The sequence below is a fragment of the Camellia sinensis genome, chromosome 5 (genome assembly GCF_055761805.1).
Source record: "Camellia sinensis isolate YWXY chromosome 5, ASM5576180v1, whole genome shotgun sequence".
NCBI classification, from domain to species: domain Eukaryota; kingdom Viridiplantae; phylum Streptophyta; class Magnoliopsida; order Ericales; family Theaceae; genus Camellia; species Camellia sinensis.
The window spans coordinates 80,477,298-80,765,655 of record NC_138965.1 but is presented as its reverse complement, the minus strand read 5'-3'; the positions used below and the strand labels follow the sequence as shown (position 1 = coordinate 80,765,655).

Below are 288,358 nucleotides of genomic sequence, written 5' to 3'. Positions count from 1 at the left end.
TACCGATATTGGGACCACATTGTTTGAGTTGGGAACTTTTTTCAAACAGTTGTGCTCAAAGACATTGAGGGTGACTGATTTGGAGAAATTGCAAGAACAAATCGTACTTATACTGTGTAAGCTTGAAAAGATTTTCCCTCCTGCTTTTTTTGATGTGATGGTCCACTTGACAATTCATTTGCCTTACGAGGCTAGGCTTGGAGGGCCTGTGCAATATCGATGCATGTATCCTAGTGAGAGGTAAAACTACGAGTTTCTGAACTTTTTTCATGTAATTATAGTTCAATATGACCATACTAACGATCAGGTCGATGTTTACATGTAGGATGCTCGGACTTCTTAAAGGATTTGTGGGCAATAAAGCTCGGCCAGAAGGTTCCATTGCAGAGGGCTACATATCGAAAGAGTGTACGACGTTTTGTTCATTGTATTTGCATGGAGTTGAGACGGTGTTTAACCAGGAAGAAAGGAACTACGATGGAGGTGACAATGGCCCGGGGTTGGCGATTTTCACTCAAAATGTCCGTCTTTTTGGTCACCTCCCAAGGGCAATTGATGTGTCCGTAGTTGACCGCGAATTGGCTCATTGGTTTGTCCTACACAATAGTTTGGAAGTGGACAAATATCTAGAGTATGATTCCTCATCATATATGCAACATACATTTTCTACATGGTTTGTATTTTTTAAAGTCTTAATTATTCCAATTACTTATGACTTACATTGTATTAACTAGGGAACACAAGCTCGTGTTGCAACAAAAATATGGAAGTTCATGCAACATTGCAACGTGACAATGCAAAGAATTTCCTAAATGGTTCAAACATCGCGTAAGCTAAAACTAATTAGTGTGTAGTTTGCAGATAACGTTTAATTATTCTAAGTTTGAATTGACATGGCGTACTTTCTTGTGTAGATGAACCAATTGCGAAATCAAAAGTCAGCTGAAGCAATCGATGAGATGTGGTCATTAGCGAATGGACCTAATGCCTTAGTGAACACATATTCGGGATGCATTTGTAAATGGTGTTCGATTCCATACTATTGACCGTGATAACCGTCGTAAGTGTCTAAATAGTGGGTTGGTAGTGGAAGGTGACCACCAAGGCCAATTGATAAAGTTCTACAGGTACCTTTGTAAAGTGTGGGAACTGACATATTTGTTTGGACATCGGGTTGTTTTGTTCCAATGAGAATGGTATAACACCCGTAGTAGTCGAACTTTGCAAGTCGAACCACATATGACAACTGTTGACGTAAGAAGTCGATGGTATAAAGATGACTCGTTTGTATTCCCAAGCCAAGTTCAACAAGCTTTCTATGTTCATGATACGAAGTTAGGGTTGAATTGGCGAGTCATGGAAAAGTTTCAACATCGACGAATTTGGGATGTGCCAGAGCTGGATGTGCCAGAATTTGATGAAGTGTTACAAGATGATGAAGCCAGTACTGTTGTACCAATGAGCCTATTGATGATGATGTTGTTTTGCGTCGGGATGACATTGAACCTGAAATTATTTCAATGGAAGTTTCTGTAACGCCCTCAAAATAAACCCATAATAACCATAACATTAACATGCATTTATAAAAGAAAACGAATCATTTGAGTTATTCATCAGAGTATTCTTATTGAAAGACATCACATGCAACATCCTGCAACATCAAAATAAATGCCCTAGGGGCTTACATCTTTCCAAGCTAGCACTTGGACACAAAAAGGATGAGTACTAACTCATTTACAAGTTAAGCCCTAGGCTTGAATGTTTACATGAAATCTCAAAAATAACAAAATAAAACATATAACTAAAGACAAGTCTTCAAAATCCCAAACATCAAATCCTTCTAGGCTAAGTCCGTGGAGGTAGCTTATCACCTGAACCTGAAAATGATGTTCCCATAAAGGGTGAGCCACAGCCCAGTAGAAAAATACTAAACCAAATATAAGCATTGAATAAAGCTATAGCATTCAATAGATGGTTAACCAAGATAATCAATTTTATCATTAAACAGTCTCATGACACTAATGTCTAAGACACATTTCACTTTCCATTATTATCAACATGGCTCAGAACCTGGCCAAACTTACAACAGTGAATTATATATCATATTCACATTACTTCCAATATCAACAAAACAAATGAGACTCATGCTCATATCAAAACACTTCATACTTCCCATTTGATACACATTTTAGTGTTGTATCAATAATCATGTAAAAACACTTCAATATAATAAGCACACATAAAAATGGTGCTAATGGAGTCCATCCCCTATCTCCTCCCAAACAAAATTCCGGTTTAGAGGTCCATCCCCTATCTTCCCCTAAACCGTGGAGTACATCCCCTATCTCCTCCCAAACAATATGCATATGCAATGCTCAATCAATACATGTAATTTCTGTATTAATTCAATAGTCTAAATTTATGACTTAAACAAATTGATTAGTTTCAATTTTCCCTAATCCGCATGCAATGTCTACAACAAGCACGACTATCCTCCACCGATAGCCCAAAACAGTTATTTCTAGACTCGAAAAATAAATATACCAACAATTCAATAGGCGAGTGATTTATATTATCCAACTACACCATTTAATCAGTAAATTTCCCAATTTCATGGATTTAACCAAATTCCCCAATTCCCTTAAATTAATTACTCAAATCAATTTAGCAATTCAACTAGGGTTTTTTTCCCAAAATTTTCAAAGTGTCCTCAACCTATCAAAATACCAAACTTAGAACAAAGCATATAAAATGGAGTAGGAAAATCCGTACCTCGAAGGAAATAACCCGTATGGAGAAGATGGAGATGAAGACCAAAGACCAACGTGCTCCAAATCCCAAGTTTCTCAGATTAAAACGAAGCCCTCAACTCACTCTAACTTTTTAATAAAGGATCTAAGGTAGAAACTCACTCTAAGTAGATCAATCGTAAGAGAGAAGGTGTGTAGAGGGAGAGAGAGAGATAAAAACACTCCAGGGGCGGTTTTTAAAAAGTTATGAAGGAAAAGTAGGTCAAAAAGTGATCCAAAAAGTGAAATCACGGACTGATATAATCGACTCTACGCTCGAGCGTAGAAAGCCCCGCTCGAGCGTAAGACACCGAATCATGCTCGAGCGTGAAGAAAGCCGCTCGAGCATCGATTGCACCCTTCCAGAAGTTTTGCAGGCGCTGGCACCCGCTCGAGCGTCAAACTCCCCGCTCGAGCGGAGGAGCAAAAACAAGGGATCACGCTCGAGCGTAAAAAAACTACCGCTCGAGCGGAAGAACTGCAGAGCAAAAAAAAACTGGGAGATGGAAAATCACGCTCGAGCGTCAAAATTCCCGCTCGAGCGGAGAAGCAACAACGAAGGGACCGCTCGAGCGTTAAAACTTCCGCTCGAGCGTGAAGGCTAAAATCTGGGCATCACCTATTGGCATCTAAAATCAACCAACCTGTAACAGACTCGCCCAACACAACCTATACTTCAAATACAAAGAGATTAAAGGACAACAACAACCAATAAGTAATGACAGGATCCACGGAACCTAAGTCCGGATACAATAATTTAAAGAGAAAAGACCGGGGTCGTTATAGTTTCTCAGTCCAATAAGCGTGTACAACCTGAGGGTGTTATGGATGATGCTTTCATCTGTGATGACGATGATGAACTAACAATCGCGGGTGATAACGAAGAAGAAAATGATATAGAAAGTGATTTTGATACAGATACGGACCTAGAGTTTTAACTCAGTTTGTTTCGTTGTCCGGCTTGTTTTGTTGATGTAATGGGGGGCAATTAAGAATATGATGAGTAGACTAGTTATGTCTTGATTCTTCTTCTTCTTCTTCTTGTTCGGACCCCAATTTCCCAAGTACATTCATATTCTATGAAGTTAATACCCTTGTAATTAATTTCCTCTACGATTTCTATGAACTTTGTTAGAAAAATGAAAATTGAAAATGGTAGGATGATTGGTTGGCTGAGTTGGGATGTTATGTTGATTGCTTAAATATATTCATGCTGCTCTGCTGATGCCTTGTTTTGTTGTCTTGTGTACTGCTGTTTGAGGAACTAGTAGTGTTTGTGTTTTACTTACCTATATGTGGTTTTGTTTATGTTGTTTATGTTGTTTATGTTTTTAGAAGAGCTTGTGTTTTGTGGGTTTGTTTAGGTAAGTGTGTGTGAAGAAGATGTCTGATTTTGTTGTGATTTTCATGGAAAACATTTTCTTACTAACTTCTTTCCTTAGTTACCTCTTTAGGCATTGGCATTATAGGTTATTGGCATTGGCATTTGCTTACCTCTTTAGGCATTGGCATTATTGTTGTGATTTACTTACCTCTTTAGGCATTGGTATTATTGTTGTGATTTTGTGTTGCTCCACGAAAATATGTTTTGGTGGAGATTCCTCGGCTATTCAAGAACATTTGTCTTCCAAATTTGATGGCATGAGTTTTGCTGATGAATGAAATGCAGCTGCATTATTAGGCAAGGCAATAGTTGCTAAATTAAGATCTAAAGCCTCACCAAAAAATAGAGGACATATACTAGAAGTTTTATCCATTTTATTAGTATTAGCATATAGGTGATCATTCCCTCTCTTGATCTTTCTATCCACTCATCACCCAAAAAAAAAAAAAAAGAAAGATCTTTCAATCTACTCACATTAATATTTTTAGGAGGGAAAATGATAATTCTCACCTGCTGAATTTCACATTTAAAAAAAAAAAAAAAAAAAAAGGAGTACTCTATAGGCATTAAATTTCATACTGAACACACACATGATAGTCTCACATGAACACTCACATTTGCTGTTGGTTTTCTTTATGCTGAGAACACGCACATTTTGAGAAGTCATTTTTTTGACACTTTGGTTGATATTGCTTCCCAGAAGTCCAACATCCCTACTGTTTGGATAGGGGATTTTAATGTTGTTAGGTTCTATCATGAAAAAGTTGGGGGGTCTAATACTTGGTCTAGTGCTCAAGAGTTGTTCTATACCACCCTCCTTCAAGCTTCTCTGGATGACATTTCTTATACTGGTTGTCAATTCACTTGGGCTAACAAGCAAACTGATGGTCTGTATATTGCTCCCAAAATTGATAGAGTTATTGTCAATGATAAATGGCTGCAATGTTTTCTTTCTTCTCATGCCAATTTCTATCCTACAGGGCCATCTCATCATTCTCCTGCTGTTTTGACCAACATTCAAAAACGGCCTAGGTCTAAGAAACCTTTTAAATTTTTTAATTTCTGGGCTGATCACCAAGAATTTCTGCCTACTGTCCATGGGATCTGGTGCAAATCAGTGCAGGGCTCTCCTATGTTTAGGATTTGCTGAAAACTTATGTCTCTTAAACCTGTGTTAAAAATTCTTAATAAAAATGATTTCAGTGATGTGTCTGCCAGGGTCATTAGTTCTAGAGCTGAGTTAGATAATATTCAAATCAAGGTCGATAAAGACCCTTTCAACCTTAATCACCTTATCTAGTTTTGTTTGAAGCAAATAATAAGTCTGCTTTGGTTTCTACTTATTGCTTGCCATTATGAATAATGAATGGTTTTGTTGTAAAAGGGGGGGAGAACTCTGTGAGGAATCAAATAATTTGTCACTTGAAATCCACCTAATATATGACATGAACAATAAAATAGAAAGCCAGCAAGTACATTAATAAAATTTTCAATGTAAATGATAAATCAAATCGTCTGATAACAATTTTGAAAACTTTAATTACTTTGGACAACACAACTCAAATAAGTAATTCGTGTCTAAGCATACAGGTTGATGTCCCTCGAAAATAAAATTTTGCAATAGTGAGATATTATCACTTTGATTCCTCACTTGCAAGCCTCTCACTTAGTATCCTAACTCCTATGTACCTGCACCATTTACAAACATAGTTCCTAGAATCAGTGATAATTAAGCACATTAATTCTAAAGATGATTAAAACACAGACAGTTTCATGGAACAGAGACAAGAGGGGGTCTCTCATCTGAGAACCTTTATGTATTTTATTTATGTGCAAGTAGACTTTTTGTAATGCAAAAGATCTATGAGGAACAATTATTCATGTATGTTTGTTACGTAATGTAGGTACCATGGTTCCTGGAATCAAGACGAGTGGCAGAAGAGAGCGACAAGTGGCAACGTATTATCAGCCTCTGAAGCATGTCCACAGGAGATTGGCACCCCACTGACGTTCTTTGATGAGACGCAACCACCAGATGATACACAAACAGTGGTGGACGAGATGCAGCCAGGTGGAGTGGGTAAGAGCATTGAACTTAGTTGTAAGCTAAAAATTTTGTTTTTTTTTTTTATTTGGGTGCATAAGTCATCAAGTAAGGCAATGAAAACCCCATAAAGACAAAGAGAAACAAAGAAAAAAAAAAGAAAAGAAAAACAAAAGGTTACTTTGCACATAACAAGGACACTTCCACAACAAATAAAATATTAGCTAAACAACCTTGAAATCAGCTACAACAACAGCAACAGCCAATTGAATGTTGCCCCAGCTGCATCGATAGCTACGAAATCCAAGTTGTAGCATAAATTATGTTTGACTTTATGCAACCAAACAGTAGCTGGCAGCAACAGTAGGCAGCGAAAAAACTAACAGGACCCACAACCAGCACTTATTTTTTGAAGTTCATTAGCAATGTTTGTAATTTGTGACTTCCTTCCCCTTTTGTACCAGGGCAAATGATGTCAACTCGTGTACGAGGACCAACATTAGGCAAAGGAGTGCAGAAAAAAATTACTAGGAGAAAGGGGGAGAAATTACATGTCTATGTCAATCGGGTGTTGAACGCAATCACAGGAGGGAATGCCACCCCAGCGACGAATGAGTTGGGCCTTCAAATTAGACGGTTGTGCCCTCTTCAGAGCATGAAGTTGTGGAGAAAAATTGATCAAACTACCAAAGATGCGGTCATCCAAGCGGTGCTAGTATGAGAATCATCTTGCCATAATGTCTTCATTATGTTATTTGTAATTGCATAAATTAATTGTTGTACTAATTCTCTTATTATGTTTGTAGGACAAGTTTGTTATCGGTGATGATTTTGATAATGATGAACAAGCTCAACAGATCCTCGATAGAAATGCATATTTGCTATACAAGGATTGGAGGTACAATCTAAAGCAAGAGTTCCTCGAACTTGAGGAAAAGGGTGTTGATGACCCCTATAGTCATCCGCCTAGTGGAGTGAGCTTGGAGGACTAGAAATATATGATTGATGTTGCTTGGAAAGACGAATCTCACTTGGTAACAAATTAATTAGAAACCCCATTATTGAAATTAATTTATGTTTTAATATGTAAAAATTGTTCACTAATTTTTTTTTTTTTTTTTGTTTTTTTTTTTTTTTTTTTTTGTTCCTAGTTTTTTTAGAAATGCTCAAAAGCTGGTAAAGCAAATAGGGGTATGCTCCCCTATAATCATACAAGTGGATCGCGATCATTTCCTATAGCAATGTCACTTATGGTGAGAAGTTAATTTACTAATGTAATAGACGATTGATTCTTCTTGATTTTGAATATTACCATGTACTAATTCGTCAATGGAATTTTTCCAAACCTAACAGGCAAATGAGGATGGAGATATAGATTTTCCTGAATTTTATAAGAAAGCACACAAGTTCAAGAAAACAGGAGATTGGATTGACCCCAAATGTGGTGAGCTACATGTGAGTATTGAATGTTGAAACCAAGTGTGTTGCATATCTATTAGTAAAGTTGTTTTACATTCCTTCTCCCATCTTGACTTTATTGTTTTTTTGCCATGACAGGATGATTTGGTGAATCTACAAGTGGTAGCCACCGATGCGGGGATGCGATTGACCCACGAAGAAATATCAAGGAAAGTGCTCAGGGAAAAAAAAATTACTTGCGTGGAAGTGGGATAGGTCCACAACCCTCTTCCACAGCTTCTAGTGCGGCACGAGCACGTGATAAACATATGGAGTCAATGAGAGCGGAATTGAAGATTCTTCATGACGACCGTCGAAGAGATCACGAGGAGTTGCTGAAGGAGAAAGAGGAGTGCCAAAGAGATCACAAGGAGCTATTGAAGGAGAAAGAGGAGCGCCGAAGAGATCATGAGGAGCTATTAAAGGAGAAAGAGGAGCGCCAAAGAGATCGAGAGGAAATTATGAGGGAAAGAGAACAGCTCATCAAACAGGTCGATGAAGAAAAAAAAGCACAGGAGGCACAACAAGTGCAACTTAATCATTTGAACGACGTGGTGTCACGGCTCATAACCCTCTTGGAGGGTTCAAATAGTCATCCTACTATTCGGTAAATAGAATTTTGTTTGACAAGCTAGTTCAACTTCTACAAAAAAATGTGGATCATATTAACATAGAATTGTTTTCTAAAGTTACTATGCAAATTTTGTTTTTGTTATGTGCTTCGCATAGGTTTTGAGCCATAAAGTGAGTAGACTTTGCAGTAGCCGATGTGGTGTTTTGCTACATTACATAAGGTAATCACATGATTTCACTGAAATATTAAGTTCCCCAAAAGCAAATACGATGAGCCTATGAATATGAGGCCAGTTACTATATTAGCAGTGATATCCAATTGAATGTCATTTCAAATTTAAGACTAATTGAATAAACCAAGTTAAATTGGAATGAATTTTGATTTAGTACAATATAACTAGTACAACTAGACTGGTCTATTAGTTCATAGTGATGAGTTTGAGAGAGAGAAGAGCTGTGAAGATACAATGCAAAATGAGAGCACTAAAAGGTACAGAAAACCGATTTTTTAGAAAACTAAAATGTTATTTGAATTTTTTAAGTTAGAAACAGTCGGTAGGTTTTCGTCGAGTCAATCGGTATATATTTTTGTAACGCTTCTATGTACAATAAGTCTATCATTGTTTCTAGAGTTCTGGGGTCTGTTAGTGGTCAACAATTTTGGGTTGTAATCAAAAGGATGCTAATACAATTGTAATTTTTGTTGCGTAAAAAGGACGGTAATACGTGAAAAAAATTAATGAAACCCTCATTGTGCATTAGGAGTTGTCAACATTGAATCATGACTTTATTTGGGTTGTAATCAACATAATTCCGGGTCTATTTCCCCCTATTGACCATGTTCAATACGTTGGACAATTATGAGCTTCATTATTGTCATATTGGAAAAATATATTAGTTCAGTTAGTCTCCTCTGTAAAATGTCGTCTTACCAAAACGCCATAAACTTAGCCGAAAAAGGCCTTGGAGGGCCGAAATTTGAAAGCAGGCCCCAAACAACTATGGGGATGGCATGGGTACCTTCCTTGTGTCAAATAGGACCTATAGGGACAGACGGGACGTAATTAGCACGTGTACGTTGGGAGTTGGCGTGAAAAACGCCATAAACTAAGCCGAAAAAGGCGTTCGAGGGCCGAAAATTGAAATCCGCCCCCGAACCACTGTAGGGATGGCACGGGTAGCTTGCTGGTGTAAAATAGGACCTGTGGGGACAAACGGAACGTAATTAGCACGTGCACGTTGGGAGTTGGCGTGAAAAACGCCATAAACTTAACCGAAAAAGGTGTTTGAGGGCCGAAAATTGAAAGCAGGCCCCGAACCACTATAGGGATGGCATGGGTAGCTTCCTTGTGTCAAAAAGGACCTGTGGGGATAGACGGGACGTAATTAGCACGTGTACGTTGGGAGTTGTCGTGGAAAAGGCCATAAACTTAGCCGAAAAAGGCCTTCGAGGGCCGAAAATTGAAAGCAGCCCCGAACCACTGTAGGGATGGCACGGGTAGCTTGCTAGTTTAAAATAGGACCTGTGGGGACAGACGGGACGTAATTAGCATGTGTACTTTGGGAGTTGGAGTGAAAAACGCCATAAACTTAGCTGAAAAAGGCGTTCGAGGGCCAAAAATTGAAAGCAGCCCCCCAACCACTGTAAGGATGGCACGAGTAGCTTCCTTGTGTCAAATAGGACCTGTGCGGACAGACGGGACGTAATTAGCACGTGTACGTTGGGACTTGTCGTGAAAAAGGCCATAAACTTAACCGAAAAAGGCCTTGGAGGGTCGAAGATTGAAATTAGCCCCCGAACCTGTCACGCCCCCAAACCGCCCCTAGTAGTTTGGTGCCGTGATGGCCAGTAATCCGAGATTACCGAAGGCCAACTTACAAGAATTACACACAATCAGAGTATTTAAATAGGGGGCTTACAAGTGCGGAAGCAATAATTCAAGATACAAGTGGTCCATAAGAGCAGTGCATAAGTCAAATGAAATGACATACATCTTTATAGAGTCTTACAACTTAATTACAATAAGGAAATGAGGTACAAAACACATCTTGACCAAAAGGCTTCTCAAGCCGACATATGGCAAAACAAACAAAAGAAAACATAAGCCGAGAAGCATAATCTTCAAGACGATGCAAAACACAAATCCAAAACATGTCGGCTATGCGCCCAAAACACATCGGCAATCACGTCTAGGCCTCAATGCCTTCTTGTTCATCACCTACATATATATATAGAGAGGGTGAGCTTGGATACTCAGTGAATGATATTAGAAATAAAGGTTTGCATGATTGATATCCAAGATTTCTTTCAAAACAATACATAGCATACTTTACAATCAAGAGGGAAAATCAAGTTCATTGCCGGCCTTCAAGTTCCTTGGATGTTAATAACATCTACTTATTTCAAGGGGTGATGACATATCAAGACAAGAGTGCAGTTGCATTATAGTCCCCTGCAACTAAGGACTTTCAAGACAAGCTGTGCTGCGAAAGTTTATAGTCCTCTAGCACTAAGGACTGTCAAGACAAGCTGTGCTGCGAAAGTTTAGAGTCCTCTAGCACTAAGGACTGTCAAGACAAGCTGTGCTGCGAAAGTTTATAGTCCTCTAGCACTAAGGACTGTCAAGACAAGCTGTGCTGCGAAAGTTTAGAGTCCTCTAGCACTAAGGACTGTCAAGACAAGCTGTGCTGCGAAAGTTTAGAGTCCTCTAGCACTAAGGACTGTCAAGACAAGCTGTGCTGCGAAAGTTTAGAGTCCTCTAGCACTAAGGACTGTCAAGACAAGAGTGCAGTTGCATTATAGTCCCCTGCAACTAAGGACTTTCAAGACGAGTCATCAAAACAAGATAGCATTTGATATACAAAATAGGGATAGTCATTCATGCTAGATCAAGTACTTTTCAAAACAAGGCAAGACGAGATTTATGAAAGCAAGTGTAACATAGCTTTATTAAAAATACCACTCACATAGTTTCTTCACACGTCGGGGTCGAGACAAGCCCAAGTCCTACAAATACAGGGCAAAGCCTTTGAATGCACCTTCAACAAGTTTCGTATGTACACAAATGGTTTCGGAAAACATGCTGGGCACCAACCAGGTCTAGGCCGAGGTTCCACACCTCTTCGCCGAGGTGTGTTCCCGAGGGCCACATGCAAGGAAAAGAGGTCGGGAAACTCTGGGTTTCCCTCTGCTGATGAACATGAAGAACATGAGTGTGAAAACATGAAAAACTTGAATGTTCAATCATAATCTGCCATCACAAATCTGGGGTTTTCGTGCTATGAGTTTTAAAACATGGACCTGGGTACCCGAACTTGGAATTCTTGCGGAAATAAACACTTAAACATGATTCTTTATGCAAGCTTCCGGATCAAAACAAGACTTTCTTGAAGAACATATGAATGTCATTTTCTCTTTCTAAAATCGAACTTCAAAACGATGCATGGCTTACAAATCGTTTTCAATCATGCAATGCAATAACATAAACATAAAGAACATCACGAGTAGATCAAGAATCTAACCTTAGAACGCGGATCTAACGGTTGGATCTCTAGAAATCAAGCTTGAAGATCTACTTCCTCACTCTGAAACTCTTTCTTCCTCCTAGAGCTTCTCTCTCTACAAGACAAGGTTATGACACCAAATGATAGTTTTCTATACCCGGTTCTGGGGTTAACCCTCTGCTGAGACACGTGGCGGCGACTGGTTGGGTTCATCCTGAAAAGGTGGCTGACAGACCAGACAAAGCATGGTGGAAGGGTGTTCAACAAGCAAAGCGGTATGGGCTCTCTGACTGGGCAATGACATCGGCTAACAACGAGGCGTATCTAACACGCTACACGGAATGGCACTCCGGCAAGGGATGTCGTCGGCTAACAAAAGGACTTCGGCAACTAAGGCGACAATGACCTCGGCTAGGAAGGACAACACTTGACTAAGCTGTGCCACATCTTGGCCTAGATGCGCCACACCTCGGCCTAGGTCGTACCACTCCAGGGCGAGATCGCTTGGGTGCAAGGTAACATCTCGGCTAATGTGGTCAAGGCAAGGACTGAGGTCGACAAGGGGTTCCAAGATACTATCACTAGACTAAGGATGACCTCGGCTAGGAATAACATCGGCTAGTATAACTCCGGCAAGGCGTGACCTAAGTTTCACATCAAAGAAGGAACAAGACAAGCATACTACACTTAGACAAATCACAAGGCTTCAAGACAAGGCATGGATCACATTAACTCAAGCGAAACAACTACAACATACGCATGCAAACTAAACAAGTCATAATCACACAGATGCTCATCAACATAATGAGAACATGAAATGTGGGTCACTACAATTTGCCAAGGAACAAATTACCATGGTAATATGTGCCACGACAAAAGGTAATCTATATATATACTACCAGAGCAATTAATACAAGCTCCAAAAAGACTATGTACCCGCCATAAATTATATGCACGATGCATCCAAATTCCACGGTCCATTGATTCTATATGACCAGAGCAATTAATAGAAGCTCCAAAAATACTATGTACCCCATCAAAAATTATATGTACGATGGATCCACAGTCCATACAAAAAGTATAGGATGACAAAAAACTTCCCAAATGTGCAAAACTGTGAATTATCTTCCGGACAAAAAAATAGAAGATTCACATGTCAATGCCAAAAGCCATCTACATAACAAAAATTACACCCATTAGTTCCATTGTAAACAAAAATTGTAAACAGAAAGTTATAGCCATCTACAAAACACAAATTGCAAGGATGTCAATTGTAATTGAAATTGTATTTAACTATAGTTTGAATTTAGGAATTTCAATATACTTTCTTTACACTTTAAATTGTATTGAAAGTGTACATTTAAAGTGCAAAGAAATTTCCCAAGTCAAGCATGAGCCCCAAGTCAAGTTTAGTCTAATGTGTAAACATATATGTATTTTATTCATAAATGTACATATATAGAGATGCTTATAGAACATATATTTTTGTAAGCTTTAATACATGCCATCACAACTTCATCAAAAAGTCCTTTTTTCACTCGTTTGCCAACCTCTTCAACCATTTTTGTCTTACCTACCCCTACTAGTCCATGCACCCCAATCTGTTTTGTGGTTCACAAATTTAAAGCATTTCATGCTTTCAGGATTTGTTTTGTGGTTCACAAATTCTTCAACTTCTTTTATCATTTTGTCCGCCTCTGTTAGCCAGTTTGAAACATTAGCCTTTATGTCTTCACCAAGGGTCTTGTATATATCAACTTCGTCATTGACTTTTTGCCACTGATCTTCCAGGTTCTTCTTTTCAGCATCCAACTTCTCTAGGTTTCCTTTGTAGCAAGTAACAAAACGGATATGACACACCACTGATTGGATCACTGAATCAATAATTTTTTCTACAATCTTATCTAGTATGATTTGGGAACTACACATTTTCAATTCACTCTTTTTCTTATCTCTTCGTGAGTTTTTTTTTTTTTTTTTGAAGGATATGGTAGAAAAGAGAGGTTCAAAGCAAATGCTAACAATAGAAACAATGTAAATATTGCAACAGAAACTAGTCAAGACTTGTGGTAAATGTCAAGTATCTTATCTTTCAACTTCGGAAGTCAATATAAGCTCTAATATATTTTTGGTCTAGCTTTATAGCGTCTCTCACGCCAACTCCCAATGTACGCGTGCTAATTACATCCCGTCTGACCCCACAAGTCCTATTTCACATGAGGAAGTTACCCGTGCCATCCCTACAGTGGTTGGGGGGCTGCTTTCAATTTTCGGTCCTCGAACGCCTTTTTCGGCTAAGTTTTTGGCGTTTTTCATGCCAACTCCCAATGTACACGTGCTAATTACGTCCCGTCTGTCCCCATAGGTCCTATTTTACACCAGCAAGCTAGCCGTGCCATCCCTACAGTGGTTCAGGGGCTGCTTTCAATTTTCGACCGTCGAACGCCTTTTTCGACTAAGTTTATGGCATTTTTCACGACAAATCCTAACGTACACGTGCTAATTACGTCTTGTCTGTCCCTACAGGTCCTATTTGACACAAGGAAGCTACCCGTGCCATCCCTACAGTGGTTCTGTAGTGACCCACATTTCATGTTCTCATTATGTTGATGAGCATCTGTGTGATTATGACTTGTTTAGTTTGCATGCGTATGTTGTAGTTGTTTCGCTTGAGTTAATGTGATCCATGCCTTGTCTTGAAGCCTTGTGATTTGTCTAAGTGTAGTATGCTTGTCTTGTTCCTTCTTTGATGTGAAACTTAGGTCACGCCTTGCCGGAGTTATACTAGCCGATGTTATTCCTAGCCGAGGTCATCCTTAGTCTAGTGATAGTATCTTGGAACCCCTTGTCGACCTCAGTCCTTGCCTTGACCACATTAGCCGAGATGTTACCTTGCACCCAAGCGATCTCGCCCTGGAGTGGTACGACCTAGGCCGAGGTGTGGCGCATCTAGGCCAAGATGTGGCACAGCTTAGTCAAGTGTTGTCCTTCCTAGCCGAGGTCATTGTCACCTTAGTTGCCGAAGTCCTTTTGTTAGCCGACGACATCCCTTGCCGGAGTGCCATTCCGTGTAGCGTGTTAGATACGCCTCGTTGTTAGCCGATGTCATTGCCCAGTCAGAGAGCCCATACCGCTTTGCTTGTTGAACACCCTTCCACCATGCTTTGTCTGGTCTGTCAGCCACCTTTTCAGGATGAACCCAACCAGTCGCCGCCACGTGTCTCAGCAGAGGGTTAACCCCAGAACCGGGTATAGAAAACTATCATTTGGTGTCATAACCTTGTCTTGTAGAGAGAGAAGCTCTAGGAGGAAGAAAGAGTTTCAGAGTGAGGAAGTAGATCTTCAAGCTTGATTTCTAGAGATCCAACCGTTAGATCCGCGTTCTAAGGTTAGATTCTTGATCTACTCGTGATGTTCTTTATGTTTATGTTATTGCATTGCATGATTGAAAACGATTTGTAAGCCATGCATCGTTTTGAAGTTCGATTTTAGAAAGAGAAAATGACATTCATATGTTCTTCAAGAAAGTCTTGTTTTGATCCGGAAGCTTGCATAAAGAATCATGTTTAAGTGTTTATTTCCGCAAGAATTCCAAGTTCGGGTACCCAGGTCCATGTTTTCAAACTCATAGCACGAAAACCCCAGATTTGTGATGGCAGATTATGATTGAACATTCAAGTTTTTCATGTTTTCACACTCATGTTCTTCATGTTCATCAGCAGAGGGAAACCCAGAGTTTCCCGACCTCTTTTCCTTGCATGTGGCCCTCGGGAACACACCTCGGCGAAGAGGTGTGGAACCTCGGCCTAGACCTGGTTGGTGCCCAGCATGTTTTCCGAAACCATTTGTGTACATACGAAACTTGTTGAAGGTGCATTCAAAGGCTTTGCCCTGTATTTGTAGGACTTGGGCTTGTCTCGACCCCGACGTGTGAAGAAACTATGTGAGTGGTATTTTTAATAAAGCTATGTTACACTTGCTTTCATAAATCTCGTCTTGCCTTGTTTTGAAAAGTACTTGATCTAGCATGAATGACTATCCCTATTTTGTATATCAAATGCTATCTTGTTTTGATGACTCGTCTTGAAAGTCCTTAATTGCAGGGGACTATAATGCAACTGCACTCTTGTCTTGACAGTCCTTAGTGCTAGAGGACTCTAAACTTTCGCAGCACAGCTTGTCTTGACAGTCCTTAGTGCTAGAGGACTCTAAACTTTCGCAGCACAGCTTGTCTTGACAGTCCTTAGTGCTAGAGGACTCTAAACTTTCGCAGCACAGCTTGTCTTGACAGTCCTTAGTGCTAGAGGACTATAAACTTTCGCAGCACAGCTTGTCTTGACAGTCCTTAGTGCTAGAGGACTCTAAACTTTCGCAGCACAGCTTGTCTTGACAGTCCTTAGTGCTAGAGGACTATAAACTTTCGCAGCACAGCTTGTCTTGAAAGTCCTTAGTTGCAGGGGACTATAATGCAACTGCACTCTTGTCTTGATATGTCATCACCCCTTGAAATAAGTAGATGTTATTAACATCCAAGGAACTTGAAGGCCGGCAATGAACTTGATTTTCCCTCTTGATTGTAAAGTATGCTATGTATTGTTTTGAAAGAAATCTTGGATATCAATCATGCAAACCTTTATTTCTAATATCATTCACTGAGTATCCAAGCTCACCCTCTCTATATATATATGTAGGTGATGAACAAGAAGGCATTGAGGCCTAGACGTGATTGCCGATGTGTTTTGGGCGCATAGCCGACATGTTTTGGATTTGTGTTTTGCATCGTCTTGAAGATTATGCTTCTCGGCTTATGTTTTCTTTTGTTTGTTTTGCCATATGTCGGCTTGAGAAGCCTTTTGGTCAAGATGTGTTTTGTACCTCATTTCCTTATTGTAATTAAGTTGTAAGACTCTATAAAGATGTATGTCATTTCATTTGACTTATGCACTGCTCTTATGGACCACTTGTATCTTGAATTATTGCTTCCGCACTTGTAAGCCCCCTATTTAAATACTCTGATTGTGTGTAATTCTTGTAAGTTGGCCTTCGGTAATCTCGGATTACTGGCCGTCACGGCACCAAACTACTAGGGGCGGTTTGGGGGCGTGACACAAATGGTCATTACAATGCGTAGTATAGTAAAAATGTTGTGTAAGGATGACATTGTTTTGGTAACATATTTGGAATGTATGACGTTATTATTTGTAATTGGAATATATATATAGTTGGTTTGTATATAAGTTTACATTAGCATGTGTTCTTTTTTGTTTGATGATTGTAAGTGAAACATGCATTACGAAATAGGTGATAATATATATAGGTTGTATACCTATTACAGGTTGCGGTGGATACATACAGGTTCTAACAAAATTTATTAAAATGAAAAAAACAAAATAAAAATATAAAATGACGTTTTTGGTGACAAAACAATTAGTAGCCAAAAAAGAAATAAATCTTTTGGCGACTAAATATTTAGTAGCTAAAACAAATCGAAACACTTTTGGCGACTAACTGTTTAGTAGCTAAAACTCAAAACACTTTTGGCGAAAACATTTTTAGTCGCCAAAACATAATAAAAAAGCATAGCCAACTAACCTGCTTAGTAGCCAATCAAGAATGAACCTTTCCGCGACTAAAGATTTAGCAGCTGAAATAACACTATTGGCAACAAAAGATTTCGTCGCCGTAGATATTTTCAGTTTTCGCGACAAAAGATTTAGTAGCTAAAGAAGTGAGTTAAACAAATTAATGCACCCTTTGGGTGACTAATATGTTAGTCGCTAATGTGAGTCATCGGCGACTAAGGCTCTTTTCGTCGCTAATAGCTATTACTTTTGCCTACTAACGTGTTAGTCGGTAATTTTGTAGTACTTTTGGCGACTAAATGTTCTTTAGTCGCTAATACCTTCGGTGACAATGTATCCTCGACAAAGCGAGCGACCAAAATTTATGGTCGGCAAAGTCTTTTGGCGACTAAAATCAATACTTTTGGCGACTAATATTTTAGTCACCAAAAGTGTATTTTCTTGTAGTATTACTTGGGTCAATTTTTGTAAACGTACCTTAGTAGCTTATAATCCAATTCTTAGTGAATTGTCTTAATTTTTGCCCAACTCATAAGTCACATGACTCGTTTATTTTTTATATTTTTTCAATTGATAAATAAATTGCGAATATTTTTTAGGAGGATTTTTTTTAGGATCCCTGGTATTAAGTATAAAGGACATTCAATATTTTCATTATGTCGAAGGTCCTTCACACATTGATCTAGAGAAATTTCAATACAGAGAAAATTGAAATTTCTCTGGTTTGCACAAATTTCTTTGGTTTACAAACTTTTCTGGTTCACACAAATTTCTTTGATTTTTGTACAAATTTCTCTGATTTGCAAATCTCTTCAAGCTTTTGTTTCAGACACTAAAATTGAAATGTTTTCATTGGAGTTCGATAAAATAGAGCTAATTGTGTGGTTGTGTTTCACGATGGTGGTGGCTATTGGGTTTTCTGGCGGTGGTGGAGATTGTGGTGGTGGTGGTGGTGGTTATGTTGAGGGCGTGGACTTGGGTTGTTTTGCATTGTTCGACAAGCAAAAGACGACCACAGACGGTGGTTCTCATGGAGAGAGTGTATTGGCAGAGGAGAGTTGAGAATTTTGATCTGGAAAAAGAGGGTTGTGGTGAGAGGTCTGATTGATCGGCATTTTGGGTTGAAATTGACATCAATGAAACTACTGGGTTGTGAATGCAATGAAAGGGATGATTGATTAGCTCTCTACTCTAAAAAATACAATTACAGGAAGAAGAGAAAGAACATGGGTGATGCAAGAGATGGGCTCTCTCTCGACAATGGTGCATGAGGAAACTCCACAATTTCCTTTCTGCTCCGATGGACGAAGGCGGCGGCAGAGAAGAATCAGAAGGCGGCGGAGGATTAGACGACGGCAGAGGTGGTGGAGCACGTTCTCAACTTCGATGATGGCCAAGTGCAGAACGGAGTTTGATTTGAAAAAATCAAATTTCTCTGTGATATATGGGTGTCGGGGGTTGAGAGATCTTAGACATTACAAAATAATATTGTGAATCTCTTCTATTATTAAAAATGGGAGAGGGACCTTAAATTAATTTTTCCTATTTTTTATGACCAAAATTAAAAATACATATTTATATTAAAATTATTACATAATTAATCAAGTATATTTACATATAAAGAAAAAACTATCTAATACTGATGTCAACCTAAAATATATGTCTTATTTTAACCATACTTTTGATCTAATCTAAAAAATTGATAAGTCAATTAATAAAAATAGTTAACATATCATAATTTCTAAAATTTTAATTAGTAGGGTAAAAAGTCCTTAAATTGATAAGACATAGGGTTATTAACGAATGAGACTAATATCACCAAAACTTCAGATCATACACACTTGATTTTTTTCCATACCCATCTCATGCATTATAAATTTTATAATTTAGGCATAAATATTAATACGTCCAAGTGTACAAAGAAATTAAATAAGTGTAATTACAGTTTTTTTTAATACCCCCATTATTAATGGGGAAGTTTATGTAGCTTTGAAAATATTAAATGAAGACCAAACATTTTGAAAGCTCAAAAAAAAAAAACCTAAAATATTAATATGATTTTGTAATATAATTGAAAATATTTAGGAGTTAATTTAGGAATATAAATTTAAGGGGCACTGACCCAAAGGTCCTGTTTGAACAGTTCAAAATCTATCTAGTTGTAAAACAAAACACTTTCACTAATTAGTCCCACATATTTTTAGTTGTTACCAAAAAAATCTTATTTTTTAAAAAGTTTAAAGATGTTGCCACATTCCAACATCGCCGGACTTCAGTCTGACAGTCACCAAAGACTTGCCGAAATGTTCAATATTGTCGGAAAGTCATCAAAAATTCACTAGAGTATTCTAAACATCACTAAAAATCATTGGAATGTCCAGAACATCTATGGACGTCAAGAATATCACCGAAGACTCACTAAAATGTCCAAAACATCATGAGGAAAAAAAAAAAGAAGAAGAATAAAAAGAAAGGGAGAAACTAGAGCGAAAACATAGCAAAATTTAACTATATCCTCTCCAACTCACAAAACATGAGAAAAAAAAAAAAAAAAACTCTTTATCATACAAAGCACATAATTTTCAATTCACAAAATTGTAAAAATTTCGAATTTGAATTAATACTCATAAAACTACAAAAAAATTCAACTTTAAAATTGAAAAAATTATCAATTTGTAGTTTCAAAACTGCAAATATTATCAGTTTGCTCATTTGTAATTTATCAAAACACAATTTCACGTCGCAACAATTGTGGAGATCTCAGATCAGTAGCTTCTAAGGGTTTGTAACATTTTGGCTTATCAATATTTTTATTTTTTTTAAAAAAAGGGAAAAAATAAAGAAGAAAAAAAAGACTAGAGTCATAGAGAAAAACATAAACGTATCTTCAAAACTACAAAATTTTACAATTTTCACCACCTATAATTAAAACCCAAAAAATATTTATTCAAAACTTGAAAATTTTCTCTATTACAACAAAAAAAAAGAAGTGTGCAACAGGAAAAAAAAGATGAAGAAGAAGAACAGAGAGGTCGAAGGAGACAGACAAACATATAGAGCGAATTGTACTCCAACAATAATTTTTTGTTTAGATCTGATGTAGATCTACTAAGATCTACTTTAAATTTTAACATTCCGATGAGTTTTTTTGTGATCTTTGCCAAATCTGAATAGATCTATGTCAAAAACAAAGCCGGAAACTCAAATCGTTGGTTGGTGGTTGCCGATGAAACCCCAATCGACGGTATCGCCGGTAAGTAAAGCAGAAAGAGAAAGATAAGAAGGAATGCGCTGAGTGTATGTCCAAAAGAGGAAGAGAAGAATGCGCTAAGTGTATATCAAAAAGAAGAAGAGAAGAATTTGCCAGACTTTTTGGGTCTACACAAAATATTGTGAGACTAAATAAACCTACCGTGTTTGAAATAGGATTTATGGGTAATTTACCCTAAATTTAAAAGGTGTATCTATATATGGTATCAATAATATACTCCCATCTATCCCATTTTGTTACTGCACTTTTCTATTTTAGGATGTCCCAAAATGATAACCCCATTTGAAAAGTCAAAGTAAAAAAAAACATCAATGTGTGGTTTCAATTTTTTAGAAATTGAGTTTTTGGTTTTTAGTAAATATTTTTAAAATTTTAAACCATTTTTTTTTATTTTTTTAGATACACCTTACTTAAATGTATCTAAAAAGTAAAATATTTGTAAAAATCAATAAATACACAAGATACGAAAAATGTACTGAATTTTCATTTTTATTTTTAATTTTTTGTTTTTTTGTTTTTTTGGTATTTTAGTGAATTTTTTAAAGATTTTTTGTACAAATATTATATTTTTTAAGTGTATTTATATTAGGTACATTTAAATTTTTTTATAACAAAAATTACTTAAAATATTTAAAAAATTCACTAAAAATAAAAATAAAAAAACCTGAAAAACAAAATTTTCAATTTTCTAAAAAGTGAATCATGAGTTGGAAAACGAAACAAGCTATTCCAAAACTATCCATTTAGAGTAATTATAAATATATTAAAATTTTGAAAAGATAGGAACATTAGTGGAAAAATATTTTAAATTTAAAAATAATAATTACATGCCCCTTAAAAAGTTAAAATCTCTTGAACAAACCAACAACAAATTGGGATGGGGGAAGTAGTCATACAATAAAATTGATTATTTGAACATTCGAAAGAGTTGATTTAAAAACAAAAATTGGTAATATTAATGATATTAAAAAATGCTTAATCACCCAATCATTTTAAGACGTTTCTTTTTTAAGTTTTACAATAATTCAAAAATTCTAAAAAATCATGTTGAAAACTAGAAACTTCCACACAAGACTTGTTGACAACAGGCACTATTTAAAAAAATAATGACAACAGAAGGGGCAAAACTCCAGTTGCATAATGAAGTTAGAAAAATATTCTCCTCTCTTTCATAACTTTTTATCAAAGTTTAGTTAGCTCAAAATAATGTTGTATCCACACGTTGAATTAGCAGCCAAAGTTGAACAAAAAGACAGTTTTTCATCTTTCCAGTGGTTCTCCATAAGCAATAAAGCCGCTCAAGCGGTGCCACTAAAATTCTTCATCCCAAAATTCTTATCAAAACAACCTATTTTGTCATTGAATACCACATTGACAATTATCAATCTCTGTATTCTTCTTCCACTCAAAATGCTGTAGTCGTATGTTTGTTCAGTTTCCATTCAAATACATGTCTGTATTTTCCTTCCCAGTGATCTCTGGTTTTGACTTGCGCTTGTACTGTAGACCGTAAAACCTTCTCTCACAACCAAGCCTAACTTGACAATCCTGCAGAACAAAAGCCCCAAAGTAAAAATTAGTTTAATTAAATCATGTCAATCATTCATTAATAATGGGTCTGGATCTGGGTCTGGGTCTGGGTCTGGGTCGTGTCTATGACAGACTCGGGGAAACCTCAACCATTATGATTTCATGTTTCGTCCCCAAGTATTAAACTGAGAAATCATACATAAGTTGAGTGGTTTTGGTTCTGCTAAAGAAGTTTGGGGAAAAAGTATTCTATAAACCCTAGAATAATGTGGTCAACTGTAGTTGCTTTTCCTAGTTTAATCATGTGGCACAATAATCAACTATCTGGGACCACCCAATTTATGAATGATTATAAACTTGATAGAACATGGAGTCATTGCATAAAAGAAAGTGAAATTCAGCTAGAGTGACATTAAACCTAACCCATTTGGCACCTGAAGTTGGGATTTACATTTATAATGAAATAAATTCAACCAAAAAACACACACCGTAGAAACTTCGGGATTATTCTTCATTGGCTCTTCCAATTCTCTTGCAAGATCTATGCCAAAGTAGAATTAAAAAAATAAAATAAAATAGAACATTAACATTATAGGGAGTCAATTGACAGACAAATATATTCAAATATTATTGCCTGATACTTTAAAGAAGATCTGCAGAATGTACCTCTTGTATCCTTTGTCGTAACTGATTTGGAAAGGACTTTATGGAATAGTGTTGTTCCTTGGAAGACCAAAAATGGATAACCTAAGAGTTCAAGCCTCTCGGGGAGTGACATCTCTGAAAATCCAAAGGATTTCCATATTTCCTTTAACTCAGAAATAGCAGGCACTACTAGTCTCTGAATTCCCATCTGAGTGAGCATCTGCAAAGAAATAAAATATATATTACCCATAATTACACATTTAATGAGTATAATATCTCAAGCTATGGACATAATATCACAATTATGGTCCATTTGATAATGAAGTTATAAATGAAGTCATTCAGTATTTTTTGCTTAGGTGAAGAAACTAAAAGACAGCTACACACCAACCAAGTTAGAGTGGCTATTGTAAGATTCTAAAAACAATTTCCCAACTTTTGGCAATCAACCAAAGCATAAGGACAGATGACAGTTCTCAGTAGACTGACCTTCTCAAGTTCATGCAAAAGAAGTCGACACATGCCTAGTCGACGATATTTAGAATGTGTACCAACAAGAGGCATTTCAGCAACCTGCTGTCCATGGATCCTGGTTATTGAAGCATAGAAGTTTAAAGACTAAAGAAATCATGAAAACTATGAACTTAAGTGGGGAAAAGAAAGAGAGGACAAAAGAAGCGTGAGAATCATTACCTCACCGTGGCTACAGATACAAGTTTATCACCATTCTGCAAAACCAGAACATAGAATCCACGAAAATCCAACCTTTTGAATTTGGACCTGCAAAGAAGATAGAGTATTCAACAATTAATGCAAAAAGGTAAAAGTTTTCAGCTCAAAGGAACAATATGCAAAATGTTCAGCAACCACGTATCCATTTGCAGTTTATCAGTACTTAATCTACAATCAAATTAAGAACTTGTCAAGTTCTATGTTTCTACCATTGCAAGTCCATGCACTCACAACATGAGTAGATTGCCAGCTTCAATACCTGACAGTGTTCTAGAAGACAATCCAAAATGGACCGAGTTAATAAAAAGACCATCCAATACCATCTTAACATAGATCAAAAAGAAGATGAGAGAAAGCCAAGCAGAGGAAAGAATCATAAGACAGCAACTTCAACTTCAACTTAAACCTCACCTTGTCATCAAATTTAAGGGCTGTCAAAATTCCTTAATCCTCTTTGCAATCAACGTAAGATTTAGACTCTGCTTTATGGAAGTCATCTTTATTTGACAAAAGCAAGGAACAAAATATCAAGCATTCTTAAATTTCAGGCTTACTTTGTTTTTACAAATCCTTAATTCACAAATTAAGTAATTGATTATCCAAATGCGTTAGATGTATGTTTGATTAAAGTTAAGTGTTTTTACACCTAACTCAATTTGTAATGAAAACCTACATTAATTATATTGTTCTTGATGGTTCAATTAGCATGGGTATAAGTTCATTTATTAAATTAACCCTAGCCTCAGCACAAGAGTTCACAATTAATTCATTAAAACTACTTTGAGCTATTCCACAAATTTAATTACAATTGTTAAAGAGTGTGTATGAATTAGGGGTTCAATTCAAGTTTGCATACATAAATCTCCACATACAATTATTCACTCAACACTAGGAACAAAGAAACCAAGTGCAAGAATGTAAATAGATTAACACAACCAATTTGTAGTGGTTCGGCACAAGTCTTGTGCCTACATCTCTTTTGGTACCTTGAAGGAATTTCTCCACCAACACAAACAAGTTTTTCAAGGTTAACCCCTAAACTTCTACACTTGAGTGCGCAACACTAATCCACAATATCTAACACTAGAACTTCTTAATGTCGGTGTTCCTATAAAAGACCAAACTGCAGGTGGGCGATGACGTGTCTTGTAAAACACTAAATGAAGGTAAAAACCTTTTTACTTTGTGTCCCAAGTGAAGGTAGATATGAACACAGTGGCTCAAAGCTCCTTTCTTGATGAGCTTGTGAAGTCTTCAAAATTTTTAACTATATAAGCATAGTAATAATTTGAACAATCCACACAAGAAGCTAGAAGTAGTCTGTGTGTTGACTCATCTCTTGGATCAATTAGTGTATTTTGCCAGGGTCACTCATAGACAAATAAGCATGTCAATACTTAGTCATGTGAATTATAGAGAACAACATATTACACGTCAATTTAAATTTCATACTCTATCTCTCATGGAGGTTCATGCATTATTAAGACTCTTTTGGATTTGATTACCTGAAGCTTGTAGAGCCTTCAAGTCCAGTGAAATGACAGTCTTTTGATCTATTTGCTGTGCCATCTTTGGTACCCAAACTTGTCTCACCTTCTTAGGAGGACTTTGTGGCCTAGCATTTGGGTTTGACTTTTAATTGCTCCTAGGCTTGGACTTGAATTTTAGTTTTTCATTTATATTTTTTTCATTTACTCACTCTGATTCTGGAGGGGAAACGTCACCCCTATTAGGAGATTCTTTGATTCCACAAGCTCTGTTAGTTGAGGTTTCTCAACGTACTTACCCATGGTACTCAACCAACCTAGAGCGTACAAATAATAAATACTCAAAAATTTTATTTGACCCATACTATCCTATCACTCTCAAACAACCAAACCAATCAAGGTTGTCCACTCATGTTCAACTCCCCAATAAAAAAAGTTCTTACTGATCAATCAAAGAACTTCAAAGATATCCTTAACTACAGTTTCTGAACCTATCGCAACAACTTTTTAGTTGATGCAATTGATCAATAGCATGCCCGCATTGTCTAAGACCTTGCCAAGAGGAGGACGTCTAAAAGAACCTTATAAACTCTTCTAACAATGTAGAGCCCGCTGATTGTTGTTACATAAATTGATTCAACTAATTTATCAAAAATAAATAAATAAATAAATTGGTTCAAATAAGTAATAGATCAACAAATAAGATGCAACTAACTTTTTTCCATCAACAAGGACTATATGACAAACTTTGAAGATATTTGATAATGCTAACAATAAATACTTTAATCCTGAGTGGCCCATGTAAAGAGATTTAGACATATAATGTGAAAGATAAAAATTAAGGCCCTTACACTGAATTGAACATAACATCAACCACCAGATCCCTTTTACAATGAGGTTCAATGACAGGTTGAAAGCACGCTTGCAGAAGATCGCAGGCACGAAACAAGAGACTGCTGGCATCTGTCCATTTTTTATCGCGAAAGCTACAATAGTTTTTTCGCGACCTTATCATCTTCCAAGACAATCCATTTATGCTGGTTGAATTTGAAATTCCTAGTTGTTGATGAAGATGGGCACATAACTATATGCAAAAAATGAGTTGTAAGAACCAACATTAAGATTTCTTTTTGGTTTTGGAAAGCACCTTATAAATTTTTCAATAGAAGCAACAAATACAAAAAATTATTTTAAAAAATGCACATTTTATAGAAGAAGAAAAAAAAAAAAAAAAAGGCAAGAGCCTAGCAATACACCTACATAAACATGAACAAAAAAAGTTTGGCATTGGCTTTTTTATAAGCTAAAAAAACTAATGTGTTTGGGAAGATACTAAAAAAAAAAAAAAATCCTTTTTTTTTTTTTTTTTTTTTTTTGTGAGTGGAAAAGGGTTACCATTGGTTCAATGGTAAAATCTTAGCCTAATAACCTTAAGGTTATGGGTTCAAGTTATGGTGCAACCACTTTGTGTACTACGCCAAAGGTTAGATGTATATTCAATCTTTCCCCTCCCAAAACTAATTGGTCGTTTTTTAGAAAATGAGTTGCTGTTTGGTTTTTTTTAGCTGATGATATACACTTTTTAACTCAACAAAAAGGTCTTTTCTAAGACATAGGAAGAAAAGTAAAAAAATAAAAATAATATTGTGTTGACTTTTTTGGGTAATTAATATTGCTTTGACTTGTCTAAACACATTTAATCAACTCAAAATTATATGAATCTGGACTAATACAGATCTGGTGGGTTTGACAGTAACCTTTTAAGAAAAATTAAAAAAAAAAATAAAAAATATTTCTGTGCCCACATAATTATGGATAGTTACCTCAAAACACTTTTGGCTGCAAAATGTCTCCCCTGGATAGTTTCTGGGAAATAGAAATCCAGCTTTTATCAAGCAATCCACGTGATCTACAAAGGGGAAAAAATAAATAAATAAATAAAATAAAAGAGTGAGCTTCAGATTAGAAAATTAAAAATATAAAGAATTCAACTAGGCCAAACACACATTGACGGGTGCATTGGCGACAAACATCAGTGAACAGCCTTTTATCACTACAAGCATCTCTCATACAGCATAAGCCACACTGACAACCTGGACAAAACCATTTCCCTTCTGGAACATCCTGAAATGGTTTAAAATCAAGCAAAAAATTATGAGAACGACTATTGTTGATTCTACTTGAAGTTATAGAGGAACAAACAATAAAGGGACATAAATAACAAAAGAGGAAATAAAACAATATTCAATCATCCTGCTTATGATTGGTTCCAACATTCCCAAGGAGATGTGAAACAACACTTTTTTTGCTAGGCAACAATGAAGTGTTGAAGCTAGTGGGTAAAGACATTTTTTAGGATTCTTGCAAGACATGAAAACAAGTTTTGTCGCATAACATACATAAGAATTTCCCAATCACTAGAGTTATTATGTGAAGATGGTATTCAAGCTCCCAAGAAGACATAAACCCAGTCTCCAGTGTGGCCTTTCCTTCAATGGCAATTGTTAGGAGCTGTTAGAAACACATTGTTCTGACCAAAACACATACTAACGTACAGTAATGAAAAGTTCTGTACAAATATGGTCTACTTTGACTATTAAGACAAGAACTAAAAGCTTTAATACTTTTTATGTTTACATTTATCAACGAAGTACCTAACTAAAATTTGAATAGGACAAACAAATCGTCTTGGAGATAATTTAGTAATCAAAATTCTACTATAATTCATAAGGATTTGCTAAGAATTTTAAGCATGCACATCTCAGAAAATGTCAAGCAGTTACCATAACAGTGTTATCATCAAGGAGTAAACATGCTGTATAATAACCATAACCGTAACATGCCTCAACATAGTTACCTTCTCATCAAGAAACATCAAATGGTCGGCAGAAGAAGCATCTGCTTTACATGAAAGAATAACTACTATCAACTTATCAGTAACTTACACCATAAAGTGGTTATAAACTTCTTTAGCGTTTCACCTCTATGGAAGATATGAGGATTAGTCTATAGTCCAAAGCAAATGATTAAATTCTTTGTTTCCAATTTAAGCATCTCAGACTTAATCCCACTCCATGACAACAAAAGTCCATCCTTTAGCTAGACTTTTGTAAGAAAATAAAACAAACTTTATAAAGGTTATCCCCCTACTGAACATAGCCAAAAGAACTCAATTTTATATGCAACAAGATATAAATGTAGCTTCATAACTCAATTCTAATAGAACTCCAATGCACGAGTATACAGATTTTTTTCCCCATCCAGACCAGAATCAACACTAGATTAGTGTTATCGACATTTAGTTAACCATGTTTTTCCATATTTAGAGGTTGTTTAAATATTTTACGGTGACAAAGTATATAACACTTCAACGTCTAGGTTAATAAATTTGTTCACAGACACAGGCTTTTGCTTTAATTTCAAACAGGCGTCAATGACACCAGATTAGTAAGTGTAACTTTGTACATTATTGTCAAGCAATAATCTAATATATTGAATATTGCATCAAATTTCTCCAACTTATGAGTGCTTTACTTCACTTTATTTATCAGTAAATAGATTAATTTCAGAATAACTTTTTCTTTTCGTAAGTATTTAATTTTTAGAAACTTTTTTACAGTCACATGGGCTGCGATATTTGCTCTCATTTTATTCAAAGATAGATTAAAAGGTGCAAGTCAAAACCTCAATACAGCAGATGAAATTCTATCCATTTAGTATAAAGACAGTTTTGTTTTTACATTTTTGAAAAAGGAGGCGCGAAGCAATCTCCTCTAAAATTTATACAACTCTCCTTCACATTTTGATTTTCTTATATAGGGATAATTAATAAAAGTTTCTTTCAGAGAAACATTATAAGCAACAAGGAAGATTGTCTACTCTTAACTCTTATTCATCTTCATTCCATGTACCACTAAATTACATTTTTTTTTTTTCCCTTCTCCAGATAAGCCACTACATGACTTCCTCTTACAACTTATAATTACTCAGCCATATAGTTCATGAATTTCTTGTTTTTTTTTTTGGAACATACCATATCTTTAATATGGGAAATTGCTTGTGTACAGTATATAGTGTTTAAAATTGAATAAAAGATCAACTTAAATTCTTGATTAAGTTTCGCTACAAAATCAACAATAAATGAAAGGTAAATGCACCTTAAGGTCAATGCATGTCAGATGATACGATGATGGGCAGTGATCACAAAGAATAAGCTCCCCTCCAAAGTGACAAACCATGCATATTGTATCATTTTGATAGCAACCAAGGTATCCCCTCTTCCTCTTCCTCTTCCTCTTCTGCTTCCGAGGACAAGACACTATATCTTTGAAACCAACCGTATTTCCTGAATTTGTAAAAGGCAGATCCGTTTGGCTGTGGATATCTTTTAGATAACCTTTAGTTTGTGAAAAACCATTTTCTTTCCCCTCTGCCTCATGTGAGGACTTTATTTTAGCACTGGCTTGCTGAAATTTTCTTGAAACCCTTTGTCCCATCAACAAATTATCTTGCTTGTTAATATAAATCCTCTGTCTGTGGCTACTAATTGAAAACCCTGGGGCACTATTGCACTTTATTTGTTCAGGCTGTCTCAATTTCATTCTTCTCTTAGAAGGAATCAAATGAGATGATTTTATCTTTGTCTTGCCCACAAAATCCTTTGTAGTCACCTCACAATCATCCTGCAGAGATTCATTTCTTTGCAAAACAGGAACATCATTTACATTTTCTTTTTCCCTGGTCTGACAACAAATCAGGGAGTGATCGTCCACTCCATCACAAACAATGAGTGATCTTACCCTCTCTAGTTCTTGTTCATATTCCAATGCCAAAGACTTCTTTGTGTGTGGGGGCAGAGAAACACAATTTCCATCTTCTTTGTTTTGACTAGAGTGACCATTGATGATTAAATTCCTTAATTGCTCCTTCTGACATTTATTTTGATTGAGAGAAGCACCAGCTTTCAATTGTTTTTCCCAACATGAATTTTCAGCCTGAGAACTGAGCTCATTAGCACGATCACCAACAGGGTGTTTCAACTTCTTAAATTTTGATTTCATTTTCAGTGAATGATTCTTCTGTTTAGATTCAGCAGGAAAAGCTCTCTCTTTTTCATTTAGACTTGATTCGTCAACATTCAAGTTGTTAGGATTTTTTCCCTGAGCATCGCTATTTAAGCAATAACTAGAATCAGTCAGGTGAGTATTCTTGGGTTTCCTCCCTTGCTTTCTCACTGTGCATTCTGGATTTCCAGGGTCTACCTGACTCAAATCAAGAGCAATTTGAGTGATAACTTCCATGAAGTACACATTCCATAAGTTAAGAGAACCACATGTCCACTCTGATATCATTTTCCCAAAGCCACAATTTAACTGCAAGCGCTGCCAAACCATCTTTATAAATTCAGCATCTACCCCTTGTTGGTTAGAAAGATCCACCAAAACCCAAGAGCACCGTTCCTTCCAAGAATCTAAGAATTCATCCCAGTCCTGACTGATGCGCAGGGAGGTCACTCTAAACTTGAGCTCATCACCTTCATCTGGAAAATACACAGAACGCACCATTGAATCATCATTACAATCAAAAATTACACCTTCCCACCATGCACCTCTGTAAAATGCATCTACACAGGTACCAAACTTGAACCTGGTTTTGCAATACTTAGGCTTAGACAATAGAGGTTGGGGTCGAATATTTCCACGGTAGTGAACTGGAGTGTGACCACGATGGTACTCGCCTTCAACTGCCTTTGTGACGGTTATGGATTCAATGAGCTTCGCCTTACTACCCTCACACAATAGTTTATCATACTCAACTGAACGGCATAAGTGTGATGCATCAACAACTACCGCAGGGTGCCATGAACCTCGCAGACCTTCCTCAAATTGTCGAACCTTAATAACAAATGCATAGACAGAATGACATTAACTTTCTCGTTTTTCCTCTTTCCATTTCAGAAGTAGACTTCAACGGTGAAAGTAAGGCAAATTTATAAAATCATGTACCAAAAGCATTTAATTCCCAAAACTATAAGCAAATACCAATAATTCACTTCCTTCTCATATCAACTTCAGTTTACTTACTGGTTCCCGTGCCCATATATAGTTGCAAACACACATACATGAAATATATATATACTCCCTCCGTTCCAAAATATTAGTTCCTTATTCTATTTTTCATTGTCACAAAATATTAGTCCCTTTTCAAAAAAAAGTACAAAAATAATATAAATTTATTATTTTGTCATTCTTTTAAATTCATCACCAACCTAAAAAGTACAATTATGACATTAATATTTTCCAAAAAAAAAAATACTGTCGAAGGATAATTTTGAAAAATCAATTTTTTTAAAATACAATAATTGGGGAAATTCTATTTCCACATACCTACTTATCTCAATGCACACACTTAATGAATCATTATTTTAATAACAATAATATCCTAAAATAAAATGACCATAATAGACATCAAAACACACCCACAATATTATATGAAAATATTCCCTATACACATCTTTTAAAAACAAAAAAAAATCTCAGTGCACATCTTTTAATAAAAATAAAAATAAAAAACTAAACCCTAATTCCTTCATTTTAGACAAAAACAACAAGAAACAAAGTAGATTGGGAAATTTTATGATCTTTTTTTCTTTCTTCTTAGCATTAGTTTTCTAGTTAACCAAACAGATTAAGATCACATATTTATACATCCAACCGAAAATAAAAACATTATAAAAATAATTAAAAATTCTTACTGGTGTGAAGGAATTTTCATTACATATTAAACTCTTTTTTTTTTTTTTTGGAAAAAAAAAAAAACCTTTTTTAATTGGCTAAATCTAACATTCTACAATAAACTCTTATGAACTAAACCCTAAAAACCAAACCTTAACTGGGAAGAAGCTGATGAAGCAAAATCTAACATTTTCATTATATATAAACTACCATTGGGGAAAATATATTGCAGACCTTAATTGGCTAAACCTAACATTTTCATTATATATGAACTACCAAATTGTTAACATGATGAAGCAAAAATACAAATTGAACATTTTAATAGCAAAGACCCAGATGAGATTTCATTCAACTAATCAACTTGCAAATAGAAATACTAGGGCTTGTTCGGAAAATAGAAAGATGGGTTTGATGATAGAGGTTAATGAAGATAATGGAGATGGAATTCTTTTAGGTTCAAAGTTGCTCTTAGATAGAACTTCAATTTCCTCTTGATCAAAATTTACTCTTGATTATAGATCTACCCCATCAATTTGGCCTTGGAAGAATTGTTCATCAACTCTATGAGAGGGGCTAAATTAATGTGAGATTGTGTGGAAAGAGGGTTGAGGCGATGTGTACAAGATATGAGTTAAGAGTATGATTGGAATATTTGATGTGTGAAATGAGAACAATAACTAATAATTAAATTACTAAGTGTGTGCCTTGAGAAATGATGTGCACTGAGAGAAAGAAGTAGATGTGTGGAAATAGAATTTCCCCAATAATTGTACTACCAAAAAAGATGGATTTCCCAAAAAGACCATTATTTTGGACGGAGGGAGTATATACATGTGTAAGAGAGAGAGAGAGATTTAGCCATTTCTATGGAATGACAAAACTGTGCTCTACTTTCTGAGTCTTTCTTACAAGAGAGAGAGAGCGCATGGCAAAGTTTCATCATTTTTCGTATGTAGATGCGCAGATATTTGAAATGTTAGTGTGATGCACATTCTGGGAAAGCAATAGTAACCTACCATGATTGTTATGTGCAGAGACCATGATTTGATGACATTGAGTAGAAGTAATTAAAAACAACGTAATAGAGTTGCGATTGAATATATATATATATATATATATATATTATGGAAAAGGAAGCATATGAAATTAAAGAGAGAAAGATCAACCAACCTCCACTCTTTCATGAAGAAGAAGCTTCCTCCTGTGTTTCATTGGAGACAGAGAGAGAGAGGTTTGATTTCTAGAGAGAGAAAATGGGGCGGGAATCAGTCGGTGAAAGCATTGGGTTTTCACGGTTTGAAGCGAACACAGAGTGAGTGACCGAGTGAGAGAGGGACGGATGGATGGTGATTTTAGGCGGATCAATCGATTATCACTTAGAAAATGTCGGGAGCGCTCAAGCATGAGCACGCTTTAGCGGTCTTTTGGAAGGATTATAACCCCCTTTCCTCGCTCACAAAAAAATTAGTTATAATCAGTTTTTAATTAACTTTTAACTAGAAAGTTGATTATAGTCATATTATCAAACAAAAATGATACAGATCACTAATTAGTGGTTGTACTAGGGATGTGACAGTGGGTGTGTTTTGTGCCTTAAGTTTTTTTTTTTTTTTTGGCTTGCCACCTCATTAGTGGTGATGTTAGTAGTGATATTTTAGTGGTCTGTATCATTATTGATTATCAAAATAGTCCTTAAGAGTTGAGTTGTATTTATTGATAGGACCGTGATTCATCCCCCGAAAAGGGGGGAACTCGAATCCCCCGAATTTCCATTTCAAGTAAAAAAAAAAAAAAAAAAAGAAAAAAAGAAAAGAAAAAGAAAACAGTTTCCAGAAAAGGAAATTAGGGGGATTAGGGGGAGGGGTTTTAGGGCTCTAAATCATTTTCCTTATTGATATGATGTTTTTATTTTAATTTTTTTTTTAATTTTTACTTTATTATTGTTCAATTAGAACTCTAACATTAAAAGGATGAATCATTGTTGTATCACTTAATACTTTTACCTTATTTATTTGTTAGTTTTAGGGCATTTTTTTTTTTTTTTATACGATAAGAATATTGTCGCTATAAATAATTAAAAATTTTGATTATTTTAAGTTATAGGTAAAATTTGTTCAATTGTTTTTTATTTTATAAGTTTGTTTGGGTTTAAATTTCTTATCATATAAATAGTCGATATCTGTAGCGGGTAATTTTCAATTTTAAAGATGCTCTTCAATCTTTTTTTATTTCTAGATCACTTTGATTAATAATGATTGGTTTCGTTGAGGAACCTTCATTAGAAATTAGGTTAGAAAATGATTTAAATAATCTTGTCATTACAACTGTAGATGTCAACAGGGGGTTCTGCATAAGCTCAAATGGTCAACCACTCTTGCCCAACGACCTAACGGCTTACAAACTTCTGCGACTTAAGTGTCATACCAGTTAAATGGAAATAGATTAAATCAACTCTAAGACTAACTTGGCTTGGATACCAAAAGGAAGTCCAGGTATTATATCTTAGTAATAGAATTAGATACAGATTAAAAGTTGTAATTGTTTTTGAAGTCGTTTTAAAGACAGCTTGTTCTTATTTGATTTTTCTTTTTTAAGTAAAAATTCTTTGACTATAATTAATAATTGATTGACCTGATGCAAGGAAAAATAATAATCTTGGATTAGATAATTTTTCTTCTAAATCAACGATATATTGATAACTATTAGTGATCTCAATAATTTAGAAATCAAAAGCATACTAAATAAACATCACACTTATATTATATTAAAATCAGAAATAAGATGGAAGAAGACTTACAAAGGGCTACACTCTTGGAAGTAGATTGGACAAAGCATCCAAGATACACACACTCACTTCACACTATAATGACACTCTTACAATCACACTCAACACACTCACAATTTACAATATGGAAATTCTTGATATTCTGAAAACATGCCTTCCTTGCCTTCCTTAGATGGAATGGTTGGCTTTTACAAAAAAGATGAGTTAGGATTGAAGTTGTTTGAAGTCCGAAGAGATAAAAGAGAATCTCTTTTTGCTTTTGTCGGTGGAAAACATTATTGCTTTGGATTTGGCTTTGTCGGTGAAGAGAATCCACTTTATGGACTGGTCTTGAATCACGGGTTTGCTTTTGATGGAGAATTATTGAGATAAGAATATATTTTATTGATTTTATTGTCCTTGAATAGTTGCTTTGGATATTGTAGGAGACAGAGATCACATGGCTCATAAATTATTTAGGTCTACATCTTGACACGTGTTTGAAAAGTCGTCATCAAGGTTTTAAGTGGGGATCCTTGGAGGAGATGATGGAGAAATTATTGGAGATATTGTTGCTTGCCTTGGTTTGGTGAGAATTAGGGGAATAGTTTCCAATACAATGTCATCATCTGAATCTGAAAGAGATTATGCTTCGGCCAATTGGATTATTTTCATTTTAATATATATATATATATTGTATTTATGTTCAAATTCTAGTTTAGAAATTGAGGGATACTTGTCCTTTAATTTTTGTTTTAGTTCTGCTTTGAAGGCATCATAATCAAAAGACTTTGATGATTTGGGACTAAAGGAAACCATGGAAAGAATAGGATTGACAAATGTCTATTGTTTTTGTTGTTTGTAAAAAGTGAGCAATTTGGTCAGGATATTGTTCCGCAGAGCAATTTGGCGAGAAAGACATTGAGTATTATATAGAACTGAGATTGTATGCTGTCAGGCCATGACCCAGGGAAATTTGAAATCAATAACAAAGTATAGAAATTCAAGAAAATGAGGATCAACCTCTTTTTGATAAATTTGATAGAAGTTCTGAAGTGGTTCTAGAAGGACATCAAATTGGAGTCCAAATTTATGCCACCATGGTTTGAACCAATTGGGAATGTCACCAGTAGTAATTTCAAAATCAGGGCCAAAATGGATCCACCAAGAGTGTTGGAAGAACATTGAAAATAAAAGACATAAAACCAGGCTTGTTGGTAATCATAATAATTATATTGATTAGGTTTAATGTTAGGGTCAGAAAATTTACAAAAAATGGTTGGATGACTTCCCCATTCCCCGGGAGAAATGATCTTGAGAATGTGAAGCTTGGAATATTGGAGAAGACTTCTGTCTTCTTTAAAATATACATGCTCAACAGAAATAAATCGGGTTTCTTCTAAGATTTTCTCATAACAGATATGAGAATGTTGGTCAGAATGTTACGGAAAATGCCAATTATTCGGGAAATAATGGGAAATAAGTGTTTCAGGTTTGGTATGGGAATGTTGTTGTAAGCAATATACATGGTCATTGGTGATAGGAACAACATGATAGAGGTCATCATTGGTATAGTAGCCATGGTCTGCTGATTGTTTTGGAAAATTAGGTCCTCCCTTGGAGGAAGTAGCCTGTGAATAATTTTGAAAATTGCATGCCATCTAGGAATAATATCTTTTAACTTGAATAGAGCAACAACGATAATAATTGAAAATATGTTGATATTTAGGGCTATTTTGGGAAGTGGGTTAAAAGCCACTTCCCAGCTTTTAACCTACTTCCCTCTCTCACAAAAGAGCCAAAAAGTAACTTTTAACCATCTTCCCAAAACACCCCTTAAAAAGCTTTTGGTGGGGGTTAAGATCTTGATGCGGCGGTGTCTAGAGATCTCTATAAAAATTCACGAGTCAAGAAATTAGGGAGTGAATTGGACTCACCACGAATATATTCTATCTTAAAATCAAAAACACATAAAATTGCTTGCCATCAAGCAAAGGCTTGTCGAGAAACAATATTCTTGACATCCTTTTCAAGAACTTCCTCGGCGGCCTTACAATCAATATGTAATAAGAATTCTTGATTAAGTAAATTAGATTCAAATTTCTTAATACAACAAACAATAGATAAAATTTCCTTTTGAACGGTAGAATACTGTATTTGTGGACCTTTCCAGATGGCAGAGGTAAATCAAACTAATTGTTATTTACCTTTATAAAATTGTTTAAGTATGCCACCATAGCCAACATCGCTACCATCTGTCTCAACAATTTTGTAAGCAGTTGGAATAGGTAAACATAATAAGGGTAAATAGTTAGATTGTTGCTTAATGCGTTAGATAGCCAAAGTATGCTCTCGTGTCCAAGGAGTAGGGTTTTTTCGTAAGCAAGTATAACGGATTTTGGTGTCTTTATGAAGATATTTGTAAAATTTAGATATGTAATTTAAGCTGCCTAAAAAGAGTTATAATTGGGTTTTATCACGGATTTCATTAGGAAATTTACTAGAAAAATCAATAGATCATTGAATGGGAATAATGATGCTTTTGTGAATGACATGGCCAAGAAATCGGATAGAGGTTTGAAATAGTTTCATTTTCTTGGCACTAAGGACTAAACCATTATTTTTTATTATGTTATAGAATTTGTATAGATGTTTGCTATGTTGAGAAACCGAATTTGAATAAATCAATACATCGTCAATATAAACTATTGTGAAAGCTGTGTAAGGATTAAAAATATCATTCAGTATGTTTTGGAATTTAGAAGGAGCATTCTTAAGGACAAAAGGCATAACATTCTACTCATAGTGGCCAAAAGGTATAGTGAAGGCGATTTTATATTGGTCTTTTTCCGTGATCTAGACTTGCCAGAATCCAAATTTCATGTCAAATTTGGAAAATATTTTTGCTACAAATAGCCGATTTAACAAATCCATTTTGTTTGGGATATGATACCTAATTCATTGTAAAACCTTATTGAGTGGTTTGTAATTAATGACTAAACGGGGTGTCCGTCATTCTAATTTGGCATTTTTATTAATATAAAAAGTAGGACAAGACTAAGGAGATTTGCTAGGGAGGATTAATTTTTTATTGAGAAGATCATTGATCTCTTGTTTGTAGTGTTCCATTAATTTTTTATCCATTTGGATGGGTTTAGCTTTCGTAAGAATATGTCGTTCATTAAAATCTTTTTCATATGGTAAATTAATCATGTGTTGTTTGCCGTACCACAATGCATTGGGTATTTCAGAACATAAATCTTTTTTTGAATAAAGTTTGAATTGTTTGAATAATAGATTTAACATGAGGTTGTTGTAAATCTTGGTCAACAACTTTGTAAGAGATTTCTTTTTAGAGTAAACAAATTTATTTTTGTTTGTAAATAAGATTTGTTTTTAAATTATTAATTTAATGTTCCTGTGGAAGAAATAAGAATTTGAAGATGATGTCTTGATTAATAAGAACTGTTGAAATTTCTTCATTGGCGACAGTAAAAGGAGCAATCATAGTAAGGAAGAGAGTTCCTAATATGATTAACTAAGACATATTTTTGACTAATAAGAATTCAGTATTTAGATAAATGCCTTGATTGCAGATTTGTGCATGGGATATTTTGTAATTGATTTTCATGGATCCACCATTAGCAGTGCCTAAGGATTGATCAGTTTTTTCAAATATTTAAAAGGTACAAGACATTCTCTAATACAATTGAGGTTAGCACTGAAATCTACAAGTGCCATAGTTGTCTGAATGAAATCATATATTACAACTTTAATTTCAATATACCATTTTTGAAATGTAATACTATTAAGGAGAAAATTGACAGAGTCATTGATAACAAGTGGTTGTTTTTTCAAGATTTTTGTTAGATGATTCTTGGAGATGTGGTTCATAGGGAAATGATGTGTCAGCAAGAAAATCATTGGCATCGGCAGAATTTTCTTCAAGAGCAAGGACTCTAGATTGTAAATTTTGGACGTCAGCTTTGAGGTTGCGGATTCATTTTGTAGATCTTGAATACTAGGTGTATTTGGTGGAGTAAGTACTTTGTTGACCCGATCAAGAACATATTTGAAATCATAAGAATCATGTTTTAATTCTTGAGTGGTATTTGTGGTTAGGGCATTCTTTTGTTTAGAATTTGAATATTTAAACATAGCTTGTTGTTTGTTTTCAGGATCATCAATATTGTCGATAAATTCAAGAATCATTTTCTCTTGTGCTGTTAGAACATTAATACTGAGGCCATTCTTTTCTAAAATATCCTAATAATAATAATTTGTTGATTGACTTGGACATTCATGAGAATCTTTGGGATGATCTTCTGGTTCTTCATCAAATGACGTATTAATATCATTACCAATTTCATTTAGTTGAAAGTCAGTATCGGAAGGGTTTTTAGAAGAATCTTCTTGTTCAGATTCAAGTTCTTTGTCAAGAAGAAGAATTGATTCTAATTGATGTTTTAACTCATCAGAAGCATCAAGTTCATGGATTTCTTTTTGGGGAGGCATTTATTGGCATAATGGCCGGATTTGCCACATTTCCAACAGTTGGCAAATTTTTTGGAGGAGTTGGATTTGGATTTTGATGTATTCTCGGAGTTATGTGAATTAATGAATTTTCTCTTTTTATAGTAAGTCTTCTGATTTCCTTTACTTCAAGTATGATTTGATCATGTTTGTTTTGTTAGATAATGGTTAGAGTGTTAGCATGCATGTATGATCATGTAGGTTGGTAGTTTTGTATGTTTTTTGCTTTGTTTTGCATGTGTTTAGTTAGATGTATATAAACAACATGTTTAGGTTAGTTTGATCTTGATATAATCATGCATGTAGCCCTGTTTAATCATCATATAGTGTTAATCATGTTAGATTGTATATCTTATTTGCTTATTTGCATCAAATCATGCTAATGGCCATTAAACTGGACTTGGGATGCATTATGTGTGTTTAGTTGCATGTTTAGGGTCATTATATTTTATTTAATATATTTTAAGCATGTTTGTCTCTTCGGGGTGGAATCTAGGTAAGTTCCTCTTCTTTCATAACATATTGCTCGTACTTGTGCATTGTTCTTTCAATAATGCAAGTTATATGCTTCAGATGATCAATTGGTTGTTTTGAATTATTTTTTATGATATTCCTTGGGTTAGGTTATGTTTATAATCATATAGAATAAAAATCATCTTTTTGCCAAGAAAATTAAATTGTTTTATGGAAAATCCTTGGCTTAATGTGGTTGTGTTCATTGAATCCACCTTGAATGATATCTTGTTTATTTAATCACCTAATTGTTAGGTTAGTAATGAATTTAGGGTTAATAATTAAGTTTGTGGAACTGATTGATCATATAATCTCATAAAATAAAGGATTAGTATAGGCTAATCACTTGATTGGATGAGAGGGTTGCTTATACAATGGCTTTCCCCTCTTGAACCTACGTTCTCGAACCATGATATTTAGTTGTGACGGGTTAGTGCCTATATTTATGGTTTAGAGTCAAAAGGCTTCTTAGTTTTCCATAAAAATTAAGTGGCAACTCTTTGTCATGAATTGATCTATTTTAGTAACTTGTGAGATAAACAACGTGGGATAAACGATTTGTTACCATTATAAATCACATGATTCATATACGATGTGTGATTTAGAATTTGGTATAATGTGTGGAAACATACACAAAAGGGAGCAGTGTCCACAATCGAAGAGGAGACTATGAAATTTTAGTTGAGGATATTTTATCATTTTTAAAATTTTGTCCTTAGTAAATAAATTTTTTTGGCTTGTCTTTTATGCAATAAAACTTGAGATTGAGAGATTTTTCATCGTGAACCCTTGTAATTTATCTCTAACAATTCCAATTAACATTATTCGTGCTTTCAATGAAAAATTGAATTAGGATATTAATTGTGATTTCATGCATCTTGTTAATGGTGTTTATGTTTACGTTATAACTTTCACTTTATATTTTAAAACAATTGAAAACTGTAAACAAAATTTCATTTTGTGTCTAAATTTTTGAAATCATTCATTCTTACTTTTATGCCTACCCACTTTGTTCATTACCACCACTGACCGCCACCACATCTAGACACCATCATTGGTGACCTCCTCTAGTGACCTCAACTACCTCTAACCACCACCACCTTGTTGGAAAATGGTTTTATAAAAGCTTAATTTTTGCCAAGTTTAAGCATTAATTAAGGTGGGGCCCATGCGTTATTTTTTGTGGGTCCAAGTGTTAACGTGTTCTATGCCATGTAGTGAATAACATTATGTGTTTGGTTGTTCAAAACTATTTACGGGTAAATGAGAATTCAACGCACTTTTGAGCTTCGTGAAAATAGCTTTTGGTGATCCTACACATTTGTGAAATGTGCTTGTCCCACATAGGAAAGGCAAGAGGTTTTATATGAGTATATAAACCTTGAAGTTGGGACTTTGCGTTAGGCCCTTAGGGCACCCAAGTTTTGTGAGGAGAGTTATGAACAAATTGGGTTCAACCCAAATTCAAAACACACACACCACTGCCGTTGTCTTTATGGGTTATGGGTTAGGTCAGTCCATATTATGTTTTTTTTTAACATAATTCGTTTGAATTTTGTCAAAAATTCTTGTGGGAAATTTTAAATTTCATATTTGTTTTCATTTTTTGTGCCAAAATTTGAATTTTTGAATTCAATTTTTTTAATAGCCTCCTTTCTAACCAGTTGTCTTTTCTAATTGTACCTTTCCGATCATCTCTGAATAAGCACATTGTTAGGCTTTTCTAATTGGTAATCCCGTCTGACAAAACTCTTTTCAGTTGTAATTTTATTCACTCTTTTTGTTTCAGTGAGGCTATGAGTGTTTAGATGCGAATTCAACCCGAATTGTGCCTTGCAAAGGAGTTTGTGATCTTAATCCTTTCATGTTTGCCACTTCGTTGACTATGTACGGAGATCGAGCTGTTTGATCGCTCGAGTGGTCATTTGTGCTCTTAAGCGAAGAAAGTTTTACCGCTCAAACAATGAAAGTTGTGCTCGAGTGGATAGTCTATATGTTTTGCACCGCCTTTAGTCACACCGCTTGAGCGGTGAAATGTGAGCTTGAGTGGTCTGCTCTATCATGTATTCTATAAAGTGCGTTATTCGTTGTTTTTAGGGTTTGAGCCATCCACATTTTCAGAGAGAGAAAAAATAAGTGTTTTATATTGGTAGCTATTTTATATGAGTTTCCTTGGTGTATAGAAGGTGATCGATTGATCACCGAACTTCAGATTGTCGAACATCAAGGGTTGGTATTATTGTTTCATTTACAAAAGAGAGAATTGTTGTTCGGTGAATTCTGAAGAACTTGAGCCTGAAGCTTTGGTGGATTTCGAAGTGGCTCATCATCATGGATTTGACATCGGCATTGTGGATTCAACGTTGGACAAGATAATTTTGAGGTGAAGACGGTGGTGGAAGAGGTACATTGGGGTCAGTTCAATTTGGGTGTGGATTTGTTAGGTAATTGAGAGTACATGTAACAACCCTGATCTGTAATTAACTATTAATCCGTAATTAAGAATGCTATTTAGAATGGAATTATGTGCTAATTGTATATTTTGTATGCTATTTGGCTTTCTATCTATTACTCATAGAAATATCTGTCTAGAATTCTACTTCGATTTAAAAATTGAAAACCTTATTGGCATCCGAAATCGAAATTGATTACATCAGTATGTTATTTGGAATTTTTAGAACACTTGGGCAAATTTTATTAAAAATTGTTTCAGTTCGATTAATTAAGTTGTGTTTGGCAAGCCTAATGTTCTAATTAATGCATTATAGCATCATAAATACAAATATATGAATCTTAAGCTCATTTGAGCTTACTCTTGAGCCTTCCTGTCACGACCCCAAACCGCCCCTAGTAGTTTAGTGCCGTGATGGCCAGTAATCCGAGATTACCGAAGGCCAACTTTCAAAATTCACACACAATCAGAGTATAAATATATGGGGCTCACAAGTGCGGAAGCAATAATTTAAAATACAAGTGGTCCATAAGAGTAGTGCATAAGTCAAATGAAATGGCATACATCTTTACATAGCTTTAAAACTTGAATACAAATAAAATAAAGTACAAAAATACATCTTAACAAAAGGACTTCACAAGCCGACATAAACAAAATACATGAAATACAACTAAAAGCATAATCTTCAGGATTGCCGACATCCTCACTACCGACATAACATGCATACAAAACACACACATCTCGGCAAAGCCGACTTCTCGCTTGTTACCTACATATATACATAGAGAGGGTGAGCTTGGATACTCAGTGAATGGTATAAGTAATAAAGGGGTTAAATGAATGATACCCGAGATCTTTTCAAACAATACATAGTATATCCTTGTCAAAACCATACATAACGTAGCTTAACTTGACTTGAAACAAAACATCATTCGAACCTTGGTCTTTCAAAACTTGCTTACTTACTTAACATACGTCAAATCTTAAAACATGGGGTGATGACATTCCGGACAAAACAAAAGCATAACCTTGGCATCGAGCACACCCGTTCATAGTCTATCAGTGGCCGATATCTTAACAAGGGTGCTACTTAGGCTTAACGTCCCCTAGCACAAAAGGACGGTGCTACCTAGGCTTAAAGTCCCCTAGCACGGGAGGACTATGCTACATAGGCTTAAGTTCCCTAGCACGAAAGGACTATGCTACATAGGCTTAAAGTCCCCTAGCACGGGAGGACTATGTTACATAGGCTTAATGTCCCCTAACACGAAAGGACGGTGTTACTTAGGCTTAACGTCCCCTAACACGAAATGACGGTTCCAAGAATGTCATCCAAAACAAAGCTTATACTTAATACATAAAATAGGGATATTATTCATGCTTAACAAATATTTTTATCAAAACAAGGCAAAGCTTTATCAAAACCTTAAGAACATAACTTTATTAAAAATACCACTCACATAGTTCTTGGGACGTCGGGATCAAGGCAAAGGTCCAAGTCCTACAAACACATGGCAAAGCATACTGAACATACTACTCAAAACAAGTCTTACATGCATGCAAATGATCTCGGGAAAACATGCTGGAAGTCAAAACACTGTTTTACATGTCAGGAAGACATGCAGGGTACCAACCAGGTCTTTGCCGAGGTCCCAACCAGGTCTTTGCCGAGGTCCCACACCTCCTAGCCGAGGTGTGGTTACCTAGGCTTCTCGGCGTGCAGTTGCATGCCGAGGTGCGCACAAGACAACTAAAGGTGTAAGTGATCATGCAAGGTAGGCCAAGGTGAGATACGATGCTTGGCCTAAGTGTGAGGTCTAGGTAAAAGTGATCTCGGCGACCACACTTCGGGAAGTGAGGCCTGGAGATCTGGGTTTCCGCCCGTGAAGAACAGAAAGAACATGAACATGAAGATCATGAAGAACATGAATGCTAAAATCATAACTTCTTTACTACAAAAATCTGGGATTTCATGCTATGAGTTCGAAAACATGGACCTGGGTACCCATACTTGAAAATCATGTGAAAACAAACACAAAAACATGGATCTTGGCATGAACTTTCAGATCCAAACATGACTTTTCTTGAAGAACACATGAATGCTATTTCTCTTTCTAAAACCGAACTTCAAAGCAATACATGGCTTACAAATCATATTCAATCATGCAATGCAATAACATGAACATAAAGAACAACACGAGCGGATCAAGAATCTAACCTTAGAACACGGATCTAATGGTTCGATCTCTAGGGATCAAGCTTGGAAATCTACTCTCCCTCAAGAACTCTTCTTCCTCTCTTAGAGCTTCTCTCTCTTCTTCAAAACAAAGATACAACAAAATGATAGGTTTCTCTCTCTGCCGGCTGACTTAACACTCAGCTCGGACACGTGGCAACGGCTGGTTGGTTCTCCTCAAAAAGGTGATAGATTGACAAGACAAGATTATGACAAAGTGTATCTAACAAGCTACCCGACAAGGCACTCCGGCAAGTGATGACATCGGCTAAGGACAAAGCTTCGGCAACTAAGGTGACAATGACCTCGGCTAGGAAGGACAACACCTGACTAAGCTGTGCCACACCTTGGCCTAGATGTGCCACACCTCGGTCTAGGTCATACCACTCCAGGACAAGATCACTTAGGTGCAAAGGTAACATCTCGGCCTAGATAATACACATCTCGGCCTTGGTGATGAACACCTCGGCCTAGATAATGACATCTCGGCCAATATGTCAAGGCGAAGGTGGAGGTCAAACAAAGGGGTTCCAAGATAATTCTAGACTGAAGATGACCTCGGCTTGGAATGGTCTAGGCTTAACATAACTTAGGCTTGGGACACCAAGGAAGGAAACAAGCATGCACACAACACTTAGGCAATTCACATAACCACAAAACAAGGCATGGACCTTACTTAGGCAAAACAAGTCATAAACATGCAAATGTAAGCTTAACGAGTCATAATCATACCAATGTTCATGAACATGACTAAGACATAAATGTGGGTTGTTACACTTCCTTAGTGCAAAAATCTGAAATAAAATTTTAGAGAGAGAAAGCTCACTTGTAGAGAGAGAAAGTGTAGAATTTGAAAGAGAACTTGAAGATCATTGATTGTAAACTCAAGATTGTGTATGAACAAGTGTGTTTGAAGACTGTAGGTAATAATTCAACTCCTAATTTATGAATTTAATTTAGCATGAAGATAATGTGTTTGCATATGTAAATTATGTTTAGAATGGAGAATTGAGTTGCAATCCATATATGCATGCACACATAAGTGTTAAATTGTCATTTTGATCATGAGCTTCATCATTTGTGTTGAATTTGGAGCATGAAATGTACATGCATGTATGTTTTTCCAAGTTTTGAGAGTGAATTCCATGTTTATAAAGTCTTAGAGGAAATTTTGGATTAGGATTTTACATGCATGCATGAATATTTGGAGTTTTGTCATATCGAGTTTGATTTTGATCATCCATGTTGAAATTGTGAGTAATTGTTACATGCAATTTGAATCATCATATTTTACCTCTTAAAATCATGTTTTAAAGAAGACTATTGGACATGCATGAAGCTTTTGAGCTCAAGTTTGTTAAAAACATGGAATTTGAGAAAAAGGTTTGTACAACTTATATGTATGGGAGTTTTGAGCCCAATTTTAGTTAAATTCATGAGTTTTGAACAAAGGATTTGTATAGGATCATGTATTCATGTTTGGGAAAAGTTTTCAAGCTTTAAAGACAAGCCATGCATGAGTTTTGCCTTTGAATTTGTATTTGGAAGCTCAAGACTTTATTTTGAAAACCCAGAAAATTTGTAGATCGCTCGAACGACGGATTTATTACTCGAGCAAACATTTCGAGCATCCAATAGTTTTGTAGTCTCTTATAGACCACTCAAGCAACCACTTGGTGGCTCGAATGAACCCTTTGTATGTTGTTGGATTGCTACCCATCCAGTACTTTTGCAGGCAGAGCAATTCACTCGAGCGACTAAAGGTATGCTCGAGCGGCCAGGCGAAATTAAGCATAATTTTGAAAGACATTCGGTGTTCATATTTTTATTTCCATCCTTTTTTGAGCATACTTAGACATGAATTATGAGTCATTAAAGAGTAATAAGCTAAGAAATGACATGAGTATTTGAATTAGAAAATTTGAGGCAAATCCAAGAATGTGGTTTACGTGTACAAGTTATGAGAAATGGACTGAATAAGAATCAATGCAAAGAAAGCTAAGCCGTGATGGCCATATGATTATGTAATGACAAAACGTGTTTTGTGCTATGTATGTTTTTTATTGTAAGTCCGGAATTGGAGACTGACCAACCGTTTCTGGAAGTCCACTGTGAGTAACGTTATTGTAAAGATATGTTCATATGAATTATATTTGAAATGACATATGATAAGTATGATTTCTGAAATGATATTTGTTTACATGAACGAATGTCCTATGTTTGAAATCTATTATGGCATCCATAGATAGTCCCAAGTCATGGGAAACGACATGTTAATGCGGGTCCATGACATATATATGATTAAGAGATTTCAAAAGCCACTTATCAAAGTGGTGATGTATTTAATCGGTATCCGGAACCGATTACTCTAGTTGGATGACGATGTGATATGTTCTATTGGATGTACCATTATTATGTTCTGATATGAGAATTGATTCTGTTATGATCTGTTTTATGATTATGAAATGTTTGGAATTTGTTCACTAACCTCTTTACCTTAATGTTATTCACTGGGTTATGGCTCACTGTTTGTATATATGTATAGGTGAGCGTTCTGGAGATCAGGCTTGAAGACTTTTGCCTGGATCTGTGTTTTGTTGTTAGCCAACCATTATGCCTCACATAGAGGTTCCGGAAGTGTCGCATATTATAATCTCCGGTTGTTTCTGTATATAAGACTTTGTTTGTTTTTGTTAGCTATAATTAAGATGTTATAGTTAAGTGTGTGGGTATAACGTGAGAATGATTTTTGGATATGTATATAAGCTTGTCATATTCTATTTCATATAAGTCTGCACAGCTTATTGGATGATTATATTTTATGTATTAGCTTCTGCTAGCCCCTTATTTTGTGAGTCTATTAAGAGGCCTTCGGTAATCTTAGGATTACTGGCCGGTCATGACTGTAAACCTATAGGGGTGGCTTTGGGTCGTAACAATACACTTGTTTAATTCTTTTTTATCCTCTTAGTGGATTGTTTTGTGGTTTTAGCCCATGATTTTTTATTTTTTATTTTTTATTTTTTATCACAATTGGAGGTGCTCCAATTGTGGTTTTTCCACATTAAATCATTGTGTCGATTCATTTTTGATTGTTTGATTGATATTGTTATTTATTGTTTAAAATTGATACATAATCACAAATCAATATCTCAGGGATTTTAAAAATTTTCAATTGGTATCGGATAAGGTCACTCTAGTTTTATTTTTTCAAAACTATTAGAGTGAGATCCTGTTTGATTTGTGATAATAGGGGAATTCTATGGTTTGACCACCCCTATTTGATGGATCTAATTATTCTTTTTGGAAAGCTTGGATGAGAGTGTTTTTAAGATTATCGATCAAAAAGTTTGGCAATCCGTCATGTGTGGGTGGACTGAACCAACGATTACCATTGATAGAGTAAGCTTCCCCAAACCAATTGATAAGTGGAACAAAATTGATTGCCAAAGTAGTAGCTGGAATAGTAAAGCTATCAATTCTCTCTTTTGCGCTGTCACACTAGAAGAGCTTAGTCACATTTGTAATTGTGAAGTCTTTAAAGAGGCTTGGGATATCTTACAAACTATTCATGAGGGCACTCCTTCGGTTAAACGCTCAAAACTTCAAAGGCTCACATCTAGTTTTGAAAGCCTTTCAATGAAAAATAGTGAGACCTTGGATGAATTTTTATGCAAAATTGAGTGACATTGTAAATTCCAGCATCAATTTAGATGAAAAAATATTAGAATCCAAGATTGTGGAAAAAATTTTGACGTCTTTGCTCGATCGGTTCCAACCAAAAGTTATGGCTATTGAGGAGGCTCAAGATGTTGACAACCTCAAGCTGGATCATTTGGTTAGAAATCCCCAAACCTATGAGGCACATATGAATTTTAAAAAGAAACAAAAAGATGATATTGCTTTTAGTAGTGCTCATAGAGTTGGAAAGGATTTTGATGAGGATTATGAGATTAATTCCAAGATTACGGATGCTTTTGTAAAATAATTTAAAAAGTCTTTTTCTGAAAAAGAAGCCTGATGTCTTGGAATTAACTCATAAGCCCAAAGACAAAGATAAACTCAAAATTGATTCTACAACCAAGAAGAAGAAAGGAAACATACAAGGGAACAATCAAAGAGTCCAATGCTATGAATGCCAAGGATTGAGAAAGAAGAAAGCTTTTGCTATCACTTAAGATAATGAATCAGAGTTTGATAAGAATGAAAGTGACAACGAGACTCAAGGCGAAGAGGGGCGTGAACAATTTCTTGCTTTTATGGCGACTTTCGGAACTGAAAGACGAATTGAGTATCTGAAGAGGCCGATCACTACAAAAAATTAAGGTTTTAGAGACCAAAATTTGGGGACAAAATTATTTTTTTGGCACCAAATATTTTTGTTGCGAAAAGTATCGTTATTATATTTTTAGCAACGAAAATTAGACATTAGTGATGAATTATGATCCTTTTGGGACCAAATTTTTGTCTCAAAAAATAAACCGTTTTGAGATCAAATTATTTTGTCCCTAAAAGTTTATTTATTAGTGGCATTTTCAAAATTTTGTCGCTAAAGCCTTGTTTTTGACTTTTTGGAACGACCTTTTAGCAACTATCCTCGTGACAATGGAAATTGGTCCTTAAATGTCTTTTGCAACAAAATTTTCATTTTTAGAGATCAAAACATTTGGTCTCTAAAACCCTTATATCTTGTAGTGGATTGAGAATGTCACTGATGATGAATCCATGGGGAGTGGTGGTGAAGAGTTTCAGGAAGCTTATGAAAAGTTGTACAAGGAATCTCTTAACTTATCCAGATTGAATGACAAAACTCACTATCAAACTCAAAGCCTATAAAAGTGAGAATGTCAAACTAAAGGAAGTGATTTTCGAGACTAGGAATGATGCCATCAAGATCTCTAATGATCGATAAGCTCTTTGTGCAAAACTCTTGACTTGTGAGACTGAGAGAAATGAGCTACAACAAATCTATGCAATATATGAAGAAAAGATTAAAACTCTCGAGATGTCTCAAGTTGCCTTGGAAGAGCTAGTCATTAAGAAAGAGGAAGAGCTCAAGTGTGTTATGGCTACTATTGGTCTTTAAAACAAAGGATCAAAGACTTTGGATAATATCATTGGGTCTCAACAAATGTGTTATGACTAGAGTGGCATTGGCTTTTGTGGTGACAAAAAGCAAAAATTGAGTGCATCTACATCTCATGATACCAGAACTCAAGGAAAGGAAGAGCAAACAATTCAACATGAGGATGGACTTTTCAATCTTCCTAGAGTTGGTAAGGTCAAAGAAAAGAAGGTACACCCTGTTTTAATTGCCATCATTGTGGTATGTATAGTTATATTCGCCCTTATTGTTATGAGTTGTATGGGAAAATGTCTCATAGAAGTAGAAAAAATTCTAATACCTCTTGGGGTAAGAGACATTTCATTGGTCGTAATAAAGTTAAGGGTCAACTTAGACCTTTTTATTTTGATTTGCTTGAGATAAAACATGAAGCAATTTTACATTTGCCTACACCTTGGAGTAGGAGGTTGGAAACCAAGTCGAAACGGGTTCCCATCGAAGGGGAAGGGAACCACAACGTCAAGACACCACCCAAGAACCGCAATTCTCACAATATTGTTAATATTAAAGCAGTTTGGGTGAGAAAGCTTGACTTGATTTAACATTTTTTTTTTAATTTCTTTTTGTTTTTGGGTTATTGTTTGTTTTTCTTTTTGGGTCGTTTTGTGTGTGCTTATTCATTTTCTATCTTGCTTTGTTTATTAAAAAAAAAAATCCAAAAAGATTTTCTTAGTATGGTTTTGCAAGCTTGAAATTTTTGAGAAGTTCTTGGTGCATATTAGAATTAGTGAGAATATCCATTACATGTTAATATATGTGTGCTCTTTGTGGTCATTACTCATTTCGAAGTGTGTGTACTTTGATTAGTATGTCTCATTTTGTACACACTCTTAGATTAGCAAATATCAAAATCTTCTGTATAAGTTATCAAATTTTGCTATAGACTTCTATCATTGTGTCTTTTTCTTTTCTAGAGGAATTAAGCACATCATAGGTGATTTGATCTCTTAACCACCTTCCATCTTTTTGCATCTCCACAGCTTTTCTCTCATTTCTTTGTAGTCAAGGCATGCGGAAAAGGCTACCTAAGAGTCACCAACCAAGCTATCCTTATTTTATCCATTCTTCTCTGGCCGCTAATGAGTGCACAAAAGAAAGAAAGAAAATTCAAAAAAAGAAAAATTTAATTGATTGAGGGGGAGAGGAGCCTCCATATTTACTCAACAAATATCCCTTAATTCCAAGTGGTTTGACTTTTCTAAGTTGTGTTTAGATTCTCTTGCCAGAGGTCCATCCATCAGATCATTACTAGGATTTGAATCTAGTGTTTGTCGATCTTCAAGAGCCACACACACACGTTTATCATGAGATCTATGCTTTTCACATGTTGCATCACATTTTTTCATGAGGAATGTTCTAGAGGTCATGCACATTGTTTTTTCAAGTAATTGTGTTTCTTAAATATTCTTGTGTATTTTAAGCTACAAATCTAAAATTCCTTGCTTGATCCACCATATTATTTTTGTCTTTTTTTCTTTTTTTCTTTTTGTTCATTGTTTTCGGTGTTTGTGGTTGTTTTTAGTGAGGGGGAGTTTGGTTAATCATTGCAAGGGTTTTTTAGCATGAACTTACATTGATTGGTTTGGTAAGGGAGATTGCCATTAGTTGGTTTGCATGTTGCTATGCACTGCTTATTTATTTCTTACTTCTCACACGCTATTAAGTTTTACATCATCATGTCCTTGCTTGTGTGGTTTATGCTCTTGCTTTAGTTTATTGAGCTTCCTTTGACAATTCATGACAAATAGGGGAAGAATTTTGACGAAAAATTTTGAGTGTTTTTGCATGTTTCCTAAAATTTTCTCTATTCATGCTGCATGTTCTTAAAATCTCCAATTTTCATTTATTCGTATTTCCATCTCATGTTTCAAGATAATTTTGCCATATGTCTATTGCTTTCTCATTTACTCTTATGGCACTAATTATTGTTCTGTAGATCATGAACTTGAGAAAGAAGTTTTTTTTTGTTGGCTATAATGGGTTAGGGTTTTTGTTGGCTGTAATGGGTTGGGATGATTAGGATTTTATTTGTTAGGTGTGTTTTGTCATGGAATTGCCAAAGGGAGAGATTGTTAGGCTTTTGTAATTGGCAATCCCATATAACAAAACTCCTTTCAGTTATAATTTTATTCGCTCTTTTTGTTTCAGTGAGGCCATGAGTGTTTAGATGTGAATTCAACCCAAATTTTTGTAGAGGAGTTTGTGATCTTAATCCTTTTATGTTTGCCACTTCGCCAGCTATGTATGGGGATCGAGCTGTTTGACTGCTCAAGTGGTCATTTGTGCGCTCAAGCGAAGAAAAGGATCATCCAGTACTTTTGCAGAGCGTCTAAACTTCTAGTACGCAAGTTTTACCGCTCGAGGGGTGAAAGTTGAGCTCGAGCGGACAACTTACATATTTGGCACCACCTTTAGTCGTCACACCGCTCAAGCATTGAAATGTGAGTTCCAGCGGTCTGCGCGATCCTATTTTCTATAAAGTGCGCTATTCACTGTTTTTAGGGTTTGGGCCATCCAGATTTTTAGAGAGGAAGAAAAAACATAGTGTTTTATATTGGAGGATATTTTATATGAGTTTCCTTGGTGTATAGAAGGTGATTGATTGACCAACAAATTTCAGATTGTTGAACATCAAGGGTTGGTATTATTGTTTCATTTACAAAAGAGAAAGTTGTTGTTCGGTAGATTTCGGGGAACTTGAGCCTGAAGCTTTGGTGGATTTCGGAGTGGTTCATCGTCGTGGATTCGACATCGGCATTGTGGATTCAACGTTAGACAAGACAATTCCGAGGTGAAGACGGTGGTGGAAGAGACACGCTGGGGTCAGTTCAATTTGGGCATGGATTCGCTAAGTAATTAAGAGTACACTTGCGTAATTTTTTTTTGTCTTCTTAGTGGATTGTTTTATAACTTCGGCCCGTAGTTTTTTTTTATCACAATTAGAGGCGCTGCAATTGTGGTTTTTTCATGTTAAATCATTGTGTCGATTCATCTTTGATTGTTTGATTGTGATAGTTATTTACTGTTTAAAATTGATACATCACAAATCAATATCTTAGGGATTTTAAGATTTTTCACACATGTTGGCTAGAAATAGCCTTTCCATTTCCTGCAAATTCATTCATTCATTTCCTTTCATTTCTTTGTTCTTCATTCTCTTATTCTTAGCTCTCCTCTAGTTTTGCATTTTTTTTGCAAATAATTTTAGTAAAAGTTAATAAGAAAGAGAGAACACTGGTTTGGTTCACTGTTTTTGGCATTGTTGTACTACATTTCCAAGTATTAGTTGTTGCATCCTGGGAAGTAGACACCAATGAATCTCGAAACACCAGAACAAGGGTTTACTTTAAGGAGACTGTGTCCAACACCAAGCCTTGACTTAAAGATAATTGGTCTGTATGCAATGTAAGAATGAAATTCATAATTTAATTTATTTAATTACTTTATGAATTGTTTTACTTTGTCATTTATTTATATATTTAAATTACTGTAAACACCCCATTTTTAATCGTCCTTAAGACTTGGGCGCCTCACTCTGAACACTCGATGATGAGATGTCACATTGTGAAATCGTTCAATTTCTTCAGCAAAAGGATTCAGTTTCAAGCTTTAAAAATCTAAACCTTGTACCCTCTTTGGACCAAAACCTTTTTTTTGTTTCTAGCTTGACCACTCAGAGAAGAGCTGGCCAAACAAATGGTCGGCAAGCCATTTTTAGAGGGTCGGCCATACCTCTTCAAGGTCAGTTGGCCATGTTTGCTGACATTAGATATTTTACAATAACTAGTTGTCCCCATGTGCATGCTTTGCACCAACTGTCTCTTTGATTATATTTCTGATGTGAGATGTTGTTTTTTCTATAAATGCAGCACCCCCCTCATGGTTTGGGGTTAGAAAAATTTGCCAAAGAGCTATAGCTTGTCCAACACACTTCCCTCCTCTCTTGCAATATACATACACTATATATACATCTTATAAGCTAAAACTTGAAACATTTGCTGAGGTTCTTGAAGATAATTTCAGGTCCTAGAGAGTATTAAGAGTGTGGTTTATGAACTAAGAAGCTCATCCTCTCTTGTAAGAGGTGAATTTTGTACTCTTTCACCATCTTTTTTTCTCTTTTTTTCATGTACTTTCATGCTATTTTCAGAGTGTTTCAATGGCTGAAACATGTGATTAAAAGATACAAAAGGTAGAGGGGTTAGCCACCCTTCCTTAGGCCTTGTTCTATAGCTTGTTGCTTTGCCTTTTCTACTTTGTTTCTTTTGATTTTGGCCACTATTTTCTTAAGTGTAGGTGTTGTTTAATGTGTCTATTTAATTTATGCTTTGAATATTATAGTTGTGTTATTGTAAGTCCTCATGGATTTGGTGTATAGGTCATTGCTTCCAATCCATTTGAGTTGATAGTCTTTTCTTTCATTTTTTATAGCTTTCATGTACATATTCATGTCATTGCAATCATCCACCTTTCTACTCGCACTCTGCAACCTCCCTCATTTCTTTGTTTCTTTTGATTGAGGGTTGTATTAACTAAAAGATTTTCACTCATGGCATAAGAAAAGGGTTCCACGTGCTAAATGGTTTAACCTCTTCGGAGGTTCATTATCAGGGCATCACGTCTTTCTTATGCTAAGCATAATCTCTTGTTCGATACCTCCTTTTATCACCAGTGCATTACTTCTAAGGGACTAATTTTCTATTTAGACCCTTAGAAATCATAAAGGAAAGAGTCATTATAGCTTATTGTCGAGTTTGGATTTGGATTTGGAGTCATTATCACTCATTTCGGGTTTGACTTCGAATTCATTATCGCTTGTAATTGGGTTTGGTTCTTCCTTTGTTATTTCTCCCCATAGAAAAGGGCTCGAAGAGCTTGTTTCTTGAGTCAAGTCATGCTTGCCATTCTTTATTTCTTTGGACTTAGTGGATGTAATCATCACCTTTGAGAAAAAAGGAGGAAAATATAAGAAAATGGAAAGGTAAAGTAAAAAGGCTAATAAAATCAGAGTAAAAAAAGGGTAAAAAATAATAAAATTTGGTTAGGTTCAGTCGGATGTTATACTGACCCTGTTGCTTTTAGAATTTATCGCATACTTTTTTTTAGCGATGTTCGGTGATTCATGAGGCGAGTCTACCCCCTCTCTTGAGGTAACTCCATAATATGGAGGAAGTATTGTTTGTCTTTTGTTGCGTTTATTAATTTTCGTCCCATCGTTTCTAAGATCATCACGCAATAAATTTGCGATGATTCATGATTTGAGAATCGAATCTACTCCTCCATTAATCATCTTTATGATAGGGAAGGGTGGAGAGGATAAGCATCTCCTAGAAACACTCTGTCTTGCTCTATTTCAGCTCTGTTACAGCAGGGTATTCCCCAGAAACAGTGGCCGGCCGGCCATCATTTTTTACAGTCGACCACTCTCTCAGGCCGGCAGAATAGAGCAAATCCTAAGGCCAAAATAGAATAATTTTCTAACTGTAAATAGAGCAGGTTCTGGTAGCAAATAAAGAGGTTTTCGGAGGATGTTCTCGGTTGTGCACATGCGGTTCCTTGCCTCCCGTTCAAGTCCATTAGATTAGCTTCGAGATTCATTTTTAATTAATTAGTTGTTTTCATTTGAATTTGTAATAGTTAATTAATTCATTCATTCATCGGTGCTTGTAATAATTAGTTAATTACGACATTCAGATCCTCTTGTGCAAGGGCAAATTTGTAATATTTTTATGTCTTCCAACTCCCATTTCTTTCTCCCTTTTACTTACATGCTTACCATGGTAGCATCATGTTTTTTGGTTTCATATCATCGCCATGCTTTGTATCCATTTTTGCATACATAAGGTTCGATTCATCATTCTTGAATATCATTGTTATTTCCTATTTACTTGAAGACGTACACCATTGCATGCTTTGAGTTAATCTATATGACATGTTAACAAGCCGAACCTAATAGTTGCATTTTGTATGCATTGCATTAGGCACTTGCATATTTAGGACCATGCATTTTTTTAAACTATATTCTTTACTTTTGATTGCCTCGCAGTACTAGGTGAGCATTCTTTTGGCTTTAGCATATTCATATGTGTGGTTGTTGCCATGCATAGCACATTACCATGAGGCTACATGCTTATTTGAAATATCTCTTTGAATGCTTGTGGATGAAGGCTATTTCGCTTAACTTGGAACGACTTTGATAAATGTACATATGAGCTTGCTTTTCATTCACGTAGCACATATTCAAAACTCTTTTCAAACAAACATGAAATCAAAGCATTCCAAAGTGGGTGACGTAGTCTATACTTGTATGCCTCACATAGTAAGTTAGCATAATAATCAGAACAAGTGCATATATTGTTGATAAAAATCACATTATGATTAGTAGAGGCTGATCTTTGATCGGGTGAGTGAGGTGCTCAATTCATGCCTTCCTCTCTCATACCTAAGTTCTCGAGCCAAGACACTTTGGTTATGACGGACAAGTGGCCTTTGGCCCTAGTCACAGGTTTCCTAAATTTTCCAAAAATATTTAGGTGGCGACTTTGAAATCTAGCAATGTAGTCCATTTATAGCATCTCTGATGATTAATGGATTTTCTAAAATTTGCTGGATTTGGACTCTCATTCATTTTTCTGTTTCACATTGCACTTGTGAAACTAGATTTAGAACCACGGGAGTTCGAACTGTACAGCTATCGTATCTGAGGAGACTGAACCCCTCCGAGGAGCACGAAATACCAGCTATAGTTTCTGGCGACTCTGCTAGGGAATTTAGAAAACTTGACTTGAACTTCATAATGTAATGCTTTATTTACATAAATATGTTCTTTGCATTGCATTTACATAGTGCTCTCAAGTCACTGTGTTTACCATCTAATATCCTAGGCGCTTGCCAGAGGCTTATCAAAAGGCTGGTCGATCGTAGACAATGTCACGTTAGGAACACAACCCTTGGATTTGGGTTACTGCTATATTGCTTGATCCTCCTTTCACTTTTCGGTGTCAGGTGTGAGAGGTATATTAGGTAACCTTGTTGTGGTACCCCTTTGACCAATTAGCCTAGTGCATATAGTAAAACTCTAGTGATTGTTCCAACATAGGACAAGATGCTCACCCATAAGCAGGATATTGTGAAACTACTTAATTGAAGTAGTAAAACTCTAGATCATGCCAAAGCTAGTACAGGGTAACCATACCCCCTCATAGTGGTGTTTTAGCTCTCTTTACTTGGTATGTGCTCTACGGTGAAACTATACAGAGGTCTTCATATCAGTGGTTCAATTATCAGTTTGTCGGGCAGAATTCAAAGGGGAGTATAGTCCTTCAGCTTATGATCATATCTGTTCTGATGAAATTGTGGCTGAGATGCTGTTCGACTTCTGATTTTTGCTTTTTCTTTATTTCTTTTGCTAGGTAGTCCTAAAACCATAGCTTCAGAAAGTTATGATATCCCCCAAGTACTCTGGACCCGTGTCGGAAGACAATGTAAGGTTGGAGATCTTGTTCAGGGATAACTAGTGTTTGCCTCATTGTCACCAGTTGCAAGGCGAAGAAAGGTCGGACGAGGTTCACCAGTTCAGTTATTTCAGCAATCACTCCTCAGGTCACCTTTACTCAGTTCACCTCAAGCACAGTCACCTATTCCTAGAATGGCTCAGTATCCATCATCAGATTTGGATGAATTACTAATCCGTCTACAGCAGTCAGTCCACTCACTCCAGCACGATATAGCCCATCAAGCTGAGGTCACGAATCGGTTGCAACAACAGCAGTAGCAGTCAAATGCAGCTTCTGCTTTCCATACCCCTCATATGGCTACTCCTATACCTGGAACCATTGCTAATACTACAGCCCAAGATCCACAGGCCGAGGGTGTTCCAATTTTTCCCCATCTTGGTAGATCCAATTTCAGTTCGAGTGTCTGGAGCTCCGGTTTACCACACTGAGGGACCTTTTGAATTCAAGGTTGACTCGACCATACTTAAAGTCAACAAACTTGAAAAACTATTCAAGAAGGTGCACGAGGTTAATTCTATTCCAAATATAGAGGATGGGTATACTGAATCTGCCGTTACTTTGCCGGAGGGGTTCAAAATGCCGCATATTGACCGTTTCGGTAACGCTGGAGACCCAATGGCGCAGACCAGACTTCAGAAGTTATCGCTCTTCGGTCGAAGCATGTCTAGGATAGCTGCCATCTGGTATACCAAATTAGAGGACTCTATGAAACAGAGTTGGAAGGAGTTGGCCGAGTCTTTCATTGCCCAATACTTCTACAACACACAGATCGAGGTCATAACTCATGATCTTGAGGCAACGCATCAGGAATCAAATGAGGGCTTATCAAAGTTTGTAACTAGGTGGAGGGCCAAGGCATCACTAATGACCACCCAACCCTCAGAAAATGACCAAATCTGGATGGTTGTCCGAAATCTTCATGGCAAGCGGCTGCAAAACATGATTGTTCTCCCCTTGTTCACGTTCAAGGAACTTCATGAAATGGGAGTTTAGATTGAAGACGCGATGAACCAGGGTATCATCGTAGATGGCAAGGAGCTGGCCAAGAGGCCTTTTATTCGTCGTTCTAATGCTACCGAGGGTAGCACAGCTGTGAGGCCTTCATAAGTGAGTTTTGTCACCACTACCAAAACCGCTGACCCCTTTGCCAATATGAGCCCACAAACTTCCAATCCTACCCGACCTCCAGGTAGGACTTTCAACTAACTTTACATGACTCTATCTCGAGCCATGCAGGTGTTAATCAAAAAGGGGTGAAACCCTTAGAGCCTCAACCACTTCCAGACCCTTTTCCACCTAAGCATGATCCCACTAAGTACTGTGCTTTCCATCAACAACATAGCCACAAAATAGATAGGTGCTTCCGCCTATGTCATGATATCCAAGATCTCATCGACAACAAATTTATAGCTCCACTACAAAAGCCAAACACAGTAACCAACCCACTACCCAACCATAACTAGGTACCACCCCCACCATGCACTAACTACATCCATACACTACCTCTTTCCTATGACCTAAGCATCTATATCACCCCTTCCCATCTACCAAAGCCAGTGTTGTTCATCCCTGATGGCACAAACCTGTGCATGATGAACACATCCAACCCATAATTCGAACCTCATAACTATGTAGTGTCAACGCCCAAAGAAAAGAAGGTTTTAACCTTAGAAGGAAATGCCAGTCTATCACTAGAAATTTCCAAGGAGCTATCTGAGAAAGAATACGACCCAAGTCAATACACTGTTCCTATGGCTCAATCGAAGCCGAATGTAGTACTACCGAGTTCAGTTGGCATCAATGTGGTCAAAGAAGATGGCCCAAGCCAAGGCTTGGAAGACCTTGCAGATCTTAAGGAAGATTTGGATAACCTCCAATTCTTCGAGGAACAAGACTAGGGAAATGTGCAGATCGGTTGGTTTGATTTGATCGTGCCGGCTGATAATCGGGAGTGGCTAAGTGATGAATCAGACAAAGAAGAGGAAATGTGAGATAAATCTAAGGGAAAGAACACTGTGGCAGCTGTGGCAACCGGGAAAGCCAAAATGCCAGAAAACAGTGGTATGGAAAAACGAATCCCAAAATCGGGTTTTCATACAATTGAAGGTGCTAAGCCAGAAGTAGTGCTGAGGCAGTTTGAATAGGAGCAGATTAAAGAGAGTCAGAAGGCTACAACACCTTGTCATCCTAAGGGGGATAATTGTCCTGTGGAAGTGGTTCAAGTTGGGCTAGACAGCTGTCTATCGGCGATTGAAGATAAATGGTGGGAAGACAACGATTTGCATCTTATCCACACAGATGAAGACTGGGGAGATCATATCCCGGACAGTACTTGGTATGTAGAAGAAATAGACCACCTAACCAGGAGTGGACTGTATTTCAAACCTCCATATTTGGATTAGGCTGAACCCTCAGGAAAAGACAGGGAGATTGAGAAGGAGAAGGAGAAGAAGCTAGAGGAGGATCTGGTTCTGAAACAACTAAAAAAGATCCAAGCTGACATTTCCATTTGGGGCCTCCTTATGGCTTCGTGAGTACGCCGACAAGTAGTTTTGTCGACAATGGATAAAGCCAAGTTATCCATCAATACTACACCAAAGCAACTCATCGGCTTGATCTTTCTAAGTAGCTCCAAGCTTATGCTCACTTTTTCTGATAAGGAGTTACCATCGGAAGGATCAGCTCACAACAAGCAGTTGTACATATTTGTTGAATGCAGAGGGAAATAGGTTCCAGTGGTTCTAGTAAACACCGGCTCTGCTATCAACGTTTGTCCTTACCGCACTGCCTACGCAATAGGCTTGAAGCCGGCAGATTTTGTCCCTACAACCTAGGTGATCTAGGCATACGAAAATACGAGCAGGGAAGTTGTGAGGACTATGAAAGTGTAAATCCAAGTGGGCCCTTCAGAGCATGAGATTGAGTTCCATGTGCTTGATGTGCCGGCCACCTTCAACCTACTTCTGGGGAGGCCCTGGCTGCATTACATAAAGGCTGTGTCCTTTACTCTACACCAAATGCTAAAATACCCTCATGAGAGAGGAGTTGCTACCATTTTCGAGAACTCATCTATTCATCCACCTCCAAAAGTAACTACACTTTTGCTGGAAATCAATCACGGTGATGAAGATGTGTTTTTTTCGGGCTTCACTCTAGCAGAAGCTCAATTGGTGTAGACGATCTTGGCTGAGGACGAGGGCATATATGTCAGTGCTTAGTCCATTTATTTCATGAACAAACTGAGGCACATTCTCGGAATGGGGCTCAGAAGGAGCAGAAGAAAAGCTGTTACAGTGCTAGCTAATATGCCACATAATCTACATGCTTTCAGATTGAGCTATGTACCCACCAAAGAAGATAAAAGAAGGAAGGGAGAAGAGATGAGAGAAAAGGCCAAGGCTAAGAGAGCCGGGAAACACTACGATCTAGTTCATAGGCCAATCTGAGGAACATTATATAAGGCGCTTCATCAGAGAATGAGAGGATTTCCCCTTCTGCGACTTTCCTGAGCCTTGGGTGGATTCCTTAACGAAGAAGCATTTCTCGGGTTTCGAAATCTTCTTCGACCACCAACTTCAAGACAGTGATAAAGAGGAGGCTGATTCAAGTATCAACGCCGGCCAGAGTAAAGATGACGATTCAAACAGCAGTGAGGCTGGAGTAGGGGCAGCATTGTCTGATCTCTTGACAGATCCTGAGACTAGGATGGAGAACTTGGAGGATACCACTATTGTTTCTATGATCAGAGAGAAACCTATTGTTGATTTTACCATTTGCATTTTAGATGTGTCGAGAGTGCCAGGCCTCACTTGGCAGTTGGAGAAGGGCTTTATTGTCAGTTTTGAATCGGATGATGAGCCTAAGTCTGATTCCACTAAGTCTGTTGAGTCGGAGTCAGATTCGAGTTAGTCTGAGGAGTTTGAATCTGGCACTTCCAAGGATGGTAACCCAGGTGCCAAAGTCCTGTCAAGGTCTTCTATTAGTTTTCTTTTTGAGCCAACTGTAACAGAGGACCTAGACTTTATCAATGGGAATGTAATAGACTTCGCTTACTTCTCTGTGCCTTTAGTTTGCTGCACTGATATTGATTTTCAAAATTTTGACTTAAATTAAGAGGAAGAAATTCCTCGGGCTTTCAAAAATTTGATTGACCAAGAGAAGGAGAGATGTGCTAAGCCTTGCACAGATGAGATCATTACAATTAACGTGGGTACTGAGAAAGATCCACGCTTAGTCCAGATCGAGTCCACATTGTCTTCAAAAGAATGCGAACATTTAATTGCTTTGTTAAAAGATTTCAAAGATGTTTTTGCATGGTCCTACGAAGACATGCCTGGAATTGATCCTGAGATTGTACAGCATAGGATCCCTCTCGACCTCGAGGCTCGACCAATGAAGTAGAAACTCCGCAGAATCCGTCCAGATTGGGCACTGAAAATTAAAGAGAAAGTCACCAAATAGATCGATGCAGGATTCTTAATGGTGTCTAAATATCCTACTTGGTTGGCCAACATTATTCCAGTTCTGAAGAAAGATGCCAGAATCAGAGTTTGCATCAACCTCAGGGATTTAAATAAGGCTAGTCCGAAGGACACTTTCCATTGCCATACATTGATGAGTTAGTAGACTTCACTGCCGACCATACCTTGTTATCGTTCATGGATGGGTTTTTGAGGTACAACCAAATCTTGAAGGCACCAGAGGATAGAGAAAAGACTGCGTTCACCATGCCATGGGGTACCTACTGCTACAAGGTCATGCCATTTGGGCTGAAAAACAACGGGGCTACATATCAGAGGGCTGCAACCATAATACTACATGACATGATGCATACAGAAGTCAAGGTATATGTGGATGACATGATTGTAAAATTCAAAGAGCGAGAAGGCCATTACATCGCGTTGGAAAAGTTCTTCGAACGGATCAGGGAGTGCAGATTGAGGTTAAACCCACAAAAATGTACTTTTGGGGTGACTGCAGGGAAAATGCTGGGTTTCATGATTACACATAGGGGAATTGAAGTTGATTCATCCAAGATCAAAGCCATCTTAGAAATGTCACCACCAAGGACTGAAAAAGAGGTGCGCAACTTTCTATGAAAAATGTAATTCATAAGATGGTTTATCTCTAAACTAACCATGACTTGTGAACCACTATTGGCCTCTTGAAAAAGGAGAAGAAGTTTCAGTGGGATGATCGATGTTAGTTCACCTTCGAACAAGTTAAGCAGTACCTTCAAAACCCACTTGTATTATCGCCACTAGAGCCGGAAAAGCCACTGATCATGTATCTGTCGATGACGGAGTCAACCATGGGATGCATGCTAGTACAAGAATCAGAAGCTAAGGTGGAAAAGGCCATTTACTATCTGAGCAAGAAGATGTTGGATTATGAGACCCGTTATGCTCCTCTAGAGAAGGCTTGCTTAGCTTTGGTTTGGGTCACTAGGAAATTGAGAAACCTGCACTTACGAGTAGGCTAGCTCGTTGGTTGCTTCTTCTCTCCGAATTTGACCTCAAATATGTCACTCGTAAGTTGGTCAAAGAAGCGCAGTAACGGAATTTTTGGCAGGCCACCCAATGGAAGGAGATAAAGAAGTAAAGTACCTATTCCCATATAAGATCTTGTGGGTAGAAGAGGAGATGTGGACAATGTACTTTGATGGAACAACTAATCAATACAGTTATGGGATAGGCGTGTTACTTATAGCACTCGATGATTACTATATGCCCCTAGCTTTCAAACTTCGGTTCAATGTATCCAACTACGAAGCAGAGTATGAGGCGTTTATTACTGGACTAGAAGCTTCCCTAGAACTAGGGGCAATAAGGTTGGATGTCATCAGAGACTCAAACTTGGTTGTTTCTCAAGCCAATGGAGACTGGAAGGTCAAAGAAGAGAAAATGAAAGTTTATCACCAGACCTGGACATTCTGATTCCAAGGTTTTAAAAACTAACATTTATACACTTATTAAGAGAGAACAATCGGTTTACTGATGAGCTGGCAACTCTATCCTCCATGGTAGACACACCGCTTGGGGTTAAGATGTGTCTGATTATCATCGAACAGAAGTATGCGCCTGCTTATGAGACAATAGCCGCAATAAACGAAGTTTAGGACAAGAACCCTTGGTATTATGACATTTGGAATTTTCTGGAGAAGGATGTGTATCCACCAGGGCAAACGCCAAGAATAAACAAGAAATACAGCGTCTAGTCATCTAGGTCATCATATGGGGAGGAAAGTTGTACAAAAGAGGGCATCTGGGAATGCACAAGCTCTGTATCAAAGAGGAAGAGTCAAAACATCTCATGGAGGCCATTCATGGAGGAGAGTGTGGAGAAAACCTCAATGGTGTGATATTAGCTAGAAAAATCCTCAGGCAAGGTTACTATTGGTTAACCATGGAGGATGATTGTACCAACTTTGTTCGGCGATGCCACAAATGTCAAATTCAAGCTAATCACATGTGTATACTGCTATCAAAGCTTTATAATATGACTTCACTATGGCCTTTCTCAGTCTGGGGAATTGACGTCATCGGAGCGATCTCACCAAAGGGCTCCAATGGACATGAATTCATTCTAGTAGCAATCGACTATTTTACCAAGTGGGTGGAGGCACAGTCGTCTTCTGTATTAAAAGCATCGCATGTGGCCAAGTTCATCAGGAACAACATCATTTGCAAGTACGGGGTGCCAAATGAGATAATCTCGGACAATAGCTCACATTTCAAGAAGGAGGTGGTAGATTTGCTTGAGAAATACAACGTAACTTTTCATAAGTCATCAACGTATAGACCACAGACCAATGGAGCCGTTGAAGCCACAAACAAGAATATCAAGAACATTATGTGAAAGATGGTGGAGACCTACAAGGACTAGCCAGATAAACTGCCTTTTGCACTCTGGGGTTATAGAACGTCAATTCGCAAATCTACAAGGGCAACCTCTTACTCTCTGGTATATGGGATGGAAGTTGTTTTGCCGATCGAGATCAAAGTACTGTCGCTGAGAATTATAGCCGAGTGTCAGATAGCCGAGGCAGATTGGCAACAGAACAGGTTCGAAGAATTGATGTTGTTTGATAAGAGGAGGTTAAAGGCATTGTATCACATTCAGGATATCAACGTAGAATTGCCAAGGCCTTTAATAAAAAAGTCAAATCCAAAAACCTCAAAGAAGAAGATATGGTACTCAAAGACAACAGAGCTCCCATCCATGACCCTAGGGGCAAGTTCCAACCCAATTGGGCTAGTCCATACATCATCAAATCTATCTAGTCAGGAGAGGCAATTATACTCATGGATTTAGATGGCTTGGAGTTCTCACAACTGTTTAACATGGACAAGTTGAAGAAATACTCTTCCTGAGAGGCTCGCTAGGCCGAAAACCCCTAAGTGCGACCTAGGCAAAAGTTAGAGCATGGAAAATAAAAAATAAAAAATAAAAAAAAAATTGAGCTCGCAAAGTTGAAAACCCGAAAGGGCAACTTTGGCAAAAGTTAGAGCGCAAAAGGAGAGATTTGATACTCAAGTGAACCTTAACCGAGCTATGTATGGCCTGATTCCCATCTTTGGGATACATAGGCAACTTCATCTCGAAGTTCGACCATAATCATTTTTAACTCAACTATCCTATCCATTATTGCTCGGTCCATCTCGTCATCTATTGGCTTGGTTGTTTTCCCTCCATTTGGCTGAATGGTCAATTGCAAGATAGAACAAGGGGTAGAACAATAGTGAAAATGGATGCAGTTATGATCTTCTTGATTCGGGGCTATACCTCTTGAGGATTGATTCCATGTGTGTCAGTTAATGATCGTTTGCGAAAATTTGTTATGAAAGGTTTTAATAAAGTTGATTTTCTCAAAATTTTACTTTGCACAACACAGACCATTCTTTGGACCAAGAAGGAAAATTTTCAATGCTCACAAGTTTAATTACATGATTTCAACACAAGTACACCCTCCAACTCTCAAGTTAAATCAAAGTCGCTTTTACATCATAAAAACTTGAAAAAAAAAGTCAAAGCAATAAACTAGGGGCACAGATAAGTCAGGTAATGGTCCTCCGCCTCTTGTCTGCGCTCTCAGAAGTCTCTGCCACCATAGATGGCCCAACCTGTGTTTCATCCTTGAGCTAAGCCAAGAACTCACCAAAAAGGGCACAACTGAAGCTGGCAATAGGGGCCAAAAGCTCTCTCATCCTCCAAGAAGTGAGGTATCGAGCCAAGTGTGAAGCACGAACTGGGAATGGGGCAGGGTATTCAACCCCCTCATCTGTAACTTATCTCAATCAAATTAAGCCAGGGGCAATGCCAAGCGATGTCAGTAATGGATCTACTGCACATCCAGTCGCACCACATCCCCTCCATTGGAAAGCTGATATGCTACGAACGGAAGAACTAGGATCTGACCGATACTTGGGGCAAAGGTCCACAACTTTCAGCTTATCCATCAAGCACACCTAGGGAGGGATAAAAATAAGAGAGATTAATGAATAGAGAGATGTGCATTCAGAGAAAAAGTGAGGAAAGGGCTTTGAGAGAAAATAGAGAGTGAGTGCCAAAATGATACGAGAAATCATAAATGCGAAAGGGTAGGAAACAATACCTATAAAAACAGTGGACTCCCCGCAAACCAAGAAGTCTCTCGTTGATGGAAAGCATTGAAACCCATTATGGTTTTGACAAGTGCCAAGCCTATACAGCTTCGGCCCTCCTTGAGGCATTGGGCCACTTCAATCAGTCAGATGCTGACTCCGCTACCACTAGAGGCAAGATGATAATGGGCGGAGCAAGCATATGTAGAGAGCATGTTGGTAATAACATCGCCAAAGAAGATCATGCCTATTTTCGATGTCGGCGAAATGGTGAATTAGGCCAAGAATGTTCAACTCTCCATCATGAGCCACAGACTTAGCCTCACTGAAAAAGAGGCCACACATCTATTCAAGTGCCCGTGCATGGCCAAAAAGGGGTTGAGGCATAATTTTTTTGTTGCGCCGAGACTTCATTAACGCTTGAAACTCTTCAAGAGTGGGACATATCTCTTGTGATCCAAAGCGAAACACATGAGTAATCGGGTCCTAACATTGGGCAACAACGTAGAGGAATGGAAAACAAAGTGAAGTGTGACTCAAAGAAAAAAGAGCGTTTATGCCGAAACCATTGAAATTTACCTTTTTCGTGCTGTCCAGAGCGGCAGTCCAATCTTTGAGCTTCTCGACAAGGAAAATCTCCATTTTCAGAGACAACTAGCAAAAAAAATGAGGTTCTATCGAAGAAACAGTAAGAGAAGACCTTTATAGAAGATAAGGGTGTGTGAGTGGTTGACAACTGTTGCTAGTTGTCCAGCAGTAGGCCACTTCACCAACCAGCCGTCCATTTTGTCGGTCGGTCGGCCACGCATGCCGACCAAACAGCTTAGCAGCAGTGTTATGTCTACCCTATTTGTTTTTGAGTCTTGTCTTGAGTATTTTGTTTCTAGTAAGTGTAAATAAGTTTGTTTAAGTTGTTTTTACTTTGTTTTTCCTTTATTGGGTTGTATTTTGTATTTTGGTCTGTTGTTGGCTCAATATCTGGTTAAGAACTCATTCGAATGTGATCATTCTCAGTTTCAAATTCAGTTACAATTTTTGTGCGAGTGTTGTGCCATTCTCAAGATGCTATGCAAAACAAAAAATTCCTTCTTTTATAAACTACAAGGTTTGACCTTGATCATAGTTTTTACCAAAGAGAAAATACAAGTTTTCAAAAACAAAAAGTAAACACCTATATGAAGCTATACAAGTTCTATACTACAAAGCAAAAGAAAGAAAAAAAATAGAGTGCAAAGATCAGCGTCAGTTGCATCAAGTGCATTGAGAGGCCCTCTTTGTCCTCTTCCAAGGAGGGGACTCAGGATCACTGTCTCCGTCAGCACCGCTGTCCTCAGCTGAGTGTAACTCAGAGCCGGCATCATCATCTCCACTCTCTGACTCAGAACCAGCCTCATCCTCTCCGCTGTCAAACCCGGAGTGCTTGCTCATTGTCTCTCTATGCCACTAGTCTCGACATCATCTCCACTCAAAGTCGGCTCTGCTTTGGAGGATGAGAAAGTTTTTGGCCCCTATTGCTAGCTTTAGTTGTGCCCTTTTTAACGAGTGCATTAACAATGGGAAAAAGACAAAAAAAAAAACCTGACTTGACTGTGCCCCTATTTTATCACTTTGACTATATTTTCTTTGTTTTTGGCTTTTTACTTAAACAATTTTGACCACCATGAGAGTTTAGATTAATATGCTTGTTCTACTTTCTGTTTTGAAATCATGTAAGTCAAGCTATGAGCATTGAAAATTTTCCTTTTTCGGGTTCAAGAAATGATCCGATTTTGAAAAAAATGGAATAATTTCCGAGAACATTAGTCAACTTCACCAAAAATCCTCAAAAACTGTTTTTGCAAATGGCTATTACCTGACCAACGTGGAATTAACTCTTGAGATGCACAACCTCCAATCTGAACTTGATTTGTCTTGCAATTGAATCTTTTAATGGGATAGGACAACCAAATTTGAACAAAGATGAGCCCATTGAACATGGATAGGATAGCCGAATTTGAATAAAGATAAGCCAATCAACATGGATGAGACAAGTATGATGAAAATGGTTGGGGCTGAACTTTAGGATGAAGTTGCCTACGTATCCCAAAGATGGGAATCAGGCCTTATGTAGTTCTAAAGTTAAGTTGCACTCAAGTATTAACTCTCTTCTTTTACGCTCTAGTTTTTACCAAGGCCGCCCTTCCGAGTTTTCAACCTTGCGAGATCTATTTTTATTTTTTTTATTTTTTCTTTTTTATTTTTTCTTCTTGCTCTAACTTTTTCCTGGATTACCCTTATGGGTTCTCGACCCAACGAGCCTCTCAAGGATAGAAAATTTTAACTTGTCCATGTTGATTAGTTGTGAGATCTCTAAGCCATCTAAATCCACGAGAATGGCTGTTGTTTATGACCAAATAGTCTTGATGATGTGAGGGTCTATCTAATTGAGTTTGAATTTACCCCTAATGTCGTGGATAGGAACTCGATTGTCCTTCAGCAATAAATCTTCTTCTCTCAAATTCTGGGATTTGGCTTTCTTGTTGGTCTCCATTGTCTTAAGAAATGACCCAATTTTGAATCTTCAATCACATATGACCTTTTTGCCCCTAGTTCAAGGGCTACTTCTAATCCAGCTATGCAGGCTTCCTTCGATCACATCCGACCTTGTTGCCCCTAGCTCAAAAGTGGCTTCCAATCTGGCCATGCAAGCCTCATATTTTGGTTGATCATTTGAACATTCTAAATCAAGGTTTGAAAGCTAGAGGGTCTAGTCTCAAGGTCGAGAGTGATCCTATGTTGTACAATCTCAAGATCAAGTCTAGGCATGTAACGACCCCAAAATCCATACTCGAAATTACTTTTATGTCCTTGTGGGTTAATGCATTTTAATTTAGTGATATCTATTCGAATTAAGGAATTATCTGTTGAGCTACAGCTTTAGAATTGAAATTACCGACCTTTACGGGTTCAAAAATCAAAATTGAGTACTTGGGTATGTTAATGGGAATTTTTAGAACTATTTGGGAAAATTAATTGGAAATCAAATTTATCTGATTCGTTAATGCACGTTTGGGTGATTAATTTTGTACTGCAAATTAAAGGCCTTAGAGGCTTCAGAAACTAGAACAGAGGACATATTTATGATCAGCACAATTTTTAGAGTCACCTAGGAAGTTTAATTGACATTTGATTTCGTGTGATTCGTAAGGCCGCATTTGGCCCTCCCTATTGTGTTAAACTTATGTGTGTGTATATTTAAATGTATATATGTATATGAGAGGAGGAGTTGAACTCATCTCTTAGAACCCAAAAATATCTAGAGGAGGAGGGAGGATGATACGTGAGAGAGAGAGGAGGAGAAAGAACTCAAAGAGAAGAAATGGAAGAAGACATCAAAGACTTGGCTTGAATTCTTCATAGTTATGCAAAAACAAGTGATGGAAAAGGGTTAAGGTAAGATTCTCCCTCTCAACACTTGAAGATCAAAAGCTAAAGACTGAGTTCTTGGGTTATCTATGATTGTGTGTATGGGTTATGGTTCTTCAACAGGCTAAAGAAGAATTCCACCATGAAAGTGAACTTTGGACCCCAAACCATGTCCACTCTATATTTTTGTGTTTAAGTTTTTAATCTTGCTCTTGTGATTGAGAAATTGAGTGGTATTTTGGGGTTATGATCTTTGATGGAAGCTAATAATGTGAAATTTAACATGTATTAAAGAGTTTTAGGCTTTGATTTACATGAAATTGAGGTTTGATTTTGAAAAGGAGAGGTTCCAAATTATACACCATTTTCGGACTGTTTGATTTTGCCCAGACTGCACGAGCAGCCATGGGCACTGCACGAGCGGAACATGAAGAAAAAGAGAGGTTTTCATTCTGCTCTTTGGGCGCTCGAGCGGATTTGGGCCGCACGAGCGGTCAAATTAGGCCTACGTGCGGCCAACCCTATTTTAGCTTATACTTGGTAACTTCAAATAGGCATATCTCCCTCATCCGGACTCCGTTTTAGATGATTCTTGAGCCTAAAATCAAGCCCCAGAAGTCTAGTTTCCAATGGTGGTGGTCTCACTCCCAAATTCTAAGTACAAAAATAGTTATGCCCAAATTAGTGACGACTGTTCACTTTCTATTTACCGGTTTGTGCCGTTTCTTTGCTTAAACCATTTTCCATCGATTCCTCTTATTTTCTGAGACATGGATTATAACTTATTAAGGAATAATGAGCTTGGTACTACCATGACTAATTGATTAAATGATCAAAGAGAATAAGTAAAGGATCGATTATGATCTCATATTATGTGTTGTGCACTGTGCTTGTAGGTCGAGACGAGGACATCGTCCCATTACTACTAGGAGCCGATTACTGTGAGTAATAGTAATGTAATGATATGTTTCACTTACTTCCTGTGATTATGATTTATGTATCGTTATTTGTGAATGGCCTATTCCATTGATATTGTGGTTTAATTAAATTAATGGATATGAGTGAATAATGGCATTGATGTGGACCTAAGGTCATTATGTCCCTAGTAATAGACGTGGGCCCGAGGCTGTTATGATGCAAATTATTATGTCCGAGGAGACTAAACGCCTCTGAGGAGCACGAAAAACCAGCTGCAGTTTCTAACGACTATGCTGGAGATGTAGAGAACTTGACTTAAACTTCATGATGTGAACTTTTATCTACATATATATGCTCTTTGCATTGCATTTGCATTGGTGCTCATAAGTTGCTATGTTTTCCATCTGCTATTCCTAGACAGCTTGCCAAAGGTTTGCCTAAAAAGCTTGCCAAAAGGTTGGCCGGTCGTGGGCTATGCCATGTTGGAAACACAACCCTTGGATCTGGGTTACCGCCGTACCGCTTGATCCTCCTTTCACTTTTCGATGTTAGGTGTGAGAGGTATATTAGGTAATCTTGCTGAGGTACCCTTTTGACTAATTGGCCTAGTATATGTAGTAAAGCTCTAGCGTCCTTTCAAATTAGGACAGAATGCTCTCCAACATTCTGGATGTTGTGATACCGCTTGTTTGAATAGTAAAGTTATAGATCACTCCAAAGCTAGGATAGGGAAACCCTAACCTCTCATAAAGATGTTTTGAATGCTTTTGTGCAAAAATATGAAATCTTTGGAAATGTGTGATGCAATCCTTGGAGAGTCTTAATCTTGAGGCGATTCCTTTCAAATATGAGGGTCATATAAGAATCATAATTTTGGTCGAAATCTAGGGGTTGTGTTTGATATGGTGGGAAAAATATCAAGATCTGGTGATTGTATCTGAGTGGGTGAATTATCAGCAAGACCAGAACCAAGGCCAAAAATTGCATCTTGCTTTGTTTTGATCGGCATACCTGCTACCCTGATTTGATGGGGAATTTGTTTTAAATGCTAGGTTTGTCTGAGCCAAAAGAGTTTGATCCTATATATTTTGGTGGGTCGCCAAGAAGAAGCAATACCCAATTCAGAAAAGGCCCATCCCAATCAAATCCGGAAGAGCTTAACCCATCATAGTCCATCTAATCCCAAAAAAACCACTCAACAACAATCTGATCCATTCAATCCCAAAAGATCTATTCTGAAAGGCCCAATCCAGTCAAATCCATCTATCCAGTTTATATACATCAAGCATAATTGGTTCAAAATCCTCATTAATCATCTCTCAGGTTACACCCATCCATTTCTCTAATTTCCAACACAGCAGACCTGTGATGGCATAGAATCCAAAAGAAGTTGTGGCCATGATAATGACCTTTTAAAAGGCCATGGATATGTAGAACAACAAAATCACTGCTCAGGAGGAGACCATTGTTGAATTGCACCACCCATCTAAGGCATCTACTGTCCATCCCATCCCGAGCCCCCAACCGAACTTTGACCCACATCCGCCAATAGAAGATTTGCAGTCCAGATCCTCAAGAAGGGTTGGCTCAAGCTCAAGTTTTCAAACCCCTAGTGCAGACTAATAAGGGACTCTTTTCCCTTGATATTAATGATCTCGACCCAGCCTTATTAAAAATTGCTAAACTTGACAAGTAGTTCAAAAGGGCACGGGAGATCAACTCCATTCCAGACATTGAGGATGGGTACAGAGAGGCTGCCGCAAGGCTCCCAGACAGATTCAAAATGCCACGCATTGATCGTTTCGATTGGTCCTGAAATCCTATGGTACATATCTGGCTTTTTTGGGATGTCCCGAAACCGATGGGTCTGACTAAGCCTTAGAAACTCTCTCTGTATGGAAGAACCCTGTCGAGTATAGTAGCCACTTGGTATGCCAAGTTGAAGGATAAAGTAAAGTAGAACTAGGAAGACTTAGCTGAGGCATTTGTCAATTAGTATTCTTAAAACACACAAATTGAAATGACGACCCGAGAGCTTGAAGCAACCCACCAAAATCCTAAAGAACCTTTTGTGGAATTTGTTGCAAGGTGGAGAGCAAAGGCAGCACAAATGATAGATCGACCTTCTGAGAGGGACCAAGTTCAGATAGTGGTGCAGAACCTCGAGCTTGATATGTTGCAAAAGTTAATAGTCACTCCACTATTCATGTCACGACCTAAACCCGCCCCTAAAAGTTTGAGTCCATGACTGGCTAGTAACCTCTTGATTACCGAAGGCCTCTTATAGATTACCGAAGATTTATATTAATGGGGCCTAAGCAGAAGCAAATAAATTTACAGAATGTCCATTGAGCAGTGCTTCAGGATTTAAAACATCAAGTTACAGTCCATACATACAAGCCTGAGTCATGTAGGTATATACAAAGAGTTAGCAACCCAAAATTACATATTGACAATGTATCCAATAAAAGTCACCAAAAGACTTAACAAAATGTAACATCAAAGGAACTCTTTAAAAAGACAAAAGGCTTCAATTTTGAAGGCTTAACAAAACAGGTTCATCAAAAGTTTCTTGAAGCTGACCTAAGACCGGCTTCAGAGCTGATCACGTAAATAGATGTATATACATACGGAGTGAGCAAGGCTCAATGAGTAATAATAATGTAAGGAGGTTCATGTGAATGAGCATGTGTCTTGAAAAATATATATATATATATATATAACACATGAGTAGCTATATTACCTTCAACCATTATCGTCCTTTCTAACGCATCAACATATGTAGGCAACTTCAACACATTAATCCGATCTAGAATAGCGTTTCGGAGTCCTCCCTCGAACTTTCTCGCTTTCTTGTAATCCGTATCCACCATGTGTGGTGCGAAACAAGCTAACTCTGCAAATTGCGCTTCATATTCTACTACGGTCTTGCTTCCTTGCCTCAAACTTTCAAATTCTTTCACTTTCTTATCTCGCATACACTGTGAAAAATACTTATCATAGAAAAGCTCCAAAAACTAAGCCTAGTTCAATCCTTGATGTTCATTTCTAGTGAGCATCCACCATCTCCTTCTTCATCTTCGAGAGTAAAGGTGGCAAGTTACACCTTTTGTGCTTCGGTGCATGGGAAGACCTCAAACAATTTCTCTATACCCAGTACCCATGCCACTGCCTTCATCGAATCAATATCCCCCTTGAACAATGTCGGTTTCATCTTCTTAAACTCTTTTGTAAGTGTAATTGTCCGATCTTTAGCTTGGCGATGTTGCACCTCTAGTGGTGGTGCAGGGATTGGTGGCGGTGGCGGTGGTGGTTGATGTTATTGTTACTGATGCCTCATAGTTTCTGCCATATCCATTATTAGCCTTTCCAACCCATCCAGCAGCGCGGAGGAAGACTCCTCTGAGTCATCCATCCTTGTCCTCACCATGATCTACATATCAATGGATTATAATACACACAGAAACGATACACAAGAACACATTGACGATATCCATTTCATAGTCCATAGGATTGTTCATAGCATATACAGATCATGTTACTATATTTCATATTGTATGCAGATCATAAGGAAGCAACATGAATGTAACCTATGTCTCTTCTAGACTCCTTAAAGCTCAAATGGACCGGTGTGTGAGGGAGTAACTCATGCTCTAATACCAACTGTCACGACCGAAACCCGCTCCTGAAAGTTTGAGTTCATGACCGGCCAGTAACCTCTTGATTACCAAAGGCTTCTTACAGATTACCAAAGATTTATATTAACGGGGCCTAAGCGGAAGCAAATAAAATAACAGAATGTCCATTGAGCAGTGCTTATATGCCAGGATTTAAAACATCATGTCATAGATAGAGATTTCATTTACACAGTCCATACATACAAGCATGAGTCATGTAGGTATATACAAAGAGTTAGCAACCCAAAAATGCATATTGACAATGTATCCAATAAAAGTCACCAAAAGACTTAACAAAATGTAACATCAAAGGAACTCCTTAAAAAGACAAAAGGCTCCAATTTTGAAGGCTTAACAAAACAGGTCCATCAAAAGTTACCTGAAGCTGACCTAGGGCTAGTTTCTGAGCTAATCACTTACATAGATATATATACATACGAAGTGAGCAAGGCTTAGTGAGTAATAATAATGTAAGGAGATTCATGTGAATGAGTATGTGTCTTGAAGAATATATATATATATATATATATACCACATACATGTCTTAGTCATAATCACATTCCAGAATGGCCTTGGGCCCACATAAACAGAACGGCCTTAGGCCCAACATAATACGGAACGACCTTAGGCCCAAACAATATACGGAACGGCCTTAGGCCCAACATATCGACAGTTGTCTTGTACATTATAGGGTAGATGGAACTTCGGCATGTCTCTATCTCCCTCGGCCTTAGGGCCATAAGTCATAAACAATCCATATCAGACATAACGGCCTCGGGCCCATCATACATAACAGAAACAGAACGACCTTGGGTCCGTTTCATATACCATTGCTACCAAATACTTAATCATTCTAATCAAAATACAATTTATATAACGTATGCCATTCACAATCAAAAATACATAAAGCATAACATATCGTTACACAACTATTACTCACAGTGATTTGGTCGCACAATGGTCCCTTCCAGCGAGTGACTTACACATGGCACACACACAAATGGATAAGCACTTCATTCCTTTCTTAGCTTCATCTCTTTAATCATTCTTCTGTTTCGTTCAATTTCTATTTATCTTTAAGCATTTTGGAGGGCTTAAACATACACATTAATAGATTCAGAAGGTCGAAAAGATGTACAAAAAGATGGAGTTTTTCTCCCTATTTTCTGCACATACGAAAAACCCCCATTGCACGTGCGGAGAGGTGCATCGCGCATGCGGCCCCCCACATGCTTTTATTTCAGAATATTAGACTGGCCTCCCCTGTTTTCTACACGTGTGGCTATGAGCCCCACACTTGCGAATGTGCATCCCGCACGTATGACTATGAGCCCCGCACATGCAGTTCTAGGCTCTATTTGTGCAGTCCGAAAATCTAACAAATCCAAATTCAAACTCATTTCTAAGGTTCAATTCAAGCAATTTCACTTCAAAAACATGATATATGAACATATTAAGCATGAAACACAAGCTCAATTGGATCAAACTTCCTTTAAGTTGACATATAAAACTCTAATTTCCATGATTCCTTCATTTCTTCATCTTTTCATATACATACAAATATACATGAGCTCAAAGCATCCAAAGAGGCAAGATTAGGGAATAATCCCTCACAATCCAACTCAAATCAAACTAAAAATAAGGAATCAACTCTTAAATCAAACAAATGTAAGGATTACATGTTCATTTTCGTGAGATTTGTTCAACCAAGATCATAACTCAAAGTATGAGTGCAAAAGCTTCATCTTAGGTCTTAATTCCAAGCAATTGAAGAGATATTCAAGTATTTGAGTTTATTAACACCTACCTTGAGCTATTCACCCAAAAAACAAACACCTACCTTGAGCCAATCTTTAAGCTACTCTTTCAATTTCCTCCAATCTCCAAGCTTAGGTTGAATTCTCTTATTCTCTCTCTTTTCTCTTCTCTGGGAGATATTTTTGGTGTTTGTTGAGTCTAAGTCTACCAAGGCTTGTGTATATGTTTTATATCTAACAAGACTTAACCTATTAAGTCTAAGTTTAAGCTTAATTAAGAGTTTATCTTAAATAAATCTAATTAATTCATTACGAATCAAATTTTTACAAAACTTCATATTAACTCTTAAAAATCATGCTAATCATAACTATAAAGTCATTTTTGGTTTATCGCACCTCCAAGGCTTTCAATTTTCAGTCCAAATGTTGTGATTTCAACAGATTTTCTTATACCTGACAGGTACAATTTCATAATCATGCAATTCACACATTTAAACATGGAATTTCACATCAAGCACATAAACACACATATAATCACACATATAATAAGGGAATTAAAGCATATGAGAGGGTCGGGTTATTATAGTTCACCTTTAAAGATTTGCATGAATTGGGGGTACAGATTGAGAGTGCGTTTAACAAAGGGATCCTTCCAAGAACAAGTGAAGTAGTGAAAAGGGCATTTACTAGAAGTAATAATGCCAGTAGCAGCACTATTCCCAAAACCACCGAAATCAATACCGTTGCCACCAATCCCAAGACTGTCGATCCTTTCGCTAGTATAAGCTCACAAACAACCTACCTAGACTGAGCCCAACTCAAAAAATTTGCTCCTCTCCACATAAGCCCAACTCATGCACTAAAAGTCCTAATGGAAAGAGGGTATCTTAAACTCTTTGATCCCCGCCCCCTTCCTGACCCACTCCTAGCTAAGCATGACCTTACCTAATATTGTGCATACCATCAGCAGCACGGTTATCACACCGACCGTTACTTTCGCCTTCGTCATGAGATCTAGGATCTTATCGAGAATAAGACTATAGCTACACCTTACTGTGTACCTCCTCCTCTTCAAAATCTGAACCTTATCCATACACTACCACCTACCTTCAACCCCAATATATACATCACCCCATCCCACTTACCTAAGTCGGAAGTGGTTATTCCAAAATGCACTAACTTGTGCCTAATAGAGACATCTGACACCCAGCCAAAATCCCAAATTTCTGTGGCGGTATTGGTAACACAACCTGGGAAAGTGAAAGTGAAAGCATTTGAGGCACCGGTGGTAGAAATAGGGAAATTTCCATAAGAAGGGTATGACCCGAGCAGATATATTGTGGCTATTGACCAGCCAAAACCAGAGGTTTTACTACCCAATTCCTTCAGCATCAACGTAGTTAAAGAGAATGGCCCGAAAAAAAGCTTGGATGATTTGGCTAATTTAGAAGAGGACTTGGGTAATCTCTACTTCTTTGAGGAGCATGACCTTGGAGACGTCTAGTTTGGGTGGTATGATCTGAGAAAGTTGGAAACCAACATAGGATGGATGAGCAGTATGGAGGAATCTGAAGTGGACAGTGATGAAGAAACAGAAGTGGGGAAAACCAAAACGCTGGAAGTATGCCAAGGGAAAAGTCTGAGAACTAACCCAGAAGACATGAATCTGCGAAGGAAAGGAAAAGGAAAAGCGGATGTTGAGTCAGGAGAAACTGAAGAAAAATCTAGAGGGGAACTTGGTAACAAAAGGAAGAAACTGAGAGAACTAGAATGTCGTCAAAATGTAGAGATTGAGTCAGCCTTAGAGGAGAAGCTGTGTGCCAACAGAGCATGAACTCAAACTAGAAAGAGGGAAATCCTTTCAGGAATTTACCTAAACTCGCTATATCGACCCAACGATGAAAGATGTGATATAGGCATGGTCCAAGTGGAGATAGACAACTGCTTATCAATTGTTAAAGGGGAATGGTGGGAGGACAATGACCTGCATCTTGCTTACACTAATGAAGGATGGGAAATTAATGGCCTCGATGACAGGTGGTACACCGATGAGGTTGACCACGTGACCAGGAGTGGACCTTACTTCAAACCTCCACATTTGGATCAGGGTGAGTCATCAAGCAAAGATACGAAGAAGAGGAAAGAACTGGAAATAGAAGAGGACCTAGTGCTAAAGCAACTGAAGAAAATCCACACAAATATCTCAATCTAGGGGCTGCTCATAGCTTCTTGAGAACATCGCCAAGCTCTATTATCAGCGACGAACATGGCCAAGCCACCGATAGAGGTTGTACCAGATGAGCTCGTATCCTTGATCATGCCTTGGGAGGCAAATCCAGCACTTTCCTTTTTTGATAAGGAACTCCCACCTAAGGGGATTGACTATAATAAGCCTTTATATGTATCACTGGAATGCATAAAGAAGTGAATCTCTATGGCCCTAGTTGATATTGGGACGACTATCAATATGTGTCCCACCAAGAAGGCTTACACCATAGGTTTGAAACCATCTGACTTCACACCTACGAATCAAGCCGTTCGAGCTTATAATAACACCAGTCACAACGGTATGGGGACCATTAAGGTCCAAATTGTGGTTGGTCCATCTGAACATGAGGATGAATTCCATGTCATGGATGTGCCAGCAACCTTTAACCTATTGCTAGGCCGGCCTTGGCCACACCCGAGAAAAACGGTTTTTTCAATGGTACATTACTAGTAAAATACCCGCGTGAAGGAAAAATTACGGTGGTCTTCGGCAGCTCTTTAATCCACCCACTCCCAAAGATTACCACACTACTACTGGCAATACAACATGGGAAGAAAGATGTATTCCTCTTGAGCTTTTCTTTGGTGGAAGCACGACTGGAGCAAACCATCATGACAAAGAAGAAAGGTGAATACATGAACGCTCCATCCATTTATATGATGAGTAAATAGGGGCACATCCCGGGATCAGGATCAAGCAAGAGTAGTCAGCAAGGCATTACAACAGCAGTGGAGATCAGTCACAATCCACACTCTTTCGGATTAGGATACGAACCAACAAAGGAGGACTGGAGGTTGAAGAGAGAATAAGTAAGGGAAAGGGTCAAAGCAAAGAGGGATGGAAAACAGTATGAACTGACCTACAAGCCAATCACTGGAACCTTGAACAGGTGTTTTGTCCGACAAGGGGAAGATTTCCCTTTTTGCAATTTTCCTAAACCATAAGTTGAACAAGGGGCAAAGACGAGGTATCCCATTTTTGAAATTTTCTTTGATCATTAGCTTTCTGATGACGCCAAAAGTGGGTAGACCTTTGAGATCAAGCAAGGCAGAAGCAGCAGCTTAGAGAGCAGTGCAAAAGAAATTTTGGAATTGGCACTAGCTAACCTTCTAACGGATCCCAAAGCTAGAACGAGGCGTAAAAACTCGGGGGATGGTGCGTTGATTTTCATGATCGATGAGGGATCATCTACAGGTTGCATCGACCTCATCCGGGATACAGTAAGGGACCAACACTTGGACTAGAAACTTAAGGAAGACCTAGTTCTGGGTTCTAAATCAAATATGGAGTCCGAATTCGATTCCTCTAAGTCTGTTGAGTTTGTGTCTAGTGCTCCCAAGGGTGGTAACCTGGACACCACAGTCTAGTCTAGGTCATCTTTTGCATTTTCCTTTAAGTCTATTGTAACCGGGGAGCTAGAACTTCTGAATAAAAGTGTTATAGTTTTCGTTTACTTCTCTATGCCATTAATTCATTGCATTAACTAGGATTTTTAGAATTTTGTTGAAAATGAAAAAGAACAAATTCCTCGGGCTTTGAAAAACTTGATTGACCAAGAGGAGGAGAAACGTGCTAAACCTTACATGGATGAGACATTTCAATTAAAGTGGGTACTGAGAAGGATCTCGCTTAGTCCAGATTAGGTCCATGTTGTCTTCGAAGGAAAGCAAGCGATTAATTGCTTTGTCAAAAAATTTCAAAGATGTTTTTGCGTGGTCTTATGAAGACATGCTTAGAATTGATCCTGAGATTATATAGCACAAGATCCCTCTCAACCCCGAGGCCCGACCACTTAAGCAAAAACTTTGCAGAATTCATCCAAATTAGGCATTGAAAATTAAAAAGGAAGTCACCAAGCAGATCCACGAAGGATTCTTGATGGTATCTGAATATCCGACTTGGTTGGCCAACATTGTTCCAACTATGAAGAAAGATGGCAGAATCAGAGTTTTCGTCGACTTCAAGGATTTGAATAAGGCTAGTCCGAAGGACGACTTTCTATTGCCGCACATTGATGAGTTGGTAAACTTCACCATTGGCTACGCATTGTTGTCATTCATGGATAGGTTTTCAAGATAAAACCAAATTTTGATGGCACCAAAGGACAGGGAAAAGACTACATTCACTACACAATGGGATACCTACCACTATAGAGTTATGCCATTCGAGTTAAAGAATGCCAGGCCAACGTACCAGAGGGCTACAACCACAATACTACATGATATGATCCATAAAGAAGTTGAGGTGTATGTGGATGATATGATCGTAAAATCCAAAGAGCGAGAATGCCACTACGTCGCGCTGGAGAAGTTCTTTAACAAGATCAAGGAGCATAGTCTAAGGTTAAATCCACAAAAATACACATTCGGGGAATCACAGGCAAGATGTTAGGATTCTTGATCACTCAAAGGGGAATTGAGGTTGATCCATCCAAAATCAAGGCCATCTTAGAAATGCCACCACCAAGGATTGAAAAGGAAGCGCACAGCTTTCTGGGAAAAGTGCAATTTATAAGACGATTTATCTCTAAAGTAACCTTGACCTGTGAACCACTATTTGATCTCTTGAAAAAGATGAAGAAGTTCTAATGGGACGATCGATGTCAGTTCGCTTTCGAGAAAGTTAAGTAGTATCCTCAAAATCAACCTGTGTTGTCACCATCAGAGCAGAGGAAACCACTGATCATATACCTGTCAGTGACATAGTCAACTATAGGATGTATACTAGCACAAGAGTTAGAAGCGAAGGTGGAAAAGGTCATTTACTATTTGAGTAAAAAGATGTTGGAGTATGAGACCCATTGCACTCCTTTGGAGAAGGCTTGTTTAACATTGGTTTGGGCCACTGGGAAGTTGAGACACTAACTGTTAGCCCATTCGATAATTCCAGTGGATTCCATTAAATATCTCTTTGAAAAATCGGCGCTTATGGGTAGGCTAGCTCGTTGGTTGCTTCTTCTCTCCGAATTTGACCTCAAGTATGTCACTCGTAAGTAGGTTAAAGGAAGAGCTGTAGCGGAATTTCTAGCAGACCACCCAGTTGAGGGAGAGGAAGATATAGAGTACCTATTCCCAGATGAGGAGACGTGGAAAATGTACTTTGATGAAGCGGCTAACCAACATGGTTTTGGAATAGGTGTGTTGCTTTTAGCACCTGAGGATTCCCATATACCCTTGACTTTCAAACTTCATTAGGCGTGTATTGCTGGATTAGAAGCTGCCCTGGAACTAGGGGCAATAAGGTTGGATGTCATCGGAGATTCGAGCCTGGTTGTTTCTCAAGCTAATGGGGATTGCAAGGTCAAAGAAGAGAAAATGAAAGTTTATCACTAAACCTTGGATATTCTGATCCTAAGGTTTGAAAAAATGACATTTGCACACTTGTTAAGAGAGAACAATCGGTTTGCTGATGTGTTGGCAACTCTATCCTCTATGGTAGACATACCGATTGGGGTTAAGATGCATCCGGTCATTATTGAACAAAAGTACGCGCCCGCTTATGAAACAATAACCACAATAGATGAGGTTCAAGACAAGAATTCTTGGTATCATGATATTTGGAACGTTGTGGAGAAGGATATCTATCCACAAGGGGCAAATGCCAAAGATAAAAGGGAAATACAACGCCTAGCCGTCTAGTTCATCATATATAGAAGTAAGTTATACAAAAGAGGGCATCTGGGAATGCACAAGTTGTGTGGAAGAAGAAGAGTCAAAGCGTCTTATGGAGGCCATTTATGGAGGAGAGTATGGAGCACACATGAATGGTGTGAGATCCTCAGACAAGGTTACTATTGGTCAGTCATGGAGGACGATTGAATCAACTTTCTTCAGCGATGCCATAAGTGTCAAATCCATGCTAATTGCATGAATATTCTGTCGTTAAAGCTCTACAATATGATGTCACCATGGCCTTTCTCAGTCTGGAGAATAGGCGTCATCGGAGCAGTCTCGTCGAAGGGCTCGAATGGATACGAGTTCATTTTAGTGGCCATCGACTACTTTACCAAATGAGTAGAGACACAGTTGTATTTTGTGTTGAAAGCATCGCATGTGGCCAAGTTCATTAGGAATAACATCATTTGCATATATGGGGTGCCAAATGAAATAATATCAGACAATGGCTCACACTTCAAAAAGGAGGTAATAGATTTACTTGAGAAGTACAACATGATTTTTCACAAGTCATCAACATATAGGCCATAGACCAATGGAACCGTTGAAGCCGCAAACAAGAACATCAAGAATATTCTGTGAAAAATAGTGGAAACCTACAGGGATTGGCCTGACAAACTGCCTTTTGCACTTTGGGATTATAGAACATCAATTTGAACTTTTTAAGGGGCAACCCCCTACTCTTTCGTATATTGGATGGAAGTTATTTTGCCAATCGAAATCGAGGTGCCATCGCTGAGAATCATGGCTAAGTGTTAGATAGCAGAGGTAGATTGGCAACAAAACAGGTTTGAAGAGTTGATGTTGTTTGATGAAAGGAGGTTTAAGGCATTGTGTCACATCTAGGGATATCAGTGCCGGATTGCTAGGGCATTTAACAAGAAAGTCAAGTCCCGAAATCTGAAAGAGGGAGATATGGTGCTTAAAGACAATCGAGCCCCTATCCATGACCCTAGGGGCAAGTTCTAACCCAATTGGACTGGTCCCTACATCATCAAATATATCTGGTTAAGAGGAGCAATCATCCTCATGGATTTAGATGGCTTGGAATTCTCGTAATTGATCAATATATACAAGTTAAAGAACTATCCTTGAGAGGGTCGCTAGGCCGAAAACTCAAAAGAGCGACCTAGCCAAAAGTTAGAGCGTGAAAAATTAGAAATAAAAGAAAAATAGAGCTTGCAAGGTTAAAAACCCGAATTGGCAAAAGGTAGAACGCAAAAGGAGAGAGTTAATACCCGAGTTAACCTTAACCACGAATTGCGTAAGGCCTGATTCTCATCTTGGGAATACATAGGCAACTTCATCTTGAGGTTCAGCCCTAATCATTTTCAACTCAACTGTCCTATCCATCATTTGGCAGGTCCATCTCATCATCCATTGGCTTGATTGTTTTACCCCCATTTGGCCGAAGGTCCAGTTGCAAGATAAAGCAAGGGGTAGAACAATAGTGAAGGTGAATGCAATTGTGGACAGGCATGATTCTCTTGATTTAGGGCTCTATGTCTTAAGGACTAATTCCGTGTGTATCAATTTATTTGACTGCTTGCAAAAATTTGTTTTGAAAGGTTTTAATGAAGTTGATTTTCTCAAAATTTTACTTTCTGCAAAACAGACCATTCTTTGGACAAAGAAGGAAAATTTTCAATACTCACAACTTTAATTACATGATTTCAAAACAAGTACACCATCCAACTCTTAGGTTAAATCAAAGTTGCTTTTACATGATAAAACTTGAAAAGAAAAGTCAAAGCAATAAACTAGGGGCTCAAATAAGTCAGGTAGTGGTCCTTTGCCTCTTCCCCGTGCTCTCAGAAGTTTCTGTGGCCAAGGATGGCCCAACCCGTGTTTCATCTTCAAGCTAGGCCAAGCACTTGCCAGAAAGGGTACGACTGAAGCTAGCGGCAGGAGCCAAAAGCTCTCTTGTCCTCTAGGTAGTGACATATCGAGCCAAGTATGAAGCCTAGACAAGAAATGAACCCGGATACTCCACCCCCTCAGCAGGGTGGATCTGATCATGCCCAAACTATCGTCTGAACCTGAATGGGAAATAAAAAAAACATAGTGTGTCAGGCCAATCAGTTGTATGCCTGCTGGCCAAACACGTTGTAACTCATTTCGGTCAAGTTAAGCCAAGGGCATCACCAAGCGATGTCAGTTGTAGATCTGCCGTACTTCCAGTCGCACCATAACCCTTATGTGGGAAAGCTCACTAGTTGCGAGTGAAAGAAGTAGGATCTAGCAGAGTACTCAAGGCAAGGGTCCACAACTTTCAACTTATCCATCAACCACACCTGGGAAGGGATAAAAAAATAAGAGAGTTTAAAGAATAGAGAGATGCGTGTTGAGGAAAAAGTAAGGAAAGTGTTTTTAGAGAAAATAGAGATTGAGTGCCAAAATGATGTGAGAATCATAAATAAGAAAGGGTGGGAAACAGTACCTGAAGAGTCAGATGACTTCCCACAAATCGAGAGGTCTCCCGCCGGTGGAGAGCGTCCAAACCCATTAACATTTCAGCCAATACCAAACCTGTGCAGCTTTGACCCTCCTTGAGGCGTGGGGCCACTTCAATCAGCCTAATGCTAGCTCCGCTGCAACTAGGGGCAAGTAGGAAGTGAGCGAGCAAACATAAGCAGAGGGCGTGTTGACGGTAACCTCGCCAAAAAAGGTCACTCTAGTCCCCGATGCTGGAAAATCGATTAATCAAGCCAGGTACATCCAACTCTCCATCATGAGCCAAGGACCTAGCCTCGAATAAAGTAAGTCGTCCACACATCCGTTTAAGGGCCCGCGCATGGCCAACATGGGGTTAGGAAATAATTTCCTCATTCCGGCGAGACTCCATCAACGCTTGAAACTCTTTAAGAGTCGGACACATCTCTTGCATTCCAAAACGAAACACATAAGTGAATGGGTCCCAACATCAGGCAACTGCATGAAGGAATGGAAGACAAAGCGGAGTGCTACTCAAAGAAAAAAGAGTGTTTATGCTGAAGCCATTAAAATTCACATTTTCCGTGCCATCCAAAGTGGCCACCCAATCTTTGAGTTTATTGCCAAGCAAAATCTCTATCTTCAGAGCAAAATATCAAAAGTTGGCTGTTCGGCCATGAAAAGAGTGAGAGAGCACCTTTTATAAAGATTGGGAATAGGTGAGTGTATGACAGTTGTATCCCACTGCCCAACCGCTACTTGGATCCAGCCGCCCCCATTTAGATCCGGCCGTGTGTATTTTAGACTCAGTCGGATCTCAGTTCCTGCCAAAACAATACAGTAGTAACAGAAGCAACGAACCTCATCGTTGTGTTTCTAGGTCTTGTTTTAAGTGTTACTTTAGGTCCAACAAGTGTAAATAGATGTGTTTAGGTTGTTTTTAATTTGTTTTTCTTTTATCAAGTTATATTTTGCATTTTGATCGGTTGTAGGCTCTTTATTCAGTTTAGAACTCAATTCAAAAGAAATCATTCTCAGTTTCAATTTTTCAAAATAAGTCATTTTTGTGCAAGTGTCGTGCCATTCACCACATGTTTTGCAAAGAAATAAAAGCCCTTTCTTTCATAAACTACAGGGTTCAACCCCGATCATAGTTTTACAAAAGAAAATACAAATTTTCAAGAGCAAACAAAATAAGGACCTATTTGAAGCTACATAGGTTCTTGACTACAAAACAAAAAGAAAAGAAAAGGGAAAATCAACCCCTCCTAGCCCTCTTCATCCTCGCTCGTGGAGGAGAGGACTCATCACTATCACTGCTGTCTCCGGTAGACTAGATATCAACACTAGCATCCCCCTCGTCCTCAGAGGCAGTGTACTCAGCATAATCGTCAAGGGTCTCCTCTAAAGAAGGCGAGCACTGTCTCACTCTACCTTTACCACGTCTCACATGGTCAGCTCATCCTCTGCCTTTCACTAGGGCTCGCCTCTCTCCTTCCTCTGGCCTGAGGAGGTCCCACTGGTACAGCTAGTGCCAGCTCAAACTAAAAAAATACAGGGCGTTGGAACAAATACAGTCGAATTAAGAACAAGATATCATAGTATATCAAGGTTGGAGAATGAATGAATTGCAAAATATTTGACCATAGAGAGAGTGGGCAAGTGTACCTCGATCCCATAAGCAGCCAAAGTAGTCTATCTCTTCCATGCCATGAGAAGTAGATGGTCAACCGTCCGCAAGAGATCATCAACATACCCCACATAGCAAGAGAAGGCATGAGTAGACAGAACAAAATTGTGAAGTACAGTGGGCTGACACAAAGAAGAAATGTTTAACTGTATAACATCAGGAGCAATCACCAACCTATGATCCCTCTCCTTAATATGATCAAGAGGGATCTACTCAATCACCCCATCTAATCGCATGTGTACAACCTTAGTAGGAATTGCAGGAAGCCCAAGAATGGGAGCTACAGTGGGAACACCTCTAGCAGCAGCAACAGTAACAGCAACACGGAGCACACGAACCACACCCTTAGTGAGGGGAGCCATCACACGGGTCTGCAAGAATGTAATGAAGTCACTGCCTCTGTGATGTAAATTGCCGTCCTCCTCCAACATAAGGTGGTCAATCAAGTGTCCATCATGAAGCTCATCGACAATCCGCATGCCCGGAGGAGGGGGATGTGGAACGTCAAGATCGGCTCAGCCCTATATCTAATGGATGAATCTCTCTTCCAAGTAATAGGCCCTGTCGAAAGGACCCTTAAATAAAATTCGCATGGTAGAGGCATTCCATGCAGCGGAATAGGTCACCCTCGATGCTTGGGGAATGCCCGCCCAAGTGTGCCAATCAATCTATAGGTAGAGGATGCAAGTCAAATATCAGATATCAAGAGTTTAACAGTATGAAAGCAATGAAAGTAGTAAAAGACAAAGATCATTATGAGGTTTTGTTACCCTCTCCGCAATGACTGTATCGAAGAAGCAGTGAAAGTAGGCAAAGTCATGATCTGCGCGTCTCCAACGCTCCAATCTGGAGTTGTAGTACTGAGAGCGAGGCATAGACAACTCAATGGGCCGCACAGGAACAGGGGCAATAGATGTGAAATATGTGTAAACCCACAGCTGCAAAAGAAAAACAAGTTTATGAATCAAGTGGACAAATGAAGCAGATATAAACAAAAAATGCAAAACAAAAAGTATGGTTTGTAGCAGAACAGAAAAGGAAGTGTAAGGTGTACCTCCCAGACTCTCCAATATCCACCGAGTGAGTCTTCCTTTTGGCGAGATGTCGAGCTCATATAGTAGTAGAGGGTGGCCAGGCTAGTGCCACCCCAATCACACTCCCCCATCCATGAGAGGTGCACCAATGCTTCCAAAAAGTATAGCCCTACGGTATTCTCCATGTTCACAAACGGGGTAGTACCGAGGAGATACATAAGGAACCCAGGAGCGTACTGTGCAATCTCATCCGGAGTAACTGGCTGGAGGGCAGAGAAATGGTCCAAGAACCAGCTATAGTGCACCATCCCGTGTTCAGCGACATCTGGGATCACCCCAAGAAGGTAAAGCTACGTAGCTCTCCACTAAATCATGTTGGGATCAAACAGGATCGAGTTAACAACTTCTACTAGTAAGTCGACGAGCATCAAGAAGTCATAGGGAGTCATGGTCATCTCCCCAATCCATGAGAAGTGGAAGGAGTTGGTGATATCCCACCAACTCTTTACCAAGCAACATATAGTAATGGCTCGGCCTTCATCTGTATGAGCCCTAAGAAAAAAGGTTTGAAGCCGGCATCGTCAATCAAAGTGCAGACCTCTTAAGGGAGCCTTTCATACCAACCTCGCAGTCTACTAACAGTCCCATATCCGCTCATCTTCCAGGCCATGACTTTTGGTAAGAAATGTTGTTAGCCTTTTGAACAAAGGAGCTATAATGAAATTCAAGTAAAATATACTTGAAAGGAAAGATTTCTTACCTTGGAGGTGTCATCGGATAAGTGCTCCTTTGACTCCCATAGAAGCATGTCCTTATCAACCCCATGAATGAGGCCCTCGAATCTCAAAATGCCATCAGGTGTAGAGGGGAGCAACTCGGGCTTTGGGGCGCAAGAAGGAATCTCCTTGACCACCTAATCCTCACCGAGAACGGCCCTAACGTCTGCGGCAGGCTCTAGAGTGGGCATGACAACATCAGCCAAAGGCACACCACCCTATGGAACCTTATCATCAGCTATGGGAAGTGTAAAAGTGAGAAAATATGATGGGGTGGTGAGAGAAAAGCAAGGAAAGTGAAAGAAATAGATGAAAAAAACCTAAATCCAAGCCCTAGGAAAGAGAAAATGAAGAAAAAGCGGAAAACTAAGAGGGAGTAGGGGAATCCCAAGCAAACCCATGAGAATGAACCAAAAAACAAAGAGAAACCTAAAACTCAACCAAATCAAAATCCAATCGGTCTAAAATGTAGAGGATTATAAGGGTTTTCAAAAGAAATTTCGCAAAAACCGTTGGGTAATGTGAATGGAGGGGAAATCTAGAGAAAGAGAATACCTAGAGAGAGAAGGAGTGTATTTTCGCATGGAGTGGGTGTGGAATAAAAGGCCTAAGTGTGTTTAAATGAGCCACAAATTGTAAAAACCCGTAATTGCCCTTATGTCGCTATCGTGATCCGACCGTGTCTATTTGGGCCCGATCGTGTGTTTTTAGACCCGACCGGATCTAAATGCAATTTTGCTTTAGTTTGTCCATGTGCAGGGGTAAGCTCCCCCCCCCCCTCCCCAGTTGAAATAAGGTGTTCTCCACATCAGGGGGTGTCCCAGATTTCAAAAATTATTACGAAGCCATTGTTCAGGATACATCTCTATGTATCTCGTCATTTTTCCAAGACATATTAACCATGGATTTGGGCCCATTTTTAAGAGTAAAACTAGCCGAATTGTTTCTATTTTATATATATATATGCATCACTTTCCCACAACGTGGTATGCATGAATCCAAATTCGATTCACATATGAAATGAGGTAATCTCTATAGGCATCACTCCTCGGCACATGTTCTAAAAATGTTGCTTTGGATTGGTTTTATACATCGGGTTCCAGAAGCCTTTTGCACCTTTAATGTTCGAAGAGCATTAACCCCCAAGTGTAGCTTTCACCTTTTTCGCGGTAAGCACGTCTAGGCTGGTTTTCATAACCATTTCATCACTCTCACCCGTTCTACATGGAAAACGTAGTTTGGCTTAAACCCTCCCCCTTACTGCATGGAAAATGTAGTTTGGCTTGAACTCTTCCCTTTTTTGCATGGAAACGTAGGTTAGCCTTGCATTCACCCTTTTCGCATTTCCTGCGTTTAAGCTTGCGATTTCACCCTTATCACACAAGTGTGATTTGGCCTACATCTTTTCACCATTTCTATGGGATACATAGTCTGGCTTACACCTCTCATCCTTATCACACGAGTATGATTTGGCTTGCACCCTTACCCTTATTCTTTCACCCTTCTACATAAGGCTTAGTTTGGGTTATATCTTTTCACCCTTGCTACGTGAGACGTAGCTTGGCCTGCATCTTTCACCCTCTCTGCGTGATGCATAGTTTGGCTATCATCTTTTACCCTCTCTACGTGAGACATAGTTTGGCTTACATCTTTTACCCTCTCTGCGTGAGACGTAGTTTGGCTTGCATCTTTTATCCTCTTTACATGAAACGCAGTTTGGCTTGCACCTTCACACCCCTTTCGCAGGAAACGTATTTGGTTAAAACCTTCTCCCTCTCCATATGGAATACGATTGGGTACTCCTGTTGGTTACGTCATCTTTCCTCCTTTCATGTGAAACATGTTCAAAACTAACGTTTGCCTACTCTTTTCTATGTGAGGCACAGTTGGACCTGTTTTGATTTAAGCTTGAGGCTTGCTTCATATGTTATCATCTTGCTATGTTTATTATTCATTGCATTGCATTACACGATCATGAATTTAAAAAAAATCTGCTTCGCAAAGTATGTAAGTCCAATTTCCAAGTGCATTTTGAGCATGTTATTTGCATCTGTTACTGAATTACGCTGGTTTGATTCCTTGCAAAGGGATGCGTAGGCAACTTTTGAGTTTAACCAATTGCATTCGCATTTTGTTTGTCCACCCAAATCTTACGGCCTTGTCAAATGGGTTGTCTTCAGGCTTTGACATTCACTCACGTCATTTCATGACATACTGATTTCTGTCAACGACGGGCAACTGTAGACACCCCATTTTGACCACCCCTAAGGCTTGGGCATTTCATTCCGAACACCCGATGATGAAAGTTACACTGTTCAATCTTTTGAAACTCTCCACAAATAAGTTCGGATTCAAGCTCTAAATCCCAACCTCGCACCCTGTTTTGACCAAAATAATTTAGACCTTAAAATCCTATTTTCAAATCTTTTTTCCAAACCTACATTGCCCATGCAGCAGGATGCCATGAGGGATTTTAGATCCAATCGTGGGTTTTTGGGCCTAGCCATGTCTATTTGGGCCCAGCCAAGTCTCATTGGCGATAGACAGAATATCTAGCGGGATTCCACCAGTTGGCTTCTTTTGAAAATATTTATGATCAAAACATCTCAAATTCTATAAATAGAGCCATCTCAAATTCAAAGGCTTGTAAGGTTTTTGAGAGCTAAAAATACTCCTCTTTCTTTGAACAAACTCTTTGACCTCTATACCACCTTTTAGCTATAGATACACAATACATACACTATTAGAACTTGTTCTTGAAGCTTTTGCTAAGTTTCAAACTCTATTTCAACAGCTTTAGGGTGTTTGGAATTAAGTTTGATAACAACGAACTTACCCATCTTTTCAAGAGGTATAATTTTGCATCTTCTTCCTTACTTCTCCTTCATTCTCTTTCTCTCTTTTTCTTGTTTTATATACTGTTTTTGGACTGTTTTGGGGGGCTGAAGTATGTGATTAAAAGCTACAAAAAGTGGAGGGGTTAGCCACCCCTCGTTAGGCATAATCACAATAACTTGTTCTTTCCTTTCTTTCTTGTTTTCCATTTGCTGCACCACTATTTTTTTGGTAGTTGTGGGCTGTTTAATGCTTTAATTTATGCTTTGAATATTATAATTGCTTTGTTATAAGTCCTCAAGGATTGGGTGTGTTTAGGACGTAGCAGCCTATCCATTTGAGTTGATAGTATTTCTTTTATTTTTATAGCTTTCCTTAAAGTATATTGGAACTTTGTGGTCATGGGGGGTTTAGAGCTTAGCTACCCCACCGTAACTTTGATTAACTAGTTGTAAATCTTTCTCTTTGTTTACCTTGAAGCTAGGTGATAACTTCTGTGTCAAAGTGTTGAAAAACTCTCTTTCTGATCATTTTCGAAACATGGAAATGGATGTCTCATCTATATTCCATGAACAAAAGAGGAGTTGTCAACAACTTTGGTGAGTCGTGTGTTTAAGCTTTTGATAGTTAGCTTGATTTCGAGTTTCTCCCTTACTTTCCTTGTTGCTCATATAGAGCTCTTTACCAAAAGTGTTGAAAACTCTCTTCTAGTTCCACTTTGAAGCATGGAAATGGATGTCTCTTCCTTATTCCATGAGTAGGGAGACGAGTTTACAACAATTTTTGAGTTATTATTTTTCATTTTAGTTGCTTCTATAATCATTACATACTACCTTGTGATGTTTGATGTTTTGTGAAGCATGTCTACCTCTTCCTTGAATAACCATATGAGAGGAAGGAAGTAAGGACAATAGCCTCTTTTTTTGTGCTTAGTAAAGTCTTTTCCTATTGCCTCTAAGATCATCATGCAACAACCTTGCGATGGTTGATGATTTGAGAAGCAAGTCTATTTCTTCCTTGAGTATTTTCATGATAGGAAGGGATATAAGGGATAAACATCTTTTGGAAATACTCTGTCTGCATTGTTTTTTTACCTCAGTGCACAAAACAGGTTTTTTTACTAAAAATGAAGCACAGCCGTTTTTTATTGAACCCGGCAGGGCCTCAAAGTGGATAAACAGAGCACAGTTGTTGGCAAAACAGAGCGCAGTTGTTGGAAAAACATAGCAGTGGCTGAGGATAAAACTGGGTAGTTCTCCCAAAGGTAGATAGAGTAGTTTCTAAGGGATGTTCTCATTGGTGCACATATGGCTCATGTCCATTTTTATATTTACTGTTGTAATATTTGTGAATGTAATAAATTAGGCAATTATTCATTCAGTGATGTAATAATTAGCTAATTAGGACATTCAAACTCTCTCGTAAGAGGACAAATTTGTAACACTTGATGTATGTCTTCCAACCCCCATTTCTTTCTCCCTTTTATTTAAATGCTTATTATCATTATTTATAGCATCATATTTTCGTTTCCATCATTCCCATGCCTCGCATCCATTTTAGCACGCATTAAAATTCGGCTCATTATATATAGTGCTCTTGCCAATTCCTAAATGATTATGTGCACTACCGCAAGCTTTGAGTTGCTTCACATGTCATATTAGTAGCTGAATTTATTAGTTGCATTGTTATGTGTGTTGCATTAGTCATTTTACATATTAGGATCATGTATTTTTTCTTTCTCTATTTTTTTCCTTTTTCTTCGGCTTGCCATGAATGAGTACCAGGTGAGCATTTTTGCTTTAGCATATCATTCATGTGCGTATTATCATATCTAGCATACTACCATGAGGCTACTTGCTTACATAAAATATCTCTTTGAATGCCTGTGGATGGAAGCTATTTTGCTTAAATTGGAATGGCTTTGATTGTTGTACATATGAGCTCATTTTTCTTTTGAGTTACACATATTCGAAAAACTCTTTCAAAAAAGGGCATGAAATCAAAACATTCCAAAGTAAGTGTGTGGTCTCTACTTGTTTGCCTCACATAGTAATGTTAGCATATTAATAATCGGAATATGAGCATATAATGTTAATAAAATCACATCATGACTTAGTAAAGGCCGATCTTTGATCGGGTGAGTGGGGTGCTCAATTCATGACCTTCCCCTTTCATACCTAATTCCCAAACCGACACAACTTTGGTTACGATGGACAAGTGGCCTTTGGCACGAGTCATGGGTTCCCCAATTCTCCCAAAAATATTAGATGGCGATTCTCAAATCTTGTAATGCAGTCCATTTTTGGCATCTCTTGCGATTAGTGGATTTTTCTAGGATTTGCCAGATTTGACTCTCATTTTCTTTTGTTTCACATTGTACTTATGAAACCAGGTTCAGAACCACGGGAGTTTGAACTGTAGGGAATCACATCCGAGGAAACTAAACCACTCCGAGGAGTGCGAAAAACCAGCTACAAATATCTATTGGAAAACTGAATTCGAATCAGAAATTGAAAACCTAAATGGATCCAGAAACAAAAATTGACTAGTTTGATAGGCTAATTTGAATATTTAGAATGTTTTTGAATGTTTAATTAAAATTTGATTCAAGTTAAAATAATTAGAATCAATCATTAGAATTGAGTGGGGTTAATTAGTCTTAAGCTAGCTTAATTAATATAAACCAATCTAACCTATATATATGTTATAAGAGTAAGGAATTGAGTATATAATCAACATTTGTGCTGAGTTTAGAGAAAGAAGAAGAGAGTTGGTTCTAGAGAGAGAGAGGGCTCAATTTGAAGAATTTGAAGAATTGATTAGAGGAGCTAAGGGAATTCAACTAGTGAATTATCAATCCAAGTTCTAGGTAGGTAATTGACCCTTAATTCTTGTAGAAATCCACCTAAGAGCTAAATTTATGAAGTATTTAGGATCATTTACATGAAAATTGGAAGGAATTATCAAGAAGATAATGAAATTGGCTTAAAATGAACATGCATGCTTAATTTCATCATATTTCTTTATCTTAAGCATGAATTCTATCATCTTTGTTGGTTTTGATGTTAAATTGCATCTACATCTTTGGATTTGAGAAGTTTGAGGGTTTGAGTTTGTGAATTTAAAGAACCAACTTCATAAATTATGAATTTTGAAGAAAAGAGTTTAGAACTTCACATACATGGAAGTTTTGATTTCAATTTTGCAAAACTCATGATGTTCTTGAGCTCATGGCTCTAAATTGGTTTTATATTCATTGTTTTCTACGTGTTTTCAAGAATTTTTACCAACCATGCAAGTTCTTGAACTTAAACTTGTGTTTTGGAAGCTCAAAATTTTGTTTTGAAACCTGGAATTCAACTGTATTGCTCGAGCGGTGAAGTTACTGCTCAAGCGCACTTTTCATTCATCCAGAAGTTTTGCATGGTTTTGCAGACCGCTCGAGCGACCTATAATCTGCTCAAGCGACCTCAGTTCTCTTAACACATGGCTCGAGTGATTATCAAGCCTAGATTTCTAGTATCCAGTACTTTTGCAGACCATACATACCACTCGAGCGACCAAAGGACCGCTTGAGCGAACACTCTATTTTCAGCAACTTCTGAAAAACACTTCCATGTGCATATTTTCAATCTCATATCCTATAAGACATTCTTGATCATTGTTTAGGCATCATTAAAGAGGGAATAAACTAGAAACCCTTTTAAGGAATTAAATCAAGATGGAATGTTTGATTAGACAATTTGTTTCAATGTGTATTGCTATGTGTTTTGTGTAGGTGGATCACCCGAAGCCTAACATTTGTTCAAACCCACTATGAGTAATATCTCTATAAAGATATGTTTGAAATGTATTTTGAAAATGTTTTGAGACTGATGTTTATGAAATCTTATTTTGAATATATGAATGAATGTCCTTTTTGATAAATGTATTTGTGGCATCCTTTAGTGAGGCCCTTACCTGGGGGACAAATGCCATGGCTCTTTGATTATTGGATTTACAGAGATCTCTGATGTTAGACCCGAGTGGTCCCTTCGCTAGATCTTTATGGTCCCTTTGTTTACAACTTCATGGTACATTTGCTAGACCTTGATGGTACCTTTGATTTAGACTTTTGGCCCATTCGTTACTCTATTGGATGTACCATATATGATGTTTTGGTAATGGATCTCGATATGGCAAATGTTTGATTTGAATTCGTTATATGTTTTATTTGGTAATACAAGACACGTTTATATTGTGATGGAAATCATTTATTAACCCCATTATTTTGGTATTACTCACTGGGCTCTAACTCATCCCTCTCCCTTATATCTATATAGGTGAGCATGTGGATCGTCAAGCCTAGAGTTGCTTCGGGAGTCCATTCTTTTTAAGAAGTCGTTCAAGAAGTGCCTCTGTGATGAGGTGTTGCTTGTTCTTTTGTCAAACCTTTGTGAAGTCTTTTATTTTGTTATTTGAAGAACATGTTTATGTGTTTGCAGTTGAAATTTAAAGTCAATGTAAATATTGTAGTGTGATTTGAGATGTTAATTATCTATACAAGTGATGAAGTTTATCATGTAAGCACCACTCAATGGACTTGTTTATTTATTGATAATGCTTCCACTAAGCCCATTTATTATTAAACAGTTTGATTTTGTCATTGAAGCCGTAAGTAATCTATGATTACTGGCCGGTCATGACCTAGACCTCTAGAGGCGGGTTCGGGTCGTAATAGGAGGTGTCGGGGTTAGGATTTTGTAGAGAATGGGAAAAATGAGGAGAAGAGAGAAAAGGGAGGTGTAGTGACTCAAGTCTTATATCCGACATGAACTGTGTAATTGCTTGTATTGTTTTCAAACATGTTCTATGTTAAGTTGTGTTTCTTATATCCGTTTCGAACTTGTTAGTGTAATATTAAGCCTTGTTGTTATTTACACAATTACACAATTGAGTTTTGGGCTTTAAATCAATTCTAAACTTAGAAATTGAATTTGGATGTAGGATACCCGACATGCGTGCTCTGCATGTGTAACTGTCAAGTCTCGCACATATGGATTGGTGTAGTTAGGCTGTTTTCTAGGAAATTTTTTGTATGTGTCATTCCCATGTGCAAAAGGGGTTATGCATGTGCGACGAGGTGGCTCAGTGTGTGGGTTTGACATTGCAAGGATTTGCATGTGTGACCTAAAGGCCCCACATGTGCAGCGCAACAAAAAAAAATTGTAACATGGTAGTACCTAGACCATTCATGTAACACCCCGAATAATATCACTTACAACAATCATAATATTATTCATCTTTGAATACCCTAAACCAAATTATCTATATTATTATATAAAATAGTTAAAGTAAAGCTTAGAAAAGAATATAATTAATAATCTTTGAGCACATGAATTTTGTAACACCCCGAAATAATTCAACATGAACTACCCACATTAATGAACTTTCACTAAACAATAACAATAATCCTTCCATCTTCACATATTTAACAATGAGTTTAATACAAAAGTTCCACATGCGGTATACATTCAATGAAACAAGGAATACATGAATCTATAGCATGTGAAGCATCTAATCTCAAAACAATAAAATGCCCTTAAGGGCTTATATCTTCCAAGGCAATAGCCCGGTTACACAAAATCGTCTCTCGGACCCATACACCTTTAGCCCTTGGCTTTACAAAATTCACAACAAAAATAAGAGAGCTGTTTACTCTTCACAAAATATCCACACCCTTAGTTCGGCGGGATTACCACATCTTTACCTGCACCAAAGTCCTATAGGGGTGAGCATAAAGCCCAGTAGAGAATTCTTACAAAGTATATACAGTTATGCAATTCTCAATGTAAGTGCAAGTGCCAATGCCATACAATGCCTTTTTTAAAGAAAATTTCATTTCATGCTCTTCTCAAAGATTTCCATTTTTCAATAAAAGCTTGCAACCTCAACACATTTCAAACTTCCAATTTTAATCAACAAGGGCAGTAAATACGACACTGGTAATCCCTAGTCTGGTGTCTGCAAGTAGACTCTACAAGTACTACCAAACTGTCATTTTTACCGGTATTAACCGAAAGGCTCGACATCTATCCGCGCGATTTTCTGGTCTTTCACCATGGACACTCAGACCAACTTATCAAAGTCATCTACACCCCCTAACTGGACTTACCAACGTATTTACCCCTTTCACATTTCCATTAGTTCTTATTAAAATATAATCATTTTCAAGTAAACATGATGAGAATGCAATAATGGTAGTAATTCATTTCATGCACATTAATGATAATATATCAATGAGGACATGATGCAATAGTTAATATCTCATAACATCTCTTCATTTTCAAATGTCTCCACGATAATGCCAACAATCACAATTCTCATTTCCTTTCTTCATTGTTCTTTCACAAGAAGATCATGTGTCATCCACACATAGTTATAATTTTACATTCACAAGTCTCCATAATCTAGCCTCTTTAAGACCACAAGTATTATTTTTCAAAACATTAATTCCTATGTTTATAATTCTCACAATTTCAAGGTACGCAACAAATAGTCATCTCGCACCATATACCATCATATCTTTAACCATAGTTTCTAAAACAAGATCTTTATTTCCATATATCAAAGCTTTCTATCTTTGTAACCACACAATGGAATCTACACACATTCATCTTTTTATCAAAAGAAAAGAAAGAGTCCCATGGACATTTCTATGTTTCCAAAAATCCCCAAATTCTAGGGTTTTTATCAAAAACCAACATTTTTCCCCTCTTCTTAGTGAAAACATACTAAATCATTCTTTTTATGTTTAATGAAAAGAAAAAAACCCCTAGGATTAACATAGGGTTGAGATTTAAAACCCACATTTAAAACTCTCTACATTCTTGCTCAAAAATAGAAATTTGACATGAGAACCACTAGAAGACTCACAAATCAACATTTATATGGCACAACATGTATATATAACTCAAGAAAACCCTACCTCGAAGCTTGATGAAGAAATGGTGGTGATGAGAGGGGGAAAACCCTAGAAACCAAGGTTGTCAAAGCTCAATCTCCACCACACAATGTTGTTCTTGCTTGCTCACCAAAAAATAGAGGGATGATGTTAAATCTAGACCCCAAGATTTGCAAGAATCGAAGAGCTTTAGGGTTTGATGATGTTTTCTAGAGAGACGGGGAAGTAAGAGTATTTTTAGAGAGAGAGGAGTGTGTAAGAAATGTGATAGAAATAGCCCTAAATGAGATAGAAAAACAGAGCCTCGGACTGCCCAGTCGTCCCGCACGTGCAGAGCTTCACTCCTGCACGTGCGGCTTGGCCTCCCTCACGTGTGGCCCAACCCCGCACGTGCGGCTCTGGGCCCCGCACGTGCGGCCCTGGCCCACCATCCCAGAGTTTTCTAACTTGCTTCTCGAGCGCTTCAGACCTGACTCCGCACTTCCCTAAAGAAAGAAACTTTGACACCGACAAAAACAAAAACGAGAGCCTTAAATTGGAACTAATTTATGACGGTTTCAACCCAACAAGAACAAAAGAAAACGAAACCAAAAAGAATGAAAAGAAAGAGAGAAAAGAGACCCGGTCATTACAAATTTCCTTCTCAATTATTAACCGTTAAAAAGTAGCCACATCTTAAACTTAAAAACAAATATGTATCACACTGAATATATTTTTACATGATATGATCGAATATTTACCTTAATTTAATTACCTTATAATACTCTAGAATAGAAATATGAATCATTACCATGAAATTTTCAAAAATGAATATAATTGGTAAGGAATCTTAAAGAAATATATGTGTTAAAACTATAAGACTTAAAAAAGTTAGCCAATTTTAAGGGAGGCCTTTATATAAAATTTTAATGAATAATATTGAGTTAAGGAATAACTTTGAACTTGAAATTGAAACATTTAGATATCTTATAAACCTTAATTGAGAAGATTAATAGTTTTAATTTGATATTTCGAATATTTTAGACCCTTCGTCAAAAAATTAATCAAGATTAACAAGATGAAGTGGGATTAATTAGACCTAATTGAGATTAATTAAACAAATGATGATCAAGGATTAATCCTTATTAAATAGAGCTAAACATGATTAATTAACTAATTGAATGATTAAGAGAGTAAAATGATGAAGCACACACCTCACTCGGTTAGGCTTAATCTTGCCAGGGCAAGTGTCCCTTATTATGTAACTAACAAAAATTGAATCAAAAGAGAGAGAACTTGCTGGAAATTTTTGAGTTCTTCAATGAAAGAGTTGATGTAGAAAAGAAGAGGAGAAGAAGAAAAGAATTGAAGGAGCATCAAATTCTAGCTCAAAAAATATGCAAAATTCATCAATAGGTAAGGGATTACACCCTCCTTCATGAATTGTTCACATAATCTAACTAGAAAATGATTTAAGATATGTTTTGAGAGAATTGAAGATGGAGAATTGAAGAAAATTTGAATTGAAATAGGTTTTAAGAGAATTTCATGAAATCATGCTTTGAATGATTTAATCTTTGTGTTCTTTCTAAACAAATGTTTTTCTATGGATTTTATGTCATGTTTTAAAGTTTATGAGTTTGAATTTGGGTTTGATACGAAGAAAATTGATAAAAATCTAAATTGGAGCAAGTTAGGAATCAAGATTATGATTTGGTTTTGAAAATTGAAAATTAGTTAGTTTTGATCTTAGTTTCTTACATACAAATACTTTCTAAGAGTTTTCTCTTAATCCAAACATGTTTTGGAACATTTATGATTATAATTTGAAGTTTTGAGTTGAATAATTAAGTTTAAATTAAGTTAGAACATAAAGAGTAGCTTCAGCCCGTCTAACCCAGGCTTTCCTGCACATGCCCAGATTTCCCACACGTGCAGCCAACCCACCCCAGCCCCAAAAGCATTCTGCAAAAACCGCACTTGCCCTAGGAATTACCACACGTGTGGAAGGGTCACCGCACATGCCTTATAGTTTCCCGCATGTGCCTTGAGATAGGATTACAACCTTGTTTTGCATGTTTTATTGTTTTGAAGCCTTAGACGTTTTGGGACCTCAATGCACTTGCTTAACACTTAGAAAAGACTTGAAATTGATCTAGGAATGCACTAGATAGTTCATGTATAGATTAGAAGACTTGAACAAAGATTAGGACACTTAGAATTAGGTTAGCAATGGAGTACTTGTTTTATTTTGATATTGTGAGTTCAATATGTGTTATGTTATGCTTTGTAGGTGTTCGTTTTGAAGACTAATCCCGAAGTTTGAGTCATTGTGAGTAATATTGTTGTAAAGTTATGTTTGAAATTAGTTTTGAAAACATTGATGATATATCATGATTTTGTTAAATTCTTATTTTGTTTCATAATGAATGAATGTCCTATATTTTATTGAATCCATCAATGGCATCCTTAGATAGTCCTAAGTCATAGGGGACGGTGTAGGATGCTTTTGGGGATACCAAGTGTGTCCAATACTTCAAACTCCTGATCTCCTAATCTAGTCTCAATAGTGTAATGTGAAACAGAAAATGAGAGTCCAAATCCGGCAACTTTTATAGAAAATCCATTTATTGCAAAATATGCTAGAAATGGACTACATCACCAAATCTCGAGTCACCGCCTAATCTTTTTAGGAAAATTAGGAAACCCATGACTCGTGCCAAAAGCCACTGTTCATTATAACCAAAGATGCCTCGATTTGGAACCATGATATGATATGAGTTTTATAAACATTATATGTTCATATTCTAATTATTAACAATGCTAACATTACTATGTGCAGCAATCAAGTATAAACTGTGTCATTTATTTTGGTATGCTTTAATTTTATGCATTTTGAAAGAGTTTTGAGATATGTACAACTCAAATGAAACTGAGCCCATAGGCATAAGAATCAACATTATTCCAAATTAAACGACAAAGCCTCCATCCACTAGCAACCATAGAGATATATCAACTAAGCAAATAACTGGATGGTAAGATGCTTGCTGTAACGCCCCAAATTTCTAGCCCAAATGATAATACAACAATCATGGCTCTTTCAAGGAAAACCAAATATAAATCTCCAAACTTACATTACATGATACAATAGTTCTTCATGCAACAATACATTAATCCAACAAGAAGTAAATAAACAAATAAATACCCTCAAGGGTTTACGAGTTTCCAAGGCTTGAACCTGGTTACACAAAATGGTTATTCAAACCCACACACATACAGCCCTTGGCTTACACACAGAGTCACAGCAAAATAAGAGTCTCGTACTCTCAACACACATTTCCTCGCCTTTAGTTAGGCGGCATTACATCTTTTCCTGCACAAAAATCCCCTAGGGTGAGCATAAAGCCCAGTGAGAAATCCTTAATAAAGTATATACATTTTATACAAGTCTCAAGAAATGAAATGCACATGCCATGCTATGCTCTTTTTTAAGATAAATCACATTTTCATCTTTTGAAAACCATCATGCTCAATGATGTCATGCAATTTCAATTGTTCAAAAATTAACAATTTATTTCAAGGGCGGTAAATACGACTTTGGTAATCCCTAGGTTGGTGTCTGCAAGTAGACTATACAAGTACTACCAAATTGTCATTTTTACTGGTATTAACCGGAAGGCTCGAAACCTATCCGCGCTGGTTTTCAGTCTTTCACCCTGAACTCTCAGGCCAACTTATTCAATATTATCTACACCACCTATCAAGACTTACCAACGTATTTACCCCAAAATCATTTCATGAAAACTTGTTTCTCAACATTCTTTTCTCAATGCTAGTTTTCAAATCAACTTTCAAAGTTTAATGTAATCAAATGAATTATTATGCCAATAACACAAGATGAATATAAATACTTTTATTCCAATTTATCATTCAAGGAATAACACAATTCCCTCTTCTCAAGTATCCTTAACAATTAGTCATTTCAAGACTATTTCAACATTTTGAACAATAATTTCCAAAATGAATAACAATTCTCATATTCCTTGAAATTCATCATTTATATAAATATAAATAAGAAAATTTCCAACCATCCATTTATTTTGACACACAAAATAAATATAACAATATCATTCATGAATTTTCAGTCTCTTTAAAAAAAATTCCCAAATTCTAGGTTTTCTCACGAAAACTATACAACTCAAATCTTTTGAAACAAAACTTTTCAAAATCATCTTTTCTTCAATCAACAAAGATCAAAACCCATAAGATCATTTTAAAAGTACAAGAGACAAACCCACTTTCAAAAATCGCTCAACTTCTTGAATTAGCAATCAATTTTCAAAGCTATTGAAGGATGATTTTGAAAATCATCTAGATCTTGCAAAATTATATATACAATTCTAAGAAAATCCCTACCTCAAGTTTTGAAGAAGAAATGAAATGAAACCCCCAAAATCAACGGTGTCGAAACTCGATCTTCACTGCACACAACGAAGCCCTCGAGATGATAACCAACTTTGGTGAAGAACTTAGGTCTAAATCCCAATGGATTTGAAGAAATCAAAGATAGAAGATGACTTCTGGAGAGAGAAGCTCCCGATCTAGAATTTTGGAGAGTTTTAGAGAGAGAGAGAGAGGACTGAAAAAGTGATCTGAAATATCATATTCATGAACTGATATAGCATGGTCCGCTCGAGTGTCGAAAGCCCAGCTCGAACGTCAAATACACTAACCTAGTACTTTTGCAGACAGGTCAAACTTCTGAAACCAAACATTTTCCGCTCAAGCGCATAAACGGCCGCTCGAGCAAACAAGCAACTTCGAATGCATTTTGCATTTTTCCTTCGGGGGTGCTACCCCTCGACCCCGCCAGGGCACTGCCCTCAGACCCACCAAGAGGCGCTGCCCCCTTGACCCCCACGAGCTGACTGGGCAGCTCGATCCCCGACCAGCCCAATCGAAGTGGCAAAACATGAAAGAAGGATCGAAACTGGGATTACACTTTCAACATAGTAAGAAAAATCATTCACAGGCAGGATGCTAAAGTTATAAATGCTCACCTAGTATTTACTCACATCTGACTATGAAGATGAAACAAAAGTTAGTATAATATGCATGATCCTATATGCAAAATACTCATGCAGTACATACACAAAATGCAACTAAAGATCTGGATACTAACATTTGATACATGAATCATCTTAAGGCATGAATTAGTGCACAAAGGCACATAAGAATTGATAAAATCCACAGATGCAAACTAGCCAAATCTTAATGCATGGAAAATGGATGCAAATCGTCGATATGATAAATAAATAAATGATGCTTATCAACATATATGGAAAGCATAGAAATAAAAGAGATAAAAAAGATGTGAGGTTAGAAGTTATTACAACAATTCAAATGAATAAGAGAGAGAGAGAGAGAGAGAGAGAGAGAGAGATTATTACAACAATTGAATGAATAATAATAAAAATAGAAAAAAAAAAAAAGAAGTGAGGTTAGAGGAGTTATTACAACAATGAATTCATTTAGCCCAATTACTACTGAATCTAACAAATCATACTGTATGAACAAAAGAATTTAACCAACAGCTCTAAAAACACCGAGGAGAGCACTCCTTAGAAACTATCTATTCTGCTCTGGGAAAATCATCCGACCACACACAAATTGGTCCGGCCAAATAGCAAATTGGCCGGGGGAATTCTTCTTCTGACTAAGATTTAAGTCAGTGTAGAATTCCAAAATAGAGGCCAAAGGACATTTTCTAAAAGGTGTTCATCCCTTCTACCCCCTTTGCTTACATAAACCACTTGGGGAATAGATAGATAGGCTATAGCCCTCAACAATGATATAAACAAATATATACAACAGATATTTTTCTATAAAAAAATTAAATGGATCAAAATCAAGAACAAATTCAGGCCCAAGAAATGAATAGAAACTTATATCTTCTCTTTGTAAATAAGGGAAAATTAATACCTAAATCCATGCTATTAAGTGGAGAGCATAGATGAATGCAAATTATTTCTTGAAGGAAGCCTTGCTTATTAAAACAAGGGATTCATCAAATTCATTAAAAATTCATCATCTATTCATAGAACAAGGATGCTTCCACCCTTTTCTATGTTCACAAATGATTAGGAAAGGAGATTTCAATGCCCTTTGACCCAAAATTTCTTGTTTTACTTCCAACAAATAGACAAAAAGAAGGAGAACACAACTCTTTTAACATCACATCCCAAGAATCACTCAAGGAATCCTATGAAACAACCACCCTACTCATTATCTTTTAGCATAGGTTGAAACATATAAATTGATACACTTGAGAGGTGAAGAAGAGGAGTGTAACAACAAGAAAAGCTACTTTATTTATTGAAATTATGAATGGATGGCTAATAGCTACTCCCAAACACATTCACAAGGGTCCAAAATGCATAAGAACAAGAAATTAGAGCTAAGGAAAGCAAGAACATAATGGATGGGTGGTTAAATCCTAGTTCCCTTCACATCCATAAGGACTCAATTAACACATCTATGTACAACAACGATGAATTATAGAACTAGCAAGCAAGAAAAGTGTGTAAAACCACAAGAAAATAAAGAAAACAATCAACTCAATAGATAAGTGGCTACATCTTAGTTCCCTCCACATCCCTGAGGACCCATCACATGATTACAACAAGCCAATAATGAGATATAAAGCTTATAAATGAAGAAAAAGAGGGAGAATATGAGAAAAATGATGAAAAAAATTCCAACTCTTACCTTTTCAAAGCAAGGAAGAGTTTTTTTTATTACCAAACTTGCTTCCAAACGCCCTCAAGCTTCTTGGCTATGGCTTGAACACTTAGCAAGGAGCTCCAAGATCAAGCCTTAATGGAGTTTAGGTGGTGTACGTAGGAGAGGTAGAGAAGTTGTAAGCTTTTCAATTCAAGGTCTATACCTTTGAAAAATGATTTTTCAACCCTTAAGAAATGAATTGCCAACTCTTGAAAAATATTTTCTAACCCTTGAAAATGAGATGGAGATGTTGTATTTATAGAGTTTTGTGGAAGATAAAATATCTAAGATATTTGTGAAAGCAAAATATCTCTGAAAATATCTCCAGAAAATATATCTGAAAAAAAATCTCCGAAAAATATCTCACGTGCATGAAAGCCAAACGCAAAATATCTAGATATTTGTACAAAGCTTACAGAGGAAGCTAAATGTGAAAATATCTTAGATATTTGTAGAAAAATTCAAAATTCTAGAAAATTCTTTGTACCCAGACAATTCAGCCGACCACATCATTATTCATCTAGCCAACTACATTTCTCATCTGGTTACAAATTGTCAGATGGCCAGATAAAAAATATTCCATTAGATCCATAGGGTAAAGCTAGCATGATTTGAAAAGAGAAACGGGTATTTCAAAGTATTCCACCCCTTCCATTCATTCACACTATATCCTTTGCTCGGTCTACTGAAAAAGAAATCATTTGGAGTTTGAAAAGGAGAGCCTCGGGACATTGTAGAAATGTTTGGAATTGCACAACCAAAAGATTTTAAAAAACAAAGGTCAAAACAATTTGACAAAAATGGATGTAAGGTTGGGATTAAAACTTGAACCCGGCTCTCTTACTGAGGAATTCATAAAATAACACATTCCAACTTTCATCATCGAGTGTTCAGAAAGAAGTGCCCAAGTCTTAGGGCCTGTCAAAATGGGGTGTCTACAGACGGCATCACGATCATGGCCTTTATGAGATCTTATCAACCACCTGAAGGTGTGGTGTTGTCTAACGGGTAGCCGAGCCGGTTATTCTATTAAGATGTTCTAATGGATGTACCATGCTATCATGTTTTGAATATGAAATATTCTTATAAGAAATGTTTGAATGCTTTTGGAAATGCGATACGATATCTATGTTCTGTATATGATTGGGAATTCATTCATTTACCACTTTACTATAATATTATTTACCGGGAATGGCTCACCCCTCTCCTTTATATATCTATATATATATATATATATGTAGGTGATGAAGAACTTGATTATGAAAGGAAGTTGCTAGAAGGAAATCTTGTATATTTGTGTCGAGTTTGTTGAGTTTGTCAAGTTTGTCATATGTAATGTACTCTACTTTTATTGTATCATCCATGTAATATTCTAGATAATAATCCAAAGGAAATGTATATTTCCATTTCATATAGTTATACACTGCTCTGAATGGATGTCTTAAATGGATACAATATAAGAAAATAATAGCTTCCACACTTGTAAACGGAATAGATTTGCCCCAAATAGTATAAGAGTTCAATTAGTTTTGAAAGTTAGGCCTTTGGTAGTCTACGATTACTGGCCAGTCACAACGCCATCCTGTTTGGGGTGGGTTGAGGTCGTGACAATTCTTTCCTTTCCTCTCCTTTACTTTCGGCAAAAAAATTTCCCCTCTCTTCTTCATTCATTATACCTCTCTCTCTATATATATATATATATTCTCACAACTTTCTCTCTCTAATATACGCACATTAAAACTCAAGATTTGGAGGGTTTAAAGTGAGATTTGATCTTTAGGCTGACCAAATGTTGTGGAGCTCAATGAGGGCTATGCATCTACCATTTCCAATTTTTGATTTATTCATTTTAAAGAGTTAGGGTTTCTCCTCTTCTCTTTTGAGGTGGGGTTTTCTTCTCTTTAGGTTAATACGGGTTTATGTGATGCCTATGTACTATTTTGGTAGACAAAAATGTTAAACCTATCTTGTACTCATGGTTTAGGTTAGGATTTTAAATGGTGATATTGAATCAATGTACTTATTCATTAAAACCACTATTTTGGGTGTCTATTTCATTATATAAATTATTAAATTGAAAACCTCCAAATTTGTGACAAAACCTCAATTTTTCATTTGAGTATGATAAATCATAGATAGATTGCTAAATTGTGGAATATTAAGCTTTGATTATCTCACACTTTGCCACAACATGGGCATTCTTCTTTGCAAGAATTATTGCAATAGGATAATGGCTAAGAGGATTTGAAAAGCATTATGACATTAAGATTTCCAAAGTTAGCCTAGATGTACCTCAGGACCCCATTACTCATCATATTTGGTTTAATATTAGCACATGACTTCGAGAGTCAAGAAGATATTATTGAAGAACATCTTTATCAGAATATTTTTGGCTCTCACTTTGGGCAATTAGCAATATTTTTTTTGTAGACTTCCGGAAATCTGTTTCATGTAGCTTTGTAAGGAAATTTTGAGTCATGGATATATGACCCTTTACATGTAAGTGTAAGGCCTATTGATCATGCAATTTGGGATCTTCATTTTGGTCAACCAATTGTAGAACCTTTACTTGAGGTGGTACTCTTGGCCTAGTGAATATTGCTTATTCTAGTGTTTATCAATGATGGTACACAATTAATTTGTACACTAACGAAGATCATTCATAGTTCGATATTCTGATGTCCTAGGCGTAGAGGAACCACACCAATCCATCCCAAACTTGGTGGTTAAACCCTACTTCGGTGATGATACCGTAGGGGAGGTCCTGCTGTTACGACCTGGACCCGACCCTAGAGGTTCAAACCGCAACCGGCTAGTAATCCTAGACTACCCGGCCTCAAAAACAGAATTAATAAAAATATTTGATTAGTAATGGGGCCAGAAGTGGAAGCAAACTAACAAATTTTGTCCAATGAGCTGTGCATATATGGCATATCCAAAACATCTCATTAAGTTAATAACCCACATCCATACATAAACAAAATATATTACAAAACCAAGACCATTCACAAGATCAATATTATACAAGACTCAAAACTTATATTCTGACATGGTCAAGCATAACTAACAAAAACAAAAGACAAAAGCATCACACATGAGGCATCCTGGGTTGACTTCACAAAAACTCGGTAATCATATCACAAGTTCACTGGGACTGGACGTCTCCCTACTCAACTACATCTATAAAAATACAGAGTGAACGAATGCCTAGTGAATAACATTAGAGTAAAGGGTTTAACGAATGAGATTCGTATTAAACAAAACCATAATTGTAATTTAATCATTTAAAATACTCTTTCCATTCATAATAGATCCAAGTAGATCATAATCAATGCAAAACAACCTCAAGTCCAACACATAACAAAACAACATCGGGTCCAACTCATGACAAAACGACCTCGAGTTCAACTCATGACAGAACAACCTTGGGTCAATTTCAAATATATAGAACGACCTTGGGTCCATTTCAAATATACTTTCATGTTTATAAATCACATTTACAAATCTTTTACGAATCAGATAGATAAAAAGGTTATTCATGACATAGAATCACAAGTACAGAAATCTTACCACATTGTAACATTTACAGTTATCATGTTGATCAGACAGATAAGAACTTATTCGCATTTGCAAAATTACGAATTTAGAAAACTTACTGCCTTAAGGCATTCAAAAAATAGAATAATGAGAATATATCTTTACTAAGATATTACTCACCTTGAGTAGGTTGATGTTCCTACACAACATTCAAACCTACACATTACACATAACCATACACATTGGAACATATTGTTCGAACCGAATAGTTCATCTTCTCTTTCTAATTCAGTCATTCGTGTTGGTTTCTTATTTATTAGTTCCTTAATTCATGCCTAGAAATGTTTCGGAGAAGATGAGAACGGAGATACAAACACAGAATGACTTGCTGAAAAAGGCCTGATCGCTCGAGCCACATTTTGGTCACTCAAGTGGACTATGTGGATTGCAAAAAGACTGGAACAATCTGATCTGCGCTCGAGCTAACACTGAATCGCTCAAGCGGTCTGTAAAAACTACAAAAGTACTGGGAGCTTGTCAAGTTTGCTCGAGTGCACACCTGGTCGCTCAAGCAGTCCGCAGAATTTTTGGGTTTTCCAAAACAAAATTTAAGCTCCAAAAATGCAAATTCAAAGCCTTGGGTCATGCATGGCTCATTCAAAAACACAAAGTTGCTTTGGAAAACATGTATACATAACCCCTCAAAAACCATTTGCTTAAAATCACTTTAAATCCACCAAATTTGACCTCAAAAACTCATGCATGTAATTTTTTCCAAGCTCTTTTCTCAAAACTCATGAATTTAACAAATTTGAGCTCAAAAGTTCCATGCATGTACAAAACTCTTTTCTAAAACATGAATTTAAGAGTTAACACATGATGAATGAAACATACATGTACAAATTAATCCACAATTTCAAGATGGATGCTAGAATTCAAACTCAACATGGCAAAACTCAACGTATTCATGCATGCATGTAAAGCTTCTTCATTTTTTTGACCTTCTTTAACAAAATACATGCAAATTATCATGTATAATCCATGAACACTAAAACAGATCATCTTCAAGAATTGAAAGTTAAATTCTTACCTAGACGTTTCAAGTAGTATTATTCTTGCACAAATTTGGTTCTTCGAGCAAAAATCTTGAAGTTTTTCCTTAATCTCTACACACACTCTCTCTCTCTCTCTCTCTCTCTCTCTCTCTATACAATGTTTTCTCAGCCAAAATGCAAAAGATGAGCTCCAAATGAGCTTAAGGCACTCACAAAACTCATATATATATATATATATGATTGGCTTAATACATCAATTAGAACATTAGGCTAATTAAATACAACTTAATTAATTAATCTGAATTAATTTTTAATCAAACTTACCATATGGTTCTAAAAATTCCAATTAATTTATTCATGTAGTCAATTTCGATTTTTAAAATCATTGAAGCTATCAATTGCAGATCCAAAGCAGAAATCAGAACAGATAACTTTCAAATCAGATAGATATACTCAGATTAACCACATGGCACATATCACACTTAATAATTAATACATAATTAAATAAATAAAATCATGATATACATGTTAGGGTCGTCACAGTCTTCCCCCCTTTAACAAGTTTGGTCCTCCAAACTTACATTACCTTGTGTTAGAAATAACTCAGAATACCTTGTATCAGAAATAGATCAAATATCGCAGTCTCATATCATTCTCCCTTTCCGCAAGCGGATTCTTTCACCAACCTTATCACGAAAATTCGATCCATTCCCCTTTATTACAGAAATTCGATTCCTTTCTCAATTATTCACCAGTTCACAGTTCAATTCGGTATTCAGTTCGGTGACTCATCATAGTCATCCAAAGTCATTCAAAAGCCATCAAGAATATAAGGCAAACTTATCTATTAATACCATGACAGCAAAGTTAATACTGCGGCAACCAAGTACATGGCATACATAATTTACATATTCCCATAAGATCAATCATACAATACGATAACACTAAAGAAATCAATCACATGTCGTACATATCCCCATAGCATGAAAAAGCAACTAATCTCTAATATAATACATCTTCCCAATCAGGCAAAAATAAACATCCAAATATTGTTCACAATCAAATCGGTCTGCTGTTAATAGTTCTTATAACATCGGATTTAAAATATGGTAACACAGAAGCAGTCATTTTCTAAAACAGTTTACCACTAGACTTGCACGATTTAGTTCATCTATAACACATATGTTCCCAATAGTTGAAGTCTGGTTCTCACAAGTGTTCGTAATTAGATCAGTCTGTTGGCAGTCCACATAAAGTCTTCTAAATAAGTCAAGCGTTCAAAACAAATTCAAGTTCTAGGTCTATCAATTCCCTTGACAATAGGAATAATCCGGTCATTTGTTCATGAACAATTCATAATCTCCCAATATCTTCCGTAAACGAAGCCAAATTAGATGATGGTTCTCAAATCAGGTAATGGCCTTATCATATCAAATCAAATCAAATTAGATGAGGGTTCTATCAGATCAAATCAAATAAAAGTTCTACCCCCATCATTCTCAAATAAGGTACATTTGGTTCTGTAGGTCACATTCCATTCGCTTAGGCACATAGTCAATAATTTCACAATTGTTCTAAGTTCGTCTATTCTCAAGATCATGCGTTAGAATGGTTTATATCAAAGCATTTTAGATCAAATACAATATGGCATTCTCCAAATAAGTTCACATGTAGATATAGAGGTCTGTAGTTGTTCATAACAGAGAGTTCCTCAGTGGCACATAATATAGAATTCGTTATGCGAGAGTTCTAAACAAGTCATACAATCATAAAGTCATAGTCCCAATGGTCTAGTCAGTGGAAATAAATGATAGAACAAATTATTCCAAGCAAAGGTATAAATATATATGTGTTCAGAATCAATTAACAGTCCAAATACATATTCACAACCACGATGCCCAGATGTATGCAAAACAAATTTCCCAAATGAAGTAGATACACACAATAAATAAGGCAATAATTTCATGAATCTACTCAATCTAGATGCAAATGCCATAGACACAAAAGAAGATGTCAAGTCTGAATCAATTATCACATAAGTATCTTGACCACAAATAGAAAGGGTACTTGACACAATGGCCTCAGTATTTTGCGTATTTCCTGGGATGAGTGCAAAGACTCTCCCTTGCCTTAGTGTGTCTCTCGTAGCAGCAGGTCTTGCTGTGTTTCTCGGCATTGGGATGGACCCAGTTGAACTAGTAGCTGGTCTTCCATTTCTCTATTCAGATTGGGGACAATCTCTGACTATATATCCGATCTTGCCACATCAGAAACGCGCCCTAGAAGCACAGTAGCAAACTCCCTTGTGTTTCCTACTACATTCACTACATGTTGGTGTCGTATCCTGTAATGCACCAAATTTCTAGCCCAAATGATAATACAACAATCATGGCTCTTTCAAGAAAAACCGAATATAAATCTCCAAACTTACATTACATGATACAATAGTTCTTCATGCCAAAATATATTAATCCAACAACAAGTAAATAAACAAATAAATACCCCCAAGGGTTTACAAGTTTCCAAGGCTTGAGCCTAGTTACACAAAACGATTATTCAAACCCACACACACATAACCCTTGGCTTACATACAGAGTCACAGCAAAATGAGAGTCTCATACTGTCACGCCCCCAAACCGCCCCTAGTAGTTTGGTGCCGTGATGGCCAGTAACCCGAGGTTACCGAAGGCCGTCTTACAAGAATCACACACAATCAGAGTATAAAATATGGGGCTTACAAGTGCGGAAGCAACATATATACATACAGAATCTAAATAGTCCATGAGAGCCGTGCTTAAGTCCAATGAAATGACATACATTTTTACAAAGTCTTACAACTTAGATACAATAAGGGAATGAGATACAAAAATACATCTTGACCAAAAGGCTTCTCAAGCCGACATATACAAGTACACATGAAATATAGGCTAAGAAGCATAATCTTCAAGATGGTACAAAATGCTAATCCAAAACACGTCGGCAATGCACCCAAAAACACATCGGCTACACGTCTAGGCCCCATTGCCTTCTTGCTCATCACCTACATATATATAGAGAGGGTGAGCTTGGATACTCAGTGAATGATATTAGAAATAAAGGTTTTGCATGATTGATATCCAAGATTTCTTTCAAAACAATACATAGCATACTTTACAATCAAGGGGAAAATCAAGTTCATTGCCGGCCTTTCAAGTTCATTGCCGGCCTTTCAAGTTATTTGGATGTTATTACATCTACTTAATACAAGGGGGTGATGACAATTCCGAGACAAGAGTGCAGTTGCATTATAGTCCCCTGCAGCTAAGGACTTTCAAGACAAGAGTGCAGTTGCATTATAGTCCCCTGCAGCTAAGGACTTTCAAGACAAGAGTGCAGTTGCATTATAGTCCCCTGCAACTAAGGACTTTCAAGACAAGAGTGCAGTTGCATTATAGTCCCCTGCAACTAAGGACTTTCAAGACAAGAGTGCAGTTGCATTATAGTCCCCTGCAACTAAGGACTTTCAAGAAATGTCATCAAAACAAGATAGTGCTTAATATACAAGTAGGGATAGTCATTCATGCTAGATCAAGTACTTTTCAAAACAAGGCAAGACGAGATTTATGAAAGCAAGTGTAACATAGCTTTATTAGAAATACCACTCACATAGTTTCTTCAAACGTCGGGGTCGAGACAAGCCCAAGTCCTACAAACACATAGCAAAGCCTATTGAATGCACCTTCAACAAGTTTCGTATGTACACAATTGATTTCGGAAAACATGCTGGGCACCAACCAGGTCTAGGCCGAGGTTCCACACCTCCTTGCCGAGGTGTGTTCCCGAGGGCCACATGCAAGGAAAAGAGGTCGGGAAACTCTGGGTTTCCCTCTGCTGATGAACATGAAGAACATGAGTGTGTGAAAACATGAAAAATATGAATGTTCAATCATAATCTGTCATCACAAATCTGGGATTTTCATGCTATGAGTTTGAAAACATGGACCTGGGTACCCGTACTTGGAATTCTTGCGGAATAAACACAAAAATATGATTCTTTATGCAAGCTTTCGGATCAAAACAAGTCTTTCTTGAAGAACACATGAATGTCATTTTCTCTTTCTAAAATCGAACTTCAAAACAATGCATGGCTTACAAATCATATCCGATCATGCAATGCAATAACATAAACATAGAGAACATCATGAGCAGATCAAGAATCTAACCTTAGAACACAGATCTAACGGTTCGATCTCTAGGAATCAAGCTTGAAGATCTACTTCCTCACTCTAAAACTCCTTCCTCCTAGAGTTTCTCTCTCTACAAGGCAAGGTTATGATATCAAATGATAGTTTTCTTTACCCGGTTCTGGGGTTAACCCTCTACTGAGACACGTGGCGGCGACTGGTTGGGTTTTCCCTGAAAAGGTGGCTGACAGACCAGACAAAGCATGGTGGAAGGGTGTTCAACAAGTAAAGCGGTATGGGCTCTCTGACGAGGCAATGACATCGGCTAATAACAAGGTGTATTTAACAAGCTACACGGAATGGCACTCCGGCAAGGGGTGACATCGGCTAACAAAAGGACTTCGGCAACTAAGGCGACAATGACCCCGGCTAGGAAGGACAACACTTGACTAAGCCGTGCCACACCTTGGCCTAGATGCGCCACACCTCGGTCTAGGTCATACCACTCCAGGACGAGATCACTTGGGTGCAAGGTAACATCTCGGCTAATGTGTCAAGGCGAGGACGGAGGTCAACAAGGGGTTCCAAGATATTTCTAGACTGAGGATGACCTCGGCTTGGAATGATCTAGGCATAACGTAACCTAGGCTTGGAATAACATCGGCTAACATAACTCAGGCAAGGCGTGACCTAAGTTTCACATCAAGGAAGGAACAAGACAAGCACACTACACTTAGACAAATCACAAGGCTTCAAAACAAGGCATGGATCACATTCGCTCAAGCGAAACAAGTCACAAACATACACATGCAAGCTTAACAAGTCATAATCATACCGATGCTCATGAACATGACGAGGACATAAAATGTGGGTTCCTACACATACTCTCAACACACATTTCCTCGCCTTTAGTTAGGCGGCATCACCACATCTTTTCCTACACAAAAATCCCTAGGGTGAGCATAAAGCCCAGTAGGAAATCCTTAACAAAGTATATACATTTTATACAAGTCTCAAGAGATAAAATGCACATGTCATGCTATGCCCTTTTTTAAGATAAATCACATTTTCATCTTTTGAAAACCATCATGCTCAATGATGTCATGCAATTTCAATTGTTCAAAACTTAATAATTTATTTCAAGGGCAATAAATACAACTTTGGTAATCCCTAGGTCGGTGTCTACAAGTAGACTATACAAGTACTACCAAATTGTCATTTTTATCGGTATTAACCGGAAGGCTCGACACCTATCCGCGCGGGTTTTCGGTCTTTCACCCCGGACTCTCAAGCCAACTTATTCAATATCATCTACACCACCTATCAAGACTTACCAACGTATTTACCCCAAAGCCATTTTATGAAAACTTGTTTCTCAACATTCTTTTCTCAATGCAAGTTTTCAAATCAACTTTCAAAGTTTAATGTAATCAAATGAATTGTTATGCCAATAACACAAGACGAATATAAATACTTTTATTCCAATTCATCATCTAAGGAATAACACAATTCTCTCTTCTCAAGTATCCTCAACAATTAGTCATTTTAAGACTATTTCAACGTTTTAAACAATAATTTTCAAAATGAATAACAATTCTCGTATTCCTTGAAATTCATCATTTATATAAATATAAAACGAAATTTTCCAAACATCCATTTATTTTGACACACAAAATAAATACAACAATAACATTCATGGATTTTCAATCTCTTTTAAAAATTTTCCAAATTCTAGGTTTTCTCACCAAAACTATACAACTCAAATCATTTGAAAGAAAACTTTCCAAAATCATATTTTCTTCAATCAACGAAGATCATTTTAAAAGAACAAGAGACAAACCCACTTTCAAAATCACTCAACTTCTTGAATCAACAATCAATTTTCAAAGCTATCGAAAGATGATTTCAAAAATAATATAGATCTTGCAAATATATATATATATATATATATAACTCTAAGAAAATCCCTACCTCAAGTTTTGAAGAAGAAATGAGATGAACCCCCCAAAATCAATGGTGTCAAAACTCGATCTTCACTGCACACAACGAAGCCCTCGAGATGATAACCAACTTTGGTGAAGAACTTAGGTCTAAATCCCAATGGATTTGGAGAAATCAAAAAGAAAAGATGACTTCTAGAGAGAGAAGCTCCCGATTTGGAATTCTGGAGAGTTTTAGAGAGAGAGAGGACTGAAAAAGTGATCTAAAATATCAGATTCATGAACTAATATAACATGGTCCGCTCGAGCATGGAAAGCCCCGCTCAAGAGTCAAATACACTAACCCAGTACTTTTGCAGACAGGTCAAACTTTTGAAACCAAACATTCTCCGCTCGAGCACATAAACGGCCGCTCGAGCGGACAAGCAACTTCGAATGCATTTTGCATTTTTACTTGGAGGGCGCTGTCCCCTAGACCCTTGCAAGCTAACCGAGCAACTCAATCCCCGACCGGCCCAGTCGAAGTGGCAAAACATGAAAGAATGATCAAAACTGGGATTGCTACATAGCCCTTGTGGAGTTCGATATGCTTGTTGATCCCGTATTTTGCTTGTTAAAAGATCCCTTCTTTGACCAAAAGCCTTGCTTCTTGTTTTCCCATTCAGACTGTTTAGTATGATTTGTCATGTTAGTTTCAGGCATTAGGGCTCGGTCTAACACATCCACGTAAGTGGGTAGTTTCAACACATTAACTCTCTCTAAAATTTCATTTCGAAGCCCACCATCGAATTTTCTTGTTTTTTTGTAATCAATGTTGACCATATGTGGTGCAAATCTGGCTAACTCTGTGAATTTTGCTTCATACTTACCTACTGTCATGCTATCTTGCTTGAGTCCCTCAAACTCAGACACTTTTCGATCATGGATGCACTCTAGAAAATATTTCTCATAGAAAATTTTGAGAAATCGTGCCCAATCAATTCCTTTATTATCTTCTCTGATTAGCACCCATCATCTTCTGGCCTCATCCTCTAGAGTGAATGCAACCAATTGAACCTTTTGTGCCTCGGCACACGAAAATACTTCAAATAATTTCTTGATTCCAAGGACCCAAGATTCAGCCTTTAACGGGTCTACTCCCCCATAGAACAACGGCGGTTTCATTTTCTTAAATTCTTTAGTAAGGGAAATTATACGATCATCAGTCTGATGATCTTGCATAGGCAGTATTGCCATTGGAGGGGGTGGCGGTTGTTGGCATTGTTGTCGCCATTGCTGTTGTTGTCTCAGACTTTCTGCCATATCTTGCATCATTCTCTCTATTCTATCTAATCAAGTAGTGGAGGATTCTTCTATCTCATCAGCTCTTGTTCTTACCATGTTCTACATAAACTCATATTATGACAAGTACATAGATATGCACAAATAGACATAAGCATAATTGTACATAGGTACATATTCTCATATTCATATTTTTATATGTTCACATATTTGCAGAGTTGGAATGCACATAAGCATATATTTTCAAACGAATGCAATCTCAAGTCTTTTCTGGACACCTTATTGTTCATTTGGCAAGTGTGTGAGTTATTAACTCGTGCTCTGATACAACCTGTCACAACTCGGACCCGCCCCTAGAGGTTTAGATCACAACCAGCCAGTAATCTCAGATTACTTGGCCTCAAAAACAGAATTAATAACAATATTTGATTAGTAATGGAGCTAGAAGTGGAAGCAGACTAACAAATTTTGTCTAATGAGCTATGCATATATGGTATATCCAAAACATCCCATTAAGTTAATAACCCACATCTATACATAAACAAAAGATATTACAAAACCAAGACTATTCACAAGATCAATATTATACAAGACTCGAAACTTATATTCTGATGCGGTCAAGCATGACCAACAAAAACAAAAGACAAAAGCCTCACATATGAGGCATCTTGGGCTGACTTCACAAAATCTCAGTAATCATATCACAAGTTCACTAGGACTGGACATCTCACTGCTCACCTACATACATATAACTACGGAGTGAGCGAAAGCCTAGTGAATAACATTAGAATAAAGGGTTTAACGAATGAGATTTGTATTAAACAAAACCAAACTTATAATTTGATCATTCGAAATACTCTTTCCATTCATAATAGATCTAAGTAGATCATAATCAAATTAAAAAGACGTCAGGTTCAACACATAGCAAAACGACCTCGGGTCCAACTCATGACAAATCGACCTCGGGTCCAACTCATGACAAAACGACCTTGGGTCCATTCCAAATATACAGAACGACCTTGGGTCCATTTTAGATATACTTTCATATTTATCAATCACATTTACAGATCCTTTACAAATCAGAATGATAGAAAGCTTATTCATAACACAGAATCACAAGTTTAGAAATCTTACCACATTGTAACATTTACAATTGTCATGTTAATCAGACAGATAGGAACTCATTCGCATTTGCAAAATTATGAATTCAAAAAACTTGTTGCATTAAGGCATTCAGAAAATAGAATAATGAGAACATATCTTTACTACGATATTACCCACCTTGCGTAGGTTGATGTTCCTACACATCGTTTAAACGCACACATTACACATAACCATACACATTGGAACATATTGTTCGAACCAAATACTTCATCTTCTCTTTCTAATTTAGTCATTCGTGTTGGTTTCTCATTTATTAGCTCTTTAATGAGTCATAATTCATGCCTAGAAATGTTCCGAAGAAGATGAGAATGAAGATACGAACACTGAATGACTTGCTAAAAAAGGTATGACTGTTCGAGCCACATTTTGGTCGCTCGAGTGAACTGCATGGACAGCAAAAATACTGAAATGGTCTGATCTGTGCCCGAGCCAACACTTGGTCACTCGAGCAGTCCAACAATATGTAAAGGGTTCACTCGAGCCACATATTTGTCGCTCAAGCAGTCTGTAAAGACTGCAAAAGTATTAAAAGCTCGTCAAGTTCACTTGAATGCACACTTGGTCGCTCGAGCGATCTACAAAATTTCTGGATTTTCCAGAACATAATTTGAGCTCCAAAAATACAAATTCAAAGCGTTGGATCATGCATGGCTCATTCAAAAACACAAAGTTGCTTTTGAAAACATGTATACATGACCCCTTAAAAATCATTTGCTCAAAATCACTTTAAATCCACCAAATTTGAACTCAAAAATTCATGCATGTAATTTTTTCCAAGCTCTTTTCTCAAACACGTGAATTTAACAAATTTGAGCTCAAAAGTTCCATGCATGTACAAATTCTTTTCTAAAACATGAATTTAAGAGTTAACACATGATAAATGAATTATGCATGTACAAATTAACCCACAATTTCAACACGTATGCTAGAATTCAAACTCAACATGGCAAAACTCAACATAATCATGCATTGCATGTAAAGCTTCTTCATTTTTTTGACCTTCTTTAGCAAAATACATGCAAATGATCATGTGTAATCCATGAACACTACTCTAAAACATATCATCTTCAAGAATTGAGAGTTAAATTCTTACCTAGACGCTTCAAGTAGTATTATTCTTGCACAAATTTGGTTCTTCTAGCAAAAATCTTGAAGTTCTTCCTTAATCTCTACTCTCTCTCTCTCTCTCTCTCCAATGTTTTCTCAGCCAAAATGCAAAAGATGAGCTACAAATGAGCTTAAGCCTCTCACAAAACTCATATATATATATGATTGGCTTAATACATCAATTAGAATATTAGGCTAATTAAACATAACTTAATTAATTAATCTGAATCAATTTTTAATCAAACTTTTAGCATATGGTTCTAAAAATTTCAATTAGTCTATTCATGTAGTTGATTTCGATTTCGATTTCTAAAATCATTTAAGCTATCAATTGCAGATCCAAAGCAAAAATCACAACAGACAATTTTCAAATTGGACAGATATACTCAAATTAATCACATGGCACATATCGCAATTAATAATTAATACATAATTAAATAAATATAGTCATGATATGTGTCACGACCCGAACCCGCCCCTATGGGTTAAGGCCATAACCGGCCAATAATCACGAGATTACCTACGGCCTCAAACCAAATAAAACAAAACTCATCAGAGTAAAGGGGCCAAGCGGAAGCAAATTTAAAACTTTGTCCATAGAGCTGTGCTTATATGCACACAATAACATTCCAAACATTTATATGTTAATAACTCCCATCAAAATATGTACTAACACAGAACACTATACATACAAGATCATACAAGTTTAAGTCAGTCGAACCCAAGACTTATATACAAAAGTAGTCCAATGCTTTCGCCAACATAACAAAACTATGAACAAAGGACAAAAGCAAAGGCAGTCTCGTGCGTGAGACGTTTGGACTGACTCCTCAAAACTTTGACTGTTTCTCACAATTTCACCGAGGCTGGTTCTGGACGTCCCTTGGCTCACCCACATGTACATGAGTGAGCGTGAGCAAAAGCCCAGTGAATAATATCGAATAAGGAAGATACATAAGCAATCTTTGAAACAGTTACAGCAGACAGCCTTTGGCCCAATCACTTGTATCAATCGGCCTTCAGCCCAATCATTTATGTCAATTGGCCTTCGGCCCAATCATCTATGTCAATCGGCCTTCAGCCCAATCATCTATGTCAATCGGCCTTCGGCCCAATCATCTATGTCAATCAGCCTTCGGCCCAATCATTCATGTCAATCAGCCTTCGGCCCAATCATTTATGTCAATCGGCCTTTGGCCCAATCATTCATGTCAATCGGCCTTCGGCCCAATCATTTATGTCAATCATTGTCCACCATTCAAATTAATGAACTTACAAAACTTACATAGAAGTAAACAATTGGACAACAACATATTTCAAATATCTTGTTAGGATATTACTCACAGTGATCGGCTTGTAGATTTGCCCTGGAGCTTGACCCTACACATCATATAGCACATATGGGTCACAAACGATTCAATCCATTCTTTAATTCACATATTCCTCTTTAGGCTTCATTCTTATCTCTTTAACTCAATTACAATGCTTAATGCATGCCTAAGAGTGCTTGCGAGTGAAAGAGAATGGAAAACGAAACACAGAATGCACTTTCAAAATTTCAGAAAACAGGGTCCCTACTTAAGCGTGGACTTACCCGCTCGAGCGAACCCATGAGGTCTGCAAAAGTACTGGTTACATCAATTTCACGCTCGAGCGCAAACCCGGCCGCTCAAGCTGAAGATCTGTCTACATAGCTCCCCGCTCGAGCGTGAACTTCCCCGCTCGAGCGGACGCCATGTCTGCAAAATATGCTGGGAGCTCGTATTTCACGCTCGAGCAGCGTTTTCCCCGCTCGAGCAGACATCAAGAATTTTGGGTTTTCCAGATTTTGTTCTTGAGCTCAATTCGACCTCCAAAGGTTCCAAACTCATAATTTTGGCTCAAACTTCATATGTACATGTACTAACATGGTACAACCACCAAATTACAACATTATGAAGCTCAATTCCATGAATTACTTACATATATGCTCCAATTTACACCAAACTTGTTTCTATTACAACAATTCCATGTATTTCAAACTCACTTTCTCATGAATTGTACATGCATGTGGAATACAACTCTTATTCCCAACTTAGATGATGAAGAGATGGTCAAAAGTGTGAGCTTTAATTAAAATCTCACATGGATTATACATTTGTGCTCAAACATGCAAATTTCAAAGCAATTACACACATGCTTGCATACATTGACCTTTAATTCAACATAATCAACTCAATTTCATTTCAATTCTTACTCTTGATCATTAATCAACTTGAATACACCAAATTATACATTAACTCATGAATTCAAAATCAATTGCTTACTTAAAAGCCTAATCTATAGCAAATTCTTGAGTTTAATTCTCCAATCTTCACAAACTTGAGCCAAACACCCAACTCTCCTTCTTCCTCTCTTGAGCCGACCCCTTCCCTTTTTCTTAGAGTTTATAATCAGCCAAATGAAGCTAAGGAGAGAAATTGAGTGTATAAAGGCCCCTTATAAGTTCCCACTCAACACATTATTTTATTATAAAACAATTGAGCACTTAATTCATTAATTTAATCTGATTAATTTGATCCAAATCAATTTCTAGTTAAACTTCACCGTCGGCTCTAAAAATTACGCCAATCACAATGGCGCAATCAATTTCGGGTTCTTTGGCCGATAAGGCCTTCAATTTAATTTCCAAAGCAGATAATCAAACAGATATTCCTACGGTGAACAGATAGAAATTCAAAACCACATATTTTCACATAATGGCACACAAAATCACATTAAACACATAATCATATTCATATTAAGGACCAATTAGCACAAAACAGAACAGGGTTATCACAATATGCGTGTTGGGGTCGTTACACCTGCGGAAAAATAGCTCAACGATAGGATTAGAAACCAATTGTTGGAGAAACATTGAAGATTTTGTGAAAATCAATTGTTGAGCTCTATGACTATTGAAAAATTGGTTTTGTATTGAACCATAGAGAATTGAAATGATTGCTTCTTATGTTGAGATTGAAATTGGGAATTTGTGCTTCAAATATGAGAATGGTATTTTTAAAATGGTGAAACGTGTTTTGAGATTGGGAAAGTTGAATTAAAAATTGAACGTTAAAATTGAGCATGTTAACCTTTGAAATGTTAATGGTGAATCCAGGGGTAGGGTATGGTTAGACGATTGATTAAGTAAGGTTAAGACTCCACGGTGACAGGTCGAAAACCTACACGATATAGGTATTAATTTCCTTCATGTTTGTAATTGTAAAGTGGAGGTGATTAGGTGGTTCTTGTGATAGATCACTTGAAGATATGTGACTTAGGGATTCACCAACGACGACAATTAAATTGATTAATGTTTTAAATTCACACAGCAATTCTCTTTTAATATTGTGAATTTGAGATTTCGTTTTGAAGTGTAGGTTGAAAGTTGAGATTTGTCCTATGTATATTGTATTGCATCATGATTATGTACATGGTTGGATTCATATTACTAGAGTATTATCCATTCTCTACTGAATGTTATGTTCATCCCCCGTTTAAAATTTTTCAGATGGTAATGACGTGTCATGGCCCTGAGCAGGTGTGGGTTGGTTTGATAATCCTAGTGCTCTTTTTCTTTGACCTAGAGCCTTGTTTTGAATGCCTCTAAGCCTTAGTTGCAAGGGTCAAACCATCCACTTTAACCTAAAGCCTTCCCCCCCCCCCCCTTTATTTTTTTTTTTTGTGATATAGCCCATGGGACTTTTAATATTTGTGAATGTATTCTTTTGCATCACAAGTTGTATGATCAGAAACATGTATATGTTGAATATAGAATCGCATGTGATAGCTATAGTCTATGGATGTAAATCATCAATAAATTATATAAATAAATAATTAAAAAAATCAATAATTGACATAATTTCAACATTTTTAAAAAATGAATAATCTATTTTTAAAGATATATTATCATTCACATTTTTTGAAAATAAAAAAAAAATAAAAATAAAAAAAAACCTTGCAACTACGATTATTAAATTAATCTTTTTTAAAAATATTATAAAAAAGATGATATGTAAATAAGAACCTACAAAAATGAACATCTGGCACTAGGAATATGGTTGTGTAGCCACATTGGCCCTGGCAAGGAAGATGGAAACGAAATTTGTACTACTACTCCGAGCCCTAGGGCAGCTAATTTAAGGAGAGTTAGACAACATGGTCATGCTATGGTACACAAATTAATATGCATCCTAATATGTTTTTTTTCTTTATTTTATTTTATTTTATTTTTATAATAAATGTTACGTATTCTTTTAGTAAAATTATGACAAGTTGTTATCCAAAAATAAAATTACACATTTTGTGATAATGTTATACATATTTTTAATCCAAACATCTTCTAACCACAAAATGTTTAATATTATCACAAACACACACCAAAAAAAAAAAAGGGCCCAACTTCAAATTGTCGTAACTCCACCAAAAAAATAAATAACATTTATCACAAAAATACGTAACAAAGTGCATGTGATAACACCGTAGAATTTTCAAACAATATTGATAGCACTAACTAGCCAGCTGAGTCAAAGTCGCTAGCCTTTTCTCTGCAGTAGTAGTAGTAGTCATCTGATTTAAAAAGCCAACCACTAATGCTGTGTTTGGTTGAGGGATTTGGAAAAGGAAAGAAAAAAGGTGTGAAACTATGTGAAATGTAGGTATATTTTATTTACATTTCACCTTCCTTTTTCTTTTCCCTTTCCAAATCCTTTCCCAAATCCCCCAACCAAACACAGCGTAAGAAAAACAGAGATGATGTTAATTTCAGAATAGTGGTTGGTTGCTTAAAATAGTAATGAAATGATTCATGTCAAAGTTACAAGCTATATTTTTGTCACTTCCCCTCAACAAATACAAGAAGAAAATTCTTCAAAGAAGTCCCCATATTACAGCCCAAATATTCTACTTGCACAACTGACAAACATGATCTACACTGAATACTGACTAAATTTCTTAGCAGCACAATTGAGTTGTCAATATAACAATCAAATTTCAGCTCATTTCAGTACCTTCAAGTAGAACATATTTTGTAGTACAGAAGTAGACGGACATTCTGGCTTTTATATATAATCAAGGAAACATTCCCTCAAGAAACTCGTCAAAGTTTTCGTCGTCATCGCTCTTACTCTTATGATCACTTGCCGAAGTTGAAGCCACCCTTTCTACAAAGAAGAGCATGTAAATTAACAATAAGCTTATCTTAGATGGTCAAGGATGAGCATAAAAGGTCTCTCTTATAATATTTTATGATTGTAATAAGAAGAATCATACTGAAAGAACATCAAATATGAGTGAGTAAGATTTAGCAGTTAGCAAAAGAGGAATTAACAGGTGCCCCTTGAAAGTGGAATCAACAGTTATAGCCAAAGCTTGAACACGAGTGTGGACAAGCCTGTTTAGTTTAAATGAATTTTAAGTTGAACCAGGGGGCATTGGATTGGGCGTAGAGTTCAACTCACTTTAGGGTAAATCCCTACTCACTCATATGCTGATAAAGGTGGCCGGATATGCAGACAGTTATAAAATTAATCCATTAAAATCATACTAGACATAAAATTGCAAGCATTTAACAATCAACCACTATTCCTAACAAGCAGCTTTTGAACTAACCACAAAAAAATTGTTTCGATTTTATGTTTCTCTACTAATTTTCCCCTTTATGGTTTCTTTAAATTTGAGTCTACTGGTTTCTGCCTTCATTAGAATGAGTTTTAGCCCCTATCTGATTTTCATTTTCATCCATTACAATGTCCCATTGTTTGTTTGCCTAAAATTCAAATGATGTGTACTTTACTTGCATGTTTTAACGACTTATAATTCAATTTTCATATATGATACATTATTATTAGAGAAAATCACTACTTTGCATAATCAAATTTAATTATAATCATTCTTTTATAATATGTTTATTGTTTAGAATACGCTTAAAGCTCCTAAAACATCAAACCCTAAACTATAGCCCCAATGACGTGGACTGTTGCACATCAATTGTTGATTTGTTTAGGAATCAACCAAGACCCAACCCATTGACACGTCAGTGCATGTGGGAAAATTTAGGGGGTGTTGAGGGATCTCTAGCATCACTCTTATTCTTTTATCAGAATATGCCATGAACGCCACCCATAGGGCATTCTAGCCCAAAGTGCAACACTTCGTGACTTTCCAATTACACTGCTGTAATTTTGGCAGGTTTGTCTTGGAATTTTTTTACGTTGCTTCAATATGTGCAGCTACAGCAAGGATCTGTTGCAAGTGTGATTTATCTTAACAAAGTCATGCCTTATCACTCCACAGCTAGCTAGTATTTACCAAACATGGGATAGTATAGAATTATCCCTATTCCATCCCCTCATCGATGCAAAACAAATACTAGGTACTGTAAGTCATACCCTATTATTGTTTCCTGGAAGTTATGTGCTGAGTGAAAATAGGGCAGATCCTGTAACTACCTCCTATAAATTAGGGACTGAGAACTGCCAATTATTGACCAGGTCTATCCTCTACTTGTTACACCTAATGGCTTATGCTTTGAACATCACGGCCTGAGCCTTGGGCACTCCATCCTTTCTGGAACATAATGCCACATGGCGGCCTCCTATTGGCCCTGCCAAATTGGGTTCAAACAGAATCAAAGGCAACCAAAGAAAGTATCTTGGTAGCCCACAACTAAAATCATCTCCAGACCACGGCTGGCCCTAAGGGTAAGGCAGGTAAGGCCGCTGCCTCGGGCTCCCAAATTCTGTGTGAAAAATAGGGCCTCGAAATAATTTCGATCTTAAGTTATGTTTGGTTAATTGTTATTATTATTATTATTATTATTGATAAATATGTTTAGTTAATTATTTTGGTCTTTTAAGTAATGTTTGGTTTATCAAAATAAAGTTGAATAGAGTAATCATTTCATCATTAAGTCTATTTTCACATTTAATTTATCAAAAAAAAATTACAAACGAAATCATCATTCATTATTGTGGGGGAACAGTATAAGAAATGACTATTCCATTCAATTCAATTTCATTTTAGCGAACCAAACACTACATTATAGTATTAGTAGTTTAAAAATAAATATTTAAACAAACAATTGAATTGGTGAATTATTTAAAAATAATGGATGGTTGCTTGCCAATTATATAAATTATTTATAGAATATTATATGACTATACGAGTTACAATTGCTTCTGGAGAAATAATTTTTTTAAGTTGAAGCTAATTAAATGTTATAATTGAATTTACTACGTCAGGAAAAAATAAGAATAAATTAATATTGTTAACAATCGAAAATGTTCAAAATTTGCCTCAATAATTATGTGTACCATATGCAACAAATTTATAGAAAGTACAAAAAAAAAAAATTGAAGATTGTTATTATTTTACCAATATATATATATATATATATTAAAATATGCATGAGAGCTGGAGCCCCATCTTCTGAGTTCGCCTTAGGCCCCCAAGAAGTCAAGGCTAACCCTGCTCCAGACCACTTGACAACATTTTCTTTATGTGAATTGGCTCAATTGCAGGACCAAGATTGGGGTTCCAGTCATTTTTTTCCACTGCAAGATAGGGTTCTTTTTTATTTTCTTTTAAAGTTTCTCTTCAATAAAATGTATGAATAACAACTACAAGCCACCTCTAAACCACCTGACAGAGCATTGGTTAATCACTATTCAGGTTGACTTAAATAAAGCTTATTGATCATTTATTTTTTCAATCTTAAAAGAGAAAAATATTCTTGCCACGATGATCATCTTGACCTGCCAGTGCAGGGAACGATAAGTGAACTGTGCCTCTACTTATAGCACAAATTTCCAGAAGGACACAATAAGAAAAATGAGCTTCTTCCTGAGCCTCAAGGATCCTTTCTGCTCAAAGACTACAACCACAAGTAGCCTAGGTCACCATGCCCTAACAAGCACGGGCACAAACATGGACATGAGACACGACGCGCTAATTTTTCAAAAATGCAGGACACAACGTGCTACGGACACGTAAAAAATATTTATTTTATATATTTATCGTATGTCATATACATGAATCCTTTATGTAAAAATAATGATTTTTTTCCCTAATTCCATATACCATAACAATAAAATTAAGAAATATAAATTCAATTTTTTTCCCCCCAAAACATTTCAATAAAAACTAAGAACTGCGCATTCAAAACATAAACAAGGACCTAAGAAGCATGATTGTTGTTGTGGGGGAAGCGTGTCGTGGACTCATGTCCAACACCCGTGTCGCACACTTCTAAAAGTTTGTCCAACACTTTTTCAATGTGTCTCGATCAAAAAAACAAATTCATGATATTGGACACTATGAAAACTTTGTAGACACTTCAATCACACTTCTTGAACCTCCCAACACATCTTATATGCGATGAATTCCTTCAAAATAATGATGTTTTGCATTTTAGAACACAACTTAAGCACTCTAAATATGTTTTGAAGCATTTATAAGATAAATAAATCGTGTGTATAATGTTCTATAATTATTCTACATTCTTTATAATATACTTATTGTGGGAATGATACCTTGATGTTAAGTTATGAAATATTATCTATTTAATGTAATTAATGTTTTTTTTCTCTTTTTTTTCTTTTTGTTTTTGTTTTTCTCGCTTTGAATAAATTATTAATATATATGACATAATAAAGTTAGCAGGAATGATATATGGTCCAAGTCTACCAGAACGTGCATTCCAAACCAAGCAAAGCCTACTTTAAAAGGCTTCAAAGCAAAGAAAGACAAAAAGTCAAGTATCAATTTAGTAAGAAGTTGTTCTATGTGCCCTTTCCGTCCCCGAAAGCCACCCCTTGCCTGGTTTGCTTAAATTTGTAAAAAACATAAAATTTTAACGTGTTCCAAGTGTGTTGCATTCTACATTTTTTGAAAATCGAGGTGTCGAAGTATCCATGTTGTTAAAATCCACCTACTCTCCACCTACTTCACCCACTTAAACCTACTCCACTAAACCTAACCCACTACTTCACCCACTCTCCACCTACTTCACCCACTTAAACCTACTCCACTAAGCCTAACCCACTACACCACTACCACCTCACCTACTCCACTAAACCTAACCCACTACACCACTACCACCTCCACTTCACCTACTCCTTACCTACTACACACTCACCCTCTTCTATATATAGGAATCATGAATCATTGTAATAGATATCAATATATATCAATCAATAATAATACATACAATTTATTCTCTCTCTTTCTCTATACATTATTTCTTACATGGTATCAGAGCTGGTTTAAAACCTAGTATTTTCGCTTCCCCGGCGGGCGGCAACCTCACCTTAGCCGCCCGCCGGACCTCAACCTATTCCGCTTATTTTCTACACAACACATACCTTCACTTTGAAACTAGAGAACATTTTGCTTTCAAGCCCTCACAGTGATGCAGTGCTAAAGATTGCTGTTTTTGGTCTCTCAAGAATTTTACATCCTAATGATCACGCAGAGACAGTTTGCAGGTCTCCACTGTATATGGCCCCAGAAATTCTGCAATTTCAGCAATATGATGCCAAGGTTGACATGTGGAGTGCTGAATGTCCAGTCGTGTTCATGTCTTCCATTTTCCGAGCTCATCCCTTACGGTAATGCCAGGATGAGAGAGAAAGCTACAACACCCATCTCTTCTTTCTTTCAGATTCCTTTTCTCTCACAAGCATATGTCTCACAGACCCATCGTTCCTCACTCTTCTTCAATACCCTTCACTCTCCACACTCACTCCTCCATCACCATCATCAAAACCATCATTCACAATGGACAACTTTCTGAATATAATATAACCCACTATGTTTGTCCTCCACAATGGACAACCACCCACATGCCTTCTCTCTCTCATCTTTTCACTTTCCAACCCACTTTGCATCCACCGCCACTTTCCCCACTTTCTTTATTTTATATATATATATATATATCTCTTTTTTTTATTATAAAAAAAAAAAAAAAAAAAAAAAACATCATCTCTCCTCCGTTTGATTTCAAACTCCATTATTTTTATTTATTTTCTCCAAACCACTTTCCTTATTTCCCCATCTTTCATTTTTGATTTCAAATATATTTTTATTATTTCTTTCTTTATTTTTCTTTCACCTTATTTTTAATCTTTTTTCAATTCCATTCATACCATCTAGCTTTGCACACCAAACCATATTTTATTCATCTCAGGGATCAACCCCGATCACAATTTTACAAAAAAAAAAAAAACAAAAAAAAAAACAAACAAACAAACAACCACATTCACAGGTGGGATTTTTTCTTCTCTACTCTGCCGCCGGTCTTTTCTTCTTGCCTCCGTCCTGGGCGGCCCTTGCCGGTGTTGCCTCCGTGTTTCCCACTCCACTGGGCATGATCACTACTCCCTGCTCCTCCACTGCAGCATATGGCGGCCCTCCAAATCGGAACATAAAACTGGCCTTCCGCTTCAGCTCCTTGTTTTCCGCCTTTAGCACACTTATCTCTGCTCGCGCATCCTTATACATGCGTTGGAGCAGAGCCAGCTGGGAGTTTAATTGCTGCACCTCATTTGTCCTACTCTGCAGCCGGTGCGACAAGTTTGTGACCGCCGTCATGGACTCCACACATGCCTTCAAAGTATACTGATTAGCCTCCACATCCGTTTGCACTGCCATTTTTTGCTCCACCGACCGCATCGGAAAGTTCAACGGAGCAAAACCAGAGGTGTTTGGTTGAGGTTCACGGGCCTCCGCACCAGTTATCTCTCTTGTTGACTCGTTGAGGTCGGGAAAGAGAGTGAGTAGACCACGGGATGAAGAGGCCATATTCTGGGTAGCTGAACGGGAAGAAGAGGCCATGTTTTTTGGGTTGCTGAGTGTTTCAGCGAAATAGCAATTTCAGACTGATAATGTTCGGAAGGGGAGTGTTTCAAGATTTGCAGCTCTTAGAGGCAATCTCTCAGAAAAACGAATATCTCTCTCAGAAAATGAAGAGTTTTTCAGAAGTTTTTTCCCAGGTTTTTTTGTCTTCGCTTCTGCCTCAAGCACAGCCTCCGCATTGGTTTATATTGACACTGACGACGCGGCCGACACGCCACTCTGTCGCTCACGTGCCTCGCCGCGTCTCCGGCTCACCTTTTGATGGCTCGACGCTTTCTGTCGGGCACGACTTTTGATGAAGTGGGCGCGCCTTTTGAGGGCGCAACTTTTGATGGCACGTCTTTTTATGGATTGGGCACGCCTTTTGATGGCACGCCTTTTGAAAGATTGGGCACACCTTTTGAGGGTGCGACTTTTTAGGGGTCCGACAAGACTCTGTAAACTGTCCCGACATTGATTCCGGTTAGCTCCTTCATGGGTCCGACAAGACTCTGTAAACTGTCTCGACATTGATTCCGGTTAGCTCCTTTATGGGTCCGACAAGACTCTGTAAACTGTCCCGACATTAATTCCGGTTAGCTCCTTTATGGGTCCGACAAGACTCTGTAAACTGTCCCGACATTGATTCCGGTTAGCTCCTTTATGGGTCCGACAAGACTCTGTAAACTGTCCCGACATTGATTCCGGTTAGCTCCTTTATGGGTCCAACAAGACTCTGTAAACTGTCCCGACATTGATTCCGGTTAGTTTCTACAAGGGTCCAGCAAGACTCTGTAAACTGTCACAACAACTGTCACAACATTGTCTGCTACAACGGTCCGACATGACCCCATAAACTGTCTTCTACATTGGTCTGACACAATCATCCAGTGTCCTCTACAACGTTATGACACCACCATCCAGTGTCTTCACCAATGGTCTGACACGACCATACAGTGTCTCTTCTCCTCTTTTATTTTTATGTATTTTCTTGTTTTGTTACTCTCTCCAAACTCAAGTTGGTTAGTTCCTATCCCCCTTGAGTTTGCGGGGGGCTGTTAAAATCCACCTACTCTCCACCTACTTCACCCACTTAAACCTACTCCACTAAACCTAACCCACTACTTCACCCACTCTCCACCTACTTCACCCACTTAAACCTACTCCACTAAGCCTAACCCACTACACCACTACCACCTCACCTACTCCACTAAACCTAACCCACTACACCACTACCACCTCCACTTCACCTACTCCTTACCTACTACACACTCACCCTCTTCTATATATAGGAATCATGAATCATTGTAATAGATATCAATATATATCAATCAATAATAATACATACAATTTATTCTCTCTCTTTCTCTATACATTATTTCTTACACATGTTGTGTCTGTGCCGTGTCACATGTTCGTGTATGTGCTTACTTAGACAAGGGCACAAGTAACTAATTAAGAATTGTTATACATTAAAAATCTAAATACAAGCATATGCATTTAAGCAGACCATAACAGGCATTTTACGGAATTGGACCACAAACTGTGAATGCAAATGAAATGGTGCCAATCAACACATCAATAATGGACCAATTTTTAGGTGAAAACCCGGGAGTATTTTTTCTAATTTTTTTTTTATCACAAACTGCAGTCGTTGGTTATGTGAAGAGAATGAAGAAGAGAGACTCAGGACACTGCTTCTATGAATGACCTTGATGGAGCTTTGTGACTTTTCTTTGTTCTTTTCCTTGCTGATATAGACCATTTACAGACAGCTAGTTCAGTGAACAAGAGAGGAAGGAAAAGAAAAGAAAAGAACAAAGATAGAAAGAAAGAGAAAGGTTCAGTGGTGACCTTTGATACCCTCAACGACAACTTTGACATATCCTCTCTCACATCTTCAACTTTGACATCCTCAACAGCTTGGGCATCTGTTCAAACAACAGATGCCTCTGTTGTGTTGTAGATATTTTTGACAACTTTTGAATTTCATATTTTAACCAGGTCAAAATGTTTAAAAAATTTTATTATGACTTTGAACATAGATGTGTCCCTTACGTGTCAGGGGTGTATCCAAGATGGAAAAGTCTAAATTAAAAAGAAAAAATGAGAAACGCTCACTGCGTGTTGGACATGTCAACCACGTCTCGGACGTGCGTCGGTGTCCAACACTCGTACATTGCCTCTGGGTCAGTGCTTCATAGACCTTGTCTATCCTCCTATGCTTCAAGCAGATACAACGGCCCTTCCCCTAGTCCTTGAAGTGCCTGCAGTTGAATCCTCTACTCATTTCACATGAAAATATCAAATAGTACCATCACGAAACCATCTTTGTTTTCCTCTCGTCTTATCCTCAGTACTACATCTATGTTTTAATTGCATATTCACCTATAATAGTCTCTTCCAATCTCCCTACTCATTGATCTAAACATCCACACGTTAGCAACCCTTATTATATAGGCATGTATATCTTAACCATTAAATATCTTATACTATAAATAAAGCATAATCTTATCTAATGGACCCCACTCCTTGAAAGTGAAATCTCACAAGATCGGAAATTTGATACGTAATACATTCACAATTCAAACCCATTCAAAGATAAAAGTCATTATCCAGTGGTGGTCTTGCCAATATTGGGTGCTAAGAGGGGTAGAAAAGGGATATGACCAACTTTATTTAAATTACATTGATGGAGCTTCTATATGCACAACACACTTTGTCTCAGTTCATAATATTTATGTCATTTAGATATCAACTTCCAAAGAAAAATCAAATGTTCGGAAATCGACTTCTGAACAGAAATTAGTTGTTTAGATATCAACTACTGAACATGATTTTCTTTTAAAAAAATTTATTAGGAAATTAACATCCGAAAAATTCATTTTTGTTCAGAAGTTGATATCCGAACAGCAAAATGGTTTGAACTGAGAATTTCTGTGTTGTTAGAATAGAACCTCCCTTAAATTGATGCCCCTAGTATCTAGCCTCCATTCTCACACCCAAGAGCCTGGTTTTACCATTTCACCAAGCGACACGCTATATACATACGAAAGAATAACCAAGCCAGCTTAGTCAAGCCATTGGACATTGTTATATATATTAAAAAAAAAAATGCTTTAAATAGAATCAATGGTGAAACCAAACCTTTTTTCCTTTTTTTGCTCCTCCCATATCCAGTATCAGTACCATCACCACTTTCCGATCTTTCCCTGATAACAAAACACAGTCAGTTCTATGCAGCAGAAAACCTAAGCACATATCTTTTATTAGTAATGACAAATCACAATCAAGATAAACCTCTTTTTCAGGAGCTCTTCTTTCTCTCTTTTTCTCAATTGTTCTTTCTCCTTCATCTTTTTGTAAAGAAGCTTCTCAGCACATCTATTTGGGCGTTATTAACAAACAGAAACACAGAGTTGAGCTTATCAAAGGTATGTTCAACACTATTAATAAGCCAATGAAAGAAATCACATTGAATTGATGCACAAAAGACATATTCAACTAAACCAAGACATGGAAAGAACCAAATAAATGAATTTCCTTAAACTTTCTAAATGACATGAGGCACTCAAGTAGTTAGGTTCCCAAAGAGACAACTCATTGCTACATAATCTCTTGTCTGTATCTTTGTTAGACTAAGTTTGAGAGATCCTGCTAAATTTGGTTCAAAGTACGAAGATGTCATGGTAAAGACAATATTAGAAAGCAAGAAACCACATGGTCGTGTATTTATAAAAAGGTAGCAAGTCCATGAGAGGGGCAAAATAATAGTACTCAATAAACTGATTAATAGAACAATCAACCAATTGGTTAGAGAATTAAAGGCACCTTAATTAAAATAGGATACAGGGGAGCAACGCAAGGCATCCTTCAGTGTGAAATATTAACCAGAAGCAAGCTCACAAAAAGCTGTTACATTGGATTCGGGTAAGGTTGTCGAGTGCAGGGTGCATATTGAGAGGTCAGGCCCATCAAACCTTCAATTTATGGATACATGAACGCAAAATATTGTCATATTTTTATGTTTTTAATCTATTATGTGAGATAAAATGGTGGTATATATAACAGTGTCACTTTCTTTTATTTTTTTAGCAATTATTCCACAATCTATACATATAATGATAGTGTTAAATATAAATATAAATATATCAGAAGGGTCTGATGTAAAATATCAGACACATAACTCATACCCTTGTCCAAGTGCCGGGTGTCTTACACGGGCATTTGGTTTATTTTGAAGAGTCCATATAACATATGATGTTGCCCAAGTTGACCATTATAGTAAATTGGTTAAATTAATAGTGGACCAGTTTACAAAATGGGATAAATGGTAGTAACATTTTTAATGTCCCACTGTATAAACCAATATCAGATGGACTGGATGGATGGGACAATTGAGATCTAGGGACAACTTTCATCCAGTAACATATTAACATCCTAGAACAGTGCACAACCATGTTCTCTTTTTGCAGGGTGTGATGAAAAGGCAATGTCAGAATAAATCTCAGCAGGGTCATCATGTTAGAACACCAAATAAATAAATAAATAAAACATAAAAAATCAAAAATCAAAAAAGTGTCCAAGCCAGTAACATGGGACCGAAATGTCAAAAAATAATGTCACTGCACAAACAATTGCTTCTACTACAACTGCAACAACTGAAACCATACATATAAAAAGTGGGACAAACAGGCATAACCACACACCTCTCACAAGTCACAAGTTTCACCAGGGCCTGTTTGTTTTCCCCTGCTTCAAAATAAGAAAAATTCACCTGCAATGTGACAACCAAATTGGATGAAAAGATAAGTTGCTGGAAACAAAAACCGCGATATGTTATAACTTTGAATCCCTTGCATGATCATTTTGTTGACATAAAAAATTTACCCCAACCCTAGGATCTTAATGCCCATGAGGAAGATAACCCCTAAAGCAGAAGTGCTCAAAATTTTATGAGGCTTCTTAGTGCCTAATGTCTCACAATGATAGTTTGTTGATGACATCATCATTTTCAACCCAGAAGGGGTGAAATAATAAACTTCAGATTCACCAATGGCACATTTTACATTTTGTATCTCCACTTCCTAAATTTATTTTCTTTATGCAATTAGCTCTCTCCCTACCTACAGAATTTGATGGAAATTTCAACAATTCAATGAGTGGGCAATTCAAATACATTCAAAATTAGATTAACTGTTAAAAACCACCTACTCTCCACCTACTTCACCCACTTAAACCTACTCCACTAAACCTAACCCACTACACCACTACCACCTCACCTACTCCACAAAACCTAACCCACTACACCACTACCACCTCCACTTCACCTACTCCTTACCTACTACACACTCACCCTCTTCTATATATAGGAATCATGAATCATTGTAATAGATATCAATAAACATCAATCAATAATACATAAATTTTTACATGGTATCAGAGCAAGGTTAAAACCTTAATATTTCTCGCTTCACCGGCGGGCGGCAACCTCGCCTTGGCCGCCCGCCGGACCTCAACCTATTCCGCTTATTTTCTACACATACCTTGACTTCTTCAACATTTTCTTACACCCCTCCTCCGCTATGTCGGCGGCGGCACCCGCATCATCGTCTAGCCTCTATCGCCGTTCACCTCGCCTCTCACATATCCGTGGTTGTACTCTTACTCGTCGTCGTCGTTGGCGTTTCTGGCGCTGCTTTTCTGCTCGTCACTGCTGTTTTTTTCCCGATTTGCTCTCTCTCTCTTAGCCATGGATTTGGGTGTGGGGTGTAGAGCTGTGGCTCTGTTGTTGGTAGCCATGTTTGCTGGCTTGAAGGTTTCAATGGCAGCAGTGTACAAGGTTGGGGACTCCGCTGGTTGAACCATCATTGGGAATATTGATTACAAGGCCTGGGCTGCTTCCAAGACGTTTCATGTTGGAGATGTAATCATTTTCGAATACAATTTTCAATGTCACGTGTTGCAAGTGCCCCACAAAGAATACCAAGCCTGCAGAAGTGTAAGACAGTAACATGCATCTTCACATACAGCTTGGGTAATGTGTAACTGTCAAAAGCACAAGCTTCTTGGACATCCCTCTCTCTCTCTCTCCATGGACCCAACATCATCATCATGCACCCACTCTATCTCCCTCTCTCTCATCTTTTCCCACTTTCAAACCCACTTTAATCATATCTCTCCTTTCTCTTAATTTATTTCATCCACGTTCTTTCACCCTTTTCTTTTATTTTAATATATATATATATATATATTTTTTTTTTATTATAATATATTTTCCCTATCCCTTGTTAGTAAGCATCACCCGTTTTCCATTCTCTTATTATTATTTATTTTATATTCCACCAAAAAAAAAAAAAAAAAATCACACTGCTGTTTTTCTTATCACCCATCCACAAATATTTTTCTCTATTTTCTTTATCCATTATTTTCTTTTATTTTATTTTTCTTATTAAACAAAACAACACCACAAAATAACACCAACAACATTCCACAACCTTGTCATTTTATTCATATCAGGGGATCAACCCCGATCACACTTTTACATAAAAAAAAAAAAAAAAAAAAAAAAACCCACACAAACAAAAACAAAACTACCACACCCACAGTGGGATTTTTCTTCTCTACTCAGCCGCCGGTCTTTTCTTCTTGCCTCCGTCCTGGGTGGTCCTTGCCGGTGTTGCCTCCGTGCTTCCTAGACCACCAAGCAAGTTGCCTCCTCCCTGCTCCTCCACTACAGCATATGGTGGACCTCCAAATCGGAACATCACGATGGCCTTCCGCTTCAGCTCCTTGTTTTCTGTCTTTAGCACACTTATCTCTGCTCGCGCATCCTTATACATGCGTTGGAGCAGAGCCAGCTGGGAGTTTAACTGTTGCACCTCATTTGTCCTGCTCTGCAGCCGGTGCAACAGGTTTGTGACCGCAGTCATGGTTTCCACACATGACTTCAGAGTATACTAATTGGCCTCAATATCAGTTTGCACCGCCATTTTTTGCTCCACCGACCGCATCGGAAAGTTCAACGGAGCAAAACCAGAGGTGTTTGGTTGAGGTTCACTGGCCACCGCACCAGTTATTTCTCTTGTGGACTCGTTCAATTCTGGAAAGAGCGTGAGCAGACCACGGGAAGAGGAGGCCATGTTCTGGGTAGCTGGACGGGAAGAAGAGGCCATGTTGCTGAGTGTTTCAGAGATGGGTTAGTTACAGAGTATTACAGAGTTTCTCTCTCAGTAAAGGAAGAGTTTTTTTCAGAGGATTTTCAGAAGTTTTTTGTCTGCCTCAGCCTCAGCATCAACCTTGGTTAAATAGACGGGGCAGCCACGCGTATCGCGCGCCACTTGACGCCAGACGACAAACGGGCGCGCCAGCCAAGGCACTCACGTGCCTCGCCATCATGTCCGGAACATCTTTTTATGACTTGGGCTCGCCTTTTGATGGCACGTCTTTTTATGGATTGGGCACGCATTTTGATGGCACGTCTTTTTATGGATTGGGCACGCCTTTTGATGGCACGCCTTTTGAAAGATTGGGCACACCTTTTGAGGGTGCGACTTTTTAGGGGTCCGACAAGACTCTGTAAACTGTCCCGACATTGATTCCGGTTAGCTCCTTCAAGGGTCCGACAAGACTCAGTAAACTGTCCCGACATTGATTCCGATTCGCTCCTTCAAAGGGTCCGACAAGACTCTGTAAACTGTCCCGACATTGATTCCGGTTAGTTTCTACAAGGGTCCAGCAAGACTCCGTAAACTGTCACAACAACTGTCACAACAGTGTCTGTTACAACGGTCCGACATGACCCCGTAAACTGTCTTCTACATCGGTCCGACATGACCTCATAAACTGTCTTCTACATCGGTCTGACACGACCACACAGTATCTGCTACAACGGTCCGACATGACCCCATAAACTGTCTTCTACATCGGTCTGACACCGCCATCCAGTGTCCTCTACACCGTTATGACACCACCATACAGTGTCCTCTACATGGTTATGACACCCCCATACAGTGTCCTCTACAACGTTATGACACCACCATCCAGTGTCTTCACCAATGGTCTGACACGACCATACAGTGTCTCTTATCCTCTTTTATTTTTATGTATTTTCTTGTTTTGTTACTCTCTCCAAACTCAAGTTGGTTAGTTCCTATCCCCCTTGAGTTTGCGGGGAGCTGTTAAAAACCACCTACTCTCCACCTACTTCACCCACTTAAACCTACTCCACTAAACCTAACCCACTACACCACTACCACCTCACCTACTCCACAAAACCTAACCCACTACACCACTACCACCTCCACTTCACCTACTCCTTACTTACTACACACTCACCCTCTTCTATATATAGGAATCATGAATCATTGTAATAGATATCAATAAACATCAATCAATAATACATAAATTTTTACATTAACTATCAAATCGGATGCAAAGATAAGCTGCTAGCAACAAAAACCATGATATGTTATAACTTTGAATCCCTTGCATGATCATTTTGTTGAATAAAAATTTTAACCCCTCACCTACGATCTTAATGCCACTAGGAAGATAACCGACTAAGAAGCTCAGAAACAGACATGGACCGTGAGCCCCCTAGGATCATAATGCTTCATCATTTCTATTTCCTTTAGTGTTTTTTTCTAAAAACACTACTTCAAATCTGAAATTCTAATTCTATGGGATGTTATTGGACACATTTTTAATGTATGAAAATTGTAGCAATGCTTATGGTTTCCCTTTTTCCTAACATCTTTTATTTTAAAGTTTTGAGCACAAACAACCGGTAAATAGAGCCATCTCTCAAAAAGTCTAGAAACACCGATTTTTGTTACCGCTGACAAATATGAGTCAAAATCTTCCTTTAAGTGTTGGCTTTCAAATAAAATTAGTTTTAATGAAAATGAGTGAGTGGTTTGAGCGAAACACTGATTTTTGTAACAGCCGACAAATCTGGATAGGTCTGGAGTATTTTGTTAATATCTAAAAATCTAGAAGGGCTATCCCACTTTTGTAAATTGGGTTTGAAACTAGATTCATTTCTCTCCAAACCCTCACGAGGCCAGGTCTTTGGGGCCACAAAAAGTAATTTTGCCACATTTATTTCTAAACTGGTTCAATCTGGAAATTCTGAAAATGTGTTGATGTGCTCTTCATTATGGTTTAACTCTTCTATGCTATGTCTCTTGGATGTTTTATCTTCATCATGTCATATATACTTATTTTGTGGGTTTATTTATTGTGCATAAGTTACCACATGTTTAGCTTTGATTGGTATCTTTTTATGACCATGCTTTGTTCTAACCGAAAAGCATAATGTAATTAATAAAGGGGAAACCTAATGGTGTGATAATGGATTGTGATCGCTTGTAGTATTTTTATGAGATAATCAGATTGATGAGACAAATGAACTAGTTTTGGAAATGGAAAAAAAAATGACGGATTGTGGGGTTAAGTATTACGCAAGTGTGTTTTCGAACCCTAACATGGTACGGGAGGTATTCTGGCTACTTAACGAAATTGGGAGGTATAAGGGTGGCAGTGAGGGTTTCACACAAGGAGAGTATCCCTAAAAGCGCCCTTGAGGCAGACCGTGATGTCACCACTCGAGTATGTAACCTCGGTGCATGGGCATCATTGGTAATTGTACAATAAGCGATGCATTGGTATTTGTTTAACTAGGGGGGGGTCAAAATTGGTTGTGGTCAGTGTTAGTGGTTGGGTAGGAACGGCATTTCACGGGGAGTTGCCTACAACTAACTTAATTGATTGATTCTTATTCTTTAGCACTAAAATTTATTATAAGCTCTACTTGATTATTGCTTCAGCTGTATATTATGATCGTGCCATTATTTTACTTTTGTATTTGGAATGGGAAAAGGGACGGAGTGTGTGTGAGTTTAATGGACATTCCAAACTCATGGCGTTTCAAGTCAGGTGGAGAAGAGTATTGCCCTGAAGACAGTGCCACCAAGACTTTTGAAGAAGTATGGCTTCCGTAGAAGAACTTCAAGACTTGTTTTGTTCATGCCTATTTGTCAGAATATTCAGTTTTATGTATATATGACATATATACATAAAACTGAGTATTCTCACACTATTTTGTAATCTCATTTGGATTGTAATATTGCTCAAATTTCCTATCTTGTAACCAAGACTTGACGTTTGTAATTACTATATTTTGCGTATATGTATTATATATTTTTGTTTAGACCTATCTACAACATATATCCCTCATCAACTCTTGTTGTCCTTGCGTTAATACCTTGAAAAGATTTGTCAAAAAGGTACCTCCGCTTTCTAAGGAGATTGGACTTCGAAGGAAAGCTATTTTGACTCCTTCGATCTTTCTTGGGATCTTTCTTGGTTATTGATCAAAGGGCACATTAGCGACGTTCCTAGACCTTCTTTCTTAGAATAGAATTTGGGGCGTCACACAGACACAAACACAAATACAGACAAGGGCACGAGACATGGGACACAGTCGTATAAAAAAAAAATGAGGACACAAACATAGTGGGGACACGGCAATACAAAATATTTTTATATATATTTTGTTTGTTATGAATATTACACCATAACAATCAAAATTAAAAAAAATAACACTAATTTAGTATATAAAAATAAAATACCCACTCTTAAGTCAACTCTTATCGTTTAACACTAATTTATTTTTATTTTATTTGCTATGTTTTTTTATTTTTTTTTATTTTTAATGTATCTATTAATTATTTAAATCAAAGAAAAAAGTAATAAGCATTCAACATCCAACCAAAGCACTAAATAATATTTAATTAATTAAAGGGGCACGGCACGTGTTGTGTCCCATATGTGTCCCTGCCATGTCCCAATGTTCCCGCCGAATCCTCGTGTCTTACACCGCTACTGCAAATATTTTGGAGTGTCGGTGCTTCATAAATAATCGCTAAAGCAAAAGTGCTTAAAATTTTATGAGGCTTCATAGTGCCAACATAAAAATAGTGGCTCCCATTGATAGTTTGTCGATGACTCCATTTTCACCAAAAAAGGGGTGAAATAATAAACTTCAAATTCACTAGTGGCACATTTTAATATTTTTATCTCCACTTCCTAAATTTAGTTTCTTTATGCAATTAGCTCTCTCCCCAAATCCCCATCTACAAAATTTCCTGGAAATTTGAACAATTTGATGAGTTGGCAACTCGAATACATTTTAAACCAGTTTAAATTTATTTAATTCAACCTAGAAGAACTGTGAAGGGAAGAAATTAAGGTGCAATTTTAGATTGGAAAGTTAAGGAACAAAAAACCCACCTCCAAAATGTAGCAGAGCTAATTTAAAACTCATGTGATGTTCTCATGACCTATAAATTTGAACCCCTCACCTAGGATGTTAATGCCACTAGGAAGATTACCCCTAAAGCAAAAGTGCTCAAAATTTTATAAGGCTTCTTAGTCAATAAAACAAAAATAATGTCTCTAAGTGATGTTTTGTTAATGATATCATCATTTTCACCCAACAAGTAGGGATGAAATAATAAACTTCATATTCACCAGTGGCACATTTTACTTTTTGTATCTCCACTTCCTAAATTTAGTTTCTTTACGCAGTTAGCTCACTCCCTATTCATAGAATTTAATAGAAATTTCAACAATTTGATGAGTTGGCAATTCAAATACATGGAAAACTAGTTTAAATTCATTTAATTCAACCTAAAAGAAGTAGAAAGGGAAGGAATTAAGCTGCAATTTTAGATTGGAAAGTTATGGTACAAAAAACCCACCTCCAAAATGTAGCTAAGCCAATTTTAAAACTCATGTGCTGTTCTCATGACATATAAACCGACAAAAGGACAAGCTCCGTTTGAGACAACTCAAAGGATGATAAACTTCGTAAAATAGCTTAAACATCTCTTTCTTATGAAGATTTCAAAGAAAAATCAATTCTTTATGGCATGCAATTATTGAAAGTATATGGGTTTATAGGACAATGGATGGGGTTCTTCTGTGGCTGGAGATGGGAACTATCAGTCACCATAGAAATTTATCTCTCAAGGCCTTTTGCATTTTTCTCGTTCACTCACTTTGTTGTGGGTAATGGAGAGCTTAATACTTGAAGGGATAAAAGTCCGTTCACTATTTTGTTTCCATGACTTTATCGCCTTTCTAGAACTCACAATGTTTCAATTGAATGATGGTTTTATCTAGCTCCACTCCAATTTCTTGAAATTTTTAGTTCTTTAAAAATCTCAAACGACTGTGAGGTTGATGAACACACTTTTTAATGGCAATCCTTGATAATGTCTCTTTGTCCAAAGCTTTTATAAAAGGGTAAGGTGCACCCTTCATTCATCCATATTGTTCTCTTACAAATTTGTCTTTGATAAATTAATTGATGATTCTAATCCCATTCCTCGCTCCTCACAAGATGATCCAGAAAGATTATGTGCCTCTTAAGGTTAAAGTGTTTGCTTGGACTTTGGCTTATAAGAAGCTTAACAGCAAGACAACGTTTATTTATCAAAAAAAAAAATGAAATCGTTAAAAAAAAAATTGCCAAAATGTTATTTGCAATCCTAATGGTGTGTCATGTGTAAGGAGCAGATGAAAATGTTGGTCATTTATTTAGTATTGTTCTATTTATTTACCCCTGGTGGATGGTGATTTGATTTGCAGGCTGGAGTGGGTAAGTTTTTCTTCTTGCGTTCATTTGTTGTGTGTTGATCTTAGAGGTTATGACTCAAGTGAAAAAGTCAAGGATCTTTGGAAATGTGAGGTGTGTGTTTTTTTCTGGATCATACACTTATAAAAGAATGATAGAATCTTTGGAGGGAAAAGTGAATGTTTGGAAGAATTGTGAGAGAAGATCCACTACTTGGCTTCATTTTTGGGTTTTGGTATATCTCCTTCCTATAAGGACATTCCTTTATTTTTTATTACTACAGATTGGAGGGTTGTTATCTTGATATCCTTTGTATCTTCTTTGTTTTCAAAGGGCTTCTTGTCCTCATTGTTTCCTTGTTATCTTTTTGTAATCCATAAATAAATAAACAAAAATTTGTTCCTCAAAAAAAAAAAAAAAAAAAAAAAAAGAATATTATATTGCCCTTATTTGTCCCCCTTCCATATAGGCCAGAAAGTTGTTACATAAGAATAATAAAAATAGCAAAACTGATTCCCTTTAGAAGACTTCAAGAAGAGGGTAAGGTTTAAATGGTTAATTAAGCAAAATTCTGTCTCAATCTATATAGCAAGAAGCACAAACACTTCTATCGTGGAGGCGACATTGTCCGACAATTCTTCAATGTGTCATAATTAAAATTTTAAATTCATATCAGATACATTTTTTTTTTATTGGCATTGGGGTGTCCAGATCAAAGCACAACTAATCCCCAAGGGTACACAGGCCCTCAAGATAGAGTTTCCCGCAAGTGCACCACAGTTAATTGAAGGTTTTCTCCTAATCCAATGGCCATAAGAAATTATTAGCACCTAAGAAGTTTCGATCCCTAAACCTTGGAGGGAGCACAACCCCAAAACCCAAGGCCTTGCCACCAGGCCAACCTCTTGGGGTTTCATAATATCGGATACTTTACAAGCACTTTTGGAACAAGCATATCGTGTCCTAGGCCAGGTGTATAATAAATGTATAAAAATATAAAAGTTTAACGTGTCCCAGGCCAGGCATATCGTTTCCTACATTTTTTAAAAATTGTTGTGTCAGTCTGTATGTGTCTTGTTGCGTGTCATGTGTCTATGCTACTTATATATATAGCTTTTTCACACTCTAGTTTGAATAACGTAACATTTGGGTGAACTCTCATAAAATATAAAAATAAGAAAAAAAAATGATTATAGAGATTCCCGAAAAAATATAACTATTTGTGGGACTTTTTTATCCGAACCTGACCTCCTCCATCCCACCATTTCATTTTATCCTTTTTGTAGAGGAAAAACTTCATTGCTCAAAGGAAAGGGTACAAGGTAGGACAAGATGTCCTTATAGTGAAACAATACCAACTTCAAATGCTATCAATAATCATAAGAACTTCATAAAACTCCTGAAAAAGTTCAGCACAAAATTTCTCCAAGCACATGTAACTAATCAAATATGTTTTATATAGAGAGAAAAAATGATGTTGAAAATCTAAAAATTTAGAATGGATTTCACGATTATTCTAGAGTCTATTTATTAAAAATAAAAAAAAATAAAAATAAAAATAAAAAAGAAGAAAAGAAAGGAAGAAGAAGAAGAAGAAGAAGAAGACAGAAAAAAGATTGTTCTAAAGTGCTTCTAAATTGTTTACATTTGTCATCCAAAAATTTAATACTAGTTGCAAGGATCCCACAGACAAAATCTCACTAATAACCCAATAATTGCTTCAACCCACATTATATACTATCTCAGGTAAAATACAAATCAAACAGAAGATGGGTAGAATAACACTTTCCTCATAGCTTGCTAATCCATCTTTTTCGTTGCAATGCTTGTTACCACATACAAACTGCCCTGACAAACAAGGGTAAAAGGTCAATTCTAATTCCTACTGTCATTACAACCACAAGACATTTTTCCATTGTACAGAGAAACAGAAGGGAAAAAAAATGCCAAATATTACAATAATGAAATCACAAGCCAAGTCGTGCAAGACTAGGAATTTTAGTTCTAGTGCCACCTCAACATGGTTACATACTAATAAATAAAATTAACTGTTTATCCTAAAACACTTCCAATTATTTCAATTTCCAATGATCTAAAGACTTGCTGCCCAGAAAAATGAATCACTTCAAATATTTGATGCCCATAAATTATTTACAATGATTTAAACCATCTAAAAATTACATTTCAACTTCCAAGGATCAAATTTCTATACCTTCTAGTTCTAGAACGTTGCAAGCTTCAAAAGAACTAAACTACAAGCATTTCAAAGACATTATCGATTTTAAAACCTTTAATTAGTGCAGAAATAATCCAGCCAAAATTTTGAACAATGAATAATAATAATAATAACCCAGCGAAAATATTTTCTAATTTTGATATCATACTGTTTTTGATAAGTAACGATAGAAATTGATTTTATACCTATGGCCTAAAATAAGAAGTTAAATCCTACTTACTGATGGATGTTCCAGTATAATAACATTTTGATTAATCCCTTTCTTCTTCACACAATGTATTTCAGGCCTAGTAGCATATGGATTTCAAGCCTTTCTTGTTGTCAGTAGCAGCAATCTCATCAAAAACCAAATTTGCAAGTCTTTTTTTCCTTTGGTACATCGGTGCCATATAGCCTACAGGATAGGAGAGCCAAATCTGGCAAGACTCTTTTTTCCTGATCGGCAACATTTTTTTTTTTCCTTTTTTTGGCATATGGCTAGACTTGAACCATCAGCATCCTTAGTGAGGTGTAGCAGTTCTGAGCAACTGAAAAATTGTAATTTTTTTACCTTTTGTTTGAGTGTTTCTTGAGTACACCATCAATTATAGAGATAAAGCTCAATCCAAGCTACATCACATCTCAGATAATGAGAATAAATGCATTGATTGCTCTTTCAAAGTAATGATAGAATTGCAAACAGTTTTCACAAGCTAGATTACTCAGAATCCAATGGCCATGAGCTGCGCAGACAAGTATACATATAATAAGTAGGTTCAAAGAGGTTCACCCTTCACCATATTTTCCAAAATAGATCATCATATTTTACTGAGCATTAAAATGCCTGCAAGAGTTCTTCAAGGCTGACAAGTATACACATAATAAAATCATAGGCATGGTTGTTAGAATCATACGATTCACGATGCGATTCATATGATTTGATACGAGTTTCAACAAAAACGATTCTAATCATGTTGTTGAATCAAAAATTGAGTGAAATTTACAATTCACTACGATTCATTGCAATTCACTACAATGCACACGATTCACTACTATTTCTGAAACAACATCGTTTTCGCCAAACTATGAAGATATATAAAAGAGATTAATTAATTAAACTGATATATGTGATTTTATATGTATACACATATATATAATGTAGTCATATTAATAATTTACTTTATTTTAAACATTGAATGCATTTTTATGTGTATATAAAAATATAGAATTATATATTATATTAAATAAAATGAATCTCATGATTCACGATTTACTATTTTAGCAAAACGATTCACGATTTGACAACAATGATCATAGGTTCAAACAAAGTAATCATATAAAAATAACAATAACAACAACAATGTAGAAGTTACTGCAGAGATGTTACCTTTCCCAGATACGACTTCTTTTTCAGTCCTCCACCTCAGGCCAATCTACAAGAAAGAAAGTAGAGATTCAAAGAAAAATACACCCAGAATATCAAGGCAGTAATTACATAAGATAATAAATTATTTAAATGATAATCTTGAGCCTACAAAGATTTCAATTTACAGGGAATTTCAATGCCCTTTGTGATTTGTAAAGGATCCACATGACTGTTGTCCGCTGAAAAGAAATATAATATTTAAGGAAAATGCTATAGACCCCAAATAATCTACTAAATTTTCAACCAAACCTCTCACATGGGTGTGAGACCCACACAAATTCACATGTGTGTCGGTCCCACACTCATGTGAGAGGTTTGGTAGAAAATTTGGTAGATTATTTGGGGTCCCTAGCATAACTCAATATTTAAACAAGCTCTTATCTAGTAAGGGAATTTTCATATCCAATAATTGAAAGAGCTGCTTTCTTTTTTCTTTTTTCTTTTTTTTTTTTGTAAAGGATAGATGTAACCAACACTGTCAATTTTTAAAGATACAATTCATCAACATATGGGTCCTGTACTAAAGAAATTGAAATGTTGCACATTAAGAATCCTTAAATGGGGCTGGCTTATTGCCAATAACTCATAAAAACACAATAAATTCGTGAGTTGTGCGAAGAAAAATAATACTATTAAGAGTGCTGTTAATAGCACCCCAATAATTACTTGGGACACCCCACTTTCATTTTTTTTAGTACAATTTTGTCCTAACATCAAATTACAGATTTATCCTCCACTCTCACAAACCCTAACCCACCTCACCCCCACTCCGGCTGGCAACTTTTGCCGCCATCCTCCAACTTCGGCCGCCATTGCCATCACCACCACCCTCACTCCCCACTCTCCAGCGCACCACCACCCACACCACTCTTGGATTGTTCACACCCTCTCTCTCTCTCTCTTTCACTCTCACTTGCACGCGAGATCGCAATCGCAATCACAACCACAAAAGGTTAGTGATGGTGGCGACCCACTCTCCCCGCGCAATCATCACGACTGCAACACTACTTGTGATCTCCCCAGATTCTCTCTCTCTCTCTCTCTCTCTCTCTTGCACACAAGATCGCGATCGTGGCCACAGAAGGTTAGTGACGGTGGCGACCCACCATTCCCACACGATCATCACGACTACAACACTACTTGCGATCTCCCTAGATTCAGTTCGGCAACCCAGGATTGAACCACCACCATTTATTCGGTGGTTTACAACTGAAGCTCCACCGTTTGTTTGGTACCAATTTTTCGAACCAGAGGCGATGATTTCAAAAGAAGAGGAATCGAACATGAGCATGACGGGTGTCACACCACAGATTTTTAAACTAGAAACTAATTAACCTAAGCGTGAGGTTTTAGAAAGAAGTCTCGATCTTATTCATTTGTTTATCGAAAATCTTCTTTCCTTGCTGTTAGAATTTTAAATATTAAGAAGATGAAGAAGAAGAATGAGATAGAAAAGAAGAAGAATGAGAGAACGGCTGCTATTGTATTAACAATAATAATGATTAGGGTTCTCCCTTCTTACATATATATTTATAATAAAAGACTAAAGACCTCTTAGACACTAACACTTACCACTACGCCTCAAGTTGGTACAAATATATCTCTCATGCCCAGCTTGCAACAAATTGAATGAAAGACCTTACTACTAAAAGTTTTAGTAAACACATCCACCAATTGATCTTCAGACTTCACGAAAGGCATACCTATCAAACCCTTATTCAATTTCTCCTTAATAAAATGTCTGTCGATCTCAATATGCTACGTCCTATCATGTTGAACAAGATTGTGAGCAACACTGATAGCAACTTTGTTATCACAGTACAGAGTCATAGGATCCCCGTAAACAATACCTATATCACCCAACAAAGACTAAAGCCACATGAGTTCGCATGTACCATGCGCATAGCTCGGTATTCTGCCTCTGCACTAGACCGGGACACCACCGTCTGCTTCTTACTACGCCAAGTGACTAAACTACCCCCTACAAAAGCGCAATAACCAAATGTAGACCTTCTGTCATCTATAAAACCTACCCAATCTGCATCTGTAAATGCCTCCAACCTCAACTGACCACGATTAGAAAACAAAATCCCTTTCTCCAGGGACTAATTTAAGGTACCTCAAGATGCGATACTGTGACAAACCAATCATTCATGAATGACACATATCATATTATTCTTGCATTCATGCCTTGTGTTACATGCTTACGTGAATTAAGGCTTGCTAGGAACTAGAGAAGAAGAAGTTAGCTTTAAAAACCTTAAGTGTGGAATTTATGTGTTTTGTGCCTTGAATTAGGGGATGACTTTAGACTTGACTTGTGAATGCTAGGATGTACCTATGCACTAATTGAGAAGCTTAAAGGTCATAGACTAATGTGCTTGTCATTTTGGTGTTATGCGAAATTTTGCTAATCAGGATTAGTGTTAATTAAGTACATTTAGTGGGCCTTAATTAGGATTAATTAAGTAAAGTAAGATTAAGTTTAAACCTTAATTGATTGGTCCTAACCATGGTTAACTAAGATAAGTAAGTGAGATTAAGGCAATTAGTCGAAGCATACAAATAGGTGATACATGCACCTCTCCTTTTCGTCCTAATTTGGTCTGTGTCTTATTTTGAGTTCAATAAAACCAAAAGAAGAGAAGGAAACCTGCTGGAGAAAAGAGAAAGAACTAGAAGAGAAGAGAAAGGGCAAGAAAGAAGGAGAAAAAGAAGAGAAAGAAGAGAGAAAAGAGAAAAGAGAAGGGTTTGTAGGAAATCAACCAAAAGCTCATCTACAATTATTCTAAGGTAAGATTCTAGCCCTAATTCTTGTAGTAAACCCACCTACCAGCTAAAATTGGAAAGAAGTTAGGATTAATTTGAGTTAGTTACAAAGAAATGAAGGAAATGAGTGAAGAAAATTGAGATAGGTTGAAGAGTAAGTAGGTGGTTCTAATTCTTGCTAATTTGATCTTGTTCTTGATGTTCTTAATTTGTAGGAAGCTATATTCTCAAGTTTTCTTATGGTTTTCAATGATTTTGCAAGTTCAATTCATGTTTTGGAAAGATGGAAAATGAAAGGTTTGAATAATAAAGAGTAGGGCTGAGGAATTTCTTGACAAAACCTATGATTTGAACCTTAATACTTTGAAATACATTATAATTTAATGTTGTTCTTTTGAAAAAGATCATACTTTCATAATTTTCCATTAATCTTGCATGTTTAACATTGAGTTTGCAAGGTCCCTAGCTTAGGTCGAGAAGAGGAAGCTTAGAACAAAGAAAGATTTTCGAACAGCGTGCTCCAGCCACTTTCGCATGTGCGGCAGTGACTCCCGCACGTGCAACCCAACGCTCCAGAATCGAAATTTCATTCTGCAATAACCGCATGTGCGGGGGCTCATCACATGTGGCCCCCCTGTTCCAACACAAAATCTTGTTTTTCATGCCTTGTTTACCTAGGACCCTTCCATGCTTGCATTTGACACTTATTATATAATTATTTGAGACTTGAATTAAGCCTTGAATGGCACTAAGAACTTGAGAGAAGTTTACAAAAACATTAAGCTAAGTTTAGGCACTTTGTTTGTTATGTTTTTGCAAGTTAAGTTAGGTACTTCAATGTTTTGTTCTTGTTTGTGTAGGTTACCCTTTGGAAGAGTTTACCCTTTGTTCAATGAGCCATTTGTGAGTAGTAGTTTAGTAACACTACGTTTGATAAACTATGTCTCAAATGCAAAACTTATTTATATTTATGAAAGTTATGCTATTGTTTGTTATGAATGAACATCTTATTTTCTTGTACAATGTATTAAGATGATACTCTTGGATCTTGTCCCAGTTATTGGGGGATTATACCAATAGCATCTTGATGGCCGAGCTCACCATGCCACCTTCGGGTGGATCATTTAGTCAGTACCCGGGTCTGTCAAGCACCTTGCAATCCTTGATATGTTCATCATTATGTAAATGTTTGCAAATCAAGTTTTGTACTATCTTGCTCAAGTTAAGCTATGTTTAATTTATGATTTTATGCTATTTGATAAAACCCATCAGTGTTCATTCATTTACTGCTTTACTTTATTACTATTCACTGGGCAAATGGCTCACTCCTCGCCCCTATATGTATATAGGTGATGATGAAGAGCACAGTTAGGAAGAGAAGTCGAACTAGAAGTCTTTTATTTTGTTTTGTCCTTTTGGGAGTTGTAATCTTGAGACAATAGTTTTGTTTTTCAATTTTGGTTTTGTGTAGTTGTGTTGTGTACGATATACTTCCTTTTCATTGTTCGGACTTGTAAATATCAACATAATAATATGAGAAGTATGCTTGTTATGTTTTCATACGACTTATGCACATGCTCTAAATGGACTCTTGATAATAAATGGACAAATGATTATGCATAAGCCCAATGTTATTAGTCTAGTCTAGTCTTGTCTTGCTAGGCCTTTGGTAGTTGAGTACTACTGGCCGATCACAATGCTATCCTATTTGGGGTGGGATAGGGTCATGACATATACACAGCTTGCAAATGTGTTGGAAAAGAATCATGCATAAACTGACTTACTATCCCAACTGCATAGGCAATATTCACCTGAGAGTGAGATGGGTATATAAGTCATCCCACAAGTATTTGGTACCTTTCCTTCTCCACAGAGATACCAACACCACTATAAAGATGATGATTAGCCTCAATCGGTGAATCAGCCTGTTTATAGCCTAACATGCCCCTATCTTCAAGAAGATATAGAATATACTTCCTTTGAAAAATAAAGATGCTTTTGTCAGACCTGGCAACTTCAATCCCAAGAAAGTACCTCAACAGTCCAAAATCTTTGATCTCAAATTCCTTGGCCAACTGCATTTTTAGATGTGCCACATCCTTCTCATCATCCACAGATACAATAAGCAAAATTACCTTATTTGCAATGCGTTTGATAAAAACATGGTATGATTTGCATTGCTTTGGTTATACCCAAATCTCAACATCGCTTTCAGAAATTTGTCAAACCAAGCCTAAGGAGACTGTTTCGAACCATATAAAGCTTTCTTCAACCTACAGACTTTTCCAACCGTAGACTTGGAGGAGAATCTTGGTGGCACATCCATATAAACCACCTCCTCCAAATCCCCATGGAGAAATGCATTCTTCACATCTAGTTGCTGTAAAGGCCACCCCAAGTTGGTTGCACATGAAAGAATGGCTCGAATGGAATTCATATTTGCTACAGGAACAAAGGTTTCTTCATAATCAATTATGTATGTCTGAGTAAATCTCTTAGCCACTAGTCTTGCTTTATACCATTCAATTGTCCCATCTGCTTTCTACTTAATGGTGAACACCCACTTATGCCGCCCCAGTGGTTTTTTTCCATTTGGAAGAGGAACCAACTCCCAAGTATTATTCTTGCTCAAGACTTGAACAACATCACCCCAAAAAGACTCATGGACATTCATGGTAAACAAAAGAGAGCAAGCAACATCAAGGAGATGACCATTATTGCATTCAACAACTCCATTCTGCTGAGGAGTGCAAACACAACTAGTGTTGGCACCTTCTACTTGAAGGCTACATGATTGGCATTGGCCGCACCTTGCGCCTATGTCCAATCAAGAACATGGCATGATGGTGGCATGCCAAGACATCAAAGTGGGAGCAAGATAATTGTTGTGTGGTAGCAGCACTCAACCCCTTGGCCAAAGTGTGGGTAGCATGGCACAAATGCAAGGCAATATGATGGGGCAGACTGCAAGGCAGTTATTGGCAGTTATTGGCAGTTATGCATGTCTGTTAGAAACAGTTACCTTTGTTGGGGCAAAGACAAGGCAAAGCTGAAAATCAGAAGGCAAGGCTGGAAGTTAAGAGCAGTTACTAGCAGTTATCTCCATATTGTTTCCAATTCCCTAGGCAGTTGGGGGTGTCAATCACCATGCCACTTGGCATGCTTTCCTTGTATTGTTGGTTGTCTTTTGTAACTGATTGTAAGCCTATATTAGACATGGCCATGGAACTCGAAAATTCAATCAAGTGTTTGAGAGTTTAGAATTTTACTTTCCTTTATAATTGTTGACGCAATAATAAAGGTTGGGTTTTCTCGTAATTGTTGTATTGCTTTATCTTGTATGCTTGACAAACTTAATTGTGTGTGAGTTGCATAGATTGGCGGAGACTAAGTGCTGAGACTTAGTGCCATCACAAGACTAAAAATTTGTACTCTGAAAATAGTGTTGTGACAACTAGTATGGTAAAGAATGCCATACTCCTCAAGATATGCCCGAAAACCACCATTAACATCCTTAATCCCATTATCACTTCGAAGAATTTTAATAGTAGCATTAAAGAGATTGGTCACCATTTTATGAAAAAGGCGAAAATAAAAAAAAAAAACCTCACTTTTGGTTCGAAGTAGGTAAACCCAAGTCACACGGGAATAACAATCAATAAAAGTGACAAACCAACGCTATCCAAAAGTACACACGACAAGGGAAGGCTCCCACACATTAATAAGAACAAGCATAAAAGGAAAAGTACTTCTTTTATTAACTTAACGATAATAAGTATGTTTATGCTTAGCAAGTACACAAGCATCACAAACAAAATTATTTCTAAAACAATCTCGAACTAATGAAGGAAAAAGCCTTTCTAAAATACTAAAGAAAGGATGACCCAAACGACGATGCCACTAATGAAGGAGATGAGGAGAGAAGCCAATAATGTACTGAATAGCCTGGGTGGAGGACAATGGTAATGTGGTAGGGACGACATCCAGAAAGTACAGTCCACCATCTGCTACCACTGCCAATCGTTTTCCTCATAACCAGTTCATGAAAGACACAATGAGTAGGAAAAAATGTCACTAAGCAATCTCAGAAAAATGCACTTGAGGACGAGTTTTACTACCACGGCCACAACCCCAAGTAGGACGACCATTCAATTTCCAACAATGCTCGCGATCATGTCAATCTTTCCCACAATAACCACACTTCAATTGATCTCAATCAACCGAGATACCCTTATTACCAAACTAAACTAGACTAGGCTTAGGATCACGGGTGGTAAAAGCAACAACCAAAGCAGACCGATCCTAAATAGAGGAATGGGTCATAGCACTACGCCAACTTTCCTCTTGCTAAATAAGAGCACAAGCCTCGCGTAAGGTGGGAAAAGGGGAATGACCCAACACTTGGTCTAATGTGCCAAACAATTTCATATGCTCTATGAAAAACTTAATTAGGATTAGTATTAATTAAGCATGATTAATTAATCCTAATCATAAAACCTAAAACGATTAGGTACTCAACCTCACTTAATTAGAGTTAATTAAGATTAGTTAAGTTCATTGTGTGATTAGTTGACATGAAGTAGGCACACACCTTAACTTTGAGTCTATATAGCACGGACACGGGACACAACACGAACACGCGGACACGCAATTTTTCAAAAAATGGGAGACACGACACGCTAGGGACACGTTTAATATATATAATTTTATTTATTTATTATATGTCTAAAATAAAAAGAAAATCATTAATTCTTATACAATTACAATAATTATAAAATTAGTAAACACATTTTTTTAATTTTTTTAATAAAAAATGAGTTTTTTTAAATAAAAATGATTTATTCTATGAATTTTAGGTTTAACAAAAAAAAATAAGGATAAAAAAAAGAAAGAAGAAAAAAAAAGAGAGGGAGAGAGAAACGGGATCAAGAAAAAGAGGGAAAAAAAATAAAAAAGAGAAACAATAGAGGAGAGAGAGAGTGAAATCAAAAAGGCAGAGAGAGAGTCAGAAAAGGCAGAGACGAAAGGGAGGAGAAGAGGAAGAAAATGAAGAGAAGAAGAAGAGAGAAGATGAAGAATACCACCTCAGCTTCTTCGATTGACAGGTTAGGCTTCTTCCTCTCCCTCAATCTCTCTCTCTCTTTCTCTATCTCCTCCGCAACAGCTGGGGCTTCTCTCTTTCTCTATCTCCCTCGATCTCTTTCTCTATTTCTCTGTCTCCTCTGCAACAGTTAGGGCTACTTCAATCCACTCACGCGTGTCCGGAAAGTGTCCCAGCGTGTCCATGGCGTGTCCGACTGGAAAATTTCAAAACGAAAAAAAAGGGGACACGTTAGAGAGAGTGTCAGACACGTGTCTACTGCGTGTCCGACGCGTGTCCGTGTCCAACACTCATGCGTAGGGCCTGGCGACGTGTCTTTGCTTCATAGCTTGGAGTGCCACCTCCTCCTCAATATAGATATGCTGGAAATTTGTGTTAATGCATATAATAAGATAGTGGCATATGATAGTGGTGTTGGTGGTAGATAGTGGCATGTATAGAATATGATAGTGGTGTTGGTGGTAGATAGTGGCATGTATAGAATATGATAGTGGTGTTGGTGGTAGATAGTGGCATGTATATAATATGATAGTGGTAGATAGTGGTAATATATAATATGTAAGTGGCATATAATGGGTTATAATGATGTTTGTAATATCTCCTATATAAGGAGTGTCATTTGGTCTTGTAAAATAAGAAGTTTTGAATATAACAGAAATATATTCCTTCTTCCTCATATTTTCGGAGTTCTTCTTCCTCATATTTTCTAAGTTGGTATCAGAGCTACAAAAAACACAGCAGCCCTAAAACCGTCATAGCCATGTCGGAAGTCACGTCCGAAACCACTTCAACCCCTGCCGCTGCCATTCCGGTGAAAACGTCAAACTCTCACTCTGTCCAAATCACCACCATCCGCCTAAATGGTGATAATTTTCTCCGCTGGTCACAATCTGTCCAGATGTATATCCGTGGGCAAGGAAAGATCGGTTACATCACTGGTGACAAGAAGGCTCCTGCTGTTAATGATCCGCTGTTCGACAGTTGGGACGCTGAAAACTCCATGGTTATGACATGGTTGGTCAATTCCATGGAGGAGGATATAAGCTCTAATTACATGTGCTATCCTACTGCACAAGAATTGTGGGATAATGTTAGTCAGATGTATTCTGACCTAGGAAATCAATCTCAAGTTTTCGAATTAACTTTGAAGTTGGGAGAGATTTGTCAAGGAGATGATTCCGTCACCAAATATTTCAATTCGTTGAAAAGGTTGTGGCAGGATCTTGACATCTTCAACACATACGAATGGAAATTGGTTGACGACTGCAACCACCACAAGAAAACTGTGGAAGACAGCCGTATTTACAAGTTTCTTGCCGGCCTCAACATTGAGTTCGATGAAGTGCGAGGAAGAATTATTGGCAGACCTCCTCTCCCATCCATTGGCGAAGTATTTGCCGAAGTCAGAAGGGAAGAGAGCCGAAGGAGCGTCATGCTTAAGAAAAAAGGTACTGGTGAATCAATTGAAATTTCTGCTTTAATTAGCGATGCTGCGGCCAACAAGGCTGCAAATTACCAGCGCAGGTTTGATGATAAGCCACGGGTCTGGTGTGATTTTTGCAACAAGCCTCGCCATACACGCGAAACGTGTTGGAAGATCCATGGCAAATCTGTCAACTGGAAAAGCAGCAAACAAGGAGAGAAGAATCGTGGCTTTCCTACCGCTAATGAAGCCGATTCAGGTCCCTTCAACAAAGAGCAGATTGATCAACTCTTAAAGCTGATAAAATCCAACTCCTCATCCGGTACTCCTAGTATTTTGTTGGCACAAACAGGTAGAAATCCTAAAGCCTTCTCTTGCCTAAACTTCTCTCCGTGGATCATAGATTCCGGTGCCTCCGATCACATGACTAGTTTTTCCCATTTATTTAGTACCTATTTCCCTTGTTCTGGTCATGACAAAATCAGAATAGCCGATGGTAGTTTTTCACCTATTGCAGGAAAAGGATTTATTAAACTAACTGAGAAAATTAATCTCAATGCTGTTCTTCACATCCCCAACTTAGCCTGTAACCTTTTGTCTGTCAGTAAACTATCTAAGGATTCTAATTGTCGTGTTACATTTTTTGAATCCCATTGTGAATTTCAGGACCAGAACTCGGGGATGATGATTGGGCGTGCTAGGATGCTTGAAGGTCTTTACTACTTTGATGAAGTACCTGTTAGTAATAAAAAAGCTCAGAGCTTTAATAGTACTAGTTCAATCTCTGTTCGAGAAAAAATAATGCTATGGCACTATAGGCTAGGACATCCTAGTTTTCTTTATCTGAAACATTTATTTCCAGAATTATTTAAAGGGATTGATTGTTCTTCTTTTCATTGTGAAAGTTACATTTTTGCAAAATTTCATCGCTCTACTTATTTGCCAAAACCTTACCAGGCTTCCAAACCTTTTTATTTGATTCATAGTGATGTTTGGGGCCCTTCTAAAATCACTACTCTTTCTGGTAAAAGATGGTTTGTTACATTTATTGATGACCATACCCGCTTATGTTGGATTTATTTGATGAATAAAAAATCTGACGTGAAAAATTTATTCACAAATTTTTACAATATGATTGAAAACCAATTTCAAACCAAAATTGGTATTTTACATTCTGATAATGGAACAGAATATTTCAATGAGCAGTTGGGTGAGTTTTTGGAAAAAAACGGGATTTTTCATCAATCTACATGTCGGGATACCCCTCAACAAAATGGCATTGCAGAACGAAAAAATAAACATCTACTTAAAGTAGCAGGTGCTATAATGTTTTACATGCATGTTCCTAAATATTTATGGGGTGAAGCAATTTTAACAGCCTCTTATTTGATAAACAGGATGCCTACAAAGGTGTTAACATACAAAACACCTTTCGATTGTCTCAAAACTTTTTTTCCTGACACGAGGTTGTTTTCTGATTTACCCGCCAAAGTTTTTGGATGTACTGCCTATGTTCATGTTCCTAGTCAATTTCGTTCAAAACTTGACCCCCGTGCTATAAAATGTGTTTTTTTGGGGTATTCCTCAAACAAAAAGGGGTATAAGTGTTTCGATCCTCAAACCAAGAAATTTCATGTGAGTATGGATGTGTCATTTGTGGAAACAAAATCCTATTTCCCCAACACTTCTCTTCAGGGGGAGACAAGTGGAGTAGAAGACCGTTTTTGGGATATTTCTATCCCGCTCCCCAATGTCATTTATCCTACACAAAAACCACATTTGTCTGATAATGATCACTTAGGAGAACCAAGTTCTATGGTGCCTAGTCAAGAAGATTCTTGTTTAGGGGGAGAAGTACTACAAAATGATCTAAATCCTGAGCTTCAGGTTTATACTAGGAAGCGATTTCATCTGAGGAATAATGACCCGAATGTCCATCCTAATGACCCGAATGTCCACCCGAGTTCTGGCATCGAAATTTCAGGTAATCCTATTCCTTCTATTTCCGACCTTGATGTTCCTATAGCAATTAGGAAAGGTGTCCGAAATTGCATTAAACATCCTATTGCAAATTACCTCTCCTATCAAAGACTGTCTAAAAACCATAGAGCTTTCACATCTAGGATTTCACACTTGTTTGTTCCAAGGAATATACAGGAAGCATTGGATGATCCGAATTGGAAATTAGCAGTCATGGAGGTGATGAATGCTTTAAGGAGAAGTGGTACTTGGGAGATAGTTGATCTACCCAAAGACAAGAAAACAGTTGGGTGTAAATGGGTGTTTACGATAAAATGTAACGCAGATGGAAGCGTTGAGAGATACAAGGCGAGACTGGTGGCTAAAGGCTTCACTCAAACTTATGGGATCGACTATCAGGAGACGTTTGCTCCTGTTGCTAAAATAAATTCCATCAGAGTACTGTTATCTCTTGCAGTAAATTCAGATTGGCCTCTACATCAACTTGACATTAAAAATGCATTTCTCAATGGTGATCTTGAAGAGGAGGTGTTCATGAGCCTACCGCCGGGATTTGAGCAGAGACTTGGAAGCGACAGAGTATGCAGATTGAACAAGTCATTATACGGACTCAAACAATCACCAAGAGCATGGTTTGAACGCTTTGGGAAGGCAGTTATCAGTTGTGGCTTCTCGCAGAGTCAAGCAGATCACACAATATTTTATAAACATTCAAAAATCAGTAAAATTGCAATTTTGATTGTTTATGTTGATGACATCATTTTAACTGGTAATGATGAAGCAGAGTTAGCAGCCCTCAAAGAGAAACTCGCAAAAGAATTTCACATTAAGGATCTGGGAACTCTCAAGTATTTCCTCGGAATGGAATTCGCAAGATCCAAGGAAGGTATATTCGTTAATCAGAGAAAATATGTTCTTGATCTCCTTGGAGAAACAGGTATGCTTGGTTGTAAGATGGTGGAGACTCCGATCGAGCCTAACTTGAAGTTACAAGCTGCTAAGGCTGAAGAAGTCAAAGAGAGGGAACAATATCAGCGACTTGTCGGGAAATTGATTTACTTGTCTCATACGCGGCCTGATATTGCCTTTGCAGTCAGCATGGTAAGTCAGTTCATGCACTCACCAGGGGCAGAGCACTTTGAGGCCGTTTATAAGATCTTAAGATATTTGAAAGGAACTCCAGGGAGAGGCTTACTGTTCAAGAAACATGGACATCATCAAGTTGAAGTATACACAGATGCAGACTGGGCAGGAAGTGTTACAGACAGGAGATCAACATCCGGATACTGCTCCTTTGTAGGTGGGAACCTAGTTACATGGCGGAGTAAAAAACAGAATGTGGTAGCTAGAAGTAGTGCAGAAGCAGAGTTCAGAGCTGTTGCCCATGGAATCTGTGAAGTAATGTGGATTAAAAGAATTCTTGAAGAATTAAAGCTTTCTCACCCGACACCTATGAAGGTCTATTGTGACAACAAAGCAGCTATATCTATAGCTCATAATCCAGTTCTACATGATCGCACAAAACATATAGAAGTGGATAAACATTTCATCAAGGAGAAAATCAATGCTGGCATAATCTGTATGACCTACCTTCCAACAGGTGAACAATTAGCTGATGTGCTAACGAAGGGACTACACAAGAAGCAATTTGATAAGCTGACTAGCAAGCTGGCTATGGAAGATATCTTCAAACCAGCTTGAGGGGGAGTGCTGGAAATTTGTGTTAATGCATATAATAAGATAGTGGCATATGATAGTGGTGTTGGTGGTAGATAGTGGCATGTATAGAATATGATAGTGGTGTTGGTGGTAGATAGTGGCATGTATAGAATATGATAGTGGTGTTGGTGGTAGATAGTGGCATGTATATAATATGATAGTGGTAGATAGTGGTAATATATAATATGTAAGTGGCATATAATGGGTTATAATGATGTTTGTAATATCTCCTATATAAGGAGTGTCATTTGGTCTTGTAAAATAAGAAGTTTTGAATATAACAGAAATATATTCCTTCTTCCTCATATTTTCGGAGTTCTTCTTCCTCATATTTTCTAAGTAGATATATGCTCATACTTTAGAGACAAGTGTCTCTCCCTCCAAATAAATCAAAGAAAAACAAAATCAGAAAGAGAATATCTGCTAGAAAGGAAAAGAGGAAAAGAGGAGAAGGAAAATAAAAAGAGAAAGAGGAAAAGGTCAATTTCTTGACCTAAGATAGTTTCTAGCTTGATTCAAGGTAAAATTCATGCTTCCACATCACTTAATGATCCTTTGATTGGTAAAATTTGTATTGAAAATGGATTTGGTAAGAACAAGTGGAGAAAACAAGCTTGGAGAATTGTTTTCATTGAAATTAAATTTTTTGATTTGAAAAGGTCCGAAGTTCTTGCATAAAAATAAAATCCATGAAGCTTACTTTAATTCCTATGGTTTTAGAATGACATATTTCATGTTTTGGGGCTTTGAAATAGTGAAATTTGGACTTGAAATGGCCTAGAATTCGGGAAAATGAGCTAAAGAGCAGAACCAGCAGACCGCCGCTCAAGCAGATCATTCCACAACCCATAAGCCAGTCCCCTACCCCATTCCACTCAAGCTACTCGGACCCCAACTCAAGCGAGACGGGGCCTATTTTGGAACTTTTCTTATTTTGACCTGTTTGACCTTTTGGGATCATTTTTAACCTTTGAACTGGCTTTGAGGCATAAGTAGACTCCAAAATAACACTAAAGTTTGATATACCTAAAATCAACTTGAATTGAGAGAAGAGTTCTCCAATTAAGCTCGTCACCTTCAATACTTGTTTGATTAAATATGTACCAACAAGTGTCCCTTTTATGTTATGTTAGCCAATAAACTTTATGAACAAGTCTTCTTTGAAGAAGTTAAGGTGAGTAGTGTTTCTTGAAAGTTAAGCTTTGAAACTCAAACTGTATTTTGTTATGAATTATATTGAAATGCTTGATATCAATGAATATCCTATGCTACCTATGTTTGAAAATATACAGGTGGCATCCTCGGTTAGTCTTGGCTACTAGTTGATAGAAAATGTACAAGTAGCGTATGGTTGAGAACTCCTTTCCTACATGCATGTGAGTTTGTTTAACCGGTTGTTGACCCGGTTACTCCTTTGCTCCCACCGCTAGATGTATATTATCATGTTTTAGAAATGAAATGTATGTTCAAAAGCTGATTTTAAGTTCTTTGTTCAACTATGTTATTATCATATGAATAGCTTTGATTTAATGTTATTCATTGGGTTTTGGCTCACCCCTCTCCGCTCTATGTATGTAGGCAAAAAAGGCGATTAAGGCTTCTGCCAACATTGTATATAAATGTATATATGATGTGAAGATCTACATGTTTTGTCTTCCTGAGAAAGGGATGTGTTGTCAACATCTTTCTATATAGTTGGTTTGATAGACATGATGTAATTTATTTTTTTTAGTTTAGTTGTACTCCTTTTGTAATTAAGTAAGAATGTTTTAACCATAAATAACGAAGTGGTTTGTTTTGATTTTATTAATCTACGCACCTGCTCCAAATGAATGTGGGACTAAACAGGTTAATGAATTTAATGGCTTCTGCTACTTGTGATGATTTCACCCCAAATTTTTTTTCTTTTTCAGAGCACTATAAGATGGTTTAAGTAGGCCTTTTACCCTATCTCAGTAAATGGGCTCATGACATCAAATCTAGGCAATAATTTTTGTGATGGTGATCTACATTGAGTAGGGGAAACTCTCTCCTACTAGTAGTGAGCCCCCATGTTACATAGACTCTTCAAAATATATCAAATACCAAAGTCCTACACCCAACAGTTGGACAATATATGGGTTATATGTCTGATACTTTCCATCGGATACTTCTTATATATATGTATTTAACATTATTTTTATACGTATATATTGTTTTATATTTACTATAAAATGAGTAAAATGCTTTTTTTTACACTAGATGTTACATTACATATAATACCATTTTATTTAACATAATAAATTAAAATTATCGAAACCCTTTTTGGCAAGTTCACATATCCTTAAATTTGATATTTGATGGGTCCATGCAGTGTCCCGGTTCTAAAATCCGACTTGAACATGTTTGAATGGATGCCCCCTTTTGTTGTCGGGCTTGTGGATAGATATAAGGTGGTGTTATTATATTTTTGTACTTCTTTTCTTTCATTCATTTGGTTGGGACCTTGTTGTTGCCCTAGAACTGTCCCAGAGAATCTGCTTCAATTTGGTTGCGCCTACGATAATCACCATCGTGCCTGTGATGTGTGAAGTCGAACTGCGAAGGGCCACGACCAAAACCACCTCCCAGTACTTTTGCCTATATGAGATTCTGTGCTCACAAAGGTTACAGTCGCGACCACAACTGTGTCATTCGTGCCGCAGTGTTTTAGTTCGCGGCCGCAATCTATCATTTATATAAGTCAATTCAGTGCACGAAAATATCAGTTTTTGTCCCTCTTTCTGCTCTATCTCTCCTCAATCGGATTTAGCCCTAATTTCTTGTGCTTCAACCTTGATTTTGGAGTGTTTATACTTGGGTTTGATCTACAACCCAAACACGGCTATTGAAGAGCTTGGCAAGGGCTTCGTTTTAATCTCGGCCAAATCTTGATTCGGGTGTTTAAAGTTGCTTATACCTTCTCCTCTTCTCTTCTAGAGGCAGGGTTCTATTTCATTGACTCAGTATGAGTTCATTAGTGTATTTGTGGTATTTTGGTACAAAGAAGCATGTTGTTGTGGTGGTGTTGTTGATTGTTGATTTTGGAAAACAATTTTAAGGGTCAAGGGTTTGTGTAATTGGGTGGTTGGTTTTCTATATTCTTGTTATTAAACCTATTTTTCTTTATATAAAATTACATGTGGGTATTTAAAGTTGAGAAGGCCCAATTTGTGAAAACCCTAAATGTTTTGGAAATTGGGAAATTTATGAGCTTATGGTGGAACTGGTAATACTATGTTGAGTATTATGTTGTGAAATTGAATTTGGGAAAAAGTAACGAAATTGGGAGTTTATGAATATAATTTGTGAAATTATATTATTGTTTAGAGGGTTGTAATCATTAAAGGGAAATGATGTTGATTGTAGATAATCACTCTCATTGTGTTATTTTGAGATGTATTAGTGGGAACGAAAATCCGCCGTTGAGCGGTGGTGCAAGGAGCACACTTTTACCAGGATTGAGTAATGTTTTGTTGCATTGGTTATCATTAAAAAAACAATGTGGTTTAAATTGAACGGTTAGGGTGAATTCGGGTCATGTATAGTTGAGATTGTGATGGGTTTAGGTGGTGCTTAGCGACGACCACTAGCAAAGTGTAACTCATGTAGTGCACTAGGTTTGGATGGTGCACAATGATAACCACTGGTAGAGTGTAACTCACGTCGTACACTAGATTAGGTGGCACTTAGCGATGGTCACTGGCAGAATCTAATTTCTTATAGTGCACTAGTTTAGGTGGTGCTCCACGATGACCACTGGCAGATACATGGACTTGGGAGGATTCACCAGGTCTTACGGTTGTTGATGAAAAAGGAAAGGTTTTCAAACAAAACGTTTTGAGCTTATTATACTTGTGAAGCCTCATGACCATCTATACTAGTGAAATTGTATTAGTTTCTGAAATGTTCTCTACCGGACTGTAAGTTCACCCAACGTGACTGAAATTTTTTTCAAGTATTGATGATGTGCCCTGTCACGGAGATGAGGCATTGGATGTGTGCTTGAGCTGAGAAGATAGCTATTCTAACTTGTAGGCGTTAGGCCATCTATGTTGTAGGCTGTGAGCCATTTTTGTAAGGGTTACACCCTTGTATATAATGCAAGTCTGCGAACATATTTTGCTTACTCATGATATCACTTGATGTACTAAACGTTCATTCCACTTAGATATTGAATGTAGGGTGTATGTAACCGAAGAGACTCATATTGAATTATATTATTATATCCATCTACATGAGAGACCTTGCTTTATTTGCGATTATTGTTTATGTTTTCTTTAATTAATTACTAGTTTATTCACATGGGTCGGATCTTGGGAATCCGGGGTGTAACAGACCTCTAGATAAGCACCCGCACCCAGCGCCATTACCTGACTCTAGGAGTGGGCAACGGTTTATCCGAACCGCTCAAACCGCCCAACCCGCATATAAATGGGCAGTTTCGCAAACATAATGTGGACGGATGTGGTTTGAAATATGACAAATTTGCGAGTTGTGAAAAAACTGCCCACACTTTAATTATTATTATTTTATTTTTTTTTTATATACCAACTTTGTAACTTTAACAGGAGCACTATTATATTCTCTATGACACTAGGATCCTTATTTTTAAGTATTTCTCAACTTTCTTAATGCCGTAGAATTATCAAGTCCTAAACTTGGTTTCTTATATGATTTTCATTGGTGACTCATCTACTTTTTCCTAATAAAATTTTCCTTCTGGTGGTCAATGGAGCTTCTAGTTTGATTATTGATTACTGAACTGGCAATTCTAATTGATACAACCTTTAATGCATTGATATACATTTTTTAATGCGTTGATATACATTTTTTTTATGGCAAAAATGCTAGTGTGAGGTCTCTTTGTTTTGGGTACTTTTATTTAATGCATTGATATTCAATTTTTATTAGTAAACTCATCAGAAAATTGTTGTCAAATGATCACAAATATATTAAATGAATCTGATGCCTAAATTCGATGAAAAAAAAAACTCAACAACTAATTTTTAAAGAAAAAAGTGTAAACCGTAAACCGCCCGCACATCTGCAAATCCTATCCGCACAAATCGCAAACCGCACTGCGGGCAGTTGCGGGTTGACTTTTTCTCAAACCACATAGATGCGGGCGGGTCAAAACCAAACCCTGAACCGCAAACCGCACAAAACCGATCCGCGAGCACCCCTACCCAAGGTTTTAAAAAGCGGCCGCAACCGTTACGTAACGCCATTACGTAACGGTTGTAGTAGTTACCGCCACCCGTTACGACCGCTTTTGCAGTGTGATTGAGATTCACAGGTGTATTGGCCGTAGCGGCTGCTATAGCAGTCGTAACAGCCATAACAGCTCGTTACGCACCGTTACGTAACGGTTCCGAATTGCTTCTTTCAAAAAAAACAAAAAACACAAAAAAAAAAAAAAAAAAAAAAAAAAAAAATTGAAAATTGGGGAAGAGAGATTGAGAGAGAAGAGGGAAGATGAAGAGGGAAGATGGAGGAAAAAGAGATAGAGAGAGAGAAGAGGCAAGATGAAGAGGGAAGATCGAGGAAAAAGAGATAGAGAGAGAGAAGAGGCAAGATGAAGAACATGTTATTGATTTGTTAAAGCTGTAAGACCTATGCTATTCTATTCAGTTGCTATCACTCAACCATTTTGTTTGTGTACGTCTATCTATATATTGTTTGAAAATAATAATAATAATAATAATAATAATAATAATAATAATAAGTGTGGTCATTATTTATTTGGCTTGATTAATATATATATATATATATTTAGGCTTTTATTTATTCTCTTACTTTTGTCATTATTTATCTTATATATAATAGTTAGTGATTGATTTTTTGTATAATATAAAGTCATTAATTATTAAAATAAAATGTAAAAAACTCAGTTTATAGTGATTTAAAAATATGAAATATATTGGATCAAACTTAAAAATTTATAAAAATTGATCAATATTTATTTTAAAACCCAATAAATATGATCATGGAAAAAAAATGTGCGTATCGGTAAGTTTTTTTCAAATTGTGCGAAAAATAAAAAAATTCACGGTTCCGGTTACCGCAACCGTTATGCTACGGCCTTTACACCCCGCAACCGCAACCGCAACCGCTTTCGCTTTTCAGAACCTTGACCCTACCTGACTCCATGTAACATAGGTGAGCTCAAACTCAACTATAGAAGCAGCTAGAGGGACGGTTTTGGAGTTGATGTCAGATGTTTTTTTGTGGCTAGATGGTTAGTAAACAGACTGGGTTGTTAAGGGTTAGTAAGGGTAGAAGTTTGAGAGTAAAAAGAAAGGATTTATGGGGCTGTTCGGGAATGTTCTGGGTGCTGTGAACAGTAACCCTTGCTCCTTTGTATTCATTTCGCAATCTAGGGTGTTAGGAGTGAAGAACTAGGTGCTTGAGGTTGAATGCAAATTCAGATCTGATTATGTCGGTTTAGAGGCTAAAAGTGCTAAAAAAAAAAAAGGATGAATAAAATTCTGGGAATCACTCGTAGAACTAGGCATCACACTTAAGATTTGATTGCATCACACAATCCGTAGAAGAAAGCTTCAAAACTCTAAAAATTCTTTAGAAACATATTATCCACTGAATTAGAAGCATTATATGACATAACATTGGACAATTCCAACTCCCAATAGGATTTGACTTCTTATTTAAAAAATAAGACTTTTGACTTCTAAAAAAAACTCTAAGACTCCAATAAGACCAAAAGACCTTCTACAAGATTCCAATTGGTCGTGAGGGGGTTCAACATGAAACCAAGCAATTTCCAAACTTCATTGCTTCTTTAGTTTTGGTTTTCCTTGCCTAGTGGAATGCATCAGATGTATTATCAAAAATTTACATAATCCCACTTGACAATCAACAGAATAAAAAGATATTTTCCATATTTCTCTGATCTTTTAAAATTTATAACTTTGCATACATTCTGTGTGCCAGTTTATTTCTTTGGCATATTTTTGGGTGTCGGTTTGCCATACTTACCTACCCAAAAACAGTTTTCCCATACTTTCAAGGGAATTCCCTCGTTTTTTTATCAGCAACAGTATAAATTGTATTGCAAACATGCCGAGGGCCCACAACCCATATACAAACAAAAAAAAAAATAGAAACTTTTGGAATTAGAAATTAGAATAAAGATCCCGTGATTATGTAATCACGTGATATTAGGCAATATAAAATACATGGGCTGGTCTCTATTCTAGACAAGCCAGTTACATACAATTCTTCTTGGTATCAGAGCCAAAACCCCTAGCCCATCGCTTCTTCCCTTCTTCTCTCTTCCTGTCAGCATCACCCAACCACATCCCATCACTACCAGCAGCCACCACTCATCCAGCACCACCTGTTCTCACTGTCAACAGCCTCTACAGGCTCAGTCGGCCCCTCCAGGCTGTGACACAATCCCCAACCATGCCAACCCAGGCCTCCCTTGTGCTATTCGCACCACCTAAGGTAGTCTTTGGCCCTTTGCAGCCCCTTTTCGGATCTGCTGGTTCTGTTTTTACCCTTCTAGGGTTCTTGTGCTGATGTGGTAAGCACCTTACTTTGTCTATTTTTATTGTTGGACTACTGGGTTGTTCGGTACCACGTAGGGCTGTTCAACAATCCAATCAAACCGACCAAACTGACAACAAATTGGACGGTTTTGCTGAAACGAACGGTTGGCTGTGGTTTAAAAATGCACCAGATCTCAGTTACACAGTCGGACGTCGAGTTTGAAGAATAGGAACCGCCTAAAACCGAACCGACGAGTTTTTAAAATTAAAATACATTATCTTTGCACATATCTCCATATTATGTAGTATAGTTGTCTATCTGCCACTGTTCAAATCTTTTCAGTTTCACATATCTCCATATTATTTATTGCAGTACACCTGTCCACTTCTATCACTTTTTATTTATTTATTTAAAAAGTTCACCCTCATCCATTGTTTCTGAAATTCTTTCATCTTACCAACCATACGATGATAAAACCAATGTTAGAAACCCTATTCAAGCATCCTTTAAATCTCTCACCTTCCCAATGATACGAGGATGAAACCAATATTACAAAAATCTCTCTTCGGCTAAGCCGCGATAGCGTTTGACATTGGCTGAGCAAACGTCTAGAAGAGTACTGGCGACGATGGGCAATGTTGCCAGTAGTACCGTCACCCAATCTAGAGTTTCTCTCTCCTCTATTTTATTTTCTTCACTCTCACTCTTTCAGATCTATGATTTTTTTAATTTTTTTTTTCATATCTTCACACAGATTCTCTCTCTCAAATCCTTATATCAATATCTATGAAACCGGCTATATTCCAACCGCCAGCCGAATGAAAGGAGTAGACGATTTCGAATAGACCTACGGTGGCCAACGGTTGGTTAGATCTCCCAACCAAATGATTCGGTTCGAGTGTCGATTCCCTCTATAAACTCAACCCACTGGACCCGTGAACAGCCCTAGTAACACACGTTGGTGTACACCATTTCTCTAGCTTCTTTATTCATGATTATGGCTTCTTGGTCTAAGGTCTTTTGCTGCTCTATGTGATTCTGGATTGTTAATTATAAACTTTGCATCATGACTGAGGCCCCTTCTGTTGTTTTACCTAAGGGTCATAATAAGCCGGTTGCTTTGATTTTTCCTTTTCATAACAAGCACCTGTTCAATGCATTACTAGTGTTTTGTTGAATGGGAAAAATTTTGCTACATGGAGTCATTTCCTTATACTCTATCTTGGGGGCAAGGGGAAAGCTCATTGGCCTTTGTCTACAAAAACTCAACCTGCAGATATAGATTCCAAGCATAGTCAATGGGATATTGACAATTGCACTATTTTAGGATGGATGTTAAATTCCATGAAGACTCATATATACCATATGTTTTTGTATTGTAATATTGTTCCTCACTTATGGCGTGCCTTATCTAGATGTATGCTCATGCTCATAATTATGTTTGCATTTTTTAGCTTTATCAAGATATCTCTCATGCATCTCAGTCAGCTTTGAGTCTCTCAGTAGCTAAATTGTTTGGGTATCTACAAGCTCATTAGGAGGAGTTTGTTCAATATGAGCCTTTGAGTGATTTTCCTGCAGAGGCTGCCTCTATTGTTACGAAACGGTTTACTCGTCAGCACACCTACCAGTTGTTGATGGGTTTAACTTTTGAGTTCGAGTCTCTTCGCATTCAGATTTTAAACATTGATAGTAAGGAGCGTCGCCATCGGTTGGTTCAACTTGTCTCTTCCCCAGTTTCTAAAACGCCCACTGCTTCTGATCAAATGGCACTTGTTGTGAGTTTTAGTTCTCGTCCTTTTACTGGGCAGGTCACTTATCATTGTGGCGAACAAGGCCATGTTAACGCTCGTTGCTTCAAGTTTCATCCTGAGTTGAGACAGCGGTTTTCCCGTGCTTGTCCATCTGGCTTATCTCGCACTGCTATTATTGCGGAGACCATCCCAAACCCTACTATTCCAAATTTCTCCTTCAGACACAAATTGGTCGGCTTCAGGCACAAGCTTGGGTCTCTGATTTCTCATGTCCCCAGGCCGTTATCCTCAACTGCCCCATTGGCTACAGGTACTCCTACCGGTTTCCATGTTCACTCTACACATCTTACTTAGGTTCTAGATTCAAGGGCTAATGACCACATGGCAGGTGAACTTTCCTATCTTTCTTCTCCAATTCTTGCTATGGCCCAAACTGTGTCTCTAGTTGATGATTCTACTACTTCTGTTCGCCATCGGGGTGGTGTTACTCTATCTTCTGATATTACTCTTTCCCCTATCCTACATGTTCCTAATTTCGCATACAATCTCGTCTGTGAGTCAGCTTGCCAAGGCCTTTCATTGTGCTTTCATTTTCTTACTCAATTCTTGCTTGTTACAGGACCTGAGTTCGAAGAGGAATTTTTAACAAGGGATATGAGCGTGATGGTTATACTAGTTTGGAGATCCACCAGATCAGCCGCCTTTTTCTAGTTTTTCAGCTTCTGTGTTACCTGAGGATTCATGCAAACTTTAGCATTGTGGCATGCCTGTTTAGGTCATGCAAAATTTCAATATTTATGTTTGCTTTCTCCATCTTTTTCTAAAGCTGGTAAGACTCATAAATTTCAATGTGATGTGTGTGAGTTAGCTAAACATACTCGTACTACTTATATTCCTCGTATGCACCATGCCCTTGTGTGTTTGATCTTATTCATTCCAATGTTTGTGGCCCTTCACCTATTCCTGCCTTTTCTAGCCATCGACATTATGTGACCTTTATAGATGACCACACTCGTTGTACTATGGTTTATCTTATTAAGCATAAATCTGATGTCTTTCCCATATTTGTTCAGTTTCTTCAGACAGTTAAAACCCAATTTCATATTGTTGTTCGCAATATATGGTCTAATAATAGTGGGGAATACATCTCTGATGCTTTTCATTCCCATCTTAATCAGGTTGGTATACTTCAACAACTTACTAGCCCTAATACTCCTAAACAAAATAGGATTGTCGGATGAAAAAATCGTCACATAATGTATGTGGTTTGTTGTCTTCTTCGAGGTATGAATGTTCTTAAGTCTTATTGGCATAATGTCGTCCTTATCACAGTGTATCTTATTAACCGCACACCTAGTCATGTCTTGCAAGGACTTGCCCCTCTTCAGGTCTTACATCCTACCACGACTCTTTTTCAAGGTCTTGCCCCTTGGGTTTTTGGGTGTACTTGTTTTGTCCAGAATAGAAGTCCTACTCAAACCAAGTTGGATGAGAAGGTCATTAGGTGTATCTTGTTAGGATATTCCACTATGTCGAAAGGGTATTGGTGTTATGATCCTAGCACCCATAGGTACTATCATTTGTGTGATGTGACGTTTCATGAGGAGGTCCCTTTTTTAGGTACTCACACTTATGTGCAGGATTCCTCTTTCACTCCTGTCCCATTAGAGGATTCTGGTGTTCGGCCTCTTCTATTTTTGATGAGGTTGAGGTTGGCCCTACTAAGGTTCCTCCTCCTCTTCCTCCATTACTAGTATATTCTCGTCACCCTCTGTCCCCTACCAACAGCCTCTTCGATACGTGGGCCAAGAGATTTTTTCACTCTGGTTACTGCTCCTCGTCACAACCCTTCTCATGATAGACATCCCCCTAATCGTTTTGGTTATCTTAGCAATACTAATCATTTTATTTCTCAGTATCTTTATTATGACAGTGTTTCACCTACCTATCATTCCTTCCTTGGCAAGCTCGAGTTGGAAACTATTCCTCGTTCTGTGTCAAAAACTCTCCAAAATCCCAAGTGATTGGCTACTAGGCAAACAGAGATGGCAACTTTGGAATAGAATCAGACTTGGCAGCTTGTCTCTCTCCCATCTGGTGAGAAGATTGTTGGTTGCAAATGGGTTAGTATTAAGTATCTTGCAAGTGGCATTATGGACCGCCACAAAGCACAGCTGGTTACCAAGGGCTTTACTCAAGTTCTGATAAGGATTTTGGGACTACTTGTGCACCGGTTGCCAAGGTTACCTCTTCTTATTTCCCTGGCTACTCTTGGACTCTTCATCAGCTGGATGTCAAGAATGCCTTTCTTCATGGGAACTTCCTTGAGACTATTTATATGGTTCCTCCACCAGGTTTTCAGGCTAAGGAGCATACGGGAAAGTTTGTCAACTATGCAAGTCTTTATATGGGCTTAAATAGTCTCATCGGGCCTAGTTCAGCTGCTTTAGCTCTGTCATTTTATTCATGGGTTTGTTCAGTGCCACTTGGATCATACTTGCTTTATTCGCTGAAGTCCCATTGGTATTGTTCTACCTGTGAATAATGTTGATGATATCATTCTCACAGGTAATGATTCAGTTGGCACAGCTCAAGCCAAGAGGGATTTGAGTCCAACATTTGATATTAAGGATCTGGGTCTTCTCAAATATTTTCTGGGTATTGAGGTTGCTTGCTCTCGTTAGGGGATTTCATTGTCCCAAAGGAAGTACATTCTTGATCTACTTCAAGACCCTGGTATGCTAGGATGCAAACCTGTTTCTACTCCTATCGATCCTAACCTCAATCTTACATCAGAGTTTGGCAAGTAACTAAAAGATCCAGGCATGTATTAGCGCCTTATTGGCTGCCTCATCTATTTGACTAACACTAGAGCTGACTTGACTTTTGTGGTTAGTGTTGAGTCAATTTATGCATGCACCTCGTACAAAGCTTGTTGATGTTATTCATCATATTTTGCGGTATTTGAAGATTTCTCATGATTTGGGATTATTTTTCACTGCTGGTCTTCAATCTAGGCTCTCTTATTTCACTAATGCAAACTAAACAAGGTCTAGAACTGATAGACACTCCACGTCCGATTTCTATATTTTCTATTGTGATTATCTTATATCATGGAAAAATAAGAAACAGACCGCTGTCTCTAGATCTTCTGCTGAAGTTGAGTATTGGGCAATAGCATAGGGTACATGTAAGGTTTTGTGCCTTCGCTCTATTCTTGCAGAATTAGGACTTGCTGAGGATGCTCCCTCCTCTTTGTTTTGGTGACAACAAATCAGCTATTATGTTATCCTCTAATTCTGTACTTCATGAGCAGACGAAACATATAGAGGTGGACATACATTTTATTCGAGAAAAGGTTCGGACTGATATTATGAGTCCTTTCTTTGTCTCTTCTTCTGAGAAACTAGCTGATATGTTGACAAAATCTGTTAGCCCAACATTACTTCAGTCATCTATTGCCAAGTTGGGTTTGTTGAATGTTTTTGCACCCACTTGAGGGGGAGCCTTGGAATTAGAAATTAGAATAAAAATCCCGTGACGGGATATTAGGCAATATTATTGTATTTTTTATTCCTTTTGATTTCTTTCCTATTCTGTATATATTCTCCATCAATATAAATACATGGGCTGCTCTCTATTCTAGACAAGCCAATTACACACAATTCTTTTGAAACGAAAAAACAAAACAAAGATAAAACCCTAATACAGTCAAAAGAAACCACTCCCAACAACAAAATGCTCCAATAAGCATCAACTCCACTAAAGAAACTTTTTCAGCTTCCAACATCATTCTCCATTTGTCTCCACCAGCTTTACCGATAGCACCAGCAGATTTAATTTCCAGTGCTTCTCCTTAAATTGGTTCCTAAACTTAACCATGAAAAGCACTAACACGCTTCTTTGGTTTCACCACAAGATCAAAATGAGAATGGTCACAGCTACCCAACCCTTCAACATGCATTAAGTCCTCTCCTTTCCCTGTTAAGGGGATTCCCTTGTTTTTTATTAATAGAAATTGGAGGGCAGTATATTATTTGTAGTTTTTGCTTTTTTCTGTTACTTTGTGGAGGGCTTCTTGTCCGCCATTGTATCCATTTTTGTACTTTTATCTACTTTGATAACATTATTATTTCTTTGTTGCTGATCAAAAAAGGCCAGCCAATATCCAGTATATAACCCAAACAACATCATTTTCTGACCTATCAATCCAAGCATATATGTCAGTATTTAAGTAAAGTTTATTTACCACAGAAAATAAGAGCATAGTAAGAGCAAATTTCTGAGCATCAGATAAGGTGGAGTATTAGTCATTGTCAACAATTAAGAAAGCATATAATGGAAATCTTATTCTTATATCATGCCTTACCACATACCTTTCCACTCTTGTACTGTGACATATCAGCAATGCAGTATCTTCAATGAGTTTAAGGAAATGCACAAGGAACCAAACTGGATTCAAATAAAAACTTGGTAGCACTAGCATAAGAATACTTCAATCTTGAAAGCCATAATGAAGTTGCAACATGTACCAATACATTCAAAATGCAAGTATGACCACATTTTATTCATAAATTCTCCAATGCAAAGGAAATTGGTGGGTGCCACCTATTGTATACAAGCAGAAGTTATGGGAGTCTGCCACTTTTGTGAGGCTTTTTATTTTTGTTGAAAATAAACAACAGAGAAAGAAATAGAGAGGTGGACAAAAGTACCTAACCTAAGTCTGAAAGTGAAGAAACAAGAAAAAAAAACAGGTGGGATGTGACCAGGACTTTGAACTGACAATAAAGGGGAGTGTGGCCCAAAACACATGATGGAACTGAGCAACAACATTCATGTGCGCCAAGAATAAGCAACCCTTAGCCAGTGAATGCGCTAACAAAGCATGGCGCATGAATATGATATTCTCATGTGACCTTTTTGGACTAAATATAATGTGTGGAGCAATGGAATCAACAACTATCACTGGGTGTGTGAACACCCATACAGAGTCCTTGACATGTTTACCAAGTATGTTTGGCATTCTAGTTCATGTAGCAAGTTATGATTGAACTAATGCACAAACAATATGATAAGTTGGTTTGAAAATGTTTAAGGGGAATATGATTGCAAAATCAAGGTGATGTTAACCATAATAAATGGCCAAAAGGTCCAAAATGCTAGCCATAATGAGGTAGATGCATTGAGCTTCCCTCAAGAAGACAATACTCGACAAACTTGGACTTGGAAGGAGACTCCTACCTCATCGGCTGAAGTACAAACTAGAGTCTCTCACAGTTCGACCATGGAGACCTTAGTCTTATTGCAGGACTTAAGAAGACAATAAAAATGTGATCATTAAGGCTCCGTTTGTTTTGACATTAAATGTTTTTGTCAAAAATAATTTACTCATTTTCCCTTGTTTGGTTGAAGAAAAAGTAAGTAAGATATTTTTTGAGGAAAATATTTTTCCATCACTTTCCCAAAAATGACTTACCTTTAAAATTTTCGTAAGTCAATTTTTACAAAGTTGACTCTCACTCTATGTTACATGGACTCGGGTACGGGCGTCAGGTGCGGGTATGTATCTAGAGGTCGGACTCATAAAATCATAAATTTAATGCGGACTCAGCAAAAAATGTCATATTTTTATATTTTTAATCTAGTATGTGAGATAAAATGGTACTATATGTAACTTTCAGTGTCAAAATGACATTTATAACAATTATACAACAATATGTACATCTAATAATAGTGTTATATACAATTATATAAGAAGTATCCGTTGAAAAGTATCCTACACATATTTCATACCCTTGTTCAAGTGTCGGGTGTCCAACACGGGTATTTGATTTATTTTGAAGAGCCCGTGTAACATAGCTCTCACTCACTAAATTTTCAACACATTTAGCCTTTTCAAATAAGTATCTTAGCTCACTAAAGAGTCAAAAATTACACTTTATTTATAAAAAAAAAATTCTTTTAGGCTCCGCTTGTTTCGAAGTAATAAAAAAAAACTTGTAAATTTATTTTACGTAGAAAAAATATTTTTTATTTTGTTTTCCGGCGTTTGGTTGACACTTGAAATAAAAACATTTTATTGCCTAAAAGAGAAATTTTGATTCAATAAAGTGTCAATTATGACTTTTTAGTGAACTAATATATTTATTTGAAAATGCTAAATGTGTTGAAAAGGTAGTGTGTTTTAGTCAACTATGCAAAAATTGACTTACTGAATTTTTAAAGGTAAGCCATTTTGGGAAAAATAATGCAAAAATATTTTCTTTAAAAAATGTTCACTTGCTTTTTGTTCAACCATACAACGGAAAATGAGTAAAATATTTTTGAAAAAAACATTTTACGTCAAAACAAACCGAGCCTTAGGCAATAAAATGTCATTTTACGTCAAAACAAACTGAGCCTTAGGCAATAAAAAGTTTTTGTTTTAAGTGTCAACCAAATGTCCAAAAACAAAAACAAAAACATTTTTTTTTTTTTTTTTTGTGTAAAATCAATTAACAAGGAAAATAATTTTTGTGTAAAATATTCTACGTCAAAACAAATGGAGCCTAAATCAAACCGTCAGCCTTTCAGGGAAGGAAATAAAACTGCAAATAAGTTAGCTAATGTACTCATCCTAGATTCTTCAAACAAAAGCATATTCAGCCTTCAAGAGTAGCATTTTAAGCATATCATCATAAAACATGATGTGAATACCAACTTAAAACCATGAAAAAAAGAAGAGAGTGATTATGTCTGGAAGCCACTTTAAAACAATAAAAGCAACGCATCCCTTGCCTAAGCATGTCTTACAAACAGCCATAACTGAAACAGTGAGATCTACCCAATGTCACTGATACATTAGTCCAGATTCAAAAAAATTTCAAAACGCGAAACATGTTTGCAAAGGATACTCTTTAAAAAGCTTATCATAGTAGCGCTTCACCAGCTTTTGTTCCCATGATGGATTCAAGTCATCTTCCTCAGACCGTATAAACCTATGTAAAATTATTATAAAAATTGAATTACAAACTATCATAGTAATTACATAATTACAGACCAACTAAAGTAATGAATTAGGAAAAAATACTTTACGTTATATCTCCTAAAAGAGTAAAAATTAATGTACAGTCAGCAAAAAACCTTGTAAATAAAATAACTCCAAAAGAATTTATGATGCAAATGAACCTGTTCCTATCTGAAATCATATATCATGTCTTTCTCAAGGCCTCATACCAGATCCTTCTTGGCCTATCCCTAATCCTTTCCAGTTAGAGTTAAGTCCATATGACAGACGACTCGGCTAACATCTCTCATATGTCCTCAATTGGTGCTACATGTCTCACAAATTGATTCCTAGTTCTTCTGTTGCAGATTGCAATCAATCCATATTAACATTTTCAATTAATCAGATGAGCTATCTTCAATCTGTGAACATGTTTATAAACTCAAATTTCTTGTTCTATGGTAATGCCTTCATCTATCATTGATAATTTTAACTGTAATATGACATTTATTGAGAAATCGAAGAAGCCATAAAAAGGTTTTGTCAAGCCTGTTCATATAGTACATAATCCTATGGTACCAAAAGCTAAGTAATTTTATGAAACATGTGGTAATTTGGGTCTCCCCAGTTCAACTAGGATCATGAGTACACAGTACCTTCAACTACAAGTACATTCTGTCATATTTTATCACTACTCCTTCAAAGGAGCAACCCTTCTTTGTCTCATAATAAAGAACCTAGTCACAACACTCTTCCAGAGAACAAAAAGTACAAGCAAACAAAGGGGGCGAAAAAGAAAGAAAGAACAAAGAAATATCAAAAATTACATATAAGATATAGCTCTACAATCACAACTAATAAAAAAACAAGAAAAAACCCATGAAATCCAGAGACAGAAACTCAATAGGAAGCAAAATAACAATTTTTGTCCAATAAACCCTTCATGTCTTCAATCTTCTTGTCAAATACTATTGCATTCCTTTCCAACCATATTACCTATAACACTGCACACACAACACTCTTCCAGAGAACTTGAGCTTTGCTATGAAGGCCAAACCCCCTCTAAAATCAATTACGAGTCTCTGAACATAAGATGAAGGTAAAACCCAATCCATTGTCACTAATCAAAACAACCTCCAACCATAAGGCCAATACCACAAGGCAATGCGAAAATAAATCATCAATATACTTGCCCTCCTACATATAACACACCATTGAGGAGGTATATTATTTTTTAAAGAAACCTTGACAGTACAAGGGGAATTTATCAATAAACCAGAAAAAAGAGGGGGCATAATGAACCTTGCCTCCCATGAAATACAAAAAAAAAAAATGCATGCAAAAATAAAAATAATTTGACGCAAAACTAATATGCATGAACATACAACGTACCAGACTGATATAAAGACATGGGACCCTTAGTAACTCTAGGAAGATAAAATTTAGTGAACAAAGAAAAACCATGATCACAACCCCAATTTTCCAATGCATCCGCAACATTGTTAACTTCACAATAACAATGAACAATGGAGAAAACCATAGTAGCCAAAACACTTTTAACTGCAAAGGGTAAGGACACAAACACCAAGGAGCAGAAGAAACACCATTCAAAAAATAACCAACACTTTTGAGTCCAACTCGACAAAAATATAAGAAAAACCAACATTCTGACACACAATAATGCCATCCAAACTATAGCCTTGAGTTCAACCATATTAAAACAAGATCCACAAGAATGAGCAAAAGCAAAAAATATCCAGCCATGAGAATCCCTGACAATGCCACCACTTCTAGCCACCCCAGGGTTATGTCTACTACACCCATCACAATTATTTTTCAGAAAAGCAGCAGCCGGCTTACACCACTTTAACATAAGAACTGAAGGCAACTTTATCTTAGGAGGAATTTGCAAGCAAACAAATGATTGAGAAAAGAGATTTTACCTAAAAAGGACACTAAAAATCACGAAGAAGACAACAAACATTAGAAATAATACATTGCACACTCATATCTACATAACCAAACGTTGCCATGTTCCTTGCTTTCCAAATCTCCCAACGAATCAAAGAAAGAACCACTCAATATAAAAAATGAATTACCGAAATAGAACATTCGTGCAGCCACCAAAAGTCAAAACCCTAGAACAAATAGAAACGCCGAAAACTGCACTAAAACAAACATCTTTCACCATTGCCTACTTGGATACTGATATTATCCTGCAGGTACTGAAGCAAATCTGTAGCACATGTTACCATTGACAAAATATCCAGCGACACTCTGGATCCCCTGGGATGCTCACTCAGTAATGGCAACCATTTACTACCAATGTACTGATACTTGCAGCAGAAAACATCTTTCCATGGGTTTTTCCACACTCCCAAACTTCCACCACCATTTTGCAAGAAGGCACATGTTAACCACTCTCAATTTTCTAATTCCAAGCCAACCCAGCTGCACTTCTTTTGTTACTTCATCCCACTTAACCAGGGCTGCAAATGAACCGAGTTGTTCGCGAGCTAGCTCCGCTCGTTAAGGGCTCAGCTCAACACAGCTCGTTTAGTATACAAGCCAAGCTCGAGCTCAAATATTACGCTTGTTTAGTAAATGAGCCGAGCTCGAGCTTAAATAAGCTCGGCTCGTCAAGCTCAGCTCGTTTGTCTTTATTTAAATTATTTAATAAATATATTATTTATATATTCAATAACATATAAATAATACCATATATACATTATTTATGTATTAAATAAGGTAAATAATAAAAAAAATCTCATTGATCCGAGCCGAGCTGAGCTGAACTCGAGTTTCATTAATGTTAACGAGTTGAGTTGAGTCGAGTCGAGTCGAGCTTGAGCCCAGTTAGTTATCGAGCCGAGCTCGAGCTCCATAAACAAGATCGGTAAAAAAACGAGCCGAGCTCGAGCTCAGCAAAGCTCGGCTCGACTTGGCTCGTTTGCAGCCCTACATTTAACCATGTGCACTTTCCTTTTTAAATCAGTGCCACCCCACAAGAATGAAGCTTTAATTTTATCCAATTCCTTAGCCACACCTTTTGGCATTTTAAAAAAGAGATAGATGATATACAAGCAAATTAAACAGAACAGATTTTATAAGAGTGAGTCTACCACGAAAGGAAAGGAACCTCCTTTTTCCAGCTTGCCAACTTCAACTTAAATTTGTTTACAACTGGAAACCAAGTAGACTTTAATCTAGGGCTTGCTCCTAAGGGTAGGCCAAGGAATCTAAAAGGAAGCCTTTGAATGGTGCAGTTCAAAGCATCAGCAAATCCATTAACCACCTCCTCCTCTATACCCACTCCAATCACCATACGCTTAGAATAGTTGATTTTCAATCCAGATATAATCTCAAAGCATCTAAGGATTCGTTTGATGCACAGTATTTCCTCCCAATCAGCCTCACAATATAGGATAAAGTCATTTGCAAATTGAAGGTGAGAAACACACCTTATCATTACCAATAACTGCTCCTTTTAGTAGACCCAAATCCCTTGCCCTCATAATAAGTAAATTTCATCCTTCTACCACCATGTTAAACAAAAAGGGAGAAAGTGGATCACCTTGCCTCAATCCTTTCTCAGTTGAAAATTCAGAGCTAGGTGTCACGTACCAACTCATTAGGGATGCGAGTTCTACACCAAACACCTTGCAAGAGCATTAGTTTGCAAGCGGCAAGGCAAGCAGGGTAGATCCCTATCGCATCTCCTGGATTGGTCCTTCGGCATAATGCACGGGGGTACGCAGTACCACTCGTGGAGCTAGCTTCTCGGAAGGATGACAAGGGTCCAGTCCATAACAAGTGGTATCAGAGCCAGCCTAGGGGCACTGTGATGGGGACGGTACATGAGACTTATACCAAGCACCTTCATTGTGGGGTCCGCACCAAGGGTGGTGTCCGCGTGGGGCGGGTTTCCCGTGGGTAGGGGAATGAACAAGCATAGAGGCAGGCAAGGTAATGTCCCTATGACGAAGGCGTCAGGGACTGGCGGTAGTAACATGTCATGTGCCGACTCATTAGGGATGCGAGTTCTACACCAAGCGCATTAATTTGCGAGCGCATTAATTTGCGAGCAGCAAGGCAGGCAGGGTAGATCCCTATTGCATCTCCTGGGTTGGTCCTTGGGCATAATGCACGGGGGTACGCAGTACCACTCATGGAGCCAACTTCTTGGGAGGATGACAAGCGCCCAGTCCATGACATAGGGCTGCCATTCACCAATACTGAAATTCTAGCTAATGTAACACAACTTTTGATCTAGCTTATCCATTTTTGCCCAAAATCCAAAGCTATCCATCATACTGAATAAATACCCCCAAGTGACACTGCCATATGCCTTTTCAAAGTCAAGTTTTATCACTTCCCAACTCTTTTTCCTTGCTTTCCACCAATCCAGAACTTCATTAGCTACCAGTATTCCATCCATTGTGTTCCTACCCCCCAATAAAGCAGATTGTGAATTACTAATGATTAGAGACAACACCTTCTTTAGTATAAAAGATAGCACCTTAGTAAGAATTTTGTAAATAGATCCAATCAAGCTAATGGGTCTATAGTCAAACAAGGTGCAGAGGTTATCCACTTTTGGAATCAATGCAATGAATGAAGAATTCAGTCCTCAACAACTTACCATGAGTGAAGAAATCCAGGAAAAATTGCAATATCTTCACCTTCATGAATTTCCAACATTTTTTGATTCCCATCAAGTTAAACCCATCAGGCCCAGGGGCCTTATCCCCATTACACTCCTTCACTGATCCCCAAACTTCATCTTTAGAAAATTCCTTATCCAAGTCAGGTGCAAACTGGGAAGATGGAATAGATGGAAACCCCCCTCTCAACTTTGGCATGTTCTTCCAATCTCAAAAAGCTTTCCTAAAGTGACTCCAAACTTCATGTCTGATGATAACTAGATCCACTTGAGCAACACCTCCAATTGAGAGACAGTTTATTAAATTCACATTTTGTCTACACTTTGTCATTATGTTAAAGAATCTAGTGTTTCTATCCCCTCTTAATGCCCACTCCTTCCTAGACTTTTGTAGGTATTCCATACCATTTTCACACCCCTTGTATTGAAAAATATCATGTTTTGATGCATTGAGTTGAAGAAAATAGGAACAAATGAAAGGAAACTAAGTTAGGGAAGAAATTGACGTGAAATAATTAAGAGAAAAGTGAGCAGCCTTCACTAATTGGACCATATATCCTTCTATAGTTGGAATTTGATGTGAGACCACCACCATTAGAAACTAGACTTCCGAGACTTCAATCTAGACTCAAAATTTGCCCAAAACAGATTCTGGATGAGGAAGATATACCCATTTGAAGTTGAATTGAAAACCCAATCGCAAACCTCCACAAGTGCAGCCAGCCCTCTGTTGGGACTGCAAGAATTCTCACATGCGGCCAACCCTCGGTTTGGACTGCAAGAATCCACGTGTGGCCAACAGAACATTTGCCCAGTTTGCCCCTTTTCATCCTTTTTGACTCATCGAGCCTCGTTTCACCTAAATGGAACTTGAAATGTACTCGAATAAAACTTGAAAATTGACCAAGAAGTGTATAGTTAAAGGAAGTAATGTAAACCTATGCTAGAACACTAAAATTAGACCCGAAAAAGAGAAGTAACACATCACTTTGAATTGTGTTTCATGAATGCTCGTACTTTCCTTGTACATCGGAGTCTTACAGATGATCCCCATTCCTAAGAGCCATTGGTAAGTAATATTATTGTAAAGTTATATTTAAATATTTGTTTTGAAACTTAAGAATGCATCATGCTTTGAGAAAACTTATCTTTGTTTCATAATGAATGAATATCCTATACTCTTGTATAAATGTATATAAATAGCATCCTCAAATTAGTCCTAGCCATTGGGGGACAGTAAGCGTGCCAATGGCAATTGTTTGAGATCTCCCTCACCACTTGTAGGTGGGGTTGTCTAATCAGTGTATGGACCAGTTAGTCCCTCATTTCGTTCTGATGGATGTGCATTGATCGACAATACGCAAACTCTTTGTATTTTGGGAGGAACCTATGTCGACACTACACGACACCAATACAGGTGCGGGATACGGCTCTTTACAAATGGATACAGCTCTGTTTTGCCCCAAATGCAAAAGAAACGAAAGAGGAGAGAGCAAGGAGAGAACCTGATCACTGACTTCGAAAGGGTGAAGACATCAATCCCTATGGTCGGTGGGTTCAACAACTTTGATCTCACGCCAATTGAGCTCTATCCCTTCGACTTCGACGAGCACCACCGTAGATGATCTATCTTCGATGAGCTTGACATGATACGTATGTTTTGCAAACTCTCAATATTCATTCATTTACCACATACTATAATATTATTCACTAGGTTTTGAATCACCCCTCTCCCTCTCCCTTATATGTATGTAGGTGAAAGAGATGTATCATAGAGAGTTTGACTTCTTGAAGTTATGTATATATATATGGTAACAAAAAGGAAGTGTTTCAGAAAAAGTGTACTCACCTTTAGTAGAAATATTCCTTTCGAGCAATTGCATCCCTTATAAAGAATTATGTAATCAAGAATGTTGCATATTTCTTTTCTTATAGTTATGCACTGCTCTAAATGGATGTTTCAAATAGACTCAATGGACTCAATTAAAGAAATTAATGGCTTCTGCAACACAACAAATTTGACCCCAATTATCATAAGAGTCCAACTTGTTTGATTTAAGGCTGCAAACAAGCCGAGCTTTGCTGAGCTCGAGCTCGGCTCGTTTGCTTATCGAACTTGTTTATTGAGCTTGAGCTCAGCTCGATAACTAACTGGGCTCGAGCTTAGCTCAACTCAACTCGTTAATATTGATGAAACTCGAGTTCTCGACTTAATAACATTTTTTTAATAATATTTATATTATTTAAATAAAGATATTTAAATAAAAAATATTATTTATATTATTTAATACACAAATAATATAAATAATGTATTTATGCTATTATTTATATATATTTATATATTATTTAATATATAAATAATATATTTATTATATAATTTAAATAAAGATAAATGAGCCAAGCTTATTTAAGCTCGAGCTTGTTTACTAAACAAGCTTAATATTCTAGCTTGAGCTCGATTCATTTACTAAATGAGTAAATGAGTCGAGTCGAGCCGAGTCGAGCCAGCCCACCAGCAGCTTGGTTCATTTGCAACCCTAGTTTTATTTAGTTAGGCCTTTGATAGTCCATAATTACTAGCCGGTCACTACACTATCCTGTTTGGAGCGGGATGGGGTCGTGACAATAGAACTAAGACTTCTTAAACTAAATAGAACAAAAAAGGAAACTACTAAACATACTTTAACTTCTAAAACTTATTTAACACCTATAATAAAAATAATTTAATAATTTGGCCCACAAGACAACCCATGCGCAACCCGCCAACCCACGTCCAGACATTGTGCAAATTATGATAATACCCCTATTCTTGAAAAACATTTAAAACTTTATAAAACTGAACCGAAACAGAAAACTTCAAATAAAACAGAAATAGTACTTAAAATGACTCAAAATCATATTATGCAAGTTTCCATGCAGTTTTAGTCTTGAATGGGAGCCAAATTCCGATGATTCCTTGCATCTTTGAATTTGCTTTTCCTTGATTGTCTTATGGATTGCATCAGTATGACAACCTAAAAAAGAGTGAATTCATCCAGCAACAAAAGCTAGTTGTCTTAATTAGTTCAGGACTTGATAAGATCCCGATCAAAAAGATTAAAGAAACAATAAACTGAATTAAAGTAGAGAATATAGAAGAACTAAACAATCACATTGAGACAACATGAACCCATCAAAAGATTAGTGTACATATAGAGCAATTTTGGTGTTAGTGACAAAATAACCATACCGGTATCCTTCTCTAAGAGTATCTTGATCAGTTTTAAGAGGCAACTTTTCTTCTGTAGATCTTTCATTCCCATAGAAGCCAACTGTAAAGAAACATACAATTGTTTCAAAAAAATATTCAAGAAAAAAGGAGGGGGTAAGTTTATGTACATGTGTAATATTACTCACTTAAAACTAAACTAAGACTTCCAAAAAAAACAAGGCGTCTACAATTCTAGTAGTTGATATATATTACGCAAAGCATGGATGCAAGAAAAGTTGCCAATTTGATTTTCATATGGAGCCCACTTGGAGACAATGAGATAATTTTTTATCAATTGAATCAAATCCTCATGCAATCCATAAGATGATCAAGGAAAAGCAAATTCAAAGATGCAAGAAATCATGGACTTTGGCTTGCATTCAAGACTAAAACCACATGAAAATTTGCAAAATATGATTTTGAGTAAGTCCTATTTATGTTTTATTTGAAGTTTTCTGTTTTGGTTCAGTTTTATATAGTTTTTAAATGTTTTTTAAGATTAAGGGTTTTATTGTAATTTGCAGAACGTCAGGATGTGGGTTGGCCGGTTGCTCATGGGTCGTCTTGTGGGTCAAATTATTTAATTACTTTTATTTGTAGGTCTTAAAAAATGTTCTTGAAGTCAAAGTATTTTAGTAGTTTCCTTTTTTGTTCTAGTTAATTTAGGAAGCCTCGTAGTTCTATATAAAACCATGTAATGTTTATAATTTGATGGAGTTGATATTTTATAGAATTTTCAGAGCTTTGAAGCCTCTTTGGGTTTGTGTGATGCAACTCTAACCGTAGGTGCCCCTTTTGAGGATTATAATGGCTTCAATAGGATTGCTTCACTTGTTAAATCTAAGGTTTCTTCTGACCAGAGTGATATCTTATCTAGGGCAGTTTCTCTAGATAAGATTAAAGAGGCCTTTTGGTCTCTCGAAGCCAACAAGGACCCTAGCCCCAATTGTTACTTTGCGGATTTCTTTAGGAGTGCTTGGGACACTATAGGCTATGATGTGTTGGCTGCTAATAAATCCTTTTTTGATTCTGGGGTCCTTAAAGAGATTAACAACACCATTGTTGCCCTTATTCCTAACGTCCCTAATCCTGAGAAAGTAGGTGAGTATAGGCCTATTTCCTGTTGCAACACTATTTATAAGTGCATTGCCAAGATCATTGCTAACATAATCAAATTGGTTCTTCCTGATCTTGTTGACCATGTACAATCTGCTTTTGTTCATGGGAGGAGGATAGCTGACAACATCTTCCTTTCCCAAGAACTCACAAGCGGCTATCGTAGGCATTCTCTTGTCCCCAAATGTGCTATGAAAGTTGATATTATGAAAGCCTATGATAATGTTAGACGGGAGTTTGTTCTTGATATCTCAAGGCCATGGCATTTCCTACTAACATGATAGTGTGGATTGAAGCTTGCATGATGAGCCCTTCTTTCTCTATTAGCATCCATGGCAACCTTCATGGTTACTTTAAAGGTGCTAGAGATCTTAGACAAGGTGATCCAATGTCTCCTTACCTTTTTTTCTTGGTTATGGAAATTTTAGCTAGAATCCTCGCTGCAAAATCTCTTGATCCTAATTTTAAATTCCATTGGAGATGTGACAAGACTAAATTGTCAATATGTGCTTTGTTGATGACCTTATGATCTTTTACTGTTAATTCCATCAATGAGGGTCACTTTGAGTTTAAAAGCTTGTCTGGCCTTACTCCTAGTCCCTCCAAAAGTCAGGTTGTGAGAGGCATCTTAGGGATGAGATTCTACATATTATGCAATTCTCTGAAGGTACTCTCTCTGTTAGGTATCTTGGGGTTCCTCTTATATCCACAAAGTTGAAAGCTATGGACTGTAGTCAACCTGCTGACGGATCAATAAGAGGATCAAGAATTGGACCAACAAATCCCTCCTATGTTGGGAGAGCTCAACTTATTCAAACCATCCTGTTTTCTATGCAAGTGTACTGGTCCTCTCTTTTTATTCTTCCTAACAAAGTGATCAGGGAGGTTGAAAGTCTGTTGAGAGCTTTCCTTTGGTCTGGCTCTGAGTTGAAGAAGCATAGTGCTACGGTTTACTGGGATAATGTGTGCTCCCCTAAAAATGAAGGGGATGAAAATCTGGAATATTGTTGTTGTTTCTAAGCATATCTGGTATCTTTTTTTCTGGTGGTGAGCAGTCTACGTGGTGTCAGTGGGTCAAGTCCTACCTCCTGAAGAGTAACAATTTTTGGAAGGTAAAAATCCCTGGTGACTCTTCCTGGATTTGGAGGAAATTACTCTCCCTTAGGGAAAGAGTTTATCCTTTCATTAAACATAAGATTGGCTTTGGTGCTAATACCTTTTTGTGGTATGACAATTGGCATCCATAAGGGTCTATTCATGATAAATATGGGGACAGAATCCTGTATGACTCTGGTCTTAGTAGTGTGGCTAGAGTGCAGGATATTGTTCAGGGTCATTCTTGGCACTGGCCTTTTCCCAATTCTAGGGAGATTAGGGAGATCATCTCTGGTACCCCATCTTCTCTTAAACCTGACCCTAATATTACTGATAAGGTTACTTGGGCCTTGTCCCCTGATGGCCAATTTACCATTAAGTCTGCTTGGGATCATTGGAGGAACAAGTTTGATAAAGATCCCTGGCACAAACTTATTTGGAGCCCTCGTATGATTCCTAGAGCTAGTTTTGTTGTCTGGATGGCAACTAAGGGGAGACTTACTACTGGGTATAGACTTAAGTTGGTTGGCATTACTCAAACCTCAGATTGTTTATTTTGTATGGATCCTTTAGTGGACCATAACCATCTCTTCTTCAGATACCCTTATTCTAGCAGAGTGTGGCATGTCATTAAGTCTAAGTGTAATGCTACTCGGCCTGATTTAGTTAATTTGTTGGCAAAATCCATAAAGGGAAAGCTCTGTGTAAGGTCATCTCCAGCTTGGCTCTCACCAGCACTTTTTACCATCTTTGGATTGAGAGAAATAACAGTCTCTTCACTAAGGATAAAAGGCCTGAAGAGGTCATTATCCTTAGCATTGTTAACATGATTAGATGCAGGTTGTTGTCTGTGGATAATCTTAGCACGTCAGGTGAAGACAGCTGGTTCTTGTCTACCTGGAATCTCCCCCAGTTAGTGTTCAAATATCCTCCAACAGTGAGTGGTGAGAGCAGTATAATGAGGGTCGAGTGAAGGTTAGCATAAAATGAGTTTTCTGTAAATAGTGTGTTATTTTGCAGGTCTTCAGAAGCTTTTAATCCGAGTGGTGTGAGTTATTAAATTGTGGGTTGAGTGATCGTGAGCATCAAAACTGTGGGTTGAGTGGCAGTGAGATTCTATATGGTGGGATTTTACTAATATTAGTGGATTATATATCTGTTCTTTCGTATTTTTGTATGCAGGTTGCGGTAAATTGCCAGCTTTGGAGGGTGAATGAGTGTTGTGAGTTCCTAAATTGTGGGTTGAGTGATGTGAGCCCTCAAATAGAGTGTACTTGTTTGGGTCTATCATCTGGACTTCATATTTTGTTAGTCTGTTATGGTTCTCAGACTCCTCATGCCTTAAAGATCCCTGCCATCTCACTGTGGTTTCATGCTTATTTTTGTATTGAGCAGGATAAATTGGCAAAGGATAGGATTTGGAATGCTTGGAGCAGTCTACACAGAACTTTGTTCCTGTTTCTGTGGTGGAATTTTCTAACTCCTGAAGGACTGAAGGTGGACATACTGTATATTTAGGCCTCGTTTGGCATGCGACAATTTTAGCCTAAAAGCCAAAAAGCTACAAAAAAACCAAAAAGCCTACAACCTATACCAAAAAGTCAGATTCTCTTTTCTCTCTACTTTTTGCACATCTTTTCGTAAAAAATCAAAAAGTCATTCCAAACATACTAGTTTTTTTTTTTTACCTCATATTTTAGCCAAAAGGCCAAAAAATTACTAAAATAGCCTGTTCCCAAATGAGGCCTTAGTATTTTGTACCCTTTTTGTAATGAAGCTCTTCAACCCTCCAAAGATCTGGAGCTGTTGGCTGGTGGTTGATGATGTTTGCAAGCTGCTTTTATTTTTGGAAGATGCCTTATGATATGTGGATATGGTTAATTTTCACACTCTATACAGTTTGGTTAGTTTACCTACTCTTCGGGTTGTGCAAGGGACAGTGACTTTTTGCTTATAGATTTCATGGCTTTGGTTTTGTTCATGGCCACCGGCTCTTTACATGTGGTCTGTGAAAATTGTTGTTCCCTTGAACCTTCTTTAGTTATACGTGTTCTATGCTCTTACTGTTATGTTAGCTACAGGATCCATCATAGGCATTGATATATATGTTTAGTGCTGGGTTTTGATTACTGTTTTGTAGCTCAGTGGGTCTTGTCTTGGTGTCAAGGTGCGCCCATCCAAGGGCCAACACCTTGATGCCACACACATTTGTGTCCTTGGAGAGCCAAAGACATGCCCAAGAATTGTTGGTGCAAGTACAAGCAAAGGCCCAAGGCATAGTGCAAGACAGCCCGCGGCATGCCATGAGATAGCACGTGCCAAGCCGCAGCCAGCAGCAACCCAGGCCGCAGCCTTGCCAGCAGCCCAGCAGCAGTGCCAGGCCACAGCAGGCTGCAGCCCCAGCCACAGCAGGCCGCAGCCTTGCCTGTGCAGCAGCAACTTTAAGGCACATTTTGGAGGGTCAAATGTAATCTTTTTGCCTTGTAAATTTTTATGTAAATTCCTTAATATTAAAGGTGTTTTGGGATCAAATTTTGTAATTTTTCTCTTTTTGTAGAATTTTTAGATATTCATTATGACTTGCTGGAAATTTGTGTTAATGCATATTGTTAGAATTTCCCATCTTTACCTTCACCTACTCCACTACACATTCCACTTCACCTACCTCCACTTCACCACACACTCCACTACCTTCACCTACTCCACTACACATTCCACTTCACCTACCTCCACTTCACCACACACTCCACTTCACCTAACCCACTATCACCTCCACTACACCTACTACCACATTTTCTTCTATATATAGATTGTATAGGAATTGTAAAGACAACAATCTTGTAATACATCAATCAATAATATACTTCAATATTGTTTATATGGTATCAGAGCAGGTTTAGAACCTAATATTTTAGCTTCACCGGCGGGCGGCAACCTCACCTTAGCCGTCCGCCGGATCCCAACCTATTCCCCTATCATCTCTATCATTCTATTATTCTCGATCATGGAGTCGTCTTACAACAAACAGGTGGTCCTCATCACAGGCTATACCACTGGCGGCATATGCCACGCGCTCGCACGAGCCTTCGCCGCCGAGAAATGCGTGGTGGTGGCGACGAGTCGGTCTCGGTCGTCCATGGCGGACCTGGAAGAGGACTCAAGGTTCTTCCTTCAAGAGCTCGACGTGTTGTCCGATGAGAGCGTCCAAAACGTTCTCTCCAATGTTCTTCAAGAGTTTGGACGCATCGATGTCCTCGTCAACAATGCTGGGGTCCAATTCGTAGGACCTCTTGCTGAGATCCCTCTTTCTGCAATTCAAGCTACTTTCAATACCAATGTTTATGGTACCATGAGATTGATACAAGCTGTGGTGCCTCACATGGCCTCTAGACAGAAGGTTAAGATTGTAACTGTGGGAAGTGTTTCTGTTTTGGCCCCTCCACCATGGGCAGGTGCTTACACTGCATCTAAGGCTGCTCTGCATGCACTAACTGATTCCTTGAGATTGGAACTTAGGCCATTTGGGATCGATGTTATCAATGTTGTCCCAGGAGCCATTAGATCAAACCTAGGAAATTCTGCTGCAGCTAGCTACAGTCGAATGCCTGAATGGAAATTATACAAGCAATTCAATGAAGCAATCCAAGCAAGCCCTCAACAGCACCTTGAAACTTATTTTATTTTATTTTCTTATCTCTCTTTTTGACTATTACAACACAGCACCAGCACACTTGTTCCCACCTTTCATCATGGTCTCCACTTTCTTTTCTTTTTTTTTTATTTTAATCCATCTTTTTGAAAACAAAACCGCATCACCAGCTTTGCACACCAACCCAATTTCCATCTCACATTTCTTTTTTTTAATATATATATATATATATATCTTAAAATAATGCATCATCAAACCACACCCATGTGCACCCACGTTCTTTCCCCCTTTTCTTTTATTTAACTATATATATATATATATTTATTATCATATATTTTCACTACTCCTATTTTTATTTTATTTTATTTTATTTATTCTCTCTTTCTTTTTCTATCCATTTTCCTTATTATAAAAAAAAAAAAAAAAAAAAAAAAAAAAAAAAAAAACAACAACAACAAACCAAGGAAGACGACGAACTGCTACCACACTCATTTTATTCATATTGGGGCTCATCCCGATCATCATTTTACAACAAAAAAAAAAAAAAACAAAAACAAAAACAAAAAACACAAACCAACACAAACCATCCACACCCACAGTGGGATTTTTCTTCTCTACTCTGTCGCCGGCCTCTTCTTTTTGCCTCCAGTCTGCTCCTCCACTGCAGCATCTGGCGGTCCTCCAAATCGGAACATCACGGTGGCCTTCCGTTTCAGTTCCTTATTTTCCGCCTTCAGCACGCTTATCTCTGCTCGCGCATCCTTATACATGCGTTGGAGCAGAGCCAGCTGAGAGTTTAAATGTTGCACCTCATTTGTCCTACTCTGCAGCCGGTTCGACAAATTTGTGACCGCCGTCATGGTTTCCACGCATGACTTCAGAGTATACTGATTAGCCTCAATATCAGTTTGCATCGCCATTTTTTGCTCCACCGACCGCATCGGAAAGTTCAGTGGAGCAAAACCAGAGGTGTTTGGTTGCGGTTCACTGGCCACCGCACCAGTTATTTCTCTTGTGGGCTCGTTCAGTTCTGGAAAGAGCGTGAGCAGGTTCTGGGTAGCTGGACGGGAAGAAGAGGCCATGTTTTTGAGTTGCTAAGTGTTTCAGAGAAGGGTTGGTTTCCGGGTGTTTCAAGATTTGCAGAGACAAGCTCTCCGAGCGTTCAGAGGTTTCAGACTCGTATGCACAGCCTTCGCCTCAACCTTGTTTTAAATAGCCAGGGCCAGCCACGCGCATCGCGCGCCTCTTGCCGCCCGACAAATTGGCACGCCTTTTCATGGCACATCTTTTGATAAAGTGGGCACGCCTTTTGATGGCACGCCTTTTGAAAAATTGAGCGCACCTTTTGAGGATGCGATTTTTTATGGGTCCGACAAGACTCTATAAACTGTCCCGATATTTGATACCGGTTAGCTCCTTTATGGGTCCGACAAGACTCTGTAAACTGTCCCGACATAGATTCCGGTTAGTTTCTACAAGGGTCCGACAAGACTCTGTAAACTGTCCCGACATAGATACCGGTTAGTTTCTACAAGGGTCCGACAAGACTCTGTAAACTGTCCCGACATTGATTCCGGTTAGTTTCTACAAGGGTCCAGCAAGACTCCGTAAACTGTCACAACAACTGTCACCACATTATCTGCTACAACGGTCCGACATGACCCCATAAACTGTCTTCTACAACGGTCCGACATGACCCCATAAACTGTCTTCTACATCGGTCTGACACCACCTTACAGTGTCCTCTACATGGTTATGACACCCCCATTCAGTGTCCTCTACAACGTTATGACACCACCATCCAGTGTCTTCACCAATGGTCTGACACGACCATACAGTGTCTCTTATCCTCGTTTATTTTTATGTATTTTCTTGTTTTGTTCCTCTCTTCAAACTCAAGTTGGTTAGTTTCTATCCTCCTTGAGTTTGCGGGGGGCTGTTAGAATTTCCCATCTTTACCTTCACCTACTCCACTACACATTCCACTTCACCTACCTCCACTTCACCACACACTCCACTACCTTCACCTACTCCACTACACATTCCACTTCACCTACCTCCACTTCACCACACACTCCACTTCACCTAACCCACTATCACCTCCACTACACCTACTACCACATTTTCTTCTATATATAGATTGTATAGGAATTGTAAAGACAACAATCTTGTAATACATCAATCAATAATATACTTCAATATTGTTTATACATATAATAAGATAGTGGCATGTATAGAATATGATAGTGGTGTTGGTGGTAGATAGTGGCATGTATAGAATATGATAGTGGTGTTGGTGGTAGATAGTGGCATGTATATAATATGATAGTAGTAGATAGTGGTAATATATAATATGTAAGTGGCATATAATGGGTTATAATGATGTTTGTAATATCTCCTATATAAGGAGTGTCATTTGGTCTTGTAAACGAAGAAGTTTTGAATATAACAGAAATATATTCCTTCTTCCTCATATTTTCGGAGTTCTTCTTTCTCATATTTTCTAAGTTGGTATCAGAGCAACAAAAAACACAGCAGCCCTAAAACCGTCATAGCCATGTCGGAAGTCACGTCCGAAACCACTTCAACCCCTGCCACTGTCATTCCAGTGAAAACGTCCAACTCTCACTCTGTCCAAATCACCACCATCCGCCTAAATGGTGATAATTTTCTCCGCTGGTCACAATCTGTCCGGATGTATATCCGTGGGCAAGGAAAGATCGGTTACATCACTGGTGACAAGAAGGCTCCTGCTGTTAATGATCCGCTGTTCGACAGTTGGGACGCTGAAAACTCCATGGTTATGACATGGTTGGTCAATTCCATGGAGGAGGATATAAGCTCTAATTACATGTGCTATCCTACTGCACAAGAATTGTGGGATAATGTTAGTCAGATGTATTCTGACCTAGGAAATCAATCTCAAGTTTTCGAATTAACTTTGAAGTTGGGAGAGATTCGTCAAGGAGATGATTCCGTCACCAAATATTTCAATTCGTTGAAAAGGTTGTGGCAGGATCTTGACATCTTCAACACATACGAATGGAAATCGGTTGACGACTGCAACCACCACAAGAAAACTGTGGAAGACAGCCGTATTTACAAGTTTCTTGCCGGCCTCAACATTGAGTTCGATGAAGTGCGAGGAAGAATTATTGGCAGACCTCCTCTCCCATCCATTGGCGAAGTATTTGCCGAAGTCAGAAGGGAAGAGAGCCGAAGGAGCGTCATGCTTAAGAAAAAAGGTACTGGTGAATCAATTGAAATTTCTGCTTTAATTAGCGATGTTGCGGCCAACAAGGCTGCAAATTACCAGCGCAGGTTTGATGATAAGCCACGGGTCTGGTGTGATTTTTGCAACAAGCCTCGCCATACACGCGAAACGTGTTGGAAGATCCATGGCAAACCTGTCAACTGGAAAAGCAGCAAACAAGGAGAGAAGAATCGTGGCTTTCCTACCGCTAATGAAGCCGATTCATGTCCCTTCAACAAAGAGCAGATTGATCAACTCTTAAAGCTGATAAAATCCAACTCCTCATCCGGCACTCCTAGTGTTTTGTTGGCACAAACAGGTAGAAATCCTAAAACCTTCTCTTGCCTAAACTTCTCTCCGTGGATCATAGATTCCGGTGCCTCCGATCACATGACTAGTTTTTCCCATTTATTTAGTACCTATTTCCCTTGTTCTGGTCATGACAAAATCAGAATAGCCGATGGTAGTTTTTCACCTATTGCAGGAAAAGGATTTATTAAACTAACTGAGAAAATTAATCTCAATGTTGTTCTTCATGTCCCCAACTTAGCCTGTAACCTTTTGTCTGTCAGTAAACTATCTAAGGATTCTAATTGTCGTGTTACATTTTTTAAATCCCATTGTGAATTTCAGGACCAGAACTCGGGGATGATGATTGGGCGTGCTAGGATGCTTGAAGGTCTTTACTACTTTGATGAAGTACCTGTTAGTAATAAAAAAGCTCAGAGCTTTAATAATACTAGTTCAATCTCTATTCGAGAAAAAATAATGCTATGGCATTATAGGCTAGGACATCCTAGTTTTCTTTATCTGAAACATTTATTTCCAGAATTATTTAAAGGGATTGATTGTTCTTCTTTTCATTGTGAAAGTTGCATTTTTGCAAAATTTCGTCGCTCTACTTATTTGCCAAAACCTTACCAGGCTTCCAAACCTTTTTATTTGACTCATAGTGATGTTTGGGGCCCTTCTAAAATCACTACTCTTTCTGGTAAAAGATGGTTTGTTACATTTATTGATGACCATACCCGCTTATGTTGGATTTATTTGATGAATAAAAAATCTGACGTGAAATATTTATTCACAAATTTTTACAATATGATTGAAAACCAATTTCAAACCAAAATTGGTATTTTACATTCTGATAATGGAACAGAATATTTCAATGAGCAGTTGGGTGAGTTTTTGGAAAAAAAAAGGGATTTTTCATCAATCTACATGTCGGGATACCCCTCAACAAAATGGCATTGCAGAACGAAAAAATAAACATCTACTTGAAGTAGCACGTGCTATAATGTTTTACATGCATGTTCCTAAATATTTATGGGGTGAAGCAATTTTAACAGCCTCTTATTTGATAAACAGGATGCCTACAAAGGTGTTAACATACAAAACACCTTTCGATTGTCTAAAAATTTTTTTTCCTGACACGAGGTTGTTTTCTGATTTACCCGCCAAAGTTTTTGGATGTACTGCCTATGTTCATGTTCCCAGTCAATTTCGTTCAAAACTTGACCCCCGTGCTATAAAATGTGTTTTTTTGGGTTATTCCTCAAACAAAAAGGGGTATAAGTGTTTCGATCCTCAAACCAAGAAATTTCATGTGAGTATGGATGTGTCATTTGTGGAAACAAAATCCTATTTCCCCAACACTTCTCTTCAGGGGGAGACAAGTGGAGTAGAAGACCATTTTTGGGATATTTCTATCCCACTCCCCAATGTCATTTATCCTACACAAAAACCACATCTGTCTGATAATGATCACTTAGGAGAACCAAGTTCTATGGTGCCTAGTCAAGAAGATTCTTGTTCAGGGGGAGAAGTACTACAAAATGATCTAAATCCTGAGCTTCAGGTTTATACTAGGAAGCGATTTCATCTGAGGAATAATGACCCGAATGTCCATCCTAATGACCCGAATGTCCACCCGAGTTCTGGCATCGAAATTTTAGGTAATCCTATTCCTTCTATTTCCGACCTTGATGTTCCTATAGCAATTAGGAAAGGTGTCCGAAATTGCATTAAACATCCTATTGCAAATTACCTCTCCTATCAAAGACTGTCTAAAAACCATAGAGCTTTCACATCTAGGATTTCACACTTGTTTGTTCCAAGGAATATACAGGAAGCATTGGATGATCCGAATTGGAAATTAGCAGTCATGGAGGAGATGAATGCTTTAAGGAGAAGTGGTACTTGGGAGATAGTTGATCTACCCAAAGACAAGAAAACAGTTGGGTGTAAATGGGTGTTTACGATAAAATGTAACGCAGATGGAAGCGTTGAGAGATACAAGGCGAGACTGGTGGCTAAAGGTTTCACTCAAACTTATGGGATCGACTATCAGGAGACGTTTGCTCCTGTTGCTAAAATAAATTCCATCAGAGTACTGTTATCTCTTGCAGTAAATTCAGATTAGCCTCTACATCAACTTGACATTAAAAATGCATTTCTCAATGGTGATCTTGAAGAGGAGGTGTTCATGAGCCTACCGCCGGGATTTGAGCAGAGACTTGGAAGCGACAGAGTATGCAAATTGAACAAGTCATTATACGGACTCAAACAATCACCAAGAGCGTGGTTTGAACGCTTTGGGAAGGCAGTTATCAGTTGTGGCTTCCCGCAGAGTCAAGCAGATCACACAATATTTTATAAACATTCAAAAAACAGTAAAATTGCAATTTTGATTGTTTATGTTGATGACATCATTTTAACTGGTAATGATGAAGCAGAGTTAGCAGCCCTCAAAGAGAAACTCGCAAAAGAATTTCACATTAAGGATCTGGGAGCCCTCAAGTATTTCCTCGGAATGGATGCATATAATAAGATAGTGGCATGTATAGAATATGATAGTGGTGTTTGTGGTAGATAGTGGCATGTATAGAATATGATAGTGGTGTTGGTGGTAGATAGTGGCATGTATATAATATGATAGTGGTAGATAGTGATAATATATAATATGTAAGTGGCATATAATGGGTTATAATGATGTTTGTAATATCTCCTATATAAGGAGTGTCATTTGGTCTTGTAAAAGAAGAAGTTTTGAATATAACAGAAATATATTCCTTCTTCCTCATATTTTCGGAGTTATTCTTCCTCATATTTTCTAAGTTGACTCCTCAAATATAAAGGATGTTTCATCTTGCCAGCTAGGAAAAGGCTTAACAAGCTATATTAAGGAGGGGATACCCAAGTGTTGAACCAGACCACTTGCGCCTTTAAAGTACCCCAACCTAGCCAATGGTAAGGCAACTTTTGTAGCTTTTTTGGTGCATTGTTCAACTCATGTAATGCCTAGTTTTGATCAATGAAAAGTTCATTTCGCCTTTAAATTGTGCAAAACTTTTCTAGTATTGCTTGCTTTAATTTTAGCTTGTTGCTTGCTATTTTGTGGCTTGTCTCCAAACTTATTGGTTTATCAACTAATCGGTATTCTGTTTGCTTGTCTTTGCAAACCCTTTGAGCTTTATTGGCGGGCTAGTGAAGAGAGTTAACTAGCGCCACACACACTTGCAAATCTCTTGACAAGGCTTCCGTGTAGCCGGTGTGTGACACTTGGCCAAGTATCGTATCGGTTAGGGCTTGGTTTCTTTGTTTTGTTGGGTGTTGCTCTGTTCTCGTTGTATAGTTTGTTAGGGCCTAAGGCATGCCCCATGTATTTGTGTAATCCTTTTGTTTTATTTTATTTCTTACTTACCCAAAAAAAACTCTAACCCTAGGTCTGATGCCTAGACTTTTTCTTCTTCTTTCTTCTTTCTTCTTTCTTTTCTGAATAAATTCAGCAAGTTACCGTTCCACAGTTGCTGTTCACACCTTATAACAGTGCCATAACAACCCTTGTTTTGATCTCCTTCACCCGATTTATCAATCCTAAACCTAGTTCATTCCATTCATCAATTGAAATCCTAAAATTCATATTGATTTTCAGCTTTAAGCCACCATAGAAACCCACAGAAATTCAGCTTTAGAGTTTTTACAGCGCTGTCCCTAACCGTCCTGCATCAAATCCTCTTCTAAGTTTTGTTCTGGGTTACTCCGCTGCAGGTGTAGTTCTATTTATATTTTATAATGTTTTAAGATTCAATGGGTTTTGGCAATTCCTAGACACTGTAAAAGTGATCCATAGCTCATATACAGGTCATGCTTTTCGGTCGTTGTAAGTGATCTAATTAGGTTTAGAAAAGTATAAATAGTTGACATGTCAAAAATTTGGAAGGCTCTATTTACACACCACCTTTCATCTCAAGGCACACCATTAAATAATTTATTTTTTATTACAATTTTAACCTTAGTTAAAATGACTACAAATAACAAGCTATGATACACACCACTTGTATAATTACTATAAAGGACAATAATGAATATAATACACATCAACAATCTCAAACTTGTTACTTAGGTATCTTGTCTGTTAAGAATCCAAAAACCCTAAAACAAAAACCAAAAACTCTTAAAGAAATAACCACAAATATACATATTATTGAAGATTTTGATTGGGTTCAATGAAGGATGCATCTCGCAATACTAATTCGGAAAAACGAAGCAAGGAAAAGGTTATTTTTTTTGTTTTTTTTGTCATTTTCGTTTTCGTTTACTTGCTGAGTGGTAAACCGTTTGTATTAGTTCGGTTATCCAGAGTCGAATAATATATCATTGTTCGACTACCTACAACCGAACAAATTGTAGCTGTTCGGTTTTATACTATCAAACCTAATCCAATTATTCGGTTTTTAAGTATCGAACAAATACCATATGTTCGATTAAAAACAATTGAACAATTTCACTTAATTTGACCCTGCACTGCCGAACACTCATAACTTTTTTTTTTTTTTTTTGGTTTTTCCAGAACTGTGCATCCATGGAATGCAGCAATGTTGGATCTGCGGGTCTTGTTGACTACAGAAGTCAATTTATTACTAATGAGGTAGTCTTATGTCGAAAATTAGTATTTCTTCCTTTTTCTTTTCGCATGTTTAATGACTTTGGTGAATTTGACTGGTAGGTTTTCAAGAGCAAAGAAGAATTGCTCAGTTGGGTACGGGACGTTGGAAGGAAAAATGGGTTTGTGATTGTCATCAAGACATCGGACTATGGTGGTGGTCATAGGACACCAAGGATATATCTTGCCTGTGAGAGAAGTGGTCAATACAGAGCTCATAAGAAATTAAAAGGAGATGATTCAAACAAAAAAATTGTGAAGATAACGGGTACAAAGAAATGCGGGTGTCCCTTTGAGTTGAGGGATCGTAAGTTGATGGCTGATGATGATTGGATGGTAGATGTAGCATGTGGAATGCATAACCATGCTCCTGCTAAACATTTTGAAGAACATTCATTTGCAGGGAGATTATCTGAGGAGAAAACGTCATTATTAGTGGATATGTCCAAAAGCATGGTCAGACCAAAAGAGATTTTGGTTACCTTGAAACAAAAGGATACTGTGAATGTAACCACTATGAAAACCATTTACATGTACGTCATAGGAATAATGTTATTGAGAAAGCTGGGAGATCACAAATGCAGCAGCTGTTGGGTGAATTAGAAAAGCATAATTACATTGAGCGGGCATAGGTGTGACAACAACACGATGACTGTCACAGACATGTTTTGGGCACATCCTGTCTGTTTAGATTTGCTCCATTCATTTCCAAAGGTGTTGAACATGGACTGCACATATAAGACAAATCGATATCGTCTTCCTTTTCTTGAGATAGTTGGTGTGATATCCACTGATATGTCATTCTCCGTAGCCTTTGCATATCTCCAATTTGAGCGGATTGATAACTACGTTTGGGTGTTAACTACATTGCGTAGTCTCTTGGATGACATTGCTATTCCTAAGGTGATTGTCACGGACAGGGAGCTTGCTTTGATGAATGCTATTGACAGGGTATTTTCTGCATCTCGACATTTATTATGCTGATGGCATATTGGTAGAAATGTACTGGCGAAATGCAAGAAAATGTTTAAGAGTAAGGAGGAACGGGACAAGTTTATCTCTTTATGGAATTTCTTAGTACTCTCCTTAACTGAGCTTGAATACAATGAACACCTTGCTAGGCTACTTGAGGATTTTGATACATATCTTGAGGCAGTGCAATATGTGTCACAAAGTTGGTTAATTCTATCCGGCAACAAACTTATCCTTATATGGAATTAATTAACTTTGTGACACAAATTGCACTGCCTCAGGATATGTATCAAAATCCGCAAGTAGCCTAGCAAGGTGTTCATTGTATTCAAGCTCAGTTGAGGAGAGTACTAAGAAATTCCATAAAGAGATGAACTTGTCTCATTCCTCCTTGCTCTTAAACATTTTCTTGCATTTAGCCAATATATTTCTACTAATATGCCATCAGCATAATAAATGTCGAGATGTAGAAAATACCCTATCAATAGCATTTATCAAAGCAAGCTCCTTGTTCGTGACAATCACCTCAGGAATAGCAATGTCATCCAAGAGACTACGCAATGTAGTTAACACCCAAACGTAGTTATCAATCCGCTCAAATTGGAGATATGCAAAGGCTACGGAGAATGACATATCAGTGGATATCACACCAACTATCTCAAGAAAAGGAAGACGATATCGATTTGTCTTATATGTGCAGTCCATGTTCAACACCTTTGGAAATGAATGGAGCAAATCTAAACAGACAGGATGTGCCCAAAACAAGTCTGTGACAGTCATCGTGTTGTTGTCACACCTATGCCCGCTCAATGTAATTATGCTTTTCTAATTCACCCAACAGCGGCTGCATTTGTGATCTCCCAGCTTTCTCAATAACATTATTCCTATGATGTACATGTAAATGGTTTTCATAGTGGTTACATTCACAGCATCCTTTTGTTTCAAGGTAACCAAAATCTCTTTTGGTCTGACCATGCTTTTGGACATATCCACTAATAATGACGTTTTCTCCTCAGATAATCTCCCTGCAAATGAATGTTCTTCAAAATGTATAGCAGGAGCATGGTTATGCATTCCACATGCTACATCTACCATCCAATCGTCATCAGCCATCAACTTACGATCCCTCAACTCAAAGGGACACCCGCATTTCTTTGTACCCGTTATCTTCACAATTTTTTTGTTTGAATCATCTCCTTTTAATTTCTTATGAGCTCTGTATTGACCACTTCTCTCATAGGCAAGATATATCCTTGGTGTCCTATGACCACCACCATAGTCCGATGTCTTGATGACAATCACAAACCCATTTTTCCTTCCAACGTCCCGTACCCAACTGAGCAATTCTTCTTTGCTCTTGAAAACCTACAAGTCAAATTCACCAAAGTCATTAAACATGCGAAAAGAAAAAGGAAGAAATACTAATTTTCGACATAAGACTACCTCATTAGTAATAAATTGACTTCTGTAGTCAACAAGACCCGCAGATCCAACATTGCTGCATTCCATGGATGCACAGTTCTGGAAAAACCAAAAAAAAAAAAAAAAAGTTATGAGTGTTCGGCAGTGCAGGGTCAAATTAAGTGAAATTGTTCAATTGTTTTTAATCGAACATATGGTATTTGTTCGATACTTAAAAACCGAATAATTGGATTAGGTTTGATAGTATAAAACCGAACAGCTACAATTTGTTCGGTTATAGGTAGTCGAACAATGATATATTATTCGACTCTGGATAACCGAACTAATACAAACGGTTTACCACTCAGCAAGTAAACGAAAACGAAAATGACAAAAAAAACAAAAAAAATAACCTTTTCCTTGCTCCGTTTTTCCGAATTAATATTGCGAGATGCATCCTTCATTGAATCCAATCAAAATCTTCAATAATATGTATATTTGTGGTTATTTCTTTAAGAGTTTTTGGTTTTTGTTTTAGGGTTTTTGGATTCTTAACAGACAAGATACCTAAGTAACAAGTTTGAGATTGTTGATGTGTATTATATTCATTATTGTCCTTTATAGTAATTATACAAGTGGTGTGTATCATAGCTTGTCATTTGCAGTCATTTTAGCTAAGGTTAAAATTGTAATAAAAAATAAATTAATTAATGGTGTGCCTTGAAATGAAAGGTGGTGTGTAAATAGAGCCTCCCCAAAAGTTTCTTACTAGAAGTCCTAATCCTTGTAAAAATATAAGAAAGCCAACAGTTTACAAAAGTACATGTAGTCTATTCAGGGTTGTTGCATTTTGAGAACATTGGTAGTTTGAAGCTTCATAAAATTTTTCTTGCAATATAAACTTAGGGTTTGAAGGAATTGTAGGTGCAATTACCAAGTCATCCCTAACCCTTTCTTGTACTCTTTGCCTTCAATTTAACAACCCACAACTATTATTAGTTGCTGTAGAGAATTTCCAGTTATACCTCCACAATTCCAGCAACCAATCACTTTAAAAATCAACCCATAATTCCAATCCTTTAACTATTCACCTTAAAACCAATCTTCCACCCTTTGAACCCAGAACCTACACTATAGCTACAGAAAAATCTGAAAATTCGATGAAAATAAAATTTGATAGCAGACTAGGAATTGAGTACCACTTACACTAGTAAAAGTGACAATGATGAGATTCTTCTGTATTATCATATCTTACTCTTGAAACTGAACCCAAACAAATTGGCACCTATCAAATTTTTCGTTCCAGTCGTGCATTCTCAGTGGAGCATTGCCAGATAGATATACTTGGAAGCCTTGAGAAGATGAAGAGGAGAATTCTGCAAATCGTGTGGAAGACCATAGACATCATACAAAATGGGAATGAATCTAGGAGGAGAGCAGAGGGGGAGGACAGGAGGATTGATTGTCCAACCTATCGTCTCGACCACAGTTGCATAGGGTAGTATTACAAAAAAGGACTGGGGTTTGGTTTCTTAGCAAGCTCAAGGGGGGTTAGTGGTAGTTTTGATATTATGGTTCAGGGCTTGTATGTTGTAGAGACCCTAATTCTTGGTAATTACACATGAAACCATGAGTCCTAGGTTAATAGCATTTTAGCCCCTAGCTTTGTAAAAGTCGGCAAAATAGCCCAATGAAGAATAATTTTTTCGTATATTATTATAATTAAATCTTAGAACACCACTTTATAAGTGGAAATACCCTAAAACTTGGTTTTTATTTAATTTACCTCCTAGTTTCTAAATTAATTCATACATTTTATTTTTTTAGCATATTTATTAGTTATTTGAATCTTTATTATTTATTTGAGCAAATATTGGGCTCGTTTGGTTTGATTTTCTGAAAAAAATTTGGGAAATTTTCTCTACAAATAAGTTTTCAAAAATAACCAAACCAAACAAATTTTCCCAAAAAATTTTTTCAAAACTTGTAAACCAAACAAGTTTTCCAAACAAATCTCTCTCTCACACACATCAAATCAATCACTTTTTCCAAAACTCTATCTCAAAATAATTTTCCAAAACATCTTTTAAAAAAAACCAAACCAAACATGTTTTCGTACTTTTTATCTCTAAAACACATCTCTCAAACACAAACCAAACATACCCATTATTTTGCAGAAAATTAGTTGAGAAAAATATCTAGATATTTATTTCCTTCCTTAGTCATTAAGCTAGAGGCTCATTTCCTATAAATTGAGAGCATTGCCTCAATTCCTTACACACACATCTCATCAACCAAGGAGAGGGTGAGAGAAGGAGAGTGTGACTAGGGGGAAGTAGAGAAGAAGACAAAAAACCAAAAAAAAAGAAAGTAAAGGTGCTTTCTTGAGTCAAGGTAAGAACACATCTCTCCCTTGTCTTCTCCAATTCTTTCACCCATCTCATCTTATTGTCTAGATGCCCTCTTGTGTTGCATATTAATAGTAAATAAGGTTTTTGATGTGTACGAAAGTGTAGGTATGATCTAGTGGCTTTGTCTTGCAAATTTGTCAGATTATGCACGGCTGCAACTTCTCTAATGGAAAAGAAATATCAAATTTATTGTCTAGATGCCCTCTTGTGTTGCATATTAATAGTAAATAAGGTTTTTGATGTGCACAAAAGTGTGGGTATGATCTAGTGGCTTTGTCTTGCAAATTTGTCAGATTATGCACGGCTGCAACTTCTCTAATGGAAAAGAAATATCAAATTTATTTATTTCTCAAATCTGAATTTAATGTAGGACATTTAGTTTGTTTAGAACTTGTGATAATTTTATTAGCCCCTTATTGCGTGTTTTTAGGGCTTGGATATTTTGTTTTAAAAATCTGATCCAGAGTCTTTGAAAACAGTCCACTTATTGTAATTTTATAAAATTCCAGAAAAATCATCTCATGTTGGTTCTTCTGTCAAAATTTAGAATTCTAAGTCCTCTTTCCAACAGAATTTATTTGGGTGAAAATCATTGGGTAGATTGAGAGGAAAGCTAATTTTCCCAATGGGCAACAAATCTGGACAGGTTTTCGAACAGATCTTGTAGATGAATTTCTAGATGTTCTGTGCAAATTCTAAAAATTGGAACTGAAAATAGACGAGTTGTTTATTGTTTCTGTGCAATTTCAGCCCCTAATATGACCTAGAAGTATTTTTACCCAAGCATTCTTTTTAATTCTGCAGTTCTAAAAAGTGTTGGAAATTGTGTCTTATTGTGTTATTTGTCTCTAAGTATTTCAAAGCACTCCTAATGTTGTTTGCTTGCTTTACCATACTTATGTATGATTATCTTGGGCTATATTTCCTCTCTTATGTTGGCTCGTGCTCTTTTATATTACCGAATGTGACTACCTTATTCATCAAAAGATCTAATAAACGGGAATGATAAGGGATTGGCAATGGGTGACGTTCACACTAGTCTTTTGGAATAATTTATACATATGAATGACATGAATTATGATGGGATTAATACCAAATGAGTTTAGTCTTGCGCAAGCGATCTAAGCGAACCCCTAGGATGACACACGGATGTATTCAGACTCTATGGAGTGGTTTCAGGGTGTAAGCGAGCCCTAGGCACGATTTGGGTGTAAGCGAGCCCACTTGTTTGGCCATCCCTTTTGAGATCCATCAATGTCGCTGACCGGTAAATAACCGAGAAGAGGGCATAGGTGGTAAGGTCTGCAAAGCAACAAAATGGAGAGTTTTGAGTAGTCCGGTGTTCAACCTTGTGGTTGGGTAAAAGGATCTCTTTAGGAGATTCTAGATGTCTAGTCTAACTACTAATTCATAGAACCTTAGCGTAAGATTGTATGTTATGTTACCCGATTTATTCTGTGTATAGTTAATTGGTTGATAGAAGATATGGGGGGCGTGTGTGTTTTTACTTGGTATTCCAAGCTCATGCCGTGTCATGCCAGGTGAGGAAGCAATTTACAATGGTCAAGGTTATCCCGAAGGTAATCAAGATGAAGTGATAGAGCCGTGGTTCACTTGAAGATTTAGACTAGTAGTTCTTTTTCTTTTCTTTTCTTTTCTTTTGCCTTTTGGTTTGACAGTGTTTTGTAATCCTATAGCGAAACACAAATGAATTGTCTATGCTATAACTCTGCCTATATGCGAATATTAAAATATTTTGGTTATCTATCATGTTTGAGTTGTATTTTATACATTCTTTTTACAGTCTCGAATTTTAGGGCGTGACAAGTTGGTATCAGAGCCATAGGTTCAACTCTTAACCCACACGTGTCGAGTTGTGATTTGAGATATCCTTGTCTCCTACATTATACATTATACTATATCATATAAAAAGCGAACTAAAAAAAAAATTTGTTTACCTACCGTAGGATGGATTCTATGTCAAAAAGCATTGATGATTGGGGAGTTTTTCGTTTCCAGAATAGGCAGGCAGTAGCTGTTATTCCACAAAGACTTAACCAACGATGTCAATTAGGAGCGGAGCGCGTGATAAAGAAAGCTATTCGGAAGACGGAGGAGGACTTTTCATACCACACCACATAGTGAAGACGAGCGTTGGTACGCCAGCGCCTCCAGTGCAAATACCGGGAACTTAGGTTCGCTCTACAGATGGAGTGGAATGATCAAACTTTTGCCGAGCTTAGGCAATAGGTATTGGCTGAGGATCCGCATCTGGTGATGCGTCGCATTGGACCAGAGAGTCATGGCTCTCATCATCCTGAGTTAGAGGTTCCATTTATCTCAGTACTTCCCGAAGCTTCCCCTGCGTTCCCTATAGAGGTGTAATCAGAGTACTCCCCTGCACCAGCTCAGCAATTTCCAGCCTCCTCAGCATATGCTCCTTTACCACTCGAGGACCCTTATGAGGATCCCGAAGAAGACCCAGAGGAATCGTTTGACTTAGGATTGTAGTAGTCATTGGACGAACCTTTGTGTACTTTTGTACATACTGTTTTGTGTGGTTGCAGCGTGTTTTGTTTTGGTGTATACACACTAACCTAAATAGTGTAACCTTTTTGTAAGAAGTCGTTATATATATATAGAATATCTAGTTGGTTATTCTAGTGTATTTTATTTTATTTTATTTTATTTTGCTTGCGTTAATTGCATTGTCCATTTAGAAAAATTACACCTCAAACCACATTAAATTAGCCTACTTATTGAATACCTCATCGCCTTCACAACAACCTTAAGCTCATATTACCCACATACTTGGCAGATGGCGGACAATGTAGAAGCAAACGATCAAGTAAGACACTGACGCGGACGTCCAACTTGCAATCAAGGCGTTAATCGCAGTGGACTTGCACCTATACTTGCTGAGGAGTTACCAAGACCAGTCAGAAACTAGAATTCTTAAAGAGTTAGGAAGGCTTAGAAGAACGCAACCAAATGAGCGGATATATTTGTTATCTGAGTTCAGAAAGCAAAGGCCACAGGTGTTCACAGGTGAACCTAACCCAAGAATCGCTGAGAGCTCAATCCGTCAAATAGAAAAGATATTGGAAACCATGGGTATTACTATGCATACAGACAAGATCGCCCTAGCAATTTACCAACTAGAAGGAGAAGCGGATCATTGGTGGTCCTTGATAAAAGATTCTCGGGACACGACAAACATGACTTGGGCTCAGTTCAAAGAGTTGTTTCTAAGAAAGTATTCCCCAAATTCAGTTAGGTAGGCGCGAATTTGGCAATTTCAAACTTTGAAACAGGTTGAGATGACAGTGACTCGGTATGTGGCCAAGTTTGAAAAACTGGCACGATACGCAGCCTGATACGTCGCAGACAAAGGAGAGAAAACACGAAAATTCAAGTGGGGTTTAGCCCCTATCATCAGAGATAAAGTGTTACCCTTACGCCTTTCTACATTTGCTGATGTGGTGGATACGACATTGGATGCAGAAATGGAGTGGGCAGACTCAAAAAGGACCTAGATGACGAAGACGTAGAAAGGGGGTCAGTCCTTTGTAGAACCAAGAAGAAATGACCGAAGATATGTGATACGGACACCATACACCAGACCATTGCAACAGCCGTAACAACAAAGCCAGAAAGGAAGTTTACAAACCAAGCCTGTTACACAAATCCAATGCTTTCACTGTCATCAGATAGGGCACAAGAAATCGGAATGTCCCCAACTTACTAGGATAGGAAATTAAGCAGGGGGTTCTGGCGCAAATGCTCAAGTTGTTGGCAGACAAAGGCCATGGACGAACAAGTCAGGAGGGGCAACAAGAGGAAACTGAAAGGTCGGACCAACAGGCAATCAAAAAGCCACAAGCAGAATTTTTGCTCTCCAAGAGGAAGGGGATGAAGACCAGTCAGTAATTAGAGGTAACATTGCACTCTATAATCCTTGGGTTCACATTCTATTTGATTCTGGCACATCACATTCTTTTATATCAACATCATGTGTTAAATCGTTAGGTCTTGAATGTGAACCTTTAGAAACTACTTTACATGTTGCATCACCCTTGGGAAAAAGTATTAGGGTAGGATTAATCTGTCGAGGGTGTGAATTAGAAGTGTCAAGGTTACACTTGAGTTGCGACATTTGGGTCATGAACAAGTCCGATTTTGACATAATCTTGGGTATGGATCGGTTATCCGCCCACCGAGTAGAGATTGATTGCTACCAAAAGAAGGTGACAGCTTGCACACCTTGTGGTTGGGTAGAAGGATCTCTTTGGGAGATTCTAGATATCTAGTTTAACTACTAATTCATAGAACCTTAGTGTAAGATTGTATGTTATGTTACCCGATTTATTCTGTGTATGGTTAATTGGTTGATAGAAGATATGGGGGGCGTGTGTGTTTTTACTTGGCATTCCAAGTTCATGGCGTGTCATGCCAGGTGAGGAAGAAGCAATTTACAATGGTGAAGGTTATCCCAAAGGCAATCAAGATGAAGTGTTGGAGTCGTGGTTTACTTGAAGATTTAGATTAGTAGTTTTTTTTTTTTTTTCTTTTCTTTTCTTTTGTCTTTTGGTTTGACAATGTTTTGTAATCCTATAGCGGAATACAAATGAATTATCTATGCTATAACTCTGCTTATATGTGTATATTAAAATATTTAGGTTATCTATCCTATATGAATTGTATTTTATACATTCCTTTAACAGTCTCGAATTTTGGGGCGTGACATATGTCTTCTTGAAGAAGAGGGGAAGGGCTGAAGAGCCACTTGAGTGAGAAAAAATTCAGCTCACAATCAAACTTGTTCCAAGTGAACAAAATACCTCTAAACACATAAAAATTTGTCAGAAATAATTAGGAATCTATATTAAAAAGACTACCTTGCTAGCTACATTTTTCATTATATAAGAGCATAGCAACTTCACACCCCCAATGACAAAACAAATGAGTAGAGTTAGGTTAAGAACAACTCCTTACCTAGTGGAACCCCAACGACTTAGTCCGCATTACCCCCTATAAAGAGACTCAAGTTCGAGTTTCCCTAAGTTACCTACCAAATAACAACTGCTTAACAAATCAAAATTGGACTAACTGTTAAATATCCCTATGACAACTTAGAAGGCCAATGAATTGTACTCAATGAAAACAAAACAACTACAATATAAAATCCATAAAATGTCTTCTACTTGCTCAAATCAAAAGACCCTTAACTGAATTTTCAACAACTCCAAGGGGATGGAACCCTTAAGGTTCTCTTGACCTATTCTCAGGATAATACATGTTCAACAGAATAAAGCCAGCTCATGTGTTCAGAAGCCAACTTGAAGCCTCCATCATTCCTCGCTAGCTCTACACGAGAAGCACGTGATAGGACGGAATTAACACCTAGTATGAGAGAATTATTGAAATTCCACAAAATTCTTGGACAAAAATGTTGTGCATCACAAATCATGTATCTCCTTTTCTTTTTAACTCTTTTTTTTTTTTTTTTTTTTTTTGATCAACAACAAAAAAACTTAATTGATAATCAAAAAAAAGAAGCGAGGATGAGGCATCCTCATACAAAAGGACAATGAAAATACAAAAAATGAAATCCCTAACAAGCTAATCACAAGCAAAAACCTATATATCACACACCGCCAACCAATCTCTAACTAACAAAAAAAGTGGAACTCCCTTAAAATTTATGAAGATCATAGGGAGAAAAAATGGACAAATCTAAAATTTCACATGGAGCACATTTAGGACATCATGGATTGAACTTTAGAATAATTTTGAGTCGTTATTTGTATTTATTCTAATTATAGTAGTCTGAGGCATGGACACGGACACAGAAATTTTTAAAAAACTGGAGACACGACACGCTGGGGACATGTTCAATATATACATAATTTTATTTATTTATTTATTATATGTCTAAGAGAGAGAGAGAGAGAGAGAGTTCATTAGAAGGTAATTAAACATGCAAAATAATACTAAAAAAAATTAAAAGAAACATACATTTCACTACTTTAACATCAAAAGCAATAAAAAATTCCTATGAAATTACAATAACAATATAATTAACAAACACATTCAATAAAATTAATAAACACATCCAATAAATTAATTTTTTCTAACAAATAAAAATAATTAGTTCTATATAAAGGTTAAACAAACAAGAATACCAAACAAATAGAAAAAATTAAAAGAGGGAAAAAAAGATGGGCTTAGATATAAATAAAGAAAAAATAAGATTTTTGTTATAAAATAAAAAAAATAAAAAAAATATTTTCAATCTCTCATCAGAGAGAGAAGAAAAATAAATAAAAAATTAAAAAAAAAAAAAAGATATTTTTGAACTCTCATAAGAGAGGATAAAATATATATATATATATATATAAACACAAAACAGATACAAAGAAAACAGGGGAGGAGAGAGACGAAAACAGAGAGAGAGAGAGAGAAGACCGAAAAAGCGAGAGAGAGAGAGAGAAAGGAGACGAAGTGCGAGAGAGAGAGAGAGCCGAAGGACACAGATAGAGAGACGACTTGCGAACTGAAGAAAGAAGAAGAAGAACGAAGCAAAGAAGAAGAATGAAGGACATACCTCGATCTAGGCTTCAACTGGTTCTTTATCCTCTTGAGCTTCAACAGGTTCAAATTCTTCTTCACCCTCTTTCTCTCCTCTATTGTTCTCTTATCCTTCTTCGATTCGATTTTCTCTTCTCTCTTCTTTTTTAATTTTTGTTTTTTTACAGTTTGGCCCTATTTAGAAGTTTCAGAAATTACGTTTTGTACCCAACAGTGTCCAAAACATGCCCAAGCGTGTCCAAAACATGTCCGACTGCAAAAAATTCAAAAAAAAAAAGGAGGGACACCTTAGGGAGAGTGTCGGACACGTGTCCAACGCGTGTCCGTGTCCGACACTAATACGCAAGCCTTGGGGAGGTGTTCATGCTTGATAGTAGTTTTTAGTACTAAGAGCATTAAAATAATTTCAATAATTGTTGGACATAGGTTGTAGGGGTCGCCCATGGGCTTTATTTTGGGTCAAGTTATTAAACAGGTCATTATATGTATGTTTTATTATGTCTAAAATAATCTTAGTTGTCAAAAAAGGTAAGTTTCCTATTTTGATGTTGGAATATAATTAGAAGTCATCAAAATTTCCTATTATGATTGAAGTAGAATTGGGCGTCATAGTCATAGTTGGTCTAGAATATTCATAGTTGCCAAATATTCTTAATTTCTAAATTTGATTTCTAGTCCTTATAGAATTAGGAGGCTTTAGTCTATAAATATGTGCATAATCTCAATGATTCAAAAGAAGAGTTGATATTATGAGAATATGAGATTGTGTTTGTGTGTGGTTGGCCTAACCCTTGCGGGGCCAAAGCACCTCTTTCTCTTTCTCTTTCTCTCTCTCTCTCTTCTTCTTCTTCTTGTTCTCTTTCTTCTTCTTTGTGCACATACCCTATATACTATTCTCGGGTTAGTATTAACAGCCAACTAGAACTCCACTTTCAGCCCCAAAACCCAATCATATCACCTCCAAATCGACCCTAATTCTTTCCCCTACTTATTAGCCTTCAATTTAACCATTCAAACCCTAAATTACTAACTATTTGCGCCCTTAAATAACTTCTGTTTAAAAACCAAGCAAGTTGTCCTACATCACCACTTGCCTTTGTCCTTGCAAGGAGTTGTCCTACAGTCCTACTCAACCCCATCTCTAGCAAGACTCCCAAACCCCAAAAACCCCTCTCCTCCCCCCAACAAAACAAATAAATAAAGAAGAAAGTGAAGGTGAACAATGCTAAGGAGAAATGACCCTAAATCTACTTGTTAAGAACAAATTTCAATGGATTAACCTCCTCTAAGTGTCACAATCCAGGATAGAATTACGAATATTAGAAAGGTTTAGAACCCCAAACTAACTTGTGGGGTCAAAACACACATAGGTTAGCATAAACAAGAACAATGACCTTCAAAGCAATACGCCTACTTCTTGAAGCAGAAGTTTTTCTTTTTATAGGTATTCTTGGTCCAGATAATTATAATTCACCAAGACATGGAACCCGAATTAGTGTTGTGAAAAGAAACCTTGAAATGCCCCACTTCACTTGGTTTTAGCCTTACAGTGGAAAGAGCTATTAAACAATAGCATACATGACCATAATACAGTGAGCATAATATGTCCAGAACACAAGCTATTCCTAATGGCAAATGATTAAAGAGAAAGTTTAATGCATTCAATTGGTCATGTAAATTTAGGATATTAATACCAACCAACCCATTAATTTCATAACACCTCAAAATTAAACCATTTCAAAAAAGGATGTTTTGGGAAAATGGTTAAAAGCTGTTTTTTGGCTTTTTTTCGGATTTTTTGTGAGAGAGGGAAGTGGGTTAAAAACTGAGAAGTCACTTTTAACCCACTTCCCAAAATAGGTCAAAATTTCCCCAAATCAAAATAAACTAATACGAAACCCTTCAGTAGAACTCACTCTCAAAAACCAGTTTGCAAAGGGAACTAGCCTATCATATTGGACACCTTAACCGTATATTAATCCAACCTATAGGTCTTCCCCTTAGCTGATCCAATACTCACTTAGGTTAAGGCCTCATTTGGAAACAGGCTATTTCAGTAACTTTTTGACTTTTTGGCTAAAATATGAGATAAAAAAAAACTGTATGTTTGGAATGATTTTTTGGTTTGTTACGAAAAGATATGTAAAAAGTAGAAAGAAAATAAAATCTTTGACTTTTTGATATAAATTGTTAGTTTTTTTATTGTTTTTTTGGACTTTTAGACTTTTAGGCTAAAAAGTAATGTTGCCAAACGAGGTCTAAGTCTGATACCATACTCCGCGGCTAACTCTTATACCAGATTATTCAAACCTCTTGGGACAAACTCGGGCTTGAAAATTGGTTTCGGCGTGCAAAGGGAGGGTGCCCAAGGGACTTATATTCATATCGTCAAGCTCTTGCTTTAGCAATGTGGGACAATAATAGGATGGTAACATAAACACTAACAATAAAATCACAAACCAACTGAATCAATTGGGAACGCATAATTGATGTATAAGAACTACAAGAAAAACAGAAATATAACATGAATGTAAGGAATCATTTGATTTGAGCATAAAACTTAAAAAAATAAAAATAAATAAATAAATAAATAAAGAAAGATAAATTGAAGAGAAAAACGAATATAAACTAACTAACCGTAATCATTTAAAAATTTCTTGTGCCGATCGTAAGCGTTAAGTCCTCGTATGTGAGCCTGGTACTGCCTGCAAACAGAAAACTTGTGAGGACACCACATGGAGTATAAAAGGAGAGGGAGAGAGATAAAGGAAATAAAAACGCACTGTTTTCTCTCTTCTCTGTCAAAGATTGCAGACTTGAGAGACCTAAAAGACGCCATTTCCTGGTTGTGAACACGTAAAAACCTAAAATCCCTGCTGGTATGAACAACCTTCAAATTTGCGCACAAAAAATAAAGGAAAACTTCGAAGAAAATTAATACTCATATATTGAATTAGGCCAAGTTTGGAAGCAGGTCTTCTTTAGTAATTTCCTTTTGTATTTTTGACTGAAATATAATGGGGGTGTTTGGGAAAAAAAAAAATAGCCTAATTTAGGTTAAAATTCACAAAAAGATAAAATATGCTAAAATGATTAATAAGACAAAATATCACATCAAACTCATAATCATTTCACTTTTTCTCTCACAAACATCACATCTAACCATAAAAAAATCCAATCATCTTCCCAAACACAAAAATTTTAGCCTACTAAAATAGTCAAAAACTAAAATAGCCTACTAAAATAGTAACTTCCCAAACGAAGCCAATATAAAAAGATTAATATATTTAGGATGAACATTTTGATTTTTTATCAAAAAAAAATTTGTGAAAAAAATAATATAAATAATTAAAAGTGAATAATTTGACAAAAATGCGGTAGACTAATGCCAAGGCTGCACCACTGTTGCTCAGTACATAGGGCTTTTTCCCAAAATAAGCCTATTTTGCATTTTATTTTCCAAACTAGGCCAACTTCTGACGAATTTCCCAAAATAAGCTGAAGCGCCATTCCCATTCGCGCTTTCACTGTGAGGAGGTCGAAAGTTGATGAACAGTGTAATCGCTATTCCAATTCGCGAGTTTGATTAAGAAAACGTTGTTGCAAATAGCGCTTCATTTTGTGAAGAAAACGCTATTCCGAATAGCGCCTTAACTGTTGCAAATAGCTTCATTTGGTTTGTGAAGAAAATGCTATTTCGAATAGCGTCTTCACTGTTGCAAATGGTTTGTGAAGAAAACGCTATTCCGAATAGCGCCTTCACTGTGCACTTACAAACTCGTCATTTCTAATAGCGCTTTCAGACACAATAAAACACACCCAAGCCACGTTTTTTACACTTCTCACACTCAGCTCTCGATCTCCTCTGCTCTCTCACCCTCAGCTCTCGATCTCCCTCTGCTCTCGATCTCTCTCTCTCTCGATCTCCCTCCGCTCAACTCTCACACTGTCGCTCTCGCTCTCCCGCTGCTCTCACTCTCTGTCTCTGTCTCTGTCTCCGTGGTATGGCTCTGTCTTTTTTTTTGAATTTTATGTATTTATTTATTGTGTTTGTGAATGTATGTTTGTAAATGTGTGTTTGTGAAAATGTGAATGTTAGGGTTTTAAATGTCAATTATTAAATGTGTTGGTTGTAATGTGTTAGGGTTTTTTATCAGTGTTATGAAAATGTTAGGGTTTGGAATTTTGCTTCTGAATTAGAAATCAGAAATTATGTTTGTGAATAATTTGAAATGTCTATATTTCGAAATCATCTTCTGAAGAAAAATATAGACATCTTCTTCACCAATATTTGTTCACCTATATTTGAGCTAGATGCCATACTTGTTGAATTGGAATATAGACATTTTGAGCTAAATGTCTATATTTGATCTATACACAAAATCATCTTCTTCACCTATATTTGTTGAATTGGAATTATGAAATGTCTATATTTTGATATTTGAAAGCAGAAATTGGAATTTTGAAATTATGCTTGTGAATCAAAATGTCTATATTTTTTTTGGAATTTTGAATTGTGTATATTTGTTGAAATGGAAATTTTAACCCCATATTTTTTATTTGTTGTTTGAATTTTAAAAAAATTAGGTTAAGAGGAATGAAATTTTAAAAAATATGGGGTTAAGAGGAAATCAGGTTAAGAGGAAATTTTAACCCCACATAAACAAAAAAAATTATCAACCTATATTTGTTGAAATGGAAATTTTATTTGTTACTTGTTAAGAGGAATTAAAAGGAAATTAGGTTTTGAAATTAGGGTTTTAAAAGTAATTTTTTTTAACTAAGAATAAAATTAAAAAAATTGAAATTCATATAATTGATAATTGTTAATGTCATATTATGAAATTCATATAATTGAGAATTGAAAATTGAAAATCATTTTATGAAATTCATGAATTCAGATATTTATGAGTAACATAACTAAGAGTTTGTTTGAATTGGAATTTGGAATTTTTCATGAACCAAATAACATATGGCCCCATGAGTGTGGACTGTTCACCAATTATCCCTATTTTAAATTGATAATGTTATATATATTAATAAATTTGTATTATAAAAAAAAATTAACTACTAGTATAACACCTATTACATCATTGACATAATTCATGCTTTAATTTTAAAAATTTTATTAGTACATGATATATCAATTATTAAGAATAATTTATAAAATTTATGAATTTGTATAATGTTTTTCATTTTGTATATGTTATATATGAAGTTGATGTGTTAAAGTCAATTTGCTTTAATCATATATACAGTTAGAGTATTCTTTATTTGTTACACATAATTACTAATATACATAGCATGAATTGTTCACTTTATGGTTGTATATTGAATTTTTTATTCAGTTTGTACATCAATATGAATTGTTCACAAAAATAAGTTAGATCAAAGTAAAACCAAAAATGAAGTATAGTTTAAACTATAATATGCAAATATTAGATTAAACTAATGAAGGAGCTATGTGGGTTCTATTTGAGGTAATATAATGTGGAGATTGTCATTATGCTTGCCCAAGCACATGGTGTGGTGGGTGGTGGGGTTAAAAATCTTTAACTTTTTCATGCATGCTTTGATCCACAATCTCTGTTTCGTCTATTTTTTTATTTTTTTAAAAGGATGAAAATAATATTACTTTTTGATTTCTTTTTTGTGAATGTTCAAATCTATGCAAATTCTTGATCTACAGTATCTGTTTGTTTCTTCTATTTTTTAAAAGATGAAAGAAGAGAACTTTTTAATTTTTGTTTTTTTTCACAATGTTCAACTCTTTGCCTACTCTTGTGATCTTGTTTTTTTCACAATGTTCAACTCCACTATTTGCCTACTCTTGTGATCTTGTGTTTTTTCACAATGTTCAACTCCACTCTTTGGCCACTATTTGGCCTCTTTTGGGAACATAATTTTTAGTCACTTTTTTTGGTTTGTAGAAAATTAAGATAGCGTTTGATAACGTTTACGTTTTTTATTTATGTTTACAAAAATTTTATAAACTGATTTTTGTTTATTTTTAAAAAAACATAAATTATAAACGGTTTGAACAAAATGTTTTAAAAAATTTAAAAACATAAACTAAAAAATATGGGGTTAAGAGGAAATTAGGTTTTGATTTGTTGAAATGGAAATTTTAACATTTCAAAATTTTAAAAAATACGGGGTTAAGAGGAAATTAGGTTAAGAGGAAATTTTAACCCCACATAAACTAAAAAATTTATCAACCTATATTTGTTGAAATGGAAATTTTATTTGTTGCTTGTTAAGAGGAATTAAAAGGAAATTAGGTTTTGAAATTAGGGTTTTAAAAGTAATTTTTTTTTAACTAAGAATAAAATTAAAAAAATTGAAATTCATATAATTGATAATTGTTAATGTCATATTATGAAATTCATATAATTGAGTCTTGAAAATTGAAAATCATTTTATGAAATTCATGAATTCAGATATTTATGAGTAACATAACTAAGAGTTTGTTTGAATTGGAATTTGGAATTTTTCATGAACCAAATAACATATGGCCTCATGAGTGTGGACTGTTCACCAAGTGTGGACTGTTCACCAATTATCCCTATTTTAAATTGATAATGTTATATATATTAATAAATTTGTATTATAAAAAAAAAAATTAACTACTAGTATAACACCTATTACATCATTGACATAATTCATGCTTTAATTTTAAAAATTTTATTAGTACATGATATATCAATTATTAAGAATAATTTATAAAATTTATGAATTTGTATACTGTTTTTCATTTTGTATATGTTATATATGAAGTTGATGTGTTAAAGTCAATTTGCTTTAATCATATATACAGTTAGAGTATTCTTTATTTGTTACACATAATTACTAATATACATAGCATGAATTGTTCACTTTATGGTTGTATATTGAATTTTTTATTCAGTTTGTACATCAATTGGTTGGCATAATCTAGAACTAAGTAGGTAAATTTCATTTTCGATTTGCCACTGACCCAAATAATACTGACTTACGAAAATCTGTAAGTCCAATCACTTGTATAGATATTATTGTACACTGTAAGGAATATTACCTTATTTTGTATTCACCCAAAAAACATTATTTTGTGAAAATAGATTTTTAAAAAATTTAACATGAGAAAAAAAATTATGTTTATCACCCGTTAAAAATAAAAAATAAAAAGCAACCCAATTTCATATTAACTTTTTTAACTTATAAAAAAGTCAAAGAAATCATTAAAAAAATAATATCAAACAAGTTTTTAGTCATATTATTTATAAATTAAGAGGTCAATAAATCAATTTTTACTTAAAGGCAATGGATGATTACTGAAAAACATAAACGCATGACTTTCCAAGAGTACCTAATAATTTTGCCTCATTAAAAAAATATCAAACAAACTATTAGTTATGTTACTCATAAACCGATAATTCATATTATGTTACTCATGAATTGGAATTTTTCCTCATTCAAATTCATATTATGTTCTCTCAAATATTTAATTTTGACTCTATTTTATTAAATAAAACATTTTTTTATTGACTTCAAAATAATAAATGAAAAGATCATGTTCTCTCAAAACATTTAATTTTGACTCTAGTTTATTAAAAAAATAAATATTTTTATTGACTTCAAAATAATAAATGAAAATATCATGTTCTCTCAAAATATTTAATTTTGACTCTATTTTATTCAAATAATAATATTTTTGTATAGTTTTGTTTGGTTTATTTCACTATATTTGGGGTCAGACACCAAGAATATGATTACAAATTCTTAGAATTTATTTTCATTTGGGTTTAGCTAAAGGTTTCCACTTAGTTGTTAACTATCGAAATCCATACTTTAGGACATAGCTTGTTGCAGGTGTCTGCATATAACCACATACTCACTTGTAAATTGTATGTAAGATCATTTTGCACTCTGCCCCTCCAAGCTAACCAACCAAAAAAGTGTAATTTTGGGAGGTGCCACATTCTTTCACAACCATTTGCAAATCAAACCAAACAATTTATTTTTGTCAAATTTATTTATATTTTTTCAAAAAAATCAAAATATAATTAAAAAAATAAAACCAAACCGCTATATCATGTATTATCTTTAATATACATTCAATAAAATTAATAATTTTTATAAAAAATATTAACTTTGATATTAGAATAATTTGAAGAAATTTCATCATAAAATACTAACATTTAATTTTATAATCTTGTCATAGAAATTTTAAAAAATTTAATGACCTGAATTTGTAATACATATAATAGCATTATAGTAGAAATTAAAATTTCCTCACAAAACTTAAGAAAATTAGAAAAAGTTTTTGAAATGGGTATTAAACGAAGTGGTTTATCGTCACTTCCGCTTTGTGGCTGTCCGCCACCATCGAAAAGGAAAATCTGAACATTATGTTTTTATAAATTTTATTTTGATTTATATAATTATAAGTCATTATTACATTTTTGTTGTTTCCTTCCTTAGTTTCATTAACTAGAACAATATCATCAATGAATAACCCACACCATGAGATATTCTCCCAAGTATGAACTCATCCATGACGAAGGCAAATAAGGGTATGAACTCAACTCTCCATTATTTTTATAAATAAAGTACTAAAATACTTTTTCTCCACTCATCAAACATTTTTGTACTCATTAGAATCTTATTAAAGAATTTTTTCAATCAAGACAAACTCCTCCTTATCTAAACATTTCCAAACCCTCAATAGGGAAACAATCTTATCCTAATAAATTACCTGATTTCATCTTCTTCAGTGCAAATTCCACCTCAATCTCCCTTAGTCAACGATAAACCTATATTCTCTGGTTTCATCTACACTATCATATTCATCTCTTAAGTTTTTAAATGTTTTTCATTTACCATTAAAGAAACATGAACCTTTTTTAAGGTAAACATTTTACAAGCCCTATACCTAGACTCACATCTTTTATGAATACAAAGCACTAATTCGGGATCCCGATGAATACAAAGTACGATTAAATCGTTGCGTAAATTAACGATTCTGTAGAGTTATTATTATTTATTTATTTATTTATTTTCAGTGAATGCCTTTTAAAAATTGATCATATTGTAATAGGGAGACCCTTGCCGCAATGGTAAAGGTTGTTTTATTATGCTGATAATAATGCTTGTGGTTATATGGACATTGTTTCGATATATGTATATTGCCCATATTTTAATGTTTACTGTTTCATTGAAGCAAGTATATGGCAACTGTTCCAATTATCTTCTACTGGGGGGGAAACATAATTCGGGATCCCGATGAAGGTGCATCATATGATGCTGAGCCGAAAGGGATATATGGGGTGCAACTTGGCACCATACTTAGCAATTTGGAGGAGATGTTTATGTCCAAGGTGGCAAGTTACGGGGAAACAGTCCGATTGATCTTCAAATGCAGATATCCTTATCGCCAGTGGCAAGCAACCAGCAAATACAAAATATTACCGATCAATGACGATGAGGCGTTGAACACCGTATTGACTATCGGTGGAAGTTTCCAACCACCAAATTGTTTGGAAGTGTACATTGAGAAACAGGTTGTACAAAATCTTCTGAATATAACACAGATGGATTCTCATCTGTTCACTACATTGCTGACACATGGGATTGACACGACAGCGTTTCAGTCTCCTATGTATGAATCGAATGAATGTTATGCAGCTGGCTACACACAACAGACATTTCATGGCCATGGTGGAGAATCAAGTTCACGTGGTCGATACGAGACTGAATTTCACAATAACACCGAAGATGTGCCCACCTACAGTCATCATACCACTCCAGTTGAAGTTGCTGGTAATATGGCTGAAACGGTTAATTCTGTGCAGTTTGCTGACATTGACATGTACGGTCCTGATGTTGCCCTAGACAACGATGAGAATGAAATGTGTGATGAAGAAAATTTATTGGGTGGATCAGATGATGATGATGATGAAGAAGATGATGCCGACGCTCCCGTTGATATTCAGAATGCCCCCATTCCACCTAGACCTGAAATCCCTTTTTATGAAAACATTCACATAGGTTGTGATTTGGACATTAGTAACCGCGATGTCGTTCCCCGTAACCGAATCTGGAATGCTGAAAATCCAGAGTTGGACAAAGGGATGGTTTTTGTTGATAAGAAGCAACTGATACATGCTGTGAAATTGTACCATGCAACAAATAATCAAGAGTATAAAGTCGTAACCTCCAAGCGAGACGTTTGGGTGTGTGCTTGCAAACACGATTGTAGATGGTGGTTGCGTGCATCTCTCAGTAGGAAACATGGTCTTTTTGAAATAAAGCAGTATAGGGGTCCTCACCATTGTTTATACCCACGAATGAACAGGGACCACACAAATATTAGCTCCAGTTACATTGCTTCTCATCTTTTGGGACAAGTTGCGGTGAGTATACAAAATAAATGTTTACATTTATATACATATTTGTTTGTTTAAAGTGTTCACACCAAAATAATTTGTTTGTCGTATGCAGAATGAACCTGATATGCCCATTAAGAATGTCATCGAAGATATGAACTATAGTATATCATACAAGAAGGCGTGGCATGCAAGGGCAAAGGCAATTAGAATGGTATTCGGGGATTGGGATGAATTATATAGGATGTTGCCTAAATTCATGTATGCATTACAAACATCTAATCCTGGCACCATCGTGCAATGGAAGCACAAATATATCGGAAGTACAACCATTATGCCCGTCTTCCACTTTGTTTTCTGGTCTTTCAAACCCGTCATCGATGGATTCAGACATTGTAGGCCTGTTATAACCATAGATGATACGCTCTTATACGGGAAATACACTAGTGTGGTGCTTGTAGCAACGATTGTCACTGCCAATGGCAAAATATTACCGCTTGCATTCGCTATCATCGATAGGGAGAGTTTGGAGTCTTGGTCGTTCTTCATTGCAAATATCAAGGAACATATTGTCATGGATCGACAGGGAGTGACTTTGATATCTGATCGAGCTGAGAGTATTTTAGCTGCTGTGAGGCGGCATTGGCTGAATCCCTCGCTCCAATTTGTTGGATATCATCGGCACTGCCTTCGACATGTTTGTAGTAACTTCAACACTAAGTTCAAAAATAAGGAGCTCAAACAACTTCTATGGAAAGCAGGGAGTGCTCATCAACGACGGAAGTGTAATGGTTACTTACAACAAATACAGGCTATTGACCAAGAAGCCATCAATTGGGTTTACAAGATGAATCCTGAGGAGTGGGCCCTTTCGTATGACGGTGGACATCGGTGGGGGGTATTGACCAGCAATGATGCAGAGTGCTTCAATAGCGTCTTGAAAGGTGCAAGGAACTTACCTATCTCAGCTATGGTTGAATTTACATTTCGGCGGCTCGTAAAATATTTTGACGAGATGGGAGCCCAAGCTGAAATAGATGTACGAAATGAGTTTTAGTACCCTAGAGATATGCAAAAACTATTGAGGATGGCAGTGCAAGGGCAAATACTTTTAGGTTGATATCATATGACAGGTTAGTTTGTAATATAAACTAAATTGTTGTTATTATGTTGTCAAGTTAAGTACACCTAAAAACATGAACTTGATTAATTTCTATTACAATTTTCTGATAGGCCACACCGCGTGTTTGAGGTGCAAACATCTTTTCGCCATGGACGAGGTCGCAATACACAAATTGTGCAGATGAATCAACCAACGTGCAGTTGTGGGAAATATGAGATACGACACTATCCATGTTCTCATATGCTCGCTGTAATGTCTGAATGCGGTGACAATCCATTCAAGTACGTTGATCTAGTATATAGGCTTCCTGTATACATGAGGGTTTGGGAAACTAAATTCAATCCAATACCGCATCAAGATTATTGGGCTGATCCGCAGTGGACCTTAATGCCTAATGTACTGCGTCTGCGAGAAGTTAAACGGGGTCGTGCATCTATGTCTCGTATTCTGAATAAGATGGACATATCAGATAGGCGTTTCACCGCTCGTTACAGTCAGTGCCAGCAGACAGATCATGACAGGCGAACATGTCCGGCACGAGTTGGTCGATGAAGACTATGTATGACTTACATATTGTAATAGATCATTTTTTAATTCTTTATTTGTAATAGATAATTTTCTTTTCTTTTGTAATTCATTATTTGTAAACAGGGTCGTACATTTAAATAGATAATTTTTTATTTACATATTTGTAATAGATCATTTCTATTTTGTAATTCTTTATATATTGTAATTGTTTGATAGGCCCTCCAAAATTTACAACTAACATACTAAACAAATAAATTAAACTAAATGACAATGCAAAAACATTTAACTATACCACATAGGCCTATGTTTTTTATTCTCTACTTGATTGAAAATGTCTATTACAAAAATTTAGTTAAAATCACATAGTTCTTCTACCATTTGAAGATTTTAATAGTTTGACTGATGCGAGCATTTTGTACAGTTACAATTTCTGAACTAGATGTACGCAATTTACAAATTGTATACGTTATTGGAAAAAAAAACCTTACAAAATCAATAATGAAGTTTTGTCAAATATGCTATAAATGTAATGAAGTTTTGCCAAATATGCTATAAATGTAATGAAGTTTTGTCAAATATGCCATAAATGTAATGAAGTTTTGTCAAATATGCCATAAATGTAATGAAGTTTTGTCAAATATGCCAAAATCAATAATGAAGGTTTGGAAAAAAAATTCTCATTATTGTTGTTCGCAATTATTTATGTACGAAAATTATCGACATGTTACTGCTTGTTATTAAGCTTATGTAACTGAGACCGTAAAATGATTTTGTAAAAGATTTCTATATTAGTTATAGCGTACATAACGATAGGTTCTGTTGAATTGGTTATCATATTTAATGGCACATAATATGCAAACTTTAGATTTTAGTGAATTGCTTCCATGTTAATGACCCACAAATTGATACTTTTAAAATAATCGACCACACAAATTTGATACTTTTTCAAGTCGTCATGTACTGAATAATTAATTGTTTAATTGTTATAGTTAAATTACATGCTCACGAATACAGTTTTTAAAAATGTATTTGTTTTTCAACTGTACAGGCTTCATGGCACATCTACCTGATGAGGTCCCACTTTTTAGTCATCCACGTCGGGCTGACAGTATATGGGAGGACCTGGTATGCAATAATGTTTGTTGGACTTTACGCTTACAATGAAAATATCCTGCATTTTGTTTTATATTACGTGATAATGCTATAATTTAAACTACTTATTTTGTTATGCAGGACCAGGCACGCGCCGTGGTAGCATGCCGGCGGGGAGATTCCGGCCTGTGGGACCATCCATTGGACCATAGAGTCTTGCAGTGTCTACTACGCGCGGGATTCTATGGTGTATATCGTATAGGCCATATCAGACTGGACCACCCACTCATTACTGCTCTCGTCGAGAGGTGGCGCACAGAGACTCATACATTTCATTTCCCGACCGGTGAGGCCACCGTCACATTACAGGACGTATCTGTCCTATACGGTCTACGGATTGATGGCCGAGCAGTTACTGGACCTGACCCATCATTGACGAGGGAGCAGTGGATAGCCCTATGTGCTGAGTTATTGGGAGTAGCACCTACACCTGCAGACTTACAGGCAGGTAGAGTGAGGGTGAGGTGGCTGTCCGAGCAGTTTCAGGGCCATCTTCCAGATCATGCTCCAGATGAGTTAGTACATCAGCATGCCCGAGCATATATTCTGTGTCTTATTGGGGGGGTACTTCTCCCTGATAAGTCACAGAACCTGCTCAAGCTGATGTACTTGCCATTATTGAGAGACATTGACGTAATCGGCCAGTACAGCTGGGGCGCCGCGACTTTGGCATGCTTGTATAGGATGCTATGTCGAGCAGCTCAGGTGGGTGCGAATCAGATTGGAGGACCCCTTGTCTTGCTACAGGTTAGTAAGAATTTTATTACATGTCAATTCATATTGTATGGCATATATTAGTATTGTAATTGCGTTTGAACTATTGCAGATTTGGGCGTGGGAGAGATTGATTCGCATTGCGCCGTCTAGGCGGCAACTGGTTGCTCCTGGTGAGGTTCCCATCGGCGAGGGAGACATGCAGTTGCCGGCCGGACCTCGAGGTAGCCGGTGGAGGGTTGACATGGGCCACGAGGTCGTGTCGACCCACGTAGTCGTCGTGTATAGAGACCAGCTTGACCGGATGATAGACGGCGAGGTATCAAATTTAAATACCTAAATTTTAATTGTCATATGGAGTGTATATGTTCATGAGCGATTTTTAATAGACTTGTCGTTATTGTAGTTTATCTGGCAGCCTTATGCTGAGGTCCTCGATACGCTCCCAGACTATTGCCGAATGGGTGAGGAGATATGGATGGCGAGAGTGCCACTTATTTGTTTTGACGTGGTTGAGTGGCATCTCCCTGATCGTGTCCTCCGATAGTTTGGTCGGGTCCAGTCCGTACCGGATCGGTGTGACACCGAGTGGCGGTTGCATACGACTGACAGACGTGGCCGAGCCAGCACTGACTGGAGTGTGCATCATATTCGATACATACAGTTGTGGGATGCCCGTCGCGACACTATTGTACAGGCTGAGTGGAGCGATGGGGTCCTCCCCTCTCCTGACCCTTACATGTTGTGGTATCGGCGACATACACACCTACTTGTCGGTAATCCGAGCCACCTGTCTGAGGCCGGATATCAGGGAGTTGGGCCTTCTCTCGAGGCATTGGTGAGTATCATAGTATGTGTCAGATAATTGTTAATATCATAATTGATTGTTTTCACTCAACTATAGCCTAATATATCTGATTTTTTGTTCAGGAGGGTCGAGTTGGGAGGTCATATCACTTGGCTGAGGACGCCCTTTTCAGACGTGATGGACAGCTTGGTCTGCAGGCCCTTGCAGAGATCCGAGAGTTATTGTACGAGGGGATCCAGCATGCCCATCGGGTAGATCGTCTGCATTTTGGGGAGTACGGTGTACACAGTGCAGCAGCTGCTCCAGACACATCAGTCCCGTCCATGTCAGTGCCTCCCACTTCAGCACCAGCCACAGCAGGTCATTGGACTTCAGTGACCCCACCGTATTATACCCCATACATTTCTCCAGATTCCCCACACGTACATCTTACCCAGCATGCCGACCCTGACCCTGACCCTGATTGGACACCGCCCCGGTTCATGCATGATGTTGTTACCCCACCCACCCAGTTACGACTTGCTTTTTTGGGGAGTACTTCGACCGCACCCCGGTTCATGCATGATGTTACCCCACCCACCCAGTTGCCACCTGCTTTTCTGGGGACTATTTCGACTGCGCCCATGAGTACACATGATGCAGTTCTCACTGACATCTCCCACGTTGATGTTGAGGCCGATATTGAGCCCTCCCCCAGAGCGCGAGGAAGAGGCCGAGGTTATGGTCGTGGGGGACGTCGCGGCTGAGGTCGGGGTGTGGGCAGAGGTAGAGGTCGAGGTCGAGCTGCAGATCGTGACACAGTTGCACCAGATGAGGGAGTTTCACAGCTCACAGTAGTGTTCGATCTATAGACACAGACAGGATCAGGGGCAGCAGATGCAGAAGAGGGGGGGTCACACGCACAGGCGCCACAGGCAGTCACTGGAGGGCCACATGCAGGGGAGGGAGTGCCAGATATTCAGAGAGTCTACCGCAGGAGACCGAGGAGGGAGGTCCACGGTCGGGGTTGTGGGACTGGGGGCAGGTTAGGGCATTAGCAGTTGTGATATGGACTGTATAGTTTTTCTTTTTTTTTGGTAATTGTTATAGTTTTTGTAAATCAAACTTGTACAGCTGATGTAAATGTGTCTTCCTTATTTACTCGCAATTATAATTTCACAATTTTTTTTTCTTACTTATATTGATGAATCACACAAATCTCTTTCACATCTCTACCTCTCTATCATTATCCGTAGTCTGTGCATTATTTATAGTAATTTACGATTTTTCCTCAATTTTACAAATTGAGACAACCATTTATGAAATTGATGTTTAAATAAATTTGAAGAATTAAATTATAAATCCTAAACCCTAAAATAAAAATAAATAAGGTAGCGTTTGGTAACGTTTACGTTTTTGGTTTATGTTTACAAAAAAATTAAAAACTGAATTTTGTTTATTTTTAGAAAATCATAAATTACAATTGTTCAAGCCTAAAAACAATTGAAAAATCTCCCTTCATTGATAAGTCGTGGATAAGCATTACAAATTCATTACAACATAAATGGTTTGGTCATTCATCCAAATAATTTCATTCATTATCATCATCATCTGACATCTCAATATCAGATTCATACATAACATCCATGCTCCACGCGTAGTACTGGTGTGCATCATCCATTAACCCATCTTCAGCACGCTCATTTGCGGTCTTCATTAGTGAGGACCTTTGCAAACGTTGGGTCATGCGATTAACTTCGTCGCGGATACGATGCAATGCCCTTTGCAACAACTGTGGAGTGTCAGTTGGCATACGCATTGCTAACCGGCGAGGAAATTTAATATTAACTTCACGACATAACTCAACGAGAACGTTTGCTCGAGTTATGCGAAATTCCCACTCAGCTCTCATGGTATTGACGGTGCCACGTGAGTAACGTAAATTTGGATTTAATGGGTATTGAAATTCATCTCCATCTGCAACCCAATAGCGACCCATTGCTGAGTATAGATCAACCACCGTATATGTCATGATAATATCGCTGGCAATAGCTGTAAAACTTTTGTTGTGGTATGATGCGATATTTATATCATATATACACATGGTAGCTGTATGTATGAAATTATTGTAAACAACTATGACAACTATGTATTAGAGTTGTCACGTCAACTTTGATGACCTGAACAACTATGCATCAAATTGATAGGAGTTGTCACTTCGAGTTTTATGAATTGCATGCATGCCACTGACCTTATACAGTGCATTCGGCTGGCAGGACTCCACTTTTGTCAAGTTATGAACTTTGAGGTGGGCCTGTAACATTGGCTATTGTGCCGCAGATGGTGTCAGCCTGGCTACTGTAAAAATGTAACTTTACCTTCAAATGGAAGTTGAAAATTAAGAGATTGTTTGGGATGATCAAAATAAGTGTATTTTTTCCTCACATTACAATCTTTTTCTACACTACATTTTTCTACCCATTGTGCAAACCACTTTTTCTACAATATTTTTTACTTTTATGTATTTATTAATTTGTTATTTTTTAACAAATTTTTTTACTTTTTAGGTGTATTGTAATGGTTATTAATTTATTGTTATTTTGTTCTGACACCCCCTCAAAATTTGTATGAATTGCATAATTCCAATGGGCACAGTAGGTAGGTATGTGGCTTTGTGCAGTGATGCATCTGACTTTGTGCAGTGACACGGTGATGCATGTGACTTTGTGCAGTGATGCATGTCACTTTATGTAGTGATGCAGTAATGCATGTGACTTTCTGACTTTGTGATGCTTTCTCAGATTACGTGATGCATGTGACTTTCTGCAGCGCAACTTACATGCTTTGTTTTTTCGTCACATTTCAGAAGTCATCTAAGTCACATTAAAACGACTGTGAAAAGAAGCAGAAAATGCTATTATGTTGGTGAAAAAAAACATGATGGATGGTTGTATAACAACAATGAAAATGGGATGACTGTGAAGTTCATTAACTGTAAATAAGATAAAATACAGGCTCCAAAGTTCCAATCGTGTTTACATATGACGTGACCATTTTATTAGTTTGGTGCAAAAAATAACGATAGTTTTATAGGTCTAACTGAGTTGGACGGTTGTGTATTTACTTGCACTCTGTTTCATAGTTGTTTATGAACAATATTACTTTAAAGCCGTTGTTTTTATTTTTGATTTAATTTATAATTTTTTTAAAACACCTATATGTACTGAAAACGTCAATTCCAAGTGACTACTTACTGTATTACAAAAGTAAGCATGACAAAATAGTTTCATGTGACGATGTGACAACTCACTGCATTTAGTTTTATTTGACAACTCACTGCTCGAATATGAAGGGATTGCATTGTGATTCTCTGGCCTACAATCCGAGCAGTTTTATCTGACAACCACGTCCGTGACTACATCATAGGTACAATATATTTTTCTACCCATTGTGCAAACCACTTTTTCTACAATATTTTTTACTTTTATGTATTTATTAATTTGTTATTTTTTATTAATTTGTGCAGTGACACGGTGATGCATGTGACTTTGTGTAGTGATGCAGTGATGCAGTGATACATGTGACTTTCTGACTTTGCCATGCTTGTATACGTTGTGACGTTTTTCCTCACATTATATCAGAGCATGTGACTTTATACAGTGATGCAATAATGCATTTAAGAATTCGTGTAAGTCACATTAATACGACTGTGAAAAAAAGTTGAAAATGCTATTATATTGGTAAAAAAATATCATGAACGATTGTGTAATAACAATGAAAATGGGATGACTGTGAAATTCATTAAGTGAAAATAAGATAAAATATAGGCTGCAAAGTTCCAATCGTGAAAATGAGATAAAATAGTTTCATGTGGCGATGTGACAAGTCACTGCATTTTGTTTATTTGACAACTCACTGCATTTTGTTTTATCTGACAACCACGTCCGTGACTACATCACAGGTACACAAAGTCACGGGTACTCAAAATTGCATGAAATGAATAACATAAAATAATATCATGTGTATCACATATTCCATAGTGCCCCATGACACATTATCGTCACCAGATCACCTCTAGTTAACCCCCAGTATGATGTCTATAAATACCCCAGTATGATGTTTGTTGAAGTCATAACAATAGTAACATATCTACAATTACTATTATTATTAACTTTTTTATTTTTTGAACAATGTCTTCAAGAGGTGCAGGAAGTTCACGCCGGTAAAGAAATCCGAAAGTGTGGCTGCTACCTCCATTTACGTATGACTACAAGAGCGAAAAGTACTCAAGTTCGAAGGATTATTATGCTGGTATCCGAGCAGAATGGGCGTTCAGGGTAACGGAGCAAGAAGGATTGTATAATGATCTACGTAACTTTGGGGCACCGGTACCTCATCGTCGTTCATTGACCATGGCTAGACGAAATATGAGTGACTATGAAATAGCAGTTACCAGAATTAAGAAGGAGAACAATAGAATGTTGATGCGGAGATGTCGACATTTCATGCTTCAGCTAGCCACCGAAATGGCAGAAGCAAGCAACCGAGATTTGACAATGACTGAGCGAAATAATGTCTTAAATAATGAAAAATATTTCTCTGACTACTACATGTCAGATGAGGAATAAGAAATCAAACACCGTTATCTTCCATATATGTTTGTATGTATGTTGTGTCATATGTTCGTTACTAGAGTGTAAGACAATGTTGTTGTTAATCTAACATACGGATGTATTTCAAGTATTTGTTTTATGAACCTGAACTTCATGACTTTCTTTATTGAATTGCAATGAGTTAATGAATGTACTGGATTAATAAATGGATTAATGTATGTTCAATTATGTGAATACTTAAAACACATAAAACATAATAGGTAGCTCGGTCAAAAGCTTCCCTTAATTGGGGCTGGTGAAATAGGGATTAATCAACAAAGAATTTCAATCTCCATTAGGAAAGAAGAAATAGTCACCTTCCAATTCCTAAAAGTCCAGTACAAATGATGACTCCGGTAATGAATGACGGGGTTGACAAAAAACTAAACTCGGTGAAACGAACTACCGCCTTCAATAACACATAAAACATAACAGGTAGGTCGGTGAAAAGCTTCCCGTAATTGGGCCTCGTCAAATAGGGATCCTCAACGTAAAGAATTTCAATCTCCATCAGGAAAGAAGAAAGAGTCGCATTCCAATTCTTGGAAGTCCAGTAAAAATGACGACTCTGGTAAGGAATGGGGGGTTGACAGAAAACTAAACTTCGGGAGCTAGACAAACAAGCTCAAACCCAAGTGGTTGGTCTAGTTGGGGGACTAAGTTTGTGAAGTCATGTGACCTGGTGCACAGGCTTTGGTTTTCTCGATATTTTGATCGATTTTTTTATTACAGTGACAACTCATCTGTACTTGATATATGTGGGATTCTCAATTCATAAAGTCACATGACAACAGTGAATTCATTGATTTACCTTACAATGAGCATGCCCTTATTTTGTCTGTATATGCAGATAGATTATCAAGTCATGTGACTTGGTGCACAGGCTTTCGTTTTCTCGATTTTTTTATTACAGTCGCAACTCATCTCTACTTGATATATTTACGATTCTTAATTCAGAAAGTCACATGGCAACAATGAATTCACTGTTTTACCTTATAGTGAGCATGCCCTTATTTTGTCCGTATATGCAGATGGATTGTCAAGTTATGTATTTTTTTATTACAGTGACAACTCATCTTTACTTGATATATGTAGGACTCTCAATTCAGAAAGTCACATGGCAACAGTGAATTCACTGATTTACCTTACAGTGACCATGTCCTTATTTTGTCTGTATATACAGACGGATTGTCAAGTCATGTGACTTGGTGCACAGGCTTTCGTTTTCTCGATTTTTTTCTCGATTTTTTTATTACAGTGACAACTCATCTCTACTTGATATATTTGGGATTCTCAATTCAGAAAGTCACATGGCAACAGTGAATTCACTGTTTTACCTTATAGTGAGCATGCCCTTTTTTTGTCCGTATATGCAGATGGATTGTTAAGTCGTGTATTTTTTTATTACAGTGACAACTCATCTCTTATTGATATATGTGGGATTCTCAATTCAGTAAGTCACATGGCAACAGTGAATTCACTGATTTACCTTACAGTCAGCATGCCTTTATTGTGTCCGTATATGCAGATGGATTGTCAAGTCACGTGACTTCGTACACAGTATTTTCTTTTCTCTGTTTTTTCAGTCTAGTGACACTTATACCTTGTTCATATATGTGGGATTGTCATGCAGAGGCATCTTTGTAAAGCCGTTCATAACCAACTATATAAACGGCTAAAGGTGAAGACACAACCTTACAACTCATTTCGCTCTACAAAATTGTCATTTATTTGTTTTATAAAATTAGCATGGCTACATGGTTCGTGGGAGGGAGTGGGAATCGCAGAGGTGGTAGGAACTTGCAAAGGGGTGACAGTTCACGACGAGGAGGGGGAAGGGGAAGTGGCAATGCTGAAGATGAAACACCATTTCCTTTGTTAGATCCCTCTTGTCCTTATCATGATAGGTTTGGGAAGCGACATTTTGTCATGCCCAAATACTATCGAGATCCATGTGGTTTGGTGGAGGATCCATCAGATAATCAAACAGGATATGGTTTAGCAAACGCTAGACTTCTGAAGTGGCCTGCACTATTTATAGAGCGAGTGCAAATGGAAAGATTATGTCGGGAAAATCGACTGAATGTGCCAAAAGCACGTTCTGTTGAGATCCAAAAGGAAGATCCTGATAATGTTGATCGACTATGTGAAAGACTACAACGTGAGATTTCTCAAATGAACCGTAGGTTAGTCCGCGATATGCAGCTATACATAGTTAAGAAGGATGCCCAGAAGAACAAAACATAACCAAATGATGCGGCTATCAAGGGTATCATGGAGGATCCTCAGCTTGTCTCTGATGATGAGCTTTCGGATTGTTCAGACTTTGAGCCACCTGCCGATTTAAGCGCGAATTAGGTGTTAATGTCTACACTTTGGCAATATAACAACTTGCATTAATATGTAATGTCTGTGTTAGAGTAAGTATAACTGTTATGTTATGTTATGTTTATGTTTAAGTTTATGTTTATGTATTGTGTCTGTCAAATGTTACGGCTATTAATATGCAATATTAGGTCATGAATTAGGTGTTTGTCTGTCTAACTGTTATGTTTATGTATTGTGTGTTCAGTTCAGGGTGTCCAGGATATATGTAATGTGTGTTCAGTTCATGGTGTCCAGAATGTCTTTTTGTGGGAGAATTATGTCTGTACTACCTATGTAACTGGAAACTATTACATTTGCAACTTCAGTTATGTTGTTTTCATGCCTGTATGAGTATTTAGTAAATTAGTGACTTCGTATATTATGTATTAAGTATTATTACAAAATTGTTGGCAAAAATTATTTTAGGAGCTCTCGCTGTGGCCTTCGTCTTCTTGGCCTACTCCGCGGTGGTCTTCGCGTCTCACCCTTCGTCGTTGCTCGTCGAGCTGCACAGTGTGTGGGTGTGCTTTGGACTGTAGAGCATGCATCACATTCTAACCCATAACAAAGACGAAACAAAAAAATAAATTTTCTAAATGAAAACGGGTACAAAACGGCTTTACTAAACTAGTTTACTAAACTGGTTTTTTAAATTACATTCTCACCTTCTAACCCAAAATAAAGACAAAAGAATAAATATATGTATATGTTTAAATGAAAACGGCTTTCGTAAAGCCAAAATAATTTTCTAAATAACACCTTCTAACCCAAAACAAAGACAAAAGAAAAAAAAAATTTACATGAAAACGACTTTCTAAATCAAAACAAAGACGAAAAAAAATAAACAAAAAAAAAATTTACATGAAAACAACTTCTAACCCAAAACAAATACAAATACATTATCAAAAAAAAAAAAAATTATTAATTACATTATCAACTTCTAATCCAAAACAAATACAAAACAATAAACAAAAAAAAATTTACATGAAAACAACTTCAGTAAGACGAAAAAAAATTATTAATTATATTTTCTAAATCAAAACAAAGACAAAAGAAAAAATAAAAAATTTAACATGAGAATGGCTTCAGTAAAGCCAAATAAATGAATATGATTGGCTTAATAATATCTAAATGAATATGATTTTAAAATTATATATATGAAAAATAGTATGTAAAATTATTATATGAAAACAGATTTTTCTCGTATTATGTAAAATTTATTGTAAACCTGCATTCAAAAACAAAAGAAAAAAAAACATATTTTAACATGACAATAGCTTTAGTAAAGCCAATTTCAATTTTATGAATCATATTATCACCAAAACAATGACAACAGACAAAAAAAAAATAATAATAATAATAATCTGCTAAAGATGCTATTTCGAATAGCGTTTTCATTAGTCAACAGTAAAGGCGCTATTTGTATTAGCGTTTTCCTCATATATACAATGAAGGCGCTATTTGTAATAGCGTTTTCTTCACAAACCTGCATTCCGAAATGAAGCTGCATTCCGAAATGAAGCTGCATAGAATAGTGAAGGCGCTATTTGTAATAGCGTTTTCTTCACAAACCTGAATCCCGAAATGAAGCTATATTCAGAATAGTGTTTTGTTTAGAAACGCTATTTGCAAAAGGGTTTTCTTAATCAAACTCGCTAATTGGAATAGCGATTACACTGTTAATCAAATTTCAACCTCCTCACAGTAAAAGCGCGATTGGGAATGGCGCTTCAGCTTATTTTGGGAATTTCCTAAGAAGTTGGCCTAGTTTGGGAAATAAAATGCAAAATAGGCTTATTTTGGGAAAAAGCCCCAGTACATATAAAACAATCAACAATGATTCATCCTATTGATTTGGGAGCACTAATAGACTATTAATGAGGTAAAAATTTAAAAAAAAAAAAAAAACACAAGAGCAAAACATCCAATCATGTGGGACCCATACCACTTTAGAGCTATTAGCGCTTCTCTTTTTAGTGGTCTCACTCATTTTTGTAAAACAATAAAATATATTTGTAAATATCAACTCATATTGTAGCCAGTACAATAGGCATCAAGACTACACTGTGATAGTACACTACTGCTTAGTACACTATCACTGTAGGATAAAAATTGTAAGTTTTTTAATTTTTTAATGATTTTTTAACTTTTAAACTAAAACCACCACTTGTCAAATGAGGCCTAAGACTTGTATAATTTTTAGTAGTAACATTTTTGGTAAATGTTTTACTATCATTTTCATAAGGTTAATTAAAATGTTAATTTCACTCTTATATGTTAAATTATTATTGTTTTTTATTTTATTTTTAAATTAGTAGTAACATTTTTGGTAAATGTTTTACTATCATTTTCATAAGGTTAATTAAAATGTTAATTTCACTCTTATATGTTAAATTATTATTGTTTTTTATTTTATTTTTAAATTATTAATTACGTCAAAGTTTTTCATTTTAGTTCATATTTAATTGGAGATAGTCCATTTAAATTAGTAATTCAAACCTAATTTAATCACTAAAAATATCATTTCAAAATTTAAACAATTTATACTATACAATCAAAAATCAAAAATACTTTTGTAAGGAGTGTTTGATTGTAAGGTGTAAATAGGCCTATCAATGGATTGGATTTTATCTTAATCTCACCCGAAAATTTGATTTCATTAAAGAAAAAAATATGATCTAATAATTTGATAATTCAAATCCGTTTAATCCGATTATTAAACGGATTGGATATGCAAAAATCCAATCCAATCAGATTATCAATTTTTATAAAAAAAATTCAATGAAATAAAAGTTAAAATTTGTTTTTGTTCCATCCACATTTTTTACCTTCATAAATTCATTACAAATTCAATATCCAAACTCTACCTAAGGACCTATTTTATTTGATTAAAAAGAAAAATGATATTTGAAAATGAAAATTATAGCAAGTGAAATGAAAAAAAAGAAAAGGTGAAATAAATAAATATAAAACATTTTTGCACTCATTTGATTAAAGATGAAGATCTACTTCTTTTAGGATGATTAGAATATTAGCTTTTCAAAATTTTAACTATTTGTGTGTTTTCTTTATTTTCCTTTTCAAATTGGAATTCATTAGGGCTGGGCATTGGGTTATTCGACTCGCACAACCCGCGCCTACTCGAACCGACCTACACGTATGGGCAATTTCGCAAACATATAAGGTCATTTGCGGTTTAAAATATGTCATTTTTTCGGATTGCGGACGGGTTGCGGGTTTGATCCGCACCTGCCACAATCTGACCGCACTTATAAAAAAAAATTATATTATTTTTTTAAAACCTGGACCGTTTATCTATATTCTATCTAGATATTTTTGCCCAAACAAACAAATCCAAACCCTAATCTTTCTAATCATCTGAGAGCAGCTCTCTTCTCATCTCACTCTCTCTCTTTTTTCATTTGCTCAGCTCTTTTCTCATCGCACCGATCGACCTTTGCATGATCGACTCTCTCTCTCTCCGGCAACTCTCAGGTAAGCATCTCTCTCTCTCTCCTTGATCTCTGTTTGTTTTAGGCAATCAAATCTGTCTCTCTCTATTCGTATCCTCTCTTCTAATCTCACTCTCTCTCGTTCTTTCATTTCTCTCTCTCTCTCTCTCTCTCTCTCTCTCTCTCTGTGGCGACTAGCGAAGTGACCAATCAATATTCACAAGATTGACTCTCTCTCTCCGGCAACTCTCAGGTAAACGTCTCTCTGTCTTTGTCTCTGTCTCTCCCTCTCCCTGATCTTTGATTATTTTTTTTTAGGCAATCAGATCTGTCTGTCTATCTGTCTGTCTCTCCCTAGTCTCTAAATTTATTTGTTTATGCAATCAAATCTGTAACAACAGACCTCTGAGTTTATTTGTTTATTTATTTTTTATGCAATCAGATCTCTAGCAAAGGAACCCATCTCCAACAATTTTATAAATTTGTTATTGAATTTTAATTGAATCTGTTTAAATTCTGTTTAATTGAATTTGAAATTGAATCTGTTTAGATTCTTCATAGGCTTGTACAAAACATCGTTTGATTTTAATTTTTTAAATTTTTTGGGGAGTTTTCTATTATTGAATTTTGGTAGCTGGGTTTGATCTTTGTATATAAGGGAAATTGAATCTGTTAATTACTGAATCTGTTATTTAGAGGGGAAATTGAATCTGTTAATTACTTTTTTATATTATATTTATCATTTAGTTCTTATTTAATTTTCATTCTAATTTTTGTAATCTAGTTTTTTTTTTTTTTTGGCAATTAGATTTGTATCAACAGATCTCTTAGTTTATTTGTTTGTTTATTTTTTATGCAATCAAATCTCTAGCAAAGGAACCCATCTTTAGTAGTTTTATGAATCTGTTATTGAATTTTAATTGAATCTACTTATATTCTGTTTAATTGAATCTGAAATTGAATCTTCTTAGATTTTTTATAGACTTGTACAGAACATTGTTTGATCTTAATTGTTTTTGTTTTTTTTTTAATCATTTTTGGGAGTTTTATATTATTGACTTTTTTTTTAGAGAGTGATGTGGTGGGTGGGTTTGATCTTTGTACTTAGGGGAAATTGAATTTGTTAATTACTGAATATGTTTTTTAGAGGGGAAATTGAATCTGTTAATTACTTTTTTATATTATATTTATCATTTAGTTCTTAATTAATTTTCATTCTAATTTTTGTAATTCAGCTTAAATAAAAGATAGTGTTGAATCTCCCACATCCAATCTTTTACCTCTGGAATCCTCTGATTCTCAAATGAATCCCCCTTAGCCTCACTCAAACCCAAGCCTCCTAGACCCCCAAAGAGAAGACTAAGGGTAGAAGGAAGAGAACACCATCCACAGTTTTGGGATCATTTTGATAAGGTTGAAGAGACCGATGGGAAGCGTAGAGCTGTATGCAAATACTGCAGGGAAGAGTATTTGGTTGACTCTAGACTTCATGGGACTAGCAATTTGAGGAGTCATACACTTAATTGTAAAAAATATCCAAATAGGGATACAGATGGTCAACAAACATTAAATCTTAAACTGAAACAAAATGAAGAGAATGTTGAGGTTGTAACAACAACTTTTAATTTTGATGCTTATAAAAGGTCTCTTGCAAAGATGGTTGCCATTGATAAGTTGTCATTGATAAGTTGTCATTTAGATTTGTGGAGGAAGTTGGGTTTAGAAGATTTTGTAATGTCGTGCAACCCAAATTCACACCAATTCGCTCTCATCATTCCATATCTAGAGAAGTGCTTAATATATTCAAGAATGAAAGGGATAAGCTAAAGAAGCCCATGAAAGATCGTAGAATTTACTTCACTACAGACACTTGGACATCTATTTAGAATTTGTGTTACATGTATTTGACTGCTCATTTCATTGATGATAACTGGAAACTTAAAAAAAGAATCATAAATTTTCAACAAGTTGAAGATCACAAAGGAGAAACATTAGGTAGGAAAATTGAGTCGTGTTTGATTGAGTGGAATGAACATTGATAGCATATTCACCTTAACAGTTGATAATGCTAGTTCTAATAATCTTACCATTCAATATTTGAAATCGATAACCAAAGATTGGAAGGGGACTATTTTGCAACATAAGTTTATTCACATGCGTTGTTGTGCACATATTCTTAATCTCGTTGTGAGTGATGGGTTGAAAAAAATGGACGATTCTATTGCCAACATTAGGCTTGCAGTGAGATATGTGAAGTCTTCTCCTCATAGGCATGGTTTTTTTAAGAAGTGTGCGGCCACACTCAAACTTGATTCAAAAGCTCTTGTATACCTAGATGTACCAACTAGGTGGAACTCTACCTATTTGATGTTGGAGGCTACCGAAAGTATGAAAAGGATTTTAACCACTTGAAGTTTGTGGATTCCAATTTTAAACCTCGTTTCAAGGATGTTAATGGTAGCATAAGGAGAAGTCCGAATGAGTTGAATTGGAAAAAATATAGATTGTTTTTGAGGTTTCTAAAATTATTTTATCTTGCAAGTAAAAAGTTTTTGGGATCTCTCTTTGTTACCTCCAATGTTTTTTACAAAGAAATGTTTGTTATTGAAAGCAAAATTAACCAATTAATTTTGGAAGAGGATGATACTTTAAGCACAATGGCAAAGACTATGAAACAAAAGTTTAGCAAGTATTGGGGGAATGGAAGTAAGATCAATTTGTTATTGTATGTTGCGGTTGTTCTTGATCCTAACAAAAAAATGACATACTTGGAGTTTTGCTTTTAAAATTTATTTCTAGAAGATAATAAAAAGGTGAAAGATATGGTGGACAAGGTTAAGAGTTATTTGAGTGATTTGTATAGCCATTATGTCACACTTTATCCTTCAAATGAGAAACTTCCAAGTGTGAGTGAAGTTGAATATGGTGGAAGATGATGATGATAATCCCTATTCTTTAGTTGACTCTCAATTTAATTCCTATTTGGACGGGCGATGCACTAGTGGATCAAAGTATTGAAACAATATTTGTTCGAGGTTGAACATTTTGCAAAGAATAAGACATTTTGAGATTTTGGATTATTGAAAGGTGAATGCAACCAAATATAGAGTGATATCGCAACTTGCAAGGTATGCGTTGGCCATGCTTATTTCTACCGTTGAGTCGGAGTTGGTTTTAGTACAGGGGGCGTATTCTTGACCCATTTCGTAGTTCACTCTCGCCTTCTATGGTTGAAGCTCTTGTATGTACTCAAAATTGATTTCGAAGTAACCTTCCAATTTATCTTCAAAAGGCAATGGATGATGTGGAGGAATTTGAGCAATATGACACGTGTAATATAAGAATTTATTTATCTTCATTTTTATTTGTATGGTTCATTTTCTAATGTAAGTTTTATTGATCTTCTCTTATTGACTCCTAATTAGGTACTTTGGAGTCAAGCTCAACTTCAAGTTCAACCTACAATGTTGATGCTATATTTGAACTCTAATATCCATTTGCTCATTGGTAAATTTTTCATATACTCAACACATTTTCTTACTATACTGAGATGCAATATATAGACATTTGTTTATCTTTCATTACTTTATTCTTTTACACTTTTTTTGTCAAATGAATTATGAAGATTGAAAATTAAAGTTTATATTTTTCAATTTGTTTTTGTGCAGGGTTCATCAACCAAATGCATGGAATTGGAATTTTTGAAAGTTGGATGTGATTCATGATGGAGTTTGAGATCTTGCAAATGTTTTTCTTTTATTTAATGGGTTTGAATTGAATGAAATTTGACAACAATTTTTTTTTTTTTTTAATTTTCTTATTGCATTTTATTTTAGATGAATGTAAAAGTTAATGAAGAATTACTTTTAGATAAACTTAGGATTTTGAATGATTTTACTTTAATTGTATTGTTGAGTAGTAGATATAGTGAATAGGATTGATGATCTAGTTTAGGATTTTGAAAGATGTGCTTGTGTTAGTTTATGAATTGATTTAGGATTTCAATTCATGCATATATATGTATGTTCTTTGAATTTTTATTTTTAGTTTTTTAACTGCATATGTTTGGTTTAGAGATAATGATAAATTGGATTGGGTCTATGAAATATTTATGATTTTTTAGTTTAATTCATATTGTTATAATATTGGTGATTGATCCTTCTCAAATTTTGAAACATGAAGGGAACACAATTTGTAAAAAATATATATATCAAATTATCAAATTGTTTACAACCATAGTTCAAAAGATAAATAAATAAAAAGGTAGAATTCACTCTACTCTTGTGGTTTTGATTTAGAACATTTTATCCCTTATGGTTCAAATATAGGCAAAGAACCTCTTTGTGGTTTTGGACTAAAGTGCAAAACTTAGTTAAGAGTAATTCTATTTACACACCACTCATTTACTCAGTTCCCACTGTAACACCCCAACTTTTATTACTCGGATAATGTTAACTTTTTCCTTTAAATCAATCCATTTCAATAATAATAAACATCAAAGGTATTTAGGAAGGAAGAAATTGCAATGTCCTCTCTCGTGTATATGTAATAAAATAAAATACACGCCCATAGACTTCATGTCATCAATTACAAAATAACGAAATATATAAAAGGGATTAACTTTTTTTACATTTAAAAGGCCCCATGGCCAACAATTAACAAACTTCAAGTCTCAAGCAACCTTTCACTCCATACCTAAAAAATGATTAGTAACGTGGAATGAACACAAAGGTCCAGTAAGAATCCCAATAATCCTAAACAATAGCAACATATAGATAGCTATGATTGTGAATGTTCCACGTATATATATATATAGGAAATGTGACATTTCATACTTCAAAATATACTTAAATAAATATAATTTTCTAAAAGATCCTATTTAACATAACAAGAAACAAAGACCAATTCTTACCTTTCAAAACTTTTCATTTGCATTTAAAAAAATCTCAACCATTTATCACATTACCACAATCTCCTAAGATCGATCTAAACAATATACTCATTTTACATTTCAACTCATTACGGCTATAAGGACAATAACTATATATTATGGCATTAAGCACAAATGTAAAATGAAAGTTCATGAATACATGTATATATAAGTAATAATAGACTCATCAACACGCATTATCATATTTTACCGGTCACAAACACAGAAAGCCAATAATGCATCCTTTCTCATCAAAACACAAGTATGAAGATAAACTATACGTAATCAATAACGGACCCAGGCTTCATCAAGCTATAACTACCACAACCCACTTTACTGGGCGCAAGCTAAAGAAGAGAGGAACCCATTTCAAAGCGCCAAACTTTACTAGTTCTCGAGTCGGAGGGGAAATGAACTTGTTCACACTTTACCGGGCGCAAACCGGAGAGGAGAGGAACCCATGTCAAAGCGCCAAACATTACCGGGCGCAAATTCGGATGGAAAAAGAACCCATATCAATGCGCACTTCATGTGACACTCCAAATAATAGTTAATTTTAACACACACACACACACACACACACACACGAGCACACAAAAATTGTAATTTTATAATTATATGGGCCAAGTGTCATGACCCGAACCCGCCCATATGGGTTAAGGAAATGACCGGCCAGTAATCCCGTGATTACCTACGGCCTCAAACCGAAACAAGATGACTTGTCAGAGTAAAGGGGCCAAACGGAAGCAAAAATTTAAAAACTTTGTCCATAGAGCCGTGCTTATATGCACATCAAACAGACCATACTCAGATACGTTAATAACCCACATCAAAAGTACAGTTCCACAAAATTCATTATAGACAAGATCATCCAAAACGAGTCAACCTATGACAGACTATTTATAGACATACATAAAGTCCTTGCCGGCAAGACAAAATGTAATTACATAGCAAAAGGCAAGGATAGGTCTCAAGAGTGAGACGTAAGGCTGACTTCCTCAAAACTTGGTTTTTCCCTAGCAGACTTCACTGGGGCTGGGTTTGGACTTCCCTTGGCTCACCTACAAACACATGAATAAGCGTGAGCGATAGCCCAGTGAATAATATCAAAGACAGAAGTCATATAAACAATGTGTACATTTATACAGAGTTTAGATCAAGTGACTGTAGTTCTAAACATATTGGCCTTTGGCCCATTCTGATTTCCATCTACGTCAAAACGGCCTTCGGCCCATTCATTTATGTCAAAACGGCCTTTGGCCCATTCATTTATGTCAAAATGGCCTTTGGCCCATTCATTTGTATCAAAACGGCTTTTGGCCCATTCATTTGTATCAAAACGGCTTTTGGCCCATTTCCATCTACGTCAAAACGGCCTTCGGCCCATTCATTTATGTCAAAACGGCCTTTGGCCCATTCATTTATGTCAAAATGGCCTTTGGCCCATTCATTTGTATCAAAACGGCCTTTGGCCCATTCATTTATGTTTATTCATATCGGACTCTTGTCCACAATTCCGAATAGCAACTCATAAAGCTTAAAGGAAATAACAATTGGACATTCACAAATATCCGAATATCGATATTACTCACAGCGATCGGCTTGTGGATTTGCCCTGGAACTTGACCCTACACATTCATGAGCATAAAAGGGTCACTAACAGTTCAATCCGTTCTTTAATTCACATATCTCTCTTTAGGCTTAATTCACATTTCATTAGCTCATTTACAATGCTTACCATATGCCTAAGAGTGCTTACAAGTGAAAGAGAACGGAAAACAGAACTCAGCATGCAAAAACAGAATCTCAGAAAACAGGGTCCCCGCTCGAGCGTGGACTTCCCCGCTCGAGCGGACCCTTAGGTCTGCAAAAGTACTGGTTGCCTTCAATTCCAGCTCGAGCGTGAACTCGGCTGCTCGAGCGTACTGCCTGTCTACATAGCTCCCCGCTCGAGCGTCGAATTCCCCCGCTCGAGCGGGAACCATGTCTGCAAAAATGCTGGGAGCTCGATTTCTCTGCTCGAGCGGCACTTCCCCCGCTCGAGCAGAAGTCAAAATTCTGGAAATTCCAGATTGTGTTCTTGAGCTTCATCTCGACATTCAAAGGCTCTAAATGCATGATTTCGGTCCAAACTTCACATAATCATGTACTAACATGGTACAAACATAGAATTACAACATATTGAAGCTCAATTTCATAATTTATCTACATGCATGGCTCATTTTCCACCAACTCATTACCAATGTAACCATTTCATGCATTCAAAGCTTCTACTTCCATGGATTGTACATGCATATGACATATAACCTTCATTCTCGTCTCATATGATGAAAAGATGGTCAAATACATGTATTTCAACCAAATTGCAACATGAGTCATGTAATTCAAGCTCAAGTATGCAAATTCAAAACAATACATACATGCATGCATATATAGTCTTCAAATTCATCAAACCAACTCCTTTCATGTTCTAGATCACAAATTAATCTTCAATTCACGAAATCACAACTCAAATTCATGAGTTAGGGGTTGGTTACTCACCTAGGAGCTTTCATCTTCCAAACTCTAGTCAATTCTTGAGTTAAATCTTCAAATTCCCAAGCTAGAGCCAAAAATTGCTCAAGTCTCTTCATTTCTCTCCCTATAGCCGGCCTCTCTCTCACTCTCCATTGTCTAACTCAGATTTTGAGTTTTAAGAGAGCCAAAGGAGAGTGCAATGCAAATATACAACAAGCCCCACTAACAAATATTTTAATATAAAATAATGGGGTACTTAATTTATCAATTAAATCAGTTTAAATTGACCAGAATCAATTTTCAATTAAATTTCACCGTAGGCTCTAAAAATTATGCCAATCACCGTGGCGTAATCAATTTCGGGTTCTGTGGCCGATAAGGCCCTCAATTTAATTCCCGAAGCGGACTATTCAAACAGATGTTCCTACGGGGAACAGATAGAAATTCAAAATCATATACATTCACATAATGGCACACAAATCACATCAAAACGCATAATCACATACATATTAGGGACCAATTCACATAATACAAAACAGGGGTATCACAGTCTTCCCCCCTTTAGGAAGTTTGGTCCTCCAAACTTAAGTTACATTCGTCGGGAAACAAATGTGGATAGTGTAGACGCATTTCCTCCTCTTTTTCCCATGTAGTATCTGTCCCATAGTGTTCCTTCCATTCCACTTTCACCATTTGAATGGATTTGTTTCTCAATTCTTTCACTTGTCGGTCAACAATTCTTTCCGGCTATTCAGCATATTCCATATTTTCATCAATAGCAACCCGGTGATAATCAATCACATGCAACGGGTCTCGGAGGTAACCCCTCAACATTGACACATGAAATACATTATGGATTTGCTCAAATCCCGGTGGCAAGGTAATTCTATAAGCAACTGGACCGAGTCTCTCCAAAATCTCGGCCCAATGTAACGGGGCGACAACTTGCCCTTTTTCCTAAATCTGACTTGGACTTTCATTGGAGAAACATGGATGAACACATGGTCACCAACCTCATACTCAAGGGGTCTTCTCCTAACGTCTGCATAGTTCTTTTGTCGGTCTTGAGCTGTTTTGAGCCTTTGCCGAATGGTTTTGATCTTTTCAGAAGTGTCTTGCACAATTTCTGGCCCAAGCAAAACTCTATCTCCAACCTCTGTCCAACAAATAGGTGATCTACACCTCCTATCATACAAAGCCTTGTATGGTGCCATACCGATATTGGAGTGGAAGCTGTTATTATAAGCGAATTCTGCAAGTGGTAAATAATCTTCCCAACTCCCCTGAAAATCCAACGCACACATACGAAGCATATCTTCCAATGTCTGTATCGTTCGTTCTGACTGCCCATATGTCTGTGGGTGGAATGCAGTACTGAACCTTAGTTCTGTTCCCATAGCTAACTGCAAACTTTTCCACAATCTAGATACGAATTTCGGATCTCTATCCGACACAATAGATACCGGAACTCCGTGTAAACGGACAATTTCATCAACATAAATAGTAGCCAATCTATAAGCAGTAAATGTAGTTTTGACAGGCAGAAAATGTGCAGATTTAGTCAGTCTATCAACCACAACCCAAACAGAATCCATACCTCGAGAAGTCCAAGGTAGACTAACAACGAAATCCATAGTCACATGTTCCCACTTCCATTCCGGAATAGGGAGGGGTTGAAGTAGACCGCCTGGTTTCTGATGTTCAGCTTTGACTTGCTGACACTGAAGGCATTTGGACACATATTTTGCAATCTCTTTCTTCATGTTGGGCCACCAATAGGTTTGTTTCAAATCCCGATACATTTTATTGTTGCCCGGATGCATAGCAAATACGGACCTATGGGCTTCATCTAAGACCCTCTTCTTTAGTCCCGTGATATCTGGGACACATATTCGGTTTCGGAATTTCAACATTTCATTCTCGACACTGAACTCCGCTTTTGGGCTTACTTCAAATTCGTCAATTACCTTTCTGAGGAACTCGTCTTCTTTCTGTTTCTGCTTGATTTCATCAATAATTGCCGGCTCGGCTGTGATAGCGGCTATCAATCCGCCCTGTTCACACACCACCAACTCAATTTCAAACTTTTCAAAGTCTTGCAAGATCTCCCTCTGTTCAGTAAGCAAACAGGCCATACTCCCCATTGATTTTCTACTCAAGGCATCAGCAATTGTATTAGCTTTCCCGGGGTGGTACTGAATTTCTAAGTCGTAATCCTTTATTAGTTCCAGCCACCTTCTCTGACGCATATTCAAATCTTTCTGCGTGAAGAAGTATTTCAGGCTCTTATGATCCGTGTAAACTTCACATTTCGCCCCATACAGATAATGCTGCCAAATCTTCAAAGCAAAAACAACTGTGGCCAGTTCTAGGTCGTGCGTTGGATAGTTCTTCTCGTGTGGCCTCAATTGTCGGGAGGCGTAAGCAATAACCTTTCCGTTCTGCATTAACACACAACCCAAACCCTGATAAGATGCATCACTGAAAATCACAAAATTTTCCGTTCCTGAAGGTAGTGTCAAAATTGGTGCAGTGGTCAATCTTGTCTTCAATTCCTGAAAGGCTGATTCTCTTTCGCTATTCCACTCAAATGGTTGTCCTTTACGTGTCAATTGGGTAAGAGGTACTGCTAATTTCGAAAAGTCCTTCACAAACCTCCTGTAGTACCCGGCTAAGCCCATGAAACTGCGAACTTCTGTCACATTGGTCGGTGTAGGCCAATTCACAATTGCCTCTATCTTCTGCGGGTCCACTGAAATTCCTTCCTTGTTGATCACGTGCCCTAAGAAAATAACCTCATCCAACCAAAACTCACATTTCGTGATTGAATAAAAGCTCTAATGTATACATTTTTGTTATACTTAAATAAAGATTTTGGTACCCTTTTATTTTATTCCGTTGCACTATTAATTGGTTATGACTTCCGTTATTGTCTTATTGCGACGCCGAACCTTTGGGTACCGAGTTTGGGTTGTGACACTTCATTCAACGGATTTGGGTACCGTTGCACTATTAATTTGTTATTAATTTGACGCCATTGAGGTCTTCAATTTTAGAATATAACGAAAATCATAACAAATATTCCTACGATCAACAAACAAGAAGTCAAAAACCATATTAATTACATAATTAACATATAAATTCACACCTAGCACATAAGCACATGTATAATTAAAAAATTAAAAGCATAATACATGAAGGGATTGTCACAGTCTTCTCCCATTTTAGAAGTTTGGTCCTCCAAATGTGCATTACCTTGAGTCGGAAGCAACTCGGGGTATCTTTGCCTCATTTTGTCTTCTTTTTCCCAAGTCGCTTCTGTATCGTAGAGTTCTTTCCATTCTACTTTTACCATAGGGATTTCTTTATTCTGCAACTATTTCACTCATCGGTCAATGATTTGGATATGTTTTTCTTCATTCTCTATATTCTCATAAAGAGCTATTCAGTGGTAGTCAATAACATGGAACAGATCCCGAAGATAGCCCCTCAACATTGACACATGAAACACATTGTGCATTTACTCTATTCTCCGTGGTAGAGCAACTTGGTACGCAACTAGACCAAGCCTTTCCAGAATCTGAAACGGCCTAATGTATCGAGGTGATAATTTGCCTTTCTTGCCAAACCTTGATTGACCCCTCATTAGAATTACCCTTATAAATACATGGTCACCTGCTTCATACTCAAGAGCCTTTCTTGTATGATTCACATAACTTTTTTGTCAACTTTGTGTTGTTTTGAGTCTTTGCTGAATGACTTTAATCTTTTTGGTAGTTGCTTGCACAATCTCGGGTCCAAGCAAGACCCTATCCCCAACTTAAATCCAACATATAGGAGATTTACATTTCCTTCCGTACAAGGCTTCATATGGTGCCATGCTAATGCTAGAGTGGAAACTACTGTTGTATGCAAATTCCGCCAGTGTAAAATAAGTTTCCCAAATCCCTTGAAAGTCTAGAGCACATATTCAGAGCATATCCTCTAAAGTCTGAATAGTTCTTTCTGATTGCCCATCAGTTTGCGGATGAAATGCGGTACTAAATCTCAATTCCGTTCCCATTGCTCTTTTTTTCAAAATCTTGACATAAATTTTGGATCTCTATCTGAAACAATGGATACTGGTACTCCATGTAATTGAACAATTTCATCAATGTAAATTGTAGCCAATCTATAAGCATCATACCTAGTCTTTACAGACAGAAAATGTGTAGATTAGTTAACCTATCCACAATAACCCAAATAGAGTTCATACCTTTCGGTGTCTGAGGTAGACCAACAACGAAATCCCTGGTTATGTGCTCCCACTTCCATTCCGGAATAGGGAGAGGTTGAAGTAACCTTGTCGGCTTTGTATGTTCATTTTTTACTTGCTGACATTAAAGGCATTTAGATATATATTTTGCAATTTCTTTTTTCATATTAGGCCACCAAAAACTTTGTTTCAAATCCCGATACATTTTATTGTTGCCTGGATACATTGCAAACTTTGACTTGTGAGCCTTTTCCAAGATCCTCTCATTCAAATCAAAATATTCGGAACGCAGAATTTCCCTTGAAACTTCAACACTTTATTCTCAACATTAAACCCCGACTTCAGATTTGATTCAAATTCATTAATCACTTTCTTGAGGAATTCATTCTCCATTTGCTTTTGCTTAATCTTATCAATGATCACTAGTTGAGCCGAATTGGTAGCTATCATCCCGCCTTGTTCATGCAACACTACTTCAATCTCAAATCTTTTAGAGTCTTTCAGTAGTTCTTTCTATTCAGTGAGCATACACGCCAAGTTTCCCATTGACTTTTTACTCAAAGTATCGGCTATGGTGTTAGCTTTACCCGAGTGATACTGAATCTGAAGGTCATAATCTTTTATCAATTTTAACCGTCTTCTCTGCTGCATATTCAGTTCCTTTTGAGTGAAAAATTATTTCAAATTCTTGTGGTCGGTATAAACTTCACACTTTGTTCGTGTTCTTCTCTACTTGTTGCGTAAACCAACATATCATCAACAAACACCATAACAAATTCATCAAGATAGGATTTAAGGATTCGATTCATAAGATCCATAAAAGCTACGGGTGTATTTGTTACTCCAAACGGCATAACTAAAAATTCATAGTGACCATACCTTGTTCAGAATGGAGTTTTCTCAACATCTTCAGCTTTCACTTTCAATTGGTGGTACCCAGATCTTAAATCAATCTTCAAAAATACTTGTGAACTTGTAATTGGTCAAACAAGTCGTCAATACGGGGCAAAGGGTATTTAATCTTGATCGTTACCTTGTTTAATTCCCGGTAATCGATACACAAGTGTAAGGTCCCATACTTCTTTTTTACAAACAAAACCAGCGCACCCCAAAGGGAAATACTTGGTCAAATAAAACCCTTGTCAAGCAAATCCTGTAGCTGTTATTTTAATTCTTTCATTTCAGCAGTTGACATTCTGTATGTAGTTTTTGAAATAGGTTGAGTACCTGGTACAACTTCAATAGTGAATTCAATCTCCCAAATAACTAATTGAAGCTTGGGTAACCAGCTTAGGGTATGATAGAATATCACCCCCTATTTATAAATGAAGATTAAGGTTTACAAGAAAGACAATTACAAGATGATCCCTGAGGGCATAAAATGATTACAAACCCTAGTGTAACTTTCGGCTAATATAATATGCTAACACTTTCGGCTAATATAATATGCTAACACTCCCCCTCAAGCTGGTGCGAAGATATCTCTCATGCCCAGCTTGCCTAATATGTCATGAAATGGTTTATTCCCAACCCCTTTGGTGAGAATGCCAACAAGTTGTTCACCAGACTGGACAAAAGGAGTACAAATGGTACCACTAGTGAGTTTCTTCTTAATGAAGTGGCGATCAATCTCAACATGTTTTGTCCTGTCATGTTGAACTGGATTGCAAGCGATGTTGATGGCGGCCTTATTATCACAGTATAACCGCATGGAGTCCGTCTGATCAATACCTAGATCACTCAACAATAACTTGATCCATAAAAGTTCACACACACCTTGTGCCATAGCTCTAAACTCAACTTCTGCACTTGACCTGGCAACCATATTCTGTTTCTTACTCCTCCAAGTAACTAGGTTGCCGCCAACAAATGTGCAATACCCTGAAGTTGATCTCCTATCAGTTACTGACCCAGCCCAGTCAGCATCTGTATAGGCTTCTACACGAAGATGATCATACTTTGAAAAATACAGACCCTTACCAGGAGCAGACTTCAAATACCTCAAGATTCTCATGACAGCCTCAAAGTGAATCTGATGAGGAGCATGCATAAACTGACTAACTACACTGACAGCAACAGCAATATCAGGACGGGAGTGAGATAGGTAAATGAGCTTACCCACTAATCGTTGATAGCTCCCCCTATCCACAACTTCTCCTCCTTCATCATCCCCCAATTTCTGATTGGGTTCCAGTGGGGTGGCACATGCCTTGCAGTCAAGCATCCCAGTTTCCTTCAACAAGTCAAGCACATATTTTCTCTGTGAGATAAATATCCCATCCTTAGAGCAAGCAACTTCAATTCCCAGAAAATACTTCAAGCTTCCCAAGTCTTTGATTTCAAACTCTTTAGCTAAATATTTCTTCAACAGAGGTATTTCCCCACTATCATTGCCTGTAAGAACTATGTCATCTACATAAACAATAAGTGCTGTAGTCTTACCGCGTGAGGAATGTTTCACAAACAATGTGTGATCTGCCTGACTTTGTTTGAAGCCATATTTAAACATAGCCTGAGTGAATCTCTCAAACCAAGCCCTTGGAGACTGTTTGAGACCATATAATGACTTCCGAAGTTTGCATACTTTGCCTTCTGTTTGATGATCCTCAAAACCCGGAGGAATGTCCATATATACTTCTTCTTCGAGGTCACCATGGAGAAAAGCATTCTTGACATCAAACTGATAAAGCGGTCAATCTAGATTAGCTGCTAGAGAGAGAAGTACTCTAACTGAATTCATTTTAGCCACGGGTGCGAAGGTCTCCTGATAATTAATGCATATGTCTGAGTAAACCCTTTTGCTACAAGTCTTGCCTTGTAGCGCTCAATAGACCCATCTGCTTTGTGTTTCACAGTATATACCCATTTACATCCCACAGGTCATTTGCCTGGAGGTAACTCAGTCAATTCCCAAGTGCCATTCTTCCTAAGTGCTTTCATTTCCTCAATCATGGCTATTTTCCACTCAGAGGTAGCAAGAGCATCCTGAAAATGGTTAGGAATGCTAATAGAGGAAATATTGGACACAAACGCTCTATATGAGGATGACAAATGAGAGTATGATACAAACTGTGAGATAGGATGTTGAGTACAAGATCTCACACCCTTCCTCTTGGCAATAGGAACATCAAGATCAATGGACACAAGAGATTCAAAGTTACCTAGACTCTCATCAGAAGCAGGAGATGGCATTGGAGTAGCAGAAACGGTCTCGTGTATCCAGTTAACTTGTTTTCTGTCTATGTCCCGGACATAAACATGCCCGTCCTTATTCTTGGTGATAGTGGGTTCTATAGTCCCAGTAGAAGAGGGGGGGTGCAAGAACAACTGGTTCCACCATAGGAGGCACAGGACTCACTTCACACCAAGGCTCCCCCGGAAATGAGGACGGTGACACCGGAGAGGACAAGAAATAAGACTGGGACTCAAAGAAAGTGACATCCATGGACACAAACCACTTACGAGAAGAAGGGTGGTAACATTTATACCCCTTTTGAGTAGGAGAGTAACCAAGGAAAACACACTTGAGGGAGCGAGGGTCCAACTTACCACGAGAGGGAGAGTGATTATGGACAAAACAGACACAACCAAATATTTTGGGAGGAATAGAAAACAAGGACGGAGAACCGAGGAGGACGCGAAGTGGAGCCTGTTTGTCCAAGACCTGGGTAGGGAGACGATTAATAAGATGGGCAGCGGTGAGAACAGCGTCGCCCCAATAGGGCCAAGGCACATTCATAAAAAACACACATGCACCGAGCCATGTCAAAAAGATGCCGATTCTTGCGTTCGGCCACCCCATTTTGTTGAGGGGTATTAGTGCAAGAGGTCTGACGGATAATGCCATGAGTAGAGAAATATTGTCCTAACCCAGAATCTATGTATTTCCCGCCATTATCAAAACGAAATATTTTGATAGTGGCCCCAAACTGAGTACAAATCATCTTATGAAAAGTGCGAAACACAAAGAAAACCTCACTCTTATCTTTCATGAGATACACCCAAGTAGCACGAGAAAAATCATCAATAAATGTAACAAACCAGCGATGACCTTTCACAGACAGAACATGAGAGGGACCCCAAACATCAGAATGTATTAATGAAAAAGGAACGAAGCGTTTATTCAAACTGGGAGCAAAAGAAGCTCTATGTTGTTTTCCAAGTTGACAAGACTCACAAAGAAAGTCAGACACATGATGATTTGCGAAACTAGAAGGAAATAAATGCTTAAGTAAATGAAATGAGGGATGCCCAAGATGCCGATGCCACAGCCATAAATCAGCGGGGGTAGTAGAAGACGTGGTGGAAGAATAAGCAAGTTTGTCCGGTTGATCTAGGAAGTAGAGACCATTTTTCTGCACTACCACTGCCAATCGTCCTCCCCGTGACAAGGTCCTGAAAAAGACAATGATCAGGAAAAAACGTCACACTACAATTCAAATCCTGGGTAAGACGACTTAAGGATAACAGATTAACAGAAAACTTGGGAACATGGAGAACAGAATATAGATGTATGGTAGGAGTGACTTGGACTAAACCTTTTCCAGAAATGGAAGAAACAGTACCATCGGCAATCCTAACTTTGTCCTGACCTGAAGAGGGCTTATAGACAGAGAAAAGATCAGAGGAGCCAGACATATGATCTGAGGCACCAGAATCAATAATCCAAGGCAAAGATTTATGACACAGGAAAGCACAAGGAGAAGATGCTAAGTTACCTGAGTGGGGAAAGGACGAGGAAGCGGTACTGAGAGCAGTAGAAGATCGGCGGTCCAACAATTGGCGCAAAGCATCCTCCAACTCAGTATCAGAAGCTTGGGTAACAGAAGTAGAATTAGAATCAAGGGTATCAACGGCACTGGACTGATGAGCCCGGGAATAGGAACCACGTCCTCTAGATTGGCCTGACCGACCTTCTCGAGAACCAGACCGATCACCTCGACCCCTGGATGGAGTCCCATAAAGCTTCCAACACGTCTCACGAGTATGCCGCGGCTTCTTGCAATAATCACAGAAAACAGACTCTTTAGCAGCAGACAGAGGAGGCAGGCTGAGGCCATCTCGAGGAGTAGACAGTAATGCAGAACGGTCAGTAGAGACAGGGGACATCATAGCAGACCGGCGACTCTCCTCATTCTGTACATAGGCAAATGCCTCCTGAAGTGAAGGAAGAGTGTCCATACTCAGAACTCGACCCCTAACTAGATCATACTCCACATTTAGGCCGGCCAAAAATTTAAAGACCCGTTCCCGTGCGATGAACTTCTTGTACCCGATAAAATCAGTAGGGCAAACGGGCTTATAGTCTTCCAGGTGGTCAAGGCGTTTCCAGCCATTGGTGAGGAAAGTGAAGTACTGAAGAACAGTCTGCTCCCCCTGAAGTGAGCTCTTAATAGAGCGGCGCAACTCAAATGCGTGTGAAAAATTTCCTTTGCGGGAATAGGTAACAGCCACAGCCTCCCAAACGTCCTGGGCAGTCTCCATAGACAAGTAGCCCTCACTAAGTTCTGGAACCATCGAATGGATAAGCCAACTCATAATCAAAGAGTCGGTAATCTCCCATTAGTCATAACCTGAGTCAGTGGTACTAGGTGCCTGTATCCTGCCATCAACATACCCCATCTTCCCTTTGCTCTTCAAAAACATAGTCAAACTTTGAGACCATGCTAGGTAGTTCTGACCATTAAATAGAGAGGTGGTGATTTTCAGACTAGGTTTGGGGTTCTCAGTCATGGTAGTAGGTAGAATGGGACTCTCACTCTTTGGTGTTTGAGAAAAAGGGGACACACTGGTGGAATCTGTCATGGATACAATACTACCGAACCCGCAACAAAACTAGTGGCAATCACAAACTCGGAAGGTGGTAGTGAGATAACAGGCACAATGACCACTATAAAGCCATAACAAAATTAAGAAACCATTTTTTTTGTTTTTTGTTTTTTTTTATATATATATATATTGATTTATTTATGTATACATGTATTGGTACGGTGTGATATATATATATTTATATATACCAGGCTATATCAGGATATATATATATATATATATATATATATATTTATATATATACTAGGGTGTGATACGAAGGAGAGGCTATATCATACCAAACAGTGGACGAGAGTGAGAGTATATCAGAGATCGACGATTGATGAAGGCGACAGAGGAGCTGAGGACGACGAGTGACGAAGACGAGTGACGAGCTAAGGACGACGAGAGCGATGAAGACGAGCGACGAATGGCTGGAGGAGATCGACGAGCTGAGGAGCTGAGACGAAGACGAAGACGAAGCAGATGATCCAACGGCTGATGAAGACGAAGCGGAGTGATGATGGTGACTGAAGATCGACCCAGCAGATGATCCAACTAGGTACGTTTTGAACCCTAACCCTAGAGGTGTAGCTCTGATACCATGAAGCTTGGGTAACCAGCTTAGGATATGATAGAATATCACCCCCTATTTATAAATGAAGATTAGGGTTTACAAGAAAGACAATTACAAGATGATCCCTGAGGGCATAAAATGATTACAAACCCTAGTGTAACTTTCGGCTAATATAATATGCTAACACTTTCGGCTAATATAATATGCTAACACTAATTCCTCTAGCAATTCCTCTGCAAACACATCTGGAAATTCTTTAACAATAAAAACATTATTTAACACAATATTCATAGACTTAGTCAAAACACTACACAGATAACCCTGACATCCCTTCTTAAGCAGTTTGCATGCTTTTATTGCCGAAATCAAGTAAGGCAGAGGTACTACACCATTACCCACAAATATAAATTCATTATGTCCCAGAGGTCTAAACAAAACCCATTTTGTCACACAATCAATAGTAGCACAGTATTTAGACAACCAATCCATTTCCAAAATCACATCAAAATGCCTAATATCAAGGGGCAACAGATCTACAAATATTGTAGCATTCCTAATACGTATTTCACAAGAACGATATACAAATAAACACATAAAAGATTCCCCAGATAGAGCAAATACACATAACCGATATGCCAATGATTCCATGGGTCTATTCTATTTGGATGCAAATGCAATAGATGTAAAGAAATGTGACAAACCTAAATCAATTAGCACATAAGCATCTTGATTGCAAATAAAAATGGTACCTGAAACAACGGCCTTGGTATTTCGTGTATCACTTAGGACGAGTGCAAAAACTCTCCCTTACCCCAGTGTGTCTCTCGTAGCAATAGGCCTTGTAGTGCTTCCTGGCATTAGGATAGACCTAGTTAAACTAACAGCTAGCCTTCCACTTTTTTGCTTATTTTGGGGATAGTCTTTGACCATATGTCTAGTCTTGCCGTATCTAAAACACGCCCTAGAAGTATGGTAACAAACTCCTCGATGTTTCTTACTACATTCATTGCATGTTGGTATAGAGTCCCTTAAGGTATTAGAAGTACTAGATGTTCCCGCATTTTGCTTCTTTGAGGACGATGATCTCTTATTTGAATAAGAACCATGTTGTTTTCCCTTTCATTCAAATGGCCGGTTATGGAAAGCCAAATTCGTTCCAGACATTAGAGCTGGGTTAAGAACGTCCGCGTACTTAGGCAATTTCAAAACATTTTTTCTCTTGAATTACATTTTGAAGTCCACTTTCGAATTTTGTTGCCTTTTTGTAATCGGTGTCGACCATATGCGGTGCAAACCTGGCCAACTTCGTGAGCTTTGCTTTATACTTGGCTACTGTCATGTTACCTTGCTTGAGTCTCTTAAACTTAGACACTTGTCGGTCATGGACACAATACGAAAAATATTTCCCATAGAAAATTTCGAGAAATCGTGCACAACCAATCCTTTATTGTCTTCTCGGATTAGCATCCACCATCTTCTCGCCTCATCCTCTAGAGTGAATGCGGTCAACTGAACCTTTTGTGCCTCAACACATGGAAATACCTTTCTTGATTCCAAGGACCCAAGCTTCAGATTTAAACAGGTCTACTCTTCCATGGAACAATAGTGGTTTTATCTTCCTAAATTCTTTGGTGAAGGCAATTGTACGATCATCAGTCTAATAATCTTACATAGACGGCACTGGCATTGGCAAAGGTGGGAGTGGTTGTTGCCTTAATGCTTCAGACATATTATGGATCATTCTCTTCATTCTATCCGTCGGGCAATAGTCTACTCTTCTATTTCATCAACCCTAGTTCTCACCATTATCTATATAAACTTGCATTATAATAGACACAGAAATTGCACATATACACATATAGACACAATAGTTCCTATTCCATATATTCACATGTTCTCAATGCACACAAATAGATACTTATCAGATGAATGCACCTTAGGTCTTTTCTAGACACCTTATTACTCAATTGGACAAGTTTGTGAGTTATTAACTCATGCTCTAATACCACTCTGTCATGGCCAGAACCCGCTCCTACAGGTTTGGATCATAACCGGCCAGTAATCATGATATTACCTACGGTCTCAGATAGAAATCAAATCATAATAATAAAATTTTGTCCAAGAAGCTGTGCATATATGACATATCAAAGACATCTCTTTTATATTGATAACTCGCACTCATACATACATAAAAAGTCTCACATGTCCAAGATCATACATATGTTAATAACATACAATCACCAACACATGTCCGAGATCATACATATGTTAATAACATACAATCACCAAACTAATACATAGACGCGGTCAAGCATGACCAACAAAGGAAAACATCCTTTGTTGACGCCTATTGAGGCATCCTTTGACCAACAAAATCAAGAGACAAAAGTCTCGTGCGTGAGGCATCCTTTGCTGACTCTACAAAAACTTGGTATTTCTCCACAGGTTCACTAGAGTTGAGGCTAGACATCCCGCTGCTCACTTATATACATATATATAACGGAGTGAGCAAACACCCAGTGAATAATATCAAAGCAAAGGGGTTATGTGAATGAGTTCTAGTAAATAACATAAACATTTTATAACGAAACGACATTGGGTCCAACAAATAACATAATGACCACGGGTCCAACGTATAACAAATGTACAGAACGGAATTGATCATATCATAATAGGACGATCTTGAGTCCAATAATTACAGTTGTATAATGACCATTCAGTCAATTCATAAAAGATAACAAGATTTATCAGATGTTCAGAACGACCTTGGATCCATCTTGTCAAATGTACAGAACGACCTTAGGTCTGTTTCAAATATACAGAATGATCTTGGGTCCATTATATACATTTGTGTCACATCAATCACATTTACAAATATTATGTTGATCAGACAAATAAAAACTCATTCATACTTACAAAATCATAGTTTCGGAATAACTTACCACATTAGGATATTTAGAAAATAGGGTAAGTAAGAAAATATCTTTAATAAGATATTAATCATAGTGATTCAGTTGTTGACTCGTCCTCGTAAATGATCTTACACAGTTCATAAACATACACACACATTGAATTACATTGCGTAACTTAGAAAAAAAAAATTTAACTTAGAAACACATTAAATCACATTTTATTTATTTTATCTTTTTATAAATTTTTTTATACTTGCATGTGATATTTGTAAAACAAAAAATAAAATAATTATAAGTTTGATATCATATTTTATCTTATTAATTATTTTATTTTTTTATAAATTTTAACTTTGAAAAAAAAATTAAAAACTTCCTTGCCAAACACCACCTTCGAAGGGCTCAACCACAAAACAAAACCAGACCAGGGCAGAGTGAGTGGGTGAGTAAGGCCAGTAGTGTTGTGTTGTCCCGAGAGTTCCACAAAAACACATACACAAAGAGCAGAAACACAAAGAGGTCCGACATGGGCGGCGACAGAATCCGAACATTGGAGGAGTTCGTGAAAGTGCACGGCGTCTTACTTGCGGCGTCGGGCGTGCCTGAGTCGCTGCACGGCCAACTGTTCCACAAACTTTCTACGGAGACATTCGATGGCGGCGACTTCTTCGAGATCGAGCCCTGCGAGGAAGGCCGACAGAGGCGCCTCCTACTTACCTCTGATTTCATGCCCAAGGATTCCCACGTCTTCCTCTCCGACCACGCCTGGACTTTTAGACTCTCCGATGCCCGCAAACAGTTGGAGCAAGTCCCGGGTTTGGTTGAAAGGATGGCTTCGTTAATGTGTGTTGATATTGATTCTGCTGGTGGAGCCTCAGATGTGAATGTTGCCAAATTCAATGCGGTGGAATTTGTGGAGACTGAAATTCGTAATGCAAAAGACAAAGGAGATGACACTGTGAGATGGTTGGAGCTTGAGGACCTTCACATGGACGATGCTTTGTTATTGTCTCTTGACTTGCCTAGTAAATTTCCTGTAAGTAATTTCTTTTATTTATTTTTCTTGTAAACAATTGAATGCGTTTTCTATTGATATAGCTAGCATCTATGCCTGTAAGAAATTCAGTTACTGTCACTCTCTCTCTCTCTCTATATATATATATATATATATAGATAACTTTGTGAGAGCTTCTGTTTACGCACCACGTATTCTCTCAATTCAAAACCATTTACTTGTCTCAAGCTCAACACCACACCTAATTTGAATTTTTAATTTTATTTTTCAATTGACACCATGAATTTTTAAATTATACATCTTCTCTAACTTTCAAAATCCTAACGCTAGTCCATCACTCACTGGCGTTGGCATCAACTACCGCCCTCGCTGCTGCATACAAACCCACCATCACTCCCGCCACTACAATACCTCCCACCCCTCCCCCACCTTTCCCTGACCACCTCAACCCCTTCCTCACAGTCTGCACGTGTGCGAGAGAGAGAGAGAGAGAGAGAGAGAGAGAGAGAGAGAGAGGTCGACGAGGGGGATTCGTAGTCGTGGGGAGGTTCACAGCCGGGAGAGATTCGCTGAGGGCTTTTTGAAATGCTCGGTGGTTTGTGGTGGTAGGTGGTAGGGTTTGCAATGATGAGGTTTTTTCTCTCTCCCCCTCTCCCTCTCTCTCTCTTGCAAAGGTGGAGGTGGACCGGGGGGGGGGGGGGGGGCTTTGGAGGGGTGACATGATTGGTGAGGGGGAGTGGATGGCGGAGGAGGAAGGGGGTTCATGGTGTGTACTGAGATACTAGATTTTAAGGTTTTGTACAAAAAGGTAATTTGCTTGATGGATACAATTGTAATTAAAAAACAATTAGACAATGGTGTGTATTGATAGGGATGGTTGTGTGCAAATAGAACTACATTAACTTGGTGTGATGATTTGGATCCTGACTTTTTCAAGCTATCTATCAAATTAATTGATCCGCGGTTTAAGTTTTACTGACACATTGTCCTGACAGTAGGAGAGATGACAATAGCCAATATTTAATCGTCTTCATGCATCATAGAGCATCTCATTTATGTTGTCTGGTATCTCATTTCGTTAATCAGTGCCTTTTGAGATTGCTTATTTTCTGAAAGCTTTCTTTATTAATTTGATCTTGTTTTGCATAGAATTTACTTGCACTTAGCCTATGCGGAAACAAGCTCGAGAATGTGGAAACTGTTACTCAGGAAATTGTAAAGTTCAAGCATCTTAAGGCACTTTGGCTGAATAACAATCCAATTCTTCTAAAAAAGTAAGTTTTATTGATTTCTATGATTAGTGGCTTCTGATGAAGAAATAACTTAGTTGTTCTGTTTCTAGTGATGATCACATGGCAGATACTATTTTTCAAGGTTGCCCAAGTTTGGAAATTTACAACTCGTGTTTCACCTGCAATTTTGGTGAGTGGGCACTGGGATTTTGTGGAGGAATATATGATAAGGACAATCCTGGCTTCTTCCATGAGACTGACCATCCGTTGCGGGGTGTGACATTGCTTGACCTTTCAAATAGATCTATTCACAATTTAATCAATAAGGTCCTTGTTAGTTTCTCATGGCTTTCTCTTTTCTATTTTGTTTAATTAGACTATTTTGAGTACACAGAAGATATAAAATATCTGGCATATTTCCATGTATGGCCATTTAGCCATTTGTAACGAAGTGTAGTTTCTGGTTGATTAACTCCTTTTTGTTAATTCAAGTGCTGATAAATTTGGACATCCAGCAATTCCTGAAGCAAGTTCTTTGCTGATTTCATTTTTATTGCTTCTTGTTCAGGCATTTTCACCTGCTGAAATGCCATCTCTATCACATCTAAATCTTCGGGGAAACCGATTGGAACAGAACCCGGTTGGTGAGTTATTGGAGCTCCTAAAGGGTTTTTCTTGCTTAAATGCTCTGGAGGTATCTTTCTTAAAACTGGCTCTATTGTGTTTAGACATCTTCCAAACTTGCGCTGATAAATGCAATGGAACAGGTAGATATTCCAGGCCCACTTGGAGAAAGTGCCCTAGAAATTCTTGAATCCTTTCCTAATCTTTCTCTGCTGAATGGTGTAAATGCATCAAAAATCTTAGAATCCGGAAATCATGTGATTGATTCAATGCTTCAACCACGTCTTCCTGAATGGACTTCAGAAGAAACTCTTGCTGATCGTGTTGTCAATGCAATGTGGTTATATTTGATGAATTATAGACTAGCAGATGAAGAAAAGATTGATGAAACCTCTGTATGGTACATATTCGAACTTTATTGCTTTATTATTGGTGCTTCTTCTTGTTAATTTGCCATATTTTTATGTGATTCGTGAGAAACATAGAGAAGTTAAATTGTAAATTTGTAGTCTATACTTAAGATCTCTGGTACACAAACATTCTTATGATGGTTGAAAAATAGAACATTTCAAGCCAATCCTTTGTAGCTTTATGTCAAGGAAAAACAATTAATTCTGAGATTGTCTGGTCTGTGGCAAATGCGACCTGTTGCTGCTTCCGTTTTATTGCCTTCCTTGGCATAAGATGCTTTTTGTACTCTAATTTTAAGGGCTAATGAATTGGGTCAATTAATTTGATGAAGATGATATAGATTTTATACTACATCTTAATAGGTTGTGCAAAATATGAACCACTCTCCAATAATGCATTCCACTCATCTCATGATGATCTAAGAGTCACAAGGCATCCTACAATAACTCACTATATGACACGGGAATAAATCAAATAAAATGCTATATTGAATATTTATTTCTATTTTCACAAAAAATTTTACGGGCTTACATATAAAAAGGGACATGGCTCCAAGGTTTTAATAGGCTTTCCTGAGGCTTGCCTTGATGCTCGCCTCTCCTCGAGGCTCAGGTAAAACACTCAAGGCTTCGATTTTTAGGCATTACTCCTTAGGTGTGCTTTGTACACTTTTTGCGCATACGCATGTGAGAAGTATGCGCATACGCATGTGAGAAGTATGCGCATACGCATTGCCTTGAGCTTTTGTTAAACTTAGTCTATTAGATTGTTTAAACATAAAAAAATAGAAAGAATCCCTTTTTGTAACTATATTCTACAGGAAAAATAAAGTAAATGATCAATCAAGAAAAAATACAGTTATTGTCAAGTGAGAAGCTCAATTACTAAAATTAAGAATATCAATTTTACTTTCAGTGAAGGAAAACTTCCTTCTGTGTAGTAAAATGTTCAAGGCCTTAAGGCAAAAAGTATTTACACCTTTATATTTAATTTTGTTTTTATTTTTTTACAATTTTAAAATATTTAATTTATCCACCAAATATTAAAATTTAAAATTTGAAATTTGAAATGCTTACACCTCAACGCCCTTGCCTTAGAGGGGGAAAATGCCTTGAGGTATGCATTTGCCTTTAAAAACTTTGCATGGCCCTATTTATAAGAATGGGATCTCAACCCAATATAAATAAGGCCTTAGGCCATACAATTAATAAGACAACCAAGCTTGTTGCCCTCATTTCACAATAGCCATCATCTTAGTGGTGGCACGCTATCAACACCTGAAAAATGGTTTCCACAAAGAGATGAGCACTAGGCCCAGCAGAGATGATATTAACTAAGTAAATATGCCTTAACATGAATATGATCATGAATGCAATGTCATGCCAATTCATCTCAAAATAGTTCTTTTTCATGAAACAAAACCAATGCAAGTTTTCAGTTTTTCAAACTTCACATTTTCCATTTCAATAATTATGTAAATAAATCACTGGGAATCTCTAGATATGTATTTGCAAGTAGTCTATCGAAGAATTACCAAAATCACCCCCACTTTACCGGTGAAATTGGTACTTACTTTGCGTGGGTTTTTGGTCTTTCACCGAGGATCTCAAGCCAACTTAATTCTCTTTACAAAATATTTTATACCCTTCCCAGATTCACCAATTTATTTACTCCAATAATTCAAAATAATGTCCACGATTCTCAAGAATAACAGAAGCAACATTTTTGTTCAAAAGAGTATGCCAATGATAAATATGCAAATGATAATGCATGATTTTCAAATGGTTTCAATTTTCCTAATCATTATCAATTTCTACAACAATTTCTTTCAAAATTGTATTGATAATATGCACTTCGCACTTTATTGTCACAACATCCAAGTTTAACACCACAAACATCTTTCTTGATAGCCTCATAATCTTCTGAAAAGGCTTTAAACTTGGAATATAATTCAGCGTTTGTCAACATTGTAATAAAAAATTGGTAGAGAACAGAGGTAGGATCTTGAGGCTTTGAAACCAAATTGATGTAGGATAGCTTGCTGGATTTTCATAACAGAAGCTATTTAAGAACCTAAATAGTGAGTAATTTAGGGTTTAATGGTTAAATTGAAGGCTAATAAATATTATAAGGGATTAGGGTTGATTTGAGGGCAATTGTATAGGGTTTTGGGGATGGAAAAGTGCATTTTGAGGCTGTGAATAGTATACTTGGGAATGCGCAAAGAAGAAGAGAGGGAAAGAGGTACTTGACCTTAGCAAGGGTTACCAAATTCATACGAACACAACCTCAAATTCTCATAACTTAGCTCTATCTTGAAAATAAACATTGCATCTATATTTATAAGCTGCTAGACTTTTCCTACTTCTACAAGGAAAAGTCACAACCTTAGGTTGCTCTTTTTCCTTTTTTCGTGTTTGTGATCACCAGGTCATTTTATAACCATGATAGGCAACACCGTAGTGGTTGTATTGCGTATCTCATTACTTGATTATGGAACCACTCCAATTACCGCGGATATTATATGGCATTGCTCACGCACCTTGATGGTGGGTCGTTTTTCACACAAAAAATGAATCTTTACTAAGATCTTAATTCTATAGAATAGTGGTGTAGTTCGGGTATCGATCCACAGGGACTAAAAGACTAAGCTGTTAAATATTAAAAAATCAATTCTTAATTAATTTGAATTTGATGAATATTTTGATTTTAATATAAAATTAACTAAAAAGAATTATTAAATAAAAAGAAAGATTGAGGTGGAATTGAAGTAGAAAATGGTTTGGGGTTTTGAATTCACCTCTAATCTCATAACAAGTAATTAATTAATATATTAAATTTCAGTAAATTAATGATTCGGATAATAGTGATATATTGTAGTTACAAGCCTTAATATCATTATCAAGAATTGCAGGCACGAACTATTTTGGTCGGCACGAATCGTCCACACTAAACTAGGGTTGTGGCATGCTTGTCTCCCTTAAGCATGACTCGTCTCACGATTTGTATATATAAGCAAGCAAAATAGTTGTATGATTATGCATTCTCAATCACAGAAATCAAATATATAAATCGGATGAAAACGTTTGTTGAACAAAAGGATTTTAACAATCATACAACAATCATCCAAATCTAAAGAAAAACTAGAATCTAAATACAAAATTACAAGTTACTTGATTAGGGCTTCATCTCAATCCCGGAGAAGAAGATTAGCCACTCATGGTTGAGGTGAAAAACCTATTCTCCTTGCCTCTCTCCACTTTTCTCTAGAATCCTCAATAACCATAATGATCAATAGGCTTCTGTATTTATAGACATAGGATACATCTAAATAATACCCAAGAGGCTAGAATTCTAAAAAAAAAGGGGAAAATTCGAATAGAATTATTCCTAACGTTTTTGACTCGTCTTGTGGGTCCATGACCTAGTAAATGTCAAAATTGGAGAATTATTAATTTACAAAAAAATTGTAGCCTTATAAGTTAGCTTTCCAACGTTTCTTGATTCACCTTAATCCAATATCCAATAAGAGAGATATGCCCAAAATACCGATTGCTGTGCAGAGCTAGGAATCATGGATACAGATACGGGATACGGCGATACGCCAAAATTTGAAAAAGTAGGATACGGGTACGACGGGGATACGTTCGTAAATTTTTTATTTATTTATAATTTTAACAATGTAATATGCATGAAAATAAAACTTGAAGCAAATTAATAAATAAAGAGAGGGATTCCTATTAAATAAAGAAATACTAACATTAAAGTTTCTAAAATTAAAAATTTGGTAAAGAAATACTTACATTAAAACAGTATAGGGAAACAAAACAAAAAAAAGTGGAAAAAAATTTAAATAAAGCAGCCTAATAGATAAGGGAAAAAAAAAAAAAAAAAAGGAAAAAAGAATTGAGAGCAGATAGTATTAACCATTGAAAAAAATATAAATATAAAATAATAAAAAATTAGAAAAAAATTATATACTTATTTGGCGTATTAAAATATAAAAAATAAAAAATTAGAAGAAAAAAAATTGGATACTTATTTGGCGTGTCCCAAGCGTATTTGGTGTATCCCTAGCGTATTCTCCTGTATCCTACTTAATCTCTCAAGTATCCTTTATGTATCCCTCCCATATCTGAAATTAAAAAAAAAAATCAGGTACTTATTTGCCGTATCCGATATATATCCCTTGTATCGGACGCGTATCCGTATGCCGACAAGGCTAGGGCACACCCCCTCAATTCTCAACCCTGACCTACACAAGTGGTTTTAGAACCTACATTTTGAAAAGTTCTGTTAGTATTCGATGCGTATCCGATACTTGTACGTTACCTTTTTGGAGTATCTGTGCTTCATAGGTGCAGAGTGACTCTTCTAGCGGGATTGCAACAAATCTAACTTTATTTCTTCAAACTTCATGGGTTGGGTCTTTCTAACTTGATTAAAATTATTTAGATTCTTCTAGGCTTTCAGAGTTGAGTTGGAGCTTGGTCTCGGGTTTCAAATATGAAATTAAGTCTGATTTCTACTCATAAGTTTGAGTGAACATATTAAAATCATCAAGTAACAATGATTAAAGGACCTAACAAGTATATTTTAAACGGCCTAAATGTGTACATTTCGATAACCATCACTCGACCTATGGGATTCTAGGTCTTTTGGCTATGAGGCTAACAATGGAGGCTTCGTTGCAGCGCCGCGCTCCACGTTGGTCGGGCTACCCTTGGCTAGCCCTACTGTGAGATAGACTTCACTTCTAGCCTTTTCAGTAATCATGACGTAATCCTTATGATAAAATGGACTTCTTATAAGACCCCTAAAAAATTATGCTGGATGTTGCGAACAGTTAGTTATAACCAAGTGCTCACCTCCTATATATATAAGGTGGTACTTTTGTTAAAATATATGTATTATTGATTGATATCTTGTTGCTTTTATGTATATTACAAATGGTTCCTTATATAGATGTAGGTGTAGTGGATGGTGGTAGTGGTGTAGTGGGTTAGGTTTAGTGGAGTAGGTGAGGTGGTAGTGGTGTAGTGGGTTAGGTTTAGTGGAGTAGGTGAGGTGGTAGTGGTGGTAGGTGATGGTAAATTCTAACAGCCCCCCGCAAACTCAAGGAGGATAGAAACTAACCAACTTGAGTTTGAAGAGAGGAACAAAATAATAAAATACATAAAAATAAAAGAGGATAGGAGACACTGTATGGTCGTGTCAGACCGATGGTGAAGACACTGAATGGTGGTGTCATAACGTTGTAGAGGACACTGGATGGGGGTGTCATAACGTTGTAGAGGACACTGTATGGTGGCGTCATAACGGTGTAGAGGACACTGGATGGCGGTGTCAGACCGATGTAGAAGACAGTTTATGGGGTCCGAGTGTCGTGTCAGACCGATGGTGAAGACACTGAATGGTGGTGTCATAACGTTGTAGAGGACACTGGATGGGGGTGTCATAACGTTGTAGAGGACACTGTATGGTGGCGTCATAACGGTGTAGAGGACACTGGATGGCGGTGTCAGACCGATGTAGAAGACAGTTTATGGGGTCATGTCGGACCGTTGTAGCAGACAATGTTGTGACAGTTGTTGTGACAGTTTACGGAGTCTTGCTGGACCCTTGTAGAAACTAACCGGAATCAATGTCGGGACAGTTTACAGAGTCTTGTCGGACCCATAAAGGAGCTAACCGGAATCAATGTCGGGACAGTTTACAGAGTCTTGTCGGACCCCTAAAGGAGCTAACCGGAATCAATGTCGGGACAGTTTACAGAGTCTTGTCGGACCCTTAAAAAGTCGTACCCTCAAAAGGTGTGCCCAATCTTTCAAAAGGCGTGCCATCAAAAGGCGTGCCCAAACCATTAAAAGGCGTGCCATCAAAAGGCGTGTCCAAACCATAAAAAGGCGTGCCATCAAAAGGCGTGTCCAATCCATAAAAAGGTGTGCCATCAAAAGGCGTGCCATCAAAAGACGCGCCAAGTTGTCGGCGAGCGCCGAGCGGCGCATGATGCGCGGGTCTGCCTCTTCGTCAAGGTCTTTATAAATCAAAGCGGAGGCTGAGGCTGAGGCAGAAAACCCGCTAAAAAAACTCTGAAAAAAACTCTTCGTTTTGCTGAGAGAGATAGTTCCTTTTGCTGAGAGAGATAGTCTGTAACACTCTGTAACCAACCCGTCTCTGAAACACTCAGCAACATGGCCTCTTCGTCCCGTCCAGCTACCCAGAACATGGCCTCCTCTTCCCGTGGTCTGCTCACGCTCTTTCCAGAACTGAACGAGTCCACAAGAGAAATAACTGGTGCGGTGGCCAGTGAACCTCAACCAAACACCTCTGTGTTTGCTCCGTTGAACTTTCCGATGCGGTCGGTGGAGCAAAAAATGGCGGTGCAAACTGATATTGAGGCCAATCAGTATACTCTGAAGTCATGTGTGGAAACCATGACTGCGGTCACAAACTTGTCGCACCGGCTGCAGAGCAGGACAAATGAGGTGCAACAGTTAAACTCCCAGCTGTCTCTGCTCCAACGCATGTATAAGGATGCGCGAGCAGAGATAAGTGTGCTAAAGGCAGAAAACAAGGAGCTGAAGCGGAAGGCAACTGTGATGTTCCGATTTGGAGGTCCGCCATATGCTGCAGTGGAGGAGTATGGGGGAGTGAACGTGCTCGGTGGACTAGGAAGTACGGAGACCGGACTGGCACGGGACACCCAAGATAAAAGTAAAAAGAAGAGACCTTCAGTAGAATAGAGAAGGGAAAAGAAAAATCCCACTGTGGTTGTGGTTGTTTTGTTTGTTTGTTTGTTTGTTTGTTTTTTTTTTTTTTTTTTTTTTTTTGGTGTAAAATGGTGATCGGGGTTTAGCCCCTGATATGAATAAAACAAATGTGTTGTGCAAACCCGGATGGTAGGAAGGATATGCAGAAAAAATCAAGGGGTGAGAATGTGTGATTTTGTTTGTTTTGTTTTTTTTTTTTTTTTTTGAAGAAGGAAGATAAAATAAAATAAAGAAAAGGTAGAGTAGGATCAGACGGTGTGGTGTGAAAGTGGAGAGTATTTGGGTAATATAGTATAATAAAAAGAGATATATAAATATAGTGGGAAGCATAATAATGATCATGGGTCTGAGATCAAGAAAAGGCAGTGCTGTATAATAATAAAAAGAAAGGTGAGGTAGTGGATGATTAAAAAAAGGAATGGTGGGTTTGAGAGTGGAAATAGGAGAGCTTTTCTAAAAGTATTTTTGAATAACTCATTTCTGCCAAGCATAGGTCTGTCATCTTTACGGAAGCCAGCATCACCCTTCATGACTCCATGACCACAGAGCAACACACAACTGTTAGGAGGCAGCGCAGTGGAGGAAGGGGGAGACGAAGACACAGGATGAGCTGTTTTTTAAAAGAAAAGAGAAATAGCTGGGCGGTGGAGAATATTTTAAAATAAGTGCAAAAGCAGAGAACTCCCACTCCTCTTTCTGAAACCCGACAAGCCCATACTCCAATTGCTGGTGATAAATATTCAGAAATGAAGGCCCCTAAGATGAGATCAAAGAAGTTCAAAGATCCTGTTAAGTATTGATGGAACACTGCTGACACCAACCGGAGATGATTTCCGGCTTGGCACTGATGTGGAGTTCTTGGGCTGCTGAGAAGACAAAGAAGAAGGTTGGGCGGTGGGTTTATTGCCAGGTTGTGAAGTGGAGGTCGATGTCCTCGGGCGTCCACTGGCACCACCACCCTTGGAGATGGAAGTTGTGGGAGACCCAACCACCATTGGAGGAGATGCAGAGGACTGATGGCTATGGCTATGGCTATTCGGACCTTGTGGCAGAATCTTGAGTCTTCTTGAGCCAGTGAGGGCTTTAACAGAAAAGCATTATTCATCTCTCTCCCCACCCCACCCTATATTCCAGTAGACTGGAGCTGTAGTCAAGCTGTGATGGTGATGAAGAAGATTCTGGCGGACTAGGTTGAGGTCCGGCGGGCGGCCAAGGCGAGGTTGCCGCCCGCCGGTGAAGCGAGAAATACTAAGGTCTTAACCTTGCTCTGATACCATGTTAAAATATATGTATTATTGATTGATATCTTGTTGCTTTTATGTATATTACAAATGGTTCCTTATATAGATGTAGGTGTAGTGGATGGTGGTAGTGGTGTAGTGGGTTAGGTTTAGTGGAGTAGGTGAGGTGGTAGTGGTGGTAGGTGATGGTAAATTCTAACAACTTTCATTACATCGCAGTTAGAAGATATCAACTTCAGTCGAGGTCTGCACCACTTCTCTCTCTCTCTCTCTCTCGTGGTTGGACTGCTCCATCTCTCTCTTAATAATCACATTTGCCTTTGGCTATGTTACATGGACTCTTCTACTTCTCCTAGTGTACCCGTGTCTGGCGGATATGACAAGGGTAATGGTGTGGGATGTGTCCGACACCTGTACTCAATTTAGTTTAGACATGAATCCTCTAGTTTTAGATGATGTTTGAATGCTTTAATTTCATATTTTCCCTGAATTCCATTTGATTTGAAGTTCTAAATAATAAACAACATCTATGTAAGACGTGTTCACCCGTACACATACCTGACTTTTGAATGTATATCCCCATATCATAAGATTTAGGCTCAGAAAAATCTGATGCTTGCACCCGCACCTGATACCTGAGTCCATGTAACATAGGCTTTTGGTGTCTGACGTCGTTTTGCCACTCCCTGGTGAACTTCTCACCTCCTGTCAATCCTTCCACAGTTGACTGTGTATTAAACTATATGAAGTGTTGTTGTGTTGATAACATGATATTACTGGAGTATAAAAGTTTAATTGGAAAATACTGGCAGATATGTTTTGTAAGTCTGTTGTACTTTTCTGGGAAGCACCTATTGATTGATCAAATTATATAGAGAAAAAGCAATCTAGTTAAGTACATGTGTTTTGTAATTTTTGGTTGGCTTCTATTTTTTATTATATACTCATTGAACACTGTTTGGTTTATGTGCTTCTAGGTATGTGATGGATGAACTAGGTTCAGCTTTGCGGCATAGTGATGAGCCAAATTTCAGAGTGTCACCTTTTCTGTACATGCCAGATGGTAAACTGGCATCAGCTGTAAGGTTCTCTTTTTTGGTTGTTTTACTTCTTGTTTCAAGAAGCTTCATTACTCAAATTCTGTATGAAGGTTTTGATATATACTGTGTTGCTTTGCAATACTAAACTCTAATTTCTGTTAGGTAAATAATTGGATATCTGGATTCATTTATGCAACAAAGTCTAGTACCTTGATAATTCTATGCTCAATGCATGGACATGTGTTCTGTCCTTATATACAGCTGCAACTTTTCGTTTGGAGTTAATTCAGCAACTGACATTTGTTGGGCAATTGTTAATTTTAAGTATATTTTCAGCTTTTCAATTCTATGGCCGACCCAGAATGTTCAAAAAGGTGATGAGTGTACTCGTGATTTTCTATGTGGTATTGGAGAGGAGAAGCAACGTTCTGCCAGACTTACTGCTTGGTTCCATACACCACAAAATTATTTTATTGAAGTACGCATTTTCCTCGACTAATTTGAATTTCCTCTGTATTATTATGAATTTAAATTGTCACTATTCACTATATTTTGGAATTGATTCACTTCAATTCTTCAGCAATATGAGAAATGCAGGCAAAAATTGCAATCAACAAGTTTCGTCTCCCCGCCCATGAAGCCATGCACAACCAATAGTTTGCTGTGTAATGATGGAAGCCCTTTACGTGTCTACACAGATATACCTCATGTGGAAGAACTTTTGACACGCCCAGAATTTGAAATCAGTATGTATAGTGATTAAATGCCAGCTTAATTTCTATTTTTTATTTTAAAGTTTCATTTTTGTTATCTATATATAAATATGTTCTCTACTTGTTTGAGATATCCTGTTTATTTATAGAATTTTATTGCTTTGTTAATTTGGAATTTTACACATGCTAAATCTGTTTGACTGCAGTCCTCTACAAAATCCTAGCCCCATTTCATTAGGTTCATGATTGTTCTTAGTATGGGTTATATAGTCACCTAAATTGATATGCTCAATTATTTATTTTTATTATATATATATTTTTATAATGGTTTCACTATTTTATGCGTTGACAATTTCCATTCTGATTTTCTAATTGCAGGTACTGATCCAAAGGATGCAGATATAATATGGACAGGTATGCAGGTGGATGAGGAAATGAAGGTGGCTGCTGGACTGACAGATCAACAATACATAAATCAATTTCCTTTTGAGGCTTGTCTTGTAATGAAACATCATCTAGCAGAAACTGTTCAGAAGGTCTTGATAGCTCACTTATTTTGTATGACACGATTGATTTGTCAGGAACAAAAACTGAGTGGTATTTTTTGAATCGCTTATTCATAAATCATAATGTTGCTCATTTTTTGAATTTCTTTCCCAACAGGCATATGGATATCCAGATTGGTTGCAGTCTACTTACAATCTTGAAACACAGCTAACTCATCTGATTGGTGACTATTATGTACGCAAAAGGGATGGACTTGACAATCTATGGATCTTAAAACCGTGGAACATGGCACGAACTATTGATACAACTATAACTGGTAATTTATCAGCCATTATTCGACTCATGGAGACTGGTCCAAAAGTATGTCAGAAGTATATAGAATACCCTGCATTGTTCAGAGGGAAGAAATTTGATCTCCGTTACATCATTCTGGTTCGCAGTATCGACCCCTTGGAAATATTCCTTTCTGATGTTTTTTGGGTACGTACATATCTCTGTGGACTAAACTTGTAGGCCATTACCATGTATCTGAAGACATAGGGACCTTAAAAATTATAACCTTGAGAACCAATGTTTCACATTTTGTTTTAAATAGTTAGCAGTCATATTTACACATACACACACATAGAGATATAGAATCAGCAGTCAGAGTTAGCAACGGGACTTTTATCCCAATTTTTAGTTTGGAATGTAATATATTTTATACATTATGGATGCCCATCTTAGAGCTGTAATTTCGTTTCCTTTTCAGGTTAGATTAGCAAACAATCCATATTCTTTAGACAAGCGCAGCTTTTCTGAATATGAGACTCATTTCACTGTTATGGTAAGTCCTAAGCACTAAATTAGCTTTTTTTTTTTTTGTTTATTCCTGGTTGCTTGACTGCCCAAGTTTTGGAGCAGAGTAAAGATAAAATGGAAACTGGTGTCTGTTTGGTATCATTTTCATTTTAATGTTTTTATCTTTTGATTTATCTTTTATATTTTTTAAAGCAAACACAATGAAAAGTTTGAAAACACGCATCATTTTTATATAGTTCACATTTTTGTGAAAAAATAGCTTTTGAGAAGTTTGTTAAACAACTTAAATGTGGTTCCTAATCTAAAATTTTCTCAAATCAGTTTTGGAAATACTTTGCTGAACAAGTTGTCCATATCAGTGTATTTATTTTCAAAAACAGAAAACAGTTTATGAAAATGATACAAACACACCCTAATTAATTTGGTTTTTTCTTTTTGTTGGGAGGTTTGGTTTCACTATTTTGATGCAAATTACAAGTTCACCCTCATAATCACTTTTGTGGCCAACAGAACTACAGGGGGAAGTTGAATCACATGAACACACCAGAATTTGTTAGGGAGTTTGAAAAGGAACACCAAGGTATTAGTACCTGCCTATCTTATTTCTTTTGCCTTTCCGTTAAATGAAATGCAAATGCAACATTGGTTGCATTCTTGAATAAATTGTCAATGCAAATTGTTGTATTTGTTGCAGTTAAATGGTGGGATATCCATGTGAGAGTCAAAAGGATGATCCGGTCAGTTTTTGAGTCAGCTGCAGTAGTGCACCCAGAAATGCAGAGTTCACAATCTCGGGCCATATATGGCGTCGATGTTATGCTTGATTGTCATTTCCAGCCAAAGTTATTAGAGGTGTGACTAACGTTTCCTCTTATGTTTGATACAATTTAATGGACCTGAAGAGCAATCTGGCACTGTAGAAAGGTGTGGAGAACATTGGATACACCAATCCATGGTTCTTGCCCTAGGACCCTTGCATGTGTAAAAAGTGAACTAGAAGTTTCTGCTAGGTTATCATCGAGTCCTGCCATTTTCCTGTCTGTTAAGTCCCTTCTACGGTCATGATCTTCACCATTGAGGTATCGTTGTTTAGACTTTGTGCTTCAATGAATTGCTTAACACTCTTCTTCTCATAAATTGGGCTATGGCCAGCTGAAGTGAACAGTATGTAGCTTTATTTGCTTTTGCTTCAAATTCCAACGCTTGCACTCTGTTTCAGTACAAACATTTTCTTTTTCTGAAAAATATTTTTCGTATTTTCTGGCATTTGTACAGAAAACCTTATATTTTTACTTTCAAATGTGGAAAATGCTTGCCTGATTAGAAACTAGTGCCACTAGCACCATCAAACCCTCCACCATCCCATGACCACCACAACCGTCACCACCGCCACTGCCACCGCTACAGCCACTTCCACCGCCACTGCCACTACCATCGCTGCCACCGCTACTGCCACCAACATTCCTCCTCTACGCCAGCACCCCACTACTAATAAGACCATTAGCACATTAGTTTCAAGGTTACAACCAAACATAGGAAAATGTTTTATGCCGAAACAAACGGAGTGTTAGTTACATCTTTACTCAAAATTCTACAACATATCTATTTGAAGAGATGCTAAACTTGTATCCCATAAATCTGACTGTTCCTGTTTTTAAAGTTGAAATTTTTCCGTATTCTTTAATTGAAACTAATAGGTGTTTTTCTGCAAGTGTAGGTGACCTACTGCCCTGACTGTACTAGAGCATGCAAGTATGATATGGAGGCTATATTTAAAGGAGGTGAAATCATGAAAGCTCGCGACTTCTATAATCACGTGTTTGGTTGTCTCTTTCTAAATGAAACAACCCATGCTGACCCATTGTAATTGAAAGCTAAAAAGAAATTATTTTGCAAGGATTTGTAATGTGGATGTTTTGGAAGATGATGAAGATGGTAGCCAGTTTGTTTAGCTGGTGAAGTATCTTGGCATACGTACGATACCAAAGTGCCTTCACTTGAGTTTGGGAGTTATAATGGCTTATATTGCTTGACCCAATGAGGTGCAGGATCACGTTTCTGGTATGCAAGTAACTAAATAACACTGGGTACAAACAAGGAGACTGAAGAAGAGAGGTAGAAATTTGAATATATACATTTCAGGCTTTTCCGAGGTAAAATACTTTCAAATTTGAGACACTTCCATATAGATTTAGTTGTTTTATTTTCTTTCTGTTTATTTGGACTTGGTATGGTTTGTGCATAAGTGACTAGATTCCATGTAGTTGCAGATGATCAATTTATTGCTGAAATTTTGCAGCCAGACAACTAACAGTATATGCATAGAATTGAATTACGATCTGCCTTTTAAACCGAGTAATCAATCATGCGAACATCATCAATCTGTTTTATTAGTAATAATATAGTAGGACACCTTGCAAATTACGTTGACGAAGTGCTACTTTAGGACCAATTGATTGATTGATTTATTTGGTTTGTGTATCGGACTGAGGCAATGTATTCCTATTTTTTGGAGAACTCAATATTCCTTTGTAATTCCGAATTTGACAATACTCTCGCTAATGTCAGAATCATGAATTAATACTTTGTTTGTTTTGGTAGAAAATATTTTTTTCGTAGTTTTTTTTTTTTTTTTTTTTCAAAATATGTTTTTTGTAGAAAACATTTTCTTATATTTGGTTGCATTATTGAGACTAATGGCAACAGGGTGGAGGTGGAGGTGGAGTTGGTAGGGTGTGGTGGTGCGGAGGTAGTGACAGTGATGGTGGCCGTGGCGGTGGTTGTGTGGTGGCATTCACCTTTTAAAAGTGAAAAATATTTTTCACCTAAATAAGCTTGTTTTTCGTTGACTATTATAGAAAATATTTTTCATTGATTTTCATTTTCTGTTAGACCAAAAGTCAGAAAATGTTAATTTTTTTTTTCTTTTTTTTTGAAAATTATTTTTGCGTCCAAACAAATTAAGCGCAAGTCTAACAAATGCATCAGAATAAAGAAAAAAAAAGGACAAGGGGAGAGAGACGGACACTGGTTTTCTTTCTAAAGATTTGATTTGGTTGGCTCTCTCTCTCTCTCTCTCTCTCTCTCTCTCTCTCTCTCTCTCTCCAAAGATCAGGATTCTATAAATCCTTGTGTTCTTATTTTATCTACTTAATTCATAGTAGGATTCAACTTTCTTCAGATTGAAGGCTAATACTGAATGGAATTCAAGAAAATTAGTTTGTTAGAGAGACTCATCGGCTTCAGTCTTTGTTTTTGGAAGAATTCTCTTGAAGCGTGAAGCAGCATAATCTTTGCATAGAAATCTATGAATTATATAATACAGATGATTTGATGCTCAATAATAATATTAGGAATCATAAAAAAAATTATCATGAAAGATTCTTTATCGTTAGATTACACATATAATAAAACATAACATACTAATTAAACGATGAAAAATCTTCATGAAACATTTCATGATAATTTTTTTCATAATCCTTAATATTATTTTTCCTACTTATTCTCCTCTCGCAAATTTAACTCCCACCTTGTGCTGGCAAAAAACAAATAAAATAACGGTGGTGCTACATGTACTAATTAGTGTACTAAGGCTTCGTTTGGGAACATGTTATTTTAGTAACTTTTTGACTTTTTGGCTAAAATATGAGATAAAAAAACTAGTATGTTTGGAGTAATTTTTTGGTTTTTTACGAAAAGATGTGTAAAAAGTATAGAGAAAATAGAATTTTTGACTTTTTGGTATAGGTTATAGGCTTTTTGATTTTTTTAGTAACTTTTTGGCTTTTAGACTAAAATAGCTACTTGCTAAACGAGGCCTAACTAGTGTACCAATACTAGTTATGATATTATTATTGACCCCACTCATTAATCACATTATAAATCCCAAAAATCTCTTAAATTATACCACATCATCAATTAATATACTAGTTAGTACACTAATTGGTGCATATAGCATTATTCATAAAATAAACGGTAAATTACAATTTTAATTAATGTGGTTTGAGTCAAATTTTATTTTGATCTCTATTATTTTAAATTGACCAATTTGATTTCTATATTTAAAGTCTAGTTTCAATTTGATTCTTTTGTTCAAGATAAAAATTAAAACTAATGGTTTTAAGACATTTGTCAATCTTTTGAGATATAAACGTAAAAAAAAATTAATGAAAATATGATTGGAAGGATCAAATTGAAAGAAATTAAAAGATGTAAGAACCAAATTATTCAAATTAAAATAATTAGAATGCTAAATCTGACCTATTAACTTTATTTATTTATTTATTTTTGGAGAATACTTGCAACATGTTTCAAAATCCACTAACTAAAATAAAGTTTCAAATAATTTATTAATTAAATATAAATATAGCTTATTTGGGCAAGTATGTTGGGGCATTTTCCTAAATAAGCCAAAATAGTAAGTCAATTTCCAAACTAAACTTAGTTTTGAAAGAATTCTTAAAATAGGCTAAATCGTGGTTATGAACCACGATTTCAACACATATACGCCTCTCTCGCGTGGGAGGCGGGAAATCTTAAAATCATGGTTACAAAACGCGCTTTTGATTAATTTTTTTTTTTCTGAACTCGCTTTTCCTAACCACGATTTTATCAAAAAACATTTTTCTTCTGAACTCGCTCTTTCGAACCACGCTTTTTGGCCAAAATTTTTTTCTTCTGAAATCGTGATTATGAACCACGCTTTTAGCGTAATTTTTTTTTTTTTGGTTTTTTTTTTGTTTCTGTTGTCATTGTTTTGGTGATAATGTATTTCAGAATAATTTTTTGGGTTACAATTGTTTTACTAAAACCGTTCTCATGTTAATTTTTTTTTCTTTTCTTTGTCTTTATTTTGGGTTAGAATGTGTAATTCAGCATTTTTTTTTGGCTTGGCTAAAGTAAATTTATTTTGTTTTTTCTTGTGTTTGTTTTGGGTTAGAAGGTAATAATGTAATTCATAAATTTTTTGAGCTTTAGTAAAGCCGTTTTGATGTAATTTTTTTTTTCTTTATTTTGGGTTAGAAGGTGTTATTCAATAATTTGTTTGGGCTTTAATAAAGCCGTTTTCATTTAAATATATATATTTTTTCTTGTCTTTGTTTTGGGTTAGAAGGTGATAAGGTAATTCATAAATTTCTTTTCGCTTTACTAAAGCCATTTTCATGTGAAGTTTTTTATTTTTTATTTTTTTCTATTGTCTTTGTTTTGGGTTAGAATGTGTTATTCAGAAATTTGTTTTGGCTTTACTAAAGCCGTTTTCATGTAAATAATTTTTTTTTTCCTGTTGTCTTTGTTTTGGGTTAGAAGGTGATAATGTAATTCATAAATTTCTTTTCGCTTTACTAAAGCCGTTTTCATGTAAAGTTTTTTATTTTTTATTTTTTTCTCTTGTCTTTGTTTTGGGTTAGAATGTGTTATTCAGAAATTTGTTTTGGCTTTACTAAAGCCGTTTTTATTTAAATAATTTTTTTTTCTGTTGTCTTTGTTTTGGGTTAGAAGGTGATAATGTAATTCATAAAACCTTGAGGAAAAAATACATAAGTCTCCCACAAAAATACATAGGTAGTACAGACATAAGTCTCGGACAACAATACATTGTGGACACCATGAACTGAACACACAATATATAGATAAACATAACAGTTCGACAGACAAATATTAGCCAGACAATCTGACAAACTCATTACGGAAACACTTACTCTAACACAGACATTACATATTAATGCATGACCTAATATTGCCGAAGTGTAGACATTAACACCTAATTCGCGCTTAAATCGGCAGGTAGCTCAGAGTCTGAATAATCCGAAAGCTCAGCGTTAGAGACAAGTTCAGGATCCTCCATGATACCCTTGATAGCCGCAACATTTGGTTCTGTTCTGTTCTTCTGGGCATCCTTCTTAACTATGTGTAGCTGCATATCGCGGGCTAACCTACGGCCCATTTGAGAAATCTCACGTTGTGGTCTTTCACATAGTCGATCAACATTATCAGGATCTTCCTTTTGGATCTCAACAGAACGTGCTTTTGGCACCTTCAGTCGATTTTCCCGACATAATCTTTCCATTTGCACTTGCTCTATAAATAGTGCGGGCCACTTCAGAAGTCTAGCGTTTGCTAAACCATATCCTGTTTGATTATCTGATGGATCCTCCACCAAACCACATGGATCTCGATAGTACTTGGGCATGACAAAATGTCGCTTCCCAAACCTATCATGATAAGCACAAGAGGCATCTAACAAAGGAAATGGTGTTTTATCTTCAGCATCGCCACTTTGTCTTCCCCCTCCTCGTCGTGAACTGTCACCCCTTTGCAAGTTCCTACCACCTCTGCGATTCCCACTCCCTCCCATGAACCATGTAGCCATGCTAATTTTTTAAAACAAATGAATGATAATTTCGTAGGGCGAAATGAGTTGTAAGGTTGTGTCTTCACCTTTAGTTGTTTATATAGTTGGTTATGAACGGCTTTAGAAAGATGCCTCTGCATGACAATCCCACATATACGAACAAGGTATGAGTTGTCACTAGAATGAAAAAACAGAGTAAAGCAAATACTGTCTACCAAGTCACGTGACTTGACAATCCATCTGCATATACCGACAAAGTAAGGGCATGCTCACTGTAAGGTAAATCAGTGAATTCACTGTTGCCATGTGACTTTCTGAATTGAGAATCCGACATATATCAATAAGAGATGAGTTGTCACTATAATAAAAAAATTGAGCAAAAAATTGAGAAAACTAAAGCCTGTGCACCAAGTCACATGACTTGACAATCCATCTGCATATACTGACAAAATAAGGGCATGCTCATTGTAAGCTAAATCAGTGAATTCAGTGTTGGCATGTGACTTTCTGAATTGAGAATCCCACATATATCAATAAGAGATGAGTTGTCACTGTAATAAAAAAATCAAGCAAAAAATTGAGAAAACCAAAGCATGTGCACCAAGTCACATAACTTGACAATCCATCTGCATATACGGACAAAATAAGGGCATGCTCACTGTAAGGTAAATAAGTGAATTCACTGTTGCCATGTGACTTTCTACATTGAGAATCCCACATATATTAATTATAAATGAGTTGTCACTGTAATAAAAAAATCGAGCAAAAAATCGAGAAAACCAAAGCCTATGCACCAAGTCACATGACTTGATAATCCATCTGCATATACCGACAAAATAAGGACATGCTCACTGTAAGGTAAATCAGTGAATTCACTGTTGCCATGTGACTTTCTGAATTGAGAATCCCACATATATCAAATTGGTGTTGAGGTAAATCTGTTTGTGTATAATTAATTGTAAATAGTGATTTTGACAAGCAAATCAAGTAAAACCAATTGGGTTTTAAATTTAGCTCTCCAACTGGACCAACCACTTGGCTTTGAGCTTGTTTGTCCAGCCCCCCAAGTTTCGTTATCTGTCAACCCCCCATTCTTTACCACAGTCATCATTTTGACTGGACTTCCAGGAATTGGAAAGCGACTCTTTCTTCTTTCCCGATGGAGATTGAAATTTTTTAGGTACAGGATCCCTATTTCACGAGCCCCAGTTAAGGGAAGCTTTTCACCGAGCTACCTGTTCTGTTTTATGTGTTGTTCAAGGCGATAGTTCGTTTGTATGAACTTTGTTTAGTTCCCCAACTGGACCAACCACTTGGCTTTGAGCTTATTGGTCCAGCCCCCCAAGTTTAGTTATCTGCCAACCCCCCATTCCTTACCACAGTCATCATTTTGACTGGACTTTCTAGAATTGGAAGGTGACTCTTTCTTCTTTCTCGATGGAGATTGAAATTCTTTACGTACAGGATCCCTATTTCACGAGCCCCAGTTAAGGGAAGCTTTTCACCGAGCTACCTGTTCTATTTTATGTGTTGTTCAAGGCGGTAGTTCGTTTGTATGAACTTTATTTAGTTCCCCAACTGGACCAACCATTTGGTTTTGAGCTTGTTTGTCCAGCCCCCCAAGTTTAGTTATCTGTCAACCCCCCATTCCTTACCACAGTCATCATTTTGACTGGACTTCCAGGAATTGGAAGGCGACTCTTTCTTTTTTCTCGATGGAGATTGAAATTGTTTACGTACAGGATTCCTATTTCACGAGCCCCAGTTAAGGGAAGCTTTTCACCGAGCTACCTGTTATGTTTTATGTGTTTTAAGTATTTACATCATTCAACATACATTAATCCACTCATTAATCCAGAACATTCATTAACTCATTGTAATTCAATAAAGAAAGTCATGAACTAATAAATGTGCAGTTATAAATGTAGTTATTTCATAAACTTCAAGTTCATAAAACAATTACTTGAAATACATCCGTACGTTAGATGAACAACAACATTGTCTTACACTCCAGTAACGAAGATATGAGACAGCATACAAACATATATGACAAATAAAGGTGTTTGATTTCTCATTCCTTATCTGACATGTAGTAGTCAGAGAGATATTTTTCATTGTTTAAGACATTATTTCGCTCAATCACTGTCAAATTTCTGTTGCTTGCTTTTGCCATTTCGGTGGCTAGCTGAAGCATGACATGTCGACATCTCCGCATCAACATTCTATTGTTCTCCTTCTTAATTCTGCTAACTGCTTTTTCATAGTCACTCACATTTCGTCTAGCCATGGTCAATGAACGACGATGAGGTACCGGTGCCCCAAAGTTACGTAGATCATTAAACAATCCTTTTTGCTCCGTTACCCTGAACGCCCATTCTACTCAGATACCAGCATAATAATCCTTCGGACTCGAGTACTTTTCGCTCTTGTAGTCATAAGTAAATGGAGGTGGCCACACTTTCGGATTTCTTTGCTGGCATGAACTTCCTGCACCTCTTGCAGACATTGTTCATAAAATAAACAAACAAATAATAATAGTAATTGTAGATATATTACTATTGTTATGACTTGAACAAACATTATACTGGGAGTGTCGCTATTTATAGACATCATACTGAGGGTCAACTAGAGATGATCTAGTGACGATAATGCATGCTGGGGCACTATGGAATAAGTGATACCCGTGATATTATTTTTTAGCTTTTCATTTCATGCAATCTTGAGTACCCGTGACTTTGTGTACCTGTGATATAGTCACAGACGTGGTTGTCAGATAAAATCATAATTGTAGGCCAGAGGATTACAATGCAATCCCTTCATATTGGAGCAGTGAGTTGTCAAATAAAACAACATGCAGTGAGTTGTCACATCGCCACATGAAACTATTTTTCCATGCTTACTTTTTTAATACATAAGTAGTCACTTGGAATTGACTATTTTAGTACAAATTGGTATTTTCAACAAATTATAAATGAAATTAAATGCTTAAATTTTCTTTGTTTTAAAGTAATATTATTCGTAAACAGCCTATATTTTATCTTATTTTCACTTAATGAACTTTACAGTCATCCCATTTTCTCATCTTTGCATTTTTTGCTTTTTTTTTATATTCGGTAAATTACACTTTACTCTTTCAGTCCATTACATAATTGTTTATCAACACTATTGCCATGTGGTCGTATTGATATGCCATGTGGTCGCAAAGTTAGAAAGTCAAATGCATTACTGCATCACTGCACAAAGTGACATGCATCATTGCATCGTTACACAAAGTCACATGCATCATTGCATCGCTGCACAAAGTCACATAGCATCTGAGGAAAAAACAAAGCATCCAAATTATTACATCTGTTCAAGTCATCGGCGAGCATCACTGACAAATGTTGGACGTATCACTGCGCCGAGCTACAATTTATTATCGTACAATACCTACTGTGCCCTTGTGAATTATGCAATCCATTAAAATTTTGAGTGGGTGTCATAACAAAATAACAATAAATTAATAAATATGTCAATACACCTAAAAAGTAAAACAAATTTGTGAATAAATATTTCCAAAAATTTGAAAATATTTTAAAGATTTTTAAATTGTGAGTTCACATTTATTTTTTTAAAAAAATTTCAGGCAAAGAAATTTGACTAATTCAGACGTTTAGTCGGTTGATCAGCTTGGTTTTTATTTTATTATTATTTTTTTATGTTTTTACTTTTTGTTTTGGAATAACAATAAATTATGCAATTCATAAAAGTCGAAGTGACAACTCCTATCAAGTTGATGCATAGTTGTTCAGGTCATAAAAGTTGACGTGACAACTCTGATGCATAGTTATTTACAATAATTTCATACATACAGCTACCATGTGTATATATGGTATAAATATCGCATCATACCACAACAAAAGTTTTACAGCTATTTCGAGCGATATCATCATGAGATATACGGTGGTTGATCTATATTCAGCAATGGGTCGGTATTGGGTTACAGATGGAGATGAATTTGAATACCCAATAAATCCAAATTTGCGTTACTCACGTGCCACCGTCAATACCATGAGAGCTGAGTGGGAATTTTGCAAAACTCGAGCAAATGTTCTCGTTGAGCTATGTCGTGAAGTTAATCTTAAATTTCCTCGCCGGTTAGCCATGCGTATGCCAACTGACACTCCACAGTTGTTGCAAAGGGCATTGCATCGTATCCGCGACGAGGTTAATCGCATGCGTTTGCAAAGGTCCGGACTAATGAAGACCGCAAATGAGCGTGCCGAAGATGGGTTAATGGATGATGCACACCAGTACTACGCCTGGAGCATGGATGTTATGTATGAATATGATATTGAGATGTCATATGATGATGATAATGAATGAAATTGTTTGGATGAACGCCCAAACCATTTCTGTAATGCATGCAATTTTTAATGCTTACCCACGACTTATCAATGAAGGGAGATATTTCAATTGCTTTCGAATAGTTCTTGTAATTCTACCTTTACTTTCTCTCCGTTATTGTTATTTTGAAGAACGCTACTTCAACTAAACTTTCATGATTTCATGCATTATTGATGTTGAATATAATAATGATACTTAATGAAGTACATGTTCATATAACAAATAGTTAAAATACACGTTTAAGCTATATGAACAACAAATATATATGTCTACATTTTGTTTGGTTATCATTGGTTTGTACATGAAAGGAAGACAGTGAATGCAATCATTCAGAAAAGTGAAAGAAAAGGGAAAACAAAATTATGTGTTTGTTTAGATATTTGTTTTGTTTCCTGTTTACTCATATTTTTCCCCACAACTATCTATTATGCAATGTTTACATTTTTTTCCCAGATTTTTTTTATATAAAATTTTTACTAACCTGTAACAACACAAGTGGTCCTCCAATCTCGCTCAATAATAAAATCCTATCAATTCTTATCCTTTTTTTCCTGTTTTCCTTTTCATTTTTATGGAAATCATCAAAACAAGTAAGAATAAAAAATTATAAAATTATATTTTTTGAATAAATAAGTATGACACATTTACATCATCTGTACAAGTTTGATTTACAAAAACTATAAATAAAATAAACTATACACTCCACATCACACCCGCTAATGCCCTAACCTGCCCCCAGTCCCACAATCCCGACCGTGGACCTCCCTCCTCGGTCTCCTACGGTAGACTCTCTGAATATCTGGCTCCCCCAATCGTAAATGCGTATCCTGTGGAGCCTGTGAGTGTGACCTCCCCTCTACTGGATGTGCTGCCCCTGATCCTGTCTGTGGCGGAAGATCGGATATTGCTGTGAGCTGTAAAACTCCATCATCTGGTGCAACTGTATCACGATCTGCAGCTGGAGCTCGACCTCTGCCTCTGCTCGCACCCCGACCTCGGCCGCGACGTCCGCCACGACCAAAACCTTGGCCTCTCCTTCGCGCTCTGGGTGGGGGCTCAATATGGGCCTCAGCGTCAACGTGGGAGATGTCAGTGAGAACTGCATCATGTGTACTCATGGTCGCGGTCGAATTGTCTGGTGGTGGTAACTGGGTGGGTGGGGTAACAACGTCATGCATGTATTGGGGCGGTGTCCAATCAGGGTCAGGCACATAAGGTATGCCAGTATGCTGCGTAGGAAGTATGTCGAGGGAATCTGCAGATATGTATGGGGTAGTATGTGGTGGGGTGATTGATGTCGAAGGAGCTGATGTGGCAGGCGCTGAAGTGGAATGCGCTGACGTGGACGGCGCTGATGTGTCTGGAGTAGCTGCTGAAGTATGTACACTGTAGTGGCCGTAATGCAAACGATCTCCCCGATGGGCAACTTGGAATGCCTGGTACAATAACTCTCGGATCTCTGTAATGGCCTGCAAGGCATGCTGTCCATCACGTCTCAAATGGGCGTCCTCAGCCAAGTGAAACGACCTCCCAGCTCCAGCCACCTGAACAAACATTCAGACGTATTATTAGGCTAAAGTTGACTGAAAGTAAATCAAGTATGAATTTACTAATTATCTGACACATACTATGATACTCACCAATGCCTCAAGATAAGGCCCAACTCCCTGATATCCAGACTCGGACACGTGGCTCGAATTCCCGACTAGTAGGTGTGTATGTCGCCGATACCACAACATATAAGGGTCGGAAGAGGGGATCACCTTATCGCTGTAGTCAGCCTGTACAATACTGTCCCGACGGGCATCCCACAACTGTATATATGGCATATAAAATAGATGCCAGTCAGTGCCAGCTCGGCCACGCCTATCAGTGACGTGCAACTGCCACTCAGTGTTGAACCGATCCAGCACGGATTGCACACGACCAAACTGCCAGAGGACACGATGGGGGAGATGCCACTCAACCACGTCAAAACAAATAAGTGGCACTCTCGCCATCCATATCTCCTGACCCAGTCGGCAGTAGTCGGGGAGCGTACCGAGTACCCCAGCGTAAGGCTGCCAGATAAACTACAATGATGACAAATAAATTAAATTTTGCTCGTGAACTCAAAACATATACAATTAAGAAGACAACTAACACGCAATCAAAAAATTTCATACCTCGCCCTCGATCATCCAGTTCAGCTGGTCTCTATAAACTACCACTACGTAGGTCGAGATGACCTCGTGGCCCATGTTAATCCTCCACCGGCTACCTCGCGGTCCGGTGGGCAACTGCATGTCCCCTATAGGAAGCTCACCAGGACCAACCAGTTGCCGCCTAGATAGGGCAATGCGAATCAATCTCTCCCATGCCCAAATCTGCAATAGGTTGAACACAATTACAATACTGATATATGGCATACAATATGAATTGACATGTAATAAAATTGCTTACTAACCTGTAGCAACACAAGTGGTCCTCCAATCTCCCTCGTACCCACTTGAGCTAGGGATGGCAATCTGAAACCGGCCCGATGGGGACCCGACCCCCCGATCCCGAATATAACGGTCATTCCTCGAAAAATACCCCCGACGGGCCGGGGATGGTGATAAAAAAAATTCCCCGATAATTTTCGGGCCGGGGACGGGGATACATGTTTCAGTCCCGGCCCGGCCCGGCCCCGGCCCCGAACCCCGGCCCGAGCATGCCCCGATCAGTCCCCGTGTGTATATGTCTCAGTCCCGTGTGTATATAGATATATATGTTTAGAAATTAGTGGTTATTGTATTATTTTATCTCAAGCACTCTCTCTCTCTCTCTCTCTCTCTCTCTCTCTCTCTCTCTCTCTCTCTCGTTCTTCTCTCCCCCTTTACTCTCTGTGTGACTGAGAGATGAGAAAGAAGCGAAGGTCCAACCCTCCGTCGCCTCCTCCCCTCCTCGCCTTCACCACCGTCCTTCATCGCCTCTTCTCCTCCTCCCCGTAGTCCACTTCGCCCATCCGTGACTGCAACGTACATAGACTTCGATCTACCTCCGATCACAGACTTCGATCGACTCGCTGTGTTGATCTGCCAAGACTTCGATCACAGACTTCGATCTACCTCCGACCACAGACCACAAACCACAGACTTCGATCAGTTTCTACAGCGGTGGATCTACCTCCGATCTGTTTCTACGGGGGTAGATCTGCCTCCGATCTGTTGCTATGTTGATTTGTTGATGAAGATGAAGATGTTGATCTGTTCATATATATATATATGTATGTTTATGTATATATAGATTCATATATACAGGTTTAGATTTTTTAATTTTTTTTTAAGTTGATGATGATTGATGATGATACTGGCAGTGACGGGTTGGGTGTATATATAGATTCATATATGTTTATGTTATGTATATATATATATATATTTTTAAGTTGCTGATTGAAATTCATATATATATATATATGTTTATGTATATACAGAGTGTTGTTTTTGTGTTTTAAAAAAAAAAAAAAAAACAGGTCGGGGATTTTCGGGGTCGGGGAAACCGAACCCCGATCGGGGGTGGGGGCGGGGGCGGGGGCGGGGGGGCCGATAGGGTCCCCATCGGGGATCGGAGCCGGGGCCGGGGAATTTCTCACTATCGGGGATCGGGGACGGGGAGGGTGGTCCCCGGCCCGGCCCCGCCCCGTTGCCATTCCTAACTTGAGCTGCTCGACATAGCATCCTATACAACCATGCCAGAGCCGCGTTACCCCAGCTGTACTGCCCAATCTCCTCAACGTCTCTTAGCAATGGCAAGTACATCAGCTTGAGCAGGTTCTGTGACTTATCAGGGAGAAGTACCCCCCAATAAGCCACAGAATATATGCTCGGGTATGCTGCTGTACCAACTCATCTGGAGCATGATCTGGAAGATGAGCAAACTGCTCGGCCAGCCACTTCACCCCCAGTCTACCTGCCTGTAAATCTGCTGGTGTAGGTGCTACTCCCAATAGCTCAGCACATAGGGCTATCCACTGCTCCGTCGCAAAAGATGGGTCAACTCCAGTAACTACTCGGCCATCAATCCGAAGACCATATAGGACAGATACGTCCTGCAACGTGACGGTGGCCTCCCCGATCGGGAAATGGAATGTATGAGTCTCTGTGCGCCACCTCTCGACGAGAGCAGTGATGAGTGCGTGGTCCAGTCGAATGTGCCCGATACGATACACACCATAGAATCCCGCGCGTAATAGATACTGCAAGACTCTATGGTCCAACGGATGCTCCCACAATCCAGAATCTGCCCGACGGCATGTCAACACGGTGCGTGCCTTATCCTGCACAACAGAATGACCAGTTTAAATAATAGCATTATCATGAAATATACAACAAAATGCAATGTATTTTAATTGTAAGCGTAAAGTCCAACAAACGTTATTGCATACCGGACGGTCCCACATACTGTCAGCTCGATGTGCCTGTCTGAACAGTGGAACCTCCTCAGGTGCATGTGCCATGAAGCCTGTACAACTGAAATATTAGATATCAAAATCTCTTTTAATCATAACATAATAACAGAAAAACTGTAATTATTGATTTCGTACTTAACGATTTAAAATACAATGAAGTAAATCTTATGGGTTCGGTAGAAGACAAATTTATGTGCCACTTACACGGAAGCAATTCGAAATTAATGATTACATTTATGGCATATTTTACAAAACTTAAATATTGATTTTGTAATGCTAAAAGTTTGAATAAATTATAAATTTTGCAAATTACATATAAAATTTTGTAATTGTGAACAATGACTGCAGCATTTCAATTTTTAAAATTTTAATTTATAATAGGTTAATTTTTTTAAAATTTGTAAATTTTTTAAATTATAAAATGTGAACAATGATTGCAGCATTCGATATTAAATTTATTCAAAAATATGAAATTTTGAAATGGTAGAAGAACTACATGATTAAGTATAGAATCTTGTAATACACATTTCGAATCAAGCACACAGTGAAAAACTAGTACACATTTTCAATAAATTATACAAGTTTGAATAAATTATACACATTTTCAATTTTGCATTACACATTTTTGAATCAAGTACACATTTATTGATACACATTTTAAATGTACGACCCCGTTTACAAATAAAGAATTTAAAAATACATAATTAAATGATCTATTACAAATAAAGAATTTCAAAATGATATATTACAACATGTAAGTATTACATAGTCTTCATCGACCAAGTCGCGCCGGACATGTTTGCCGTCATGACCTGTCTGGTGGCACTCACTGCAACGAGCTGTCAAACGCCTGTCTGATATATCTATCTCATTCGGAATACGAGCCATAGATGTACGACCCCGTTTTATTTCTCGCAGACGAAGTTCATTAGGCATTAAGGTCCACTACGGATCATCCCAATAATCTTGATGCGGTATTGGATTGAATTTAGTTTCCCAAACCCTCATGTATACAGGAAGCCTATATACTGGATCAACGTACTGGAATGGATTGTCACCGCATTCAGACATTACAACGAGCATATGGGAACATGGATAGTGTCTTATCTCATATTTCCCACAACTGCACGTGGGTTGATTCATCCGCACAATCTGTCTATTGCGACCTCGTCCACGGTGAAAAGATGTTTGCACCTCAAATACACGGCGGGGCCTATAAGACAATATTGATACAAACTAATCAAGTTAATGTTGTAATTAACTCAACAACATAATAATAACAATTTTTTCACATTACAAACTAACCTGTCATACGATATCAACTGGAAAGTATTTCCCCTTGCGATACCCTCCTCGATAGTTTTTTGCATCTCTCTAGGGTATTGGAACTCATTGCGTACATCTGTTTCAGCTTGGGCTCCCATCTCGTCAAAATATTTGACGAGCCGTTGAAATGTAAATTCAACCATAGCTGAGATAGGTAAGTTCCTTGCACCTTTCAAAACGCTGTTGAAGCACTCTGCATCATTACTGGTCAATACCCCCTAGCGATATCCACCGTCATATGCAAGGGCCCAGTCCTCAAGATTCATCTTGTGGACCCAATTGATGGCTTCTTGGTTAATAGCCTATATCTGATCTAAGTAACCATTACACTTTCGTCGTTGATCAGCACTCCCTGCTTTCCATAGAAGTTGTTTGAGCTCCTTATTTTTGAAATGTGTGTTAAAGTTACTGCAAACATGTCGAAGGCAGTGCCGATGATGTCCAACAAATTGGAGCGAGGGATTTAGCCAATGCCGCCTCACAGCAGCTAAAATACTCTCAGCTCGATCAGATATCAAAGTCACTCCCTGTCGGTCCATGACGATATGTTCCTTGATATTTTGAATGAAGAACGACCAAGACTCCAAACTCTCCTTGTCGACAACATGAATGCAAGCGGTAATATTTTGCCATTGGCAATGACAATCGTTGCTACAAGCAACACACCAGTGTATTTACTGTATAAGAATGTACCATCTATAGTTATAACAGGCCTACAATATCTAAAGCCATCGATGACGGGTTTGAAAGACCAGAAAACAAAGTGGAAGACGGGCATAATGGTTGTATGCCCGGTATATCTGTGCTTCCATGTCACGATGGTGCCAGGATTAGATGTCTGTAATGCATGCATGAATTTAGGCAACTGCCTATATGATTCATCCCAATCACCGAATACCATTTTAGTTGCCTTTGCCCTTGAATGACACGCCTTCTTGTATGATATACTATAGTTCATGGTCTTTTTTATATCTTCAATGACATTCTTAATTGGCATATTAGGTTCATTCTGCATACGACAATCAAATATGAGTTGGATTATCTGGGTGTGAACACTATAAACAAACAAATATGTATATATATGTAAACATTTATTTTTTATACTAACCGTAACTTGTTCCAAAATATGAGAAGCAATGTAACTGGAGCTAATATTAGTGTGGTCCCTGTTCATTCGTGGGTATAAACAATGGTGAGGACCCCTGTACTGTTTTATTTCAAAAAGACCATGTTTTCTACTAAGAGATGCACGCAACCACCAACTGCAGTCGTGCTTAAAAGCAGACACCCAAAGGTCTCACTTGGAGGTTACGACCTTATACTCTCGATTATTTGTTGCATGGTACAATTTCACAGCATGTAGAAGTTGCTTCTTATCAACAAAAACCATTCCTCTGTCCAACTCTAGATTTTCAGCGCTCCAGATCCGGTTACGGGGAACGACATCACGGGTACTAATGTCAAAATCACTACCCATGTGAATGTTGTCATAGAAAGGGATTTCAACTCTAGGTGGAATGGGGGCATTTTCAGGGTCAACGGGAGCCTGGGCGTCATGTTCTTCATCATCATCATCATCTGATCCGCTTAATAAATTTTCTTCATCACACATTTCATTGTCATCATCGTTTAGGGCGACATCAGGACCGTACATGTCACTGTCAGCAAACTGCACCTCGTTCACTATTTCAGCCATATTACCAGCAACTTCAACTGGAGTGGTATGATGGCTGCATGTGGGCACATCTTGTGTGTTATTGTCAAATTCATAATCATATCCACCACGTGAACTTGATTCTACACCATGGCCCTGAAATGACTGTTGTGTGTAGCACAGTGGATAACATTGACCTGATTCATACATAGGAGACTGAAACGCTGTTGTGTCAATTCCATGCGTCAGCAATGTAGTGAACGGACGAGAATCCATTTGTGTCATGTTCGGGATATTGTGTACAACCTCTTTATCAATGTAGACTTCCAAACAATTTGGTGCTTGAAAACTTGCACCGATACTTAATACGGTGTTCAACGCCTCATCGTCATTGATCGGTAATATCTTGTATTTGTTGTGTGTTTGCCACTGGCGATAAGGATATCTACATTTGAAGGTTAATCGGATACTTTCCCCGTAACTTGCCACCTTTGACATAAACATCTCCTCCAAATTGCTAAGCGTGGTGCCAATTTGCACTGCATATATCTCTTTCGGCTCAGCATCATATGAGACGCCTTCATTGGGATCCTGAATTATGTTTCCCCCCCAGTAGAAAATAATTGGAACAGTCTCCATATACTTGCTTCAATTAAGATAAAAACATTAAAATGGCAACAATATACTTATTACTTGTGACGCAATTAAAATAGCAACAACATTGTTCATAGCAACAATGTGCTTGTGAAAGAATTATATGAATTTTAACTCATTCAATTACAATTACTTGTGACGTAAAAACTTTATTCAAGTAATCAACAATTGTAATCCAACAAGCAATATTGATTACTTGAACAAATATGAGTTAAAATAATGATAATGCTTTAGATTTTTTAGCTTTTTAAGAAACATATCTTACAACACATACAAAATTAACATCATGCTCTTCTGTTATGCTTTTTACATTATTTATTATGATTAAGATCATGCTCTTGGGCACATTAAAACAAATTTAGCTAAGTTTTAGGTCTGATTTGTAACCACGTTTTGTTAATTAAAAGCGTGGATTGTACCACACTTTTAAGATTTTACAAATTGTCTGCGGGAGGGCCACAAAAACAGTGAAAGCATGGTTTGTAGCCACGTTTTAGCTTAGTTCATGAATTCTGTCCAAACTAAGCCTAGTTTGGAAAATAAATTACTATTTTGCCTTAATTTGGGAAAAGCTCCTAATTTGGGCAATGATTTAATCGTACGCATGTAAATGGTAACAATTTTAAAAACACTTATTTTGAGGATATTATCTCCCAATCTTGATCTATTCAGACATTAGTGCTTCGATAAACTAGACAGATATATCAATAATTTTGAATATGAAGACATTATGAAAATTCTTCTTTTATTTTTCTGTTCATATAATTTTATAGTATAATTTGTATCAAGTATTGTATTTCTTAAGTGCGATTGGACAAAATTAGACAAGTCATACAAAAATCTTAAATCATAGTGTAACTTTTTCTATGAAATTATTATTATTTTCATTGAGTTGAAGTAACTCGACTGATTTTGTATGACTTCTTCTTAATTTTTATTTCAAACATTGTTCACGTAATTTTTTAAAACTGATGGTCCAATTAGTGAGATTTATGGACAATTAAAGAGAAGTTATTTTTATTTGCTCAAGCTTCTGCCAATAGGGACCTTAATGACAAAGTTATTTGGTAGGTTATTTCCTATGAGATTATTCCCTAACTTAGGGAAACAACCTCATACGAAATAACGTAGGAAATAACTTAGGGAAATAACGTAAGAAATAACATAAATAAAAAATAAGTCAATTGGATAAAAATAAGTTATTTACGACTTTGTTCGAATTTAATTCAATTTATTACAATTATTAAAAACTAATGAAAAATGCATATATGAGCAATATGTGTCCCTCTTTAAGAGCAAATTTATAAACTTTACAAATTTATTGAGTTAAAACCAACTAACTTAGTAATTATTTTTCGTTAAAAATCCTAATGTCTTTATTTATTAGACCAAATTACATGTAGAGATGCCACCATGTTAAG

The 288,358-nt window shown here is 37.1% G+C and overlaps 4 protein-coding genes and 1 long non-coding RNA gene across 8 annotated transcripts; 3 read left to right on the top strand and 2 right to left on the bottom strand.

Moving 5' to 3' along the window:
- Positions 1–21,751: 21,751 nt before the first annotated feature.
- LOC114298243 (uncharacterized) lies at positions 21,752–33,184 on the bottom strand. Of its 4 annotated transcripts, XM_082869125.1 has the most exons (11): positions 32,904–33,170; positions 30,646–30,893; positions 29,157–30,538; positions 27,006–27,123; positions 26,823–26,908; positions 25,851–26,083; positions 23,474–23,560; positions 23,270–23,369; positions 22,802–23,000; positions 22,624–22,676; positions 21,752–22,153 (listed from the first exon to the last, which is right to left on the bottom strand). In XM_082869125.1, the coding sequence occupies exons 3-11, from the start codon at positions 30,390–30,392 to the stop codon at positions 22,037–22,039; spliced, it is 2,229 nt and encodes a 742-aa protein (XP_082725251.1). In that variant the 5' UTR covers positions 30,393–30,538; positions 30,646–30,893; positions 32,904–33,170; the 3' UTR covers positions 21,752–22,036. The 4 variants fall into 4 exon arrangements, 2 of the variants coding, with proteins under 2 accessions (XP_082725251.1, XP_082725249.1); XR_014329664.1 differs by having other exon boundaries at positions 23,270–23,353; positions 29,157–30,893; positions 32,904–33,172; XM_082869123.1 differs by having other exon boundaries at positions 29,157–30,893; positions 32,904–33,184.
- An 89,495-nt stretch (positions 33,185–122,679) lies between these two features.
- Positions 122,680–210,594, bottom strand: LOC114319513 (folate-sensitive fragile site protein). The gene is made up of 11 exons (XM_082869119.1): positions 210,428–210,594; positions 210,282–210,349; positions 182,194–182,275; positions 174,210–174,293; positions 171,690–171,729; positions 144,996–145,041; positions 143,185–143,241; positions 133,460–133,529; positions 132,051–132,134; positions 131,898–131,962; positions 122,680–123,079 (listed from the first exon to the last, which is right to left on the bottom strand). Exons 1-11 carry the CDS (start codon positions 210,481–210,483, stop codon positions 122,988–122,990), a joined length of 744 nt encoding a protein of 247 aa, XP_082725245.1. The 5' UTR covers positions 210,484–210,594; the 3' UTR covers positions 122,680–122,987.
- On the top strand, positions 187,027–188,177 carry LOC145790700 (short-chain dehydrogenase RED1-like). The gene has a single exon (XM_082869120.1). It carries the CDS (start codon positions 187,430–187,432, stop codon positions 188,129–188,131), a length of 702 nt encoding a protein of 233 aa, XP_082725246.1. The 5' UTR covers positions 187,027–187,429; the 3' UTR covers positions 188,132–188,177.
- A 22,359-nt stretch (positions 210,595–232,953) lies between the features above and the next one.
- LOC145790699 (uncharacterized) lies at positions 232,954–236,889 on the top strand. The gene is made up of 3 exons (XR_014329663.1): positions 232,954–233,036; positions 236,209–236,290; positions 236,452–236,889. It is a non-coding gene; the product is annotated as an uncharacterized LOC145790699 (long non-coding RNA).
- A 17,272-nt stretch (positions 236,890–254,161) lies between these two features.
- Positions 254,162–270,310, top strand: LOC114308851 (tubulin-tyrosine ligase). Its single transcript, XM_082869117.1, has 14 exons — positions 254,162–254,815; positions 255,944–256,068; positions 256,137–256,353; positions 256,595–256,720; positions 256,794–257,050; positions 266,053–266,160; positions 266,452–266,593; positions 266,696–266,861; positions 267,207–267,364; positions 267,492–267,815; positions 268,087–268,161; positions 268,647–268,716; positions 268,831–268,988; positions 269,854–270,310. Exons 1-14 carry the CDS (start codon positions 254,306–254,308, stop codon positions 270,001–270,003), a joined length of 2,586 nt encoding a protein of 861 aa, XP_082725243.1. The 5' UTR covers positions 254,162–254,305; the 3' UTR covers positions 270,004–270,310.
- The last annotated feature ends 18,048 nt before the right edge of the window (positions 270,311–288,358 follow it).

What these genes read in the sequence shown, in the direction of transcription:
- LOC114308851 (XM_082869117.1), top strand. Translation starts at nt 254,306, where the DNA reads ATGGGCGGCGACAGAATCCGAACATTGGAGGAGTTCGTGAAAGTGCAC. An exon ending in TTCACAATTTAATCAATAAG is followed by an intron (nt 256,354 to 256,594) that starts GTCCTTGTTAGT and finishes CTTCTTGTTCAG; the next exon opens with GCATTTTCACCTGCTGAAAT. An exon ending in CTTGCTTAAATGCTCTGGAG is followed by an intron (nt 256,721 to 256,793) that starts GTATCTTTCTTA and finishes GCAATGGAACAG; the next exon opens with GTAGATATTCCAGGCCCACT.
- LOC114298243 (XM_082869123.1), bottom strand. Translation starts at nt 33,137, where the DNA reads ATGCTTGAGCGCTCCCGACATTTTCTAAGTGATAATCGATTGATCCGC. An exon ending in TCGCCAATGCACCCGTCAAT is followed by an intron (nt 26,909 to 27,005) that starts GTGTGTTTGGCC and finishes TCCCCTTTGTAG; the next exon opens with ATCACGTGGATTGCTTGATA. An exon ending in GATGTTATGTTCAATTCAGT is followed by an intron (nt 23,561 to 25,850) that starts GTAAGGGCCTTA and finishes TCTTCTTTGCAG; the next exon opens with GTCCAAATTCAAAAGGTTGG.
- LOC145790700 (XM_082869120.1), top strand. Translation starts at nt 187,430, where the DNA reads ATGGAGTCGTCTTACAACAAACAGGTGGTCCTCATCACAGGCTATACC.
- LOC114319513 (XM_082869119.1), bottom strand. Translation starts at nt 210,483, where the DNA reads ATGGCGTCTTTTAGGTCTCTCAAGTCTGCAATCTTTGACAGAGAAGAG. An exon ending in AGAAGTCGTATCTGGGAAAG is followed by an intron (nt 143,242 to 144,995) that starts GTAACATCTCTG and finishes CTTGTTTGTCAG; the next exon opens with GGCAGTTTGTATGTGGTAAC. An exon ending in GAGCAAAAAAAGGAAAAAAG is followed by an intron (nt 123,080 to 131,897) that starts GTTTGGTTTCAC and finishes TCTTCTTTGTAG; the next exon opens with AAAGGGTGGCTTCAACTTCG.